At 51.2% G+C, this 245,118-nt stretch overlaps 3 protein-coding genes and 2 long non-coding RNA genes across 6 annotated transcripts; 1 reads left to right on the top strand and 4 right to left on the bottom strand.

Moving 5' to 3' along the window:
- Positions 1 to 34,518: 34,518 nt before the first annotated feature.
- LOC116668868 lies at positions 34,519 to 41,022 on the bottom strand. Its single transcript, XR_004326090.1, has 2 exons — positions 40,901 to 41,022; positions 34,519 to 36,055 (listed from the first exon to the last, which is right to left on the bottom strand). It is a non-coding gene; the product is annotated as an uncharacterized LOC116668868 (long non-coding RNA).
- A 61,609-nt stretch (positions 41,023 to 102,631) lies between these two features.
- DCDC2C (doublecortin domain containing 2C) lies at positions 102,632 to 182,954 on the bottom strand. The gene is given in 12 exon segments (XM_032496962.1): positions 102,632 to 103,712; positions 107,196 to 107,243; positions 136,307 to 136,365; positions 140,041 to 140,141; positions 142,356 to 142,482; positions 150,382 to 150,424; positions 153,150 to 153,287; positions 157,635 to 157,696; positions 157,698 to 157,764; positions 160,979 to 161,055; positions 171,482 to 171,533; positions 182,599 to 182,954. Coding segments are annotated over 11 exon segments (1,041 nt in total). The 5' UTR covers positions 182,886 to 182,954; the 3' UTR covers positions 102,632 to 103,712; positions 107,196 to 107,215.
- Positions 182,955 to 183,684: 730 nt separating this feature from the next.
- ALLC (allantoicase) lies at positions 183,685 to 205,408 on the bottom strand. Its single transcript, XM_032496915.1, is given in 12 exon segments — positions 183,685 to 184,021; positions 184,696 to 184,820; positions 187,914 to 188,022; positions 189,020 to 189,093; positions 189,501 to 189,656; positions 198,693 to 198,783; positions 198,785 to 198,826; positions 199,715 to 199,794; positions 200,947 to 201,072; positions 201,583 to 201,670; positions 203,284 to 203,334; positions 204,554 to 205,408. Coding segments are annotated over 12 exon segments (1,239 nt in total). The 5' UTR covers positions 204,644 to 205,408; the 3' UTR covers positions 183,685 to 183,814.
- On the top strand, positions 203,402 to 204,604 carry LOC116668834. Its single transcript, XR_004326028.1, has 3 exons — positions 203,402 to 203,483; positions 203,621 to 203,765; positions 204,474 to 204,604. It is a non-coding gene; the product is annotated as an uncharacterized LOC116668834 (long non-coding RNA).
- Positions 205,409 to 216,833: 11,425 nt separating the features above from the next.
- COLEC11 (collectin subfamily member 11) lies at positions 216,834 to 244,107 on the bottom strand. 2 transcript variants are annotated; one of them, XM_032496961.1, is made up of 8 exons: positions 243,968 to 244,102; positions 241,672 to 241,953; positions 239,810 to 239,952; positions 234,216 to 234,287; positions 222,241 to 222,312; positions 219,805 to 219,858; positions 217,854 to 217,949; positions 216,834 to 217,751 (listed from the first exon to the last, which is right to left on the bottom strand). In XM_032496961.1, exons 3-8 carry the CDS (start codon positions 239,925 to 239,927, stop codon positions 217,360 to 217,362), a joined length of 804 nt encoding a protein of 267 aa, XP_032352852.1. In that variant the 5' UTR covers positions 239,928 to 239,952; positions 241,672 to 241,953; positions 243,968 to 244,102; the 3' UTR covers positions 216,834 to 217,359. The 2 variants fall into 2 exon arrangements, with proteins under 2 accessions (XP_032352852.1, XP_032352851.1); XM_032496960.1 differs by lacking the exon at positions 241,672 to 241,953 and having other exon boundaries at positions 243,968 to 244,107.
- Positions 244,108 to 245,118: the final 1,011 nt, after the last annotated feature.

Here is a 245,118-nt window from a genome sequence, read left to right as displayed (position 1 = left end):
GGGTCCGGGCGGTGTCAGCCATCGCATCATCCAGACCGGAGGCCCTGAGGCAAACACACTGCGGCCTGTTCGGAAAGAAACACCTCTTGTGGGGAGAAGGGTAGTCCTGAGGCCAGCGAGAGACGCCTCACCAGGGGGTGCACCGGGAGCCTGCCTCCCAGAAGGCCAGCTGGCCGAGAGGGGACCTGAGCACAGAGAGACACACGCAGACATTCTGCCAAAAAGGAGGAAGAAAAGGAAGGTCAGAGCCGTGCGGAGGGTCTTACAGAGAAAGTGCAGGGCTGAGCGAGCCGGCAGGTCCCCTCCCGGCGGTGATGGGCGGCCCCCAGCCACAGGGACCAGATGTGGCCTCCATCACTTCCCCCTATGCACACACGCCTCGCAGGCCTGGCCTCGCCACGGGCTTGACGCCCTCGCAGGCCTCGGTGGCCCTGTCATGACTGCCGAGTTCTGTGACGGAGAACACTCCGGGCACCACGCTGGGTCCTACCGCAGAGGGAACTGAGACTCCGCCAGCCTCAGGCACTGGACCAAAGCTCTCACTGGAGTAAATAAACCTGCCACTGATTCTGTGAACTTCAAACATCCCCAAGGGGGACAAACCCTGGCACGCCATTGCTTTGGTGCTGGAAGGAGACTCCGTGGCCCCCAGGGGAGTGAGTTCCATCACTGGTGACAACTCTGTCCCCCCACCAGTGTTTCCTGCACCGTTGAAAACAAACACGCTAAGTGCTGTGTTCTGAATGTGTCCCCCTAAACACGTGTGTTAAAACCCGTCCCGCAACATGACAGTATCAGGAGGTGAGGCCTCCTGGAGGTGATCAGGTCACGAGGGCAGACCCCCAATGGGATTCGTGCTTTTACAGAAGGGACCCCGGAGAGCCCCCTGCGTCCGCGACCCGGGGAGCTGGCCTTCCCCAACACTGAGCCGCCTGCTCTTGGACGCCCAGCCCCCAGAATGGCGGGAAAAGCCCAGGCCCCCCTGTCTGTGGTGGTGTCACAGCCGCCTGAACTGGGACAGTCAGCAGGTAGATACTCCTTGCGGTTACTAAGGATTTAAAGCTAGATGTAAACTAGGTTTACGGCAAATCAGACCCCGAAACACCTACTGCTTACAGTGTCAGCTGGAGACGTTTCTCTGCCCCGGCTTCTCCCTCCCCCCGTCTCACCAGACGAGAGTGCCTGCTGCACGCCCGCTGCCTCGGCGCGTGTCATCCCCGAGCCTGCGGATGAGTTACAGCGCAGCCTGCAGTGAAGGTGGTACGCTCCGCTCCTTTCTGTTACTTTATTTTCTATTTAGCTATGGAATGGTTGGCTTTAATAAATGGTCATTTTGTCTTTCATTAACGTGTGGTAATAGTTCTCAGTTTTCCGAGGTAGAAAAGGAAACTGTCATTTGTGTGGCTTAGAGAATTCTAAAGGCAGATCCAGATTTGAAATTTGCTCAATGGAGCAAAAATCCACAAAGCGTGGGCTCTGGGTCAGATCTCAGTGGTGGTCAATCACGGGAGCCTTTGTGGTTGAATCACTGAAATCCAGGGGAAATCCCAGACTGGAAACATCATTACTCGTCTGTCTCTGCCCACACAGTTGTCACCACTCCATGTTGCATGGTGGCATCACGAAGCCATCCTACGAGCAAGGAGAAAGGGCCGAAGACCCAAGCTAGTGCTGTGAGAAATGCCTATAATTCTTTTACTTAGAAATATGAATAAAACTTGATGTGCTCCTAGAAACACAATGCCATAATAAAGTTTAGCCTTTTTTTGCCTTACACTTTCCAGTCATTGGGTTAAACTTCACGGAAGAACACACACCCTTCTTTTCTTTTAAAGACTGCACTTTTAAAGCAGTTTTAGGTTCACAGCAAACCTGTGAGGAAGGTACAGAGATCTCCCATTAACCCTTCATTAAGCGTACGCACACCCCACCGGATGGTACACTGTTACGTCCTGAACCTACACTGACACATCGGTCACCCCCGGTTTACAGTAAAGCCCACCCTCAGTGTGGCACATCCTATGGGTTTGGATGATGACGTGTCATCCAGAACACTTCCACTGCCCTCAAAATCTGCATAGACCCCATTCCACACCACCCTACCACCCCCAAACCCTGGAATCGCTGATCTTTTTACAGAATCCACAGTTTTACCCTTTCCAGAATGTCATACAGTTGGAATCTTAGAGTCTGTAGCCTTCTCAGATTGGCTTCTGTCAGGTGGTCAGATGCATTTGTCTCCTCGACGTCTTTTCATGACTTGACAGCTCACTTCTTTTTAGTGCTGAGTAACATTTTACTGTCTGGATGCACCACAGTGTGTTTATCCGTTCACCTCCTGAAGGGCATCTTGGCTGCTTCCAAGTTTTGGCAATTATGAATAAAGCTGCTATGAACACCCACACGCAGGTTTTTTGTGGACACCCATGTTGAACTCCTCTTGGTAACAACCAAAGAGTCTAGTTGCTGGATCATGTGGTTAGAATATGCTTAGTTTTGTAGGAAATCACCAAATGTCTTCCAAAGTGGCTGCACCATATTGCATTCCCTTGAACAATGAGTGAGGGCTCCTGCTCCACACCCTCACCAGAACCTGCTGCTGTCGGTGTCTGGGTTCTGGCCATTCTAACAGATGGGCAGGGGTATCTCTGCATTGTCCTGATGGCATATAATGAGCAGCATCTTTTGTACGCTTAAATTCCACCTCTTCTTTGGTGAGATATCTGTAAAGGTTTTTGGCCCGTTTTTCAAATGGGTTGATCTCCTACTGTTGAGTTTCGGGTGTTCGTTGTATATTTTGGGCGACAGTCCTTCATCAGATGCGTCCTTTGCTAACGGTTTCTCCCAGCCTGTGGCTTGTCTGTTTATTCTCTTGACGTTGCTTTTGCAGGGCGGATGTTTTAGCTTTGATGAAGTCCAGCTTATTGATTATTTCTCACGATGGTGCCTCAGTGTTGTATCTAAAAACTCATCACCATACCCAAGAGCTTGGATTTCTTGATGTTATCTTCAAAGCGTTTTATAGTTGTTTTTTTATTTTGCATTTAGGACAATAATCTATTTTGAGTTCATTTTTGTGAAAGATAGAAGGTCAGCATCTCAATATGTTTTTTGCCTGTGGATGTCCAGTTGTTCCAACACCGTTTCTTGAAAAGATTATTTTTGCTCCACTGTATTACCTTTGATCTGTTGCCAAAGATTAATCGCCTATATTTGTGTGGGTGCCTTTCTGGGCTCTCTGTTCTGTTCCATGGATCTGTTTGTCTGTTCTTCCACTAACACCATGATGTCTTGACCGTCGTAGCTTTTATAGTAAGTCTTGAGGTTGGGTAGTCCACTCCTCCAACTTGTGGTATCGCACAGATGCTGAGTAGACACGAGAAGCTAAAGATAAATATAAAATTTCTTACAGCATCACTAAAATACAACAGAAGCAGTTACAGCTTAAAGGCAATAGTGGGATGGTCATGGAATGCAAAAACTAAATAAATAATCCAAGAAAAGGGAGAGAAAATGAGCAGAGAAGCCAAGCAAAAACACACACACACACACAAAAGACATTTGGGGAAAAAATATAGCAAGTAGCAAAATGGTAGATTTATTTAAAACAACTATATAAATAATTAGCTATAATATAAATATGTTAAATTCCAGTGAAAAGGCAGTAAGTTGTCAGACAGCATGAAAAGGTAAGAAGAACAACACGCAGCAGGTGGCATCTGCTAAATATGAAGACACAGACTGAAAGTAAAAGGTTAGAAGACAGCGAATTTCAATTGTGTGCACAAGGGAGCTCACGGAGGTGTATTAATATTAGACAGAATAGACCTCAAGGCGAGGAGACACAGAGAGAGAAGGAAAAGCCACAGTGAATAAAAGGAGACACATGTCCCCAAAGGTGACTGCTTCTAACAACAGAGCTTCAAAATACCTGAAGCAAACGTGCCTGAACTAAATAGGAAAACAGAAAATCAACGTCAGAGTTGACGTTTACCGACTTCTCTGTTACACGACGTTCGAGAACTGACATAACAGGTCTGTGATCGCAACGTCACGGCTGGGCGTCTGTGGGCTGGTGGCGGATTGGAACGGGCAGGAGGGAACCTCCCGCAGTAGTAGAAGCAGCCTAAAACTATGATCTGATTATGTGGATACATGTACGTAAGTATATATTTGTCAAAACTCATCAAAGTGGACATTTGATTTTTACGAAAGGAAAAGAACAGACGTTATTATGTGCAAAGTGTGACAGAGTGTGTATTAGTCTGTGACAGCTACGGTAACAAATACCACAAGCCGGGGCCTTAAACAGTGGGAGTTTATTTTCTCAGTTCTGGAAGCCAGGGGGCCAAGCTCGGCACACAGGTAGGGCCGGTCCGTCCTGGCTGGACGCAGCCGCCGGCACACAGCCGTCTTCTCCCCGCGCCCATCCTTATCCCCTTGTCTTAACAGGACACTCGACACAGCGTAGGACCCACGTTAATGCCTTCCTTTCACCTTAACTGCCCGTTAAAGGACCTGTTTCCACACTCGGAGGCACTGGAGATTGTCGCTCGACATAGGCATTCAGGGGGCTCGATGCGACCTGTCAGCAGCCCGTCCACACCATGATCCCCCATAAGAACTCGGAAGAGGAGGACTTCATGATAACCCAGCTAAACTCACCAAAACTGCTGTGAGTCGTGGCTTAAAAGAAAGCAATTTAAGTTAAGCAGAAATTGAGAAAATATTCTCCTGAAATAAACCCAAACACACATATTTTCCCTTAAATGTTTTTTCTTTGTTTTGTTTCGCTTTATGGTAACTTTGGAAGCTGCAGGAATCTTCCCCAAACCCCATCGGTCTTTCTTATCCTGGCAGTGAGCTTGGCAGGTGCGGGTGTGAGGACTGTGGAGGCGGCCCTGTGGGGAGACGTGGAAGCTGGCAGACTTGTTTGAGCAAACTAGAGGACGCCAGCCTGGGCACGTGGGGGCAGCCGGGACAGGAGTCGCCCCGAATGGCGGCTGTGTGGTCTTCCCAGGAGGGTGACCGTCCTTAGTAACCAAGCTCATTCACATGGCGGGTACCAGACTCACAGGCTTCCTCCGGAAGTTCTGCTCGCAGATCGGAGAGGATGATCGTTGCCGGCGTGGGAAAGTCGCGCTACGGACACAGGTCTGACCCCCGTACGATGTGGGGGCCAGACCACGTTTCCAGATTCACACTGCTTTCCAGCTGTTGCCTGGAAGACAGAAAAATAAGGCTTGTCTCTTTAACAGAATTAAGTTCATGAGGAGTATTCAGAAGGCGATACTGGATGCAGTGTCGACGCCAGCAAGGACTCTTTATTTTCACCGTCTATAAACCTACACAGCACAGGTGTTCCGCGGTGGGAACCCTGGGCTGTAAACATCTGAGCTGCAGTGCTGAAATCTTGAGTCTTGCGACCAAACGCAGGCAGGCGAACGCTGCTGTGACCGCCGCAGACACGTTTCACGGCCATCATTCCAAGCCAGTAAACAGGTTTGCATGAAAGCACGTAATTCATTTAAATCAAGACACAGATCACCTTAAAAATGTTATCCCTTAAGAAATCCTTCCATTGAGAGTATTTCAGAAAACTCTGCCATCCCCAATTCTGTTCTCCCCAGCACGACCCTTAAAACAAGCACCTCGTCCTCACAGACAGCACGTCGGGAAGACCAGCCCGTATCGCACGGGTCTCACTTGCTAAAAGGGTTGGGGGTCGGGAAAGTCGCACAATGACATACGAGGTGTGCCTGCATTTAGAAAATCTAATGATCCTGGGGCGCAGCCATTAACCTTCAGAGAAGGAAAGCTGGGCTGGGCGCTTTCAGAATTACTGAGGCCAATATTTCACCATGACACGCATTAGTAATGAATAATTAAATGTTTAATATAATGTTGCTTTGGTGAAAAATGATAATTTTACAGGCGATGGACCTTAAACCTCTTCTATGTTGCTACGTGGCATTAAGATGAAGGGGTGGGTGCTGATGAAATAAATGCATTTCTGATGGCTGAGCTGCAGCAATTCTGACGGTGAAAATCTTTTCAGAACCCTCCAGTGACCCTGCCGGGAGAATTCCATGAAAAATTTAAGAGGGAAATTTCAACCTGGAACGAGCTTGCGTCCCACACCAGCTTGCCTGAGGTCAAACAGTGCTTTTTCGATAATGCTGAGTTAATGTCACAGACATAACTCATTCAGCAAATGCAGACGGTACCACAGCCTGAAATGGAACTTTCGCTTTCCTTCAAATCCTGCTTTTATTAGGTGCTGGAGTTATTTAAAACAATTTAACAAATGCCTCTCTGCATAACTTCCTATTAAAAAATGTTTATTGTAAGAATGTTCCTTTCCTCCCAGTAAACACAGCTACCGCTCGGAGGGGTCCCTCCATCACTCAGACTGTCACCGAGCAAGTCAGCCTGCGGACGTGTCTCGTTCACAGCAATGCCCTTGCCAAGAATGACCACTACTTTCTGAAAAGAAAAATTACGTTTCAAAGATCATTTATTTCTTCCCAGTAACATTTCCTCCAGTAGGGGGAAGAGTAATTCCTTTAATATGCAGGAAGCGCTAATTAGAATCTGTACTTTTATTCATTTGTTCTAATTTTGCTGAAAAGTGCAAAAGTTCTGGAGAAAAGTTTAATTAGGGCAAGATGTAGAACAGAGACATGAAAAGTTAACCCCCAGGAGTCACACCAGAGCTTTCTACCTACGGTCAATAAAAGCGTGCTGTTTTCTTGGCATTTGTGGAACCAGGATTCCCAAGCCAGTGGACCTGAGCGCTATGCCTTCCACCTGAGAAGTGGGCAACTTAACTTGTCAGAACCTGATCTTCAGGGAATCAACCCTCAGTGCCCAAATAGAGACAACGTCACTGTCTCAGGGCATGAGTCCACAGGATGTGTCCCCCGCAGCCTCCACTGTCACTTCCTCCCCGACCTCTTTCCCCAGATTTCACCCTGAGCAGATCAGCATGCAGATGCCTGGCTGTGCCTGTCCAGCCAGATACACTCAGGGAGCCTCAGGTCCCAGGTTCAGACTCAAAGACGCATTTGACTACACACTGAGCATTAACGTGCCCCGACCACAGGGCTGCGTGTGGCGCAGGACTTTTCTGTGCTGTAACCCTCACCACAACCCCATGAAATACGTATAAATACGTACCTCTTACAGATCATGAAATGAGGCTCAAAGAAATGAGGGCATTTCCCCCAGAAGAGCCACACAGAGCTAGGGTCTCAGCCGGACGTGTCCGCCTCCACGCCTCGTACTCCACACCCAGCACCGCAGACCCCTCTACACAAATGCCGCCCGCAGGCCCAGCCAGACTGCTGACGCCGATGGCAATCAGCCCCCAGACGGAGGGCCTCATCCTTACTAGGAGCAGCAGAATTCAGCAGCAAAGACGATGGTCTAGAAAGCAGCTCTGTTGGACTCTGTTCTAGATCCACGTGGACGAACCCGTGTTAACTTGGCCAAATCCAGGGAACCCTTCTGAGCTCCCAGCCCTTAGTCCCTAGAAACAGTGATGGTTCTGCTTATTCTGCCATCTCCTGAAACAGTGAGATTCAAGCGAGATCAGGCCTGGGAACAGTCTTTGAAAAGCCAGTGCTGTCAGAGGACCAGAATGACGATGACTGCCCTGCCCGAGAGAGCACACACAGGTGCCTCCCTGGGGCGAGAGGACGCAGGTTCCCTGCAGGAATCTAGAGAGGGAGACAGTAACGTGAACTGAGAGGGGAAAACGAAACAAGCCCAACGGACCCTCTCAGGTAACGAGAGCATATTCTACACGCTCCATACTGGCACCCAGACCCTGCTCTCCCACGGGTCCCCCGCAGAGTCTGCAGCATCTTTCCCTGCACATCCTGTGCCTGTCAGTGCCCAGAACTGGCCCTGCCCCGCTCGTGCCTCGCCCAGCACGCAGGGGGCATTCCGAGCTGGGCTTCCAGCTCGTCTGCTTGCTATCTGGATTCTAAAAGAGCTAAAATATCAACTTTATTTTTAAATTGAAACCGAACATAAAATATTTACTCCCAGCAAGTAACTGTTGGAGCCACTGGAGAAAACACTCTGCTTTTAGAATCCAGACTGTGTTAGCCACCTGGTTTCCATGAGTGCTTTTTCTTGGTCCTCATGACTAAACACAAAAAGCCATTCTTTGCGTCTTAAGCATCAGCCAGCAGCTCTGGTCGTAACGGCCACGTTAATATTCCAGGCTCCACCAGAACCCTTTGAAAGGGAGCTCGCACCGAAGCGCTGCGCTCTCCCCTGCAGAACACGTGGCCTGAGCGGTGCCCGTCCCAGGACTCTCCGCAGCCGGTAGGATTCCAGTGGCCAGCACCTCTCAGTGAGCACAGGTGTCCCCAGCTCGGGGCAGTTCATCTGGGTTCGTGCTTCCGCTCTGTTCTCCTGGACCACAGAGAAATAAATGTGGCCTTCTGGCCACCTCCCCTGGTGGATCTACTTGGCTGATATGAAGGAGACAGTATTCGCTGCGCAGCTCATAGTGAGGATGATTCCAGGAGCTAAACGATGTTTGCGGTCATCGTGAAGTAATGCTGACTCAGCGGTATGGAAGGGGACCCGAGTTCGCACACTGGAGGCCTGTGAGCAGGCGAAGCAGCGGCCCTCCTGGACAGCCTTTCTAAGCCGTCGTGAAGCCCACCAGAGGGGCTAGGTTTTCTGTGCTTATTGCTCATAATTCTGGAGGACAGAAGCCTGAGATCAAGGTGCTAGCATATTTGGCCCCTGGGGAGGGCCCCCTCTTGGCTGGCAGACAGCAGCCTTCCCGCTGCGGCCTCACTTTCGGCGAGAACGGTCTCTCTCTCACCTTTTCCTATGAGGACACCAGTCCCCTCCTGGGGGCCCCACCCACGCGGCGTCTTCTAACCCAAACCACCTCCCAGAGGCCCCACTCCCAGTACCACCGCACTGGAGGTTGGAGTGTCAGCATGCGAATTTGGGGGAGACACATTCGGTCCACAGCACCCCGCCTGTGAAATGGAAACACGGTACCTTCCTCGTGTTGTGCTAAAAACTGAAGCGTAAGGTGCAGAGCAAAGCCCCAGATGTGCTGACTGTGTCATTATCGGTTTTCACTTGGGCCCCAAGTGGGATTTGACACTGATTTTGCATGAACATTTCTTACTGAAAACTGAGACTTCTCACCACCTGCAGCTGAACCCAGCAGCAGCCCTATGACAAGTTTATGCTAACTCACCTCAACTGGGGAAAGTCAGGTAATATTAAAAAAAAAAAAAAAAAAAAAAAACTCAAAATAAGCCCTGGTCTTTATTTTAAGTGAAATGGGGGAAAAGTCTGTCTTCAGTCTTTGCTGCTGTTCCCTTACAATTCTACTCACTTCTTTTAACATTTTGGTGGCATCGTTAGAACCGCAGAGCAGAAGCTGCGTCCTCGAAGGCAGGGAAAGTGCTGGGAGCTGGGGGCGTGCGGCTGGGACGTCGGGACCTGGGGGCAGAGTCCAGGCGAGAAACCGGCTCTCCGCCAGCTGCCCCACGAGCTCTCCTTTCGTTCTGTTTTTATCACCCAAGCTCAGTCTCTCCTGAACTTGAGTGCATTTTCCCCTTTGTCTTGTGTTTGCATGAAATGACCTCGATCCAAATCCATTCAAGAGACAGACTTCAAAATATTATTTAGAAACACAAGGCTGGGGGCTTCATTAATCCAGATGATCGTAGAGCCCTTCCTCTGATGACCTGGAGGTTAAATATTTTGTTCCCAGTTTAAAATTATTTCTGCAAGAAGCACCCCTTTTGAGGATACCCACATTGAACGTAAACTAGTGGCTACAGATCCCTGTAGGAAGTACTTTGTCTACACGTGGATTTAAAAAAGAAAAACCTCTAAAACCCCTTTTGCCGGCTAATCTGCTTTTGAGTTGATAATTTTGTGCCTTTGAGGGCGAGATGGGATGGTGGCCACACCTTAACGGCTCAAGGTGAAGGTCATTACGTTCATGCCTTTATCCCCTTACTGCTTCCCGAACCTTCCACCTGGTCCTGCTCTCACGTGGCCAGGCCTGTCGCAGGCTCCCACGGCCTGACCCGGGTGTCTGAGTGGCCCCCAGGCCTCCGAGGAAGAGCTCGGTAACACTGGGGCCACGTGTGCACAGAAGTTCTTCTGCTCTCGGGGTCGCAGATCATGGGTCGGCTTAGTTTCAACTCAACAAAATACTCTTACCTTCGCCCAGGCCCCTTCCGAGCCTGAAATCTGGGGGTGAATGGATACCTCAAGGTGTCGCCATGACAGCAGGAGAGCCCAGCAGCCGCAGCACAAACGGCACTGGTGCTTTGGTTCAGTCCCTGCAGCGCCGTGAGTGAGGGTCAGAATGAGCCCCTCCTCCCGACGCGGGCTGCTGCACCTCCCAAGTGAACGTCCCCTCTGTGAAGACCTATTTGCATGGATGTCGCTGGGAAAGTGTGGCCTCCCCTACGTAAAATGCATGATGCGGGCTGGTCGTACAGTCTCACAGGTTAACAACCCGTGACTACAGCAGGGGGTTCTCGGTGTGGCTTCCGGGCTCCCCGCGCCCCGTCACCCACCCGCCCCCCCACTGACCCCCCTGCAGGGCCTGGCCTGGCCTCTGCTCGCTGGGCCCTGCGCAGGCGGCAGACCCCTCGAGGCCACACGCGGCTCGGGGAGGTTCTACGACGACAAGAAGCCTTGCTCACACGCAGCGCCAGCCTTGGAAGGACTGACGGGCGCAAAGAGCTCTCCCGGCCCACAGCCTCCAGCCCCGTAAGTGAGGCCATTCAGGGCCACGTGTTTCCTCCCGCTCTCCTGACGCTAGAAAGGGGGGGAGGGGGGTCCAGGTCGCCGTGGCCCAGCTGAGCTGGGCGCATACAATCAAATTAACAACAAGGCAGACCAGCTCTGCCCTTCCCTCCCCAGGAAAGCAAGTCGTCCAGACGCACAGCCACGGTGCCCAGCCACCTGTCCCCTCGTGAGCCGCTGCAGCCTGGGGTCCGCACACCCTCAGTCCCCGGCGATGACCAGTCCTGTAGCGATGACCAGCTCGTAGCGGTGACCCGTCCTGTGGAGGACAAGGGAAGCGCCTGTGTGAGTACAGGTCCTCCGACACCAACTGAGACCTGAGCACACAGAGAGAACTCAGTGAGCACTTGTTTTTATGAAGAAAACATGAATGAAAATCACCCTGGGACCCTCGATTATCATCTGAACTGTGTCTCCTTTAACTCTGGGACCTACTAGCATCTAAGCACTGGGGACCCTTTACATAACGGCTTTCGCTGAGGACCTCTCCCTGCACGTCACAACCCTGAGAAGGTGCTACTTGTCCCACTTTGCTGATGAGGAAACTCCAGGTGGAAGAGGTCAGGCAACCAGCCCAGAGTGATCCAAACACAAAGCACAGACCAGGAGGCAAACCAGAGGAAGGAAACCCAGGCGGTGATGCTAAGGTTTGGCTCTAAACAACTACGCTTCTATTTACAATAGCCAAGACGTGGGGACGACCTAACTGTCCGTCGACAGACAGTACCCAGGGTCAAATAAAAATGTGCGTGACATTGAACAGCTCAGAGACAAAGCACACTTCAGTGAGGGCCGTCTCGGGGGCTGTTTCCACCCGCCGGAAGGCGGCTTGCCACCCCCTCTGCCACAACCCTTCACCTTCTTGAAGACTTAGCAGAAGGGCTAGACAACCTGATCTCCAGGGACCTCGTCTATGCCTGTGTTTTCACGTTGGCAGAGACCGAAGCCATACAGTTCACTCATACTTTCAACAACAATCAGCCATTTGTCTTTGAAACTAACTCTTGACAACAGAATCGTGCCTTCTGGGAGGGCCCACGATTCCTGCCCCCACCTAACACGAGTGACCGTGTAGGAAGACAGCCCACTGCACAGTCTCGTCTCTGATCCCACAGAGTGACGTGGGAGTGCCATCCATCTAGGACCCCGATAACCTCAGCAGAGGCGTCGCATCTCGGGGGCCAAGCCCCTCCTCAAACCCGTGGTGAGATGCCACGATGAAGACCCCAGACAGAGCTTCTGACAGGTGTGGGGGCCGCCGCGTCCCAGTGGGCGGGATGCTGCCCTCAGCTCAGGGGTCACCCAGGGCCCTCAGCCACGGCAGACCTTCTGGTTACACTGACGTGGCTTGAAAATCGACAGCATCGTTTACCGTATTTGCCGGGACAGGAAGAAAGCACTTAAAAGCTGACGTGTTTAGAAGACAAAGGAAAACGGGCTTCCACACAGCTGTCAGCCTCAGCCACAGCAACGCCTCTTTCCCTGTCAACAAAAACGCGTCCCAAGAACGTGATGTGGCGACACACGTGGAGAAGGCCACTTGTCCCTGTGAGAGGCTCAGACAGAACCCGGAGTGCACAGAGGAGCCGGGAGGCTGGCGGGGAGGAACGCCCCGCTTCACGCCGCCTCTCCTGCCTGCTCCCCGCGGAGGGCGCGGAGGGCCGCACCAGGGCCGCCAGGAGCAGCGCAGGGCCTGCAGGCGGCGCGGCCCAGGCCGACGGGCAGTGGACCCGTGACAGCGTCACCGCCCTTGGGCAAATGTCTTCAATGTGTACTTGTGTCTGATGCGCTTTTTCGTCAGTGCAACATAAATTATGAAACGACAGGGGTGAGAACTCAGCAGTTACCGAGCGCTCACCGCACTCCAGGGGCAGCGCTGCACGCGTCACAGACACAGCGAGTGACTCTACCCCTGAGGTGTGACAGCCATCGAAGTGCCTGACTTTTCACAAAATTAAATACCTTCTCCCTTTTGTAGGAAAGTGAATAAAAATGTTCCGAAGAGACTACTCGCCACCACACCGGTTAATGGCTTAACTATTTTTTTTCCTTCATGGCCTTCGGGGCCCTGAACGGGCTGGCCTTCACAGTGAATGACTGTTGAAATGGCAGCTCCAAATAGAGACGTTTTGTGAAAAAATGCTGGGCTTCGGCAAGCCTGGGTTCAGCCCCAGATCCCTCTCTTACCCGCTGCTGACATCAGGGTGTGTCTTCAGGACCCCCGCTCCCTCGGCTGCTAGGAGAGAAGGGCGACCCCCACGCCCTGGGCCCTGCCTCTGCTGCCGACGGGCGGCGCCGGCCAGCTCCCAGGGCGGCTGCCCGCTGCCCCGGCGGCTGTCTGCCGTGCCGTCTGTGGCCTCGCTGTGCTCCCACAACCCCGGGCACACAGCAGACCCTGTCCCCGCCTCCCTGCGTGCCAGGCAGGCCGCGTGCCTGGCTTCCCGCCACAAGGTGCGCATGGAGGAGACGTGTGCCTCTCCCAGACCCGGCCCCGAGGACAGAGCGGCACAGCCCCACCTCGTGCCCTGCTCCTTCGCGCTCCGGGGAAGGAGGAAGGAAGACGACCCAGGGAAGACTGGAACGCACATGTTGAAGCCGGCAGGACACCCAGCAGCTGGGCTCCTGGAGGAGCCCCCCGAGGAGGCGAGTGAGCAAGAAATGAACGTCCATTGTGTCTGAGCCGTGGTATGTTGGCTTGTGGATGGCTTTCCCTCCCTGGGCTAAACGAGATCAACTTTGTAAGACTTGCAGCAAATAGCTTGTGCTTAATACAGACCAGACAGCATGGTACCCTGTCTTCCCCTGAGGACGCAGGCAGGCCCAGCCATTGAGATCAGAAAGGAGTGTGCATGGAAGAGGACAGAACACGGAGGGTCTAGGAGCCCATCCTTTCAGAGTGAAGCCCAGCTCCCATCCTGGGCTTGGAGCGCCACGGGGCCCAGGCAGGGGGCTCCAGGCAAGGAGTGCTGCATACGTTGCCTGGAGCTGCGTGGAGGGCCTCCTACTGGAAAAGGGCTGCAGCTGGGAAGACATGCCTGCTTGAAAGCCTAACCAGGAAGACAGTGGGAGAAGGGAACAGGTCACTGGAGCCGACCCCGGGGAGAGAGAGCCTGGCCACCCGGAACGCTTGTCAGGACCAAAGCCTGGGGACGAAGAGGGGACTAGACCTCAGCCTGACTGCTCTGGTGCCACTGCCATGCACCCAGCGCTGTCACCTGGCATTAACACGTGAGCACAGTTTCCTCCTCTGTGACTACAGCCCGACGTAAGAACAAACAACCCTGACACCCGGGTTGGGAGCCCCGACCCGTCCACGCCACCCCTCCTCACTGGCTCATTCGCATGCCCTCCTGGTGCTCACATCCCCCTCTGGTTCACACTTTATAACTCCGCTATAAATATATTTCTTAAAGTGCCCTTAGGCCCTTTGTGGATAAGAATGGAAAACTAATAAAATAAAAACAAATTAAGTATTTCTGTGATTTGCTAAGAAGAGTGTATCTTGCTCAGCCCTCGGACTGCAGACCCACGTGTGCACGTCAGGCTGGGGCTCTGTGCAGAGTCACAGAAGCGCCCAGTAACTGCCTGTTTGGGTACCTTCCCAAGTCGCGTGTTTCCATCCCCGAGCACCTGGACTCTGTGCAGATACCACCTTGAACGTCAGAAAGTGCGTGGGGATGTGGGTTGAAGACGTGTGAGAACCAGCGGTTTTGAGAACGAGAGCTACAAAGTTCTGGGAATGGAAGAGCCGAAAGTAAATTCTCCACGTCCCAGATGGCAAGTCGCTTTCCTAGGACCAACATGGGAAAACTTAAACCGACCTACAGACTCCCCTCCTCACCCCTCTAGCCGCCACCTCAGCAATGGACCTGGGGAGACAGAATCCGGCACTAGCCGCGATTGCCTCAGAAAATGGTCAAGTCCTGTGACTGTGCAAAGTCACTTGTCAGCGCACACAGGGGCTATCTAAGTCCTTCCTCTGATCCAAGTTGCCTTAAATCCATAAAAATACTCAGAAGCGAGATCTATTCTGAGCTTTTATTGACACTGACACTGGCTTTTTATCTCGAGGTCATGACCTCAGGTTTATCTTGGCAGCTCTCACGGTGGGCTGCTTTGCAAGTAAATCATAATTACTGCAGACAACAACGTAGCTAAAAAAAACACAAACCGCTAAGCATTGCAGGAAAACAGGTACTTTGTCTGGTCAATGAAGAGGTGATCCACACAGAAATATCTAATTTTCAGACAGCAGATTTCATTAGGAGTTGAAGCTGATCGGATGGCTGCGTTTTGGAGAAAGGGCGGCTTTCCTGGGGAAATGGTGGCCGATTCCAAGCTACAGCTTAGCTGACAAGCAAAGCTCTTGCTCTGTTCGATGAGTACAAGCAGGCGAGGCTGGCCGAGCACTCACGCTGTGTGGGACACAGGTGGCTCGGGCTCCTGAAAGGATAGGGTTGGCCCAGGGGGAGTTGCTCCCCAATGCTTTTGTGAAGCAGTAATAATTTCCTTTTCTTATTTAGGAGTGTTTTCAAAAGTTATTAAAAGTGTATTAGTCACAAGAAAAGATGGAACGTCCCAGGCAGGTGTCCTGGAGAAGTCCTCATGGAACTCGGAAATAATCAGACCTGGCATTTACCGCAGCACCTCTCTGCCTCTCACCACGTCAGGACACTGCTGTCACCAACAAGGAGCTGAGTGTGCAGAGGACCCGGAGGCCTCCCTTCTCTCCCGGGCGGCTCGGCGCTCACATGGAGCCTCTCGAGATTTTTCAGCGCCAGAAGTGACATCCTCCCGCCTTCCCAAGGGATTGCAGACCCTGTCTCTCCTCCCAGAGGTTCTCAAATGAGACTGCCACGGGGACCGAGCTGAGTTCTCTCATCAAAGCCTAAGGAGTAAATAAATACAGGAATCGGGAAGTGTTAAGTAAGAGCAATACACACTCCCAAAAGCCGATACGACGATTATGAAGGTTTCTATCAATAAGAAATTTGCCATTGAAATTATGTGATTTGCCATTGAAATTATGAAATTAAAAAATCCAACCCAGTCTGCAGACCCGGCTGGCACGGCTGTGCTGACACACTGAGGCAGCCTTGCCTCGCTGGGTCCGGCAGCCCCCGGGAAGAGCCCCTGCTCTAGCTGAGAACACTTAGAAAACAGATTCTGAAGTCTTCAGTTCTCGCCTGAACTCTGAGATGCTTAATCAGTTTACCGTAGTTCCTCGATAATAAAGTAAGAGCCAGCAGGTTTTGAGAACTCGGGTTATAGAGTCCTAAGAGTCGGGAAGCTGACACTTAAATTTCTTGTACTATCTCTGGTAGTGCGTCTCCTTCTTTTCCTACAAGTGACGTGGGAGGGCATAGCTGTAGGTGGTAAAACAGGGTTGCTGTTCGAGGTAAACTGGAAAGCAAACATTGACTGTGCTTAACACGCACACTTCTCGTCCGCACAGCTACAGATATTTACTGTGGGCAGAATGGAGTCAAATAGTTACGTTTTAAGAGGAAAGATAGAATAGCATTTTCTGTGCTCTACAAAATTTTTTTCCGATATGATATCACTTATATGTGGAATCCAAAAAAAGAAAAAAGACACTAATGAACGCATCTACAAAACAGAAACAGACTCACAGACATGGTAAACAATCTCACAGTTACCCGGGGAAAGCAGTGGGAAGGGATAAATTTGGAAGTTGAAGGTCTGCCAATACTACCTACCATGTATAAAAATAGATAAAAAAATGAATGTTTTCTGTACAGCACAGGAAACTATATTCAATACCTTGTAATAACCTTTAATGAAAAGAATATGAAAACGAATGTATGTATGTACATGTATGACTGGGACGTTACACTGTACACCAGAAATGAACACATTGTCACTGACTATACTTACATTTTTTTTTATTTTAATAAATAATAGAATTTTTTTCTGAACGCAGTATTATGTGTGTGCTTTCATCAGCATCATAGAAAGAAATGGTCCCCTGACACTGGGCTCTTGACTGGATCTTAACAACCGACTTGTCTCCAACCCTCTTAGTCTGGTCCTCAGTGTCACTTAGACCATGAGATCGGGGAATCGGATAAACAGGAAGATGAAAGATAAGGCTTTGCAGGTTCGTGGGCTATTTCATTTTCTTACTGAAGTACAGTTGATGTACAATGTGTTGGTTTCTGGTACAGCACAGTGACTCAATATAAATATTTACTCTTTTTTCATATTCTTTTTATTATGGGTTGTTACAAGTTATTGAGTATAGTTCCCTGTGCTGTACAGCAAGTCCTTGTTTATCTTTCTAAGGATAGTAGTCTGTACCTGCTAATCCCATTTATCCCTCCCCCCCTTCCCTCTTCAGTAACCGTAAGTGTATTTTCTGTCTGTGAGTTTGTAAATAAGTTCATTTGTGTCATGTTTTTAGATTCCACATAGAAGTGACATCATATGATATTTGTCTTTCTCTGACTTCACTTAGTGATAATCTCTAGGTCTATCCACATTGCTGCAAATGCATTTTTCTTTTTATGGCTGAATAGTATTCCACATCTTCTTTATCCAGTCATCTGTTGATGGACAGTTAGGTTGCTTCTACATCTTGGCTGTTGTAAACAGTGCTGCTATGGACACTGGGATGGATGTATCTTTTCCAATTGGAGTTTTCTCCAGATCTATGTCCAGGAGTGGGATTGCTGGATCATATGCTAAGTCTATTTTTACTTTTATAAGGAACCTCCATACTGTCTTCCGTAGTCAAGGCACCAAATTACATTCCCACCAACAGTGGTGGGTTCCCTTTTCTGGCTATTTCATTTTTTAAATGAAGAATTCTGAGTAGAGTGTAGTTTCTCTTAAGGTGTCAGACAGGGGAGACTGGCTGATTGCATCTAAGAAGGTGAGAAATAGAGAGAGGGGAGAGCCAGGCGTTCGGCTGGACCTGAAGGAAACCCAGGTGGTGAGGGGTGCTCTCTGTGGCCCCCGATGTCTGTAAAGTCACAGCCTGTGCTTGGCTGCTCTCCATTCACTTAACCTGCCATTCAGTCACAAGTAACGGTCCTACTGAGCTTTGTAAAGTCAGTACTTCCTACACTCCTTAATTCAGGCAAAGCTCCAGGAGAAAGTGTTCTGTGTGTTAAATGTTTTCAAATTCTGTTCAGTTAAATCGGATTCACAAGGGCCTCTCACTCCCACGGCACTGCAGATCGCCCTCGCATCTCGGATTCCCTCATCACTGAGGGAGTCTGCCTGTCAACCTAACCAGCATTTCTTCAAGGAATAAAAACTGAATTTGGTCTACTGAGTGCCACTCAGACCTCCTAGGGGTTAGGATTACAGCATCGACATCACAGGGCCACGCAGTTACCAGGCCACAAGCTACATTGTATAATACGTGCAGAATCAAGAAATGTTAAGAAAACAGCATTTTAAGGTACCTCCCAGCCTAAAACAACAAACAGGACATAAACTCTGGTAGCCAGACTGTAAGTGGGCTAACATCCCCTTGTACTGGCGGCTTAAGACCCAGAAAAAAATGGTTAAAGGTGAGAGGAGATCACACATTTATAACTCCTTTTCTGATTACAAAAACAATACATTTTTGTTGTAAGAAAAATAGAGGCAAGTAAAAAGAAAGGTAAAAAACACACCACCAGACACAGTCACTGTTGCCGTCCAGTATTCATCCAGGTTGTTACGGCACGTATTCCTACAAGAACAGGAATGTAGCACACCTGATATTTTACAACCCAGATTGCCTCTTTTATTTAACGTCCAATTTCATGAGCAACTTTCTACGGCAATAAATGTTCATCTGTAAGATTTTAAATGGCTGGATAGTATTTCAGTGTAGAGGTGGACCATATTTATTTAATCAATTTCATATCATTAGTCACTTAGAAAACCTCTAATTTCAAATATAATAAACCGTTTATTTGGTAAAATTCTGTTCTTTAAGTCTCGGTTACTTCCTCAAGATGGTGCCGAGTCACAGACTCTGCACATACACGACCAGCACTTCTGACAGCCAGACTGTCCTCCAAGAACCTGCGCCCCCACCCTGGCTAACGGGGGTGTTCACGCTCCTGTGCTGGAGGTGACTACTTCGTACCTACCAATGTTATAAGTAGAAGCTGCTGGCAGCACTGGCTTCATTTTCATTTGTTTACTGAGCAGCGAAGTTGAACAGTCTCTCCCCGTCTCCACTGGCTGTGGGAGTGCATCGGGGCACAGCGTTTCTCAGAGAGCAGGTCCACGGCACAAAGCAGGAAGGCTGCCTCTGGTGCCCACACTATGTATGAGTCCAGAATCATTAAAAAGTAAGAACCACGAAACGTACCAGACCTTCTGGGAATTCAGTGGGTTCTCGTAAGCACAGACATGTTAGAGTTTGATGGGGTCTCACTTGTCTGTTCTCACTTATATTGCTTGTGCTGTTGGTGTCATATCCATCAAAGTAAAAGGCTTCTTTCGGGGTTTGGGATTAACAGATACACACTACTACGTATAAAAAATAGGTAAACAACAAGGACTGCTGTATAGCACCAGGAACCATATTCAAGTTCTGTAATGAACTGTAACGAAAAAGAATCTTAAAATACATATATGCAAAGGAGACATTCAACAGAGAGAAAAGGCAACCTGTGGAATGAGAGAAATACTTGCAAACCACATATATGTGTCTGATAATGAGTTAACTTCCAAAGTATATAAGGAACTCCTACAATTCATTAGCAAAAAAAACCTAATAACCTGATTTTTTTAATGGGCTAAAGACTTGAATAGACTTTTCTTCAAAGAAGACACACAGATGACCAACAGATACATGAAAAATGCTCAGTATCACTAATCATCAGGGAAATGTAAGTAGAAACTACAATGAGATCCCCTCACACCTGTTAGAATGGTGGTCATTGCGGGGGGCAGCAGGTGTGGGTGAGGATGTGGAGAAACTGGAACTCTTGTTCGCTGTTGGTAGGAATCCAAAATGGTGCAGCCACTATGGAAAACAGTACTGAGGGTCCTCGAAAAACTGAAAATAGAGCTACCATGTGATCCAGCAGTCCCACTCTTGGGTATTTATCCAAAAGAATCGAAATTAGGATCTCGAAGAAATACAAGCACTCCTGTGTTCACTGCAGTGCGACTCACAACAGCCAGGATGTGGAAACAAACTAACAGACAGGCGGACACAGGATAAGAAAATGTAGTATATACACAGGGTGGAATGTTGAAAAAGAAGGGAATCTGACAATCCGTGACCAAATGGATGAGTCCTGGGGACATTATGCTGAGTGGAATAAGCCCTCACAGAAGGACAAACACTGCCTGAGAGTTACTAGACTTGTGCACTCACAGGAGCACAGAGCAAAACGGTGGTGCAGGGGGAGAAAGGTGTGGGACGTCGTTCACAGGTACAGAGCCTCACTCACACAAGGCGAATCAGTTCTGGAGACCTGCTGTATGACGTGGCGCCCATAGTTAACAACACTGTTTTCTGCAACTAAAAATCACGTGAAGTGTTCTTACCACAATAAAATACAATTTTAAACAATAACAAAAGAAAAGAGGTTACCTATTTTGTTAAATATATATGGATATTTGAAAGACTGAAAAGCCATCCTTAACCAGCTCTGAGGTGAGAACCGTTTAATAAGACTTCATCACGTGAGTGTTAGAGCAGGCAGGTAGCTAGGTATGAGCAGAGGAACGGGCCACAGGCCAAATGGAAGGGGGCCGTGCATCTTGGATCTCGTGAGCAACGGGGATCCCTGGGCAGACAGAGAAAAGCAGGAACCTCTGGACTGATAGGAAATCACACATTTTGGGGTGACAAGTGTCCTGGAGGCCGACAAAGAAAGCTGGGAAAAGGCAGGAATCTCCAGGGTCTGAATGTAACCTTTTGCTCGTTACACCCTCATTACAATAAATTAGCCTTGCAGATTAGAAGTTCCCATCATGCACCGAGGTCATGACACTTCTGATCCAGACTAAATAAGGACAAAAATCCCTCCTCCACTCGGGAAGGAGGAGCTGGGATGGAAATCAGGGTTATGATCCCAAACTGCTCCCCCCCCCCCAATGAATATCCTGCCCATTCACTGTCACACCCTATGTAACCAGCCTGCCAAAGAACTCAGGGCAGCTGCTCACCTCAGGCTGCCCGCTCTCCCCCGAGAGTGTCCTATCACTTAACAAATCCTCACTTTGTTTTCTTGCCCTCCATGTTTCCTCTCTGAATTCTTTCTGCAATGAGACAAGAACTTAATCGCCAGCAACACTGAACAACACACCCTCCAGAAGTTGCTATATTAAAGCCTCAACCCCAGCATCCCTGGTTCCTGCATGGGGACGGCTGTAGGAGACAGAGACACACTACAGCGCAGGGCCTTCCTAAAACCAGCTTCCTGAAGGCATGAACGTGCTGTGAGAGAAGACACCGAGGGCTGGGAAGTACCTGCATCTTAGCTCTGTGCCTGAAGGGGCAGGATCTGGCCCATGAATCAGGTTTCCTAGCTCCTTGTTAGTCTCCCTCCTGACTCGGCCCGTCTGCGCGCTGGCTGACGCTTGCTTGGTCATTGCTTTCTTCCTGTGTGTCTGACGGCTTCAGATGGAAGATCGGAAAACCGGGTCCACCGACACCAACACAAGTGGAATCTCAGGATCGACGAAACAGGTGTCACATGACCAACACTGGCATTTTCCCTATTTGATTGAATCACCTGTCACTTCACCCAGTAGATGTCATTATTTTAATAAACTGAGATTTATGGTATTCATAATCTTTTTCTTGAATTCATAGAAAATTATTGAAAAGTAACACAGCATAGCTCATCCTTTTCTTTAAAATATAAATATTCAATGTTTATATCCTTCAAACGAAGGGGAATGCTCTCAGAGCTTACAATGAATGTTGCTACTTCCCACATCGTATTATGTATACACGGGCTGAGGAACTGAGAGACTTCTCTACAATATAAAGACCGTGGCCGACTGCAGAGACTGAGTCACGAGTTTCCATAACCATCGTTTCAAATATTTGCATATTTAACCTGTTCAGAAGTTACTGACGTGTTTGCCTTTTATTCTTATGGAAAACTGATCTGGAAGCGTGGCAGCAAGGCTGCACTTCTCCACTGAGATTATCTCAGGCTGAGGTGGAAGGACGGGGAGCTTAGAGGCAGGGAGGCCGGCAGTCGCCGCCGGGAATGTTCTGGGCTGACGCCGGGCCCCTGACGCCAGCCTCCCTGCAGCCCCCGGATGCCCGAGTCAGATGCCTGGAGACTCACGCTGGACTTCCACGAGACCCCCAGGCCCCGATCACCCACCCGGTTCACGCTGGCAGTGAAATCACCCTGGACCTGGTCCTCCCTCCAGCCTCACTGCCGGCCCGGCCAGTGGCATCTCCCCCCACCGTGTAGTGGCCTGCTGGGTCTTCTCACTTTCACTCCTCCCGGGTTGGTCCAGCCGCCCACACAGACCCGGGTCTCTAGAGTCAAATTCACGGATAAATGTGGTCATGCTGCATCCCACCTGGAAGACACCCAGTGACGCTCTGCGGTCCCACCCAGCCAGACTCACGCTCTGCAGGCCCCCCGATCCTCCGTCGGCCAGCCCCAGCCCCGCCTGCTTAGCTCCAGCTTCCCACCCCGCTAGCACCACGAGAGGCCCCTTGCAGGCAGGCTACTCTTTCTTTAATGGGCTCATATTTGGTAACTTTTTAAGTAATTTGAATTTTCCACAAAGAGTTACACAACGGGAATGCCTTTCCCTATTCAAAGGATTACACTGACTGAACTCTGCAGGCACAGGGGACAGACGTAGGACACAGAGGTTTCACTTGACACACAGACGGTCATCTACACACATGGATTCAGGGGCCGGTGATTTATTAAAATCTCATGAAACTTCAACACGTTTTCAGATTATGTGATAACTGGGTCATTAACAGATGAACATACGTTTTAATGCTCACCTGCCACATGGTCTGCACAACTTGCTTTGGACAGAAACCCACTTTCTACCCAATAGGGCTCCTTTCGTTCTCCTCCAGGGTGGGGAACCGTCCCAGATACGCTGGATCTTTGGACACCTGGGAAGTAAGATTGCTGTGTTTTCCTTTAAAAATTCCGATGTGCGTTCTCTATTCAGTCAGCACCAGCGCTTCATTTGTTCCCTCTGCCTGTAGCAATCACGGAGTAATAATTAAAATACTTCGTACAGTGGAAAGGAGAGGCCCTCGGCGCGGTGAGACGTAATCCGTTGTTGATAAATGGTTCCGCCAGCCTCTCTCCATGCGGGTGGAGAGCCAGCACATAAAACTGAATGACAATTGTTTTATTAAAACCGAGAATCATTTTGATGGAAGACGGAAGCCACACTCGCAGATTTAGACCACGCATCTAAAGTTTTCACGTGAGGAGTGACCCAGTAACTGTCCAGAAGCCACCAGGGGGCAGCTGCACTCTGAGGTCTGGGCTGCCATCTGGGGGTCACACGGCCACCGCGGGGGCTGCTTGTTTCCCGGGTCTGAATGGATGTCTCAGTGGGTGTTCAGTGGTCAGCGCGGTGCCTGGAACCATTCACTAAACGTTAGCAACTGTATACCCAACTTCTCTTCCTATTTCATGTGGAAGGAAAACACACTTTCACAAATCACAGAGCCTCCGGCTGCTCAGTCTGCGAGTTGGCCAGGGGGATTGAGGGCCGTTCTCTTCTCTCGAATATGTGAGCTATGACCTCGCTTTTGCCACAGCTATTTCTATGTGAAGCGGCTTTTGGCCTGAAAGTACTTAAATAATCATTTCATCTGCCATATGTAGATAAAGATGTTGGATCCACCCAAAATTTTTAATCCTGTGATTGTTTCCAGACACACTTTGAGTGACATTTATTATTCCACATAATAAGCAAAGCAGACCCCATTTAGGGCCAGAGATGCCTCCTGAGAGGTTTCTGATGCTGTCAGAGCCGCAGCCTCTGAGCTGCCCCATGTGGATTTACAGTTATAAATGGACCCTGGGGACTGGGGCAGCCAGTTGGTGCTGAGGAAGCTACATAGACTTGACAGAGCAATTTTAAAATATGAATTAATTCCTATGAGAAGCAGCTTGGATGTGGGGAAAATAATAGGCATTATTTTTGTTAGGGAAAAAAAGAGAGCTGTCAGGGTTAAACAAAAAGGAGGCATTTTCTCCTGTGCTTCCTGAGTTCCTGAATACAGTGACCAGTGACAACCCTCGTGCGACGCCCACGTGTGCCCATTTCCCTGGTGTGCATGAAGCACCACCACAGGTAACGTCAGTGCACAGCCCTGGTGACACCTGGTCCCTAAAACCCTCCTGGAAGTGAGTACGGCTTGAAGGCACCGAAGGTCCCGCAGCAGGAAAGCATGAAGCCAGGACTGGAATCCTGAATGCTGGATCCTGGGTCCTTGCTCCTCTGTCACCCACCTCACCAAATAGAGACAGCCAACAAAAACATGTGCAGATCTTTCCACTAAATCGAATTATACTTTTATATTGATTTTTTATATCAAAGACAATTTATCTGAGTCAGTGGTTGATCTGCAATCAGCACTGAGGCCTGCTGTTTCAGCCGTCACCCCTTCTGTCTCCCAGCCCCGTCTGTAAGCACTTGGGGTCTGTGAGTAAAGGGAACAATAAAAAGATAGAGTTTAAAGAACCATCTCAAGTCCAGCTTGTCTCTTTCATTCATCTTTATCAGGGTTTCTTAAATAAGGACATACCTATAATTAATATGATCGATAAGATAATTAATTATAATGTGCAGCAATTAATAATTAAATATAATTAATTACATGTTAATATGACATACATTAACACAGTCGAAATTAGGCTGTATAATATTGTATATTAAAGGCATGTATAGTACCAAGACATATAACATACTGTATATTCATACACAATTATTAATTATGTAATACATACGGGATATTAATGCCTTATGCAACGTGAATACAGAGCTTGCAGTAGGATACTATCAATATTATATTAAATAATGAATAGTTACTTACAATAATACATTAGGGCTTAAAATAAATATTAATATGTATTTAATATTTAATTTATTTAATAATAATACGGACAACCATCAGTGCGGCACTTTCTTTTATAAGTCAGGGGGAACGTCCCCATTTATTTCACACAGTCTCTCAGCATCCTTGCGCGTTACTGGCCGGGGATGGGAATAATTACGGGGGTGAAACTGAAGTGCAGACGTTTCTCGAACAACGAGGCAGAGAGTTCCGCGCGGGGAGCCCGGGGCGGGGCTGGCGGACAAAGCCGACCTCGCACCCGGGCCGCGCGCGGAGCAGGACGGCCCGTGCGCATGCGCGGAGCGGCCCGGCCCGCCTGCCGGGAGTGGGGCGACCCCGCCGTCCGCCCCCGAGCCCCGATTGCTAGGCCTCGCCAGCCCTGAACGCCTTGCTTTTTATAATCCACCGGAGCGTCTCAGTAGCGCCCTCTCCCCGCCCCGCCACACGCACCTGAGACTGAGTAGCTTTTCGTTTGCTTTCCCAGTGCAAGTGCCCGCAGCGGCTGCCTCCACGGTTCCTGTGGACGAAGAGAGCTTGCACAGGAGCTATTTTTCCCTCTGGCTGGTTAAAATCTGCTGCAATAGTGCAAATCAGATGTCAACGATGTCTTTAAACAGCAGCATTCAACGAACACCAAAACAAATCAATAAAACCAGGGAAAACAGGACTTTACTGGCAGGCTCACCTCGAACCTGCTAGAAGGAAAGCCTCATTTCTCATCGTGAACAGCTGGAACACTTTAGAAGGGGAAGTACTCACTTTCGTGCGGCTCCTGGCGTCACTGAGATACTAGGTGCCGGGGCTTGGGGGGAAGCAGAATGAAGTACCTGCTTGTCGCGTCAAAGTCTGCGTGTGGGGGCAGGTCTGATCCCACGGTGACACGTATGCCCAACACACTTGTTTAGAATCGCTTTTTATAATTTCAGATTGATGGGTTTAGTTATTCAGAAGAAAAAAATCTATATGTAGAAACTAAGAAGAGCAGAAAACCCAAGTAGTTTAAACCTAGAAACAGATTTTCAGATGAATCGACACTCCAGGTGATAATGAGATGTGTATCCTTAGAAATATACATAGGAGTATGTTTTTTAAATATATATCAAATGAATTCACATGAATTCAGGTGTATATATTTATGTATGTACACAACGTACAGTTATAAAATCAGCTCCCAGAGCTTATGTTTGAGCCATTCCCTATTAAACACGTCCAAAAGCCCTTTTAGACATCTCTTACCTGAATATCTGTTTTATCTTCTTAAAAATCCTTAAAAGGTATTTATTAATAAAAATCAACAAATGTTTCCTTTATTTTCTCACCCTCTTGGGAGATTAGGGACGAGTATTAACGTGCTGCAGCTCTGATGAATGGCCAAGGACCACAGCCCACGTCTTGGAATCACAGGGACCTGGGGTCGATGGCAACCTGTCTTCGCCAGTTACTTCTTCTGTGGGTTTAGACACATAAGACCACTTTCCTGAACCCCAATTTTTCCACCAGGAACCCTGTGAGCATAACCTGTCTGTCTCCAAATTTCACCTTTTTATAAGGACACCAATCATATTGGATTAGGATCAACTTTAATGGTCTCAGTTTGACTTGATTTTTCTATAAAGACCTTATCTCTAAAGAGAGTCACATTCTGAGGTCCTGGCAGTTAGGTCTCCAACATGTGGATTTGGGGGGACACAGCACAACCCATAACATATGCATACATGATAAAATTATTTAAAAATCGTGACTGGATGATAAACACAGTGAAGAGGTGGCTCCTGGGTCAGCAGGAGAATGGGACAGGGTAGAGGACAGAGAACAAGGCAACCCCTGGACCTCAGACAAGGTGACGGGTTCACAGGCATTCATCACAGTGCAGTGTCTTGTAACTTACACGTGACAGGTTTATTCGTTTGTGTACACACATCAGGTATATATTTTAAAAGATGACAGAGAGAATACAGGAGAGAGTAAGAGAGTGATTTGCACTCTTTCAGAAAACAAGGGAATTAGAGTACTGCCAGCATGAGCAGAACCGCCCTCCAGTCCAAACCCTGCAGGACAGGCACCAGCCCTTTATAAAAGCTGACAACTCAAGGTCAGCAGCCTTAGCGTCTCCTCTGTGCAACACCTCCCTTCCTCTAACTGTCTCTTCATAACTGCGGTGGTCTCTGCTCCCCTAAGGCGCATACCCTGTCCCTGACGTAAAGGTCCACAAGGGCACCGCCCACCACGCTTCTCCAGCAGTTCCCTCCTGAAAAGGAAGCAGATACCAGCGGTGGAACCTGCTTTCTTGACCAAAAGTCTCGTGGCTGCTTCTAACACTCAGCTTCCCTGTCCGTTACCATAGGAAACCCCGGGAGTCCGGAGGGCGCAGCTCCCCTCTGTGAAGCCTTGACTCCAGACTGGAGACCCTGAGGACCAGTGAAAGCTCCCCAACCTAAAACCCTCTCCAGATTACCATCTACTTCTCTGGGACAATACACAGAAAGGTAAAATAATTGCTTAAATTTTACTCAGCCTCTAAGGCAAATATTTTACCCATACTTTAAAATTTTTATAGTCAAGACCTAACCATATAACAAGTATTTTTCCCCAAAAATGGCAAAGATGTGACATAAGTGTCTTAAGAGCAGAAATCTCCTGTTTCATCTTACTCGTTGGACATCGCATTCTTTCAGTCAATAATAATCACTGAAGAAGAATATGCTTATATAGTCCCCAGGCTTTTGAGGAAATGAATCTGCCCCTCTGCCTAAGAGCGGTTTTATTGTATTGCTTAAAATAGGGAACCTCAGCGCAGAACGACAGGGTTAAAAGCAAGCCAAGCCACTTGCCTTGAGGACGCCAGCTATCAGAGGCCACACGCACAGCGTCAGGCAGAGTAACCAGCAAGGAACCACGCCCCTGGCCTTCACAGAAGAGGAGGAGGTGAGCAGGAGTCCGCCCGGGAAGCGCAGCCGGCCCCGAGAGGCCCCTCATCATCCCGTGCGTGGCCGTGGCTGCTGCCCACAGCGTGGCGACGGAGAGCGCGCGATGCTGTGTTACGTCCGTACTATTTCTGTGAATACTCCAAAACGTTTCAAGAAGTCTTGTCATTCCACAAATTTGGAACTGGGTCATTTAATCCTAATAAAAATGCTGGGAAATAAATTTTAGAATCTTCTTTACACATCAAGGAAACTCCAGGGTAAGCGAATTTTCCTTAGATCACAACAAATAAAGGACCAAACTCAGGTCCCCTGCACCTAAGGCATGGCTGTTTCCACCTGCAGCATGGCCTCCAGTCAGGTGGATAGGGAGGGAGATGGATGGATGGACGGACAGACGGACAGGACAGGCAGATGACAGGTAGCCCGTGCTATAGTTTGTCTGTGGGCGCTGGCTTCTACTTCCGTCCCATTCTGTGCTCCCTGCCCTCAGGTCATAGAGCCTAGAAGGCTAAAAGCAGCGTTTCCCAGACTTCTTGCAGCTGAATTTCAGATGTGGCTTAGTTTCTGCCAGGGAAATGCACGCAGACAAGACGTTTTAAGTGGAGGGGGACGGAGAGCGCCTTTCCCGCGGTGGTGATGTGAGTGCTGAGTCTGGGCAGCTCTGGGCCCTGTGTCTTGCTCTTTGGTCATCGGTTTCTCAGGCAGGTGCTGTGGTGGCCGCAGCTTCCTAACCGTGGCAGCTGCTGTGCAGGGGGACCAGGAAGGCCGGCTGACCGCACAGGCTCGGCTCACTGACCTTGAATGTGCCTCAGTAGTGTTTCAAAGGCGGGAAATCCCGGAAGGGAACGGACGGGGCAAGAGGGCTGGATTAGACACCGGTCGTGGTAGACAGAAGTTCGAGAGGATCAAGGGTTGCCAGAAGAGACAGCAGTGCCCCGAGCACATGAGTTAGTGACTGTGTTGAGTCAGCTTGCCCGCCACCTAATCTTGGGAAACGTGGCCCTGAAGGAGCTGGAGTGAAGTGATCTGAACTGGGAGGGTGTGCTTGCTTGTCATGGTTTTGTACAGTTTAGCTATTTGTCAAATCAGAGTTCATTTTTTCCAGTTGTTGTTTCTGCGTTATTTTTGTGACTTTGGGGTTGCAGCTCTGGTAAGTTTGATCCTGAAGCTAAACGCCCAGCGCCCCGACTTCCTCTCCTCTCGGGCAGCTGCCAGACACCCTCCACACGCGGAAGAGGCAGGAGAGTGTGCGCGACGGAACAGTTCCCGGAGAACAATCCTAGTCATCTGCCTGGTAGTTACAGGGTTTACGAATTGCTTCCACAAGTGTCATCTCATTAGATCCTGGGAGACACACCACAAAGGAAATGCATTCCTCTTTGGCAAATACAGCCACTAAATCTGAACTGTGAGTCAGTTTCGTCTCCAGCTCCATAAAAACAGAAGGGAGGAGTGAGACTAGAACATCCATCTTCTAACAGCCTTCCTGTTACACCTGCTTGTCGCTCAGTCCACTTAGCAACTTGCTTCGTTACAGGTTCCCGGGACATGGCAACCAGCTCAGGATAGAGACAGAGCATCAGGCAAATGGTGAGAGCTGGAGACCTGGAGCGCAGACGAGGCCACGAGAGAACCGGGAACTGAACAGCGGGGTGTTCGCTCAGCCCACATCCTGCCCGCTGCCTCCTCAAGGCCTAGAGCAGCTTTTACTGATGGGTGTGCAAATGTGCTTTTCAGAGTGAGAAACGCACACTTCAGTTTACTAGAGAATTAATACAGCCACATGGGTTGCTAATTTTCACTGTTTCCAGGGAACCTCAGTATCAAACTCTACAGAACATAATTTAATTTTCTTTGATGATGCAAAAGGCATTTCTTGGTCTTGGAGGCCCCTGGGTCATTGCTGTGAGCATCAGTTGTGACAGCAATGAGAGTCTATGGTTGTGCTGACCGATGTCAGGATCTCCGTTTCGGAGAGGTCGCCCAGCGCTGACGGAGCGGCGAGCTGCCCGGCTGAGATGCTCACGACTCAGTGGCACTCGGCCCAATATTAGCGCACTGCCTTTGCCCCATCACGTACTAAATGGCACCAGCTTTTCTTCAACCCAGTTGGAGGGGCTCAGTGTCAGATCTAAGGCCATCATCTTTCTCTATCATCTGACACTCTCCCCCCAGGTTCTTCGGGGCACACACATGCCACTGTCCCTTGCTCTCTCCAGAATTCTGCCAGCCCACCCTAAGCACCGTCTTTCATGAAATGAAACCACTGGACTGTGGTGTGCCCTCCCCTGGAAGCTGTGACAGATGTGCTGCTTTGGTTAATCAGAGCTGAGCTGGAGACTCACAGCAGAGGGGCCAGGACTGCTGTGGATCCTGACGGCAGAGGGATGTGTGTTGTGAGAATCTGCCCCACCCAGGCTGCTGGAAATGTAGCAAGGATTTGGAATCCAGTTAATCAACACACATGCTTAAAACGCGGTGTGTTTACTGCTGGGTCCCCATGTGTTTGGGAGTTAAGATGACACTGAACTGCTAAGCATGGCAGTTTCATTTCAGGAGGCTGATCGAAGGGTGGCTGCACTGGCGGAGAGGGGTGTGTCCAGTTAAAACACAATAAGCAGAGACCACTGTCTTTCAGCTTCCGCGGCACCCTGGCTGCTCCAGTGTGGCCAGGAGGACAGCGGTGGCAGCACTGCATCCTAGAAAAGCCAGATCTACCCCCAGACCCACTGAAGCAGCCTGCGTTTTAACAAGATCTGGGCGATGTGTGCGCACAGGAGCATTTAGGAAGCACCTGCTCCAAGCTCCACGGCCCTGACTGCTCTGTCCTCTTCTGAAAGCCATCGCACCATGGCCACATGTCTGGGACACTCAGAGCCACAGAACCAAGGTTGAGGCCACGTGTGTCCTGACTGGTCCTCATTCTGGTCCAGGGCGCTCACTTCCCAGGTGAGGAAACCAGGCCGAGTTGCTTGGTCGAGGTCCCAGAGTGGGGACCCGGGAGGGAGGTGCCTCACAGCCTGACTCTAGTTCACAGGGCTCGCTCCACAGTGGACGAGTGCAGGAGGGTGTGAGAAGTTACCATCAGGAGGCAAGAAGGCAGCAGGAGTCTCAGACATTCCAGTGCAGCCTCCGTGCTTCGTGACGAGGAGCAGAACCTCTGAGCTGCAAGGAATCCCAGGACCCGAGGCAGAGGCAGGGCCCAGGTGGGCACGCACAGCTCCCCACCTACTCCGTGACTTCCCAGGCAACAAGCCCTCCCGCCAAGTCTTCTGGCTGAGACGGGAGCCCAGGTCAGCGGATGACGTGCCAGGTCTCCATCCCCGCAGCCCGAGACGCAGGCCCCCGGGAGCAGACATCAGTCACTGCCGGCTCCTGGTCAGAGGCCCCGAAAACGCTCCCGCTCTGGGCCGCAAAATTCCTCCGACAGCACCCTCCAGGTTTTGCATTTTTCCTACCTTTTGAGACCTTAGAAAAACTATTTCTTCCTTCAATTACCACAATAATGACCCCTGTTCCCCACCCCTGCCTCTCAGTCCCGCTGCCGGATTAACTTGATAAAACACACACTCAGTAGAGAAGGAGAAAGACTTCAGAACCCAGGCCCTGCCTGTTCCCATGAAAATCTCCATGAATGCCTCCCTGTTACAGGCCGCACAAAAGCCTTAGTCTCTTCCTGGTCATCAAAGCTATTTATTCACAGTATTTAGGGGTGAGGGGTGAGGCTGGTGCCCTAAATGTTCTGGTTCATTTTAACCAAAAACCTTTTCAAAAAATAAGAACTCAGACTTGCTGTTGACAATGTCTCATTCCAACTTCTCTCCTAACTCACAGGGAAAAGCAGCATTCTAAGTGGGTAGGGGAGGCCACAAAGGCCCCAAAAGAAACCAAGCAGAAGGGCCAGAGAGGAGGAGAGGAAGGCAAGGACGAAGAGGCATCGTAAGGAGGAGAGAATTATTGATTTTGTCAAATGGTTCAAGAGGCCAAATGAACTTAAAACTGAAAGACGCTGCCTTTGTCTGCTAGGGCGGCCAGAATGAAGTGCACAGACGGGGGAGTTTAAACTGCAGAAATTTGTTCTTTTACCTCTGGAGGCTGGATGTCCAAAATCAAGGTGTGGGTGTTACTGAGTCCAAGCTCTTACCCCCTGCCACAGGACAGGACAATAAATCAAGAGACGAGGCGTTGGGGCAAGGAACAGAGACTGTATTTGGAAAGCCAGCAGACTGAGAAGATGGTGGACCAGTGTCCCAAAGAACCATCTTCCCTGAGTTAGAATTAAGTCTTCTTTTATACTAAAAGGAGGGGGGTGTGGCTGGTTGTTGCCACCTTGTTGGTGTCAGAACCCTTTGTTCTTGCAGCTGTGCTCTAGGTCAGGTCATGATGTTCCTGTAAACCTCCAACAAGACAAATGTTACTCTCTGTTCTGCAACTTTTTATCTCTACGTGAATGGAAGTGTTACACCTTTAAAGGTCCGAGCCTGGAGAACCAGCTGCATATCCTGTATATTTCAGGCTACAGGTAACACTCTTAGCTTGTAGCAAAAGCAGTGGATACAAAGGTTAAAACAAAAGAAATGGATCCAGTGTGGAGTCAGATTTGTTCTTCCCCATTACACAGCAAGGCTGCACACCCTGAGACTCTGGGCAGAATCCTTCCTGCCTCTTTCAGCCTCTGGGGTCACTGGCAATCCTTGGTGTTCCTTGGTTGTGGACGTATCACTCCAATCTCTGCCTCATCACCACGTGGCCTCTTCCCTCTGTGTCTGTGTCCAAATTTCCCTCTTCTTTTAAAGACACCAGTCACTGGGTTAGGGCCCACCTGAGTGATCCCATCTGTGAAGACCCTGCTTCTACATAAGGTCCCATGCACAGGTGCTGTGGGTTAAGCCCACAACATGTCCCTTTTGAGGGACACAAGTTAGCCCACAGCAGATGCCCAGCAGATGGTGAGATGAGGTCATGGGGGACCTTCCACAAGGCACTTTATGGCAGAAGCTAGAAAGCGGTGGCTTAAGGAGTGGTAGGCACTTAGGGAAGTCCGGAGGCAGAGGAAGGCTCCCCTTCCAAGAAGCCTGGTTGGAATGGGAAGAAAGAGAGCACCCATGTCAGAGGGAGAATGTGCCTGTTGGCTCGTTTGCTGCACAGAGAGATGGAGGCGTGGTGGTGAGTTGAGGGGAAGGGCCCAGCGGAAATGAGGAGCTGGAGATGCAGAAGAGAAATGTGTGCTGATGGAGATAAGTCTTGACGGAGGCCGGCACAGAGGAGGGCAGGTTCCACCTGCGGCAGGAGGAGAGATGAATAGATGGGGGCGGGGGGTGACAGAGAGATGCCAGGAGCAAGTGCAACAGGTCTGCTTGTTCAGTCCACAAATGTCACCCAGCCAGAACGATGCCTCCCACCTCCTTCCAGCCACCAGGGCCGTGACAGTGAACAAAACAGAAACCCTTCCCTCCTGCAGCTTATGTTCTGCTGATGGGGGGGGGGGGGTGAGGCGGGGATAGGAAAGAGGTGGGTGAAGACAGGTAGGTTTCAAAATAAAATAGCCTATAGTAAGTTAGAAGGTGAAATATGACATGAAAAGTAAATAAGCAGGGTAAGATGATGTGGGTGAGTGGAAGATACAACTTTGGAAAATGTGGTCTGGATGGGACTTTCTAGGCAGGTGCCAAGTCTTGCAGGGAGTGAGGCTGTGCTCCAGACGGTTCTGCGAACCTGCAGCTGCTGGAGGAGGCGTCATTCTGGGCGAAGAGACACTGTACTGATCTATTTGTGTGTGTGGTGAAGGCACCCTCACTGCTTCGTTCCTGGTACCTCGGGCTCCTTGACCTGGAGTGTCATCCCTCCTTAAACCCCGTTCACCTAACCAGCTCCTCATCTTCCTTCAAGACTCAGAAGGACCATCAGGTCTCCCAGGAAGCCTTCCCATCCCGTCTCAGGTGGGTCAGCGGCAGGGGCCTCCGGTGCCCTACTCAGCACTCACTCCCAACTCCTCACATGTCACATCACACCCTCTTGGATTGGGTGACTCTCCAGGCCAAGGGGGGCATCTGACAGCATCCACATCATCTGCACCAGGATCAGTGTGACAAATAGTTGGGGCTGGGATTCCACAGCTAACTGTTGGATAAACGGGTAAGTGAGAAGGCACAGGAGAGGGAGGGAGGGGGAGAGGGAAGCAGGGAGGGAAACTTTGAGAGAAGGCGTCTGTCAGCTGTGGGTAAGCCATGAACCATGGGAAGGAAGCAGAACAGCGGACCAGGTGTCATGAACCAATCTTCCCGGCTCACGTCACCCCAACCCACACGCTGCAGATTGGCATGTCTTTCCAGATCATACCTCTGATACTTTTTGTCTCCTGCTCAAAGATCTTCAGCAGCTCCCACTTATCTCCAGGGCGAATTAAAAGCCCAAAAGCAAGACTTCTGTAATTGGCCGAAGCTCACCTCCGATGACTCCTCTGGCTCAGGTCACAGTGGGGCCTTGACGATCTCACCGCCCACGGCGGGGACTCTGCTCACTCCTCCTGGAATGCCCCCTACGCCCAGCACTGAAATCCCAGCCCTTCTCACGGCTAAGTGCATGTAACTGCCGCTTCGTAAGTCTTGGGGAGCCTGTCCTCCCTCCCAGCCTCAGCCCACGTTTCTCTGACCTTGTCTTGGCCCCTGTCTGACTCAAACGCAGGCTGCACACCACTGATCAATCACAAAATCCAGGGCAATGAGCTCACTTCCTCGTCTTTATTCTTCTTCACGGCTCAGCATACTAACAGATATTTAATACGCACTTTGTACATGAATGAATGAGCCAGTGTGGTTCGAGGGAGACAGGCTGGTGGATCATGGAGACAGCACAGAATCAGGCTTCGGAAGACATGGGTTATAGCTCTTCCTTCCTCGGACAATCACTCAGTCAGCTCTAGGACGCGGCCCCTCGTGTCTAACACGTAGCCTCTGTAACGCATGTTCTCTAAGGTTCTGCTCCTCTAAAGTTTTCTAATTCACACGCAGCAAAAACTCTAAATAATGAAAAGTGGGTCCTATAGTCCACTGACATTTCACAGCATCCTATTTCAGCAATTCTTTTACAAGGAGGGTTGAATCACTCTGAGTTACAGGAAGAAAGAGAGTGAGTGCATGGACGTGTGACATCTATGCGGGCAGGGAATCTCCGAGGCGCATGCCAGCTCCAGGACTGGTACGTCCTGATCCTCGGAATCGTAAGGACGAGAGTTCCCAGGCACAGAATCGCCCGACGCACGGGGAGCAGCGGCGTCCACATTCTGGGGGAGAAAAACGTGCATCCCGACGCTCCGTTTATCACAAGGCGGCCTGCAACCCGGGGCTGTCCCTCACTCGGGGGAGGGATGTTGAGGGTGTGCGCTTCTGCTCCCTCTGTGGGGCACCGAAAACGCGGGCTCGGCCACCCCGGAAGCCACAGAGGCCGAGGCTGCCAGTCAGGAGCCGGAAGACACTGAGATCAGGCGGGGGCGCAGGGAGCTGCGGCGGCATGATGACCTGGCTGCAGAGGGGGCGCTGCCCCGCCCCAGCCCGCGCGCTCCAGGAGCTGCCACCCGCTCAGGACGAATGATGGGCTGAGGTGGAAGGTGTGACGTGTTCTGGGAGCCTAATGAGCAGAGGATCAAACATCAGAGGAGTCTGGTCTCTTGTTCAGGAGGTAGCTGCTAGCGCAGGGTTACTGCTGCACAGGCAAAGGAGAGAAAATAAATCCACGCATGCTGTCAGCCTGGAGACAGGCTCCATGTTCCATGAAGGGCGGAAATAGGCTCCCTGGGGAAATTAAACCAGCCATTTGGGTGCATCTTCAGGAGAACATGCAATTAAAATTGCATTTTTTTAAAGTGATGTTTCCATCTCTGCGCTCTGTAGCTGGCAGCTGGCAGCTGGCAAGCCCCCTGGAGGCAGACACCTCCTGGCAGGCGGATCCCAGCCTGCGGGTGGAGGGCGCAGGGCCCGTGGAGTTTTCCCTCCGCCAAGACCCTCGGCTTGAAAAATAAGCAAAAGTGATCACGTCCCCACATTAAAGGACAACAATGTGCAAACTTTCATTTTCCCAGGATGGAGATCAGTTGGAACTATTGAAAATAAACATTCCGATGTCCTGAGATACTATCTAAAGATTTGCATCCTGAGGAAGTTGAAGAGAATAGTAATTGCAGTGAATGCCCCCATTCACCCAGTCTTAAAGTTGGCAGTTAAGTGACAAAAGCCCAGGAATTCAGATATGATTAAAATCTTGATGGCTGTCAGAACAGAAGACGAAATATGAATAAGGATAAAAATGGAACTACTTCTGCTTTGTCTGAAATCCTGCTGACTTCTACAGTTGCTCCTCATTCTCCATCTTTCTCTTTTTCAGTCTCCTTCCAGATTTTGCAATTTACATGAGTTTTTATCCAACTCCAACTAAATTTTAGAGGTTAACATAACCAACAAACAAGACGGGATTACCATTCATACCTGTTAAGTCATTTGAAGTGACCATTAGCTGCTTTAAAATTTTTGAGGGTTTTATATTACAAAGTTATAATCCCCGTGTACACTCTAGCTTTTGATTCATTCGTTTTGATTCTGATACTATGTACTTGCACAATTGCTATCATTAAGTCTAATTATATAATTAGCATAACATGTGTGATCATGTAATTAGAATGTGCAATTATAATGTGCAATTACATAATTACAATGTGTGATGGCATCAGGGTGTAAATATCCTTCCGAAATGTCAGGAAGAAATATCCCGTTTGCTCAAGAAGTGGTTTTTAAAGTTCAGTTTCACATTTTTTTTTCCAGGATGGATATTCAAATATGATTTCAATCAAGCACTTTAATTGTGCTTAAAGAAATAAAAATTTTATTTTTTCTTCTTTTAATATCTTTTCTAATTAAAGTACAAGGTAAGAAACTTTTCAATGCATCAAAATTATCTTTAACTGATTGTTCCACATTATTTCAGTTGAGAAAATAAAATTATTAGAAATCCTAGAAAAAGAAACCAATCCTTAATGCGTGAACACTCGGGTCTAGCAAATTTCTGTCTACAAATGTAGTATTTTCTTTACTCACCAGGCTTGCAGTAGCTGCATGCCAAGCATGGTCTGGAGGCTTCACAGCTTTCTCAAAGCCCAAAATATACAATCAAACACATTATTATTGTTTTCTCCCTTCCCTGCCTTTCCACCTGCATTACCCATCTCAGTGGCTCTTAGACTTTAGCTTGCCTCAGAATCACCCTGAGCACTTGTTCAAACAGATTGCTGAGTCCCCTCCCCAGAGTGTCTGGTGAGGTAGCGCTGGGGTGGACCAGAGAATCGATTCTTCTAGCAGGTGCCCAGTTGTTGCCAGAGATGAGGTTCTCATCATCATGGCAGGAAGAATTCAGAGACAAAACACAGAGGGCAAGGAGGTAAAGCAAGGACTCATTTAAGTGATAGGATGCTCTCGGGGGAGAGCGGGCAGCCTCAGGTGAGCAGCTGCCCTGAGTGTCTTTGGCAGGCTGGTTACACAGGGTGTGACAATGAATGGGCAGAATATTCATTGGGAGGGAGCAGTTTGGGGTCATATTCCCTGATTTCCACCCAGCTCCACCTTCCCAAGGGGAGGAGGGATTTTTGTCCTTATTTAGTCTGGATTGACAGTGTCATGGCCTCGGTGCATGATGGGAACTTCTAATCTGCAAGGCTAATTTTATTGAAATGAGGACATAATGAGCAAAAGGTTGCATTTGGACACTGGAGAGTCCTGCCTTTCCCCACTTTCTTTGTCATCCTCCAGGATCCTTGTTGCCCCATAGTGTGCGGTTTCTTATCACTCCAGAGGTTCCTGCCTTTTACTGTCTGCCCGGAGATCCCTGTTATTCACAGGCTGCACAGTCTTCTTCCATTTGGCCTGTGGCCCCCTTCTCTGCCCTTACCTAGCTACCTGCCTGGTTCACACAGTGACCCTGTTACCACTGGTACAAGGACCACACTGGACAACCCTCGTCTTAGCCATCACCAACTTTCCCAAGCAAGAAGCTTCAAGGTCATCCTCGATTCCTTTGTTGCTCACCCTCCTACCCCCACGTGCTGGCTTGGTCACCAAGCCTTGTGGATTCTGACCCAGGAAAGTACGTCCTGAGTCCACTCTCCACCCTCCTTTCCATCCCTGCTGACCCTGGCTTAATTCAGCCCTCATGCACTTTTTCCCAGAGGTCATCATGTTCTCACACCTTCTCCTCCTCAAACCCACACTGGCACTAATTTGATCACACTCTCCATCACTCCCTTTTGAAAAATGTCTGCTGGTCCGTCATGGACAGTTTCAAGGATAGTTTTAACTTCTTAGCCTGGCCTGAGAGGCCTTCCCATCTTGGACACCAGCTTCCCTTCCCCGACCCAGTTCCCACCACTCCACCGTGCTCCAGCCACACATCCGTGCTCTGCTCCTGTGCTAGTGCTAGTGTGAGGGCACAGAGAGAAGACGAAGCAATGGGGGGGCTGCTTAAGGGAGGGGCGGGACGGGAGGACTGTTCCTTCACCACTGCTGTGTGCCAGGGGCTTTGCCTGCTTCCCTACGGGGACCTCATGAGCCTCTGTTTTACAAGTTTCATTTGCTAGATGAGAAAATAGAAAGCTGAGGGAAATTGTGCAAATTGTTTAAGGCCAAATACTTAATCAGTTGCACCATCAAGCTTGAAATTCACATTCTTACAGCAAATACACTGTCTACCTCCACGATTCACATTTGTTTAGCGAATTTCATAGTGAAGTTCATAGTCCACTTTAAAGACACGCCTAGACAGACTGATCTGCAGACTGGTGTTGAGCTAGAAAGCAGCGTCTAGGGAACTGAAACAGGGCTCGGCCTCAGCCCTGCCCTGGTCCACGTCGTGAGCCAGCCCCATGAAGCCCAGTGTTTACGGTTCTCAGAGCTTGAGATGTCTGCTACAAAAATCACTGCATTTCCAAACGCAGTATCAAGCTGGAACAAGGACAAACGTAACAACACATTTAGTTCCAAAGTAACCGGACAACTTGCAGGATTAGAAGAAATTGGGTGTTGACAGCATTTAATTTGTGAAAGATCTAGGGGTTTCTTCCAACTGTAAATTTGGCAAGAGCCAGCAGTGTGACATGACTCCTGAAAAAAATACCTAAAAATACACCTGTACTTGTTTTCAAGATGCCACTGAGTTCAATCTTTAAAATGATTCTTCTCCAGGGCAAATTTTTATTATAAAGACTTACCCATATGCAACACTAAGAGAAACATGCCCACAGTTTAGAAATGAAGGAAGAAGACACTGAGTGATGAAAAGAGTTAAATCATTAATCTGTGGGGCTCTAGGTCTAGGCACGTGAAAGGGCAGGTGCCAAACAGGTACCAACACTGCCTGACACAAGTGAAAGGCCAGAACGAGGTGGGTGCTTCAGCTCCTGAGGCGGGGCTGCTTCACTCTCAAAACAAAAAGAGAAAAGGCTGCAAATACTGCCCATGGCTGTAATGTATGCGATAATTCAAACCTGAGATGGGAAAGGAAATAGGTACTTAGCTGAGGCATGAGGTCCTAAGCCAAGCAACCCACTCACTCAGCGATTGCTTTGAACGGGAATCTGAAGCTAGCACTTCACGTGTTACTTCAGTTCTGCCGTCTGGCTGGAAAGGACCATGTAATATCTAGGGAGGGGGAAGCACAGACCGATATGGGGAAAGAGAGAGTAGAAAACTAAAACTCAAGACAAAAAAGCAAAAGAACACTAAGAAAGACAGACTCAAGTATCAACACGTGGGCTTTGAGTGTCGCAAACAAAATGCAAATAGAGCAGAAGAGAATGTAAAATAAGTGTGTTTGATCCTAAAGCAGTAAAGGAGGGCGTGGCAGTCATAAACGGAGAATAAGAAATAAAGAAACAACTGAGATAAAACCAAGGAGATATGAAAAAGAACCCACTGGAAATACTGAGAATGAAACATACATTCATTGAAATAAAAATGTCTGAAAGCAGCATAAACTCTAGGCTGGACACACCAGAGAAGTAACCAGTAAAATTAAAGCTACTTCTGAGCAATTCACCCAAATGCAGGTTTAAAAATATGAAAACACAACAAAGCATCATGGATGAAAGTTTAAGGGGTTCCAGAACTCACCTAATAAGAAGTTCCAAAAGAAGAAATAGAATAGAATTTGCAAGAAGCGCATTTGAAAAGACAAAAGCAAATGCTTTTTTTCAGAATGGAAGATGAGAATCTTCAGACTGAAAAACCATCAGATATTGAGCATTATAAAATGAAATAAATTTGTATCAAGATATACCCAAGTGAAACCTCAGAAAATTAAGGATGAGAAAACCAAGAAACCTGCCAGAGATAACAGGCTTCCTTCTAAACAATGACAATCAGATTATTAGCAGAAAATGTCATCAGCAAAAAAACAGATACCTAAAATCTTCCATGGACTAAGGGGAAATAATGTCAACATAAAATTCTGTACCTCATGAAGCTATTTTTAATGTAGGAAACGTGAAAAGACGTTTTCAATATGCAGAGGCCAAGATGAGTGGCTACTGCCGATCTGCATGTATTGTCCCCTTAATACTCTGCATGACACCATTTGACGGGCGATGGATGGTACCGAGTGTTCAGTAAACCATGGGGAGGGTGCAGATCAGCCGTGCCGCCCTCTGGCCGGCTGATTCCGAAGCAGGTGCTTTAACCAGCATCTCACTTATGTTCATAAAGCTCTGCTCACCTCATCTACTGAAATGGCCAAAGATACTAAGGCTGTCATGAAGATTAAATAGAGTCCTCAGAGCCTGTGGGTGCCTCGTCCCCTTTCTCTGCACCTGTGAGACTTTTTATAAAATTTTTTATCGTTTTGGGGAGGGTGGGAGGAGGTAATTAGTTTTGTTTTTTTTTAACAGAGGCACTGGGGATTGAACCCAGGACCTCGTGCATGCTAGGCACGCGCTCCACCGCTGAGCCGCCCCTCCCTCCTTGCACCCGGAGGCTTAAGCCTTCAGTACAGCGGCAGGAGGCGCTGCTTTCACCCCCTCATCTGAGACCAGCTGGTGCTGACCCCGCAGCAGCCGGGAGCCCCGTGAACTCACCTCAGCGACCTAAAATAAAAGCGGGCTGGGCAGGGAGGGGCCGGGACAGGTCTGCTTCCCGCTCCTGCTCAGTTCACCGGAGCTGGCGTCCTTCGAACAAGTGGGACAAACTGCACTTCTTCGGAAAGATGCTCTGGACCAGAAACATAAAAAATGGGATAAAAGCGTCAAAAAGCCCCCCCCGGGCGGGGAAGACGCTGCGGGTGGACACGCCAGGGCTCATGGCAGCTGCTCTGAGGTCGGGGAGAGCCCCGCCCGAGGCTGCCACGGTGTGGGTGCGCTCAGCCGCCACACTTCCACAGGCCCGGCGGGCAGGCGCCTCTTCTCAGAGCTGCCCGCGCCAAGTCCACCGGCACTGCCCTGCTCCCCGGGCGCGCGGCCAGGCGGCGGGGGGGGGGGGGGGGGGAGGGTGCGCGGCCGGGGGGCGGGGGGGGGCGGGGGGGGGCGGGGGGAGGGCCCTGGGGGGGTGCCGGGCTCTGCCCTCACTGCTGGGCCTCCCTCCTCTCGCTGGCTTGTTTCCCTACCGAAAAAAGGGATCGGACGCCTAACGCCTGAGCTCCGGTCCAGCCTACGTGCGCCCGACTCCGGGTGAACAGCTACGGGGACTGAGTAAATGAGCCACAGCGGAAACACCACCGTTTGCCGGAGAGCTGTCTGGGGCGGTTAGCGCCGTGTGGGATGCAGCTCGTGGTAGCGGGCACGGGGCCGCCTGCTGTCCGGGACGGCGGTAGTGGGGGAACGAACGCCCCCTGAGTCTGGGCGGGCCGGGCCAGGGGGGCGCCGTGCTGCACCGCCTGCTGCTTACCAAGCAAAGGGCTTTGGCAAATCGCGGTCTCCCCGGGGCGGGGAGAGGGGCCGTTCCAGCCGCAGGCGGATGGAGGCGTTTCAGAGCAGTTTCCTGAGGAACGCGCTCACTGGCCACGGGGCGTCTGCTGAGGCCGGCAGCCCCCGAGGACCCCGTGACATCCCGGGGGACTTGAGCTGCTAACGCATTCCAGCCCTCGGTGTGCTGTCGAGCCACAGCGCAGGACGGCAGATGGGCAGAACGGTGAGAAATACAGACTATTCAGCAGAGTGCGCTCTTCCATTGCAGAGTGGTCCCCAAGCCGGGCTAGTCACAGAGTAACTGGAGAGCGGCTTAAACACGAGATCCGCAGGCCCCCGCTCAGCAGAATTCCGGAGGTTAGGGCCGGAATCTCTGTCCTAAGGGCCTCCTGAGGACTTCGGTGACGGGCTGGGGTCCTTGGCTTCAGATTGTCCAGCCTTCAGGTGACAGGATCTCATCAGAGACGGCAGCTGGCACTCTTATCCACACTCAACAGACAAAGCCAACTGCCTACCCCGGGTTTCGTTTCTTTGTTTGTTTTGGAAGAAAGAGCAGCAGAGGTTTAAAAAAATGCAGGGCAAGGAGTTTCATAGCTTCCTAAATTCCTTTCCCAAGGACCTCCATTTAGGAGTGGAGGAGCCTCTGGGTCCAGCCCACAGCCTCACCTCTCCTGGTCACCCTGCTTTCCTTGAGGCCCCTCCTGAATCCCCGAGGAGCTACCTGCTCATCTCAAAACACAGAGTCCTGAGCATGAACAGGTCGGGAATGAATCAGCTACAAATGCGAGGGGTGCGTGTCTGCAAACGCCTGTGTGCTCGCCAAGACGTGTCTTCTCGCCTTGCGGTCCAAGGGGCTTACATTAGGAAGGCGTTTCGCGTACCCCTTGGGCAGGGCTGCGAATCCTTGGCCCCTTCTTTGGGTCCCGCGCCGTTCAGTTATAGGGACAGAAACCACCCCTTCGCTTCCCAAATACTTACGAGCTTCCACCTCCAAATTGACACTCTTTGTCCCTCTGAACCTTCTGCGCTCAGTCCGTCCACACTGGCTCTTTGTAAGCCTGTTCATGGTCCTAAGACTTCCTTCACCCACTCCCTCCCTCCCTCCCTCCCTCTTCCATTTCATCAAATGCCCGTTACGGGGTAGCACTTTAACAAAATGCCGGGGATACAAAAATAGAAGATATTATCTTTCTCTTAAGAACCCTACAACCAAGCTGAACAGAAAAAAATACGTAACTTGTAAAAAAAAATGAACATAGCTTAAGAGACCTCTGTGACAGCAGCAAGCTTACTAACAGTCACATTACGGGGGTCCCACGAGGAGGAGAGAGAGAAGGGGGCAGATACCTTATCTGAAGAAATAATGGGTGAGAACTTTCCTAACCTGGGAAAGGAAACATTCAACCAGGTCCAGGAAGCAGAGAGAGACTCAAACAAGATGAAGCCAAGGAGGTTCACAACAAGACACGTTATAATTAAAATGGTAAAAATTAAAGTTAAAGAGGGGATCTTAAAAGCAGCAAGAAAAAAGCAACTAGCTACTTACACGCGGACTCCCATAATTTCTCAGCTGACTTTGCAGAGGGAGCTCTGCAGGCCGGAAGCGGGCGGCGTGATACACGCAAAGTGTTGAAAGGGAGCCATCTACAACCGAGAACTCCGCCGGCAAGTCCGCCATTCAGATTAAAAGGAGAGGTAAGGAGTCTTGCGGACAAGCAGAAGCCCAGAGAGCTGAGCGCCACTAAGCCAGCTTGACGAGGCTTGTGAAAGGGACTTCTCCATGTGGGAAAGAAGGGGCCACGCTGAAAGTATGAAAATTACAAAGGGGAAATCTCACTGGTAAAGGCAAACGACAGAGAAGGTAGCAGACCAACCTCTCACAAAGCCAGTGGGAAGGTTAAAGCCGTCGATATCCACGATCCCTAGTTAAAGGATGCACAAAGCAAAAAGATGAAAAATACGTCAGAACATCAAACCCGGGAGGGGTGAAAATGCAGGGTCGTTGGTGGCATTCGAACTGAAGACACCAACAACTTAAAATAATCATATATGTGATTATTTTATATAATGATAGATCGATCGATAGTAGCTGTTTGTGAAACTCATGGTAACCAAAAATATATAACAGATACAAAAAAGGAGGCAGAAATGCAATCGTAACGCTAAAGACAGTCATCAAATCACAAGGGAACAGAGCAAAAGAAGAAGAAAGGGGAAGAAGAACCACAAAAACCAGGAGCATTTAACGCAGTGGCGATGAGTACCCACGTATCAATCATTCACCTTGAATGTAAATGGACTGAATGCTCCAATCAGAAGACGCGGAGCAGCTGGATGGACACGAAAAGAGGACGCATGTTATGCTGCCGACAGGAAACTCACTTCTGACTGAAACACACACAGACTGAAAAGGAAGGGATGGAGAAGTGATTCCATGCAAATGGGAGAAAAAAGAAAGCTGGAGCAAGGATACTCTGATCAAACAAAATAGACCTTAAACAAAGACTGTAACAGAGACAAAGGAGGACACCACATAATTCTGAAGGGGTCAATCCAAGAAGAAAATACAACACTTGTAAATACATATGCACCTAAACACATAAAGCGAGTATGAGCGCACAGAAACGGAGATACTGACAGCAGCACAGTAACGCGGGGGACCCAACATCCCGCTCCCGTCACAGGACACACTGCGCCGACAGACTTGCACTGCCAGGTGTTTAGCCCAAGACAGGGAACACACCGGTTCAGGAAGATACATGCACACCAATGTGCATGACTTACAACGGCCAAAATATGGAAGCAACCTGAGTGTCCACTGAGAAATGAATGGATAAAGAAGATGTGGGGCATAAATACAACGGAGTATTACTCAGCCATAGCAAATGAAATCTTGCCAGTGGCAACCATATGATGGACCCAGAGGGTATTATGCTGAGTGAAGTAAGTCGGAAAGACAAATACCTCATGATCTCACTTATGTGAGGAATCTAACACACAAACAAAACAAAATGAGAACAGACTCATAAATAAGGAAGGGAAAAAAGTGATTTCCAGAAGAGAGGGGGTTGGGGTGGGTGAAACAGGAGTAAGAGATTAAGAGGCACAAACCTGCAGTTACGCAATAAGTAAGCCAAGGGGTGTAACTTGCAGCAGGAGGAAGATGGCCAATAGCACCGCAGCAACTTTGCAGGAGGCAGAGGTTACTAGACCTACCATGGTGGTCCTTTCACAACGTGTGCAAACGTCACATTGCTACGTAGTACACCTGAAACTTACATAATGTTGTGCATCAACTATATTTCAGTAAAAAGAGCCTTACCACTTATCTTCTCCAACTCCACCAAGTTGAACAAATCTGTGGTGAACCGCTTCATTAAAATTAAACACACTCTCCCGTGTAATACATAAACAACACTCACTTCCTCTTTCTGGGCTTCAGGAAGTGTGTCTAAAGCAGTGGTTTTTAAAACATGTGCTCTGCGGACCTAGTCCAGGGCACGGCTGGGAAGGCGGGCCCACCTGAGCACCTGACCCCTGCCTCCCCCACTCCATCAGCGTTCCCACCTAGGGTAAAGCCTGGAGCTTGTTCTGTGGTGTGCTCTCACAGGGACTGGTGCAGGTGAGGCGTAAGGGTCCTCCCACAGCCTGCATTCTGTAGTTTTGAGATGAAATAAAAGGGCAGGATGTGCAGATCTGAGTGAGGAGGAGTTCACATTGATGACAGAGGTAAGAGGGAACCATGGTGAGGAACAATTTCAGGGCTATATACGCTGAAATTAAGGTGTGAGTTTTTAATTATTCCCCTGAAGCCAAGCACGGGGAGGCTGGGGGAAGGTGTCCAAAAGGTTTCACGCTACCAGAATAGATTTTAATGATCACCTGGCAGCTTCCAAAATTAGGGTTGTAAATGTGGTTATTTTTATCAGTTGACACTCATCAAAAGAAAATTCAGTTGCTCTGTATCAGTTAAATGCTTTTTGCACATGACGTGACTAAATTATTCATCATTTTATTATGAACCCAAGTGAACACTGCGTGCCCAAATGCTTAATAGTAAGCAACCAGCTATTCAAATATCTGACCTTCTGCATACCTGCCCAGAGGAAACCACGTTTTTAAGTTTTACAAAACAGAAAAAGTAGAACTCAAAGTACTATGTACATTAATAATTATTTGCATCATCTTCTCAATTGCCTCCATGTTGAGCATTTGTGGAATAACTTTGACTGTGTCAGTTTTGTGTAGGGATTCTCTGCCTCCCGATCTCGCACAGAACAGACATTCATCAGAGTGTAACAGACTTGCAAGAAACTGTCGTCAGTCTTGAGTTACTCAGGAAATTTTTTAAATTAATAAGACACACAGATCGGCAAAAGTGCTCCCAATGCCATAATTCTGAAGGCAGGCATCTCCACGCTTCCGAGGCTGGGGCTGAACTGTTCTGCCCTCAATCTGGTCTCTGGGTGGACGCTCTCGGGAAATGGCTCTCATGTTATAGACGATTCAATCATTCAGTCACTCAATCATCTTGACAAGGCGGTCTTTTTCCCCTTCATTTATGATAATGTGCATAAGAGGAAAATTAGAGTGAAAAATGGATTTTGACTCAAAGTGAAATTGGCAAATGTAATCAAGTCCCAAATGCAGTAAGGACTTGGACGTCCTCTGCCTCATCGGTCTAAAGGTCGCTGTCAGACCACTGCCCTGGCCCGACCCTGCATGCTGAGCCCTGCCACGAGGCTCCAGGCTCCAGGAAAGGGGGTGAGGACAGATGCCAGTGTCCTCAGCTCGGCGATGGCCCCAACCAGGCCTCCTCCCTGGGGTGCAGAGCATGTGGGTCAAAAGGCTGGCAACTGAACCTGCGGCTGAGCCCCCAGTCCCACAGTGAGGTGGCCCACGTGTCTGGGGGGATCTGCCAGCCCTGGGCACTCCCAGACTCAGCTCTTGGTCCAAGTTTCTATTTCTTGCCTGACCTTTATTCTCCTTCAAACAGAAGCCGAAACAATGACCCAGCCAGCTCCTCCGTCTGGTCACTACCTTCTGTGGCTCCCCATCACTGCAGGTGTCCACCTGGCTGTCCTGAGTTCAGCCAAGGCGGAGGGAGCTGCTGAGCGCACAACGGGGTCCCCGCTCCATCCTCGGGTCAGTGGGGCCGAATCCAGCATTTCAGACCGGCCCCAGGAATGCACTGAGCATTAAAAGCCACACTTTCTAACAGATCCCTGACCCGCCTGTCTTCTCCATGATTTCTGGATTGGGGCCGGAGCCGCCTCCCGCATAGAAACAGCACTGGCCGCAGTGAGTGGTCTGAGTGTGCTGACCTCAGTGGTGAGGACGGCAGTTATGAGAATGCGCAGTTCTCTGTGGAGCCTGAGGTGCAAGCACTGTGACAGGCTGGCCAGTACTTACCCTCCCTGGAAAGAGGACCCAGGGACAGGAGGGCACCAAAGCCCACTGGCACCATCAGCACTAGCCAGTGCCATCCATCCATCCACTCACACATCCATGGACCCATCCATCCATCCACTCACACATCCATGGACCCATCCAACCATCCACTCACACATCCATGGACCCATCCATCCATCCACTCACACAGCCATGGACCCATCCATCCATCCACTCACACATCCATGGACCCATCCATCCATCCACTCACACATCCATGGACCCATCCATCCATCCACTCACACATCCATGGACCCATCCAACCATTCACTCAATCTTCCATCCATCCACCCATCCAGCCACCCACTCATCCATCCATCCACCCACAGTGAGCTTCCCGCAGGTGAGGCAGCCTAAACAGACCTTCTCAGAAGAATAGTGTTAGAGGGGACCTCGGAAATTACTTATCCCAATCTCCTAGTGTTCAGACCAAGGACCTGAAGTTCAGAAACACACAGTGATTCTCCAAAGTGCAAGCTTCTTTTAAGTGATGTATGAATACGTGACCCCACGGACGTAAAAGTACCGTTTGTCTGTGGAGGAGTGTGTGGAGGCAGCCGCTGGGATGTGAACCGCGGTAAGCTCGCTTGCTGGGACAGTCACCTTCTTCTGGTAGTTTCAGTAGTGTTAACTGTCCCATGTTATCTATATAAAGTTTTTTAAAGAATAATAAATTCAGAGCAAAAAAATAAGCATTGTTGCATAGTTTAAATCTCGTACAGGTGAATTCCATGAGGCCTAGCTGCACATCACAAGAACGCCTCTAACGGCTGCGTGAAGGTGCACCGATAACCAGTGAAAACACGTGGACTCAAATCCGAAGACGACAACGAAGGCAGACGCTCTCGACCGAGGGCTTCGATGGCTCGGAAACAGACCAGCGGATTTGCCGCCCGGGCCTGTTGTCAGGGCCTGACTCAGGACCCAGATCAACGACTCCGAGACAAGACAGACTTAGGGCAGCTCAACAACCACCGGGGAGCAGGCTTCCACACACCTGAACTGACCGGGCGCGGCCAGGCCGGAGAGACACCGCGTCTGCACCGCCTGCAAACACGGCGCTCCTGTCCGTGACCCGTGCTGGACGCAGGCCCCTGTCTGACCTGATGAGCACTGGAACCAAGTCCATCCCTTCGGCTTTTACCATGTCCCTGCAGCTGGAGTGAGGCAGATACACTTACACTGGTTTTACAGGTGAGAAAAAGTGAGCCTCAAAGAGAAAAGTATAGTCAGAGAAACAGAATCAGAATCCACACATGAAGACAAACTGGAGAAGCTATTTGTGTCAGAAATTTGGTTCAAACCAAGAGCTTCTGAGCTTAATTCCCACACTTTTTCAAACACTAACTTCCAAGGTTTTCCTCATTTTGCTGGCCCCAGAACGTAGTCTTTGATCCAGAAAGAAAGCAGTAATAGCCAACTGGTTCCTAAGTCGCATCTCAGGACCCACGTTCCATCCCCAACCCCCGACCGGGACCATATTCAACCTCCAGGAATAATGACCATGAGCCTCTCCAGACAGCTCCTGTTTTCCTGACAACCCTCCCGTCATCTGGAAGCTGGCCGGAGGCGTCAGCCACCGCCTGTCCTGTGTGCACATGGCATGGGGCAGAGGCGGTCACAGACTCAGCCCTGGTCCCTGCAGAGCCCCGCTCCGGGCTGGGCACACACGGCACCCACCTGAACAGCCTGGAGGAACGTGGTCACTGGCTGCACTGAGGGGCATCTGCCTTCTAACCAACAGGAAGCAGTGGGGAGAGAGGAGGTTGTGACAGCATTTCATTTAAATTCTCGGCTCCCTGCAGACACCCCCAATAGGCTTCTTGCTGATGAAAACCCAATGGTTCTTTGGGGTCTGTTTGGTTGCCTTATGGATTAAAGAACTCGGCGTGTGTGTATGTAAAATTGTTACTCATATATAGTAATATATTATACGTCATACACTATATGTATAATTGAATAATGAATATGTAATTATAATAATGAAGACATAGATAACATATAATATATACAGACAGATTCCTGGGTGCTATATATATATTTTTTGGTCCAGATTTTTGGGCAGCTGTGTATTTTTTTTCTGTGCAGTGTATATTTTGGGATTTTTTTTTAAATAGACTTTATTTTTTTAGAGCAGTTTTAGGTTCACAGCCAACTTGAGCGGAAGGTACAGAGAGTCCTGGTAAACTCCCCAGCCTCACGCGTGCATGGCCGCCCCCGTTCTCAGCACCCCCGCCAGACGGTGCGTTTGTTACAACTGCTGAACCTCACCAACCCGCCACCATCACCCGAAGCCCACGGCTCACCCCAGGGCTCACTCCTGGCGTTGTGCGTCCTGTGCGTTTGCACAAATGGCTAATGACGTGTATCCACTACACGTGTCACACAGAGTTTCCGCGCCCTGAGAATTCTCTGTGCTCGGCCTGTGCACCCTTTCCTCCTGCCAACAACCATACATATTAAGAGCTATTCACTTAATCATATGGCGTGGAAATCACTGGCTTAGTGAAGTCCTTGCAACGTGTATGAAGACCCACACAGCACACTGCAGCTGTCCAATGTACCCCTAGAACTGCTAGTATGTGCCACGTTATACGTTAGGGGGAGCTAGCCAGGAAATCTGGGGGCATATGTTACATGTTACAAGGAGCTGGCCAGGAAGTTTATGAAGTTGGAATCCATCTAATACCGGGAAGTTGAAGGTAGAAATAATTTTCTTTGAAGAAACTTTCAGGAAGCCCACAATATTTTGGCGCTCCTTCCCTATTTTTATGATTTATCTGAACTTCATGGGGAAATAGGTATCATCTCACGTGTTGGTGCTAGCTGGCTTCCAGCGCTGCCTGGAGAACCTCGGTGACAAGACTCGGAGGCTGTGAGCACGATCAGTGGGTGGCGGGTGCTGGGCAGGGGGTGCAGCGGCCAAGGCGGGGGTGGGAGGCAGGGGATGCGGGCCACATGGGACACCAGCCAACAGCATGAGGAGAAAACTGAAGCAGATGATCCTCCTGAAATTGGGCAACTTACCTCAGTCTCCCCATGCTGACGACAACTGACCTTAAAATTAAGGCCGAACCTGCGTACTCAAGCTCACTGCAATACTGCGTTGCTCACACGAGCCGAAGGGTGGGAACGACCCAAGAGTCCATCAGCAGATGGACGAGTCAGATCTGCTCTGTCCATGCCCTGGGACGTTACTCAGCCAGAAGGAGCGAGGTTCTGGTCCACGCTGCTACCCGGAGGGACCTGGACAAACACGACGCTGAGTCAAACCAAGCCAGACACAAAGGACACATGTTGTGTGACTCCACAAATGTGAAGTACCCAGAGCAGACAGAGTCACAGACACAGAGGACAGCGTAGAGGTTACCGGGACCCGGGAGGGGTGAGGCAGGGAGGCGGTGTATGGCGGGTGTGGAGATTTTGTTTGGGCTGATGAAAAAGGTTTGGAAATACATATTGGACGGTTGCACAACACTGTGAATGTAATTAATGCTACCTAAAAAATAGTTACAATGGCAAATTTTATATTATATTTAAAACTTGACCATAATTTTCAAAAATCAATACTGTGAGGTCGCTACTGAGCACGTTACAAGGGTGCCCTGTGAGCTGTGTGGACAGCACCTCGTTACAGCGCTAAGCAGGCCGCTGCCACGCAGAGGAGGCGGGCCGGCTCGTGGGGGCCAGCATGACCCTTCACCCAGGGATCTGGGTCTGGGGCATGAAAATACCGCATTTGTTTGAAAGGTAATGAGGACACCCCCGCAAGGTGCAACTGCTCGTTTGCAAATGTTATCATGCATCACATTTGCTTTTGCAGCTGGTGAGCATCTCACAGGGGGGCAAGTGCTCCATGCAGCCCCCGAGTGGACGTCACTCTCCCCTGCAAGAACATTCAACAGGCCCTAGAGGGCTTCACCAAGCGCACGCTGATCCCGAGAGAAACTGTTACTGGTGAGGAGTAAGCCCCACGTGTAACCATTACCGTGAGAGTAAATGTCACTGTATATAAAACAGATAAACAACAAGGACCCACTGCATGGCGCAGGCAGCTGTATTTAATTTCTTACAACAAGCTATAATGGAAAAGAATCTGAAAATATATGTGTATATATGTGTGTGTGTGTGTGTAACTGACTCACTATGCTGTACACAGAAACTAACACAACATTGCAAATCAACTGAGCGTCAGTTAAAAAAAATTGGATAATACAGTGCCTGCCTCACAGGTTTATTATGAGAATTAATTGCGTCGCTGTCTGTAAAACACTTAGTGCTTGGCACAAAGAACGTGCTCTGTGTTACTAGTACCTTCTTTCTGTGTTGGAAAGAATCTTTCTCTGAGGGCGAACTTTACGAGACTGAAGCATAAAGCAAGAAAACGCCCCGTGCGATGCTGTAACGGTGGCTGCACGTCACTAGCATCTGTCCTGACTCTGCAGGACACACACCACCAAGAGGGAACCTGACGCAAACCATGGACCACGGGCGACACTGACGTGTCAACGGAGGTTCACCTGCTTTAACAAGTGTCCCATCTGGTGGGGATGCCGATGTTGGGGGAGGCTGTGTGTGTGTGGGGTTGGGGGTTCATGGGAAACCTCTGTAACTGCCCCTCAATTTTGCCATGAACCCAAAACTGCTCTAAAAAATAAAGTCTAAAACTTATGGTTACCAAAGAAGGGAAGTGGGGGAGGGATAAATTAGGAGCTTGGGATTAACGTACACACTACTATACATAAAATATATAAACAACAAGGACCTGTTGTATCACACAGGGAACCATATTCAATATCTTGCAGTAACCTATAATGGAAAAGAGTATGAAAAAGAAAGCACATACATATGTATGGATTTATAACTGAATCGCTAGGTGCACACCTGAAACTAGCACAACATTGTGAGTCAACTGTCCTTTAATTAAACAAACAAACAATAAATAAAAGATACATAAGCAACAAGGATTTACTATTCAGCATGGGGAATTATCCCCAATATTTTGTAATAACCTATAATGGGATATACTCTGCAAAGAAAAAAAACCATGAAATCACTATGATGTGCACCTGAAACTAGCACAATATTGCAAATCAACTATACTTCAACTTAAAAAAAAAGTAACGTCTAAAAAAAAAACAAAAAAGAAACAAACAAATAAATGATAAAGTTTAAAGACAAAAGCCATTTCCACTGAGTAATTACATTGCCCAAATTAGAATTAAGAAAAAGTGATAAGGATTTATCACTTGTGTGTGTGTGTGTGCGTGTGTGTGTGTCCGTGTGTGTTTGCAAGAGGCAGAGAGTGAGAGAAACTCTTAAATGGGCTCAGAAATACCTCAGAGGAAGGGCTCCCGCATGATGAGTCCCGCACCGTCCCTGGTGTGGCTCCTGCGAAGCCGCGGCAGCGCTGGGAAGTCCACACAAGACGAAAGTCTTCTGCAGTCAGGGTGGAGCACGGCTGTGGGATGTGTGCTCAGGCTGCGTCAGCTCAGTAAACGTTGTTAATTTGCTTATACGCCCACCCAGGGTACCCGGATGCTGCTTTATTTGAAGTCTTTCGGGACAGGAAAGCTGATGGGAGGAACGAAGGATGGTTTTGGCTGCCGTTGGCTGCAGCCCATGGGGAGAATTGTTTAAACTCACTCATTCAATCAACCAACATTCGGGCGTTTATTATGGCTTGGCACTGCCCACTGCTGCGAACATGGAAATGAACAAGGCATGGCTGTGCCTGCAGACAGAACTAATGAGGGAGGCAGACATCAAGAACCCATGTCCCTGTGGATCCGAAGGGCAGCAGCAGAAGCGCATCGTGCATCCAGACGCGGTGCAGAGGAGGACAGAGGACGGGACGGACTGCGTGGGCCGGAAGCAGGGACTGGGATGCTCTCAGCGCAGTCAACACGCATGAGGACGCCGTGGACATGGGAGAAGGCAGGGGTGCGCGTGTGTAGCAATCACAGCAGGTAGCTGCGTGAGATCCTCGCTGGGAAAGACAAACTGGCCCGAAGCCCTGGGAGGAGAGGGAGACTGGGGGACGGAAGAGCAGCTCAGAGACGCAGAGAGTAAAGAAGCCAGGGTGCCAGGGAAGCACCCAGGTTTGCTGTGCTTGTTTCAAAATCACTGGTTTTGTAACTTTAGAGTCACGTCTTTTTCACCAGTGACTCACTGAGAAGTCTGCTTTCCTGTGTTACTGTTGGGAGTGTCGCCAGCAAAAGTTCAGCTCCTTGTAAGACGCTGCGCCCCCCTGACACGCGGTTCCTGTGTTCTCATTAGAACGCCTTCCACGATCTCTCACGTTCCGTGACCATCTGGGCCACTTCCACAGCACGGGCCTCCACGTTAACACATGGCATTAAACATCCGGGGTCAGCTTTCGGTTCTGCTGACCTTGACTGCAAAGTCCGTTGTGTTAATGACTAACAAGGATGAACCCACTTTGAACGCACACTTGCGAACCGGTTTACAGCAGTCACGGTTAATAAAACATTTAAGTTTATTAAAATGCTCAAATCCTTAGGTACGAAACATGGGGGAAGAGAGTAAAACTGCCACATAGTTTCAAGAAAACAATCTAATAGACCAACATCTCAATGACTTTACTCATTCCTCATATCATATACAGTTGCCCCTTGAACCATTCAGGGGTTGGGGCACCAATGCCCCACACAGTCGAAAATCCCAAAAAATAAAGGAAGTGACACACCAGTCACCCGAAGCAGGAAGCTGAAACCGTTTGGACAGAACCAAAGCTCACACCGTAGTTCATCTGATTCCTGCCACATTATCTATTCACAATATAGATACTGTGATCTCTAATTGAACACAATTTTTCCCCACACTTAGGTCATTTAAAGACCTGTAAAGTGAAAATACAGGTACTATATTTATTGAAAAAAATTCGAGTATAGGGCATAGGTGGACCCACACAGTTCAAACTCGTGTTGTTCAAGGCTAACTGTATCCGTGTCATTGGAGTTAAAAATAATAATCACTTTTTATAGGTCCTGAGATGGCTGAAAAAGCAAGCGTTAGCTGATGGAAGCAGATGGAACAGCCCCCAGTGACACGCGTGGACACCCCCACGTAACCGTGGAAAACTCATTCCCAGCAGATGGTTTAGCAGCCTTCACTCCAACCTTCTAATTGGCACTTATGGTAAAATTCTTGGAAACCTGACTGTACGGCCCCTGAGGGGTGAGAAGAGGAGAAACTCCTAGGAAAGAATCATGGAGAAAACAGAAACGACAGCAGAAAGCTTAGAAGAAAGTAGGCGCGGAGCATAGTACCAAAAAGGCAGGTTTGAATTGTCTAGCAAAGGCACTTTTTTGAGGCCCATGTTTGTAAGCCCTGCAGACTGACAGGGCACCACTCTATCTGCTTGTGTGCAAATCTGCCCACGTGAACAGCTGCGTGTCCACGGGGAGGAAGACCAATGGGGGCGGTTAGCAGAGTCCTGTTTATTGACCCTGGTGAGTGCTAATCATTGGCTCGTGTTCGTCACTCACTGACATTTATCTGCATTCACAAAGACGCCTGCATGTCAGCATTTCTCATCCTAAGGACCATTCACAGTCAATACGTCTACCGGCTTCTGCTTGTAAACAAGGCAACCGTGTTTAAACTAAGAAATACTTTCCTAATCCGGAAGCCTAGGATGAGGTATTGGGATGGAAGGAAGTTGCCAAGGAGACCAAGAAGGTGACTGCAGGGAGCAGAATTGTGGAGGCAAATTTGCACAGAGGGAAGGAGCTTTGAAGAGAGTGCACGGAAGCGACCTGCGGTGCCGATGTGAGAGACTGCGTGTAGGTGTCAGCTGAGGGCTGAATGCTTGTGTCCCCCCAAAATTCATGTGTTGGAAGGCTAACCCCCCATATGAGGATCCTAGGAGGTGGGGTCTTTGGAAGTGATTAGACGGAGCCCCCATGCTGAGATTAGTGCCCTGATAACAGAGGAGGAGACAGAAGACCTCGCTCTCTCCACGATGTAAGGACATAACAAGAAGGCTGCCCTCTGCAAACCAGACACTAGATCTACTGACACCTTGGTTTGGGGCTTCCAGCCTGGAACGGTGAAGAATCGATTTCTGCTAAGTCACCTGGTCTATGGCATTTGTTACAGCAGCCCGCACAGACTGAGACAGTGCCCGTGGCCACCAGCTGGATGGAAAAGGAATGTAAGAGCAGGGAAGCAATCTGAACAGAAAGGATTACAAATAGATGTCTTTAGTTTTTCATTTATATGTTGGTTGGTTTTTGTCCAAATCCCTACCCTGCCCCATAGAAGCTGTTTGAAACAACTTTAGAAAAACAAATGATTAGCAAAGAATCCTGGCTCACTGCACGCACGCTGACCATGGTCATTTAGAGGGAAAGTCAGATGTACTAAAGTGTGTGCTGAGGATGCGTCACAGTTACCCACATGGGGCTGACCTGACTTCCCCAGTAACTGATGAAGCCGCACACGTTACTCCTTAGATGACATGCATCAAGCTGGAAGGTCACACTGAAGGTACAAGTCACAATCCATCAACGTAGTGACTATTTGCTACTTAATTTCTACTAGTGTAGCTTCAAAAATCCCCATGTGACATGAAGCTGCCGCCACACTGGCTCTTCAGTGACAGTAGCTCTTGGTGGAAACATTAGTTCCATCTCTGTCTTGTCACTGCACTGCCTGCACCACTAGAAGAGAGTGTCCAGAACTTCCAGAGAACATCCACCGCCACCACAGCCCTGTCCTCTGTGGGACACAGCCTGAGAGGAAACCTGGCAAAAACAGTCCCGGATCAAATGGGAGACTGCACCCAGAGGTCCTAGCTCGTGGAACCTAAACGATTAATAAATCATTGACATGTTAGAAGTCCTGAGAAGTCCCGCAACAAAGAAATTTTGATTAACTTTGGTCAAGCTTTTATTCAAATGCTAAGGCAGAGAAACTCTGACTTAAGTTTGCCTCACCCTCCGTTTACTAAGCACGCCGCGCAGGGCCGCCTGCCTGCCCGCAGTGCTGACTGCTCAGCAGAAGCATTTTGGGACGCAGCACGGGGCTGCCAGTAGGCCCAGTTCTTCCTAGTCTCCAGATACATCAGAACTGATGACTTACTTCTCCTCGCGATGCTCTCGTGCCCCCAGACAAGTCACCAAGCTCCACGGAATTATTATTTCCTGAATATTTTACCTATAGCACCAAAAACTCAAGCGTACTCTAATACAGGATCATCATGCCAACAGCATCGCTGAAGCCAACCACAGATGCAATGGACTATGAAAGCGTGGCCTCTGTATTCTCAAAGCTTTGCAATTCTGTCCAAGTTTCTGGAGCACCTCCTGGTTCTTCCAGCGAATTGACAGGATCTGTAGGGCGTTCTGCTAGCCCACAGCTACATTAGCAAGAACGTAATTCACTTTTGGATAGAAAATTGTTGACATGCTTAATAAGCCCTCAGTTAACTGGTAACCTTGGGGGAAAGCACATTAGATGGAAGAATGAGAGGTAAAGATCTTGTTTGAATTAAAGGATGGGATAAATCCAATGAAATGAAATTTAATATAAATGTATGTAAGGTGCTGCAATTCAGCTCAGTTTTAATTAAAAAAATTTTGATAAACATATATTAGGTACTTCCTTTATGCTGAGCACTGGGCTGGATGTCGGGGATTGCAAAATTTCTTTCTGTGCTCCAGAGGTTCACAATATAACGAAGGAGAAAGAGACTAAGAGGTAATATAAATTCCTGGTAGTTGTTACAAAACAGAGATAAGAATAAGGTCCACAGGAACTTAGAAGAGGGGTGCTGCACCCAGACTGGAAAGGGGTCATGAATGGCATTCTAAAAGAGATTAAAATCTAAAGTCAGGGGTGAGTGAAATTAAGCCTTATAAAAGAAGTCCAGGCTGCTCATTAGAATTTTGATGCAGCGGCTCAAATAAAGGACAATAATGCTTAGGATGGGGGCAAAGGCCTGGCCTCTAGCTTAAGTATTGTCCCTGAAATCTACTTAGAATACTTAGCTGGGTGACAATAATTATTTAGTCATGTCAAAATGATCACAAATCACGCCCCCCTCCCCCCAAAAAAAACTCATTTCACGTTTAGTTTTCCAAATACACAATGGGAAAATAGAGGGACAAGAGGAATAGAAAACAAAATACATTTTTAGGTAACTGCCAGATATTTTCCAATTTTCACCCAAACTATAAATCTACAGACAAAACAAGCTCAATGAAACTAAAGATACAGACAAACTAAAGATGCAGGAAGAGAGCTGTACAAAGTCACCCCAAAGCCAAATTGCTTCCAGCAAGGGCTAAAGATGTCGTCCTGACAGCAGGGGGGAGTGGAAACACATCACCCACTGAAGAGCAAAGGAAAGGAAGCCAGCAGGTTCTGCACTGGAAGCAACGTAAGTCAGAGCACAGTGGGGTAACACCTGTGAGTTACTGAAAGAAAAAAGCACCAACCTAGAATTTTATACTCAATAGGTCTGTTGTCTACAAGTGATAGTAAGACAAAGATTTTTCAGAAGACGAAACCTGAAGAATTAATACAAGGTAGGCAGGCACTGCAAGGAATAATAAAAGAGGCCTTTCCGGCAGATGAAAGGGTGTTAAATGAAAACCTAGATCTATGCAAAGAAATTTTAACAATTGGAAATTTTAGCTATTTGTATATTTTAACAACAATTTAAATCATTTTCCTAATAATTTAAATCCCTCTAAAAAATAATTGACTAACGAAGGCAAGAATTTTTAAATATATGTATTGTGCAGTTTATGACATATGAAGAAGCAAAACCTATCACAGCATCACAGGAGCCAGGAAGAGAGGCAGGGAAGAAAGAGCACGCTCACTCGGTTCTCAGACTACATGCGACGTGGTTTGGTGACACTTGAAGGCAGACTGTGGCAAATCAGAGGTGTACGTTATAAACCCAAAGCAACCATTAAAATAAAAACAGAAAGAGTTCTAGACAACTGGTCAGCAACAACAAAAACAAAAACTGGAGCAAGGAAGAAAATGCTCAACTGCTCAAAAGAACACAAAAAAGGTAAAAATGGTGCAAATGGAAAAGAAGTGGCAAGATGGGAGAATTAAACCAAACCATCGACAATAACCACGTTGACTGTAAGAGGTCTAAACACCCCAAAAAAACAACGGCGATCGTGAGGCTGGATTAAAAATCAGGACTCAGCTTCATGCTGCCTGCAAGGAACTTGCTGGACAAACACTCACGCTCACAAAAGTAAAATTACAGAACAAGCTACAGCACGGCGACAGGAGCACGCTGGGAGACACGGCTCGAACCCACTGTGTGACAGTCTTGGAAGTGGGCGGTCCCATGTCTGCAGTAAGGAAAAATGTGTTGGATGACTGTGATATATGGATAAACGGAACGCATGACAGAGATGTCACAAGAAATGGGAGGGAAACAGCTGGAATATCCTGTGAAAAGGAAACCACACGACACACAGCAGCGCAGAGTTATTTGAAGGTGGGTGCATGTTAACTAAGTGTGTTTTGGAATCTCTAGGGCAATCGTTTAGAAATTTTCAAAGATATATAATGAATACAAGGAGAGAAGAGATTAAATGCAACACTATAAATTGCTCAATTAATATCAGAAGAGGCAGAAAAAGAAGAGGGAACGTAAACAAAAACAAAGGCAGTGATTAGAACACAGTACGTATGATAAGCACGCGTCCAGCTCCACCGATACTCACTTCAGGCCTAAAGAGTCGGTCGGTTACAAGGAAAAGGACGGAGAAAGATGCAACACGCTAACACCAGTCGAAGGCAATGTTGAGCGGCTATGTTAATTTTACCAAAAGTAGACTTCAGAGGAAGGGAAAAAGTCTAAGGAATAAAGGGTGGCATTGAATAATGATTCAGGGAACAACTCTCCAATAAGACTTAACAATCCCAAAGCAATGGGCTCAAAACAAGAAAGCGTAAAAATATACAAGGCAAAAACTGATAGAACAAGGAAACTAGACAAGTCCACGTGTCTAGCGGGAGACCTCAGTACCCGCTTTCAGTAACCGATACACCAAAGCCCGCAGCAAATCAGTCAAGACAGAGCCGACCTGAACCACGCGATGAATCACCTGGATCTAACCGACATGTGTAGGATCCTTGTTCAGAACAGAACACACGTTCTTCTCAAGCTCAATGTGGAACAGTTATCAAGACAGACCATATTCTGAGCCACAAAATACACATTAACAAATATAAAAGAATAGAAATCCGACAAAGTATGTTCAGAGATCACCCTGGAATGAAGGTAGGAATCAACAGCAGACAGACAGCTGGAAAATCCTCACATGTTTGGACATTAAGCAACACACCGCCAAGTAACACACAGGTCAAAAAAGAAGTCTCATGAGAAATTTTAAAACATTTTGAAGAGGCAGGTAGTGGACACAGAGGGAGGAGTCACAGCCAGGAGCCTGGAGAGCGGTGACTGGCGCAGGTGTTTCATTTACAAATCACTGACGGCCTCAGCGACCCTCAGCCAGCGCGTCCTACCTGGACGGAAAGTGGAGTCAGAGGGAAGCGTCTCATGTTCCCAGCGAGGGGCCGACAGATGGCACCACACAGGCGAGCTGGTCACTGCGGAGGGCGGACCCGAGTCCTCTGTGCCCAGGTCGGAGTCTCTCAGCACCAGGGGACTCGTGACCGCTCCCAGAAAATGCCCACACACCTGCCACAGCAGAGAAGGTTGGACACTTGGAGGAGTCAGTCTGTCTGCATTCCGGCTTGTAAATTAGCAGAAATACCTTCATTTCTTATAAACCAGAAGAAACACCTTTATTTCTGGTAAACCAGCAGAAATACGTTTATTTCTGTGCGCGTCAATACAGCTTCCAACCATGGACAGACCACTTACAGTTACAAACACCATTCAACCTGCGTCTCTGCTTCTGTCCTAGACCTCGGTCCCTCGTCCTGTCCTCACCACCACCAGGACCGCACCTGCCACGTGGCTGACCCGAGCAAATGTTTGTGAAGGAAGAACAGCGTCTTATTTTGCACGCTCACATCCTATGGTCCTCTGGTCACCATATGACTTATCCAGACCAAGATGGGCTGACCCTTCTCTTCTCCATGTCTGACAAGGCCTAAACGTAACCCAGACATCGTACAGGCAACCTCCGCGCTAGCTCACGTCACTGTGCTGGAACGGAAAACCCTACCCCAAGCCCTATGCGCCATTCAGGACTCCCAGCGGTGGGGTTTTAAATCGGACAACGCGGAAACTTGAAAGGTGATATTTCTTTTAGACCAAGAAAATGCTACGAGATTGAAGCCAGATAGAAAGGAAATGCACAAACTGTTCCATAACATTTTGCAATTTTTTTCTCATTTTTTTCCTGTCTGTCTCTTTTCAATGGTTCTGAGACACATTAGGCTGCTCACTGGTCATGATGTGCTCACATAAGGAGCTCTCATGTCTGTGGAACTCAGCCTGGCTCCACCAGAAGCCTGTGTGCTGTGACTGTGCAAGTAAGGGTGGTGTTTTGCTAGGGAGTACCAGCCATATTGCGTTAGTGTTATCTGGGGGAAAAGGCATTTTCACTGGTGAATTGCGGTACATTTGTTTCCTTTGGTTAACTCAGAAAACAGATTAATTGGTGGACTTAAGAAATGCTCATGGAAGTTCAAGGGATTAAACAAGAAATATCTGTAAGTACCTGCTCAGAAAAAAATAAGTAAAATAAAGCCACGACATTGGTTACTTTTGATTTAACGTTTCTTTTTTGGGAAAGTTAGTTTTTCTTCAAAATGAAGATGGAATATATACAGTTTACACTGGACGTATCTTTCCAGGAAGCTTTTCTCCGACTACAGGCTTTCAGGGGTCACCGTCCAACCTCTTTCCAGCCTCTGCTATTCTGCTATCACACCACCACTCCCGTGCCTTTAAGTCTTCGGGACATTTTTGCAGGCGAGGTGGTTCTTAAATGATTAAAGTAATAAACAAACTGGAGAAGATGTGTACATTTCTCACTTGCTAGTTTACGTACAACGGGTGCCTTGCAGTCAGTTCTGAGGCCCAACCAAGGACTCTGCCAGCCAAGGCGGCAGGTGTACCGTGGGTCACTGTGTGCGCCACAGCGGGGACTTAGTCTGTAAATAAGGCACCTGCTGCGGTCGTCACTGTCCGCCAGCACGTCAGAGTTTACCTGACGGTGTAGATAATGCTTTGATTCCATAAATGTTGATCTTCCTGTCTGTCTCTCTGCGTAGCATCATCTGTCTTCTGTCTGTCCATCCATCCACCCAACTATCCATCTGTCATCAAACTATCTCCCGCCTACCTACCTATCTGTCCATCATCTGTCTATTTCATACGCACATACGCTCGTACACCCGCCGTTTGCACAGGGCAGTGTTGTAGGACATCAGACAAGGAGCACCCGGAAATGAAGCCTCCTCAGCAGTGGGCGCTCTCCCCACCTCCGCAATGTGAACACATCAAAGACAGCAGCATATGTATCTTTTCACACCTCACGTTCATCACAGCACCCAGGCTCTTAGTCACCCCAGCCTGGAAAGCAAGAGTTAAGGCGCTGGGTCCAGGGCTTCTCCCCGACAGCTCCTCGCCCCCTCTGTCCGACCCAGAGAGCTGCTTCCATACTCACCCCGCACAGCGTCCCCCAGTCCCCCCCCTCAACCCCACACCAATGCCTGCTCACCCCGAGGCTCGTCCGTCCTCTGCGGCCAGCAGGAGGGCATCTCAGTACGGGATGACATTGGCCAGAGTCGTGCTGACAAAATGTTGATAGGCAGACCCAGCTTGAAAGTATGGTGACAGTCTGAAACTGCCACCCCGGGGACAGAGGTAACCCTGCTCCTCAGGGGACTCAGGAGAGGGCACAGAGGTCCCAAGTCCTTCCCCGCATCTGCCTCCCTCCATCTCGTGACTTCTGCTCCTCAGGGCCCTGCTCCAGCGTCCTTCCGGGCTGTAGAGAACCACTGCATATGGTTTTCTTTTTAACTTGGAGAGACTCAGAGACTCAGAGCCTGTAAGACGGGCCATTTCCCTAAAGGCTGTCACAGGACAACGAGTAAGACACACTCCGTCACAGGCATTCCCAGCCAGTCTCATGAACTCTGACCCTTCCTCATGTTAGGGAACACAGATAAGCACGAGGCTGAACAGGTCAATGAATAGCCGGAGAGACAAGAAGCACCGTTTGCCCACCTGCACAGGTAAGGAAAGCCACGAAGCACTCAAATCTCATTTTAGGATTTTAAGTTACTTGTCTTGATTTTTCTTCTGTCACCCTCGCTCAGGCAAGCCTTCAGAGGGATAGGGAGAGGGGGAAAGAATAAAAATACTGTCATTTTTTTAAATGGTTAAAATACACCTTGGTTTCTCCCTTTCTTCTGGAGGCATAAATACGCAGGGAGACAGACCCCGGGGGACAAGCGTTCAGGCTTTGGAGTCACGGAGACCTGGCTCAGTCCCCGCCGAGCAACCGAATTAGCAGTGCCGCCCTGGAGAAGAACGTCATCGCCCCAAGCTTTAGCTGCTTTCCCTAGAAAGAGGAAATAACCTCCCCACCGTCCAGGGCCGTGGTGCGGGGCCCAGGCAGACACGCTCTGAATGGCAGGTCTGCGACCATCACCCCATCGGGGGTGCGCGCAGTGCCGCAGGCTGTGGTTTACAGCCCCGCAGGGACGATGTGTAGGCACCACCCCGCACCCCCGGCTCCTGATCCCCAAAGCCAAGCCCTTTAAACGGCTGCAGTGAGAGCTTGGGTATCTTCCCTCCTCTTCCACACACACCCCAAAAGCCACTCTTCTGAGACTCCTCCTGAGCCCAGACTTAGGGAGCCCTGCGAGAGACATGAGGAACCAGGGAGCCTGTGTGCACCGCACCTGCCCCCCCAGGGGAGGGACTGCCTGCAGCTCCGGGGGACAGGTGAGGACACGGACAAGCTCAGAGGACCCCGAGTGAGCACGCTCAGTTCCCAGCAGCTGCACCTGTCCTGCACCCCCGGGCCTCCCTGAGTTCTCTTTTCTTTCTCTGCAAAAGGGGATTGGTGATTGCGTGTTGTTCACGCGCACTGAGAGGTTCTGAAAGCCCCGGCCTGGGCTTTGAAGCCTCACCGGTGTGGTCTGGAGTCGTGGTCTGTTCCACCACTTGCCAGACTCTCACTGCGGGCAACTTGGGTGACATTTCAGAGGCTACACTCCCCTTCTGAATATTCCCCACCTTACCTGATCACTGTGAAAACAAAAGACAAAATACAGGAGTAAGGAGTAAGGAGGAGCAAGGGCTCATTCAATGATGTCTTCGCTACTATCATGATGATGATGATGATTAGAAACTCAAACAATTCTGAAAAATATCTACATATGTATGTGTAACTGAATCGCTTTGCTGCACGCCTGAAACTAACATTGTAAATCAACTACACGTCATAAAAAACAAAATATTTTAAAATACTAAAAAAAAAAACCAACAAATTTGGAATTTTAAGAATTCACTTCTTTTTTGGCAAAAGGTATTTGAGACAAATCAGAGGCTTTAGCATTAGGGTACCACGTCTACTGTGAATTTACAAAAGACTGCCTGGGCAATCAACCCACCACGTCTATGAATTCTATTCCTAACTCTCCCTGAGGACAGAATGTAGAGCCTGCTGTCTCAAACTCGCTAATGGGGTAGGAAAATAATAAGAAAAAGGAGAAATAAAAATTTAGAGGTAGGGAAACACCAACTCATGGTTATTAAAAAACATTCTTTTTAAAATATACAGAGATTCCAAACAGTAAGAAAAGAAAAGAAAAGAAAAGAAAAGAAAAGAAAAGAAAAGAAAAGAAAAGAAAAGAAAAGAAAAGAAAAGAAAAGAAAAGAAAAGAAAAGTAAAGACGTAGAGGGGGAAAAGCACGCGCAGCGGCCCCCGGCCCGGCAGGGGCGCACCGAGCGCAGGCGCCGCCGCCCCCGAGGCCAGGCCCCCCACCCCTCCCGTGGCGTCTGCCAGCTGGGATCTGCCTCGCAATGTGCTGTCCTTCCTCTTCCACCGGCGCCTTCCCTTCCGGAGCTCGGTCCAGGCTGAGACGGACGCTAACCGCCCGGCGGTGCTTCAGGCAGGGAGCCGGCGAGTTACAGGCGGCGGGAAGGGGCGTCCCCAGCACGCGTGGCGCGAGCATCCACGCGCGGCCGGCAGAGAACCCGCCTCCTCTCTGCGCCGCTCCTCGTGTCTACACCCACGCCACGCTGCACACGCCCGGAGGCGCCGCCCATGCCCTCTGCCAGGAGGACACGAATGGCCCAGAGCAGGCAGGAGGGGGCCCTGCCGACTCGGTTCCCCTCCGAGGGGACCGCCTGCGGTACCCAGAGCAGGCCGGTTCCGGACGCACCCTGGCTGGGAGCGGAACCGGCCGCCTGCAGGAGGAGTCTCACAACCCGTCCGGACATCTTCGGCGCCGATGCCGCACTGCACAGCTGGCTGGATGATCAAGCCTGCAGTTCCGACTCTGGGCCCAGACCTGGGGACGCGCGGACGCCAAGGAGAACAGCACGGGGTCCCAGCGGAGGGCGGACGGACCACGGCCGCCAGGGACGCCCCCGCGCCTGCTGGGCAGCTACCCTGCTCGGGCGCGTTCCCACACAACGTGTATACGTTCCAAGTCTCCAGGAATCCCTCCCTCCCTCATCACACGCTCGGCACAACAGGCCGCTGGTAAGGCTGCAGTTAACGGCCAGCATTTCGCATTCTGCAAGGAAAATTTTTAAACGCACGGTCCTTTCTAATTCTGACTGCACTGTACACAACCCAGAATGAGGGTGAATTGATAAAATATGCAAATGAGGCAACAATTCATAGACTGCATTAAAATTTCCATTTAAGCTGTTAGTTAAGCTGTACACATTTGTAAATGTAAACATTAACCCTCAGGAAAAATATTTTTTAAACTGCAGCATAATTGGAAACTCCGCAATAATATATAACAGAAGCGGGACCGTTACGCAGAAGGGGACCCGATCGCTATGAATTTTAAACCATTTCCCCAGAGCTGGTGCTTCTCTGAGCCGCTCCGGCGGCTCTGCTCTGGGTCCCTGGAAAGCCCTGTTTCCACTCTCCGCTGGCAGGCGGTTCCTTGGCCAGAAGCCCGCACCCCAGGACAGGAGCCAAGCCTCGCTGGCCTGGGCACCCCTCCCCGGGCCCACCTGGGGTCCTCCCTCACGTAGCAGGAGCTTGCTGAGGTCGGCTGCACTGCCTGAAATTCAAGTGCGGAATTAAACTGAATTGAACCGAATCAAACAGAAATAGTTCCCGGGCAGCGCTCTGAGGTCTGCGGATTTCCATTGTAGAAGCCAAGTCAGTACAACCAGATTTCCTCTTCAGCCCACACACAGACCAGGTGCCTCAGGCCGACCAAGGTGCAAGCAGGACTGAACGGATTAGAGGGTGTTTGGGGCTGGAATCGCCCGCAAACTCAGCACACAAGTCTGCCTGTCTGCACCGTCCTCCCACTCAGGAAGTGTCTAAGCCCCATTCCTGGATGCAGGGCCGTGCACCTGGACCCGCGAGCCCAGCCCCCTCACCTAGCTCCTCTTACACAAGGTGCTCTGTGCTAACAGGAGGCCAGGTGGCGGGGGACACAGACTCTTCCCCACAAGCCGGCAGTACCCATCATTTCCACCCATGTCTCCAAAGACTCGTGTTAGAATTTATGTCAAGGAAAGGTGGGCTTTCGTGAAAAGCATAGTTCGGTGTTTTTTTAATCTGACAATGAAAAACACAAACCCATTGGCTGTCTTTACCCAGTTTTGCCGCCACTGCTGGGAAGCTTAGCGCTAACAGCACATTCAAGCACAGGAGCCCTCTGCGCCCCGATGCGCGGTGTGTTACTGCTGCTTCATTTAGCTCCTTATTTCTCCCTCTTTTTCATTTTTTTACTATATTCTCTACTGGCCTTCATTGGAAATAGCCTCAAGTCCTTCTTGCTAATAGATAAATAATTAATAATCCAAACTGAACATATATTTGGATTATATTAGAACTACTGAGCGGGAAAAGCTGTGCTACACATCCAAGTGTTGTGATAAATTCCATGGTTTCTCCAGATCACGTCAAAACACGTAAACTGAACAGATCTAACAAATTATACTGGGAAAACAGGATTACAGTGTAAGACTGAGGAAAGACAAATGGTTTGGCACAGGGTCTCAGTGATTTTCCCAAAGGCCAGTGCGTTCACGATCTATAAATAGGAACCCCATTCCCACACGACATCAATTCTCTAATCAGCTCTTCATGAGACGGGTCAATTAATAAGAGGGACAGAGGAGGGAGAAGAGGGGAAGAAAGTTGTCACTATGCGAGTGCACACTGTGTACCAAGTACTTGTGTGCACAGTGTCCACGGACAGTCACGCGATGGAGTGGGTTCCATTACTCTTCTTCTAAAGAGAAGACTCGTTTTACTGAAGCTCGGAAGTAAGTGACTTGACTAATGTCACAAAGTTGTGAGAAGCAGCAAATGTTCTGTCCATCTGCAAGTTTTTGCCTCCGAAAGATTCTGTGGTGCACATCTAATCTATCGTACTTTCAAATGTTCTGGGTTCTCCACATCAGGATAATGTCTCACCCTTCCACTAACCCTGGGGAATAAAAAGAGGAATCTGCCCATTTGGGAAGTGAAGAAATTGGGACAAGAGGTTTAAGTGCGGAGGCTGGGTCCACCCCAGCAGTGCCCCGCAGAACCAGACTGTCGGCTCTCTGCCCTCGGGGGTGCAGCACCACCACTCAGCTCCCTGCACTGTCCTGCAGAGATGCAAGAACTTGTCCCCCAAAGGCCCACCCCCGGGAAGGACGGGGTCCGGTGTGTCCGCCTGCAGGTTACGCCCCAAGAGTGTCAGATATTACATTTTAAAGGACTGGATAAGTCTTTAGGGATAAACCCAGACTTCAGTTCTGTCCCCAGATGCAATTCCAATGCCTCCAACCTGGGCACCAAGCTCCTAAGCCTTATGGAAACCCCCATCCTCCTGGTCATTTGAGAGACAGAGTCAAGAAAACATAAAAATTCCTGGGAAGAGGAGGCTAAGTGAATGTCTGATGGCCTCCAAGAAGCAATTAAAGGCTCAAACAGAAAGTTCACGTTGACGCTCGGCCTGCCTGTCCTGAGTCCCTGAAATCCCAGCGCTGCCTCCACCTCAGGACAGACTGACATATTTCCAATGATGGTGGCGATGAATATTCAGCAGCATAAAGCCATTGGCATTTCCTAAATCAATATTAATGAAAGCCCTCGGGCAATCAATACGCAGAGGGTAAACCTTCACTGATGCGGCTTCCGCTGCAAATAGCTGCAGCCCCTCCCACCCGCTAACGAGCCTGGATGTTCACAAACTCTCTTCCTTGACATGAGCTAAGCCTTTAAAGCATATGAGTAGGAGTTCCTTCTTTTTGTATACATGAATTTGCAGAGATAACCAAGCTCAGCCTCCCTCACCCAAATACACCTGGCCCACCACTCATCTGAGACTCTCGCTAAACGCCAGTACACCAAGCAGGCCATCACTGTTGTGTCTTTCAGTCTTTGCAAGTTTAACTGAGCTCCACCAGGTGGTTCTGATAAAATCATAATCATCACACTGTGAGTAGCTGAGTGCCTAAAAGCAAAGGCATCAGAGCCAGCAGGAGCTCAACCAGGTTTTGCTGTTTAGTTAGCCAAGTGACCCGTGCGAGCCCTTTGACCTCTCTTCGCACCCCAGTTTTCTCACCTGTAAGTTAGAGATGACTCAGAGTACCTCGTGGGGTGCAGTGAGGGTTAAATGAAATTGTGGAAATAAAAGACCCGACACAGTCCCTGCACAGAGAAAAGATTCAATTAATGGTAACTAGCCTTGTGAATCCATCTGGAATACATCGATTCAGGAAACTAAGTGGTGATCTTTTTCTCTTCAGTGTAAAGTAAGTAGAGGATGTGGTGTGGGCAATGTGGACGGTGTGGATGGTGGGGACCGTGCGGGTGGTGTGGATGCTGCAGATGGTGTGGATTGTGTAGACTGTGTGGACTGTGTGGATGGTGTCGATGGCGGGGACCGTGTGGGTGGTGTGCATGGTGTGGCTGGACACAAGTCTCCCAGAGGAGGAGTGGGGAGCAAAGGGGACAGGGGCTGTGGTCACCAAGAACTGTCAAAATGGGCTTCCTATTTTCCACAGGTCTTCCTCATTCACATCCGTGGTCTTACACTTTAGGGAAATTTTAAGGAAGAGCTCCCAGCTATAAGATTCTGCGGATCTCCGTGTGATGCTGGAGTAAGTAAACAGCATTCAGGAAAGGATTCAGGTACGTGAACCCTGGACTCCTTCTTGTCTTCAGATTGCAGTTTTCTAGGTTCTCTGCTGACATCCACAAAGATGATTCAGATAAGCTAGTCAGTTATGTGCCTTGCACAGTGAGGTTCTGACTTGGGAGTTCCAGCTATTTGGACCAACCCATACTAGGTTGTGTTACAAAGACATAGTGGGTTATGTTAGACCATTTTAGGGAAGAGCAAAGGGAACGTGATCTTCCTTAGATAATCCACCCAGTCAACCCAGGCGTTACCAGAGGTCCCAGGAAAAGAAGGCACTTTTAAGGCATTTTGAGTTCAAACTTGGTTCTGCCCCACAAACCCAAGGAGGTGGGACTGGCAGGTCTGCCAAGGGCAAGGGACAGTGGGGATCAGAGACATCGAGTAACACCTCCAAGGTCACACAGATAACAAATGGTGGTGGCAGCCAGTGGAATTCAAATCTATTTCTTTTTACTGCCCCAGAGAGTAAGAATGACCCCAAGATTCCAGGGACCCTGTCTGCAGCCATGATGGGGATTGGCAGAGCCTAACAAGGTGGGGATTTATTCCAAGCGCCTGCGGTAGGTTCATATGAAACATCACAGTCTGGTACGAACCAGTGTTCCTGTTTCCAAGATGAACTGCGAGATAAAAGCTCTTGTTTGTGTTAGCAAGAGGAAACTTCTCCAGGGGAGAAGAAAAAGAAGGAAAGACAACACACCAGTTCTTGATCTAAGCTGTGAGGAGAAAAGTCTCCTGAATTGAATAACTCAGGACTCACTCTATTCCCGAGAGAAAACAGCTCACTTATGAGAAACGAGCTGGAAATCTCTGCACCTGGAGCAGCTTCCAGAGTCTTTCGTCCTGACCAGGTGGAGGGAGGGGAAAAAAAAAAAAAAAAAGCTGATCCTCTGTTGGTGGATAAACAGTGACATCCAGTGGCCGATGAAACCTACCAATTGCATTCTCTCAATTCAACCGTCTACTTAGAAAAAAAATTTTTTTTAATTGAAGTGTAGTCAATTTACAATGTTGTGTTAATTTCTTTTTTAACAGTATGTATCTTGTTACAGGACAGATCCTCACTGAACACCTAGAAGACCCTAGATGCTAGGCTAGACATCACAGACGTTACGTAACACCCTGCAGGCCCACAGGAATTTCCCCACCAAATATCTGGAATCTTGGGTCTTCTTCCTAATGCTCAAGGTGACCTCGCCAGAGAGGTCAGTGAGTTGAAAGTGAAATAAAAGGTTTTGCCTGGATCATCACCCGGCCAGGGCTCCCGGAGCCCAGCTGAGCACGTACCGCCCAGTCCTCCCCCGTGCACGCGGATCCCCATAACAGCCGTTTGCTCACGTCGAGTATTCATCTTCAGGCCACGGCCAAGGTGGTCCTCCTGCCTTCACCGGACTATCATGGTCGACCTGAGTTATCGTCTACTTTTGTGGTGAGTGAAGCATCACTCTCCTAGCTCCCTTACAGCTGACGTGGGGAGATAAAACAACCCAGAAGACGCTCAAGACTAGGTTTTCCACCGCGGACGGTACCCTTGGCATCCTCAAGCAATACGCTGACCTCGGTAAGGCTGAAGGTCTTTGTTACAAAACAAGGTCGCCCTTCCCCTCACACGCTGGGAGGAGTGCATGAACTTGTCTTGCTTTTTCTGGAGTCATGACCTGCGCCCCACGCCCGCCCAGCTTCGAGCTTCCTGCCCAGTCACCCCTCAGTAAACGCTGTCTGCTCTTCCGCTCCGCTCTGCGCACCTGTTCACTATCCGAGAGTCAGGGTCCCTGCGAGGCTTCCCCAGTCCCGCCAGTCCTGCTTCTGCAGAACCCGCACCTCCTACCGCACCCTCACACAGGAGCAAAGAGGCCACAAAGAGCAAGCCGCTTACAGAGTCTGCCGTTACACTAGAAAGCCTGTGCTTCAAATGTGTAGACATAAATCATACCCATGACAAAGACGCTGAACCGTGGGGTGCTGTGGTTCCTAGACCTTATTTATGAATTCAGTCGTGCACAAAACGTCACTATTTTCATTTGAGATCGGATTCTTCCAAACCTTGAGGCATGCCTGGTTCAAGACTGTGGTGCCAAAGAGCCTACAACTCTTCCAAAACTAATTCTTTAATGATTTCGCTCAAAACAGCAGCCAAGTCAACACAAAGTCAGTTTTGCTCTTTTCTCTGATTGAATTAACCAAGGGTTTGACTGGACTCATTTTGCTTCAGGATGGGTGTACGGCACTTGCGGCGCTGCGGGGTGTGTCCCTTCACCCCACTGAGGCGGCCCTCCGGAAATAAGGGGGCGTTTTGTTTATCCCAAGCGGGAAGTAAAGGGAAAGCGAAAGTAACGTGCGAGACACGTCACTGTGATGTGCCCTGACTCTAAATAGAAACATCATTAAAAACTACACCTTAAAAAAAGGTAAGTAACAAATGATCAGAGTTCAGACACCGTAATTGTTGGATTTCAACCAACGTCTTTTAATTAAATCTGGAGTATGGCCACACTGGAGGCAGTTGGTGTTTTCTAATTCTTCATCTGAGATGAGAAGCATTAAAGGTTCATGCTCTATATTATACTGACTCCAACACAGAAATCAAGCGAGTTCTTTACATGTTCAGTTATAAGGTCATTATATACCACTCTGTAGGCATTTTAGGGAATCAAGGGCTTTCTGCCTTATATCAATATTTTTGTGAGCCTTCAAAAAAATGTCGTTAATAGAGAATATTCTTGAAACTGTGACATTTATTTTCTGAAACAAAAATACCAAAGGAAATCTATTGCTAATTTTTTAATCTGATTCCATAGCGAACACTGTGAGCAGACCTGGGCTTGCTCTTCCGAAACAAAGCAACAGCAGCACCTCACGTTTGCACGGCACCTGCACTTCAGAAAGGTCCTTCTTCCCTGCTCGTCTCACGTTCTCCCTGAAACCTACGAGGCCGACAGGGAGGTATCAATAGCTCCACTTGTCGGATGAGGAAACCGAGGCTCAGGGGGCCAGAGGACAGCGCAGGGAGCGGCTGTGGTGTCCTCCGGGATGGGGCTGGCGTAGTCACGCAGCGCTGAAACCGTCTCGCACTTCAAAAAATGGACAAGCGCCGTAAGACACCCCGCGGCCAGGGCTGAAGGCGCCGCCCCGGCCAGCCCCGCCCTGAGGGGAGGCAGCTCTGCCGCCCTTTGGGTCCAGCACCCCTGGGGCGTGCAGGGCTGATGCCGAAGCAGGGAAAGCCCGAATCTGACGGATGGGCTTGTGATCCAGCGCCCGGGAGGACGAGACGGATGTGCAGGAACAGAGGCGGCGGTGAGAACGGCTCCCAGCGGGAGAGGGAACACACGCCGGCTCCCAGCGGCTGCTACTCCGGTGCCGACGGGATCGTGGCCGGACGCGGACCAGCCGTGCTCGGCGCAGGTCTCCGTCTGCAGGCACGCGAGGGGCAGAGCCCTCGGGCTGCGGGCCGGCAGCCGTCCCGGAACGACAGTGACGGCGGCCCCAGGCCCGGGTCAAGGGACGGGGCGCGTGTCCGCGGCAAGCAGCCTGGGACCGGGCCTTCACCGGGCCTGGCGCCGCGGCGCTCCCCTCGGGGTTCCGTGGAACCCTCGCGCGCTCTCGTCCCCGCATTTCGGGTTTGCGTTCATTTCAACCTGTTCAAGACGTTCAAGCGCCAGAGCGGAAACTGCGGGAGTCCTCCGGTCGCACGTCACGCCGGGGCTCCAGCTGGCTTGTCCTGTTCAGTCAGGGGCACCCGGGGGGCTGCCGGCGCCCGGCCCCCCCGCCGAGAGCCGCCCCCGCACGCGGCCCGCCGACGGAGCGGGGTGCGGGGCGCGGGCTGCTGGTCCGGGCGCGGGCTCAAGGGCGCCTGCCGCTGAGCGCCGCCGCGCGGGGGTGCGGGGCTCCCTGTCCGGACGCGCGGGCAGCAGGGCGGAGGCCTTTGTTCCCGCTCCTCGCGGTTCTCCGGTCCGCCTGACAGCCCGCCCGCCCGCAGCGGTCCTGTCAAAACGCCTCTCTCGCCAAGAGGAGAGACGCGCCGGCGGCGGGGCCGCAGCCGGCGGAGGGCGCCCGGCCCCGCGCCCCGAGAGGGACGCTCGCCGGCGGCGCGACCCTGCCGTGCCGCGCCGAGCGGCCCTGATTCTCCGCTTTCACCGCCGCGTCCCGAGCGGCACGTGCTTCCGGACTGAAGGCAGCAGCGAGGCCCGCCAGGGACCGCGGCCCAAAGCGCTCAGCGTCGGAGGTGGTGCAGTTCGCGCGAACGGCTGTCCCGAGAGCAAGCAGCGGAGAAGAGCGTCTGCCGTGTTCTCACGATAAACGCAGGCTGCTGGGAAGTGCAGGTTGCCCGACTCTAAAACAGAGCAGGGACATTAAAGAGGGAAGCCCTGTTTGACACAACGTGGTAAAATGACTATAGCTCAATAAAAAATGTTTAAAAAAATTAAAGAAAAAAGAGGAAGCCCTGTGGTGCCCCTTTTCTTTACTATTGAGGTATAGTCAGTTTACACTGTTGGGTCAATTTCTGGTGTGCAGCGCAACGTTTCAGTCACACACACACATACATTCGTTTTCATACTCTCTCACTCTAGGTTACAGCAAGATACTGACTATAGTTATGCGGGGGAAGGGATAAATCAGACCAAGATAGCGGATACTGACCACTGCACATAAGATAGACAAACGCGTTCGTTCTGTAAGGCCTTTTCTGATGACCCAGTAATAACAGGGCTCTGCAACTTCCTGGAGAAAACAAATGTTTTCTGTAAATTCAGTTGCCATCTGCTTAGAACATTAACCTGCTGGGTGAACCTACTCTCTAACATGTAGAGACTTCTGGAAGAGAGACAGAGAGCCGTCTCGTGGTCCTAGAATGGCCCCCACATCTGCATGCTGACAGGAAAGAAATGGCAGAACACCTGCAACCAAATCGGGTTTCTCGCTGCAGGAGCAGCCAATTTCCTTTGCAGTGCTTGTTCGTAACGGAGCATGCCACGTTATGAACTAACACCTTAAAAAGCATTTCACATTTTCAAAATGCAGCAGTACTGACATACAGTTATTTAAATAAATCTGTGCTTTCAACCCAATTCGCTCATTTGAGGAGATTAACAGATTCTCAGAAAAGGAAGTTTACACTGTGAACGAATAAGGAGAGAGAAGGACTCCAGGGGGAAAATAAGAGAAATATTTTACACATTTATAAACTAAAAGCCTCGTTTTACTATAGCAACATGAATAGCAATACTTCAGTGAGTATCACGTGGGTCCCAACCCCATGTTCGCAAGAGAGGCGGAAAGGAAGTGATCATTTTTTTAACAGTCTTATTTATATTTATTAGTACTTTAATAATATTTTATTTTTAGACCTCATGCACAAGTCAATGAGAGGAAATAATATAAAAAGTAACATAAAAGATGCCAACTGACAGATTTTTAAAGATATGCCTACCATCAGGGCCAATATTCCGTTGAAAAACTCAAAATGACTTGTGGTGGGGGAATGACTAGATTAGGGCTGGAAATTTTTTGGAGGTTGCAGTAGGCTTTGCTGCTAAGATGGCCCAGTTACTTCCTGGACGCTAGACCTCAGTTTCCGGTTCTGAGAACTGGACAAGCTGATCTGAAAGTTCCCTGAGGCGCCACATGCGATGCTCTCTGGAGGATGAAGTGAACGCCCACCTCGCTGGGCTGACGCTGGTCCACGCGATGCACAGCCCACCTCCCCACGCTCCCCATGCTCATCTCCACCTCACTGTCAAGCTGCAGACTGGACCAGCGTCATGACAACCTCTGTTGTGAAACCTCTCTTGAATCCAGCTCCCATGTGGAGAAGCAGGGGAGGCTCTGAGCATCTCCAGCCCCCTCTTAGTGAAACTGCAGAACCAACACAGGCTGTGGTCCAGGCGACCAGCAGGTGCCCCCAGAGCGAAACAGCGCACAGTGACTGCAGCCTGCGGTTGACAACATACAGCTCGCAGGGTTGGGGCCCACGCAGGGTCGGGGCCCACGCAGGGTCGGCCTCGTACAGAAAGGGGAAAACGATCTCTTATCCTAACCGAGGGCATCCACGAAGCCCAAGAAGCCGTTTCCAAAGTCCTTGAGGTTGTAACCAAAATGCCGAGGCTGGAGGGTGGGTCAGTCAGTGCCCCCTCACACCTGCCAGGAAGGCCACCTGAACCATCACAGGACAGGCACAGCCCCAACCCCCCAGGCAAGCATGAGCATGCCTGCTCTGGGGGACTCCTCCTGGGCAAGGACATTACCTTGCTGCTGACACCAGCAGGAAAACATGTTCGTGCATTTCTCACTGTGAAGTAAATGATCAAATGGCCTAATCAGAGCACACCAGCATGCAGCCATTATGGACAACAGCACGGAGGTTCCTCAAAAAACTAAAGATAGGTCCTATCATATGATCTAGCAGTCCCACTTCTGGGCACATATCTGGAGGGAGCTCTAATTCAAAAAGACACATGCACTTCAATGTTCATAGCAGAAGTATTTACAGTAGCCAAGACATGGAAACAGCCAAAAGATGACTGGATAAAGAAGTTGTGGTATATTTATGCAATGGAATGCTACTCAGCCATAAGAAATTAAAGAATGCCATCTGCAGCAACATGAATAGACCTGGAGATCATCATGCTAAGTGAAATAAGCCATAAAGAGAAAGAAAAATACCGCATGATATCACTTATATGCAGGGAAAAAAAGAAAACCACAAATGAACTTATTTACAAAACAGAAGCAGACTCACAGACATAGAAAACAAACTTATGGTTACCAGGGGGGATGAGGGTGGGAAGGGGTAAACTGGGAGTTCGAGATTTTCAGATACTAACTAATATATATAAAATAGATAAACAGGTTTCTTCTGTGTAGACCAGAGAACTGTATTCCATACCTTGCAGTAACCTAAAATGAGAAAAGAATATGAAAATGAAAAGAAAAGCACACCAACATTTCCCAGTCCATCAGGGAGGAGGATACACTCAGTGTCTCCAAGGGCCACCCCTGTCCTTGAGTCCCACCGGCCAGAGCTCAGACCGTCGGCACACCTGGTTCCACAGGAGGCTGGAAGGGTGGTCGTCAGCTGGTACCTGGTTTCCGGGTGAAACTCAGGACTATCCCAACAGCAGGAAGCAAGGAGCGAACATCAGAGCCGTCCGGCCGTGCCTGCCACGCGCCGTCTGTGGACATAACCCCTTCCCCATAACTGTGACTCAGCCCCCCGTCAGCCCCAGGGTCTTACTGCAACGTGCATTAACGCCACACTGTTGCTGAATTGAATTAGCATTATTTATCTCAATTGTTTAGCTTGAGATACAACAACTATGATCAATTAAAAGAGCCATCACCTACTGAGCAACTCCCTGTGTCCACAGGGGGTCCACTCGAGCGCCCTAGTCCCCGCACCCCACCCCGTGGCTGCCTCTCGCTGCTCCCATGTGGTGGGTGGGTGGCTCCGACACAGCCGGGCCTCTGTGATGCTGAGCACAGCTCTGTGCGCACCTGATCCTCTGGGCCAGGGGTGTCATCCCGGAGCTGCCCTGTCTCGCCTCTGCCCAGGGCACGTGGCACCCCCTAGAGACAACGCCGGCTGAAACGCCGCTGCCTCCACCAGAAGCTCGCTTAGGCAGCACCCGTTCACCCCACGGTCACCCTGTTTCCAGACATTGCGGTGCGACCCGCCACGCGGCTTGCCTGCAAGAGCCCCGTGTTTCTGGACCTGCAGGTTTAGGCTTTTGGGGGCTGGACCACGAGAGAGAAAGAGCAAAGAGCTGGAAGCAACAAACGATGTAAATCTGACTCCAGTAAGCGCCTGCGCTCCGGGCCCATCGTCTGTTTAAACGTCAGCCTGCATCTCGGGGCTCAGTGTGTGACCATCACTCGTGAATTGCTTACCAGCCACCCCCAAGCGGGCGCTGCCCCCTCCAGCTCCTACGGTCACAGGCGTATCAGGGAATCTGTGCTCGAAATTCAGCGTTTCAGAGCACACCCCAGAAAAGCATTTTTCACCCTAAATGGAAGTCTTGGCTGGAGGCTTACAACAAGAAAAGCAAACAAGCAATTTGGAGACTGTCACCCGTTTCTGGGCAGCACGTCCCCAAAGCCGATAGTTCTACAAGTGGGCAAAGCCAACCTCACCGGCCTTGCTCTGCTTCTTACATCAGCGCAGGCCACGGGGGCGGGGAGACTGGCCGGGGTGAGAATGCCCCTCCTCCGTCCAGGCGGGGCACCGGCCACAAGGAGCGTCTCGACTCCCTGAGCAGTCAAGAGGAGCAGCAGTGCTACAGTGCTCCACACACGCCTTCGGCTGCAGGGGAGGCGAGGGAGTGCCAGCCCGTGCGGTGAGGGTTCTGTTTATGTCGTTCCAAGTGCCTAGAACAGTGTCTGATGTGCCATAATCACTCAAAAATCTTGTTACGTGAATGTTGCGTCTTAAGCAGCCTCAGTATCACTAGCCACCTCCGTTTGTCTTCAGGATCCTTGTGTTTCCTTCAGGTGGCTTCTCCTCTCTGCGTGTCCCCATCAGCCTGGGCCACCTGCCACCACCTCTGTCTTCCACCCTAGAACTCACAGTAGGTTGACCACCCTGCCAATAACCCTGTGATCACCCAAGCTAAACAGAAAAAAGAAAAAGGAATTTTTTAACGTGGACAGTTTAAGAGACCTCTAGGACACCACCACATGCACTAACATCCCCTTGTAGGGGTCCCAGAAGGGGGGAGAGAGAAAGGAGAAGAACATACTTGAAGACATAATAACTGAAAACTCCCCTGACCTGGGAAAGGAAACAGACATCCAGGTCCAGAAGTAACGGAGTCCCAAACACGATCAACCCAAAGAGGACCACACCAAGATGCACCTGTAATTACAATGGCAAAAAAAGGATACAGAGAAGCTATTCAAAGCAGCAAGGGAAGCAGTGACTGGGGACGTGCAGGAGAAGTCCCAGTAAGGCCGTCAGCTGACGGACGACGGGCACGTGTGTGCTCTTGGTGCAGAGAAGGCTCCAGTCAGGATCGGAGGGCAGAGGAAGACAGTGCTTGTTCAGAAGGGCTGAGTCTTAAACCAGCATGTAACACACTACAGGCCCCTGCCCTCAGCCCTGACAAGGCGTGAGCGGCGCAATTTTTCCAACACAAAGGAATCGCGATGAGCCCACGGCTGGCTCCAGGAAGCTACAGAACAAACATCGGATTGATGCAGTGCATTTAAGGGCTTTCATAACGGAGATTATTCACCTGTCAGGTAGCATCTGTCATCGGAGCACCTATTTGGAAAACTTTTACAATGCATATTAGCTGCCTGATAGCCTGGCTGTAACAGCATTCTTGAAATTACTGTCGTCTGTCTGTGTAGTGGAGGCTCAGATCTTTTTTTTAATGTGTATTATGTGTCCAGCGGAGCAAAACAGTTCCTCTGAGCCCTCCTGGTCCGTTCCATTGGTCCCTGTAAATCAGCCTGTAGCCTTGGCACCTTACGAGACACGGTGGCCACAGCAGCATGAAAATGTGATCAGACAAGACGGATCAGCCTGGGGCGTGATAGCTGGCGGTGGCTCAGGTCTGCTTCCTGTTCCAATGCAGTTACTATGACATTTGCTTAACTGGCCAACTTAACTTTCCTCTTCAGAAGCCCCTCTTAAGAAGCCCCCACCTCACTTCCAGGAGGAGGGTGAGCACTGTGGACGTTTCCCCTTTTAGCCTGTGAGCGCCCGAGGGCTTCGGAAGGATGTGGAGGAAAAGGCAAGGACAGAGAGGTGGCCCTCTCTTTGGACGGTGATCTCTGAAGAGTCCCCGGCTGAGGGATCTTGCATGTGAGTGGGTGTGCGTACGTGGCTTGGGGGTGGGTTAATTACCTATCCCTCACCCCCACCACAAGCAAAAGTGAGAAACTCTTAAAAAGAAAACTGCTTGAAGGCCGCCTCCAAGCCCTGCCTCTTCCCTGGAGTGACTGTTTGTTATGGGCTGAACTGTGACCCCCACCCCAAATTGATACTTGAAGGTCGATCTCATCAGAACGTGAGTGCATTTGGAGATGGGACCTTTAAAGAGGTGATTAAGTGCAGAAGGGGCTGTGAGGGCGGACCCTGAGCCAGTACAGCTGTGTCCTTACAAGACGCGGAGGTTAGTACTCAGACGGCAGGAAGGCCACGTGAAGACGGGGGGAGGCTGCAATCCACAGGCCGAGGCAGAGGCTTCAGAGGAAAGGTGGGAATGCAGTTTGGTGTAGCTGTTATGGAAAGCAGTACAGAGATTCCTCAAAAAAACTAAAAATGGACTCCCCATCTGATCCTGCAGTCCCACTCCTGGGCATAAATCCAGAGGGAACCCTACTTCAAAAAGACAGCTGCACCCCAGTGTTCACAGCAGCACTGTTTACAACAGCCAAGACATGGAAGCAACCTAAATGTCCATCAACAGATGACTGAATAAAGAAGATGTGGTGTGTGTACACACACACACACACACACACACACACACACACACACACACACACAATGGAATACTGCTCAGCCATAAAAAAGGAATAAAATAATGCCATTTACAGCAACATAGATGGACCTGAAGATTGTCATTCTAAGAGAAGTAAGCCAGAAAGAGAAAGAAAAATGCCATAGGGTATCACTTACACGTGGTATCTTAAAAAAAAGGACACAAACGAACATCTACAAAACAGAAATATACCCACAGACACAGAGAACAAACTTATGGTTACCAGTGGGTAAAGGGGGTGGGAAGGGATAAACTGGGAATTCAAAAATCGCACCTCTTGGGGAGGGATGGAAATGTTAGCTGTCTTGATGTGGTGGTGGCTTCATGGTTCTGTACATCTATCAAAGTGCACATCTGGAATGTGTGTAGTTTACTGCAGAGGAATCCTACCACAATAAAGGTGTTTAAAAAATGACGTTGTATTAGCAAGAGCCATAAGTGAACATCGTCATTTAATCATTAGAGTAATTTTGCCAAGAAGCAATATTCAAAAATCCCACCAAGAAACTGTGGGAATTGTGGGGAGGTAAAACCCACACCCAATTGTCCCTTCTCTCTCCGTTATTTACACCCAGCTTCGTGTTTCCAAAGCCTTCTATGGTGCATGAGCTGGAATATAGATTGCTGAAGAATTTTTCCAACTCTAAGAACCTGAAAATGAAGATTTTTATTGTCTATATTCAATTATTGAATGACAGTTGAAAAACTGTCTTAAAATTGTGTGTTTGATCATAGAAAATCTAATGCAATTTATAACCAAGTATTTCAATCAATAAAATATTGAATAGCATTATCTTAAAAACAAAAAGACTCCTTCAAAGTCTGAGTGTCTCCCCCACGAAAGGAACACAAGACATCTCAGACTTGCGGCCCTCCTGCCAGCTGGCTCCCTCCTCGTCCCCACGGGCAGGCCGCCCTCCCGCGTCTAACTGTCAGCATTTCCTCGCGTCCCCCTGACTCCTCCCCTGCTCAGTTCATCTCCAGTGGCTTCTGGTCGCTGACTTCAAGGTCAAGTTTCACTCCTCCTCGTGTGTGAGGAGGTGGCACCACCCCCTCCGTAAAGCCCCTCTCCTTTGGCTCCACGGCCCAGTCTCCTCCTGTCTCCCCAGGGCTCAGCCTCCCCCAGGGGACGTCTTGGCCCCGGGTCCACATCTCTTCTCCCCCGGAGCTTTCTCCCTGGCCTTCCCCACCAGATCAACCCGTTCACTCACCACCCACACAGCTGACACACACACAATTCAAACACCCACTCCGCCCAAGAGCTCACTCTGCTCTGAAACTGAGCCCCGCTCTCTCGAGTGAGGACTGTTTGACGTGGACCCCAGAGACCAGCACCCCCTGCACCAGGCTCCTCCCCTCCTCCTCACAACCTGGCCCCTCCCTGTCTCCCCAGCCTCACCCAATGGCAGCACCATCCACCCACGCAGATGGAAACCGAGACATCAACCCTCCCCGTACCTCGGGCCATAAATGCATTCACCACCAAGGCCTGCAGGTCCACTTCCTAAAATAACTCATCAACTTCTCTGCCTTTCCTTCCACCACGCTGGTCCAACCTGCCATCATCCATCACCCGGACACTGCAGTACATACACTGAATACAGATACATATCTAGATATAGACAGACATAGATAGATAGATAGATAGATAGATAGATAGACAGACAGACAGACAGACAGATACACACATACACACAGAAAGAGAGAGAGAGAGAATAAACCAGAGGAAACTTCAAAATGTACGTGTCATTCATTTCTCTACTAGACCCTTACTTCTAATTGCTTTTAGGGTAAAGACCAAAATCCCTTGAGTTTTCAGTCCCTCCGGTGCACTGATCCCCAGTCCTGCTGTCAGGAATTCTCTCTGCTCACTCCTCCACTTTGTCAGATCTCAACTTGAAGGTCACTTCCTCCATGACCTTCCTACTTGACCATGTTGACCCTATGCCATCTTCATCTCACTCCATCATATTAATCACAGATGCAGCCGGGCACCTATGAAGGTCCTCATTCGATTGCTGTCTTCTGACCCTGCTCAACCAGGTGTGCATCCGAGGAGAGCCCACGGTACCCTCAGCGCTGAGCACAGCGCCTGGGACCCAAGAAAAGCTCAACACAGTCTTTAAATAAATATGTTTTAAAGAAATGTCTGTTAAATAAAACTTTTTGAAAAATAAATAAATGTTTGTGGATGGATGATGGGGTGAGTCACACTCTGATTACAGGGTCACCACAAAAACTACTTGGGCTTGGCGGGGAGCGTATAGCTCAGGGGTAGACTGTGTGTTTAGCAGGCACGAGGTCCTCAGTTCAATCCCCAGGACCTCCATAAAAAATAAATAAGTAAATAAATGAATAAAAATAAACCTAATTACCTCCCCACCCCAAAAACATTAATTAAAAAAAATTTTTAAATACTTGGCTTCACCCATTAAATGTATGGCTCACTGTCCTGCCTTCATGTACAGCATACAATGAACTTGACTGAATCTGTTTAAGAACCCAGTATCATCAAGTGAAGTTATCATTAATCTTTTCAAGGTCCCACCGTCCATTTTACCAACCTCGGAAAGCTCTGTATCTGCTCCTGAGCAAACCCACGGATGACCTACATGCATGTAAAATGTGGTTCACGACTGTAGCCAGTGCGTTCCCGGAGCCCAGCGAGGAACCCCCGTCCCCGTGTCCTAGGAGCGTCTTCCTAGACTCGAGTATGACTGTGCAGGGAGCCCGGTGCCTTGGACTTGCTGACCCGAGGTCCTCCGCACCTCGGGAAGGGGCTGGTTGTTATGAGTCCCGGAAGCAAACACACTGACCAGAAGGCCAGCCCGACCTGCCGCTGAAGGTGGCATCTGTGGGAAGTGCCAGGGCCTCCTGGAGCCTGGGGACTGGAGATAACGTGAGAGTCCCGCCCGCTGCTCGGCTCCGAACGGGGACGCAACGAGACTGGCTGTGATTTAAACCTGTTGGTTAGTTTTCACTCTAAATAACCCATTCCAGCCATCGCTTCACCATTAATCATCTGTTAAGCTAAACAGCCTTCAAAAGAAGACATGAGAAAATTCCACTTTGCCAAAAAAAATGCAAACTAAAAGCAACTGTAAGAGGAAACACCATTTTCCCACACCCAGAAAAACTGTACAGACAGATATGTGTGTGTGTGTGTGTGTGTGTACATCTCTCTCCAGTTAAAGGAACCAGATGAAGAAATTCTAACCATACGCAGAAATAAAAATGTAAAAGGAGGCAAGCTCCTCTCCAACAGTCTCCAAAACAGGACAAGCCGTGACAAAACGAGAAGGGGAAACGGGGAGATAAAGAAAACATGGTATTATCATGGAAGCGGTCAACTCCTGGGCTCTGCAGCTTTTTCACGCGAGTGTGGAGAAAGGACCGGCGTGTCGGCGAGGACGCAGGGCAGCAGGGCGCGGGGCTGAGGGCGCTGTGTGCGTGCTGTCTGACGGCGCGGCGGTCCCGGGGCAGAGGGGCGTTTCAGCCACGTGGGAAGAGGCGCCAGGGCTGTGTCGCAGCCGCTCCCCTGCACCGGCTGCCATGGGGACCTGTATTCCCACGTCCCTCCACTGGGGGTGGAGGGGCAGTGGGGAGCTGCTGGTGCTGCTCCTCTGAGACAAGGCACTTCTTCTCCTGACACTTAAAGAAACACCAGCAGCGGCTTGACTTAAGTCATGGATCGTGGGATCCGTTACAAAATAAAAAACAAAAATTTCTCAAAATAGCAAGTTGGGAATTCTGCAGAGCAGCCAGCCTCCACTCCGCAGAACGTCCACCGTGAAAGGCAAGCTGTCTGGATCAGAGGGGACTGAAGGGACGTGATGCCAAGGGCAGTGCCTGATCTCAACTGGACTCTTCTAAGTCAGCCTTAAAGGACATTATTGGATTAAGTGGGAAATATGTTATTAGATAGTTGTATCATAATAATGCTTCATTCTCCAGGTGTGATAGAGTCACACTCTCCACCCTCATCTTCCCAAAGATGTTCAAATCTGGCCCTCGGAAGCTGTGAATACGCTGGGTCACATGCACGGGGAGTTAGGGCTGCAGGTGCTCAATCAGCTGACCTTAAGAGAGGCCACTTCCCGTGTTACCAGGTGGGTGATCTAATCACCAGGGTCCTTAGAAGGTGGGGGAGGGAGACGGGGAGGCAGCGTCAGGGCGACGTGACAGTGTCGTGGGGTGCACTCCATGGGCCATCTCTGGCTTTGAAGACGAAAGGAGCCACAAGCCAAGGGATGCCGGCAGCTTCCAGGAGGAGCGCAGCCCAGACGGCACCGTGATTGAGCCCAGCGAGACCCACTTCAGACTTCTGCCATCCTGGGCTGTGAGGTAATAAATCTGTGTTGTTTTAAGCCACCGAGAATGAGGCTACTTGTCACAACAGCAACAGAAACTAACACAACGAGTGTGACAACTTCGCTGAGGCCACGCAGAAGGACGCGCTCGTTCTTGGGACATCTGCGTGGAAGCGCTTAGGGTTCGAGTGCCGCGCTCTCCGCAGCTGCCCCACAAATGGCTCAACAACAACAAACACAGGGTCAGACACAAACAGGACGTGACAGGAGCAGGTCCGCCTCGGTGAAGGAGAGTGAGTGCTCCTTACGCCAGCAGCTTGCTTGGGGAGGGAGCGGGTGGTTCTAAGATTTTTCAGAAACAGTTGTGGGCACAAAAAGAACAAAAAGGAGAAAAGATCATAAGGTCACGTCAGAGTTCTGCCAGAAAGAGGATTTTAATCAATTAGCAAAGTCGACCACTGACAGAGAGGTGGTGTCTGCTGTGCACTTAAAGGTCCCAGACAATCTACTCGGGGGCGGTGACCAGGCAGCCACGACCCCTCCCCCTCCCCCTCCCCCAGCAGAAATCAAAAGTTTTGTTCTCTGAAGAGAACGGAAGGTCTTGTGCCGGGAGCGCCAGGCAGACCCGAGGGTGAAAATGCCGTGCAGACCGAGGCGCCGTGCTGTCCACCAGAAGTTGTCGCAACATCGTGAGCTGACTACACTTTGATAAATACGCATATTTAGCACCATATTTAGCACCACGCAGAAGCCGGGCAGCAGGTGCAGGCAGCTCGTCTGCTGGGGCCCAGCCCCGCCTTCTCCCCGGCCTGGCCCCTGGGACCCCAGCGGCAGGCTGCAGGCACCCGCGCTGAACAGTCTGCGCGGCCGAGAGGGAGACCTCACAAGGCTGTGACGTGGGTGGGGTCCCTCCCAGCTGACCGTCAGACCACCCTTCAGTGAAGGCCACCCTGGAGCACAGAGCTTTCAGTCATCATCTTCATGCTACACTCTGACATTTGAGAACTATTTTTATATGAAAGACAGAGTCCAAAATAATGCAAACACTGGGAGCGTCCCTATGGCTTTATCAACAGCATCAGAGACCATGAAAAGATAGTGCATCCATAAACCAGACATTAAAGACATTTTTAAAGGACTATGTGGAGAACAAAAGATCTGGAAAATAAAACTATTTGGAGAACAAAAAGTAGCTCTTAGAAATTAACAGTATGAAAGCAGAAAAAAATTTAATCCAATGAAAGAGTTGGAGGACAGTGCAGAAACCCTGCAGCTGGGAGCGCCCGTGGCTCTCCACCTTCCTGTTTCCACGGTGACCAGCCACCTGTCTATCAGCCTGTTTCAACATGACCCCAGTCAAAACACTCTGGCCAGGGGGCTCAGAGTTACTGGGAACTAGGGGTCTAGAACCGTGGCCCCAGCTTCAGCCAGCAGAAGAAGCATAAGTCCACGTAAGGACCAAGCTCAAGGTGACAGATGAAGTGTGAAAACCAGACCCAAAGTTCAGCAGGAGAACAGAGGAGATGCTGGGGGAGGGCACTGGGGACCAGCCCACAAAGCTAGGGACGCACAGACACGGGAGTCCGAGAGTCAGCGGCGTCCTGCCACCAGCCCCACAAGGAGGGCGGGGGAGGCTGAGGCTGCCAGCTTCCTCCGCGTCTGGGCCCATCTCTGGTCTGACCCATTCTGTGCTGGTTTTAAGGTTTAACTAACTATACCACTTATACATGGGAAGTTTAAAAAGTGGTACAAATGAATTTACTTACAAAACAGAAACAGACCCACAGACATAGAAAACAAACTTATGGTTACCAGAGGGGAAAAGGGGTGGGGGAGAGGGATAAATTAGGAGTTTGGGACTAGCAGGTACAAACTACTGTATACAAAATAGACAAACAACGAGGTCCTACTGTAGAGCACAGGGAGCTCTATTCAACAGCTCGTAATAACTTATAATGAAAAAGAACATATATGCATAACTGTGCTGCACACCACGAGTTAGCACAGCGCTGTAAGCCCCTCTACGCCAGGATAAACTAATTATTAAAAAGTCAGCTTGATTCCAGCACTTTCATGCCAAGGTTACAGGACTTTTAAAAACACCACCACCGAACTTTTCCCAAAAAGCAAGGGATACCAAACATGTCTCCACTCTAACTTTATTACAGTCCGAGTTCACTGTCCGGGACCCTTCGCCCAGGGACGCGGTTTTCCTTTTCACTGACATCCACTCAGACACACGCGCTGCCCTAGCGTCTGTGCCGAGTCCCTCCCAGGCCCGTGCAAGGCCCGTCGGCGCGGACAGAGGCGAGGTGCTAGGTGTCAGCTTCACTCCCACCCCCGCCCCCCGCCGGCGGTGGGTCTGGGGCGCCGCAGACTCCACCTTCCCCGCGCCAGCCCCCACGGCAGCCCCACGGGGCGATCCAACTCAGCTCCCCCAGAACCACAGGAATGAAGGGAAAGCTACCGAATGACACGGCTGGGACGTGTGACAGAACTGGTTCCATGAAGTGAGGTCTGTCATCCAGGTATCACCTGCAGTCACCAGCTCAGGGCCACTTCTGTTAAAGGTGCTGGCCCCCAAGCGCCTGGGATGGTGAGACTTACATAAAGGGGGAAAGTCGCATTTTCTTCTCAGAACTGTGCCATCTGGGTACATTGGAGAGGGAACCGGGTCGGCAGCAGACACGGCGGACGCACACACACCTGCGAGAGCCGACCGCAGGACAGGTTTGCGACAGTCGGAGATTCCCGTTCCTTTAAGATTTCACTAATGGCCTTGACAACTGTGCTTATAAGACTCTAAGGCACTAATGCAGAGTAACATTTTTAATTCCATAAACAAGATATAAGGGAGGTTGAAGAAACTGAAGGGAGAGGGTGGAGTCCCCGGTGCCGAGTTCACATGGGTGCGCCCTGCCTCCGGCCATGATTTGCTGTTCACATCGTTACAGACAGGACATTAAAGTATGTAACGAGGTTTTTAGCTGATTTTTCAAACTGGTGTTCTAACGCTTAGATGTTAAGAAGTGGCTCATTTCCTGGGTGCATCTCCCCACTGCCGAGACCCAGAATGACTGGATTAGGAAATAATTTCCAGTGCTAAATTCCACCCCCCCTTTCCTCTTCCTCACGCCTTACAGGAAGCTCCCGCCCTCTGGGTCTCAGCCGAGACCCTGAGGACAGTGCACAATTTGGTCCCAAAAGCGTCTAAGACGTCGGCACTGAAGGTGCCACGTTTTAATATGATGGAAACGGTGAGATTAAAAAAATCAACCTAAAACCTGCTTGAGACACGTGACTTCCGGAGCTCCAGGGTCAGGCGGAGCAGAGAGCGGACCTCGGCTCTGCCCACCGTCCATGATTAACTTCCAGAGTCCCAGTCTAGCTTTCTCAGAGGTAATAACCCAAGCCCGGAGTTTCCGGCGTGCCTTGGTGTGCAGATTTGCTGTCCCGTCTTTTTCCAGAGTCCTCACACTTGAGTGCACGTAAATTCAGTCTTGGTGGAGGTCAGACTCTCATTAAGTCACCTGACCAGGCTAGAAAATTGCTCTCTAAGAAAGGGTGGAGGAAAATATGTTCCCCCTGTTCATAAACAGAGAATTACCAGCATAACCTGCATCAGGGGAATCAGACCAAAGAAAACAGTAATTCAACACCGACCCTACAATTAATAACCAAGTTCTTCCAAAATTCCAAGGAGATGGGTACAAAGTAAGTTAAAATACGTCCTAAAACTAAACTTGTCTTTCAGCTACAATTTAGACTTGCTCATAAAACCACGAGCTGGCAGCCACTGTCCTGATGAACCCTGAAGCTCGGGACAGACTTCATGTCACGTGGGGAAAGGATGAGCCTGAATCTCAAAGTGCTCATGGCCTGTGATGTACCCTCTACAAAGACCCCTAAGAGGTAAATATTCCACGCCTTCTCGCCAAGGTCGCCCTATTGATCGAGCAGGAAAGGGCATTCTGGAAGGCAACGCATTTTCAAAAATTAGCACGACGCAGACGCACCTTTAATGCTTTTAAGAAACGTCTTTGGCAGATGGAGCATCAGTCTGAAGAGATTTGTAAAAACCAGCTCAGGTTGGGAAGAGAGACTGCTGCTCAGACAAAGCACGGCTTCCCTCCGGCACTGTGATCCTGCCTCAGAGGAAAGGAGGAAGGAAAGGAAAAGGAAGGGGCCAAGCTTTCTCTGCAGGTTAGAAAGTCACTGTGCCTTGAGGGGGCACTGGGCGCCCGCGGGGATCTTAGCATCAGGATGATGGCGGAGCCAGAGGTCGCACGGCTACTGGGGAGGCCATGGCTTTGGACGCACCACCTCCATTTGTAAACAGCCGTGGGATTGCGTGAGAAGAATGGAAGCTCATTTATGTTTTAGGAAATGTGACTGCGCCGTGTACTAGGAGGAGAGGGGCTCTGAAAGGCAAGGGGAGGCGGGTCACTGACGCCGACGTGCGGGGTCCCCGCGCAGCGAGGATGTTCCTGGCGGGGCCGCTGGGGGAGCATGTGGGGAGGGCTCCAGGCCCCCCATTCCAGAGAACTGCCTGGGGCACGTTAAGCCCCCTTCCAGGGGTGGCTTTCCCAAGGCGGGCGCGCCCAGAGGTGGAACGTGTTGCTAGGGCTCGCTGCTTGCTTTATGACTTAGGTTTTTACATCAAGCAGCAAATTTCTAGTGTGAGAGAAGGTTCTGGTTTTCCACATTCACCTCAAGGCTCGCTTCCCCAATCAGTCCTGCTTACCGATGTCTCCTGGGGATTTCAGCCGCGGTCTGTAAGGCGATGCGGTAAGACTGGTCCCGTTGCTGGGGGCACCGTGTTCAGGCAAAACTGCTCAGAAAAGTCCCAGATGCCATCCCATCAAACACCACGTGGAAATCTGCCAGCAAACGTCCTGCGTGGCCACTTTGATGGTGTCCCATCACCGTATGACATTGCCCCCGACTCTCTCAGAGAAGTTTGGACTGAAAAAGACCTATGTGTGCGTTACTATAATGAACTTCTCAAATCTTTACAACTTCTTTCAGCCAACGTTTAGCACCTAACATACACCGGGAACATTGCTAAGAGCTGCAGGCATCACGGGGAGAATGTATTCCCTTTGCCTATCAGGCGTTTACCGTCTTCTGGACCAGTAAGTCCTGGAGCCACAGCCTTGCTCGAACAGGTCTTCAGAGTCCAGAGTATCTCCAAGCCCCGACTGGAAATCAGGATAAACTCCAGGAAGTTCAAGCCACAGAACAGTGCAAGTCAACCCACCAATGAAGGGGCACCCCCGCTCCCGGCCGATCACAACTCTTCCTGCTAGTGTTTTGTTTTCTTTGACCCGGAATTCTAAGGCAAGGTGTTAACACTTGGTCCAAGAAACTCAAGCACTCTTATTTTTACCTTGAAATTTCTAAAACGTATGTAATGGGTATGAGGCAAGGAATTCTGACGTGGGGCCCGGTAACACCCGGGAGATGGACCGTCTGCGAAGGGGGGGGAGCAGGTGGGGAGCGAGGCTCTCCCACTGGTCAGCCCTCCCAGCCCCCGCCCTCCGGCCAGGCAAAGCCCCGGGCTGAGCGGCCTCCCCCAACCAGAAGCAGCCCTGCTGCGGAGCGTTGAGCTCTGTACACGACGACACTGGTTAAACTCCGCCCACGTAGCCTGCCTCTTCTGCCGCTGCTGGTTCTTCCCTGGGACTCTCCAGCCTGGCGACGTGACCCGTCCTCACATCGCGGAGTTACTGGCGCTCTTTCCCAGTCTGCTCTCTGACCCTCTCGACGCAGTCCGCACCTGCCACCCGTGTACACACCTGCATCTCCATGCGACGCCCACCACCACACACCCGCATGCTGGAGCTCCCTTCTGTTACAGATCAGCTCCCGTGTCTATGTGTGTGTAAATGTGCCTCAACTTTTCTTCCTAATTTTCCTGCCTCCTCATGTTAACTGAGAAAAGCAGAATCCCCTAGCAGAGCATGTGCTTATGGTGGCTTTGTAGAGCACCACGCAGCTGTCCCTGACAAACTGCTTCCTAAAACGCAAGTGATGGAAAGTAAAAGTCATGAAGGACCAGTCCGGGTCTTCATGCCCAGAAGGGCCCTCCCTCCCTCCCAGGAGTTGTCCTCACTCGGCTGCTTGCATGGGAACTGTCTGGGACCCTCCACACAGAGTGACTGGCCTCACGGCCTTCCTAGTGTTCCTCCAGCCCTGCTTGGGAGAAGACGGGGCCGCCTGCCCTCGGCTCCAGCGAGGAGGACAGGCCAGTTCCAGGGGTGTCCAGACGCAGCAGAACCCGCACGTCAGCTGAGGGCAGGGCCTGTGGGAGGACCCAGAGCACACGCTCCCAGGATGGAAATGTTCTCCATCCACGAGAATGTTCTTTGTGGGTGATGAGAAATTCAGGGTGTCCTCACTTGGCATCATCCTGACATATTATGCATAGCTTGTTTGGCCTTGAAGGCTCCAGAACATAGAATATTCTCCAGGGCATTCCTGGGTAGGGGCTTTCATTAAAAGGAGTATGAATACCAGGGACCCCCAGGAATAGTGTGCAGGCATTCATGCTGGTGTTTGGGGCCCCAGGTTATCTCAACTTGCTCTCACGTACATCCGCGCTTTCCTGACATTCAGTGTCGAGCTCGCAGGTGTGCCACAGGGGAGGGCAGCGGCAGAAGTGCAGCTGGGTCGGGACTCGGAAGCAGGCGACAGGTGCTGGCTCCCCCAGGAGAGGAGGGGACGCCAGAAATCACATCCAGGAAGGGGTCAGGCAGACTGCAGGTGGGGGCAGTGACGGCAGCTGGCCCCCGAGTGGGCCCAGGTAAAACCTGGGCTGGAGGCCCCACTAACACAGCAGCTGCTGGCCGCCTGCAGGCCCAGTGTGGGGTGGAGGCTGCCCCGCCAGGGTGGCTCTGACTCCCCCAGTGGAGGTTTATCTGAACCGGACGAGTGGCCGTCACCCCTGTGGCCGGGCGACAGCAGGCACCGACGGCGAGCTCATCAGGAGGAGGCGCACAGCCCGGACCACAGGCCGGCCAGGTCCTCCCTCTGCGGGTCAAACAGGACATGACAGGATCAAAGGGATTCGGGCTCAGGAAGACTGACTGGGATCTGTCCCCGACCTTCCCTGAGGGCGTCTCGGACGATGACAGCAAGTCACCAGCTGAGCTCTGCCTGCCCCTCTCCTGCTCTTCACCACAAAGTCAGCCTTTTCTGGGAGCCTCTAACTGCCAGGACAGACCCTGTCACTGCCAGCCCAAACTGGGCCAGGAGGGCAGCGGGCCAGCGCGATATCCCCGCCCAGGTGAAGGCCCGGAGGACGTGCACCCACAGCACTGGAGGTGGCTTTCCTGGGGCCACGCGGCTCCGTCTGAGCATCTCCTGCAGCTGCAGAGCGAGGGGAGCAGCGTCCTCTCCGGCCCCCACGGTCCCCAGAGCAGCAGTGAGCAGTCCCCACGTCCCCCAGCCCCAGGGGCCGCACTGCGGGCTGGCGGCCAGCGCTCACAGCGGGGTGTCTCTGCACCCACACAGCCTGTTCGCTGAAGCAGGCTTTCTCCCCCCAGTTTGGAACGCCGTTCCCTAAGTGGTCCCACCAGGGACAGAAGTTCGCTGCTTCCTGCGCGACAAAGCCCTGTCCTCTCTGACGTCACCTCACTTGGCATCCGCGTCTCCGGGACTTTACCTGAAGGTCCGCTTCCGATCACGCCTGGCTCTCTGTATCCCCACCTTCCGCCAACGCTCACTTTTCTCGGGGCTCGAGAACACACCCCAAACCCGCTTTCTTACTTTAAACAGGAAAAGGAGAAATACGTACCATGAAATATCACTACCTCCCGTGTGTGTCATTTCACCTCCACAAGTCTACGGAAGGTCTCAGAAACTGCAGGTCGCCACCTCTAATTCACTCCTCCAGCTGCGGCATCTGTTTGTGCCTGAGAATCTTAATGTTTATGTGTTTGCTGTTGTGCGCCCTGCATTCCAGGAGAACGGGCTCTGAGGCTCCGAAATAAGATAAAAATCAAGGTTCCTAGAATGTTTATTAAGGTCATCTTATAGCTCTCACGTTCCTGCACCTTTATTTTTCATCTCTCTCTCCAAAATACCCTTGGAACCTTTTCTAGGTAACAGCCTTCCCTCCATGTGATCACTGCTCATTTAGGGTCATTTAATGAAGAAATACTTCCTCTTTCCAGGATGTTATCTACAATTGTGTTTAAAAAAAGTAATGCTCAACATGCTTCAAAAATAACAAGCTCCCACGGGCCAAGTCCTGCGGTGAGACGCGTGACCCCTGCTCAGTGAACAGGAGGGACACGTCGGGCTCTAAGCAGAACATTCTCCCAGCGAACTGTACCCTGGGTGAGCGCCACGGCGTTTATCACACTCCACCAAATGGGAACAATCAACCTAAGGCTCTCTGGTTGGTGTGACTGTAAGAGAAGGAATTTCCCCTGATTTCTTGCCATTTCTTTCTTTATTCCATAATCGTCCTTCATTTAAGAATAAAAGAAATCTTAAGGGCTTTCAAAACAGAATCAGCCACCAATGGTCAGGTGGTGGGGTTTCCGTGGACAGATGACCCTCCCAGCCCCAACGACTCTGGTCAGGAGGACGGAGGGAAGGGGGCATGAGCTGCGTGTGAACACACGTTAAGGGCCCTTCCTTTGTGCAAGGAGGTGTGGAGTCACTCAAGAAGCAAGAAGCTCCGTCTGCAGGCGGCTCACACCAGCTCTCACCCAGCCTCCCACAGGCAGGGCAGAAATACGAGGTGAAGAGCTCAGGGTGGATTTTTTTTTTTTTAATAGTAAATGTGCACAGTTCTACACGATCGGGTCTGCAGTTGGTTGAATCCACAAATTTGGTACCTCACATACAGAGGGCTGGTGACTATAAATCATACACGCATTTCCACTGAGCGGAGGGTCGGTCCCCTAAGCCCCTCATTGTTCTAAGGTCAATCGTGTTTGTTGATGTGTGGTCCAGCCTACAGAATAATTCGTGTTTAAAGACGAAAACGCTTTCTGATTCGGGGCTGATTCCCCAAAGCTGGCCCCTGCCTGGCACCTGGGGCATTTAGTGGACCAGCTGTGCGAATGAACAGCTAAATGAAGGAGCGTGGCACTCAGTAACCAACAGGACACTGGGACCTTTTTACAACAAACAACTCCTGTGTCAGGACAGTGATTTGAACCAAAGTAAATGCTGAAATAAAGCTCATCAAACTGTGTTCCCTGACTTAAGCTGGGTCACGCCCAGGTTTACTTTGCAAAGATTTCCATTTTTAGGATCAGGGTGATTAAGGTCCAACGGTGTTGTGAGCTTTTGCAGTGATTGGAAAATCAAATTAGACGCATCTATAAGAATGTTTTCTATGCCGGATGCTGGGATAAACTGACAGGCATACAGCTCATCGTGTTGAAGCAGCTGAGGAAAACCCACAGGAGAGAAGTGAAACAATATAAAACAGAGCTGGGACTCGCAATGGTGGGCAGTTTATTTTCCCCACGCCACGCGGGATCACGGGGAAGGTGATGCCATTGCTATATTATTTATAACCGCTGGGACTGAGCCAGATGCGACTTGGCCGAGGTAACTGGATTTCAGACCATCTGTCTTCCGCTTTCATCATTAATCATTCCTCCAGCCAAACACGGAGGCTATGGAAATGCAGATCCCACCCGCAGCTGCTGTGTGCGTGGAGACTTCCTGCCACACAGCACGTGTGCATGCGCACCACTTGGGCCAGGATGGGGTGCACACATAGGCTGCAGACTGCTAGCACCAGAAGGAACATGGGGTCACCCGGCCGCCCCCTCACTTCCTGTGAGAAGAGGGCGGCTTGACGTCAGGACCAAGGAGACGTGAGCCTCAGGCCAGGCTCCTCATCTCCCTAAGGCAGGCCTCTGGCGAGTACTGTAGATGCTCCCCACTCATGTCCTCATCTGCAGAATCCTCACCCTCACCCTCCTCCTCATCACCGTGGCACCTCCCTTCTGACAGGTGCACTGCCGAGATGGAGACACCCCCCCCCCATGGACGCTGGCTCGGCCAGTCAGCCTCCACGACACTGGGGCTTCCTGCCACGATGTCCAAAACAGCCACTCACCTCCAAAGAGCATGACTTCTGAGGGCCATCGTAACACTGCACGGCCCAGGACGGCAGCCGCTGGCCACACGTCGCTGTCAAGCCCTTGAAACAGGCTCCTCCAGACGACACGTGCTATAAACGTGACACGCACGGAGCCTGCCATCAGGTGTCTCGCTCATATTTTATGTCGACTGCTCGTGAAAGTGATCACATTTTGGTATACGAGGGTTGCTGGGAGTCAGTGTGCGAAGAGAGGGGGCCAGCACCCCTCACCTGCCTCACTCTCCCTCGCGCCCCTGCCCCTCCTCACGACTAGAGGTCATTTAAGAAGAGGACTGTCTGTCACAACCAATCAGCCTGTGTCTCGTCTTGCAGAGAAGCAGGACGCATCAATGTGATTGCGAGCGAACGGTTTTCTTAAACTAAAACCGAGGGTAGTTGCAAGGACTCCGTGCCGTCCCGTGATGTTGGTTATTAATTATGTACACTCGGATACTTTCACATATAAATCACCCCCTTTTGTGGATTATCCACAAAAATAGACTGATTCCAAACTTCCTGCCGACCACCGTCTCTGGCAGCAATACAGCTAGAGTCTGGTGTGTCTTCTTTACCTGAGTTGACGTGCGCTCAGGAGACGCAAGCGGGTGACAAGGCAGGCTACAGCGACGGCTTGTCACAGAACCGAGATGCCGCCAGGAGGGGATTCAACAGGTGCGTCCGAGTGCTCGCCCGCCCGGCAGCGGCTCGGGGCCCCAGACAGCAGCGGGCGGCACACATGCGGCGCCCAGGGTTCTCCTTGTCTCACTCACACAAGGCATACTTACAAATACAGGATTTGGGGCTCCTGAGGGTTGAGAGCCCTTACTTCCATCTTTCACGTGTGATCACGTTTACCTAGAATTCAAACGAGTCTTAGAAAGCCGGTGTAGGAGTCCCCAGCGATGTCCTCAGGTGTCAGAGGTGCTGGAACCACGTTGCTGGCCCGAGACAGCCACGCGCACAGCCTGCCGGGGCACCACGGCGAAAACAAGGGCGATGCCGGGCTGTCGGCATTTCCGGCTTATCGGCTCCCAGGACCTCAACAGGGTCCCGTGCAAACTCTGTCCCAGGATGCATCTGTGTGGACGGAGCACTCCCAGTGCCCAGAGGCCAGGCTCACGGGGAAAAGCAAGTGCCTGTGTGTGATGCCCTGCCCTTGCCCCGCACATAAATCAAGGGTTGTTTGGCAACGGCCTTTGTTAACAAAATTTACTAAGCTGCAGGAGAATCTTAGAGAAAAATAATCCCCTCATTTTTCAAATGAGTTGACTCCCAGATTTCAGTTGGGTGAAGAAGGTTGCCGGGGTTCAGAACAGGCCTCCCCAAGGTGTGTCTCTCTGGCAGGAGAATTATTTGGAACAGAAGGTAATTGAGACTCTGCAGGTTCAAGAGAAACTACGGCCCCTCCCTAACTGTCTAGAAGAATTTAAATTGGGGATTTTTCCCAAAAAAAGAGTTACCACTGGAGATAAATTTTTGCCAAGTGGCCCCATCAACGTGGCGAGGCAAACATCTAATTACACGACCTCTCTTCCTCTTCTCGCTGTCGTGTGAACAGCCGCCGTGACCTTGGAAGCCCCAGGCCCAACCCATTCCCCAGCTCAGGCTGGTGTACACCCCCACCTTACCTTTCTGTCCCTGAGTCTCTCAGGTAGGTGAGGTTCCCGTGCATGTGACATTAACCCGTCCCGAGGTTGGCTTGTCCACAGCCTTCCTTCCGCACAGCCCAGCTCATCTTCCTCTGCGGGTACAGCCGTGAGGAAGGACACTCAAGGGCTTCAGAAGGACAATCCCAAAGAATCTGTCTCCTCCTTGAATCAGGTGACAAGGGGTTGGGGGATCTCTAGCGGCAAGAACAGATATTCTTGGATTCCCAGCCACAAATAGTTGAAAGCAGCCTTTGCCCACAGGACTCTGACCTCATAAAAATCAGAAACACAAGTCAGTCAGCACTCTGGACCTATCTCAACAGGCTAGATTTTGTTTCTGGCCGAGCTAAGGTCGCCCCTTTTGGCACACGTGGGCGGCTCAACACGGCCCTCCCTGAACACAAGAAATGCAGTGAATATTCAAAGGAAGGACGAGGGGGGCAAACAGGCTCAAACAGCAAACTTCACTCCCCTCCTGGCAGCCTGGCCGAGTGCCATCTCTGTCCGAAGCCCTTCCGTTAGCAAAACCGGGCATGCGGACAGGGGGGCTCAAAGGCTGGACTTAGACTTGTTTTTGTCTTTCCGATCTGACATTTCTAAAGGTCCAGAATAATTAACTATGTGTATTTTGTTGTGCTATTTCAGAAGGTGAGCAACCACAAGAAGCCGGCTGCCACCCCCAGGGATCCTTGTCGGCCTCTTTGCCCCGCAGCGGACTCAGCGTCCGCAGGAAGACCGCGCGAAGCTCGCTCCCGCAACGCGGCCTCAGCGCTCCCGACACGTTACTAAGCCAGGGAGGGTCATGGTTCCAGACTCCATCTAGGAAATCACTGGGAGCTGCTCTGCTGACTTATTTCGCCTAGAAATAGTCTTACCCGACCTCTCTAGGGCCACCTGCAATTACCGCCTGAAACAGGAAGGCTGGACGGAGCGGGGGTTACCGACCCCTGCCGCCCGGCCTCGGTGCGGAGCTCCCCAGCAAGCGGGTCCGAGGAACCCCTGAGACGAGAGCCAGCAGCCAGGCCCCGCTCCTCGGGCCGCCAGCGCACTGTCCGGGCCAACAGTTCACAGGGGAGGGTGGCGCTCAGGGGTAGCGCACGTGCTTAGCACTCATGCGGCCCTGGGTTCCACCCTCAGCCCCTCTGTTAAAGCAAATAATAAATAAATCTAATTACCTCCCTCCACAAAAAAAAAAAATGAAGAAAAAACACTTAAAAAATAATTCACACCACTGGTCTCAAACGGCAGACTGAAAATCAGAATTAGTAATCTTGGGCGCTAAACCAAGAGGAAAAAATGATCTGAAATTAGAATTAAGTCACACTAGGGAGTGGGGGGCCTACCCACTGAGAACAAACACGTGGACAATCGGCCAATCAGAGCAGCAGGCGGAGGGCAGCCCGGCGGAGTCCCGCTCAGCCCCGCAGCCGCCCCTGCCCGACCCCCTCCCGGCCAGGGAAGCCCACTCGCAGTCCGCCCTGCCCCCTCCAGCTCCTCCAACACGGAGGCGACTCTGAGGCCGTGATGGCGCGTGCTCTGCGCCTGTGACGCGGGGTGCGCCCCGGCGGGGGCCCGGGCTGCGCGAGCATCCGGCGGGTAATCTGTCACTCCTTGCTCTCGGAGAGCACGGGGAAGGCGCCAGGGGCACGTTTTCTCGCTGTGCTCTGACCCACTGAGAGCGACGGCATCTTTTTTTCTTCAAGAAAATTGAAAAAAACAACGCCGGCACACGTTTCATTGTTTTCATTGCTCAGATTTTCCTGAACAATGAAAACAGTGAATTTTCTGCACAATGAAAACACTGACCAACAACAAATCATTGGTCGGATTTCTTTAAATAAACACAAGAGGAGGATTTGCATCCAGGAGCCACAGTTTGCCAGCAAGTCCACAGCCACGTGTGCCTCGTGGGGGAGAGGTTTTCCCTGATGCTTCTTCCATCACAATCTGGAATTTGCCCATTATGCAGAATGCCAGAAATAGGTCAAAATGTGTCACTTGAGGAACAAGAAAAAAATTTAAACTCACCAATTCTCAAATTCTTAACATTTTGAATATCCTCTGTGTACTTTTTTCAGGAAAGAATTCAGCTTAATTGGCATGTAAACTTGTTTCCCTACAGAAAAAATGTGAGATGGAAGCTTTGCTGAAATTAAGGTGTTGGTGTCACCAGTGAACGATGCCAACAATACATTACATCTAAAGTTTTTTTAATTCTCTGGGTAGATCATTCTAAACCTCAAAGTTCACATTCTAGTCTCGTATTCTTTTAACAGTGTTTTATTTCAGCATCGAAAGTGGGAAATTTGAGGGGCAAACAGGATCCAATGAGGCCATGGTCTGCAGTTAAAGCTGAGATTTTTCTGGATTTTCTTTTCAATAGTTTAGTTGAACGACTCCCAGTGAATTAGTCTGGATACACCTTGTAAGTAGTAAGCAGAGGGACCACTTAAAGAAACCCAGACCCTGGGGATGGGCAGCACTCTACAGCCAAGGTGCCGTTTCCGGACACAACTTGCACCCACCTGTGTCTGAATTGGTTCTCACATCACCAATACTTCATGAAAAGACAAGGTGCATCTTTGGGCAGCCCCAGAAAGGCTGCAGGAGGTGACCTGGGAGCCAGCTACAGGGAGCTGCCTCTTTCAGAATGAATGAAGATGGGCAACTTCTCTACCCCACCTGGACTCATTCAAGATCCACGAAGCAAGCAGAAGAGGCTTGAAGCTGGGACCAGCCTGTACAATGTCTGCGCATCAAACTCATGCATTTTCCACAGGTGAGTGCCCCTGCATCCACCCATGGTCTCCGGTACCCTTGATTTGCACCGCCCACGTAACACATTTTGTTATCTTGTTTCTAACCCATGTGGATTGAAAGCAGCAAATGACAGCTGGGAAGAAGTATTTAGACAAGCTCAGTACAGGTGGAAGAGCTGGCTGCCAGGGCAGAGCTGGAAAAAGAAAACAGAAGTGAAAAAATAGCCAGAGACCAAAGGCCTGCAATGGGCCCTCACTCCACACACATCACACAGTAACTTCTTTTCAGGATGCTAGTCCTCAGTCACCCCGACAGCTGTGTCTGGTGGGTCTGCAGGATGCCCTTTGATAAAGGCTCCAGGTGTGTGTGTGCTCGCTCTGCGTGACCGGACTTCAGTGAGCAGCCGAACCTCTCCCCAGGTCCCCGCTGGCGGGACGATGAAGTCCTGTCTGGGCTGGTTGGGTGTCTCCTAACTCAGTCGGGCTCCTGGGGTCACGTGGAGGGATATCCCAGCCCCTTCCATCCCCTCCTGTGCCTTCAGGAAAGAAACTACTCAGGTTGCCCCAGGAAGAAAAGCAATCCCACAGCCAACAATTACGCAGCATTGCTTGGCCAGGTCTCTCGCCCCACCTCCCAGTTATCTCTCTACCCAACTTGTTTATTCTCCCCCAAGTCCCCTTACCAGAAGGGCAAAAGGACAAGAGAAGGCTTCAGCTTTCCCTTCCCACCTGGAGAAAGAAAAATGCTTCCTCCTACATCCACCCAAAGTCAAGTGAAGGAGGCTGTCGCATGTACCAACCACAGAGACTGAGGACCTTCGAGAGAGAGGAACCGACGTGCCCCTCCCCAGCCCCATGGCTGGGTGGCTCGCCGATCTGCTTCTCTGTATTTGTATACACCAAGGGAGAACAGAATTAGAAGCATGTGGCAGGTGCGGGAATGAGGGATCTAAATTCCCACCAGCTGCCGTGTCAAGAACGCCACAAGAAAAGCATTTCTGAGATGACAGAGTAAGGACCACCAAAATTCCGCTCCTTCATGAAAGTAATGAAAAGTGTCGAAATCAACTTTTTCAGGACTCTAGAAATTAATCGAAGGGTTACATAACTGAATCTCAGTAGGAGCAGCAGACTTGATGATGTTTTAACATGCCCTATTCCCGCCTTCCTCTCCTCAGCTCAATTGTTTCATGGTAGCTGTGAAAACCACAGCTTAGGACCCGCTGGGAGGAGGAAGAACGGGTTTGGAGCTCCCCAAAAGCTGAGACCCAGAAATCTGTCACTAGCTGACCTGTCTGGCGGCTGCAGGAAAAGCCCCGGTCTCAAGGTTTCTCTTTATTTGGCCTGACTCAGAGCTCTCTCTGTTTGAACAGTCCTGTCTCTGGGGCACTCATCAAAAGCAACCAGTGACAACTGTTTAACACCACGGCTGCCTGATGCAGTAACACCAATTGGGCCAGACAAAAATTTTTTACGTTTTAAGTTCTAGTTTTAAGAAAAAACTAGGGGATGAGATATCTATAGTGGGCTTTGTAAAACTCTGACATATTCCTGAGAATCTAGAAGGCCACGTGCGTGTGCAGAGCCGTGCGTGCGCCCAGGAAAGGCCTGAGAAGGCCTTAAACCCTCAGCTCTGTCTGACCTTGAGGCTCTGGTCAGGAAGTGAAGTGGAAGCAGAGTTGTAACTCCCCCACGGGACTGCTGAAGGCACGTTCAACACACAGACAGAGCTCCTCAGAAAAGGCTGGGGATTTGCTGAATCGAGATGTTTAAGGCGATCTCTGTCCAATCAGTAGCTGAGCACTAAAATCAACAAACTCCAAGCTGGATAAAACTCAGAGAGAGGCGCACCTAGATACATCACACCTGCCCCAGCGAAAGCCAAAGAAAGAGAAAACCTTAAAACAGCAAGAAAGAAACAACTCGCGTACAGTGACTTGTGCTATTTCAGTGGAAGCAAAAATAGTTTCTTTTGCCGTAACTTTTTCTGTAAAAGAGAAAGATGTTTCCACTTTCCATTTTCTTTCTGGCTTCTACTACTCAGTTCAGAAGGCTCAGCAGACATTTTTTAAACTCTCCCCTTTTGCGTACTTTCTCAGTTTTTCCTGTGTACCCCAACATATTCTGACACATTTGAATGCAGGCCAACTTCTAAAGCATTTTTAAGCATCAAATGTAAGAAGTTGACACTGATGAGCCTGTTGCCAATGGTTATAACTATTTTATCAATAATTATAACAGAAAATACTTTCAAGTCCTTAACACGGCCACGCCCAGGATCTTGGAGATGATGACGGCTAAGTCTCTAATCATGCAAATTCTACCTTGTTGACAGCAAATGATTTTTTTCAACCAAAATGCAAAGCTAAACAGCTTATACCTCCGTTAAATGACTATAATGCAAACAAAATACAGGTAACTGTTATATGTGTACTCAGCAAAAAAAAAAAATTCCCCAAACCCTGAATAAAGTTATTTGAAAGCATACATTATTTGCTGAAATTAAAATCTTTGCTAAAGAAGACTGTTAAGTCTTCGCACTTAGACACGTGGGCATTATTTTTGTCCTCATAAAAATGAGTAAAATCCATTTCCCAGCAGATCTGGGATTTTTTGTTTGTTTGTTTGTTTGTTTGGAATTAATCACTTGGAAGGGAAAATGTTTTCCTCCTTTGAACTTGAGGTTCCAGGTATGTCTTCGTGAGAACTTTCAAGCTGCATAAAGCTGAAACCATACCTTCCAATAAACATTCCAAGAAAAGAAGTAATTACACGGAATGTGCACAGGCTATTCCACACCCTTTTGGTTTTCTGAATGACCCCTGTGAGCCTTCATTATAAAGAACCACATTTCATTCTTTTAAATGTTTACTAAAAAGAAGTATCAGCAAGAAAAGGAATCAGATCAATGTGGCGTCCACTGGAAAAGCCTCATCTTTAGCTTTTGAGAAGACACTACTGCCCGGGGCTTCAGCCCCACCCCAGACAGGACCTTCTTGCTGCTAAAATGTCCATTTGCAAGAAAGAAGCACCATAACTGAAGACAACCTGACTTCAAGTGGATATAAAGGTGTTTTTTCTAATTTACTGGTTTCCACTCCCAGGCCGTCTGAAAGACATAAAAAAGCCAGTTAAAGGAAGAACCCCTCAAAGCTGTGATCTGGCCACAGTCTACTCCCAGCTTTCACAAGAGGTGGAATTTCTGTAAAGTCCGGATTCTGGGCGATTTTCTGGGCTGCAGTCTGTCCTGTTGAGAGTCCAGGTTCTACCGGATGAGATGAGAGCTAATGCAGAAAGCAGCATTGAAATTTGATTTTGACGTGATTTTGCAAAGCAGTTGGCATTGGTGGTCATCGCATCTCAGCCGCTCTGTCCCCTCTCCCCTTCCAACCTCCAGCCCCATCTTTAAACGTGCTAAGGTGCTATGGCCCATTTGAATCTGAATTGTCTGGTCTGACTGTAACACTGAATAACTCCCAGGGAGTTACGTCATCCATTCCCCCAGCACCCAGCCCGCTCTGAGGTTAAGCCCGAAACCTGGATGTCACCTGGATGCAATATTTTAAATGAAGCAGTACTGACATATCCATTAAAATAAAAAGACTCCATCTTACACCAGAATCATACTATGATTTTAGAGTTTAATTTCACTTGATTCATACAATAATTCTATGCGAAGGCAAGTTGAGTATTACAGTGGATTTAGAACTGAAAAAAAAAGTTTTTGAAGGAAGAAAGGAAAGAAAAACATAATTTCAAGTCCTGCCCTGCCAGCTACTAGCTGCGGGCCACACGGGCCTTTGGGCCAACTGAGCGGCCCCACGGTGGCCTCGCGCACACCGGCTGCGAGCACCTCGGTCACCGGGCGGCTCCCAGACCCAGCAGCCCAACGTCGCCATTCCCCTTCAACAGGAGAGAGTCATGTCTGGAGAGCTCAAGCGAACGCTCAAGGCCGTCAGATCAATAATAGACCCGAGGTTCTGGCCCCGAATCCACCCTCTTCCCACAACAACATGCGCCAGACGCTGGAACAGAAGGCTCAGGCAAAAGGAGTGGGAGACGCAGTTCTAATTCCCTTTCATGCACCAGAACACGCAGTAAGAGTGTAGCCAGGTCAAAATCAATGGGTTCCCCACCAGAAGTGGACGGACTAACCAAAAAAAGCTAAAGATGAGGTGGAGACGGTTTCCATTTGATTGCCATTTCCTCCTTCAAGTGTAACAAATGCGACGGTCAAATCTAACAATCAATCAAGAAACCATAAATATGGTGAAGTGACAGCTCTCCTTTCTCCTCCCACGTGCCAGCCCTGTGTGACTAGGCAACAGCTGGCAGATGCTGGTGTGGCTGGGACTAGACCTTGGCCCCCCTAACATCCTCACTGCTGCGTCTGTTCTGGCAGCGAAGCAGCCCAGCTCAGCAGAGGCTCAGGCAGCATAATCTGCTGTGTCTCCTCTCACTTCATGGGAGAAAAGACTGCAGTCGAAACAGAACAGTGCTGCAGCTGACTGTTTCTCAGTGCCTCCCGTGTGCCCGGCACCGCCCCGAGTGCTCGGTGATACGCACTGTTGTTCTCGGTTGTCCCAGCAACCTGTGACTTGGTCATTACTCTCAGCCCCAGTTTGCAGACGAGGTGCAGGCAGCTCACACACTGCACGAGTGGAGAAGCCGAGCTCCTGCAGTCGGACCTGAGAGTCCATTCTCTTTAATCACCAAAAATGCACCGTTCCAGGGGGTTCTACTGTCTACTTCTGACATGGATGTGCACGTATGTGTATCTATAACAGATAGTGTTTGTGTTGCTTGTAAATAATATGTATAATAATTATAAGATGCCTTAATTCACTTCAAAGTAAGAAATAATTATAGACAATGATGTAAACGTATCATTTTCAGGGTGGCTGAGTCACTGTGGAACGCCGGATACAGGTGATGGGCCAAGAAGAAGGGTTTTTCTGGGCCGAGTGGTGACATTAAATCTCACTGACCCACCCCTCCCCCTCCAGGTGTAGTACGCTCGGGGGACGGAAGAAGGAATTCCAGAGCAACTTAGTCTTAATCATTGTTTTAAAACTTTATGTCTGGGCACCAAAATATGAAATTCACAATTTAAATATTCCACTAGCATGTGTCTTTAGCAATAATGGGGTAAAAAACGCCTGATTTTATTTTCATCTGCCTTATGATCCTTTCTGGCGTCGAACCGTTGCTCTTCACAATATGGTGACATTCTGTTCTCATGGTGTTTGTTGTTCCTTGTGTTCTCCCCGAGGCATCTGTTCTCGGGATGGTTGTCCCAAGGACGGCCGCCCAGGGGGCCCTTGCTTGTCCAGCATCTGTTCTCGGGATGGTTGTCCCAAGGACGGCCGCCCAGGGGGTCCTTGCTTGTCCGGCATCTGTTCTCGGGATGGTTGTCCCAAGGACGGCCGCCCAGGGGGCCCTTGCTTGTCCGGCATCTGTTCTCGGGATGGTTGTCCCAAGGACGGCCGCCCAGGGGGTCCTTGCTTGTCCGGCATCTGTTCTCGGGATGGTTGTCCCAAGGACGGCCGCCCAGGGGGCCCTTGTTTGTCCGGCATCTGTTCTCGGGATGGCTGTCCCAAGGACGGCCGCCCAGGGGGTCCTTGTTTGTCCGGCATCTGTTCTCGGGATGGCTGTCCCAAGGACGGCCTCCCAGGGGGTCCTTGTTTGTCCGGCATCTGTTCTCGGGATGGTTGTCCCAAGGACGGCTGCTGAAGCGATCCTTGTTTCTCAGGGTTCACTGCTGGGTGCTGTGGTGATGACTCTTCTTGTGACTGCTGTCGTGTTGGTGGCCCTCCTTGGTCTTCTATTTCTACTGGGGTTTCTAGCAGTAGGGGTGTGTTTTTTTCCTCTAGAATGCCATTTGGTTCTTTTTCTTGTTTTAAGTGAACAAAATAAAACAAAATCATCAATGAGCACAGTAGCCATCTAAACCAAGGGAAACAAATCATACAATGACAAATACTGCTTCTGTACCAGTGATTCCAAAATGACAGGAATAACGTTAATGAGTCTTCCCCCAGGATAGCACACTTCCAGTGTGCTTTCACACTTTTACTCTCATTTAGAACTACAGTTGCTTAGTTGTTTAAAAATTAAAGAACCACAGGAAAGACTCTTGCTTTTTCTTTGGGTCACTGAGGTAGGGGAAGGCACTTTTTTATTAACATGAGAAAAAAGAATCAATGCAGAAGAACCCAGGGCCACTGTTCTCCAGAAGAGGCACCAACAAAGGAAGAACAACCCATCACGTGCAGGAAGATTATCGGGTACTTATCAGCCCCTCATTGGCCAAACCACACTCACCAATGTCAACGCGACTCCTACCGTGAAAAACGCCACCTGGCGCAGGAAATCAGAGGCTGCACTTGACAACCGAAAACACCACCATTTGAAACAACACATGGAAAGACAGCCTCAGTTAGAGCTTCACAGAGCCTGACAGAAGCCAGGCACCTCAGAACCCAGCTCACTGACATCTTCCCTTCCCCTCAAGCCCACCTTGTCTGCAGGAGTAACCCCAGACCCTGATTCAGAAACCCCAGCTCCAAATTCATCCCCACCTCTCATAGCAATTCTGGGGCCCAGCCTGGTCCATCCAGTCTGCTCCCAGCAATCTGTCCCTCCCTCTGCAGCCGCACGGCCGTGGTCCTGGCCTCCACCATCTTTCAGACAGAACGTGTGCCCGCACATGACGCTCTGCCTTCCCCTGCCCCCCGCCGTCAGAGTGACATTTTACAATATCAGATTGGTCACATCATTTCCCTGCTTTAACATGACCTACGGGGTAAAGACCAAAACCCTCAGGAAGACACACAGGGCATGGCAGTGATGGCCGCAGACCCAGACTACACCCCTTTCCCTAGCACAGAGCTGCCACGGACGGTTCCCGGCCAGCTGCATTCCGGGGGGCCAAATGCCTCCTTCTGACCAAGAGATCGTGAGACGTGGAGTCCTCCTCGGGGCTGAGGTGGTGACTATGACCTCCCGTCTCTCCTTTCCTCCTGCAGTGACTGTGAAGGCCGTGTGTGGGAGATGGCAGCGTCACGAAGCATCACCACTAGGAAGGGAGACACCCAGGAGAGCCTCCCCCCTCAGCAGGCTTGGCATTTATTGTGCAAAGTCACTGAGACTTGGGGTTGACACCTTCACTGCATCTTGGCCCAGCCGACTCTCACTGACACAACGTACCTTCAGACCTGAGCCTTGGCTGTACCTTCATCTTCCTCTCACACTGCTCCCTGACACCGTCTTTTTGTCCCAACTGCACCAAACCAGATGCACACCCTCGATGCAGCACCACATCTCTGTGCATTTGTGGATGCTGACCCCCTACCCCACATCCCCTTCTGGACGCTGCCTGCCTGGCAAACTCCCACTGCTCCCTCACAATTCACTCCAACAACCCTCTCCTGGGCGACACCTTCTGTAATTCCCTCAGCCTCTCTCCTGACCCTGCCAGACTGCCTGCCATTCTCTCTCGGGGAAGTTTCCAGGGCATCCAATACCAGCCTCTATCTGCTCATGCATCTGTGCGGCAGCCCAGGGCAGACAGGCTTCCTGAGAGCGGCTCAGCTGATGCCGACTCACACGTGTTCTCTCAACATCCAGGCGGACTCAGCTCACAGCCAGCAGCTCCACAATGTTTTGTTTTGTTGTTAAAGAAAAGGTCCAGTGGCATGTGACTTCTGGCCCCTCACCTGCTCTCCAAATGACCTTGGGCAAATCACCTTCCCTTTCTGGGTTTCAGTTATTTCTGCCTTGAAAGTCAGGCAAGGATGGTCTTTAGAAATGTAAGATTGTGGTGATAAGGGCTTGAACGCACACAGTGAACCGTGAAAACTGACAAGACAGTCGTCCTTGGTGTCTGCAGGGATCTGGCTCCAGGACCCCCACGGGTACCAAACCCGCAGTGCTCAAGTCGCTTATGCCGAACGGCATGGGGTCTGCATGTAGCCTGCGCACATCCTCCGGAACGCTCTGGATCACCTCTAGATCACTGAGAACACCTAATACGATGCAAATGCTATAAACACAGTGGTACACACAGCTAAATACTATGTTAATAGTCACCTGTACGTGCCATAGGAAAGTTTTGCTTTTTGGAACTTTCTGGAATTTTTTTCCAAATATTTCTGACCCACAGTTGGTTGAATCCACGGATGCAGAGGGCAAACTGTACACATGTTGTGACACTTAGCACATCACATAAAACTAAAGACCAAAAGACGGGGAGGGGGATTACGGAAGAAAAACTAGAAACTGCCACAAGGTAAGATGTGATTATGTGAAAACGAAGGGCCGAGGCAGCGGGAGCCACGGGGAGCCGACGCTGCCCTGCAAGCCCCCAGGAAGACCCGGGGCTGCTCGCGGCTCACACTCGAGCCCAGCCTCCTACAGGCCCGTCCTGCGTGCGGGCCGACTTCTGCGTACGGCCGGTCTCCCCGCCAGGCCGGGAGCAACCTGCGGGCAGGGTCCGTGTCGTACTCATCTTGGCATGCGGAAGGCACTCAGAAATGTCTCATAAATGAAAGAAAGGGAATTCAAAATAAACGGACCAGCAGTCCCCAGCCCCACACATAAAGCACTCCTGCAGACACGCAGAACTAGAACGTGCAGAACTAAAGGTGGCATTGAGGTATGAAGTGTGTTTACACGAATAATGTGTTACTCTACTGTTTAACATGAAACTACACTGCTATAAAATGACACATGCGCTATATTGATGTGTGATAAAATGCATTTCGAAAATCCCTGCATTTTAAATGAAATTGCCGATGAGATATTTCCGGCATTGCATAGGCATTCCATATTGTTTTCTTTCAGAATGGAGCCCATAATCGAACAGGTCCCTAAATGTGCCTGAAAATTTGTCACTCCAGCGCACCTCAGAATTTCCATGTTTGTCTGAAACCTGCACTTCTCAGTACAAGTTTCAGGAGTTCTTTTCGCTTCCCTCCTTTTTTTTTTTTTTTTTTTTTTTTACAAAATGTTATAAAGATACATGCAGTAAAATCTTAAAATAATTGCACAATTGAACAAAGTCTGCCGGGACAGAACCGCTGGCTGACAATGTCACCGTGCGCTGAGTAAAAACCTTCATTTGTCAACCCACCTAAAAACAGTGCCCTACGAAAGAAGGTTCGGAGAGGTCAGCGCCCAGCTAGGAAAGAGTAAGCTGTGGTTCAAAGCCAGACAAGCCACGAGGACAGCTGCCTCCAGACGGAAGTTCCAGGGGTCGCCTGGTGGGGGCGCTACGGGCATCTCCCAGGTAACTCACTGTGACCCCGTGAGCACAGACAGGCCCGTCCCCGTCTCACACGTGCCCGTAAATGATCACCAACAGCCGCTCTCTTACCAGGAAACGGAACCACTTTCTTATTCTTGCCGAGGTTCTTGTGAGATGCTGAAAAAAGAAAGAAAGAAAAATCCAGGTGTTAATAAACCAACCCAGGCGTTCGCATACCGTGAGATTTTGGTGCAAGGTCTCTGGCTAAAGGAATCGCCGGCGTGCGGCACGCTGCCTGGTTCAGAGAGCACCTGGGCCCCGTCCAGCCAGAGCGCGACCGCGCGTCACTACGCAGGAAGCTGTGCTAACGCCGCGCCCGGCTGTAGTTTCTGAGATTACAGGGCAGCTGGCAGAATTGTCATCTTCTGGTTTTTCTCCCCCTAAGGAAAAAAGCATGTTTCAGTTAAGGTTCTTTTGTTCAACTCCTTCCTCGTGCAGGTTCACAGGGGGACGGCAGGGACACGGGGCGGCAGCCCCTTTCCTCCTGCAGGGCTGAGCAGGTAACAGGGTCTCTCTGGTTAGACCAGCAAACTGTAAAGCGTAGGCAGGTGCTGGACGAATGCCACGCACACCGAGAACACGCGGTTCCCTTTACACAGCTGCTGCTCGTCGGAAACCTCAATAGCAAAGAGCCGTGAAAACAGAATATTCAGTCTCCGATGAAAAATACTCAAACTAGAAATGTGTCGCTTACGTCAACACTTGCAAAGTAAAACACACCAGTGCCCGCAAGGGCAACGTGGATCAATGCAATAAAACTTCCACAGGTCCACCCCGAACGTCTTCGCTGACAATCCTGCTTTGATTGCAGGAATTTTAAAGTTCACAGGCGTCTCTGCCAACTCACCAACATAGCACAAACACATCTGTTCTGTCAGAGATACAACCTCCGAAACGCACATGCGTGTCAAGTTCCCGCTGACATAATTAACACAGAAATGTTCTTGTTAATAAGCACTTCAGTTCAGCTGAACCCAGGAGCCACAGAGCTAGACTGGAGCTGCTCTGAAGACCTGCCAGTTTGGCGGGTGAGATGGGGAAGGCAGGCAAGAGGAGCTGGGGCTGCTGACTGTCCCGGGAGGAAAGAAACCAACCCCAGAAGCTGCCGGGAGAGGTGATCGGAGAAATGACACTGCCAACAGCAGCGGCCAGGGCACCTGGAGGGTGGAGCAGAGGAGAAAACAGAGAAGAATGAAGGGTTTCGGGAGAAGGCTGGTTCTGATGGCAATGGTGGGAGGTCAGAGGCCACCGAGAATCACAGCAGCCGGAGGAGGCCAGGAAAACCACTGCCTGTGTCCACAAAGAACGCCCCCTGCGCGCCTGTGATGGTGTAATGTGACTGCCGCAGGCAGCACGTGCTTTAAAGCCTCGTCTTCCTTTGCACTGATTTTTGTGACTTCCAGAACCTACGGCGGCTGCTCGTTATGAATTAAGACGTCAGGCTAAGATTTGTGAAAATGAAGCCAATGTTTTGGTTTAAGGTGTAATTACTTTGTGAAAAGCTAGAAACCCCAAGTTAGACAGTGTTTAGTTTTTTTATTTGGTAACTATCACACAGGCATCTGATTGCACTGTGGGCTGGCATGTTTTTAAATAAATCAGCAAAGATATTTACCAAGTCCTTTTAGGGGATTACAAATTAGATCAAAAAGTGGTTTGAATTGAGATCTCTTATAGTGGCTTGAAAGTCCCAACCGGGGTCCTGGAATAACAGACTGAGCTAATGAGCGCTTCTGCAACCAGGATAGTTTTTTTGTTGTTGTTCTTCAGAAAATCCTAATTTCCTGTATTCAGATGTGTGCTCATAACAGAAAATGCCCGGAAAGTGTCTGATGTCTCCACTCCCCCTCCTCCCATGTCTTGGATTATAACTCCCATCCAGCTTCATGGTCATCTTTCTTCAGGGACACTCTATTGTTAACGCTGCAAATGACTTCAATGCTGTCAGATCCAAGAGTCAATGAATCAGAAACACTGAACTTGATTGAGTCCTATTATTGTCCAAATACTACTTTTTTGGAAGACTTAGAGCCTTTTTTTTAAGTGGAAAGGTCCTTAAAAGATTGGTCAATAAACTGTATTCCCAGTGTGTTCCCTGGCAACCAGGTGGTCCTCAGAGATGTCTCTGGAGGCCAGGGGGAGAATGCCAGGAAGAAGCAAGGGGAAGGCTGAATTTCTGGATTTCAACCCACCCGTGTCCTCTTCGATTAAACAATCCCTTTTCTCTCTACTCTGTAGATTGGAGTCCATCATAAGATTCCACTTGGGGGAAAAATGTCCCAGTGCTTCTTTTAACTTCTTATTTTAAAATAATTTTAGGTTTACAGGAGCATCGCGAAGACTGTCCAGAGAGTTCCAGTACACTCTTCACCCAGATTCCCCAGAGGGTAACATCTTGCAGAACAGTGGCACCCTGACAAAAACCAGCACTCACGTCCGGACAACGCTGTTCAATTACGGGCTTTATTTGGGTTTTGCCAGTTTTTCCACCAATGTCCTTTTTCTGGTTCTGAATCCAGTTCAAGACAGCAGCTCGCATCTAGTTATAGGATCTCCTCGTCTCCCCCAAACGTGACAGTTTCTCAGTCCTTCCTTATTTCTCAGGACCTGACACAGGAGCTCCTTGGGCATTCTGCAGGGGGTCCCGCGCTGTGTGGGCGGCGGAGGTTTCCTCACGCTCGGACCCAAGTTATGGATTCGCGGACACCACCAGGGAGTGGGGTGCCCTCCTCCCTGCACCACCCAGCAGGTGCAGTGCATCAACAGTCCTTTATCACTGGTGATGTCAGCCTCCATCACTCGGGTAGGCGGCGCCTGTCACATTTCTCTACAACAACGTTTTCTGATGTTTTCTTTCAAAGACTAAAAACCAGCGACCCTAGGCTTACCTTTTATTTTGCACATGAGAAAAGTAAGACCCAGAAAAGGCTTCAAGTAAGTCATGTTCACGGGCACACTGAGCAGTAGCGTCAGCGGGACGAGAACTCCACCAGGAGGAGGCTGTCGAGGAGACAGGGAGACCAGCGACCGCGTCTTCAAGGCCTTCTCCTGCTTTAAAGGTCAGTCATGTTATAAGCTACTTGTTCTTCTTTTATTCATGTTGGTGAAAACATACGTCTCATTTGAAGGAAATGGAAACTGATTAGGTTGTAGGTATGATTCCTGTAAAATCTGCCAAGAAATGCAACAGAAGTACATGGTGAGAGCAGGTAAGAGGGCCTTCTTGGACCCTTCAGTGTTGGCAAATGTTTCAACCCAAATGCCTGTTTGGCACAAAGTAACAGTACAATGTCACCTAGAGGTCCAGTCAAAGTCAGGTGAGCAGAGATGGCAGGAAAGGAAAGCAGGACCCTGATGACACTGCAGCTCACGCAGAGAACCTGCCCCTGCCCCCGAGCCAAGGACGCAGATGCCTCTGCACGACAGGCCAAGACAGACGCGGAGGACTCGGGAGACCCAGAGAGCACAGTGAAGAACGAAGGGTCACCGCCCATGAGTCCGTGGCGTGAGAGCTCTCGGCACACTTCAGATCACGTTTCCCGCTCAGCATCACCGGGCACGTGCTGCTGATTCCACAGACGGTGGAGGCACGTTCGGAGGGGTTAAGTGACTTGCTCCCGACTCCACAGACAAGGGGTGGGGCTGGTAGGTGAGCCCAGAACCCACCTCTGCCACACTTCACACCGCACGGATGGCTGAGTTAGATGATTAAGGTTCATTTTAACGCTCAGTTCCTCCTTTTTGCTTCTCCTTTTCAATTCTAAAATATTTTTTGAAAACAACTGCAAAATAATGGCATATTAGCATCTTCCTTGCAATTTTACTTAATCCGATGACGGCTTCTCCAGGACGGTGTTGGAGGAGGGCCATCTACAAGCAGGAGGAACCAGACACACCCTGTGTGTGGCCACCAGGGAGGCAGAGGGGATGGTGCCTTCAATCCCCAAAGAGAGGAGCGGCCACAGAGATCCAGCTTGCTTCATCGTCGCTAAGAAATAACTGTTATAAACCTCAAACGGCCATCAGTCAGGCCAAGATTATTCACCCCAGGAGAGTGCAGAGGAGCTTCCGACAGATCAGATCCTACACAGGGAGTGGGTTCGCTCTGCCGGCACGAGAAGGCGGGAGAGAGTTGAGGGTCCCACACACAGCTTGTGTTTCCGTGGTCGGGGAAGTGTCCGAGGAGAAGGAGCACGTGGAGCCTTTTCTCTAGAATTATTTGGATCTTGTTCTGTCTGAAGGCAAAGACTCTGGATTCAAACCTCAAACAGCCCCCTGCAGACTGAAGTCACTGCTCCCACAGCCCGCGTGGCCACGGGCTCGCGTCCGCCCACCGCTGCCATGTCGCACTCCCGGGCCCTCTGCCCAGACTCGGCACCGGTGGCAGCTAGGCGGGGCGGACCCGCCGCACACACTCGTCGGTCTAGAAGAGACCCTGGGAAGGGGTGGACCACACGCGGATTTCACAAACCCAGCCCGACTCAGTGCCCGCAGGGACCGACGCAGCCCTGGTGTGGCCGGCGCCACGTGTCCCCTGGGCACGCGCTCAGCGCCTAACCCGCTGTCCCCGTGGCAAAGCCAAGCGTCACTTCACACCTAAGTACAGGAGCGCGGAGCGTCACCAAGGGGACTCGTCAAAACATGAGCCTCTCAAATAACAACACTTGTAACTCACAACATGGGAAGAAATGCCACCCGGCTGGGTCACCGCCTCCCCCGTGTCTGGGAAGCTTCCAGATGCGCTGCCGGGTGTGCGGGCACCCACAGCACCAGGCCGGGGCGCGCGCCACCAGGCCAGCCGCAGCCATCGGTTTTCTTTCACTGTTCCTCGTCCTCGGGTAAAACAAGACGCTCACTCGGTGGAGTAACTTTCTGCAGGGTTAACATCCTTAACTGCAGACCAGCCTTGCTCTCCCAAGCCCCCTGGCGTTACCGTTAGAGCGTCTGATTTTAGACTTCAGTTACTAATTTCCCCACGCCTGCTTACGAACGGTCGGCTTCTGCAAAGAAAACGTGACTTCCGTTTACAAGGGAAGCTGAGACATGCTTAATTTCCCAGGGCGCTGTGAACAACTGGCAAGCCTCTCTCCTGGAGCAGAGGCTAATCTACTGTCCACCTGATGGGAAGAGAAAAGGGGGGGGCCCTCCCTCGGGGTGGGGGCGTTCCGAGGGCCGAGACCCTGAATCCCAGAGAGTCACCATTCCGCTCAGGGCCCGGCTGGAAACCGCACGGACAGCAGGGAGGTGAGCAGGACAGCGGCCTGGCTCAGGCGCGTGAGTCTGCCTACTCTACCCCGTGACAGAAAACGAGAATTAAAGAGCAAACCCCAACGATTTTGTTAGACAGGCTGTTACCACAAGTCAGAGAGGCTCTCAAAACAGGCGGCGCCCGGGAAAAGCATGTGAAGCCCTGGCGTGCTTTTTTTTTTTTTTTTTTTTAACTTATTCTTTGTTTTTCAACAGGCAGGTGGGGATGGGGGGATGCAAATGGAATTAAGAAAACAGTTTTGGGGTTTTTTTTATTTGGGGTTTTTTTTTAGCCACAATGTGCTTTGAACCAAAAACATGTTGATGTAAAAGGCAAGGCAGACCCTGGTCTGCACCCTCCACCCCAGACAGGGCCCCTCTGCCTCCTGGGCCCTGACCAGCATCACCCGCCAGCAGCTCTCTGAACGGCAATCCATGACAGATCACCCCTGAGCCAGGCTGGTGTATGATTGTTGGGAAAAAATGTTTAAAAAAATCATTTTTACTGATTCCTAAATTGCCAGATTGTCTAAAACCACAGCAAAAAGGAAAAAAAAAGAAGACGTCAAATGAGGGCTTCAAGCAGAGGGAGAACCTGGCCAGGCCACACCGCGCGGTCCTCATGCTCACAGAGCACAGAGAAACCAAACGCCCAAGAGACCCGCTTGCGCCTACACTGCAAAAACAATTTTTAAACCAGGCCACCTGGGCACTGGGCAGTGAGGGACTGTTTCTGTGACTTTGCCCCTGGAACTGTGAACACTCAGAAGCAAAGAAAAGCAGGTGGAAAAATCACAGTGGAAAAAAAAATGATTTTCTTTCCTGATTCTTTTGTCCCTTCTCTTTGAATAGCCCTCCACGTCCCAAATCCCCAAAACAAACAAAAATAACTGCAACAGAACACAGCCAAAAACTATTCCCAGGGAGGGAGAAAGAGAGTATTACCGCCTGGAATTAAACTTCAGGGACGTAAAACTGCCTCATTCTCTTAGAAAAATGAAACTAGCAAACTCAACACAAAACATAAGATACTGCAATGCTTCAGAAACAGTGGCTGCAACTGGTAGGAACTCCGGGATTTCTAAGCACCTGATCCTATAAAGGTGGGGAGGGTGGGTGGCCATGAACAGCCATGAGTATTTGGGAGGAAAGGTAACATTTTTTAAGCAAGATGTGAAATGGGCTCATTCGCTTCTCCCAAATAAATCTGTGTTGGGTCATAATTGCTGGCGGCCTCGGGCTGCCGGACCCCAACAGGTCTGTGTGATGGGCTTGCGTGGAACACTGCTCAGAGAGCTTGGAGGCTGTGACTGAACCCCAGCGCTACCTGGTGGAGCCCAGAGGTGTCCTGGCCGCTCGGAAACAACCCAGAGGGGCCCTAACGTCACTCACCGCTCCTCACCGGGCGCTCGGTGCTGGTGTTACAGACAGACCCCCCAGCAAGCCCACACTTACAGGGCCTGGGCCACGGCTGAGCTGACCCCCACTCAGCACCCGGCACCCGGCACCCGGCACCCGGCACCCGGCACCCGGCACAGCGGCCCCGCTGGCAAGAGGGGAGAGAGGGAGGGAAGTGGGCTGGCTTGAGTTTCGGCTGTTTCCTCCATCACCTCTGCCACCAAGGACAATGCGGGTCATCATTCTGTCTCCTCTCTAAAATGAGGACATCACCTGGCAAGGTGGTTAAAAAGAAGATAAAAATCAGAAGGAAGTGTCCATCTGTGGAATGCACACGTATTTTTAAATGGTTGTTACGGCAGATGGTTCAATAGACGTTCTGTACACTTAAGGCTCAGTAAAAGCCAGCAGCATTGAATGGGGTTTTTTTAAGTCCTTGGGACCTTGACTGCAGGGAAAGGGCCCAGGAGAGGCTGAAGGGAAGGTGGGTCAGACTCTGCCCACAGAGATTTCTCTCCGGGTGACCTGTCACCAGAAGAGCATCCTTCTATTAAAAACCAAAGGACAGAAAAGGAAAGAGAAGCAGGGGGTCAGACCATGTCCTGAATTGAAAGGACACGTGCGGCCGACTTACTCGTGATGCCTGACAGGTCCCTCTCTGGCCCCTGGGTGGTGATCTGGGGCCCAAGTGGACGTCTGCCTCCCTGTGGTGCAGACACCACCTTCACGTTTTAACACCTGGGGGATCCAGTTTCTAAATATCTTTTCTTGAAAACAAAACAAAAAAAAAGTCTCTGACCATCTGGCTGGCATTTGTGAATGATGATTTTTTCTCTTAAGTTACCGAAAAGAGTAGAAAATCAAAAGGTAGACATTCCCCAAAATTCAACAGAAATTCTATTTCCCCGACATTCAATGGAAACTGTCATGGAACGATTTTGATTGTGGGGACACTGACAATCCTAATGAAATGTTAAAGCTGAAACCTGAAATGTCGTAACATGGGGTCGGCCTGGGTGAGCCTGTCTTCCTCAATTAGCCTTCCCTCCCTGTCCACAGATGAGAAACGGTCTGAAAGGTCACTTCCCACAAAGGACTCTCTACCGTCCTGCAGCCTGAAACCCCTGAGAGCCACCCCTCCTCTGGCCCTGCCTTGCTGGTCCCCAGACGCCGCCCCAACCCGGCTCCACAGTGGCCCTGCGTCCCGGCGCCACGTCAGACGCCCGTGCTCCCCGGCTCCACAGAAGGCCTTCAAGCTGTTCCTTCAGATCTCTCTTCTCTTCAAGGCTCCCCTCAGGGCTAGTTTAATCTAATTTTACCCACGTACAAATGTTAAGAGAGTCAGCTACGGAGACGTGAGAGCTGACCACCTGCCCTTGGGACTTGGGAGTCGGGCCTCGTCCACCTCCTTCGGTGCTGGTGGGGACCCCATCCACCTCCCCAGGGACGAACACCCCTCCTCTCCTTGCTTCAGGGGGAACAACCTCAGGGCCTCACACAGAGTCCCCAGAAGGAGGGAGGGACGAAGCCACACAGAGTTAGAGAACCCTCACTACTGGTTAATCTCACAGGACACTCCTCTCTCATAGGACTGTAACCACCACACTTCGAAGAAAAAATCAGGGCTGCAGGTGTTTTGTCTGGGGACGGAATTACATCCAAAGGGCACACACGTCATTGCCTGAGATCTAAGCCTGGGTTCGAGGCTGTGGAATGAACCTGGAGGGCGTCCATCCCTGCCCACGGATACAACACCTTCGGGCCTCAGAAGACACACCCTGGGAGGAGTTTCTGCTCCAACACTGCAAGCTCAGTAGTGCAGGAAATCACTCTGCGACCTTGGGAAGGAGGCCCACCCTCCCTGTGCCTCAGCCTCCTCACCTGCGAAACACCCAGCTTACGTAACACACACACAAATGGCTAACACGTCCGTTGTTCACAGTTCATTTATGATTATAAATAAATAGTTATGAAAAATTTAGAGAAGGAATTCACAGTTTGTGGTATTATTACCAGGCGTTTTGTTGGGAGGCAGGAAGTCAGACCTTTTCTCTATCACGTGTCCTATGCATATTTTAACTGTATTTCAGAAGAGAAATTTGACCAGCTGTTTATAACAGGGTCTTACAAGCATCCTCACCCAAGGCTCAGTTATTACAGAATATATATACATTTCTATTTCCTCCACATCTACACCACATACCTTTTTTCTTTGTGTTGTGTCTTAAGGGTAACTTTTTCTTAAAAGACATTCGGGAATTGTCTTCCTGAAACAGAAACCATCAGTGTTAGCAGCTGACACTTTTTTCTCAGAATATATGAACAAGAGTCCTCAGGACTGGAACGGTCCGCTACAGCTGAACCCTGGGGACTGCGTTTGCAACAAAGATGAGGCCACTGGAGATTTCAATGCACTCGACAACGAGGTGCCACAGCCGCCCGCGCTGCAGGGCCACCCAGCTCTCCACGATCCAGTGAGGGCCAGCCTTGCCCTGGCCTGGCCTGCGAGTCCAGACCAAGAAGAGGGAAGCCCATGGGTCACCGTGGACCAGGCAAGGTCCCCTTGTCTGGCTTCAGGGCCCAGCCCCCGCCTCTTGGTCTCTTAACCCAGGGCAGTTCAGAGGCCACGCTGGAGACCAGGACTTACGGACCCAGGTCATACTGATGCCCCCCTCCGTGGGTCACTCCAAGTTTTCCCGCAGCATCTTGTCCTCTCAAACGTTTCCCACGTCAAAAATGACCCAGCTTCCCCTTGGAATGTAAAAAACAGTAAAGAGAATGATTCCCATGCTAACAAGAAAGAGCCAGATAATCTACCCAATTAGAACCTTGAACGCATCCGAGAGCTGGGATCACAGGGCAACCAGCTAGGCTGGAAGCTAAGGACAGACAGACTCCGCCGAGGAGACGCAGGGCTGAGCGCTCGCTTCCCCGGGGCGGGGCGCGGGAGGAGGAGACCGCCAACCAAACGTAAGGGGATTTCAGCCGAAAGCTGCGGTGAGTGTAGGTGTGCGTGAGAGCACGCAGCCGAGGCTCCTCGGATGGACGGCCGATTCCACAGCAGAGACAGTACAGGACGAGCCTGGAGAAGCTTGTAGTAATGGAAACAAAGGCAGTTCTTAAAATAACAAAACATGTCAGAGGCATACAGGAGCCAAGCTGAAGGAAACCAACGGCCAAAGCAGCAGCATTGGAGCAACAGAAGAAATAACTTAACACTGGGTTACAGCCCCGCGTAGAAAATAAATCTACATGAGTCCACGATGATATGGGTAAATGCAATACTAGATTATAACCCGAAGTAGGAAATACGCATGCAGGAGTCCATAATAAATAAATAAGTGGTTGAAGAAATAAGTAAACTGGAGGTAAGAATCAAATATGCCTTACAGGAGAATTCTAAAGAACAGATTACAGCGATCAAGCCCCCTTCTATGGCGGTGATGGCTCATTCGCACCCCGCCTCCCTCTGGAGACTTACCTTGGTGACTTGCTCTCCACCAGCAGAGTAAGGAAAGCGATAAAGAGAAAGGCTACAGTGGAGAATCCTCATAAACAATACATTAAACAGTAACGAAGGTCAACACTTATTAGGGATGTCCTGCGGATCTCCCCTGGTATCACGGGACAAGAAGAACCCTCCACCTCTGTGCTGTTCTTTCCAAAGCCCCATAGCTCCAGTCTGATCATGAGAAAAGCACCACTGGGGGACATTCTGTGAGGTCTGCATCACCCTGAAACCAAAACCAAAGACACTACAAGTGAAGAAGAACTGCAGATAATCCTCTTGGAAACAGGCACAAGGCTCCTCCTCAAAATGTTAACACACTGACTCCACCTGTAGATAAAGACACTGCACGATGCACAGGGGGGTCATCCCGGGAAGTCAAATCTAGTCCAACATTTGAAAATCAATCAACTCAACATCACATCTCAACTGACTAAAAAAGAAAACCACATGTTTTTCTCAATAGATGCAGAAAAATCATTTGACAAAATTCAGCTTCCATTTATGGTAAACCTCTCAGCAAACTAGGAATACAAAGCAGCTTTCTGAATCTGATAAATGTCATCTATACAAAATACATACAAATAAAAACATACATTGAGGTATATTACATACACATGAACATAAACATATACAAACACACACAGCTAACCTCACACTTAGTAGCAAAAGCCTGAATATCTCCCCTTAAGATCAGGAGGATGTCAAGCAGGTCTGCTCTCTCCACTCCATCATACTGGAGGCTGCAGCCAGTGCAATATGGCAAGAATAAGAAATAAAGGCATACGGATAGGAAAAAGAGAAATAATCCAGTCTAGGGTCACCAACAACGTGATTGTCTCAGTAGAAAATCCCAAAGGATCTGCAAAAATCTACTAGACCTAATGAGTTTACCAAGCTCTCAGGATTTAAGTCAACATATAAAAGTCAATTGTTTTTCTACATATTTAATAACAAACAGTTGGAATTTAAAATTTTAAGTTCCATGTACAATAGCTCCAAAAACAAAATACTTAACACATAAATCTAACATAGTATGTGCAAGATTGTGTGCTGAATGCTAAAAACCATTGATTAAAAAGTCACAGACCTAAATAAATGGAGAGCTAGATTATGTTCATGGTAGACGATATAGAATACTGTCAACATGTAGATTCTCCCTCATCTACTGATCAATACGATCCCAATCAACTGCACCAGGACTGCTGCAGAAATTGACAAGCAGAGTCCAATATTTACTTGAAAAGGGAAAAAGATCTAGAATGGCCCCAAACAAGGTTGCAAATGAAGACTGAAAGTGGAGGTCTCACATGACCTGAGTTCAAAACCACAGTAATCAAGGAAGCTCAGGATTGGTGGAAGGAAAGCACATCGATCAACAGAAGAGAAGACTGAGTCCGGAAACAGCCCCCTTACTTGTGTAACCTAAAAAAAAAAAAAAGAAAAAAAGACAAATGAACTTATTTACAAACCAGAAACAGACTCACAGACATAGAAAACAAACTTATGGTTACCGAGAGCGAAGAGGGTGGGAAGGGATAAACTGGGAGTTCGAGATTTACAGATACTAACTACTACATATAAAATAAATAAACAACAAGTTCATATTGTATAGCACAGGGAACTACATTCAACATCTTATAGTAATTTATGGTGAAAAAGAATATGAAAATGAATATACGTATGTTCATGTAAGACTGAAGCATTATGCAGTACACCAGAAATGGACATGACATTGTAAACTGACTACACTTCAATAAAAATATATTTTTTTAAAAAAAAACAGAAACAGCCCAGCACAAATCTGGTCAGTTGGTTATGGAAAATGTGCAAAGAAATGAAATGCAGAAAGGACAGTCTTTTCAACAAATGGTGCAGGAAGAGTTAGACCTCCATATGAAAAAGCAAAAAATGAGCCTCATTCCACACACTGAGCTACATACAAAAATCCACTCAAAATGCATCCTGGACATAAATGTCAGCCATAAAACCACCAAGTTTCTAGAATGAAACATCAGGGAAAATCTTTGAGACTTTGGGTCATGCACAGAGTTCCCAGCTATGACATGAAAAGCACAATTTGTAAAAGAAAAATTGGTAAATTGGCCTTCATCAAAATTAAAACTTCTGCGTGTCCAAATACAATGTTAAGAGAATGAAAAGAAGTGCCACGTACTGGGGGAAAAAAATTTGCGAAACACATACCTGAAAACTCATTTGTATCTAGAAGACGTAAAGAACTCACTCTTGATACTCAATGAAAAGACAGCAAACAAGCCAACAACAAAAACACAGGCAGGAAGTGTGACTAGACCCGTCCCCAGAGAAGACACGTGGGTGGCAAACAAGCACGTGGAAAGATGTCATCGCCGCTGGCCGCTAGGGGACTGCAGAAGAAAGCCACAGATGAGGTACAGCTTCAAAACAGGCAGAACTGGGTTTTAGCTGACCAGACAGACTGCAGGCGAAGCTGCAGACCCTGAAACGCTCGTGCATCACGTGGGACTGCGCAGCTGTCCTGCTGCTTAGGGAACGTCTGCCAGCTTCTACAAAGTTAAACAAGCATTTACCACGTTTCCAAACAACTCCACTCCGAGATATTTACCTAATCTGTACATGAATGCTCACAGCAGTTTTACTCAGATTTTTCCAAAACCTGGACATAACCCAAATGCCCTTCAACAGTTGAGCGGATAAACAGGCGGTGGACAGCCGTGCAATGGAATACTACGCAGCATTAAAAAAGGATGGCGGGTCGGTACACACAAGAGGGAGGGAATCCCACACGGATCACAGCAAGTAAGAGAAGGCAGACTCAGAAAAGCACACACTGCACAGTCCCGTTGTACGACACTCTGGGGAAGGCAAAGCCTTCAGACAGAAAACAGGCCTATGGTTGCCAAGGCCGGGGGGTCGGTGAGGGGGGACAACCGCAGAGGGATGCAAGGGACCAGGGGAATGCACGCTCCACACTTGACTGCGCTGGTGGTTCCCTGACTGTCCGTGTTCCCCGAACTCCGGGAGCTCGCCAGTGAAAAGGTGAGTTTTCCCGTATGTGAATTACACCCCAATTTTTAGAAAAGAGGTGAAACACTGACTGAAGAAGGGAAGAGTGCTGTGAAGTGGAGGGTCGGGTCGTTCTTCCTGCCGAAAGAGTTATAATGCCAAAGAAACATTACAATGACTAGAAACAGCTCTGCAGGCACTGGAAAGCACCAAAGGCAGCCAGGCCGTGACACGGACCTGCTGTTTGCAGGCTGCTGTGGTCTCGGACTCTGTCCCTCTCAGGCCTGAGGGAACCCCTCACCCACCACAGCCTTTCGGCTCAAATCGGCCGATGACGGCTCAGAGCAGGTGAGCATCTGAAAGTTTAAGGGGACGTCTTGGAAGTGAGGAAGGCGCAGAAGCGCTGAGACCCAAAGCCCGGCCTGCCCTCGCTCCCCGCGACCTGTGCGCCCGCACACATTTGCCAAAACCCGCCCAGCCCCAGGGCAGGGAGTCACTCCTCGGCAGCGCTGCTGAAGACAAGCCAGCTGTGGAAGGAAACCGCGCAGGACAAGACACTCGGGAGCCAGCCCACCCACAGCCTCAGGCTCTGGGAAGCCGAGCGTGTGAGAAGCCAGCCCCCCGCTTTCTTTACAGGGTAAGGAGCAGCAGACCCCGGGTTCACAGGGGCACTGGAGCAACACCCCTCCTCCGAGCCGCACCAGGCCTGAAACGTCACTTACCCAGGGAAGAGCTGGAAGCACAAAAACAAAAACATTAAAAAAGTGCCCGGAGTCCACGTGGTGAAATTTACACCCTGTCGCCGGGAAAGCCTTCGGGGTCTCGCCCGGAGCCCCGAGCACAGTTCCGGAAAGCCGCGCTCCGCGGGCCTCCCTGCCCCGAGCAGAAGCTGCGGGTCGGGGAGGAACGAGGGAAGCCGCTAGGAGCAGGCAGAAAGCAACGGGGGGCAGGGAGAACACACAAACCAGACGGGAGACCCCAAACAGCGCAGCAGGCAGGCGCCGCCCTGCACAGGGCCCGAGGCCCACGGACCTCAGTCATCTCTGAAGACACTGAGCAACTCAGCAGAGATTCGCCCGCCACGCGCAAGACGCCGGTGGGCGCGCCAGGAGCCGGGTTTTGAAAAATGAAGAAAGCGTGGCTTATCCGGAGAGGCACCTATATATGGAAAATCACTTTACAAAGCTCATCATTGCTTAAAAATGAGAGCTAAATGGGTATTGCTGTGTTTGCATTTTATCAAACTGCTCTCAAGGCCGTTCGGCTTGGCGCACGGCCTCACTGACAGAGTGTGGTAAGCAACCTGTAGGTCCTTATCACCACCTCAACGATTAAACACGAAAAATCTACCTGCCAAAGCCCATCCTTTAGAGTGCCATAAAATACTTCCTAAGACATTTCACAGGAGCGCTGGGCTGAAAACACAGGCATGAGATACAATATTCTGTCTTTGCCGTTTTCCAGGGGTCAACTGGCCACTGATACGAGGCAGCGCTAAGAAAGCGTCTCCTTGGCTCCATTACCTCTAAAGAAACAGATTCTCAAAAATGCCCAACTCCATCCCAAAGAATGGGGAAAATAAAGAGGAGGCATCGTGCCTTCCTTCATATGCCTTCTCACTGATGCTCTGGTACCTTCTCCACGAGGGATCTGACTCATCTGAGCCGATACCCAGAAAAACGGGGCTCGACCCTGCTCCCAGCACACACACTGCCCCTCCAGGGCTCATCCTGGATTCCTCTGATCCTGTTTATGCCATTCCTGGGCTAACCCACCCGTAACTTTCACCCTCTCATCCCAAATGCCTTTGGAGAATAAGCAGAAAGAATAAAAGGTGTGATCAGCCTGCACAAGAGGCCTTGAGGTTGGGGTCGGGACGGAACACTCCGGGGAAGGTATTTGGGGCTGTCTTTGATTTTCAGTTACCCACGTTATTGAGAAGGGAAAAAAAAAAAATATGTGAACTCTGTACATATCAGTGCATGAATTTATCTCTAGTTTATATTCCCAACTTTTAAAAAATGATCTAGCCTTGCCAAAACAGACCTAGAAAGGAAGAGTCACTGATATTTCAGGAGAAGGTAGACTCGCCCTCAATCTACATTGCAAGGCTCTGAGACCAAAATGAGGGCAAAAGGGAGAATCCTCACTATGGAGACTTCCTCGGTTATAAGCACACTGTAAGCACAGCCCGGGCAGACGGAATTTGAAATCACCTTAAGACCATTTTTTTAAATGTCCGTTATAACAATGAATCTCTTTCTTATATTGAATGCATTCAAAATAGCATTCTCTTCCTTTCTAAAGGATAAAGGAAGTAAGATATTTTGACCAAAATGCCTACTTTTGCTATCAAAATTATTTACTGGGAAAATGATAGGATTTCAGCTAATATTGATACTGCAATCATTATGACTTCTTGGAAAAATCAAGTGCAAGCCTGTAAGACAATGTTTCCAAAAATAGATCTGCTCCGCTGAGTCCTTCCCTCATGGATTCACGGTCATTCTTAGAGTCTTTAAAACTCAGAAACGAGAACAACAAAAGCAGGAGATAAAACAAGGGGCCACACGTGGAGCAGAACAGGGAGCAGTCCTTGGGCAAAGGGAGGCAGCCGTCAGTGGAGTCAAAAGAAAGAATTCAGGGAGATGGAGCTCTTTTCTGAAAACGGAGGGAACTTCGGTTGCAGAGACTGAAAACAAAAGGGATTTCATACTGTTTTTGTTTTTAAACAATTCAGGACTCTGAGGTTTTTCCTCTCCCTTCCATTAAAACATCCGAAAAAGAGAGATTTCGACCCTTGTTTCAATGGCTACTCCCTAAAACGTCAAACATTAGCCAATCCCCAGTTACCCCGTGAGCACCTCTGGGAGCCCAGGCTCCGCCGTCCCGGCTCCAGGCTGCCAGGGGGGTGTGAGGTCTTTATCCTCAACGAATCTGCTGTGACCCTAGTGGCCGACTCACACACATGAAACGCACACGAAATGAGACGGCGCGGAACTACACGTACAACTGTTAACACAGAGTGTGTTTTGCAGGATTTCAGGAACTACCGAAGTTCGGAGTGGACAAGGTTGGTTTCACAAGACTTGGTAGGGACGGTAAGTTTTGAACAGAGCAGTGACAGTTAATGGGGCGTAAACAGAGTCAGGAGGACAGTGTGAGGCCAGGAGTTGACTAAGGGCGAGGCAGCAAGAGGGAGACACGAGGAAGGGCGCTGGGAGGAACTCAGGACTGAGCAGCTGGAAGCAGCGGGGAGCAGAGGGAGGAGGAGCAGGCACCACTCTGCCACCTCAGGGCGACAGGAAGCGCCGTCCACGGAGAGCAGGATGCACTCGGGGCTCGGGGTGCGTCTTCCCGGAGAGGGAGCAGGGCATCCACACCGAGACGCGGGCGCTCAGACGTCTCGGGGCTCTCCACGCTACGGGAGGTCCGGAAGAACCGAAGCCAGGAGAGACTCCAGCCCGGGCCAGGGTCGCGGGGCAGCGACGGGCCCAGAGTGGGAGGAGGAGGTATTTTGGAAAACACGGTTATTTTTTTTTTATGAAAAATATGCTATTTATATGAGTTATTGTGGCTATTTTTAAATAAATAAATAAATGGTTTCAAATTTCCCAGTTTCCATTCCTAGCACAGTAACTACCCATAGCTATAACCCACGCAAACAAAAGCCCTTTGTGGCCTCAGTTACATTTAAGTGTATAAAGGGGTCCTGAGAATAACAAGCTTGAGAGCCATCGCTCTAAAGTGTTCATCAGAATCTGACAGAACACCCCTGAACTCGCCCGGCACGTCACAAACACAGGCGCCCGCGCGTTAGTTCTAACGCTGGCACCCTCAGCCTCTCACCACTTCGTGCATCAAGCCTCCAAGACCCGAAATGAACTCAGCCACAGCTTCCAAGCTCACCATTTGCAAGGATGCTTTCTGAACTAGAATTAGGAGAAAGAATCCACTCTATAGATAGCTTTTATTATTTTAATTTGTTTAATATGATTTTTTTTTTACTTTTATTTGCTTATTTTTATATCTAGCAAGCAAGAACAGAAACTCTGCGTTAAAAATACTGTCCTAACCCCCTTCCCACACGGAGCCTCCCCTTCCGCCTGCCTGCAGCCTTCCCGCCGGGCGCAGGAGCGTGGCCATTGCTTAATCGGATGACAAGTCTGCATCTCATTGCATCTTTCTGTGTCTCAACTTTGCAGTCTTTTTTTTTGTAACTGAAAAATAATTTTTATTTTTTCCTCAAAATGGTAATTATTTCCATGACGTCAGGATTTTCCTTACAAATTTTTTAATACAGAATAACCCATCTCACTTAAAAATAAAAACACAAAATTAATAAAGACTACTACCCCAAAAGTACAAAATATTCTGTCAAACAATTTAGACAGCAAGTTACAAAATATCAAATTGACATGCATCCAGTAGGTAAACAAACTTTGCACTTAATAATTGACTTTGCACCTAATAATCACTGCACTCTTAAAATTACCTCTATTCTACCTGCCTCTTTTTTTTGTGGACATGTTTTAATTTTTCTTGGGTAAATACCTACATATAAAATAGACGGGCAGTATGGTAACTTGATGTTTAACTTTTTAAGAGACTGCCAAACTTTTCCATTTTTTTAAGTTTTTTTTAACTGAAATACAGCTGATGCACTGTAAATGAGTTACAGGTCTACGGTACAGTGATTTATCATTTTTAAAGTATACACTCCATTTACAGGTGTTATAAAATATTGGCTCTATTCCCCATCGAACTTTGCAGTCTTTTACCTGAATAGATAACAAACGTGGAGTATACCCCCACTGGATATTTGGAATTGGTTAGAAATATTTCTAATGTGACACGGAAATTACTAAACATTACAATATTGAAAGAAGCCAAGGGATGTTTCCATTTCCTCCTCAGTCATATGGCAGTACTGGAAGAGACTCCTTCCGAGGGGTGCTTCTGGCTCAGGATTTTACGATCCCACAGACCCGGGGGGGTACTCCACGGACAGCCGGCCAGGGCAGGGGCCGGCCAGGGCAGGGGCCTAACGCTGCGGGTCTAACGCAGGCTTATTATCAGTCGTAGACGCGTGGACTTTGTGATGCAGGCTTGGACTGCGGTGACAGAGGATGTTGCACCGGCTTCTGATACAGAGGACGGAATCGGAGGACGTCTGGGAGCACTTCGCTGCACCCAAACACACGTGCAGTTTGCTAAAATTCGCACAAGCCTGTGCCTACGATATTTACCAATTTGTGAGACGCACTGCTGAATGCGTTTCACTGCAGTGTGAATGTGGTTTCTGATACATAACAACTTCGGCAAGGCCTGTCTCCTCCTGCTCATTCTATTTCCAAGCAGAAACGCGAGTTTTACTTATAGAACTATTTTTTGCGCTGCCATGGATTCCCCTTCTTCAAATATCAAAGCAGACCGACCCTAAAGATGGGGAAATAAAGAAACACGCCGTGACCTGAGTCGGTATCACGCAGCCCGCGGACGGCCTCTCCGCACAGCCTCAACAGCAGGCCCGGCTCTGAGCCGCAGGGACCCTGCCATTTCTCGTCTTGGCGCTCCCTTGGGCAAAAGCTGCCGGGCTCACAGGAGACACGCGGAATCAGGTAAAAAGGTCCTGCACAATCTCATTTGTCAACTCAAAGTGCCCGTGGACTTTCCAGCCCCTTTCATTTTCATGTTTCTGATTTCCTTTCCTCTGAACTACTCAGGGGAAAATACATATTTTTGCTCCAAAATGTGGCTATCAGTTTCAGGTAGCTAAGTAATAAATAAACCTAAAAGGACCTTTCCAGAATGCGGTGCAGGCAGCCAATAAAGGTTTCTCATGCAGCTTTCCCAGACAGGAGAATTTCAAATGTTACTTTTTGTTTCCAAAAATTATATTTACGGTCCTGGCTACATTACACAGACCTAAACCCTGGGTTCTTTGTACCCGACAAGAACACTACGGACCGACCATAGAGATTCTCATGATTTAAAATAATTCATATGTTTTATAAGTTATAGACAGCATCTCTTTAACATAATGTGGAAAACCAAGCAAATATGAATAAAACGCTTTCCTTTTGTTACTGCAATGGTCCTTATATTAGTTGCTCATATTCTAATAAAACCCTCCACCCGAGGCCAACAGAAGTGCGATCAGACGACCACACACGGAGAACAGAAGCGGATGGTGCCCCCCCATCCAGGCCAGACTCACAGCCGGGGGGACACACGCTGGTCTGAGCAGCATAATTACTCCTTTCTTGGCGCCTGTTCCTGCTACTTTGGCATAACCCCCCCCCCCCCCGCCCCCGTGGAGGCACTCCTGCTGACGCTTCTAACTAAGAGTTTGGTCAAAGCAAAATCCCAGGGCTGTTCTTGCCTGTGTCCTGGGGACGCCCCAGTGAGAGCCTCGTTCATCTGCTTAAAATTGATTTTCTATAACAGATAATCCTGTGGACAACTGGTGAATGAGAAAAACAGACTGATGGATGGATGGCCGGACACAGGCTGGTGTGGAGCATGCACCTGCCTGAGCAACCGGCTCCACGTCCCCTCCCCTCCCTTCCACAAAGTCAAGGTCAAGGAATAAACTGAGCCCATCAGAGAGACAGAGAGGGCCCAATCCCAGAGCGCTGCCAGGATTCCGCCCTCTGCCCCCAGGCAGCGGCTGAGAGAGCAGGACGGTCTGCTGGAAGAGCGCGGGGCCGGCAGCCTGGATTCAGGGGCCGCGGCACACACAGGCCTGGGAGGGGCGGGGGTGCCCAGCCCCATGGATGCTGGAAGAACTGAATCCACTGGAGAAGAGGAGCTCAGAGGGCGTCGTGGGTCCTCAGCCTAGAAACCAGGAGCAAAGGTACAGACGCGTCCAGGACTGGCCCCAGGACTGACCTTGTCTTCTACATTTACTGAGGTATGTGACGGTCAAGACCATACACATCCAGGTGGCACAACACCGTGTTTTCTAAGGATGATTCAGTAGATGTGCGAGTCCCGAACCAACTCCAGCAATCAAGTTAGTGAACCCGTCCCTCACCTCGCACCGTCGCCTCGTTCTGGGGGGCGGAGAACACTTGAGATCTATTGTCTCAGCGAATTCCAAGTGGACAGCACGGTGTGTTAACTGCAGTCACCACGCGGTGCAGAAGACCCCCAAGCGTGCGCCTCCCGTAACTCGCTGGTCTTTCACGGGCTGTTTCTCTAGACCAGACTGGACCCATTTAATCTCCTCTTCAGGTCCCTAAATGTGATTTCTAAAATTGGCAAGGATTCAACAGAAGTGCTTCAGTGGAGCCCACCGGATGAAAAGATAAGATTGGTTCGTCCATGTCTGCTCTATTATAAAACATCAGCTCAACACCTCCCGCTTTATTAATGAAGAGCATTACGCAGAATACGTATCCGCAGTTAACGCTAAAGCAGCTCTTCTAGTCTAAAGCGAACATCCCCCTTTTTGCTTGAATCCAAATGAATCTCCTACGTGCAGAGGAATCCGAGCTTTGTTTTTCTAAAGCAGCGTAATTCTCTAAAAAATTTGTTTCTTAATATTTAATTCACCAAATCCTACTCAGCAGTACTGATGACCTCCACTTAGCTTTTGAGACTCCAGTGTTGATCAATAGTAACCTTGTCTCTTAGGGAAGCAATAAAATACTAGCTGCAGTGACAGAGTAGCATTAAGATAATAAAACAAAAAAAACAGTCAAGACACTGGGCAGGCAATGAATTCCAAAAATCAATGAAAGAATCAATGCCCTTTTCATTTTGTCACAAAAATCCTGAGTCAGAGACACTGCTGGATCAAAACCCCCCTGGCTTCGCTGGCATTTCTGGTAATGCTAATTAAATGAACCCCTCTGGAGCAGGCAACCAGAGTAAATCACTGTTACGGATCTGCGAGCACGCTTGATTTCGGCAAGATGCTTAAGTGGTGTTTTCGTCAGCAGCTGCAGGCGATGGAAAATGCCTTGTGTTCTGAGCCCGGCATTTGTCAAGGGTGTTAAACCACTTACATATGATTTATGTCAATTGATATAAACCATTACTTTGATTATTTTTTAAAAAAACGTTTCCCTGCGTTATCATTCATTTTACAGCTGGAACCACAGCAACGCGTCACTTACGTGACCTTGAGTGAGGTGCGCCGCCCCCCAGCCTCGGCCGCCCTCTGGAAGCAGGGCTCCGACAACGACCAGCCCGGGTCTCCCTAAACTCCCCGTCCGATGAGGTTTTGGGCCACAGCGTGATTTGGGGTGGAGTCATAATGACCGAAAAAACCACAAAACAGAACGTGAGTCTTTTTTTAAGAAAACAAGCACAGAACACCGATCGGGGCCGGGCCCCTGCTCCCACCTGTCCTGCCGGAAATACCCACAGGGTTCTATTCTGTCTCCCAAGTGTCTTGCTTTGCTGACTCCGCCCAAAAATCGTATTGTGTTTTGAAATTGCCAGTCTTTCAGCACATGAAACGCTGAAGACTAACGGCTGTGAGAGGCCAGTCTCTCCCTTACGCCCAGCTCCAGCCCTAGAAGGCCCAGGCTTGTTCGGTTAAGAATTCTGTCAAGTCAGCGCTCCTCGAGCAGAAGACTGGGCCCTCACGCCGGGAGCTGCCACCCAGCAGGAAAAACAAACAGCAGGCATGTGAGAGGTTTGCTGAAAAACGTGAGAACACACACAAAGTAACTCGGGGGGATGAGGGGGAAAGGCACGAGTGAAATAGCACAATTGCCAAAGAAAGAGAGCATGAAGAAATGACCAGGAAGGGCAATTTAAGAGGCTCTTGGAAGGGGGGGACTCGTGAACCAGTTAGAGGCAGGGCATTAGGACAGAGTGGAAGACGAGGCGCCAGAAGTGCAGCTGAGAAGCTGCATTTCTTCCGGAGAGGGAGGGGGGCGGCCCTCCAGTCCGAACAGGGTGTGGGGTCGGGGAGGAACGGGACCACCGGCACCCCACGTGAGGCTGCATGCTCATGCACGGCGAGGCCAGCCATCATCTGAGGGCGCACCTGCCCCCTATCTCACCCGGGCACTGCTCCTTCTGGTCCAACGGCCCAGCACTATTAGCAGCATTCCTGGACCGGAAGATTGAACTACGAGTCCACCTCAGACCGAAAACGCATGCTGCGCCACACAAAGGGTGCCTGACACTAATTCTAGCCTCGGGCGGTCACCTGCAGACAAAACTGACCCCCAGTGGTCCACTGTCACATCAGACGCTAGACAGCAGGTTCTCAATTTATACTTATGTTCTAAATGTTCCCATTTATAAACATCAAGATTTTAACAGAACAAGCGACACTCGAGTATACATTTTCTTTTAAGTTTACATTTGTCCCAAGGAATAAATTTAAACAGACATGAGCTCTCGTCCTGTGTTGCTGGGTAATTCTTCTCTCTGGCTTTTCCAGTGGGCTAAATTGTAGATGCTCCAAAGGCAGACAAAACCTGCTATTCTTCCATCACAGGGACAGGACTGACACATGATGCCCAACAGGCTTTGAGGTTTGGTCCAGTGCCGCCTTCAACATGCGTCTGAAGGGACTTCAACTGGATCTAATCACACAAAACACTGTCATAAAACAAATGTTCCTCTACAAGGTGATGGAGTATTTCATACGTCAATGAATATATATGCTAAAAATCTTATCTAAGAAATGTTTTACTGATAGCACACTTACTAGTCAAATTATACTTAATTTTTGGAGCATTTGGAAAAAGCATGCACAATTATCATTTCATCTTTGTGCCCAGAACCTGTCACTATGGCAACCTGCCCAGGTGCCTGTCAATCAGGAGTGGTACGTGTGTTCTGATTACATCCTGTGATGCAGAAACAAAGCAAAGCCACCAACCTGCACACCAGGGGGTCCGAGTGCCCTTTGTGGATGTCAGACTGCAGGTATTATCAGCCGACACGGAAGGAAGCAGAGTAATTCCACATCTGGTTTCATGGTCTAAACTTCACATTTTTAAATGCATTACTGGGTAAATCAATCCACTGTTTACAGTCGACCCTTGGACAACACAGGGGTCGGGGAGCCCATCCTCCACGAAGTCAAAAATCCGAGTACGACTATAGTTGTCCATGCAGGTGCCTCCCGAGCCGAGGTCCCACACCCACGGATTCAGCCGGCCGTGGGCTGCACCGCAGGACAACAAATCGAAAAGACCTGCGCGTAAGTGCACCCTGCAGGCCAACCTAACCCTAACCCTAACCCTAACCCTAACCTTTCTTGAGACTCTCAACTTTTCGTTATAATCACAAACAGATACCCAATGAGAAATCAGACTGAATACTTACTCCAGTAAAAGAAGGATGAAACCATCTTTTCAAATCCTGGCATGAGATCAATGGTCAAAGCAGACGACACCCAAGAAGCAGAGAGACTCGCGCTGCTCCGGGCAGGCCCCACATAAGCACGTGATTCATGTGTCGTTTCGTGGGTGGTTTGGGGAGTTTTCTTTAAATATAAATGGAAGCTCTTCTCAAAATGCTTATATTTCAAATAAATAAAATCAGCATTCTGAAGTATATTGAAAAAAAAACTTAAATGCCAAAAATATCCTCAATATTGATTCATAGTGCTTGTCAACATAAATTTTTCTATTAGCAGCCAAGTCATGATCCCTTTAATATGCTGTATTTAAAAATTAATGGAACGGAGGCTTGAGAAATACACACAGACACAAAAATAGATTCTAAATAAGAATTCAATGTTTTGACGTTTTCTTATTTGTATTTGCTAACAATCCACTATAAATATGAATTGCTTATCATTTGATAAAGTATTCTGAATTTTAAAACATGAGATACAATAGGGCAAAACTCAGTTTAAAAATACAGCTGTTGCCAGCTATGAGTAAGGCATTGTGTGTGCCTGACGCTAAGAAAAATGCGGATGTAAAGGCGAACTCCTGCCGTCAAGGACTTGAAACCTCGGCTAGTCTGGAGAACAGCAACAAAGACGGAGCTGCCGTTAGTTCTCAGCCCACCGGACAGGGCACGTGGTGAACATTCCTAACGCCCACACTGACTTCACAAGGGAGAAATTAGCCTGGTTTTACAAGTAAAGAGACTGAGGCTCAGGGAAGTGAAACCTGTGCCCACGACACAGTGCACTTGTGCCCAGAGTCTGCACTCTCCGTCCACTGTGTCTGGCAAAAACGTTCTGATAAAAACAGCAAGTAGTGCATATGCAAACAAACGATGCATCGTCCAAAGAACTACTGGACACCAGAAGCCAAGCGGACGTCACTTCAACTTACAGGGACAGAAGGCGAACACCCGCTACGGTCTCCGCAGCACAGGCTGGCGGCTGAGAGGCCCTTCCACAGGGCAGAACGCCCGACAACACGGTTACGCTGATTTTAACAGGAGTTAAGAGTGGGAAGAATCCAGTGTCTGCGGCTGGAAAACATGTACTTCCATTGTTTAGCTTAAGTATACATAACACAAACGTCATTTTAAACATAAACACGTTCTGCTTTTCAAGAACTTTCAAATCCATTGTCTCAACTGATTCTTCAGAGGTAAGTGAGCCTACAAATGTGTAAAATAATGGGCGATTGAATTAATGAGGCGCAGAGAAGTAGGTCACTTAACAAAGGACACGTGCACATTAGTAGAAGTGCTAAAACTGGGATTCAGGCAGGTTTCACAGGGCCGCGTGCGCACCCGCGGGTCAGATACGCTCACCCCGGAAGTGCAGCTCAGGGGCGCCCTCCCCCCCGGCTGCTGTCAGGACGCCCCAGCAAGTCCGCACTCCGACTCACATAAGGCACAGCTTCGAGCACAGTCCAGACGTGTTACCTCGAATCCTGGAGGTTCATTTTGTTATAAATAAATGGTCAAACAGCAAACTTGGAGCAGAGGGAACTGGGGCTCTGAAGTTTGTGGGTTTTCCCAAGGTCACGCAGGGACGAGGGATGGAGGGGCCGACACTCCAGGCCGAGCTGACGTCACACCCACGTGGCTTCCGTGTGCTGGTTTTGATTTGGGAACATTCCCGACGATCAGTATTTATGGCCCAAAGGATCAGTATTTATGGCCCAAGTTTTTTAAGGGGGTGACGGGGAGTCAAAGTGAGCTTAGAAGTGGACAAATAAAGCCTCAGGCACTCAGACGAAAGTCACTATGGCCGCTTAGTCGTTTCCCAAATAACAGAGAGGCCTATGACTCTATTCAGGGCAGAGCCACTGCTGAGCGGGTGGGAGGGCAGCACCGCGGAGCCGGACGCACCCTCGCCGGCCACATGGGGCCAGACGCCCAGCCGGAGCCATGGCCTTCCCGGGTGTGAGCCTCGCCGTGCCGGGGGCCCGTCCGCCTCCGGCGCCCTCGCCATGTGGACAAGTTCCTCCCAAGCAGCAGGAGTCGGGGGTGTGGGTCATCTGCCTGGACGTCTCAGTGAGTGTCCCCAGGTGCCCGCTTGCAGACAACTTACGGGGGAGTCACCCAGTACACGACCCTGAAGGAGGCTCCCCGCCCCTGCTGTTTATCCGCCTTTACCGTGGACCCACCCACCCACGTGCAATGCTGTAACATCTGCTCTGAGTCTGCTTCCCACCTCCGGGGAACAGAGCGATAGTACATGGCGAGCGGAGACTAACACCCCTCAGAAGCACCTGACGAGCTTCTGGAAGCCTTTGACAATCCTGTTAGGTCTGTCTTCAGAATAGGAGACACAAAGCTAAAGAATCTCTTGATACAAACCTTTCTTTCATTTTCTTCATAAAGCCTTTCATCTTCTTTTTCCTATTATTAAAAAAATAAACACAGCGGTCACTGCCTGCAGGAAGGAGATTGTCTAATAAATCCTTGCTGCTCCCGACCTCCTCTCACCTTCCTGGTCAGTCAAATGCTTTCTTGTCCTGAGGTCACTCAGAAGTTCAGGCCCCAGCCTTGACCCCACCTCTGGAGTCCTGGCCTCCTCTGTCCATTTTGTGAAGCACTCCCCCTTTCCCAGCCTAAACTCTTTGTTTTTGTGTATGTTTTATTACATATTTTTTTACAAAACACAGCATATCATATTCTCTGTTACATCTTGATTTTTTTCACTTCATGTAGTATTTTGGAGCCCCCCCCATACACATGGGCCCACTACCACCCCCTCAGTACACATGGGCCCCCCCCAAGTACACATGGGCCCCCCCCCCCCGTACACATGGGCCCACCACATTGTTTTTACAGCTGCCGTGTTTCCATCGTCTGGGTGAAGCATAAATTAATCAGCCAGCCCCTAAGGAATGAATATCTCACTTGTTCCTATTTTTTGTTACGAGTGAGTAGATTTGTGGGCTAGCCCTACCTACAGAAATGATGGCTAAAATGTGCGGATTTAATTTTAACAGAAACAGAGACTCTTCCTTCCCGAGAGGCTGCGCCGGCTCACGCTCCACCCCTGCCAAGCGCTGCTGCCTTCCTGCGTCTTCCCAGCACTGGACATTCTCAGTCTCACTTTTTTAAAAAACTCACTTATTATTTGCATTTCTTTAATTAGAAGTAACACGGATATATTTCATTGCATCTTCTGGAGACCTGCATTCTTCCCGGTGGGTTTCCTATTGGTCTCATTCGCCTTTCTTTTATTGGCTGGAATGAATCACTAACGAGCTCTTTATAAATTAAGAAAACTTATTTGTGTTGCAAACAGCTTCTTCCACACATCGGTTGACTTTTGACTTCATGGTATCTTCCAAAGAGAAGATTTCCTAATTTTCACACAGAGAAGTGTCAGAGCTTTGGGAATGGTTCCCTCTTAAGACGTAGTCTTTTGAGGCTCACGGAATTTTCGGCTTCATCTTTCAGTCCCCTCTCCTGGGAACGGCTCCTCGGCCCAGCTTCGCCCCACCCTGCCCTCTGGCCAGAGCGCCTCCCCCTGCCCCGAAGCTGCAGCCACAGCCGCACAGCAGCTCACTGCCCTCGCAGCTCCTGAGCGGCTCCTGTGCGCCCGGTGACGTGCAGGGTGCCAAGAATGACAGTAAACTGAACTCTTCTTTCACAAAACTCAGTCTATCAGAGGAGACAGTGGAAGCACACAAGTAACTCTAAGAGCCCAAGTGTAATTCAGACGGTGCAAGAGATACAAACACGGGGCACAGGCGGGAGGGGTGAGGTGGGCGTCTGGGGTCTGCAGGCACAAACTGCTCCATGTGAAATGCGCAGCAAGGTCCTGCTGTGCAGCACGGGAGCCACATTCGAGGTCGCGCAGTGACCGACAGCGGAAAGGAATATATATAAAATGGCTAACGGCATCAGCCCTTCAGTGCCTGGTTTGCCATTATTCCACTGGGACGGCGTGCATCAAGAAAGACACTTTGATTCACGCTAAGAAATTAAGCCTACTGACTGACGTTGAGCCACAGACACCCAAGAGGCTCCCAGAGGCCCGAGTAGACGCATTTATCCACCAAGTCAGGAAGGCGCAGGTGCCGAAGTTCAACAGCCGCTGTGCAGACATTCAAGCGAGAGCACAGACTCGGGGCAGGCAAACACCGGCGTCACACTTCCGTCCAAACACGGCATCGGTCACTCCGAAACTGAGTCACACAGCACCCTCTCCTCTACGGTCCCCAGCGCGAGTGACCTTCCAGCCCCCGGTCACCCGGTGCTCTGGGATCAACGTCTTCTCACCGCCAGACACAGTCCGTCACCAGCAGTGAGCGTCCTCCCCTCCGCATCAGGAGCCCTCCCTCACCATCCAGATGCAGACAGAACACTTTTCACTGAACCCGCCTCCAACCAGAAACATCGAAGACTGTAAGGACGGAAAAAAGGGGTTGAAAGATCATCCCCTCTAACTGTCTGTGTTAGATCATAAACTCCTTTGAGGCTGAAAACCCGAACAGACTCCCAGAGGACCAGCGTCCTTCCCGCAGGGCCCCTCTGCAAGGTGGGCAAGAACCAGGAGCTGCCGCCGGCTCCTGTACACCTACACCCACCGCCTCTGCAGTCGTTTCTCCCTCTTCTTAAAAAGAGGCTGCGGGCAAGTTTAAGCGCAGGAAAGGGTCACCTGCAAGGCTGCTGTGTTCGCAGATTTACTGGCAGCCCTGGAGGGCTCAGCCTCAGGACAGACTGGACTGGATGTCCCAGATTTGCTCCACAGCCTCCTGCCTGGAGCCAAACGTTTAGAAATAGGAAACCACCTTAAAAAAAAAAAAATCTAAAGATAGAATTCTAAAAACAAACTCCTAAAAAATCTGCTTCTTAGTGGCATGAATTGTACATTTAAAGTAAATCTTGTCTTGAATGTTCTCATCACACAGACACACACACACACACACACAACGGTGACCGCTGTAACTCCTGGGGTGGTGGCTATGTTACTTAGCCTGGTGGTGGCGGTTATCTCACCTTGTATGCACGCATCAAAGGGTACACCTGAAAAATACGTGACTTTGAGTTGAAAAATACCCCTGGATTAAAGAAATAAAAATCAAAGTAAATTTCATTTTTCCAACACACGTTTTTACGGATTAGCCACAGAAACTCGCAGCGCAACACGGGAAGAAGCCTGCGTCCTGCGTGGACGGCGCACCTAAAGCATCTGGACGAGGAGAGAAAACGCAAACCACACGGCGCGTCCCCGCTGTCGTCTGCAGAGCGCGTGCTGCCCACGGGCACGGCCTGGACGTGCCACTTACACAACACGGACAACCCCCGGAAGGATGCCCAAGGTATCCGTGACAACGCAGCCTCCCACACACCTGCTGTCACGGTTCCCCTCTCCTCCCTCCCCTGCCCCTAAAAATATATCTTGAAAGTTGTCAGAAAACAAGTGTTTCAGCCTGCGACTGGAAGTACAGCGACAGGTAATAGGTAATTAGGCCTCGTGCAGAAGCCACGGAAATGACTCCTGCACTTTCCGGCACACGAGAGGCACGCGCTGCAGCCCAGCTGCTGCTGATCCGTAGCCTGGACCACTCGCCCGTCTGGGCATTCTCCATCACACACGAGCTCCACCCAGAACGTCCAAACCGAGACCCAAGCCGTCAAGCACGAGGCAGGCGTGGGAACAACTCACCCCGTTGCCTTCAAGACCAAGGAGGTCGCTCTCAGCTCTTTCGCCGTCTCAGCTGGTTTCTGGGGAGAAAACACACACGTCTCAGATTTAGCCGCAGTCACCCCGTGTGGCCGTCCTTGAGAGGAGCCAGGAGCACGAGAACCGGGTGACGCTCCGGGCCGCTTCCGTGGGCGGAGCTGAGAAGTCACCACGGCTTCCCACAGGGGTCACTTCAAATCCAGGATGCGTCTGCTCTGTGTTTTCACCTCTGGCTCCTGCAATGCGGTGCCAGCCTGTTACTAAAACTGCTGGAGAAATCTCTAGAAGATACTATAAGTCCCTTCTGTGTAAAAAGGGACTCTCTGGTCGCGGCAGATGCCCCTGGCCCGCAGGTGACTCTAAGTGCCTTGGCAGTCCTCCTCGCGCCCTTGTGGACCCCAGCCTGCATCCTCTTTCTCCGCATCCAAGAGACGCCGCCACGGCAGGGCTGGGCTCACTCCCTGCGCGGCCGCGGGTGCTGCTCTCCCTGGGGATTACTCCTCAGTTGTCACGATTCGTCAGCAAAAGGCAATAAGCCACCATTGCTGGTGCCCTGGGACGTCTCCATGCCTGGGGAAACTCGTGTTTCCGTGCCCATGAAAAGGCCCCCACGGGGGCTCCTCCAGCTACGTTCCTGCGTAAAGGGGAACGGGGGGCTGGTGAGGACTTCCACCCGCATCACCCAGGACCCCAGACCCGCGGAGACTCCGACTCCAAGCTTCCACACCCTCGGAGGCAGACAAGGCACGGTGGCCAATGCCACGCTGGCTCTTAAGGCCTCTGCCTGGACGTGTCACTTACCTCCACTGACCCGTCGTCGGCAACAGCAGGTCACCGAGCCACACCTGAGCTAGTGGGTGGGGCGCACGCCCTCACCGAGTGAGCAGAACACACGTCAGTGACCCCCGAGAGTGCGGCACCTGAATTCCGGGACTGTGTAGGCAAGCAGGTGAGCGTTCAGTACGGTCAACCCCATGCGCCTAGACCTCAGGTGTCACCTGGGTCCTGTGGCTGTGTAGACACCTGTGGAGTCAGTCCCATGAGCCCAGACCCGAACACTCAGACCGTGACTGTGAGCCTTCTCTCCCTGTGGTTTACGCTGAGAAGCAATCACGGAGAATTCAACCCCGTGGGGGCTGCCCAAAGCACACTCAGAGAAGCGTTGAAAGTATGTTCTTCTGTGTGACTGAGACACGATGCTGTGCTCCAGAAACCGACACAACTTTGTGAACTGACTCTACTTCAACTGAAAACAATGCAAAAAAAAAAACCCCCAAAAAAAAACCAAAAAAAAAATCACCTTCTTTCACCGAAATATCGATGCGAGGCGACACTGACTCGCTCACCCAGCAGGAGCCACAGAGCACCGGCAGTGCGTGCATGCAGCCTTGGCCCTCGAGAAGCTGCCTGTCTCATGGGGAAGACAGGCATTCATCAAATAATCACACGAGTAAGTCTAAAAGCACAACTGTGGCAGGTGCCGCAGGAGAGACACACGGGCCTAAAAGAGAACAGGACAGGACTGCACGTACCCGGGGGAGCAGTCAGCGTTTCCTCCAATGCGGCCATTAATCTCAAACACGAGGGATGAAAAGCCATCACTGTGTTAAGAGGGAAAGAAAGAATTTCCAGGTGAAGGGAGCAGCACGAGGCAGCTCTGCTGCGGGAGGAAGCCCTGCACTTTTAGGGACACGAGCGGCGATCGGAGAACAGAGCGACCGCGGCCATCCTGCCTGGAGACAGCAGGACTTAGGACTCTGGTGACGGTGAGACAGGCAGAGATTCCAGGCACGTTTGGGAGGTAAAACCAACAGAACATGGGACGACCTGGATGTGAAACAGCTGAAAAAGGTGAGTCTCAAGAACCTCCCGCAGGTGTCGTCTGTGATTTCCCGGGTGGATGGGGTGTCACCCGTGCACTGAGACGGGACGCGGACCAGGCTCAGGGATGGTGTGGGAGGAGACAGGGCTTGTCCTTGCCTGGCTGAGCTGGTATCTCACACCATCCAGCGGGCAGCGCAGACCCGCAGACGTGCGTACGCGTCTAGAGCTCGGGAGAGAGAGCTCATGCAGACTGAACCAAGGTGACAAAGGACCTTCACGGGGGAAAGGCTGGGAGCGAGAAGGAGCCCCAGCCACCACCGTCAGAGGATCAAGGCCCATAAAGCAGACAGTGCGCACGGTCACCCTCGCAGGTCTCCACGCGAGCCGCGCTCACAGGAACGGCGGAGGGCGAGCAGGTGGCTGTCCAGGGGATACATTATCTGCTCCAACACCAAAGAGAAACAGAACATTGGAAACAAATTGTAACTTCTTAGACATGAAAACGCAGAAGGAGGCAGTGCAGCGCAGGCAGAGGAGAGGTGACTACAGAGGGACCACACCCCATGTCGTGTAGGGACCAGCAGTAACGCCGCTCCCAGCACCAGCCCCCCCCCACCCCGAGTCCTGTCCCTGGTGTCCTCTCCCTTTCCCCTCCATCGTACTTCCCACAGCTTCGCCTTCTGTCCCGTTCAGGGACCACTCGGTTCAGGACAGACAGGGTTCAGGACTCAGGCGACCAAGAGCACGCGGTTCACCGACAGCGCGGCTTCTCTAACCCGGCACCCGATCTGGATGCTCTCATGAGCCAAAGGTGGGCATCAGCGGAGTTCTACAAGGGTTCCCAATAATGAGCTTTTCTGGCCAGGAGCCCTGGAATGCAAGAAGGCAACTTCCAATCTACGCAAAAAAATGAGAGACTGCGGACATCACCCGCTAAGGCATCAGGTGGTAGAAAACCCAGTGACCCAAGTTGGAGGAGAGAAAGGGGGACACGCGTGAAGGGAGTACACATCACTCTGGGGGTAAATTAAAGAGAAAAGAGTCAGGAGACAGAGCTGCTGAAACGGGAGCATGTTAGGAGTCAGAGCACAGGTCAAGATGCCCCGTCACCAGCCGTCCTGGACCGTCAGGGAGACTAACGCCCAGAGCAGCCGGTGACCCCTCTTAGCCGCTAAGCGCTGGACCCTCCCTGCCCCATTTCCTCACTGTCCTCCCCTCTCCGCACAGCCCCAGGGAGCTCTTGAACTGGCCTGGACGTCCTGGGGGGAAGTTCTAGGCACCAGAATAAAGGAAAAGTTAAGGAGGCCAGAGTGTCAGCCTCGCTCATCGTCACAAAAAAGATCGGATGTTACTCGATGTCACCCGGCAGGAGCAAAGGACAGCCCGCCTTCCTCACTGATGAAAACCTCGACTTCAGCCTCCACTCAGCAGTGGGAGGGGAGTGGCGCAGGCGACGCTGCGTGGGAAGATCTGAGCATCGCCATTCTGTCATTCAAGCCATTATTAAGGGCCTCCTGCCTGCCAGGAACTCTGTTAGCAACAAGGGCCACCCAAGCGAGCAAAGCAGACCACCTGCTCCTCACGGAGCCTCAGCCTAGTGGGACAAAGGGACAGTAATCACGTAACGACAAGGCTAAATGCACAGTAGCAAACTGTGACGAGTGTTAAGAAGGGCCTGGCAGCAGAAGCGCCTCGGGGGAGAGGTGGGCGAGCAAGAAAAATCAGGGTCTGGGATCTGGAGGATGAGGAGCAGCTAGCTGGAGGGGGCACAGAACACTCTAGAAGCCAGGGAGAGCCTGGGGGAGGCGTCGCGGGTGAGACGCAGGCAGGCAGGGCTGATGGGGTGGGAGTCAGGAGGAGGCGGGCATGGTCATGCACTGCCCGCTACCCACCTGGTCCTCAGGCACCTCCACGGTCATGTCCAGGTCCTCCTTAACTTCCGGTGCCCCTTGGGTTTCCCCGCTGGGAGTCTGGGCTTTATACACATCACCGTCTGCGGAAAAATAACACCGACAGGGTTTTCAGACTGATGTCCACTGCACCTTTCCTCACCCAAACCAAAGCTGCAGCTCGACACCCTGAGAGCTTCTGGTGTCACATTAAGCATCCTGGCCCCGGGACCGTGGACCCCACAGCCCCCTCACCTCCGTTTCCCCATCACCCTTGATTCTGCTCCAGCCGAGGTGCTGGGCTCAGTGGCCCTCGACGTCTGCACTGTCTGCTTACATTCCTGTCTCCACAAAGGTCCCAGACCCCAGAGTCACGGTCACCCTTGTGTCTCCCCCACCATGGGACTCAGGCCAGTGACAAAATGCAGTGAATGTTCGACAAGTGTGCATGCAGTTCATTCAGTCAGAAATAAGCACAAAGCAGCTCACGAGACATCAACATCACGTTTTAAGGACACACAGATCTATTATCTCAAGACACATTCAAGCCCTGGGCTTCAACAAAACAGGGGCTGACGGCGTCCACCGAGGCACTCGGCCTGGCTGGCAGGTAAAATCACCGATCAGCATCACCACTGGAGGTGCTCAACGCTGTAAAATCCCAGGGTTCTTGAAAAGTGCATCCTCACCCTGAGCAGAAGCAACAAGTGACAGCAGAAGAAAAAGCAGCAGGCTGGGCCGGTCCTTCAGCGACCAAACGGGGGTCGACACGGCCACTGATGAGCTCAGTGACCCCAACGGGAAACTGTGACCACGGACCCACCCATTTCTCAGTCAGGTGTCCTGGGCCTCCCCATCCCTCACAGGCCCATTCTCGCCCTTCCTGGCTCCCAGCCTCAGAAGAACCACCCCCCAAGTCTTGGGCTGGAGAACAGGGAATGGAAGAGGTGGGGGGCAGGAAGGCGGCATCAAGAACCCACGCGTCCCAGGTGCCCCTCTGTGCCTTCGATGTTAACAATCACGGCAGCCCTCCCACAAGCCTGCAATGACCTGTCTGCAGGTAAGGAAGGTGCCCGGGTCACAGGCTCACGAGGGCCATGGCTGGAATTTGAGTCCCACTATGCTGTGCTTTTCCCAGAGAGGGGGGCCCACTGTGCCTTCCCAAAATTTCCCAAGAAATTTTACTAGTGATTAAATGCTCTATCACTGTAACAATCTTACAGAACTTCAGGCGGTGTTGGTCCAGCGGGCTCAGTGATGACCGCTGCAAGGCTGCATTAGAACAGCATGACCCCTGTGCTCACACGCCTGCCTCTCCCACCAGGCCACACGCTCTGGGTTGGGGGGCGGACCACATCTAAATACCCCAGGCCTGGCCTCAGGCCGGGTGCACAGCAGGACAATGCCAGTGTCACAGGACGGGGAGCACCGGAGGGGAGAGGTGCGGGAAAAGCTTTAGGGGAACGTCCAGCTCTGAACCTGGAGCAAATAGAAGAGCAGAGGAAGCCAAGAGACGGGGCAAAGGGGCGAGGAACGGAGTCGTATGCACGGTAAGGGGAGGTGGGAGGGGATGACGGTAGAGAAATGACTTCCCAAACCGTCGCAGCTGCAGAGACGTCAGGGGAGCCCTCCTCCCCGCCACCTTCCCCTCCTCCCCACGGCCAGCTGTGGGGCTTCACTCTCTTGAGTATCTGTCACACCTCCAGGCGAGACGGGTCACAGAGAGCACCTCCTGCAGAGCCTGGCACCCAGGCAGAGCTGCACCGCAGGCGGCGGTGGCGGCGGTGGTGGTGGCAGCGGCGGTGGCCAAGGAGTGTTAACAGCAGCACCAGGAGTAGTGGTGACAGCAGTAATGATGGCAGTGACAGCACCAGCAGTGACAGCAGTAAGAATAGGAGTGGGAGGAGGGGGAGGAGCAGTGTATCTTAAATCGTTTCGTTTTAAAATCACCTCTGAAGTTCACCCTTTCAAATGCCTCTCATGCTCAGGGAGCAAACCCAGACAATGCAGGTGCTTTTACGTCATCACCTCAAAGGGGGCCGTGTTTGCTGGTTGGTTCCTGTGTCACTGGTCCTTAAAGAAAAGCAAGCCCGCCCTGGGGTCCGCAGAGTGGACAGGATTCCCTTTACCTCCTGCCTTTCCCTGGGGGGCTTCCTGGCAGGAGAACCTCTCGCCCTCAGCCCCGGAATGTCGCTTTTCCACACCCTCCCCAGACCTGCGCACCGAACAACTTATGAGTAAATCAAACAGTCACGAGCCGGTTTTCAAGTCAGAGAGCTGCACGCCCTCCCTGCGCGGCGTCAGGAATCCCGCATTACCTGCCCCGCTCCGCATTAAAGGTTCTGCCTTCGGTTTCTTCCTCTCCTCTTTGGCATAAAACACAGAATCCTGAGCTTTGGGTGGACTGCTGTCGTGTTTCTGAGGGTCTTTCGCTTTGGGATCCTCCTGCAGTGCAAACGAAGAAGAACAGGCACTTCACTATGCCCTGTACACAGGCACAGAGCATCGTTAACGGACAGAGGCGCGCGGCGGGTCTTATGGGCTATTTTGAGAAGGACCAGGGATGGCACACGCTCCCCGGGCGGAACAGGGGGTGGGACTCAGGGGCCTCCCAGGCCTCCCCGTCCTTGCACCATCTGGACCACGCTGTCACCTACATTCCTCTCTCTAAAGTGGCAGACACCTCTCCTTCCTCCCAGGGACACCGCAGGCAGCGCCTCCCCCAGAGGGAAGCCAATTCTCGTCCTAACTGCAGGCGGCACGTAGGGCCTGGCACACGGGGGGGCCACGTTAGAAGAGGGGCAGGCAGGTCTACAGAGGTCCCTGGGGCTTTAGACACCCTCCTTAGAGCTACAAAAATCGCTCCACAGGGACTACCCAGCTGTCACCGCGAGAATGTCGGGGTAAGAAGGAGCATCTCTAATAAAAAATTAAATGTGTGGCAGGTGTGCCCAGGGTCACACTAGAGGGGAACTCAGATTTCTAAAACAAAAATCTGTAAACAATAATAGCAAAGCAGAACCAGATCGCAGGGTGCGGTGCGCTAACTCTTAGCGCCACCCCGACACCACCCCACAGAACGGGCTTCTGTCCAACTCTACTCCGTCTTTGCATACAAACCAGCTGTTTCTAGTTTTCCTTTTTTCTGTCTTTACTAAAGTATTTGGAAATGGATACAGGCAAAAAAAAATGATATAAATAGGTATTTCTCGTGAGCTATGTCACCTACCAAAATGTCAAACTAAAAACACCTACCTTGTGCCATTTTTATACGGCGCTATGTGTGCATTATGCAAACTGCCAGGACTTTTTTCCTTATGGAAATTAAAGTGTGAAAAAAGTCCTTCAACCGCAAATAGGAAGCAAGCAAAATCCTTCCACCTATTTTGGGAGGCTTTCCTGCAAGTTGAAATTGTGTCCGTAAGTAGAGGAAGCAAGGCCTTTGCAGAACTGGAGTCAAACAGAAAATGGCATACGGTGCTTGTGTCTCGGAGGCAGCGAGGGGTTGGGGTTTGGAAACCCTATTCTATTCTTTTTTTTCCCTATTTTTATTTAATTTTTTTATCGAAGTGCACTCGATCCTTTTTAGTGTTACTCACGTCACCTTGTGTAAGAAGTTTGCCCATCTTTGGCCTCTGAGACAAAGATGCTGTACGTTTATTATCCCTGAAATAGTCCTCAAAGGACAGTGACAAGGAAACACTGCCCACCCTCCTTACGAGGGCACGAAAGCAGCCAGGGGGCTGAGCAAGGAGTCTGAGCAAACCATGCCCATCGTGGTCTGACCACCAGCTCCCCGTCACCCCAGGAGCTGCGACAGGTGAAAACGCACCCGGAAAATCACCCAGAGCAGAAAGGACTTCCTTCCAGGATGGCAGGAGGCAGGTGAGGGCAGGCATCGTGTCATTAAACCCATTTTATCATTCAGTTTCACACTTCACCCCATAGGCACCTGATGGGAATGCAAGATTCCGGAACCCCGCATTCCTCTGAAGTCCAGTGACACCAGAACCACGTGGGCTTGGCCTCTCGTCAAGCATTGACTCGAGCACCCCCTTCTCGGGGAGCACACCCTGGCTCGCCCCCCAACTCTCCAGCGCCCTTCCTCAGCCTTCCCCGCTCTTCCCGAGGGCGCTAAGTGCAGCCCACAGGCCATGTATGACGGTCACGGCCCACCTCTCACCACGAGATGACGTGGGCCTGACGCCACTGTCTCCCAGGGCTGTGGGGAGGTCTGCCAGGCCTCCTACCAGGAAGGATGTCAGAGCTTTGCCTGGCAGACAGAACTGCTCCAGGAAGCATTCGCGGGAAACGTCTGTGATTCAACAGGTGGGTGGGTGTGAATCCTGAGCTAAGGAAGAAGAGCAGCGGGGAAGCGGTGGTGGCCCGGAGAAGGGGGGGAGGGGGCGGCAGGTGACCACGCGCCGTGTCTCCTCGGGGTCACTCCAGGTCCGCGTCCATCAGGATGAGGCCAAACTCCCGGCAGCACCTCCGCCCAGCACACCCGGCTCCACGCGCACGCGCCTGGCTGCGCCCCGACAGGCCAGCGCTTCCAAACTCCTGTGTGTCTCCGGAACAGCCCCTCCTCAGGCGTCGGCAAGCTCGCCCGCGGCCCTAACTGCACGTCGTCTTGCCCGCCCCCCCCAGAGACATCCCGCCCACTCCCAGACCGCCTCCACACAGCCCCACAGCCACAGGCTGCCGCTGGCTGCCCGCACAACTCTCCCCCTCGGGCCTGAAAGCCCCCCGGGGACGGAGGTGGGCCGCCTGCACCCTTACGTGCCCGGCGCCTGGCGTCCCTGGACACCACGGTGTCTTTTCTTAATTTACATATTTGCTTTTTTTTTTAATTGAAGCATTGTCAGTTTACAATTGTGTTAGTTTCTGGTGTACAGCATAGTGATTCAGTGATACACACATGTATGCATTCCTTCTCATGCTCTTTTTCATTATAGGTTATTACAAGGTATTGAGTATAGTTCCCTGTGCTCTAAGTAGGACCTTGCTGTTTATCTATTTCATATACAGTAGTTAGCATCTGAAAATCCCAAACTCCTAATTTATATCTCTACCCACCTCTTACCCACCTCCGGTAACCGTAAGTTTGTTTTCTGTGTCTGTGAGTCTGTTTCTGTTTTGTAAATACGTTCTTTTGTATCATTTTTTTTCTTTTAGATTCCACCTACGAGCGATCTCATATGGTATTTGTCTTTCTCTGTCTGACTTACTTCACTTAGTATGACGATCTCCAGGTCCATCTATGTTCCTCCAAATGGCATTATTTCATTCTTTTTTGTGGCTGAGTAGTATTCCATTGTATAAATATACCACAGCTCCTTTATCCAGTCTTCTGTCGATGGACATTTAGGCTGTCTCCATGTCTTGGCTATTGTAAATAGTGCTGCTGTGAACACTGGGGTGCAGGTGTCTTTTCAAATTACAGTTTCCTCTGGATAAATGCCCGGGAGTGGGATTGCTGGACCATATAGATGTCTTTTCACTGTCGGAGCAACACGGATTTACAGCAGTTCTCAGCAGACAATGCATTAAGCAGGGTACAGACACCCCACTTTCCCACAGGAGGGGGCAAGCACCACATCCCCAATCCCCCCGCCCCCATCCCTGCGTCTCCAGCCCCTCTGAGATCAACACGAGCGCTACTTCCAAAGGCCACAGTACTTCTCTCAATTTCCTTCATCTTTCTTCCTATTAAAATTATTTTCAGAGAACATCCCTGAGGCACGTTGGGTTTATGTCTCTGTGTGCTTTGACAACTGTCACCGTTCTCCAGAGCCCAAGTCAGTCGACCTGGCTGTTTTAATGCCACTGCACAGGTTGTCTCGCTCCAGCACAGGGAAGGCTGGCCACCTCCCGAGGTAACCTGGGATGAGTCCGACGGTGCATCTAGCTGATGAGCAAACAACCCAACTCAGAGTCAGTCTATTGTCAGGGAGGAAGCGACAGGTGCGCAGGCAGGAGGCACTTCCTGGCTCCCCGAGTGAACGTCCTGGTTCCACAGCGGGCCAAGGTCTCCGGTCAGCGAGCCAGCCCCCACTTCGTGCATGATCCACGCAGAGGACTTGCCGGCACCTGAACCTGACTGCTGCATCTCCAGGCTGCTGGAAGGCGACCACAAGCACTGCCTGAGCGTCGTGTGATGTTGTGTGAACTTGGCACCATCAGCCCGCAAACGTCAGCTCCAAGACACTCACTTCATACTGGACTTCACAGTTTAGGGCCGGTTATTAAAGCCTGGGTGGCAGCCCCCCACACACAGTCACACCTGGTGCACCCAAGCTTCATCTCAGTTCGTTCGTGCTTCACGGCCAAAAGAGAAGCAGGCAACGCTAACATTCTGATTGTGGATATGGTACAGACACGAGGCTCACTCACTACTCACTGAGACTTTACAGAGGCTTGCACCCCAGAATACTCATGTTAGTATGCAGATTCAATCTACAGCATTTATTAAATTAAACACACTTCTTTGGAAGGTAATAGATGCCTTCCTTGGAAAGCAGCTACACATAAGTGTGTTTGCCATAAACTGAATCTGATGTAACAAAGTAAGAGTCGCTTCACTCGATGACTTCCACTTGGACTAAAAGTCACGGCTCCAGCTAAGTGGACCATTTAAGGCCCCGACAGGCTCTTAACAGTGTATTTTCCAATGTTCAAATATTTGAATCCAGCGGTAAGTGAACTGAGCCAATCAAATAAGGCGAACTGTGTCCCAGGCATAGCTGAAGCGCGCTAATCAGTTAAAACGCTCCCATGCGGTTTCTTTGCCATTTTCTTGCAAACGGGCATTTTTAACAGTACAATTTAAAGTTCTGCTAAATTAAACTCTCATTCCGTTCAAAATGGAAATCTAGATGTAAGATGCAAACAGCTTTGCTCTTCAATTTTTTTAAACCCTCTGCTAGGGTATCTGTGTTAGATTAAATTAGAACTTCATCCCCTTGGCAGTAAGTCTGATGACAGAAATCCTGGGGGAAAAAATGGGAAGTCAAAGAGGGGAACCGTCTTTCATTAACGAAGACCCTGAGCAGTCGGCGGCATCGAGCCACACGGCTGTTAGCAGAGCCAGGATTCCGACCGAGGAAATCGGAGTCCAGGGTGCTGGCTCTCCAAGCCCTGGGCTCTCCCTGGGCGGGCGGCGTGGGTTTACTAAGAAAGAAACCTGTCATCTAGCATGCAGACAAGATTTCACCCGCCTCCTAGGGGTCCGCTTAGGTCCAGAGACGGTTCATCCCTCACTCCTCAGAGAGCCCATGACGACAGCCGCGGACGACGTGGGAGCAGACCTGCCCTCTGCTGCATGCTCCATGGAGTCCTCCTGGCCACCACAATGCGCTTCTGCATGAATACCGCCTCCCACGTGTCCTCTTCCCTCTCGTCTGACGGCTGGGCTCGCCTAGAGCACAGCAGCTCCTCAAACCAACACCACCGCCGACACCGAAGTCCTCCTGCTCCTCCCTCCCCCGCCGGGGCCTCCGCTCCTGCGCCCCGGCCGGCAGCTGCCACCCCTAACCCGCCCCCAGGGAAACCCGCAGTCTCCCAGCTTCTCCCGCCTCCTCGCGCTCCACAGCCATCGAGATCTGCCCTGGCTCCTTCCCGTTACTTTCCTTCCCATTTCCTTGAATCAAGATGCCAGAAACCCTAAGACGCGTGGTTACTTCACCTGCCGCTAAGAAGGAAGTCAGGCCGCCACTTGAACCACGTCCTGATGCTGCTTCTTACCTAGAGGTGCTTTTTCCTCCTTCCTGAAAAAGCCCTCCGGGGGCTATTTAGACACAGACATTATCAATATCACACCAGAACATAAGGAAGAGGATAGCTAACAGAAATAAATTACTTGAATGCTCCCAAAACTTGACATCCTGAGCCTGGCTCCCCTGACCCACTTCCAACTCAAAGACACACGGGCTTGTCCATGCCACGAGGAAAGCCGGAGAAAGCGACCGCGCTCGGCCAGCAGCCCCGGGGTTCTCTCCCAGGCTGCTCCGCACGTCCCCAGGCGGGCGCTTTCCTGCCTGGAGCCCGGAAGGGAATCCTTGCGCACCTGTCCTGGTAATGAAATGCAAATGAGTGTGGCCACAAAGCCCCTCCCGGGGGGCATGGAAAGTGAATATAAGCTTGCTGCGCTCCTCCGCCAGGCAGAGTCTCCTCCTCCACCTCCAGGGACCCTGAGACCACATGGAGGGAGACAGTGACCACCAGCCCCAGCTTCCCATTTGGAGTCCGTACATTTCACTCCATCACCCGCAGTGATTCTGGGGTGCACGTCTGTTCATGTCACTCCCTTGCTGAAGGCAGATCCCCATGAATAGTGTTTCCCTGCCCCACCAGCCATGACCATCCCCACCTGCCTCCCAGCCCACCACCTGCAACCCACGTTCCCACCACGGGCACCAGGGTCTCCCCGACTCCGGGCACTGTGGAGGGGGAGACTGGGGTGCGTCTGAAAGCCTAACGGCAGAGGGACTGCAGAACTGGACGGGCGGGGAGCGGTGATGCTGGTGGAATCAGGGGTGACAGTCCAGGCATGGGCTCAGTTGGAGAGTGTATTTCGCTGACCGCTGACCAGGTGAGACGTGTCTGCCTTCTCCACCAGCAGAGACGCACACGCAGCTCATCTCTGTCTCACACACGAAGTGGCCGGGGCCACTGGATAATCAGCAGATGTGCTCAGTCAACTCTGAGAGTCTGTGGGTCAAAAGCTCTGTGTGTGCTTGGGACGTGCTCACTGAAGGGTCCAGAAAAGAGTCTCTGCTTTGTACTGTAGGTACATTTAAAAAAATATGGAGGGGTGAGGGTATAGCTCAGTGTTAGAGGGTGTGCTTGGCATGCACAAGGTCCTGGGTTCAATCCCCAGGGCCTCTCTGAAGGGGGATACAAGTAAAATATAATTTCTTTTTTAAAAAGACAAAAAATATGGCACAGGGAACCATATTCAACACCTTGTAATAGCCTATAATGAAAAAGCATGAAAAGGAATATAAACATAACTGAACCAATGTATGTACACCAGAAATTCACAAACACTGTGAATCAACTATACTCCAATTAAAAACAAAAAACCACGTGCAGATTAAAACAGGACTCGGCACTGGGTCTCACAGAGACCTGCCCCTCTCCCCACCCGACACCCTCGAGCACGAGGGTCACCGAGGGTGCACACAGCCCCCCACGTGCTGCGGGTGACGTCCCCGGGTAGGGGCCACCTGGGTTTCCAGCCCTGATTTTTAAATTTCCTCCCCACTTTGCAAAAGGATGTTGAGGTGGTTCACACAGAAGACAGATGAGAGAAGTTAACCGGTTAGAAGGGGAAAATCGGGAACAAGTAAAGAAAGAAACAAACATACTGACTGCAACGCAGTTGCCGTGAACAATCCCGAGGTCCAGCCTCCCGCCGCCCAAGGACGCCAGCGAGGGGAGCACTTCCCGCGCTCAGCCCCACGCGCATTGGCAGCTGGGGTGACGGCTTTCTCAGCACTCGGTTCTTTTTTTTTTTAATGGTGGCACTGGGGGTTGAACGCAGGGCCTCGTGCGTGCCAAGCACGCGCTCTGCCCGAGCCACTCCGCCCTCAGCACTTGGCTCTGAGACAAACGCGTCAGGCTGACCTTCACCCGAGGGACAGCAAGCGCCGTAAAACCCTCAGCAGGCTTCGTTGAGCCAACGCCTTCATCATCTTCCAGGACTTTGTTTTCTGGAGCACCTGCTCCCGTGTGCTCTGGTCACACTTACTTCATATGAGAATGTCAATGATAGGCTTAATTTTTCTAAAATAGCACATTTTTTGCATTGTGGTTTATGCCGTTTGTGATCATTCTGTCTAAAGATTTCAAAGTATTCAGTGTCCTCATCAAAGCTGGTTAACTTCCCAGTGACTGAGCTCCCAGAAAACAGAAGGAAATGCAGACAGTATCAGAACAGACGTGCTCCGATTTTAGACCCAAGAGAATGAACATAAAGGAAAAGAAAATTCCATCCCTACCGATAGAGCCAAAGGCACAGGACGACATGGTGAAGGAGGAGCAGCAGAAGCACGCGGCGGTGTTCGGCAGACGGGGGCCGTCACCTGTGTGCGCGGAAGCTTCCAGAACCACTAACGCACGGGGTTTCAAGGCTGCACCATTCACGCCGAAGAACCTCCCAGCCCCGGACTCTGAGCAAAGTCGTCCCTTGCTCCCTCGCCCACAGTAGGAAGCCTGGCGCCCCACGCGGGGCTGAGAAGCCCCTTCTACGACGAGGAGCCGTCCCATGACGGGTCCCTGTCGGTGCCAAAGGACACCAGGGGCCACCACGCTCCTCACCGTCCCCTTGGCAGATGTACTTACTTTTTTCTTTCTTCGTGAATATTTCTCAATGTCTGTGTACTTTCTGAAAAACAAAAGACAGTCCAGCTTGAGATGTTTAGAACTAGGCCAAAATCTCTGCAAGAAAAATGCAGGCTGTTGCGGTGACCTCAGGAGGCACCGGTCAAGAGCAGGGCGCTCAGGGTCTCCAAAGGACACAAGCCCACACCGGGGTGGCCCCCAGGCTCCCGAGAGAAGGGGCCCCAAGGCAGTCTGCTCACGTTCCTTCCCTGAGAGCCTCTCACTTGGGGGGGGGGGAGTCTGCCCCCGAGGCTGCGTGTCTGCAGGCACCTTCTGCCCTAAAGCTTTTATATGATCCTGGGGGCAGTGGGGTGGGGGGTTCCGACATTTAAAGTTTCTGACAGCTGGTCAGCCACGCTCACAGACAACGGCTTCTGCACACAGCCCTTGCCATGATGTGTGGAGCCCTCACGTCGCTGCTCTCGGAGAACCCAGAACCCACGGGTTCACTCAGGCCCCACAGCTCATCAGCAGAAGAACTGAGACTAAAATCCAATCCAAACCCGGTCCGTCCTCGTCCTGGCCCGTCAGAGCTCTGGGCCGCCTACCCTGCCCTCTTCTCCTTCTCTGCTGACAACCGCGGGCCTGCAGGCCTGCTTCCAACTCTTCGTCCAGCTTTACTCCAGCTGTTCCTCTGCCTGTGTGGAAGGGCCCCCCACCACGCGGTTCTCCAGCAGAAAAGCACCCCTGGGTCTACTTCCCCAAGGGTGAGTGGACTTCAGTCTCTCAGCAACTCTGCGGAAACTCCTCATCCACACCCAACCTCCTGGGCAAGGGAGAAAGATATTTAAGCAACCAACAGACCCCGGCCAGGGTGCAACATGTGAACGATGACAGGAGAAAACAAAACACGTTAAAAGACAAAGGAACTCGTGCAGGGCGCAGGGGACACAGCAGAGAGAGCTATTCAGCGCAGTTCAACAGCTCCCCCCATCTTGCCACCCCCAGGCTGCCAGGACCAGCTGTGATGGATTAAGGAATCAACAAAATCAGGAAATACCCAGGCTTGGCAGGCGCGCAAGCAGGACCCTAACCTAACCACCTGCCTGGAGGGTCACGATCCGAAAGGGACAAAGGAAGCCGTTCTCTGCCTGGAAGCAGAAACCCTAACAGTAAACGAGCCGGGAGAGGCATGAGGTCCGCCAGACACTGCTCCCGCGAGGGCACCTCAAGTTTCCCAAAAGGGGCTCCGTGCAGGGGACCTCGGGGGTGGGGTGGAGGCCCCTCACCTGCAAGGCTGAAGCCACCTGCTTGCCCCACAGTGAGATGAAAACGGGCACCTCTGTTCTTTGCTCAACACAGAGACCGTTAAAATGTGACGGAGAAGCAGCTATGGGGAGGTTCCTGGCGAGCAGCCCCCGAAAAGCTCCCGACACCGAGCATGGTTCAAACCCAGCCAGGGGCTAAGCAACCAAGGGTGGCCACGAGACCTCCCAGGTCAGCTCCAGAAACCGCTCATCTCAGCAACCCTGGAAACCGGAACCTTAAAACCGCACCCGACGGTCTCATGAAGGAGGGCCGGGCTACGTGCGTCCGGCGTCCACGCTCCCGACACCCCAGCGTCTGAGGGCCTGCCGTCCTCCCAGGCCCCACGCCGGCCTTCTTAGCTGACCCCAGGGCAGCAAACCCAGCCTCAGCCCTGATCCCGGGGCCCTTGTTTGGGACCAAAACTGAGCACGTGGATCAGGACGTGCCTCTGCACTCCAGTCCCGCAGGTCAGCCGCCCTCCCGAGCCACCGCTGAGCCCGGCCCAGCCCTGACACCCAGCAGCAGACACACAGGAGCCCGCCGGGAGCGTGGCGCCGGGGCCCCAGGCCCGTAGAGCGCTCTCCGCCCGGCCGACACAGCAGGAAAGTGGGGAGGGGTTGGACGCACAGACCCACAGGCCTTCGCGGTGGGGGGCCCTCTGCTTTCACACACAAACACAACCTGAGGAGCAAAAGGAGGCGTCGAGGGCGGCTGCCCCGGGAGTGCAGCCAGACCACCTTGCCTCGCGAGCTCGAGGCAGGCGAACCTGAGCGGGGCTTTCTGCAGACGCGGAGCCCCTCCTTCTGCGTGACGTCAGCGCAGGGCACGGACACACGTCGGAGCCCCAGCGCTGGGCTCCTCTGCCTCAGGATAAAACCGCCAGGCGTCCCCAGGCACGAGTCCACAAGGGAGCGCGACAGCTCAGCTACGGGCGCCTGTCCGCCCGACTCCAGACGCAAGCCGCGGGGCGAAGGGACCGGAGCCCCCACCCACGGCTCAGCTTCCTCCCAGCCACCCCTTCATGGCCACAACCGCACACGCCGTGCGGCGCCCCATCAGCCAGGTCCAAGATCCACCCCAGAAGTCACTGCTTTGTTCACCAGCAGAGACTGCCGCCCTGCACAAACCCTGTGTTTTAGAAAAGGAAAAGCGCGCGGAATTGAGAAAACAAAACTGTGCCAGGTGGAGCGTGGGCTCCCAAGACGGCGCCTGGGGCGGGCTCCATCTTGCACATTTAGACTCTTGACCTCGACGACCCCCGTAACCCCAGAGGAAGACGAGGGACTTAATACAGGACCTCGTGGTCCTTGTGAACGTATCAAACAGCAGCGGTTCCTCCACACCTAGATTGCGAGAACCCAAAATTGCACCACTTACGAAATAAGAGTGAACGGCAGACAGAAGTGGCCACACCGGGGAGAGACGCTGGGCAGCGAAAGAGGGGGATTTACGGGCGAGAGGGGGAGGGGCCGTGTGCTCACTGCTGGACGTCGCCAGGGACCCTTGGGCACTTCCAGTAAGGGAAGTGTTTGAACGTCTCCAGTCCTGCCGCCACGTAGAAGTGGTTGTCCTGCAAGTCCTTCGAGTCGTCCAGAAGATGCCCGTTCATCGTAAACAACCTGCGGACGAAGAAAGAAGCAGCGAGCTGGGGCTCCGACAGCAGTGACGCCGGGCTGGGCGTGTTGTGCGCGTAGCACGGCCAGCGCGTGGGCCGCGGGAGAGCTGACGCTCCGTGAGCAGACGCCGTACAGACGGGCCGGCCGGGCCCGCGGGGCGGCTCTCCCGGGCCAGGCTCGCTCTCCATTTTCAGGTTTCTTAATTAAAGTAAGTCTTTAATTATGTACAAGTGCTCAGGGACCCTTGAGAACATTTTAAGCTGTTGGTTGGTGTTCAATTAATTTTAACTGATAATAGCTAAAATTGATACAAATTGGCTTATCCATGTTATAACAATACTTAGAAAACAAACTGGCATTTATTAGCAAATATTATGCCTTTTTATAAGCACCAAAAGACTAATATTTGTCTATGTTTTATTCTGCGCTCTTTTTGGCAAGTTTTAATTCACCAGTTCATTTATTTAAGAAACTACTCAATTCATTCAATGCTGAGCATCTGTTATGAACTAGACACTCAGGTAGGCATCGCCTTGGATGAAAACACAAAGAGGAAAGTCACAGCTTCCCCAAAGTCAGGAAATGCACAAAAACCTTCATAAAGACAAACATGACCAGAGAAGGGCAAAGTGCTGGCGTTCAAGGAAGAGAAGGATTAAAGGCAAGCTTCACTAAGGTGGGAGAATGTGCAGTGGGCTTCGAAGGGTGGGTAGGAGTTCCTCATGTGAAGATGGCATGAATCCTTGGGATAGCAGAAGGGGCCTCTGCAAAAAGCCAGAACGCAGGGGTTGACTGTCATGGAAGGGTGAAACGCAAACTTAGAGCTTATAACGTTGAATCCTAGAGCCTGGAAACCTGGGGGGAGGAGTTTACCATCGATTTGGTCAGAGTGAGTGGAGGCTGCATGGCAGTGTGGGATAGGCACTGGGTTTCAGCCACGGTAAGCTGCCCCTTATGGATGGGATGTCACCTGTGGGAGGAGACAAGCTGTCGCAGGAGTACCTCGTGGTCAATTACAGCAGTGGGTGTGGACGTGGAGGGAAGAGAAGGAACAGGTGGGCCCCACAGGACTCACCCCCTCTGCTGAGCACCCCCAAACCTCAGCCTGAGTCAGTCACCCGGACGGCTGGCTGGACCGTGGCCCCGGAGTTTCTGATGCAGTGAGTCTAGGGCTAGTCCACCTCTAACAAGTGCAGCTCCGAGAACTGCCGCCTTGGATCAACCCTGGAGGCCTGCGGAGGAGAGCTTCCAGACCGGAGACTCGTGGGACACCACGGAGAGCCACGCTGTGCGGGGGCCGGTGGCTGCGACGTGGAACACGGGCTTCCCAGAGAAAAGCGGTGCTGGGAGTTCTGTTCTTCTGCCATCACCTGGGGGCAATCAGGGCCCATCCCCGGAGGGCTGACAGATGACACCAGTGTCCCCAGGAGTAAGTCAGGGCGCTGCAGATGCCCTCGGCAGCGAGAGGCCCCGGGAGACAGCGGGACTGACCACGTGCTCCCAGAGCCCGGGCACCAGGGCTAGACGGCAGGGCACCGGTGGGGGAGGGCGTGCGAGACCCCCGCAGCAGCAGCAGCACTAGGCTGTGCAGGTTACTGTCTGGAAGGTGGACAGAGGAATTCTCCCAGGAAGCAGGAGGGAGTGGTAACAGGATACATAAAAGTTAAGAAATAAAAATGAGGAGCAGTGCCAACTCCCGGATAATAAGAACCCCCAGACCAAGCTATAGTAGAAGTAGCAAGAAATACACGTAGAAATAATGAAGCTGATGTCACAGATTCACAGAAAGAGGGAAGGCCTCCAACGGGAAGAGCCCACAGGTGGTGCAAAAGCTCAGGACGGACAGTTAGGTCCAGGGCACGCGCCCCACACACGCCTGACAGTGCGGACTGAACTGGACGCGGAGAAGGAAAGTAGTTGTGCTTGAGTCTCAGGACAGCCCAGGGGCCACGCACCACCCTTCTCTTCCAGCAGGTAACATGGAAGGAGCCCAAGGCCACAGGACCTCGGCCAGTTCACCCTCTTTCATTCTCATTTCCCTCCCCAGGCTGACGCCTTTCCCTTCCTGGACAGCACCTGGCCAGTCTCACGCCCAGGTAGTTCCCGTAACACTGCCTTTCCCAACCAGGGCAGGACCAGGGTGAGGCCAGAGAGGCACCTGGGATGCACATCTGGGGCGGTGCCCACCTCCGGGACAGCCGGCCTCTCCTCCCAGGCCCCCAGCCCGCCCGACCTCGACTCCTGCCCTTTCTCATGCCGACCCTCTCCTCTGCCATGTTCCTTGACTCCAAGCCGGGGGGGTCTCCTCTCCTAGACAGTCTGCCCTCCGCTGCAACGACTGACTGATCCCGCCCTGTCTGCCGCAAGCTCCCGGGGTGAGCGGCACAGGCCGGCCCCCCGTGGTCAGCATCGTGCCCACCACGTAATCCGCAAAATGTCTGTGAGAAGCACATTTTCTAACACCGAGATCAGCAATAATCCTGCACACAGAGACCCACACACAACTTCACTTAAAGATTTCTCTGGAATATATAAATATGATGTATAAATACATATTCCTGAAAGCTCAAAACTATCCAATAAATTAACTAATTTTAACACCACTGACAATTTGACTAAATTTCCAATCGACACGAGAAAAAGGTGTAACAGAACCCTCCCCTGAAGCACGTTAACATTATCTAAGGAAGGATAAACACAGATGGATACAAACGACTTTTCAAACGTATATTAAACATTAGATCTAGGCTCCATTCAAACCAACATGTATATTGACGTTAAAAAGCCCCAGTGTGCGCGTCACATGACTGCCCGGCTCACCGCGTGCGCTCTCTCAGCTTTCTCCCTGTCTGCAGCTTCTGCACTCTCCCTGAACTCAGCCGCAGAGAACTAACTTAAGTCCAGGGGAAAAAGAAATAAAGTTACTGATCCAGTGTCCTATTTTCCCTCTAAGTACCTTACTTGCCTGCTCGCCTCTCCCTCACGAGGATTTTTCTCTTACTTTCGCCACCACGTGACACTTACGATTTTATATGTGACACTTATGATTAATTCCACTGTTTCTGGCTTCTTTCAAAAATATGCACACTTGTATCTGCTGCACACGATTGTCCCTGTTTCTTCAGGAGTGAAACACTAATATTTACAACCGCATTCTGGACTCGGGCACTTACGGTACTGATCGTACAGACGCCCACCTTCCTGGAACGTCTGTGGTCACCATTCCTCACCACGCTCGCCAGGCCAGCAGCCAGCCCGGGCCCTGAGGCTCCCAGCACTTACGTCTTATCACCAGTAAGTGCGTCCGCTGGGGTTGCCAGTAACACAACTCTTGGGAGATCCATCTTTTATGTTTTAATTTACCCCCGAGGGAGTTAGTTGACAACAAAGTGAAAAGGAGTAACATCTTCGCTCTTCCCCCGCAGCGCCTGCCATCGGGGACCACCGCTGTGCATAAAGATGACCCTTCAGCCTCAAGCCACGTTTCCTGAGTCCTCACCTTTAAAGACCAAGACTGTCTTCTCTGCATTTTCTCAACACCCTCCCACGGCAGGGCTCGGCCTGCTCGTCACCCCAGCGCTGTCCCCGACGCCAGGTCTTAACCTCCCGCTACAGCCTCACATCCATGCCGCTCCCCACTGCTGCCTCCGAGACCCCCACAGCCAGGCCCGTGGTCTGACCCCCTGCTGTCCCCCACAGCCAGCTCCCCCTTAAACCCCTGTGCACACGGAACCTCTCCCCTGCTGGTCCCTGCCCACACGCAGCCATGGACGACTCCATCCACCTGCCCGTCTCGCCCGAGGACCCCGCAGCCCTGCAGCTGCCACTGCAGATCCCGGCGTCCGGTCCAACTGGGCTCAGCGCTGCTCGGCAAACCCCGGTCCTCCTGTTCACTGCCCTGCTCTCCTCTCCCCTCCCCAGCGTCCATCTTCCAGGTCACAGCGCCGTCCATCTGCTCAGGACCTTGTCCCCCCACCACCCCGCCTCTCACGTCCCACCCTCCAGCCCAGGACCCCACGGCCTGGCTCTAGGACCTTCCTGGTCTACTGCATCCTCGCAGTAACACTCAGTTGTATGCAGGGAACGATGGAGAATTTCCCCCAAAACGCCATACTCGCTCATGGTCATGGCCGCCAGCCCCACCCCACGCCCGCTGCACACCAAGCCCCCTTGTCAGCTGTAGTCACCACGCCGAGCGCAGGGCAGATGCTCAGTAACTTTGTTGAACAAATAAAATCAGAGTGAACCATGAATCATTTCAGACCTTGCTGGTTCAGGCAGGAAATCCTCCTTGAAAAGCACAAAACAAGCCCCCAGACCCGGGTCCCCACAGCCGAGCGAGAACCTTACTTTCGAACGCCTCCCAGAGGAAAGACTTTCTCTCCGATAGTGGCCAGCACGCAATTCCACTCCAGTCAGGCTGAATTTGGGGATAATAATTTTCACAGGTGGGATAAATAATCTTCCATTTGTGAAAACACTGCAAGAATAAAAGGAAAAGCCATCATTAGTGCCTCACGCTTTGGGGAAAACTCTGGGAATTCAAGAGAGGCATGTAATTAGAGAGCCGTGACAGCCCCTCGGGGCCCACATCCCACCCCAGAGAGGACGGCCACCAGCCGCCCGGGCACTCAGAGCCAGCAACGGAACAGGAGCGCTGGGGACATGGCTTCATAGGATATGAAACACCCAGAGGAACAGGACTAAACAATATCCTTTTTAAAATACACCTCCGTGACAGCAGGTAACACAGATGAAAACTGTGACCAGCTGGAAAACAAACGGGGATGTTCTGCCTATAAAAATGCAGCTGTTAACCAGGATACGGAAGCACCTAAATGCCCATCGACAGATGACTGGGTGAGGAAGATGCGGTGCATGTACATACATATACACACAGTGAGTACTACTCAGCCATAAAGAGGGTGAAATAATGCCACTCGCAGCAACGTGAGTGGACCTCGAGATGATCATACTAAGTGGAGTAAGTCAGACAGAGAAAGACACATACGTGGTACCACTTTTACGTAGAACCTAAAAAACGATGCAAAGGAGCTTATTTACAAAAGAGAAACAGACTCACAGACAGAAAACAAACTATGGTTTCTAAAGGGGAAAGTGGGGGGAGGGATAAATTGGGAGTCTGGGATTAACAGCTACACCACTGCTGTATGCACAACACACGAACTGCAGGGTCCTACTGTGCAGCACAGGGATCGGTGCTCAGTATCTTGCAAAAGCCTATGATGAAAAATACGTGTATAACATACACGCATCATGTGTGACTGAGTCCCCTTGCCGTGCACCGGGAACTAGCACGCTATACGTCAACTACACCTCCATAAAAAAATTAAGTAAGTCAATAAATAATAGTTTAAATGCAGCTACCGTCCCTTCCCACTGTCCCAAGACAGGGTCCCAAAGGCGGTTACGTGCATCCTGGGAAAGATGACAGGCGCTGCTGGCTTCACTCTCGCAGGGGGACAGGGGTGCGGCCGGCACAGAACCCAGCGCAGTTACTAGTTCTCTGGCGTTGCGAGGCCGCACCACTTGGGCACAGCCACTTGGCAACAGCCCCAGACTCCTGTGACTCACATTACGACACCGTGAGACACACATGTAAGGCTGCAGGAGCTCAGCTGGACCCCACTGGGCTGCAATGTGTTGCTCTACCGTTTGTGACGACTTGCTTTATTGTCACTGTTTTTCTTTAAATGCAAATAATATTGGAGAAATACATCTTTTATCAGAGTGAATATAAATTTTAATTTAACACGTTTGTACACAATAAAGAGAATCCATTTTCTCAGCCGAGGCTTTGTGGCAAAAGGCCTGCAATCAACCCAGAGGCGACCTTTCTCCATATTTAAATACCGCCCCAAAACAAACCCCAAAAGGGAAGCTCCGTGCGGGCCGAGCACAGGCACCCCCGGGGCTGTCACCGCCGCACGGGAGGCTGGCCACGCCCCACCTAATGGTGCTGCTGCGTGGTCTGCGCCAAAGTCTTTCCAAACACAGATGACTAGCAATAACACAGAGAGAAGTGCTGAAACAAGGCCACTTGTATTTTTATCCAAGTTTTTTTAAGATACTTACTATGCATTCTCATCCTGAGGGCGGGGAAACAGGCACACTGCTGTGAGCTCAGGAGAGCCCTCCTAACCACTTCATCTTTAAGTTACAAGGTCTCCAAGCAAACATGATCAGGCCTCTTCTTGGTAGAAAAGACCCTGCATTTGGATGGATGTTTGGGTCCACCTAGTGGAATTTCTAGCACACCAACGTAAAGAATGGGGCACATGTCTTAAGACTGACCAGTTTATAACAGAAAAAAAATCTATCAAAATAAGTGAGAACCATTGACATCTTGGGTCATACCAAAAAGAAAAAATACGTATCTCCTGGGTATGCGTCTCCGCCAGGAAGGACCCACAAGCCAATAATGTTCCCTGAGATTTCCATCCATTCTTCACAAAAGGGTGCCCTTCACACATTTAGGGACACTGTGTTTCTCATTATTTCAAAACAGCTCTCAGTTATATAAAAGGCACAGCGGAAAGATCTCGGATGTGTACGGTGGCCCCCCTGCAGAAGTTCAAGGAGAGGTGTGTTAAAGAATGATGGTGGGGTTTGGAAGGAAAGTGGAAGGAGCAGCTTAGCTAATAAACAGGTCGTGTTTCCTCCATCCTGGGCTTTCCATCTGGGGCTCCGCTGGGTCTGGCAGGGTCCTCGGTCCTCTGCTGGGCAGTGGGGCATGAGGGACCACTCATCCCAATGTGGCAGACGTGACCCCGGCCAAGTGAGGCTGGGACTGCCGGCTGCTGGTGCCCCTCGGACACGGAGCCCACAACCCCGAAAAGTCACTGAAATTCCTCCCACTGGGAGCAGAGCCGGGTAACGTCACATCAGGCACCCCCGCTTCTCTGCCATAAAGTAACAGAACACCACCACGTAAGAAGGATTTGGGGGAACGGCCGCCCTTGACGAGCACTGGGCAGGGCTTCCTGGGAGCAGCCCCAGTGAACCTTCACATCCTTGCTGGTGGATGTCACCGTCCTGTTACAAACTGAGGACGCCAGTTCGCAGAGAGGGTGCATGTGCCGGTCACAGAGCCAACAAGGTGAAAGGCGGGATTTGAACCAGTGCTTCGTCTGGGTCAAGTATGTTCTCCTTCTGCAACCCCAAATGCACAGCAGGTGGGCCCACAAAGGGGTCCCGATTAACCTGGACAGACAGGCTGCACTGCCCCTCCACGCCAGCCCCGTCAGCAGCTCCCTGGGGCAGCCAGGAATCCGGGCATCCCGGTCCTGGGGGGCCCTACCGAGGGTGTGTGTCCCCACAGGGCTTTGGCAGTGAGAGCTCGCGGTGGGAACCTAACTTCTACGTTTCCTTTCCACCCGCAGCAGCCGCAGTGACCAGATTACCAAAAATCAATTAAAAGCCAAGGCTACACTGTGTGCTTCCACCGCCCCCACATGAACGGTGAACTGCGGGGGGGGCAATCAGATTGCTTTTCCAAAACCAAGGTTCAAGAGAGGAAGAATCTGCAGCCCCTGAAAGGCCGGATCACAGGGAAGAAGGGAAGGAACAGCACTCAGAGGGAGGGGGGAGGAGGAGGGAGGGGGGAGGAGGGGAGAGGGAGGAGGGGGGGTGACGTCTGTAAGGCGCTCAGGGAAGTAGCGGCTGGTACTCACTTTATTTGTCGGGACAGACGGTGAACCGTCTGCCACCTGGAAGGCACGTTGATGTTGCAATGCACCACCGGTTTGATCTGAAAAGAGAACAGTAAGCCTGAGGATTCAACTCCAGCCTGCACACACCTGTTTAACGCCACCACTATACACAGCACTGCCCCAAACCTAAGCAAAGGTGGGGTGAGGCACCCCCGCTTCTCTGCCCTCCCCTCTCTTCCCTCCCTCCCTCCCTGCCCCACCCCCCCATACCTGCCTCTTCCGGGTATTTAAACACCAAGCTTGTTCCCACAGGAGCTTGGCCCTGGCATGTGCCCCCAGGTCTCCGCACAGCTCAGACGCCAGCTCCTCCGGGAGGCCGGCCCTGACGACCACACACCTTGAGCTATCTCCACCCCGGCACTAGCACTGTCTGACATTTCTGCGCTGATTTATTTGCTTGTTACTGACTCCTCCTTGTAGACTGGCAGCCTCCTGAGAGCAGGGACCGTGCTTGTCCTGTTCAGCAAGGTGTCCCCGGGGCGTGAACCACGAGAGGCCCAGAGCAGGATTGGTAAGTATTTCATGAATATGAATGAATGAATGGTGAGTGCCTGAGTGACGACAAGTGAAAAACGGCTCTGACACTCTGGAAAGGGCCCCAGAAAAAATGATGTCACTGAAGCCTGGCAATCCACACCCACACACCCCGTTACCCCGTAGTCACGCTATATACAAAATCATACACGCCTCGGACGGACAGGGACAAAATCAGTGCCATGAATAACAACGGCCACCACGAACTTACAGACCTAGTTTGGAAACAAAACAACAGAAATTATCCTCTGCAAAATTCTGCTAAGGTGCAGCTGCCCTAAGAAACGCTTTCTGCTTGATTGCATAAAATTGCAGAAACAATGAACTGACTGCTTTTCCATGTGTTAATGACTCATTAACCCTGATAACACCTGCCTAATTAAGTAACGCCAGCAATTACAGACACGACTCTCGACGCTCCCTCGTCCTCCACACGATAATTGCCTCAGAAGTTTCAGGCAAACGCGGTTTTCTGTCACTGTGTGGTGGTGATGACAGTTTCAAAGACCCATGTCACTCACCTGCCCCGAGAGGCAGGACGCAGTGGGCCCTGGAGGTCTTTCGTAAGGGTCCAGGGTAACTGAACCAAGTCCGCATCCGTGATGGAAGACACTCGAGGCTACTGAAGCTGTGTTTCCCCAAGTAGCACCTACGGCTTGTTGAATGTCTGCTGTTTCAGGCCCTGCACTCACACCTTTCCAGACATTCATACCTAATCCTCAAAGCAGCCAGGCAACAAAGAATCAGAGAGGTTATGGAATCTTCCCAAGAACACACAGCTCTGAAGTGTCTTGGTCACGATAAGTCATCACAAAACATTTCACTGCAGTTTTTAGCAAAATGGGGAGTTGAACCTACGCCAGCACAGCATTTAGGAGCCTGTTTTCAGTCACCTCGATTCCAGTACAGACTCCGCCACCTTCTCACCACGTGACCTGGATGCGGTCGTCTCACCTCCCCGAGCCTCCGCTCGCTCAGGCATGCAGTGCGGATGAAGGGGGTGCGTGTCCCGCGGGTCTGCTTCCGACGTGAGGAACACAGGCGAGGGACTGCGCGGCCGGGGCTCGGCGGTGAGCTCGGAGCCCACTCGATAGCAGTCCTGGTGATTCTTGTTGTCTCTCGAAGTCCCTGCTCTTTGCGCCTCATCATCCTGCTCCAACTGCCCTCAGGGGCCCTCCTCACGGCCTTTTTCACACAAAACATCACACATCACACAAGAAGAATCCCACGTCAAGAGAAGACCTGGTCAGGCATCGACACCAAGGAGAGAACCTCGTCGTAAACAGTGTCCATCAGGGTCCGGTGCTCGCAGCGCTAGGAAGGTGAGCGCACACAGGTGGTCCCGCTGACCAGCTCAGCGCAGGTGCTCGGCCCGAGGCTACACAGATCACTGTCCAGAGACGCCCAGCTGCCGCGGACCGCAGGAGCCCACGCAAGGTGCAGTGTCCCTGCACTTCTCATTTCAGTCACTGAGAAAAGGTCGCCCCGGCTCACCTCCAAAGTCACTTCAAATTCCCATTCCGTGATGCTGTGAGTTAAAATAAAAGTCAGCTTCACTCTTTCCCAAAGATGTCCAGCCTTATTCTGGAGCAGCTGACGTGATAACAGGAAGGAGGCAGGCAGATGAGAGCTAACCCCTCACCCACCCGGCACCACGACCTGCAGAAATGCAGCGAATCCGGGCAAACCCTCAGTGTTGCAGCCCCCTCCCCGCTTTCACGCGGCATTATGGGCCCTCGAGGGGGAGGGCAGGCAAGTGTGCCCAAAACACGGTTGGGGAAATGGGCTCCTCAGCCCCCGTGGTCATAGTAATGATGAGTTTTTATTTTCTATCTTTAGGAAATTTTTGCCTTTTTTGACATTAAAAAAAAAAACAGCACGACTAGGGTCTTACAACTGACTGAGCAGATGTCACGCACTTTGCAAAGTACTGTTCTAATCCTAATAGTTAGAATTTCGCCCCGTCTGGAAAGAAGGACGGAAGCAGAGGCACGTGCCTGCCCAGCCCTCCGAGGGCTCCTGGACTGAGACACGCAGGAGGGGTCCTGTGTGCAGGTCAGCTGTCCCCTCTGAGACACAGCGGAGCCGGTTACGAGGGGCCTGGAGTGGGGACTCGCCAGAGGGAGAGGCGCAGAGGGCTCAGGGTCGCCAGCCGGCAGCCCCTCGTTTCCCGACGCCAGGACTGGGCCCTGGGGACCAGCGACCTGTCCCGGAGCCGGCAGTGTTGTCTCACAGCAGCTGAGCCAAGCGCTCGCGCCACCCAGACTCCCACCAGAGCAGCCCAAAGAGCGACGCCATTCCCGCTTTTATATTTCAAACCCTGTTAGTTGGACGATTTCTTTCTTTAGCGGGAATGATGCTTTATCTTCTCCAAAGATTCCTGAATCACCGACGGCTCCCAGACGCGTTTCTTTCTCCCTCTCCTCATCGCTGCCGTCACCGCCTCTTCCTCAGAAAGTGGGAACACAAAACGCAAAGCAACTAACCCACCCGCAAGTATCCTTGGAGCGAGCCCGGCACGCTCGGGCCTGAACTACATACAGGAAGGAGTCAGCCCGCGGAGGACGGGAAGAGCCGTTCGGTGAGGCAGGAGGAACAGCACACACAGCGCTGGTCAGAGGACCCCGGCCCATCCTCGTGGACACAAGGGGGGGAACGGAACACGCATCCGGACTGGATCTCGCACACAGAGGGAGCGGTGCCGGGTGAGGCTGAGGAAGAAAGCAAGTGGAGATGAAGACGGGATCGCACTCAGCAGCGCAGGCTCCACCCCTCGGGGCAGGGCGCGCCTTGGCGGGTCTGAACCAGGGGACGGATGTGATCAGACCGGAAGGGCCGGGCTGCAGGCAGGAGGACCAGCCGGAAGGCAGGAGCCTGCCTCCAGGAACAGCTCTTGGCGTCCTCAACAGAGTAAGAGGAACAGAGATGGCAGCGAGTGGACTTGAGAGGAGGTAGACAAGGGGCCGGGAGGGGCTGCGGGGCTTCTGGGAGAAGTAAGAACTAAGAACAGCGTCTAGGTTTCTGGTCTGAGGAGCCGAGAGCACAGTTCCAACCTCTGAAACAGGGAACACAGACTATTAACTGGGCTTGGGGAAGATGTCCTTGGGACGTCCAGGTGACAGTGCCCCGTAGACAGAGAAGTGGGTCCTGAGTCACAGAGACATGCGAGTCTTGGGCACGTGGGTGACGGTGGAAGCCACGGAAGAGATGGGGAAGGAGAGGAACCAGGGAAGCCCTCGGAGGGACATGGACACACAAAGGACAACGACAATAGTTCCACAAGGAGAATTTAGAGGAAACAACCACAGGGAGTGAGAAGAGAGAAGGGTTTCAGATGACAAGGGAAGAAATCGTTTCAAGAATGAGAAAGGGGACCAGTTCACAGCCACCAGCATGGCTATAATTGAAAAAGGTTTAAATGCCCATCAACTTCAAAATAAATTAAACATGGTGCATTCATACGGTGGGATGATATTCAGCCCCGGAAAGGCATAAAAAGACAACACATGCTACAACACAGGTAAACCTTAGAAACGTTACGCTAAGTTTAAGTAGGCACATGCAGAGGGCCCCAAATGGTGTGATTCTACTTGGACAAAATGTCCAGACTATGCAAATCCCCAGAGTCACCTGCTACCACTCATCTTCGCTCACCCACTCATGGGCGGCTCCCAAGCAATTCTTCCTATTCTCTCCCATCATCAGTCTACCCACAAAAGATCCTGAATAGCCAAAGCTCTCTTGACAAAGAAGCAAAGCTGGAGGCATTTACAATCTATAAATATAAGCTATTAGGTAATCAAACCTGATGGTGCTGTGTACAGACCAGCAGGTCACTGGGACAGAGCCAAAAGCCCAGAAACAAGCCCATGCGTATACGGCCAATTACTTTTCAACAAAGGATCCAAAAATATACCATGAGGAAAGAAGGGTCTCTTGAATAAATGACGCTGGGAAAACTGGGCAGCCACATGCAGAAGAACGAACCTGCACACAGAAGTCAACTCAAAATGGATTGAAGACTGGAAGGTAAAACCCGAAGCCATGAAACTAGAAGAAAACATAGGGCGTCTTGGCATCGGTCTTGGCGGTGATTGTTGGTATTTGACGCTGAAAGCAAATGTAACAAGAGCAAAACTGAGCCAGTGGGACGGCATCAAACGTCATACATAAGAAGCTTCCACTCAGCAAAGGAAACCAGCAAAAAAATGGAAAGGAAACCTACCGAGTGAAAGAAAACTCTTGCAAACCGTGTATCTGCCAAGAGGTTACTAACAAACTATATACAGAACTCACACAGCTCAGCAGCAAAAACAGACACACACACAAATAAATACCCTAGTTTAAAAATGGGCAAAATACTGAATAGACATTTTCCCAAAGAAGACGTACCACCAGCCAAGAGGTACAGGAAAACGTGCTCAGTACCAGTAATTTTCTTCTTTTTGCATCAGGGAAATGCGAACCAAATCACAGTGAGGTGTCACCTCACACCTCGCTCGGAGAAGCTGCATGAATTACACAGCAGTTTCTAACAGAAACAGAAGCTTCCACACACACGTGTTCAGGACAGTCCGACAACAGGCAGGGCCCGGGGCAGGACCACGGACAGGAACACGGTGGACCCGGGCGCGGGCTCCGTCAGCCCAGGGGCCTCCGCCAACCCCGTGACTCCGAACAGAGGTAAATCTCATTCCCCTCGCTTTTCGGTCAGAGAGGGAATCACATAAAACACCTGTAAACATTCACATTAAAAGTTATTTTTAAATCCTTTTGCTTAGAATCATCGGTAACTGCAGCTCCCTGGAAAATTCACCTCAGTGAGTCACTTCCTTCTCCTCCGTGACAACTTGAGATACGTGAGGTCTAAAGTAGCCTGTGGCCGTTTGACCACTAGTGCGCCGTTTACTGGGGTGAGCCCACTAAAGGGGCCTACTCAGACAGCGACCCTCAGGGGTAAAAACAATATTGAACTGGGCTCATCTGTTCCCAGAAGCGCAGAGAAAAGCACTGGGGAGGGCCTCTAACTCCTGCCTAAACCTGCACAACGTGAGATTATAAATCAAACTCTAAGAGGCAGCAACGGAAGTCCTTGAATTAAACTGAGACCAAGGACATTTTTCTCACTAAAACCAACATGACACGGTCATTGAAACTCAAGATCCCAAGAGCACTTACTTCGAGTCTAATTTTCCTCGCCCCTCCATTTAAGGAAGCAGAACTCCAAATTCATTCTGTTGAAGTACTCTACAAATCACTTCTGTGGCTGTATTAAGTGTATATTATGTTATTCTGATTAATTTTAAGTAAATTTCTACACCAAGTCAAGTTCTCTTGAGAAGCTTCTTCAATTTTCCCACTAATATATTTCGACCAAAACAGAAATTCTGTGAAAGAACATTCTATGAAAAGCTAGGTACATCTACTCTGTTACTGTATCACAAAATAAGGCAAAATAACTTCGTAAAATGTTGAAACACTGAGTATCTGGGCATGGCCAAAGCTTACAGCATAGTATGTTTAACGTTTCTAACAGTGTGCCTGGTACTCAAAGTGGATGGGGTGCGCCACCCCAGCGTGAAGGCATCAGGGGTACTACCACCAGCTATTTCCTGAGCTCTCGCAGTGCTCCCGGCACCGTCTCACTTACTCCCAGCAACATTTTGAGAGGGATTATTTCAGATCAAAACCTCCAAGTCTAATCACAGTATGACAAGTCATCAATCACCCACCTCCTCTGTGGAAGGACATTCCCGTTGTTTGCAGGTTTCGTAATCGCAAAAAAGAAAAAAAACGCTGGAAGGAGGTGGAGCAGCACTGGGCCAGGACCCCTTCTGCAGTGAGTCCTCCGGAGCTTCGACTCGCTCAGCGCTTTGCACGAATCCCGGAGGACCACGTGCCCCACGTGCTTCGGGGCCCCCTCGCGGAGCCTGCTCTGTGCCCACGCTAGCTGGCGCTGTGGGGCCTGCCCGCCCAGCACACAGTGCTGCTCTTTGTGCAGGGCCTGCTCACAAGCCCTCAGAAATAATCCACAGAACGAACAAGGACCTGCTGTTCAGCACCTGGGAACCAGATGCAGTGTATTGTAATGGGCTACAACAGAAAAGGGTCTGAAAATACACGTGTGTGTGTGTGTGTGTATGCGTAACTGAATTGCTTTGCTGTACACCAGAAACTAACGTTGTAAGTCAACTACAATTAAAAATAAAATTTTAATCAACACATTGCAAACTGACTATATGTCAGTGAAAAAGAAATGCAAAAATATCTTTAATTAAATAAATAAATATTTTTAAAAGAAAAGAAATAATTCATTGAACTGTTTAATCCTATGAATTACACGGAAGCAACTCACTTTAATACAGATAGGTTGTACACGCTGTAACGGGGCTTTCCCCCCGGGGGGGGGTCCTGGATTCAGCTCTAGAATACTTGGTTTTAGTCCAGGTTCCGTCACTAACGAGCCACCTAACTCTGTCCATGTCACTTAAACTTCCCTGAATTCTTTACTCATCTTTCAAGTGGCAGAAAGTAAGACCCGCTCTCCCTCACACGGTTCCCATGTTTCCATTTTCCCAGAGGAGACCAGAGGCAGGCAAGTGCGCTGAGAACAGCCGTGCCCACTCTGCGCTCAGACAGAGGAAAGACGGGGAAGGCCATGAGGACGCACACCAAGGACGGAAATGACCCCGGGATGCACGGTGTGGCATGGGGACACCACAGGCCAGGCCAAGTGACTGGGGCCGCATGTAAATTCGCCAGCACAGAGGGCTCACCCGCAGAACGCAGACGCATTTAGCACCTGCCGTCTCGTCAGAGCACTTATTCTAGAACAGCGTAAACCGTGACAACAATCAACAAAAGACAAGTCTTTTCGCTCAGTATTATATTAGCTCGGAATCCTGGGTGCCACCCCTGAAGCACAAAGCAGGTAAACCGTGGCGCAGTAAGCAGCCGCGAGCAGTGAGGGGCGATGGAGAGGCACGTGGGCAGGTGAGCAGTCCTGGTAACAGGAGCGAGGCAGCCCGGAGCGACTGACAGGCCCCCGTCCTGGGACTGGCAGCTCTCCGTCCTCACGGGACGGCAGGGCTCGGCTCTGAGCTCGGTGCTCAGATGGGCCCCTCATGGGAACAGCAGGCTTCCTGGACCACATCTCGTGTTTTGGTCAAAGCTCCTGGTGGTGGTCTAACGCATTCGACACTGGCTACACCGCAGATGCGTGTCCGTGAAAATACTACATATGAAACGACGACAGTCACCAGCCACTCTTAGGGAGGGACGTCTTCCCCCAAGGAGGGGGGCGCGGTGGTGACCATCAAGCACCCCGAGCCTCCACACTGTGCGCCACACGGCTCGGCCCCCCAACACCAAGGTGGCACTCCTGTCGCCGCTGGAAGCAATACACATACTTGGAAGCTTCCCGGAGGTAAATATTAAAGAGGTGAAGGCTGTGTGTGTAACTCCACTTCATAAACAGTCATGACAGCTCTATGCGGTTCCACCCCAATGCCCGGCTGCAGTGATGAAAAAGCCAGAGGACGTAAGGTCTGCGGATAGGAGTGGGTTGAACACCGATGACAGAGACATGATGGAATGTGCTGCAGCCACACAGTCACTGTGGGACAGGCAGCGACCCTGGGGGGGTCCTTCACTACGTGAAACTATCGCGATACAGTTAATAGAACGCAGATAAGAAAACAGTGCGTATAGATGGACTGCACTTCTGCAGATGTGCATGTGTGTGTGTACACGTGTGTCTGTGCATACAGACCTCTGCTCCCTGCGCAGAGAAAAACAGCTAGAAATGGCGATGACAAGATGCAGAATGTGACGTTTCAGAGGCAGGACTGTGGTTCTCACTCTCGTCACTGAGCTTTGCCGCCTGGCACGTTAAGTGTAGTTGATTTGCAAGGTTGTGTTAGTTTCTGGTGCACAGCACGGTGATTCAGTCACACATGTATACACATACTCTTTTTCACGTTAGTTTTCATTATAGGTTATTACAAAATGTTCAATATAGTTCCCTGTGCTCTACAGTAGGTCCTTGTTGTTTGTCTGTTTTATATACAGTAGTTTGTATCTGCTAATCTCAGACTCCTAATTTATCCCTCCCTCCCCCATTTTCCCCCTGGTAACTGTAAGTTTCTCTCTGAGGCTGTTTCTGTTTCGTAAATAAGTTCATTTGTCTCCTTTTTTTTTAATTCCACATATAAGTGATATCGTGTGATATTTGTCTCTCTCTGACTTATTTCACTTAGTATGAGGATTTCTAGGTCCATCCACGTTGCTGCAAATGGCACTATTTCATTCTTTTTCGTGGCTGAGTAGTATTCCAGAGTGAGTGTGAGTGTGTGTGTGTGTGTGTGTGACCACATCTTTATCCAACCATCCTGCACAGCATTTTTGACATTTTTCTCAGCAAGAACTACTTTTACAATCAGATTTTTTCAATGAAAAGAGAGTAAATTCCAAAAGAAAACTACAAAACTCTTTGGGCAACTCTAGTCCCATTGGTATGGCAATCTAGTGCCGCCTTTGGGAGGAGGGGGCTCTGGTCGGCTCCTCCAGCTCTGACTCAGCATCACCTAACCTGTCTGATCACAGCGTCCTCAACTAGAAAATGGGGAGTTTTGAGAAGATAAGCCAGAAGCTTCCTTCCTGTCCTAAAATGCTAATTGTTACCTTATAATCGCATCTTATTTTTTAAATCACTGAAAGGTACAGAGGAAACAGAGACTCCAGCTTGAACAGATACCTCGAGGGGTACTTCTCAGAAGTGTTGCGTGGCCCCCCTCCTTGCCCCACCTGGAGGGGGGCCTGCAGGCACCCAGGTGTTAAGGATAATCATACACAATTTCCTCTCTGTTAAGGCAGCCCTGAAATTCAGTGACTGCCAGAATTGCTTTCTTCTTGGAAACCTGCCCTCCCGCTCCTGGCAAGTTACCACCTAAGGTGGGTAAGCAATAAATCTGAGTTGATTGATCACACAATCGTAAAGGGCAGACACGAAGGAAGCAGCTAAACGCTCCCGTGGGCTGGTGCCTGTGGTCAATGCCAGAGCCCCTCAGCATCCTTTCCTGGAGCACGGGCTGGAGTTCAAGGACACAGAGAGGCCCCACTTCTTTAAGATGTGGGGGAGGAGAACCGGCACTTACCCAGCGCGGGCACGTGACCGCCACATCATCCCGCAATCCTCACAGCAATCCTCTAAGACAAAGAGTCTCATCTCCTTTTCACAGAGGGGAGAACTGAACAGCAAAACCACCACTAAGACAGGCAGATGCTCTAAAAGCAGCTCACCTTTGAAACACTCCACAAAGAGTCCATTCATAAAATAAAAAAGTAAAAAGCGTCTTGCATTCTAAGTATCACCAGGCCATCTCGCTCAAACCTGGTGATTTCTGTTACTTATTAAAAGGTGGATCTCTTTTAACTTACATGTGAAATGGCTTTTTTGGTTAAGAACCAAGTGATCTGAATGGAGTGATGGGTGGTTCCATCCTGCAGACCCTTCAAATGTCTACTAAGAACAAAAATGTTGCGAGCACGGAGCAGATCTTTAGAACTACAGTTAGCTTCAACACTGTGTAGCCTAAACTAACTTTACCTGACACCCATCTTTCCAAATCCCCAAAACAAAGGGGATGTGAGAAGTCTTAGTGAATGGCCGCACGCTGTGTCTCGGGAGACTCTCTCCCTGATGTGGGCTCGGGCCGTTCTCACCGGCTCCCATCATCCTGGTGACGCGTGTGCCTTGACAGGCAGGATAACCCTGCACAGAGGTTTCCGGCTTCAAGAGCAACATGCCTTCACAGGCATTCCCTACAAAATGCTGTTTTTATAAAACTTCCATTATTCAATACTGACATTTTAATTTTTACCAAATCATCCAGTTTGTCCCACCTTTAGCAGTTAGGAGTGAACACTTACTTCCTTCAACTTTCTCATCTTTGCAGGTTTTCTGGGAACTATATGGATATAACTGCAAAAGAAGAAAGAAAAACCTAATTAGCAGGTAAATACTGGAGGGAGGGCATAGCTCAAGTGGTAGAGCGCAGGCCTAGCCTGCCTGAGGTCCTGGGTTCAATCCCCAGCACCTCCACTGAAAAACCAAATAAATAAATAAACCAAATTATCTCCCCCCTGCAAAAAAAAAAAAAAAAAAAAAAAAAAAAGGAAGGTAAATACTTAGAAAATTTGAGCCTCTTTCTTTCCAGCATTCCAACATACAACTCCACAGCGACCTAAAATTAAAATCAAGAGCACCATAAATGCTCAGGGAAACGTTCACGCTGGCCACCACTGGCGTCACCCAGGAAAACAGACCTTAAGTGTCACTGCCTTCCCTCAGACAACGTTCCTTATCAGAGAAGGACCTTGGAGATTGACCAAAGAGGGGGCCTTTCCCAGGTCACTAACGGCTCGTCCAGGATCCCACCGCTGGCCAAGGTCAGAGCAGAGTCCCAGACGCCTCACCCAGCTCCCTCTCCCCTCTACTGTCCCCTCTCGTCCCAAAGAACGTCATCACTGTCCCCATTCTGCCAAACTGAATGCTGGAAAAGACCCACCAGAATTAAATGCATCTGAGTCCCACTAGTACAACTTTTGACCCTTGGGGACGTTGGGAGAGCCTTCCATACGCTTCAAAAATCAAACAAATATTTTTAATGATAACAAATAATCCCTCAAGATTTATGTCTGTTAAGGTTTCTTCCTGATTTAAAACAATTGTTATGTCTTTGAGACTGCTGTTGCGGGTGATGGCTTTAGCACTAGTCAGAGAAGGACTGACTAAGATTTGGTAGATGGAAGGAAAAAGAAATTTGTAAGTGTTCAATACATAGTCAAGGGTCACAAGCGCCGATGCCTACAGAGGCCGGGGAGGCAAACGACGGTGCTTGGGAAGGGTATATTAGGGAACGGTGGGGACTGTGGCTAGCAGGAGTGAGGTCCCACGGGAGGTGAGTGGTGCTCATACTCCAGGGCCCCGTTTTCCTGTGGAAATGCAGGCAACTAAAAACTAAGTCCTCTGAACAATCAAATCTTCTATCTTTTAAATGGAAACCAAAATTTCCTATCACAGGAATAACCCCCTTATAAAATGTTGCAGCCTGGAGCTGAAGACCTTAAGTGCTTGCTTTCTGCCTGTTGACCAGATAACTAGAACTATCTGCATTATCTATGCTGCAATGGGTTTTTATTATTTTTACCTAAAGACATCTCTTTTTGGTAATGACAAAGGTGTTAAAAAAAAAAAAAAAAGGCTGAGTAGGGAGACACAGCGCAGTGGTAGGGTGCACGCCTGGCAAGCGTGCGGTCCTCGGGTCAATCCCCAGCACCACCATTAAAAAGAAATAAATGAACAAAGAGACCTAATTACCTCCCCCTCAACAATAAATAAATAAAAAAATTTTTAATAAAAAAAATGCCTGATTTTTCTCAATATACCTTTAAATTAAAGGTTTTTAAATTGTTTCATATCTAGTCAAGTTGAGATTTTTAAGGATTTCATTTTTAATTTGTAATAGAAGTTTACAGCTTGACTTTTTTTAAGTGTATGATTTTTATTTTTTTTTAACATTTTTGATTGAGTTATAGTCATTTTACAATGTTGTGTCGAGTTCCAGTGTAGAGCATAATTTTTCAGTTCTACATGAACATACATATATTCATTGTCACCTTTTTTTTTTTGCTGTGAGCTACCACAAGATCTTGTATATATTTCCCTGTGCTATACAGTATAATCTTGTTTATTCTGCATACACCTGTCAGATCTATAAATTTTGAACTCCCGGTCTTTCCCTTCCCACCCCCCGCCCCCTTGGCAACCATAAGTTTGTATTCTATGTCTATGAATCTGTTTCTGTTTTGTATTTAAATTCATTTTTTTTTTTAGATTCCACATATGAGCAATCTCATACAGTATTTTTCTTTCTCTTTCTGGCTTACTTCACTTAGAATGACATTCTCCAGGGACATCCATGTTGCTGCAAATGGCATTATGTTGTTGGTTTTTATGGCTGAGTAGTATTCCACTGCATATAAATACACCACATCTTCTTTATCCAGTCATCTGTTAACGGACATTTAGGCTGTTTCCATGTCTTGGCTATTGTAAACAGTGCTGCTATGAACACTGGGGTGCAGGTGTCATCTTGAAGTAGGGTTCTTTCTGGATACATGCCCAGGAGCGGGATTCTGCAGCTTGATTTTTTTTCAAAAAAGTCAACAAACTGCAAGCACCTGTTAATGAAGTTCTTAAGTTAAAAAAAAAAATTTGCAGCCAATGCAAACCTGAAAACTGTGGGACCCGAACAGCCTGCAAATCTCCCACTCACCGCCTTGGCTTCCCAGCCCTCCCAGGCATGCTTCTGCTGGCCTTCAAACAGGTATTCCAGTTCTATATCCCCAAATTCCATAGCAGATCATGAACACGAGTCCCCCCAAATAAGACAGCTTATTATCATTAAGTAAAAACAAAAGGTAGAAGATTAATTTTAAAATTAAGGCATAAAAAGATCGAAAAATCACAAAATGCTCTTTATTGTTTCGATGCTGCCTTCCAAAGAACCCAGGAATGGCGCGGAAAGAGGGAACAGGACCTCCCTCAGAGACCCAGCGGACCCAAGCCTTTACACCAGGTGCTCAGAAGAGGTAGTTCCGGTTGGACTTAGGTTTCCTTGGGGGTGGGGTGGGGGGTGAGCAGCACAAATGAGAAGCAGAGATGAGACGCTGATGTGTGATGTCCCTCCTTGCTGCTTCTGGAGAATAAAGGGAAGGAAGAAGCCAACTGCTAGAATCAAGCCAGGCATTTTAAAGCACTGCATTCATTTCATTCTCAGAACATCTCGCTGGAGTAGATATTAACTGGTCCCATTTTATTGATGAGGAAACTGAGTCTCAGCAAGGTTATTTAATTTGCTAAATGCTCCCAGATGGGAAAAGCCATATTCAATTCACCCCAGGTCTTCGGCTCCAGGACCACATTCCTCTTCTCTGGCGTGGCTGCCTCGCCAGAGACTCCCCCCTTTGCCTGTTACCCACTAGTCCTCAGGTACAAATGGGTGGTAAGGACACTAGAAGTAAAGTTGGGGTGTCAACGAGCTTCTACAGTTTGATTTAAATACCGCTTCCACTTTGTATCTCAACAACAAATTCCATGCTAAATAGGAAAAATTCCTACTAGAATTCAAATTCTTTGCGGGTCTCCCCAAACACACACACACACACACACACACACACACACACACACACACACAAAATGCCCTGATCTACATTTTGTTTTGAATACAACTTTCCTCACACAAAAAAATCATAAATTCTAGGCTTTATGGGACATTTATTTTTAAGTAATTATTAGCCTATAATACTTTGTTTCATAGAGAAAAAATTATGTTCCTCATCTCAAATTAATTTATTTCAGCAAATGTAGGAAATGTTTGAATAATGATTGGCTCGGGGGTAGATTTTAACGGTATTTGTCTTCTCGATGTACTGTTTCACAGCCATTATCCTGAGAAGACTCTGGGACGGTTAATACATCACCAGGTTTCACTTCAACGTTCATCTGCTGGCGGCACAATCAGGAGCTTATTTGCTGGTGAAAATTAATTTTAATCGCTCAACGGCTCAGTAATTACAGAACATACATCCTGACAGGTGCCAGCTTACCGATACCAGCACAAACCCAGCCAGAATCATTTTCAGAGTTTTATTCACCGAAGTCTGGATTCTGATTTCATACTTCACTGACCTAAAAAGAAGTGAAGAAAATGAAACCCAAATGCCTCTCCATGTCGATCTCCACATGCAAACATCACCCATCTGTTCTGTGGCCATGAAGGTGCCTGGAAAATGCAAAGTAACAGGGACTCTCCGCCAAGTGGGAGCCCCACCTTCCCTGCCTGCTCAGCGAACTAAGTCGCGTTTCCTTCCCTGCAGAACATAATCATCGACGTTCAGAAACCTGAGAAGATAAACACCTCAGTCTTTCTCCGTATTTCTGCCACACGTCCAGAACATTTTAAATAAACCCTGAAAATCTCTCTGCCAAATCAGAGGTCTCACGGTCTCCTAGAAAACGCCTCAACCCACAGGAAAGAGGAAAGACTGGCACTTGCTGATCACGGTCCAGGCGTGATGGGCGATGCTCCGAGAGCCTCCTCCCTCATCTGCTCCCAGATAAAATATACGTCACTCTTACAATGAAACGTTTTAGGGCGAAGATTAAATACTTTTCATCGCACATATGTTGAAAAGGATTTTAAAATCAATTTTTGTAGAAACATATTCTTTCGTGATTGTGAGACCACAAGACCAGATGCTGCTGGGAAATCAGTATCCAGCCTGTTCGGGCTACGATAACAAAAACATCCCAGCCTGGGGCCAGGGCTTAAACAGCAGACATTCACCTCTCACAGCTCTGGAGGCTGGAAGTCGGAGATCAAGGTGCTGATGGATTCAGTGTCTGCTGCGGACCTGCTTCCTGGATCACAGACAGCATCTCCTTGCCGCGTCCTCACTCATGGGGGGGGGGGTGCTCCTTTATAAGGGCGCTAATCCCACGAGAGGCTCCACCCTCATGACCTCATCACCTCCAGAGGCCGCATCTCCTGACACCATTAAAAAGGAACGTCGCTCGCTTGCCATCTGTTTCTACAAGGATCAAGCCGTTAGCCACTGCAGTGGCTGACCTCCAGCGCACTTGGGAAGGAACTCAGGGTGAGGACCAGGCCAAGTCTCTCTGTGCTTTAGGAAAACAGGCAACACAGGCCTTGAGACAGTTGGAAATATTTCAGGAGAAATTTCTTATGAACCTGGATTCTTGCACCTTTCCATACTTAGTAAAGCACTAGCACTGTTGACTGAGATGTCGTCTCGTGACTAGCAGCCCCTCTACCAAGATGGGTGCTCAAGTGCACGAACGCCTTCACCAGAATCACACGGGGAACGTCTTCCTCCCCGACCCCTCAGAGGAGTTCCGCGGGGCTGTCTGAGCAGCCGTCTCCTGGGCCACATCCTCAGTAAGACACTGAATAAACTCAACTCACAACCCCTACGTTGTGCATTTTTTTCCAAGTTGACACAATCAAACGGGGGAAGGGGGTTCAGTTTCAACATACGAATTTCAGAAGGACACAGACATTCAGTGTGTAGCATGTGGTAATGAACCCTGAAAAAATAATCACAAAATGAAGTATCTACAAAGGTGCACGTTCTTGCCAGGGAGTGCCCATATGTAACAGGATTATCACAGTAATAAATTTAAATCTAAAACGTCACGGCGTTAATCCAGACTCTGCCTCTCAGCAACCATGATGTCTGTGACTTACCAGGTTTCTTTAAAAATAATAGGATGGCAAGTTTGCACCTTTGCAGACGCCATTAAGAATCTGGATCACAAGCCAGCCAGCTCACAAAATGACACTATCTGGGTAGTCCAAAAACACTCGAGTTACTAATTTAATTAGGCGCATCTCTGGAGGGAGAGCGTGCCTGGCATTTGGGAGAAGAAAATGGAAATCCTCTCTGGAGAATCTCACCTTTATCTCAGCCCTCAAAGAGCTTCCTCAAATCAAATCCCATAGAAAAGGAGTCATTTGCAGATTCCTTTTCAAAAACTAAGTAAACTAACAAGGAGACAAAGGACCGTGAGACAAAACCAGCTGAAATAAGGGGAAGCAGGTGAATTTCAAACACCGGGATTGCAAGCACAGACCACAGAAGGGCAGTATTTCAACAAAAGGCAAACTTGAAAACACACGGAGGACATGGTACCAGAACAGACATATGGACCAATGGAACAGAATAGAGCCCAGAAACGAACCCACAAACTTCTGGTCAGCTCATCTTCGACAAAGGAGGCAAGAATATACATTGGAATAAAGACAGTCTCTTCAGCAAATGGTGTTGGGGAAACTGGACAGCAGCATGTAATGCAATGAAGCTAGAACACTCCCTTACACCATATACAAAAATCAACTCAGAATGGATCAAAGACTTAAACATAAGACAAGATACAACAAACCTCCTAGAGGAAAACATAGGCAAAACATTATCCGACATACATTTAAAAAATTTTCTCCTAGAAGAAATAAAAGCAAGAATAAACAAATGGGACCTAATGAAACTTACAAGCTTCTGCACAGCAAAGGAAACCAGAAATAAAACAAGAAGAAAACCTACGGAATGGGAGAAAATTTTTGCAAGTGAAACCGACAAAGGCTTGATCTCCAGAATATATAAGCAGCTCATACGACTCAATAAGAAAAAAATAAACAACCCAATCCAAAAATGGGCAGAAGACCTAAACAAGCAATTCTCCAAGGAAGACATACAAATGATCAAAAAGCACATGAAAAAATGCTCAATATCACTAATTATCAGAGAAATGCAAATCAAAACTACAATGAGGTATCACCTCACACCAGTCAGAATGGCCGTCATTCAAAAATCCACAAATGACAAATGCTGGAGAGGCTGTGGGGAAAGGGGAACCCTCCTACACTGCTGGTGGGAATGCAGTTTGGTGCAGCCACTATGGAAAACAGTGTGGAGATTCCTCAAAAGACTAGGAATAGACTTACCATATGACCCAGGAATCCCACTCCTGGGCTTGTATCCAGAAGGAAATCTACTTCAGGATGACACCTGCACCCCAGTGTTCATAGAAGCACTATTTACAATAGCCAAAACATGGAAACAGCCTAAATGTCCATCAACAGGTGACTGGATAAAGAAGGTGTGGTATATTTATACAATGGAATACTACTCAGCCATAAAAACCGACAACATAATGCCATTTGCAGCAACATGGATGCTCCTGGAGAATATCATTCGAAGTGAAGTAAGTCAGAAGGAGAAAGAAAAATACCATATGAGATCGCTCATATGTGGAATCTAAAAAACAAAAACAAAAACAAACAAACAAACAAAAACAAAGTGTAAATACAGGACAGAAATAGACTCACAGACAGAGAATACAGACTTGTGGTTACCAGGGGGGTGGAGGGTGGGAAGGGATAGACTAGGATTTCAAAATTGTAGAATAGATAAACAAGATTACACTGTATAGCACAGGGAAATATACACAAAATGTTATGATAACTCAGAGAGAAAAATGTGACAATGAGTGTGTATATGTCCATGAATGACTGAAAAATTGTGCTGAACACTGGAATTTGACACAACATTGCAAAATGATTATAAATCAATAAAAAATGTTAAAAAAATAAATAAAAAGAAAAAAGAAAAAAAAAGAAAACACACGGAGGACAAAGAAACACAAAAGAAAATATGGAAAAACCAGATAGAATTTTTAGAAATGAAAAACTAAATGATTTAAATTTAAAACTCAATAAATTGGTTTGATAGCACTGTATACACAGCAGAAAACTTAATGAGAAGCTCCAAGTGAAGGAAGTCCCAGGGCAGAGCACAAGGATAAAAGAGAGAAAAATGCACGGAAAAGAGGAGGACTCTCGGAGGTCGGAGTCAGCGAAACAGGCCAACCCACGTCGACTCAGACACAGAAAAGCAAGGGGAGGAAACGGAGGCAGAGGCATCTTCTAAACAGACGATGGCTGACAGGCCCCAAGACCACAGGCAGTTACCACCGGAGACTCAAGAGAATTCAGTAAATCTGCACTTAGACATCTCACTTAAAGCACAGCACACGGAATCAAAGAGAATAGATTTTAAAAAGCTGAAAAAGATAAACCACTACTTTCAAAGAAGTGAATGGCGACAGCTGATTTCTCGCCAGCAACCACTAAGTTAGAAGACAGTGGAAAAACACTGTCACGGGTGGAAGGGAACCGTCATCCACAGAATCACACTAGAAACGTACGTGGAGAACAAAGGTAAAAAGGCTTCTGCAGGGAGGGCAGAGCTCAGTCAGCGGTAGAGGACGTGCTTAGCATGCGTGGGTTCGATCCCCAGTACCTCTGTTAAATAAATTAGTAATAAATAAACTTTAATTACCTCCCCCCAAAAAACAAAAAAAAATTTAATAAATTAAATAAATAAATATATATAAATAAATAAACCTAATTACCTTCCCCCCAAAAAAACAAACAAAAAAAATTTAAAAATTAAATACGTAATTTTAAAATTTTTTAAAAAGAAGATTGACACTTCTGGGAACCACGGACTAAGTAACGCCAATTAACCCTTCCACTAAAAACTGATAAAACTGGACGAACTAAGAAACCTGTCGTTGAAACACAAGACATCTAGCAAGATAGGAACTACCACACTGCAGGTAAGAAGGGAAATCCGAAGACATGAGCCTGACGCCCGGGGCCCCTGTGGCCCAGAGGTAGTTGTTGCTGGGCACAGAAAACTCAGAGAGTGAACCGCGGTTCTGACAGCCTTTGCGGCCGGCAGGCAAAGCCCACCGCCACGGCTCCAGCGAGCCGCCCTCTGTGAACCGGGACCCCCTGCGCTGCACCTGAGGAGGAGGGAGCGTCCCGGCTCCCAGCCGTTTGGCCTGAACCATCTCACACTCTGCAGCTGTACCAAGTTGATCATGAACTGGGATGACGGGTACGTGGCTGAAGGTCACAAAAATCCACTTTGGCAAAAGATATTATCATCCTAGACCTCCAAATATTTCTGAAAATAAGTTTTAAAAGTAATGGCCAGCCCATAAAGATAACCAAGCAGAAGGAGGGAGAAGACAGCCTGAGAGCACCAGCCGCCGTGGCCTCAGCCTGGATCACTCAGGCTGGGGAGCCCACTGAGAGTCACCGCAGGAGAGGCTCGGGTCCCAGATGGAGCTTCCCGCCACGCGCCTGGGAGGGAGGCTGCAAGCACCGCCCAGTCAGGCCTTCACGCCGGCGGCCAGCATCCTGCTTGCAAACTCATGAGCGTCTCTGAGCCAGAAACACTCAGCTCAGCTGCTCCTGAATTCCTGATCACAGAAACTGGGAGATAATACAGGTCATTTTATGCCAGTAAGCTTGCAGTAGCAGGGCACGCTCCCCTAGAGACGGTCTTGCCCTGGGCACCAGGAGACACGCAGGAGCGTGTTTACAGCAGCGCTGCTGATCTTAGCACATTTACAACGACCCAAGTTACCCATCAACAGACTGGATAAGTAAACTGGTACATCAGTCAGTGAAATAATACATAACAGTGAAAAGTGAATGACCTATTAGCTACATGCTATTATCGTGGGTAAGTCTCAGAAGCATATTATTGTGTGAAAAAGCAAGTCACAGAAAAATGTATGCAATATAATAGCATTTACATAAAGTATGTGAAACATTGAAAAAACCCTACCCTTCAGGGATAGATGACTATGAAAAGATGATTATTACAAAAGCCAAAATAGGGGGGAGGGCATAGCTCAGTGGTAGAGTGCATGCTCAGTATGCACGAGGTCCTGGGTTCAATCCCCAGTCCCTCCATTTAAATAATTAATAACCCTAATTACTCTCCCCCACAAAAAATAAAATAAAATAAAATAAAATATTCTTTTAAAAAGCTAAAATGGTGCTTACCTATAGGGAAAGGATGGGGGTGGAGGTAGGAGGGTTTTAAAATGCAGGTAATACACAGAGGCTTGCTTTATTACTATTACTTACGCATGGAATTGCATACACTCTTCCGTATATATTCTGTATATATATTCTTTTCACGATAAAAGAAATGAAGTTAACAACAGTGTAAGAAATGGTAATGATATCTTTCAAAGGCAGATGCAAGAAATGAGTGAAGCCCAGGCAGCTCAGGAATTCACGGAGGATTAAGAAACAGTCTTCTCCCTTCTCTTTCGTAAAGGAAGCCTTTTCTGAGGCCCTGCACCCAGGCAGAATTAAACCTGTGCTTCCCTCACAATAGCTGCCACTTTGTCTTTTGTGGCTACTTCTGTGTGGCTCTTATCTCTCCAAAACATACACTCTGAAGCCCCCTCAGCCTCTGCAGCACCCCCCGGGGGGCTCCCTATAGGAAGAAGAGCACAATAGCTTTTGCTAAGAACTGCAAGATAGGTTTGGGTTGCAAATACACTTGTCTAATGACAGTTACCAAGAGAGTTTAGAAGAAATTGTAAGGATTATAAGCGCACAAAAGACTGTGGTCTCTCTGGGAAAAAGAAACACCACAATCAGAACAGTGCCAAAGAACCCTATATGCAGTAAGATCTCAAAAGGATTGCCATACCAGTCCCAGGATAAACGGGAAAGAATTAAACTGACAATTTGAGTGGGGGCCCTCTGGTACAACTGAACATGGCCAATTTCCACTACAGCTTTCAGAGTGGCCCTGGCGTTGATACACAGGCCTGCTTCCCCAGGACAAGCGACCCCCTCCCCGGCTGCTGTCCTGATCTTAGCAGACACCCGGCCGGGGTGTCCTTGCTCACAGGCCAGCACCGCGTCAGGGACCAGGATGTCAGAAATCACAGGCAGGACTCCTGTCCTCTGCAGACTCCTAGTCTAGCACGACAGAGAGCAGTAAACTGGGCCGACCATACACCTCAGTACCTGCGCTCATGGAAGGATATGAGCCCAGGTCCCCGGAACACCAGTCTGAACCAGCCGGGACCCAGCTGAGTCCTGCCTGCCAACGTCGCGTGGCCAACTCTCTTTCGTGCTGCGGACCTCCGCGCAGAGATCACCTTTACAAAGAGGCCTACCCTGGGTGCACTATTCTAATTGCCAAATCTCCGCCCCCCTCCCCATCCCCTTTCAAACCCTCTCCCCACACTGATAAGTCCGGTGATCGGAGCTGGCCTGCCCTCCCCACAAGGCGGCCGGGGACCCTGGCTGGTAGGGCGCGTGCGCCCGAGGAGGCACCGTGGAGAAAATCCGCACAAGACGGTGGCGCTCCGCGGGGGCAGAGCCAGGGTCGGTCCCCCGGGCCATGGGGACAGGAGGGGCCGCCAGGCGGAGGCAGAGCCGGATGGAGTCTGTGCCCCCGCCCCGCTCAGGCAGAACGGGCCGTGTGGGCTGGGGGAAGGGGACCCCAGGGCGCAGTTCCGGCCCCGTGGGGACAGGGCAGGCCGCCTGGCGGGGGCAAAGCACGCGCGGGGCCGCACTTACTCGAGCTTCTTGAAGGCCTCGCACCCGGCCGCCACGTACTTGCCGCCAGCCTGCAGCGCGTCCAGCTCGCGCACCGGGCGCCCGCGCGTCGGCGTGAACAGGCGCCGCACGCCGAACGGCACGGCCACCTGCTCGTTCAGCTGGTCCAGCAGTCCCTCGAAGGTGGCCACGCGGCGGCGCGACAGCACGAACTTGCGGCCCACGTAGAACTGGTCCCCGTTGCGGTACACCACGATGGTCTTGGCGGGCGTGGTGTCCACCAGCACGTGCGGCGCGCGCGAGCCCATGGCGCTGCTCCCGGCCCGGCCGCCGCGCGTGCGCTCCAGCCGCGGGGCCGCCGCCGCCCCCGCCCCGCCCCGCCCCGCCCGCGCTGACGCCGCCCGGCCATTGTGACCGCCGCCCGGAGAGGCGAGGCAGCATCAGAGAGCGGGAAAGAGCTCCGGGAGGGGAGGAGAGCCCCGGCTTCTGCCAAGGAGGGAGGAGTGGGAGGGGCCCGGGATCCACCAGGCACCCACCCCCACCCCTCCCACCACACCCCCACCCTCCTGCGCAGAGCGGTTGCGGATGGGTTGGGGCGAAGGGGCATCCAGACCATCCTGACAATCAGAACTGCGTCAGGGAGGAATCGTCAGGAACCATCCAGAGCATGTGAGAAGCTAGGGTACCGGGCACCGCTAGCGCGGGGTATCACAAAGGTTTAGCATTCAGCATGCACCTTCGTGTGGGGGAAGCGCAGTGTAAGAGGTGTACGTCCTTGGGAAAGGCATCCCCTATGCTAGGTAAACATGACCAGTCCTCTTGAGCTGGGACAATGAATGACTCTAGAAATACGTTTTTCCAGTGGCTCTGATGGGCTTCAACAAACTTTTAAAGATAATGGGCTATGTATTTCCTGCTGAAGTACCTCTGAAGCTTCAGAATATCTATACCTATAAATTTTACATACTCTAAATACCAATATATTGTACTGTTAAAAAAAGAGTAATCCATAAGAGGCCATCTGCCGTTGACAGCCACAGCCAATTTTTGAACCGCTACGCCCTTCACAGCGACACTACACACAGGTACTAGGGTGTGAAAGTGATTACTTTATTAAATCACCAGGAATTCTGTTGATCGTCACAAGGTTAGTTGCTAGGAACTTCTAGGGGTTGGGTGTTGAAAACACTTGGAGAGCAGGACTGAGCGTCGTGGAGCCACCACGGTTCGGTGTGGGCTACAGGTTGGACCTGAAGCCCGCCTTAACCTAGAACCTCATCGCGGGTTTCTCCCGCGGCCGGAGGAGGCAGATGGAGCTGGGGAAGCCCCTGAGCCGCAGGCGGCTCACGCCCCCATCCGGGGTGATGGTGAACCTCACGTGGGTGATGACATCCTGCAGCTCCGGCGTGAGGCTGTCCAACAGGTGGGTCTCGTCCGGGTTCAGCTGGAAGAGAGGCAGCCGGAGAGGCCCCTGTAATAGCCAGAAGGGCTGACTTGCCCAGCACAACCCATCGACTTGGACTTAGGGGGCTTAAACGGTGAAAATGACTATTGAGTGATGATAATTTGGCTTACCGCAGAGATCTGTTAATAGGGAACGGATTCCCGAATGAGACTGACACGACGCTGGCTGGTTTTAATAGTTAATTAAGTGGACAAACTGATGAGAAAGCAAAAGGAGGGCATGTGGGTGTCTCCCGGAGGCCATCACCCGCTGTTAGAAGGGAGCAGCCCTCACCCCATCTCTGACCGGAAAATGACCTCTTCCCTCCTATTTGATCAAAGAAGGCATTTCTGGGATGTCTCAGTGTCCCTCCCACAGATGGGCACACCCTTGGAGCTTTGCATATCTAGCTGCCCTTCCTAAAAAGGTAATATACTGGAGAAGCACTTTTCCTGTATGTATCCTTTGCACTTGATAGTTTAAAACAATATTTGATTGTTAGATGTGCCAAGGTGTGAGAACACAGCCTGTCCTTTCATTATATAAATGCTCAGATACGGTTTTTTAAAGCTCATTTGTTCTACTGTTAAACTGAGCAGAAGTTTTGGAGTTGAAATGTGCTCTGAGTGACGTGGCCTGCCTGGCTCCCCAGGTGGGTAGGATGCCACGCTAACCTTTGTGACCAGAAGCAGGGGTTTCCACTTGTGGCCGGGGAGATCCCAGTTCTGCCTGACCATGTCTTCTTCCTCCTGGGTCGTCAGGATGCAGCCGTCCAGCTTACAGCTGTCGGGAGAATTGCCTAGTGGAACAGAATCAACAGTGACTTTCTCCACTCCGTCTGCACTTAGAGCAGTTTGGTTTATAGACCATCATCCTGGATCAAAAACCCAGCACAGAACAAATCAAGGTTCTTTCAAAACAAAAGCAAAAGAATGAAGTACATGAGAGGAGGAAAGTACCGGGTGTGTGGCGGAGTGGGACCGCCTTGCGAAACCAACGAGTGTGTGCTCTTCAGAGGAACCAGGAAGGCCTGACAAACGTCCATGGGCTGGTGCATTTGAGTTTGAGTGTGTGGCATTTTACTTTGAAAGGTGAGCGTATCTGCTAAGCTTCCTAGATTGCACATTTCACGACTCGCCTCCTTCTCTGTAGCTCATCTGAAATCATTATGAAGCTGGAAAATATCTTCCTTACGGCATCACAGAATAGAATAGGATCGTGGAATCACAGAGTACACCACACGCCCTGTATTTGAGGGTTTCTAAGTGCTCTTTTGGTGAAAATATATGGTCCTGAGTTGTCTCTTGTCTTTGGAATTTCACCGGCATTATGGGCCCAGTGGGCTGAGACGAGTTTGGTGGATGCTCCCCCACTCTTTGTGGGGAGAACTTCTATAGGGGTCCCCAAGACTTGAAGATCAACAGAGGAGGAGCTCCTGGTCAAGAAGTCTGGCAGAGGGGGGTGCTCATTGAACACTGGTCTCCAAGGTGGGGGAGCACACTCCTGGAGTGCCATGGAAACCCAAAGGACGCAGAAAGAGAGCATCAGGATGACTGTGTCTGTTTCTGTCACACATGCACACACGTGAGTGTGTGTGTATAGCAAGCCAGGCATATTTGACATCGTAACAGGATACTGGCACATTCCCTCATCCCCATGACTGTCATCACGTGGTGATGGAGAGACCTAAGGGCCACCAGCAGTATAGCTATGGCATATTCCATATTGCAATTCAGGGTCCCTGGTTACAGGGATTTACCTGGTTTTGACTGAACCAGCCCTCACAAAAATAAACAAGTGGTTTTAAACTATCTGTAGGGAACCATGGTTTAAAGATACTGCTAGAAAACAAAACAAAACGACAACCTGCAGAACGGGAGAAAATTTTTGCAAAAGATGGAACCGACAAAGGCTTGATCTCCAGAATATATAAGCAGCTCATACGACTTAAGAAAAAAGCAAACAACCCCATCCAAAAATGGGCAGAACACCTAAACAAGCAATTCTTCAAGGAAGACATACAAATGATCAATAGGCACATGAAAAAATGCTCAATATCACTAATTATCAGAGAAATGCAGATCAAAACTACAATGAGGTATCACCTCACACCAGTCAGTATGTCCATCATTCAAAAGTCCACAAATGACAAATGTTGGAGAGGCTGTGGAGAAAAGGGAACCCTCTTACACTGCTGGTGGGAATGCAGTTTGGTGCTGCCACTGTGGAAAACAGTATGGAGATTCCCCAAAAGACTAGGAATAGACTTACCATATGACCCAGGAATCCCGCTCCTGGGCATATATCCAGAAGGAACCCTACTTTAAAATGACACCTGCACCCCAATGTTCATAGCAGCACTATTTACAATAGCCAAGACATGGAAACAGCCTAAATGTCCATCAACAGATGACTGGATAAAGAAGATGTGGTATATTTATACAATGGAATACTATTCAGCCATAAAAACCAACAACATAATGCCATTTGCAGCAACATGGATGTCCCTGGAGAATGTCATTCTAAGTGAAGTAAGCCAGAAAGAGAAAGAAAAATACCACATGAGATCACTCATAAGTGGAATCTAAAAAAAAAGAAAGAAAGAAAAAGACAAATGAACATAAATACAAAACAGAAAAAGACTCATAGACATAGAATACAAACTTGTGGTTGCCAAGGGGGCGGGGGTGGGAAGGGACAGACTGGGAATTCAAAATTTGTAGATACTGACAGGCATATGCAGAATAGATAAACAAGATTATACTGCATAGCACAGGGAAATATATACAAGATCCTGTGGTAGCTCACGGCGAAAAAAAACAGTGACAATGAATATATGTTCAGTTCATGTAGAACTGAAAAATTGTGCTCTATGTTGGAAATTGACACAACATTGTAAACTGACTATAACTCAATTTAAAAAAAAAAAAAGATACTGCTAGAGATGCAAGCATCCAAGAACAACAAGAAAATAGCAGAGCTGACGTTTTTCTTGACCTTCAAGATGCAAGGTCATCAGCTGTGCTGAGCCATGAAAACAGTGACCCGCTGATCAGATCCAAAACACTGTCTTCCAGGTGGAAGTCTCCATCAGTCAAGACTTCTTGAAGTGATTTACATCCACTGCCACTGATGACGACCTGCCCCTTAAACATACACTGCGCCTTGATGAAACAGTTCATAACTGAGGTCATAATGACTCGTAAGACACTTAAAAATCAGGCGTCCGATATACGGCTATAAACTGCCGTATTTATTCAAAGACGGCCCAGCAATCACGAGACACGCAATCCAGTGCTTATCAAAATTTCACCTAACAATTGTGAAAGTTTAGAAACCTCTTCTGAACTTTCTCAATATAATGACACACGTATCTATTTCATAAGAAAGTAAATATGGAATATCGAGGGTACTTGTCCAAATATATGTGTGTGTGTATATATATACATATATATATATATATATATATTTTTTTTTTTTACCAATGGAAGTGCACAATTTTAAAAATGTGTAGATCACCGCCCTCAAAGTCCAGCCTGGAGAAGAAATGGTCACCAGTCTGCTTGGGACCCCCTTCCCCATGAGAAGATACCCCCGTCCAGTTCTTTCTAATCAGGGAACATTTCATAGGCTTTTCCCAAACGGAACTCAGGGCCCCCGTGGTAAGAGCCTTACAGCATCATAGACGCTCACAGGACTTGTGTGGTCGTTAGCTCAACTCTGATGTCTTCACAAAGAGGGAGACAGAACAGAAAGAGGTAAAGTAACGTGCTCGAAACCGCACAGCTGGCGAGTGGAAAGCCAGGTCCACAGCCCGCGGTCCCAACCCCACCCCTGCTGCAGCTCGGTTTCTTTGTAACCAGCACACCGATTACAATGGTGTCACATTTACCTTTGAAATGTTTCGTATCGATTTCAATTTGAGTTATTATTCCAGGATGGGCCAGTCGGAAAACTGCCCACTCACAACCCGGCACCAGAAGGACACCATTCTCATCACTCTGGATTCAGAAAGGAAAAGAAACATATAAGCCAGCTTGGTTTCAAGACATCAGTCCTAAAACCAGCAGGTGAAAATGTTGGCATGTGCTTGTCACTTCTTACATAAAAGAGTGTTTCTTATGACCTGATTGGTAAATTGCTTCTCCTGTAAAGTGCCCCTTTCCATCCCTCTGTAAATGCCTCTTGCCAACTCACGTGTTTTTATCTGACACTTTGTAAAGGTTTCTAAATTTCTGATCGCATTTTTCTACGTCAGTTGTAAGTTTAGGTAGGATGCTGTACCCAAAAGGATCTTTCTCTAACCCAGCCCATAGCTCCTCTGGTCAGTCTGTTTTGACCTTTCAAAGTAGGTATGTTTTGGTCAAATCTATACCAACATATGATCTGCCTTCAAACACTAGTTTACAGCAAGCAGAGTTTGCTCATTTATATCCGGAAGCTTTGGGTGACATGCAGACTAAGCCAAGAAAGGGATATTTCTGACTATGTTTGCAGTGGGGTGAGATATACAAATTGAAAGGTCTTTTCTTTCCTTTTTTACTTCCTCGTCTCAAGTTAGTTCTTGGCCAAAGTAAACAGCTGAGCCCCCGCTTAGAGTTCCCTGTCCCAAGTTCACGTAAGTCTCATCCAGGGACACCCAGATATTAAAAATGATGAAATGGCAGTTTTTTCCTCCAGATCAACCAATACATTTATTCATGGGTTTTATATCATTAAATTGTAGATATTCTTGTTTCTTTATTTGAAGAAACAGAGGGGTAATTCCAGCAATGTGATAGCATAGCCGCCAACAACCAGCCTGGCCTCCGGGCCTTTACATCTAGCCTGGCCCTGCTATTACGATGACACAGTAGGAAGCCTGGAAAATGTGGAAAATAAGCAGTAAGAAAACTGCTGAAGGGGTTTTTAAAGTAAGAATTTCCTTGACATCAAAGTAAAAAACAAACACTCGTCACTTTTCAGGATGCGTTAAGCCGCAGTGTTTTCCCGCCTCACCTCCAGGACGGGCGGCCTGTCCAGCCTCCGGGCGGTCTCCCAGCCGTCGGCCATGGACTTGGCCTGGCCCACTCCTGCCAGAAACAACACAGTTTAACAGGCTACCACACAGTCATCCCATTTTATTGAAATGCGAGAATGAGTGCACTGGTGTGGTTCAGCGCCAGCCCCCCGGCACCCGAGCACTGCTACGTAAATTACCTCCACAGAAGCTAATGCTTCAGTAAATTCACCTACAACCAGAGGGTTAGTGAATTTTACTTCTCCTTCTATCACAACTGCTTAAGCCAAAATTAGGAAGGAAGATTGCTGTTGACTTACTTCAGGCTGTAAAGGCATTAAATCCTGTGTGTGGATGGTTGGCCTCATCCACCCTCATGCTTTGAGCTGGCTCCTCCCTCAGAAGTAATTCATGCCATATCGGGGCATTTAAAGCAGTGCCGAGATGTCCCAAATAAAAGCCAGCTCCTAGAGCACTCACCTATTATGTTGTTTGGGTGCCCAAAATGTGCATTGCTGAATCCTACACAGGCACCCCCGTAAGCAATGGTCACGAGGTCTGACAGCTCTGTGGGATCACTCGCGGTCCAGTCTTTCTGTCCAGTACCGTATACCCTAAGGCGTGCAATTCCACCATCTGAAAAGAAAAAGTGCCTCAGTTATTCCTACTTGGAAAAGAGGCTGTTTGCAGATCATAAACTGCAGAGCTCTCCACACCTGCCTGCTCACCAAGCCTGCTGCCCCAGGGCCTTTGCACTTGCCATCCCCTTGTCCTGGGACAGCTTTTCCAGCTCTCCAAAAAGACTACTGGTTGTTCTTAGGTCTCAGCTTAAGTGTTGTGGCCTCAGGAAGGCCTTCCCTCTCTCTTTGAAGCCCTCTCCTTCCAACCCCACCTGGCCCCTGTCTGATTGCCCAGGTTAAATTTATCATCTACTTCTGCTTACTTACTCCACTGCACAAGTCACAGTCTGAAATTGTCTTGTTCTTTCTTTAAGTCCCAGAAAACGTCAGTCTCCCAAAACCAGAATATAAAATCTCTGAAGGCCGGAAGAGCTGCCTATCTTGTTTGCTTCTGTGTGGCACGTAGTTGGTGCTCACAGTTTTAGTTGAATTAATAACTCCAGGAAAGCCAAAATACAGTTGGGAAATTCACCACAGATATACTCTTTGGTGCCAGAGCTCAGCATTGCTAAATCCCACACCAACTCATACAAGAGCCTTACGTTTTTATTTTTACAACAACACATTGCCTTGCAATGCAGTTGAGATTACTGAAGATATATTCACAAAATCAAATCACTGCTGAGACCCACAGCAGCCTGAGATCAGGTCTACAGAGCAGAGAACAGCTACCAAGATCAGTTCACATTATCTAATCCTAATAAAGTGAAAGTTTTATTTGTTTAAGTATCACTTCCTAGAAGGTAGAAGCCAAGCTTTTTTATGTAGATGCTCAAAAGCGTTCATCAGAGTATTCTACTGAAACCAAGCCTTATCTATTTGTATATGAAAAATACGGTGATACTGAGTGGATCTGAAAAAATTTCAGTAGAACAGTGGAAGTCTTGATACATACAGTAAATAAAACCAGACTGTGCTGGCATAAAACCCAAGATACTATGCTAGCGGGAGTAGGTCAGCAGGAGGCAGACCACGAGAACACGACTCCGGCTCACTGACTTTGTGATCTGCCTTCATGGTACAGGACATGTGTGTCTGTTAACGTAGTGCTGATTTTACATTAAAAATAAATAAAATTCTTCTCTTCTTTACAGAATTAATATCCAGCCTCACTTTTAATCAAAACTATCACGGAGTATTAGAAACGCCTCTGGATACTTTGAGAGAGCCTCAATAAAGCGACCCCGGGAGGAGGGCGTAGCTCACGTGGTAGAGTGCATGCTTAGCACGCAGGAGGTCCTGGGTTCAATCCCCAGCACCTCCTCTAAAAATAGTGATAATAATAATCTATAAATAAACCTAATTACTTACCCCTAGGGGAAAAAATTTTTTTTTTTTACTTTTTAAAACATAAAAAATAAAATAAATAAATAAATAAATAAAGCAACCCCGCCCCCACCCCCGGGTGTCCTGTCGGGTTCTCCTACTGCGTCCTTTGCCCTTCAATCTTGCATCCAGGTGGAGCCTTCGCAGAGCAGCTGAAGACGCAGCCGGAGGCAGGGAGAAGTCAGCATGCACACCCTGCCCGCCCCTCCCCTTCCCTCGAGGCTGGCCGGTCACAGACCAGCTTTCATGTGTGCAGGAAACCGCACGATCCCATCCACAAAGCAGGGCCCCCACCTGCCACTTTTTCAGACCCGCTCTCACCTCCTAAGTTCTGAATAAACTGGGTTAAACATGTGAAGTTGCTGTGTCAATAGCCCAGAAATTGCCAAATAGACAAGTCCTAGAGCACTGCCTGAGTACTTTTGTTATAACACCTGTCACTGTTTTGCAGTGTTTTGCTTACTTGTGCACCGCCCCTCCCCACCTGGGTCATTCACTTCACAAGGGCAAGGACTCCATCAAGTCAGTCCAACAAAGGATGCTTTCTGAGCATCTGCTCCGTTCCCCAGGCCAGGCTGGGTGCTGGGCGTGAATAGGTGACAACCCAGACGTGACCCCTGTCTTCAGGCAGCTTACGTTCTGTTAGCTCTGCCCTGCTCATCACCTGGGAAGTGACTATACAGCCAGTGCTCAGGCCCTCGATCGAGGCAGCTACTAAGTGTTGAATTAACAAATGGGGAAAGTCCTGAATCTCTCTTGTTGGCTTTGCCCATTCAGTTGCTTTCACTGGTTTTAGAGCAGATGGTTTCAATGAGCAATCACTGTCACTGACCGTGTTCAGATCTCTACATGTCGGTGTCTTACTTTAAAGCATGATAACCAAAAACCTGCTGCATCTAAAGTGAGGGTCAGTGACAAGGGACTAATTTCCAAAATATACAAACAGCTCATACAGCTTAATATCAATAAAACAAGCAACTCAACCAAAAAGTGGGCAGACCTAAATAGACAGCTCTCCAAAGAAGGCATCCAGCTGGCCAACAAGCGCATGAAAAGATGCTCAACATTGCTAAATGCTAGAGAAATGCAAATCAAAACTACAAGGAGGTATCACCTCACACCAGCCAGAACGGCCATCATTAAAAAGCCCACAAACGATAAATGCTGGGGAGGGTGTGGAGAGAAAGGAACCCTCCTACACTGCTGGTGGGAATGCAAATCGGTTCAGCCACCATGGAAGACAGTATGGAGGTTCCTTAAAAAACTAAAAATAAACTTAGCATATGATCCAGCAATCCCACTCCTGGGCATATATCTGGAGAAAAATATAATTCAGAAAGATACATGCACCCCAGTGTTCATAGCAGCACTATTTACAGTAGCCAAGACATGGAAACAACCTAAATGTCAATCGACAGATGACTGGATTAAAAAATTATGGTATATTTATACAATTGAATATTACTCAGCAATAAAAAAGAGAATAAAATAATGCCATTGCAGCAACACGTATGGACCTGGAGATCATCATTCTAAATAAAGTAAGCCAGGAAGAGAAAGAAAAATACCATATGATACCGTTTATACGTGGAATCTTAAAAAAAAAAAAAAAAGACACAAGTGGACTTATTTACAAAACAGAACAGACTCACAGACATAAAGAACAAACTTAGAGTTACCGGGGAGAAAAGGGGTGGCAAGGGATAAACTGGGAGTTCAAAATTTGCACCTGTTGGAGAGTGATGGCAATGTGAGCTATCTTGATGGTGGTGATGGTTTCTTGGGTGTCTACATCTATCAAAATTCATCAAATTGTACATCTGAAATATGTGCAATTTACTACTGAGATTATACTGCAATGAAGTTGTTTTTTAAAAAATTTGTAAGTAAAGTGGGGGGTCAGGAGATCCACTTCCAGCATGAAGGCATGTGAAGCTGTGCTGACCCACTCCCCAGTCAGGCTGGTGATGATTAGGAAGGGAAAAAACAACCACTGGAATAGCCTGTGGAAACAGTCCTAAGGCACACAGCAAATGAAGCCACATTGATTCAAAAAAATCTACCAAAGCTCAGCAAGGCCAGGGAGAGTCTGTGGTATCTGAAGCAGGCACCTGCGCCCCCTCGTCCCCACTCAGTGAGGGCGCAGCCAGGAACGCAGGGCCGGCCCCCCGCTCTCAGTCCTGGGCCTTCTTCCCAGGGGGGCTGGGACATCAGTGTTTCTCATGCTGCCCCACCTGTCTGCTGGGAGGCTAAGTCCCAGGTGAGTGCGGCTGAGAAGAGGGGGTGCCTTCCTGTCACCCAGCCCCCACTCAGGAGATGGGGTCTCTACCCTGCACACAGCCCCCCTGAGATGCTGGGGCCATGTCACAAGGCAGACAAGCCAAGACGAGCTGAGGCTGCTGCCCCCTCCACTGAGCACCCAGCTCCTAAAGCAGGGCCATCACTCAGAAAGGCACCACTGTCCCCACCCCCAGCTCCAGAGCCAGGGCTCAGAGGTCCAGGAGAAGTGGGTCATGGAACAGAGCGCTCCAGGTGTCTTCCCAGTAAATGGGCTTCACGTGCAACAGAGAATGGAGCCATTCAAGCCTAAGGGCGCTCCCAGAAACAATGGGAGTTGTGGGGAAAAGCTATTAAGAGGACACTGAGACTAGTCGACTCATTTGGGACGTCTGTAAACTTAACACTGCAGCACAAACTGTAAGCCAGACAGTCGGCTAGAAAGAACAGGGAAGGAGCTCAAAGAAGCCCTTGTGGGATCAGAACGAACCTCAAACACTGACCTCAAAAACGATCACCTCAAAGAAACCCAGATTTAGTTGGATTGGTATGTGGAGCAATTTACGCCCAGGGCATTGTTGGAAAAATAGAGCAATCGGATGGCAATTAGTGGAGCTAATTGTGGACGTGGTCAGGGAAGGGGACAGTCAAAGAGCGCTCTGCCACAGCTGCCGTCTCAGGGCAGACCCAGGGCTGTGCCCCGCAAGGGGCAGCACCAGAAGCTTCACACCGTGAGGCTGAAACAGACTTCACTGAAGTGATGCAGCCAGTGGCCGAACACGAGAAAACAAAGAGCACCTGTGAAGGTGACTGTGTATTATCGTAAGGGACAGTGGAAACGCATATTTCCTGCCCCTTCTTCTGTTAAGTGAAAAAAAAAGAAAAGCAATAGTATAAAATAATATGTATACACCGTGTGCTGGGCTTTTGATATACAGAAGTATCATCTGTGTTTAATATATTCACCAGTAACATTACAAAGGAGGTCGCTGGGAGCACAGCTGATTGGGCCAAAGAAAATGACTACATATGGCAGCTTAAACCCACAGGAAAAAATGAATAAAGCCAGAAATGACAAATAGGAAGGTTAATATAACAAACCTTAAATGGAAATGGAAAAATCAGATCATGCAAACAGCAACCACAATAAGCTAGAGTGGCTTTACTGATGACAGACAAAATTAACTTTAAAACAAATATATCACTAGAGATGAGGAGGGACATTTTATGATGAGAAAAGTGTCAATCCATCAGGAAAACATAATTATAAATATATTTGCACCTAATAACATATCACCGAAATCATAAAGGAAAAAACTGACAGAAGTGAAAGGAAAAATAGACAAATCAACAATGATCTTTGGAGAGTTCAATACTCCACTTTCAATAATGGACAGAAAAACTAGAAAAAAGATCAGCAAGGAAATAGAAGGCTTGAGCAACACTATAAACCAGCTGTACCTCGCTGACCTATAAAACACTTCACCCAACAAATGCATAATACAAATTCTTCTCAAGTGCACATGGAACATTTTCCAAAATAAGCCATATGTGAGGTTATAAAGCAAATGGGTTGAAATAATACAAAGTGTACTCTCCAATCACATGAAAAGAAATTAGAAATCAATGAGAAGGAAATTTGGGAAGCTCACAAATACATGAAAAGTAAAGAACACACTCTAAACTACTGGGTCAAAGAAGAAATCAAAATAGTGAAATAGAAAATGCTTGTAAATGAATGACAATGAAAACACAACATTCCAAAACTTAAGGTATGCAGTGACTCGTGCTTAAAGGGAAATTTATAGCTATAAATACCCATGTTGAAAAATAAGAACCTCCCGCTAATGACACTGGAGAAGAAAGCAAACTAAACCTGAAACAAGCAGAAGGAAGGAAATAATAAAGATTAGAGTAGAAATTAAAGACAGAGAGAGTATCAGTGAAGCTGAAATCTGGTTTTTTGAAGAGAGTAACAAAATTAACAAACTTTTAGGTAGATTTGCCAAGAAAAAGAGAGAAAAAAGTCAAATTACTAAAATCAGAAATGTAAGAGAAGACATTACTACTGACCTTACAGGAAAAGAAAAGGATTATAAAAGTGCAGTTATATGCCAATAAAATTAGATAACTTAAGATGAGATGGACAAATTCCTGGAAGACACAGGCTAACGAAAATGATTCAAGAAGAAATAGACCATCTGAATAGACCAATGTCAACTAAATAAATTGAACTAGTAAGCAAATATGTGTGTATATATACACATATACATTTATATATATCAATTCTTCACAAAATCTTCCAAAAAATATAACAGGCGGGAACACCTCCCAACTCATTGCATGAGGCCAATATTATTCTGATACCAAAACCAAAGACATCACAAGAAAAGAAGACTACAGGCAAACAGCTTTTATGAATACGGACATGGAAACCCTCCACAAAGCACGTGCAAACCAAATCCAGCAACACGTCACAAAATATGACACACCGTGACCAAGTCCAACACCTGAAAATCAGTCAATGTCATACCCTTTGCTCACAGAATAGAAGATTCTGTATTAAGCCACATGACACTCTCACAAAGAAAAAAAATTAACAAAATCCAGCACCTTTTCATGATAAACACATTCAACAAACAAGGAATAGAAGGGAATTTTCACAATCTGATAAAAGGCCTCTACGAAATCCACAGCTAACATCGTATTTAATTGTGAAAGACTGCTTTTCCTCCAAGATTAGGAACAAGACCAGGATTCTGCTCTTGCCTCTTCTATTCAACATCGCACTGGAGATTTTAAGAGAGAGAGAAAGAGAGAGATGGAGGGATAGAGATATGGAAAGATGGAGAGATGGAGACAGCTGGCTGGCATCCAGATTGGGAAGGAAGGAATAAAACTATCTCCATGAACAGATAATGTGATCTTGTACATAGAAACCCCAAGGACTCACTAAAAATCCATTAGTACTAATAAACAAGTTCAGCAAAGTTGTAGGACACAAGATTAATATTCAAAAATCAGTTGTACTTCTATACTCTTAAAATGGACAATCCAAAACAAAATTAAGAAAATAATTCCATTTACGATAGTATCAAAAACAATAAAAGATGGAGGAATTAATTTAACAAAGAGGTACAATATGTATACTCGGACAACTGTAAAATATTGTTGAAAGAAATTAAAGGAAATGTAAATAAATGGGAAAACATGCCATTGGAAGACTCAACATTTTTAAACCAGCAATGCTCCCCAAATTGGTCTACAGAGTCAATGCAATCTCTATCAGAATCCCAGCTGGCTTCTTTGTAGAAACTTAAGCTGATTCTGAAATGTGGAATTGCATATGAAATTGTACAGGACTCCAAATAACCCCCCCCCCAAAAAAAAAACCTTTCAAAGGAACACATTTGGAAGACACACTTTCTGATTTCCAAACTTACTACAAAACAACACTAATCAAAACAGTGTAGGACTAGCATAAAGATAAATACAAAAAAATTGAGAGTCCAGAGATAAACCCATATATCTATATAGGTCAGCTAATTTTTCACAAGTACACCAAAATCATTCAACTAGGATAGAAAATCCTTTCCCAAAAAGAAAAAAAGGTTCTTGGACAACTGATCTCCACATGCAAAATAATGAAGTTGAAACCTTACCTTACACCATATACAAGAATTAGCTCAAAATTAATCAAAGGCCTAAATCTAAGAGCTAAAAATGATAAAACTCTTAGGAAAAATATAGGGGTAATTCTTCATGACCTCAGATTTGACAATGATTTTCTAGATATGGCTTCAAAAGCATGAGCAACAAAAGGAAAAAACACATAATTGAACTTCATCAAAATTAAGAACTATTGTGCTTCAAGAAATCCCCCAGAGAAAGTGAAAAGACATCACACAGGATGGAAGAAATTACTTGCAAATCCTAGCTCTGATAAAGGATTTGTATCTAGGCTGTATAAAGAACCCTTCAACTCAGTAATAGCAGGCTAATAATAAAATAGTAAAGTTGGATTTCACCCAGTTTAATAATGGGCAAAAAACCTGAATAAACATTTTTCCAAAGAAAATATGTGTATGGCCAGGTAAGCCACTGGAAAGATGCTCATCCCAGTCGTCAGGGAAATGCCAATCAGGGCCGCAGTGAGACCCCACTGCACACGCTCCGGGGTGGCTGTGATCAGACAGCCCGACCGCACGTGCTGGGCGGATGCGGAGGAGCCGGGACCTTCCCTCAGACAGTGCCGGGGGACTGTGAAACGGTGCGGCCATTTTGGAAAACGGTCTGATGATTCCTTAAATAATTTAAAACATGGAGTTATCGTGTGACCCAGCAATTCCAATCCTAGGGAAATACCCTGATGAAAACCGTGTGTCCACACAGAAACTTGTACAGGAATGTTTATGCCAGCATTACTCATAAGTAGCCAACAGGTGCAAACAGTTCAAATGCCTATCAGCTGATGAACAGACCCACATGCAGTCCATCCACGCAACGGAATGTTATCCAGCCATAAAAAGAAATGAAGTGCTGGCAGGCTACCGCGTGGATGAGCCTTGAACACATGATGCTCAGCGAAAGAAGCCGGTCCCCAGAGACCCTTTAGACACAATCTCCAGGGCAGTCCGATCCGCCAGGACAGGAAGCAGAGCTCGCTCGCTCCAGCAGCATGCACACTAGGACTGGCAGGGTGCAGAGAAAGGCGGCGTGGCCCCGGCAAGGGTGACGCACAAATGCGTGAAGTGGTCCTTATTTTGTGCCCTTCCCCCATGTTTTGACACCCTTTGCTGATCAGCCCCCACCCCCGCCAAAAAGAAAAAAAAAAAAGACAGAAAGCGGATTCGCGGTTGCTCAGGGCTGAGGGCTGACAGCTAAAGGGGATCCGCTTTCCTTCCGAGGTGATAAAAATGGCGCAAAGCTGACTGTGGTGACAGCCACATGTACACTACACATTTGCATGGACTTTAAACCATATGCTTACATATACTATAAACCATAGAATTGAACACTTCAAATGAGTGAATTACATACTGTACAAATTACAATAAAGCTGTTAAATAAAGCAAAATGCGGGTCATTTGTACACAGCACTTCAACTGCCAATAAGGCTGCGAAACAGAAATTGTTAAGAGCTATCCGACCTGATTCAACTTAGTTCCATCAAGTCCTAATTTACTGAATAGTTTTTCACTAACTATCTATGGGATGGAGGCATTAAAACAAGAATTCCTTGGAGCACAGAGAGGGCAAATTATAATCCTGAAACACTGAAGAGACCGGTGACCGGGAAGGAAAGGCTGGCTTCACTTTCGTTTTCTAAAACTTGCCAGATGTAAGTCAGGAAGCCATAGCCCTGGAGACGGCCCCACGTCATAGTTACCCGGGAAGATGTTGAGTCGGACGTGAGTCCACCTCTGCTGGGAACTGACCGGAAAGTAGTTGTGGCTGGAAGCCGGAGTTCCTGGTTTCAAGCTCTGTCATGGGAACCAAGTGATTCCAGTCGCTGGACTTCAGCTGGCAAAAAAGATAAAACCGTGAGTGACGGCTCTAGAGAACAAAGAGTTCTCTCATCCTAGTGCCTGTGTGGGGCTTCCGGGGCAGAAGCACTTTGGGATAAAAATTAACGATGGATGCCTAGTGGAACTTTTCACTGAAAACACTGCTAAGGATCAGGTCCCAGGGGTAATAAACAGAATAAAGGCCTGGGCTGGTTTGTTTGTTTTTTCCATCCTGATCAAAATAGCCTCTGGGTGGTGTTGGCAGGGGATGGGCAGGGATGGGCAGGGATGAACCTCGAGATTCCTCCACCTTGAGGATTCCTAGAAAGAGGAAGCCACACTGATGGTGTGAGCCTTCCAGTAAAAACCAGGCTGCTCCCACAGACCGTGGCGTACCTTGGTCAGCCTGAACCTTGCAACAGTTTTCTCTGGAAGGGCCCGCTGGCTTTTGCTGTTTTTTATTCCCTGTCTGCCGTGGATCAACTTTTGTAAAACACACCACCAATTAATTCCCAGACCAACTTTGACAACCAAGACTGTACCAAAAACACAAGCCAAACTGTTTATTGAATTCAGCAGACATAAAGTTACTTTGTCAAATTGCTATAGAAAGTACTTAAACCATCAATTTCTGTCTTTATCTCACTGGCTAACATTTTACAGACGGGTCGGGCGAGCAGCCGCCTCCCAGGAGAAGCACTGCCAGGACCTGGCTGGGGTGGTGGCGGTCCCTTGGACACGGGTTGCACCACCCACTGGGGAAACACCTGCACCGTCACACAGGCACATACACACGAGTGAGCTGTGCTGGGCCTCGGGTCCCAGAGAACCACCGTGTACAGCCGGGCGAGCAGGGCTGTGCTAACCCCCAAGACAAGACCTCGTTCTTTGCGGGACATCGTACCTCAGCAATGGCTTCAAACTCCTCAGGGGTGGCCGCAGCTCCCGTCCTGACTTCTCGTTGAGGGATTTCTGGTTGTTTATCTGCAGTTAGAGTGACTATTAGGGTTACGGTTTGCGTTCAAGATCAAAGAAATATCCCCTCTCAGTGGGTTGTACAGTGATTTTCGTTTTGCCAACTAGCACCAAAGATACCGTTTCTCAAGTCAGAGCATCAGGTGATTAAAGTAACAGACACGTGTGTTCAAGTTCCTCAGTATTTAAACTAACTTCAAAAGTGGTGCCGAACCTCCGCTTGTCAGATTAAATGCGGTTTCCAAGTTCAGTCAGACCTCAGCAGATTTATCACATGACCAGAATCTTCAAAAACATGGATGAATAAAGTTCTGGAATACTGTAAGTCAGTTCCAGAAACACTCCTTCCACCAATGGCATCCTTAGAATTGGAACTTGGGTGACTCAGAAGTTGAAGCCCTCGTGGACAGGTTACTGAGAGAATCTCACTCATTATCACCGGTCCTTTCCCACCTTTAAGAGAGCATCTCTCCCACCGTCAGGTGACCTTTCAGGGTCCCCAGATCTTTCTGGAGGAGGAACCACTCACTCCCACAGAGCCTCGGCCAGTGCTGTGCACAGAGTGCTGTCAGGATAAGTTCCCCAGCTGACCCGACTTTTCTTCCCTAAATACGTGCATAGACATGCACATAATGGTATGGTGTTTCTAAAAATATCAACTCTGAGACCAGCATCAGGTGATGCCGAGTTAAGAACTTTAGGATTCGTACAGCGCAGCCGTCCAGGATGCAGGAAGGACGCTTTCTGGGACCCTGGTAGTTGCCGCATTGCTAGGCAGACTCGGCAGTTGAAGGGGGAGCTGGCCACTGGCCCCACAGCTGACTCAGACCTGCTCCACCTCATCCAGCACCTCTGGGCAGCCCCTCCCCACCACCCTCCCCAGCAACCTGCTCACCCAACCTCATGATCACGTGAGGGTGCACCCCGGGGTGAGGCCTGCAGAGAGTGGGGATAATGACGGCTAAATCGGGTCAAAAAATGTTGTCAAGCTAACAGTCAAGAATCACAGAGCGCCCTGCTGGGAATCTGCCTCGTGAAGCTCCATGGCAGGAAGGGGACAGGTCACTGAGCCTGGCGGGGTGGGAAGGGCACACTCAGGCCAGGGCAGGTGTGCCCCCAGGCCCCACAATGCGCATTCGGGGTTCAGGGTTTCCCAGGCACCTTCTTCGTAGTTTGCTGCCTGAATCGACACTCGAGGGGCGTGATCTCCCACGAAGTAAGAAGTGTCCACATTGAAGCCCCGGATGAGCCCCTGAACTCCCAGACTGATGACGCACCAGTCGTGACCTGGAGACTGTAAACCGCAGGGCAGCCCTTCAGACAGCGCGGCAGATCCAGCCCGAGACCGGACAAAACCGAGACGAAACGGACCCCACAGGAAAAGGCTCGCAGCCAAGTCCTCAGCCGCGCCTTCAAGGCCTCCCACAGGGTGGCCCCACGCGGCTGCTCCCCCCACGTATCCTCAGTTCTAATCAGACCAGAAACGTGCACAGGCCTTGGCTTCAATGACACCCGTTCTGATCCTAGACTGACTGCTTCCCGGGGGCGTCTTGGGTGAATTGCCTGCCCTCTCTGAGCCTCACGTCTTCAACTGCAAATCAGGGCCTCCTGCTAAAAACTGAACCCCAAGGCGTGGGGAGGGTCTGGCTCGGGTAGAGCACGTGCTTAGCCTGCGCGAGGTCCTGGGTTCAACCCCCAGAAGCTCCACCAAAAGAACAGACCCCAAACGTACTCTGCTTTCCCGCAGCCCTGTTTCTAAACTTCGCCGTGTGAGTAAACGAGCCGTCGGCTCCTCACCTGGGCTCCTCTTCCTTCTGGTCTGCCATCCGTCCCCCCACCTCCCGAACTCGGTGTCCGCGTGCTCTTTAAAGCGTGGGCTGTCCCTCTGAAGCAAAGAGGTGCGACACGTGCAAGGTTAACATTCACGCGAGAGCCTGGGCTTCCAGCCAATGAACTTCGGCCCCAAAGGGACAGATGGACCGGACGGCGCAGACAGGGACCCTGGGGGAGTCCTAAGCTGGCCTGCAGGTGTCTCCCCACCTTCACGCACAGGTAACCCACACCAGTCAGGCGGTGCCTCCTTATCTTTGCAGCTCACACAGTTAGCCCCCGACCGCAGTAAGTAAAACCACGCCACAATTCACTCCACGGGGCCCACAAACAGGGCGACTCCCACCCGCCACCCAGGCACCTCCGGCAAGGCCATCGGAACCAAGTGAGAAAGAAGAGTTGGGTTTCCAAAGCCGCCCGAGAAGACGGCTTAACAAGGAATCCAGCCCGCGTCACAGGAAGAGCAGGCTGGACGCTGGGACCAGCTGAGCGCTCGGCCCCGCCCGGAGCCGCCCCGCCCGCCCTGCGCTCTGACGTGGCACAGGCCGGCAGTGCGCTCGGCCCAGCGCCTCACGGGACCTGAGACAAACGCTGAGTCCCCGCGGCTTCACCTGAGGACGGGGGTGGTGAGCACATCCCTCAAGCTGGTTACAAAGCTGAAATAATCCTTGTGAATAGTGCAGACTCTGAGAAGTCGTTCTGGGCTGGGGGCGGGGGCCGGGAATGGGGCGTGTCTCCTTTTCCCATCGGGTCAGGTGCAAGCAGGAGCTGGTGCTTCCGCTCAGGGAAACCTGCCCAGCGGGTGGACGTGGGGGTTCGGCTTTTTCCCCTCCAAACGACACTGGAATGAGAATTTTCTGCCTATCTCTGCGTAACAGGGGCAAACACTTTGAATCTGGGGAACAGCGAAGTCAAGGTGTGCAGGCGTTTAAATTCTTCAGAGAGAGACACACCGTGACTCGTAAGAGCTCTGACACTGGCTGTGTGATCCAGAACAAGCTCAGCAACATCTCTGTTCCTTGTTTTATTATCATTTTCCCCGAGGAGTGAGTTCGCCTGTGCGAGGGGTCCTCAGAGGGTCACACTTCAGCGTGCCCCGGGGCTGGCCAGGTCCTGCCCAGGAGGAGCAAGGGCTCCACCAGGGAGGCCAGCGGGCCAGGGCGCAGCGGGGGCCGGAGCCCAGGGCGGTGTCCCCCACACGCCGGGCGCCGGCCGCGGGCCCCGGGGCTCACCGCAGCTCACGGGACAGCGCACGCTTGTCTCACCGGTGGGGCGGGCGGCTGGACTCCGGCGGGGCTCCGGGTCTTCCCTAGGTGTGTCAGTATTTTGTGTTTTTCATAAGCATGTTCTACAGTTTTTATAACTAGACAGGCAAAATGTTTTTTTAAAATTCAAGATGTGCACCACTTTTCTCCCCAACACGGATGACGATTGCCACGTGGGACAGAGAGCAACCCTGTGATTCCCCCAGACTCCGTGTCAGGTCCTTCTCTGTCCCTGCCGTGAGTGGAGGCTGATTTCTACACGTTTCTACAGTTCTAATACGCTAACTCACTCGTTCACATCTCGTGGCTCCCACCCCAAGTACAGGGGCAGGTGCTCATTAAGACGGCTGCATAGATCGCCCCCCACCCCACACTGTGCATCACAGAGGCCGATTTACAGTACCTTTATCAGGTTTTCTGCAGGAGCAAAAAAGTCATCTGTTGCAAATAAAATCTGGACAGGTGAAGAAGTAAAGATAAAATAACCGTAAATTAAAACCATTTTATTTCATTCCCTAGTGAAGCATTCAGAGATGCAGTAAAAAGAAGATGTGGAGTTGCCCAGGGGGAGAGGAACCAGAGGCAGTGAAGCCACGATGCTGTGTAAGTGTTCGGCTGCCCTGCCCGCCTCCCCCTTAATCTTTCCTTCACATCCTTTTCTCTTAATCCCCTTTGCCATGTGGATGCAAAAGTTCTAACTTCTGACACTTGGAAAGAAAATAAACCAACTTCTTTTCTAGAACCGAGGGCACTGGACTTTGTGAATCTTTCATAAACAAAGCAGTGGCCAAAAAAGTCCCACCTGCGGCTCAGCCACCAGGGACGCCCTGCAGGTGGGGTGGCCCAGAGATGCGTTAACCAAAGCAGGACATTTCTGAGAGGGAGGTGGGTAATACTAATTACACCAACAGGTCACCCCATCCACCTGGGCCCAGGGACAGCTGCCCTCTGCAGGGACAGCGTGCTCCGGGCTCTGACCCCGGCCCAGAACTTAAATTTACGGGAGAACCTGGCCGTCCTGGAGCCTCCGCTGTCTGGGTGGCCGAATCCCTCCCCTGCCCCTTCAGCCTCTCCTTGGCAGCGTCCCCGAGCGCACAGGGGGCTTCTCCTAGCCTCTCCAGGCTCGGGCTCGCCATGCCCCCAGAAGACTCCCTTCCCCACGAACCTCCCCTCGCCCCTCGGCCTCGCCAGCTCCCCCCACCCCCGCCTGAGGTGTCCTCTGAGCATCACTTCCCTGCGTGACCCCCCCCCCCCGCCCCAGCAGGTGTGCCCCGCGGTGCCCTGTCCTGCCCTGACGCCAGCCTGGCCCAGCCGTCTCCTGGCAGAGCGCAGGGCCTTCCCTCTGCGCCTGGCCTCTCACCTCTGCACATCGCACTCTGTCCAGTTCCCCAGGGGATCCCCTTCCCAAGCGTGACCGATACGCTGAGAACACGCGCAGAGGGACGGGGAATTCCTTCCACAGGCGCAAAATGTCCTTTTGTTTTAAACTTAAGGCAGTGCCGCCCTTGCTCCTAACTGTCACCAATTCAGGAGGTTCTTTGGAAGCCTTTTGTGAGTGGCTTTCCTTGGGGGGCCCGATTCTTGCTGTTCCAGCCGGGGTCCCTGCCGTGGTGAGCTGGCGCCGTGGTGTGGGCGCGTGGAGTCCCTGTTGCTGCCGTGAGAGACCCACTTACCGTTCCTCCTACTAACTCAGACGCCATGTCAGTCAGCTGGGTGAAGTGCGGAGGCCCGGCCTGCTTCCCTTCCCGGGGAGAATCAGCCATGCTCCCTGCAACGAGACGGCGGGTGCGGTCAGCCTCCGGGGGCAGAGCCCTGCCGGCCACAGCCGCCCCGCCCCGGAGCCCGCGGTGCCCCCGTTCCCACCCTTTCTCCCTACCCTTCACGGCGGATAGAGACAACAACAGAAAAAGTGGTGTCTCAGACTATGCTATGTTCCCACCAGCAACGTGCGAGGGCTCCCATCTCCCACATCCTCGCCAGCAGCTGGTGGTGTCCGTCTGGTTTAACGGCCTTCCCGTGGGTGTGCGCCGGGGTCTCACTGCGACTTTAAGCTGCATTCCCCTCATGGCTAATGACGTGGAGTACATTTTTGTGTGCTTATTAGCCATTTGTGTATCTTCTTCAATGCAATGCCTATTCAAATATTTTGCCCTATTTTTAATTAAATTTTCTGGTATTTAAAAAATAATCAAAATGGTCTTATACTTTGACAACAGGAAACTATTACGTAGCCTGGATAAAATTCAAATCTGTATAATTTGAGACTTTTTCAGCTAAGATAATTAATGCTTTCCATTCATGTGGTATGGTTTGCTTAAAACAGATGAAGATTGGGTTTGACAATAAAAGTGTATAAAGGGGAAAAAAAACGTTACCTCAGGGAGGTGGGTGTAACTGAGTGGTAGAGCAGTTGCTTACCAAGCACGAGGTCCTGGGTTCAGTCCACAGCACCTCCACTCACAAAGCAAATACAGTAAAATAAAAAATGGTATCTCCTGACCCAAGAATCCCACTCCTGGGCATCTATCCAGAAGGAACCCTACTTCAGGATGACACCTGCACCCCAATGTTCATAGCAGCACTGTTTACAACAGCCAAGACATGGAAACAGCCTAAATGTCCATCAACGGATGACTGGATAAAGAAGATGTGGTACATTTATACAATGGAATATTACTCAGCCATAAAAACCGACAACATAATGTCATTTGCAGAAACATGGATGTTCCTGGAGAATGTCGTTCTAAGTGAAGTAAGCCAGAAAGAGAAAGAAAAATACCACATGAGATTGCTCATATGTGGAATATAAAAACAAACAAACAAAACAAAAAAAAAAAACAAAGTATAAACACAAAACAGAAATAGACTCATAGACATAGAATACAAACTTGTGGTTGCTAAGGGGGCGGAGGGTAGGAAGGGATAGACGGGATTTCAAAATTATAGAATAGATAAATAAGATTATACTGTACAGCACAGGGAAATATACACAAAATCTTATGGTAGCTCACATAGAAAAAATGTGACAATGAATATATATATGTTCATGTATAACTGAAAAGTTGTGCTCTACACTGGAACTTGACAGAACATTGTAAAATGATTATAAATTAATAAAAAATGTTTTAAAAAATGGTATATCCTTCAGAGTTATTCTTACTCAAAAGAAGAAACACAAATGGTCATTGGACAATGGAAGAACTTCCCTCTCCCTTGAAATCACAAGAATATGATTAATGATAAAACGACTTTCTCCCTGTGAAATGGACACTGTTTTTAAACAGCAGGCGCCACATGGTTTGCTCTAGGGAATGTGCGTGGGAACAATCTCCGGGGAAAGAAGTGGGAACAGCTGTGAACCGGGCAGGGAGCCCGGCAGCTCTCCCACAGTCCCCCGCCCCCGGACGTCCCCAGGCGGGAGGGTCCCTGCCCTCCACGCCTCTACCCTTGGCCCCCATGATCTCAGCCAGTCTCCTGGCTCCTAACATCGTCCGCACGCCACTTCTCCCGAATGCACATCACCTCCTGGACTTCCACCTGCCAGCTCCAAATACCTCCCTCTGGGTGTGCAGCCTTCTTGGTGCCGGCCAGTCCTGCCCTCGGCTCCCCACCCCCTACCATCCCCACACCCACCACGCCCGCCTGCGTCCGCCCCATCCCCGCCAGGGGCGCTCCTGTCCTCCCAGCCCCTCCAGCAGAAACCGTGGCGTCGTCTTCCATTTGTCCTCCTTCCCCTACACCTCCCATCCAATCTGCAGGAAAATCACATCCACCTTCAAATTAGATCAAGAGCCTTGAAATGATATCTGGAATTTTCTTTGAAAAAATCTGGAGAATTTTCTTCAAAGTTGTTTAAGAGGGAGGTGGATAAGGGCACACGTGAAACAAGGCGGAGAAGAGAACATGGTGGTGGTGGGGGGACGCCTTCACCATCTTTCTCCAGGATCATTGGGACATCCCGACCCGCCTCCCTATGCCCACCCTTCCCTCCCCACAGACTGTTCTCAGCGCAGCGCCCAGAGCAATCTTTCAAAAACAGAAGTCAGATATTTAAAACCCCTGTGATGGTTCCCCGTTGGCTCAGAGTAGCAGCTGGTCTCCTTACAATGGCCGCAAGACCTCCCTCCTCAGGGGCCCCTTGCTCTCTGACCCAGCCTCGCTTACTGCCCTGACCCCCGCTCCAGCTGCACTATCCTGCCGGCCCCTCGTTCACGGTACAGGCGTGTCCTGCCTCCGGGACTTGGCAATGGCTGTTCCCTCTGCCGGGACGCTCTTCCCTGGGCACCTGTGCGGCTCACCCCTCAACCCTCACCTCTGGCCAAAACTCTGCTTGAAGTCACCTTCTCAGTAAAGCCCACCCTCCACTTGCGGTGGTGTCTCCACTCCCCCCAGCGCTGCCAACACTCTGAGCCTGTTTGGTTTCCATGGCAGACGGACACCTGTGTGATCTGCCTGCTTGTTTGTTTAGTTGGATGGTTGGTTTAGTTAGTTGAAGTATAGCTGCTGTACAATATTATAAACTTACAGCTGTACAATATAGTCCATTTACAGTTATTGTAAAATATTGCCTACTTTCCCCGTGTTGTGCAGTGCATCCTTGTAGCTTGTTTGATACCTAATAGTTTGCCTCTTAATCCCCTCCCCGTCCTGCTCCGCCCCTTGCCCTGCCCCCACTGGTGCCACCAGTTTGTTCTCTAGATCTGTGAGTCTGCTTCTTTTTTGTTATATTCATGAGTCTTTATTCTCTGTCTTTCCCAGTTAGAGGTGCTCCGTGAGGACAGCGACTTTGTTTAGTCTGCCGGTGCGTCTCCAGGGCTTGGCTGTTGCCTGGCACGTACAGGATGCTCAGTAAATATTTGTTGAATAAATGAATGAGTGCATAACGCTTTCTAACTTGTTTCGTGTTACAAAACACTGTTCCCGAAATGGACTAAAACCTTCCTGAGGATGAAGAAGAGCAGAAGAAGAAATCCACTGACATTTATTGAGTTTACGATCCTGTCGTGCACAGTTCATGTATTTTATCTCATTTTCGTCCTCAGAACCACCCTGCGAGTTTGGTATTATCCACATCTTACAAATGAAGAAAATGCCTCCTTGAGCGGCCCAGCAAATTGTCCCAACCACGCAGCTGGGAAGCAACCCATGTTCCCACATACGTCCTAGTACGACTGATATTTGAAAGTCTTAGCAGAGCAACGGCACACGTGTCACACGAGGGACGGTTACACAAGCAAACGTTCCATCGTGACCTGTTCACTGGCAGCCAAGTGTGGCGCTCGCACAACCTCCAGGCACCGGGCTGCACGCTGGGTCACACCTGCTCCCAGGGGGCTCACGGTGGAGGGTGAGGACACAGCGTCAGAGGCGCCCTCACGCAGGAAAGGGGCACTGAGGACACACACCCCGCGAGCCCCTCGAGGCGGGCGCTGAGCTGGGAGCAGATGAAGGGAGGCAGCACATGGCGGGGTGGGTCCCGGGGCCGCGGCAGCTGGGCGACCACAGCCTGGAAGCCACCGGCCACGTGCTGCTATTTCATACATTTTAAATTCATTACAGTTAAATAAAAGATGCAGAAGCTTTCCATCCTCGCAGGACGTTTACTGGCTGGAGGAGCTCTGAGGAGATCCTGGCTTAGAGTCCCCATCCCCCCAACAAAGCCACCCCCACTTCTAAGGCCAAGCTGCAGCCACCACGCACCCGCCGGGCAGACAGCCTCGAGTCAGCTGGCCAAGCCGCTTCCTTCCTGAGGCCTTCGGGGCAGCCGTGAGAGCCCAGACACCCCGCTTTGCTCAGCTCTGTCGGCCTCCCCGCGGCAATGGGGTTCCAAGGCACGAGGCAGAGGCTAGGCCCAGAGGCGGGGCCTGTCCCAGGCTCAGCAGGGCCAAGCCAGTCACTTGGGCTCCCCTGGACCCCAACGGCTTAGTGCCGGCCCTGTATCCCATCTACCCCGCAGGGCCAGGCGAGTCGTGCACCCTCTCTCGACGCTGTTTCTCGGCCAGCTGCAACGAGCTCAGGAGGCCCCAGGACGGAGCATCCGAACCTTTGCCTGAGTCAGGGGTGCAGCCTTGCCCACTCACTCAGCACCCCACCTGACGGGAGCAGCCAGGCGCCACGGTGACGCGGGCACGGCCCGCACGCGCAGCCCTCTCCCCACTGCTGGCCGCAGGGCAGCGGGAGGTGGAGGGCGCTCTTCTTCATCTTTGCTGCCTTTTATCTTTTTCTGTGATGTGCCTCGGATGACACCAAATGGTCTGGATGATGCGCGTGGACCAGAGGCTGCAGATTCAGGGAGAACGAGATCAAGGGGAAGGGGCGCTTACACCTGTGTCCTGGGTGTCTGTCGGTCTCAGCGCTTCACGTTCTTCACTCCTACACCCCAAAATTTGGCACTGCATTTAGACAATACAACACTTCAGCACATTTTTTAAAAAGCACATTTTCTTTCTGGAAATGAGTGTTTCCATTTGGAAAATAAATAGCTAAACGTGCTTCTTGGGCCCACGTTAGTCGGAGTTGCGGCGCCCTGGTGTGGCTGGCGGCGTCTGGGGTCAACACGCAGGTCCCGGAGCCTGTTTCTCAAAGTCGGTGAACGCGCTTTCCTCGAGCTCGTTAAAACACGTACATATATATATATATATAGTTATCAAAGAGCGCCTCAGAACCAGGTGGAAGTTTCCAAGACTAATGTTTGTTCCCAAATGAAATCTGGCATTTGGAAACATCTGTTTCAATCGGCAGGATGAATTTGGTTTGGTGCAGAAACTCTCCGCAGCATCTTCCTGGGCCTTCCCGCAGGCCGACGTCTGCTCCCCACCCCGAGCCTGCAAGCTTGTCTAGAAAGGCTGCGCTGCAAAGAGACCTTGCCGCGACTCCAGGGCCCGGCTACTCAGAGGCTTTATCATCCTCCTGGCAAAGCTTCACTTGCCGCTACTCAGGTGTGTTTCAAATGTGTTACAGGGAGATGAAAGGAAAACAAACAGGCCTTTGTGAAATACTGCCGAGGAGCCGCGGTAGGGAGAACTCTCAGAGTGTTACGCTCTGAAAGCGATGTAATAAAAATTCGAGGGCAGGAGCGGGAGGTGAAGTCCAGCCACCGTTCCCTCTGGCCACTCACACCCGCCTCTGCTACCTTGTGTTCAGACAGAGCGTTTCAGTGGCGGAGACGCTCAGCCCTGGTCCTGAACACGCAGGTCAAATGCTGGCAGGGAGCCTGTGTGTTCCCTGGTTGCAGTAAGGTGTGACAATTTGCCATTTAAACCATTTAAGTTTAAGTCTACGGAGACCTTGAAAGCAGGGAACTTTCCCATGCTGAAGCTCAGGACACACACAGCAGAAGGGAAGCCAGAATCAATGCATAATGTGGAATCGCGCTTCCAAAGACAGGACGCCCCCTCTACCCACTGTCGCTGGCCCAGAGGCCCAGGCCACGTGCGACGACAAGAGAGAGGCTTCTGGGTGCGAAGGGTGGCCCTGCTGACAGCCCGCAGGGAGTGGGGAAGGTGCCGCCGCCTCTCCCCTCCCTCTCTCAGTCTGGCTCTCCATCTCCCTGTCTCGGTCCCTGTCTCTGTGTCTCTCTGTGTGTCTCAGTCTCTTTCTCTGTCTCTCTGTCTCTCTGTCTCTCTCCACTTCACTGTGGGGGTGATAGCGCTTCTCAGTTGCTGAGAAGAAGGTCGAATGAAAGCGCACAGGTGTGTGTCCGTCTTCTGTTGCCGTGGTCACATCCTCAGTACCTTAAACACACACCTACGGTCGCTCAGTCACGGGCTCAGGGACCGCTCTGCTCCGGGCCTGGCAAGGCCGACACAGACATAGCGGTGCAAGTCCTGCCCCAGTCCTTTCTCACATCTTGCCAGCGTCCACGGCGGACGTGGCCCTGTGAGTCGTGTCTGCTCAGCTTCTCTCACCCCAAAATCCCACCAACAGCCTGTTACTGCGGGGCCCACAGGAGGCTCTTCTCCACCACCCAGAGGTCGCGCTCGAGGAAGCCAGGTCTCCACCCTCGTGGGGGAGCTCACAGCCTGACTTGGGGGCCACAGGCTCGCCAGACCCCCTGCTCGTGGTCTGTACAGTTGCTAACGACGGAGCTGCTGAGGTCTGCCAGACCTGACCCTCCCTCCCTCCCTCCCACCGCTCAGACCACCTGCAGCGTCTCCTGCTAAATCTGTCTAATCTGGACTCCCTTACTTTAAGTTAGCTTTTGAATAATTCTACGGGAAGGACCAAGATCTCTAAAAGGGGCTGTGACTGAGGCCAGGCTTGGTGTTTAATGCATGCGCTAAAGCTTTTAATTCAAATTGCATGTTACTCATCAGAAATGAGCAGCATTGTAATGGGTGGCTGTGATGCAGTTGAGGCCATTAGTCTCTCCTGATGGAAAAGGCATAACCTTGAAGTTCCATACAGTCAAGAGCTGTTTTCCTTTGGGATTTGCCTTAAAACAGGAAGACACAGCAGGGGGCCTCTAGGAACCACGGGAGAGGGGGCCCCCTCTGAGGAGCGAGCAAGGCTGTGCTGACGGGAACTATGCCCCTTCAGGCAGATCTCCAGTGACTTCTGTCATCACTGTCGACAAATCCTAAAAAAAAAAACCTTAGGCCAGAAGTGTGACACTCATGGTGCAACAAAAGAAGTTTATCCAGGGGTGCGACTAGGCAGCAGTGTGGGGGAACCCAAAGTCCGCGCTGAGATCCCCAGTGAACGCACGCCCTGGGATTCGTTCAGGTGTCACTCTGATGTGTGGCTCTTCCTTGGAACAAAGTTATATTTCACCTGTGGGCTTAGTTCTTTAGGGTTTTTGTAAAGACCAAAGTCACATGACTTAAACCCAAGCAGGGCGGGACTGGAGCCCAGAGCCTCGGAGCGCACACTGGGGCTGTTCCTGGCTCTGGTAACGCTGTTCCCAGTGTTCGGCCACACCCAATACCATATGTCTGCTGGGACCTGCCCCACCCTTACGTCTCGAAGTGGGCAAATGCTCACTGTGCTGTTAAATTGGTCTCTGTCGCCCTGTTCTTTTGACAATAACAACTTAAAAATGGCAAGTTATTTATAAACGGCACTCAACCTCACCCAGGAGTGTTGCGTTCAGCATTTAGGATTAGATTTCTTGCTTCCCACAAGCCAGCCAAGGTCCCATGGTGCTCAGGTGCCAGCCAGGAGAGAATGTATAGGGGCCGGAGCTGGCGAGTCAGAGTCCTCCGGAGACTGGCCGTGCCTGTGTGATGTCACAGGGCTGTGGGAACGTGGAGTTCCGAGGTGAGCGGCCCCTCCCGGGAGAAGGCAAGGGAGCCATTACAAAGCCTTCATCCCTGCCGCCGACGGGGCCCACCGTCCCTAACTGCACAGCCTGGCCAGAAACCCCCTCACCCCCCGTCCCCAGGTTACCCTGAGTTTTGTCTCTAGAGGCTCCTATTAAAGCATAATTCGGCACACCCAGCGGTGTTCCCAGCAGAGAAGATGGCTTCGCGGGAGTCATCGTGGGAAGGACCCCAGCCCAGGAATGCACAGCTGCACAGAACTTCTTGGGGTCTCAAGGAGCTCCTGGACCTTGAGCAAGCACAGCTGTGCCTCGTGCTGCAGCAAAGACCAGCATTCCACCCTCGGGGCCCGAGGTCTGAGGAAGGGCTCTCAGTGTGTCGGAGCAGCCGCGCACATGAGATTGTGCCTGACCTGCAAGGGTCACAGGCGGTTACACTGGGCAACACTGCCCTGCAGGCGGAGTCACCCCGCTCACAGGTGGAGACACTGAGGCTCAGGGTCGCCCAGGTTGTCCCAGGTGGCCTGAGTCCCGAGCAGCCGGCCTGGAGCCGGAGCTGAGAGCACGAAGCAGGCACAGAGCGCAGGCGACCCGGAGGCCTGGAGAGGCTCCCTGACGCGGGAGCCCTTCCTGGGCTCTCTCCACCCGGGACTGCCCTGCTGCCCGCTACACCGCCTTCTGTCCCTGATGGAACCGAACCGTCGGGAAGGGCTGCCCCCACCCCCTCCAGGAACCTGCCCGGCCCCTTCCCCCACACGGCTCCAACCAGGCCCTGGGGTCCCAGGTGACCCATGTCTCCCCTTCCAGGTGAAAGTCTGAATGAAGGACGAAGCCGCACGCGGTGCTGCTTTGTGTAGCAGCTTGTGCTTTAATAAGACAGCGGATGGCACTGCATCCTGGCACTTCCTGTCACCACAACCTCTCCCCGAGGTGGCAGCTCCAGCGCTCCGTCTGCTGCCTCCAGTGCGTCCAGAGAGCAGGCGCTCCCTGTCACCCTCAGCCTCACGGAGCCCAGGCCCGCGTGGAGCGCAGCCGCAGGGGGCTGCTTGGAGCTCCACCCCAGGGGGGCTGCTCGACCCTCACACTCACGCCCCGAGTCCGTGCCGAAGGCCTGATGTGCATCAAATCGCTGCAGGCTTGTTAAACGCGGATTCTGACTGGACCTGGGAGTCTAGATTTCTCCCAGTGCCAAGGGAGGCTGGTGCGCTGGCCTGTGGACCACACTGAGAATAACGTTCTACCAGCTGTACTGTCCAATACAGCAGTCATCTTTATTTTAAATTAAATTTAACTTTAAATGAAGTTAAGTTAAATGAAATTTAAAATGCAGACCCTCTGTCTCACTAGCTAAATTTGAAGGTTCTCCAACAGAATCAGAGCCCTTCGGTCACAGCAGAACGTTCTGCTGGACAGCTTGGTGGAGTGAGGACACAGGGTAAGCAGTGGGGGGAGGGCTGCCCCAGGGCCGCAGCCCGGAGCCCGAGACAAGGCCGCTCCTGGAGCTCCAGACGGGGCTTCCATGCTCCTGTCTGAGCCCTGACCAGATGCAGAGGGTTTCTGGTGGGAAGGGCGGGGCCAGACAGAGGCATCTGCAGGGTAAGTTTGGTGCCACCATCCACGTCCCCAGGTTTCCTAGGAGATGAGAGAGGAGACGTCACCAGCATTAGTGAGAGGTGCTGGCTTCCCTGGGTGGGCGCCTCCACCCCACAGCGACCAGGAGAATCACCCAGTTGCCGACCCCTGGAACCACAGTCATGGGGTTATTGTTTAAAGCCCCTAAGTTTGGGGGTGGTTTGTTAAGCTACCTGAAACACTCCATTTGGGATACCCCCATCTTGCAAAGCAGACTTTCCCTCCCACCATCGGCGATGCAAACCGTGTGCTTCCGCAGCCTCCTTTACACGTAGGGCACAGACACGTCCAAAGCCACCATGGGCGGAATGTTCTCTGAGGGGTGCCTCTGGATTCATGCAGTGTGCAACCTGTGCAGACACACAGGGTGGCCCTGGAAACCTAGGTGCCCAGACAGACTCGCCCCTGATGCTGAGTGCGGAGGTCATGCACGGCAGGGACAGCTACCCCTGCCTGCAGCCAGCAGAGGGACCCCACGGGCCCGCGTTCAGCATGATGTATGGGGTTCTTTCCTTCCGTGTAGCGCCCCAGACATTCTCTAGTCTTTCCAAAATTCCTGTGAACTCCCCAAAAGCTTTCAACAAATTCCCTGTCTGCTTAAATTAGCCAGACAGATGTTCTTGCTTACAGCTAAGAGTCACCCTCTGTCCTCGGTCCTGATCTGCTGAATTAAACCAGGTTATGCCTGGTGACACCCCGAGCCCTCAGCTGCCTCCCACCCCCAAGGAGGCAGGAGGGCGCACTGTCCAAACAGTCACCAGAGGTGGCCGTCCCACATGGGCTGATGTGAGGGCCATCTTTCAGGTCCAGGTGAGGCGGGAACTCCAGACAGAGGCTGCCCTGGGGATGCAGAGACGAATGACGCCCGTCACTAGCCTGGCTACCTCCTGCGGTTCTCGCCGCAGCCCCACTGACACCCCGCAGTGTGCCCAGGGCGGCAGGGCCGCCGGGACCGAGGTCAAGCAGCAGCCCCTCGCTGGAGCGTCTCTCCCGACCGTCAGGGCACACGTTGCTCCTCCTGGCTAGTCTGTGTTTGTCGGGTCTCCATGGCTGCGGCCCCCTGGGGACACACGCAGACCTGGATGAGAAACCACTCAGAGCAGGGCTGGGCGTTTCCCGAAGCCCCGGGTCTGGGCAGGCCGTCCTCCCTCCCTGCTGCCCTGTGTCTTTGTGCGTCTCTCTCCCTCCTCGGGGTCTAACTGATCCCCGCTCCTCAGTCCCTCTCTCTCTCTGTTACACATACACACACACACACACACTCAGGAATCCACGGCCTCTGTGCAGCCGGCGCACTAGCGGCCTCGGGCCCCTCCCCGCGCCCACGGCAACTTGTCGCAGACGCGCGTCCTCCTGCGGCCGCTGGGTGGCAGTGTGGACACGCAGGTGCGCGCTTGCCCGCCGGGCAGCCCCGGGCTGTCTCTCGGTGCCCGTCCATCTCAGCCCACGCTCCACGGAGGGCTCTGAAAAGAACACGTACACCAGCTTTTCGGTCACGCGTCGCTGCGGCACCTAATAAATCCTGGCTCTCCCCTCCACAGACCGTCTTCCCCCTGCTCTGCCAATCAGATGCCGCAGCCTCCACCCCAGGCCCCGTCTGGAGGAGCTGGGGCTAAATTAGCCGCAGAGCTTCTGGCTTCATGCCAGTCGCTCACACCCTGTCAGATTCTCTTGGAAACCTCTGGGCCCTGCAGAGGTGTGTGGCCCAGCACAGACAAAGGCAGGCGTGTCTTTCCTGCGCTCAGTGTGAGCACCGAGCCTCTGAGGGGAGCTGAGTGGAGGTGGGGGCAGGAGGGGGTGGGGGCAGGAAGGGTGGGGACAGGAGGAGTGGGGACAGAAGGGGATGTGGATCAGCGCCCTCTGGTCTCGCCTGAGAGTCGAGAGAACAGAGATGCTTCCATCCCGCCTCCTCACCTGCCAGTGAGGAGCAGAGACCCAGCGAGGCACGGGCTGGCCCTGGGCTGCGCTGAGCCCGGGAGGAGCCCACCCCAAACCCAGGCTGCCCCGTCCAGCTGACTGAGGGCAGTCGCAGGGGCACCAGGGAAGCTCAGGCTTCAGGACCTCCTCCCAGGCCCCTCCCGACTGCAGGCACCATGAGATCAGCTCAACTGTACAGGCCCTCTTGGGACCAAATCTGCCCCAGGCAAGAGGGGGCGTGTCCTGTGCAGGGCGGGCAGCTGGGCCCCTCAGGACCGTTTGCATGGGCGGGGATGCCCGACTGCCCCGCTGGCCTGCGGGGGCCGTGGGGCTCCCACGGGAACCAGACCAGCGCCTGCTGCTTTGGCCCCTGTGGTTCCTACAGCAACAGCAGCCTGTCCTGAGCTCGGTCCTCAGGGCACATGAAGAGGACCAGTCCCCTCAGGATAAAGCCGCCAGCTCTCCAGCCCTTCCCTCCAGGGCAGTCACTATACAAACATCCCACAGACAGAGTCCACAACAGCGGGCAGCCAGGGCCTGGCTCCCAAGACGCACAGACACACGGGAGGCCCTGGACAGCTGTCTCCCCACTGCCCCTTCTCGCCCCAACCCCAGCTGTCTGCCTTTGTGTATGCAAGTCTGCGTGTTTCCTTTGGAAAATGAGCACGTGCATTCTTTTTTACTAGGAATTCTGATGCACAAAAAGAACCATGGTGACTGTGGCAGGCAGCTCTGGAATGGCCCCCGGTGGTCCCGCCTCCAGGAAACCCGTCCCCAAGCGCAGGCTGGACCTGGTGACTGGCTCCTAAGACCAGAATGCAGACGGTGGTGGTGTCACTTCCAGGGGTGGGCTCACGCTCTGGCTCCGGCCCTCCCATGCTGCTCGGAGGCAGCCAGTGGTCGTGTGGGGAGCTGCCCAGGGCAGAGGCGCCCAGCAATGAACCCACGAGGAGCTGAATCCCACCCGCCACCTCCCAGTCGGTTGTGGGTGGTGAGGCGGTGCCCCACCGCGCCCTGGGGGGAGCCCTGACGGTGAGGGCGCTGACGTTTTTGTCCCCAGCTGCTGTTTTCGGGTGACTGTGATACAGAAATAGGTAACAATACAGCTAGTAAAGAAACTGAGGGCGAAAAATAACACACACATTCAGTTGTCAAATGCAGAGGATTTTTTTTTCCTGAACTCCGGGTTTGCGGCAAAGCAAAATTGTTTCTAGTTGGTTAACAGTGAAAAGGAACGTGTGACTTAATGTAATTTAAAGAAACACCGACCGAAGTTAAAAGGACTCTTTTCCATACGGAAATGAAAAGGAGGAAAGTAGCGTAAGAGCCCGCCGCGCGTCTGCGCTTCGGTGGGGCGAAGGTCGGAGGCTCCGCTTCCCGCCTGGGACGCGGCCGCGGGCAGGGCTGAGGAACGCTTACATAACGGACATCCGGGCGTCAGTACGAGTAATAAAGCTTCAGGTCTTCAGAAATAACACCCAGAAACACTGTTTTTTTCACCTAAGCCTGCACCGTTCTCTAAGGTTCAGAAACGGAGCCTGTACTGGGAAACCCGCACCCCTGCCGGGGGACAGTGCCGGCGGGAAGCCCCTCCCCCGACCGCGAGGACGGCTGGTGGCCGCCGCCTGGGGATGGGGGCTGCCACCTGCCAGCGCTGCCGAGGCAGGGCCTCGGCTACACGTGCTCCTTGTCGAACTCGCACAGGAAGTGCATGGTGAGGTGGCAGGCCACGTCGTTCCAGCCCCCGGACGCCACCATCTCCACGCAGTCCTCCTCGTCGTAGGCGTTGTTGGGCTCCCCGCTGCGCCACTTGTTGAAGGTCTGCATGGGCGAGCGGTCCGCGTACACGAAGGTGCCCTCCCTCTCCAGGTCGTTGATGCCGATGAAGACGCGCGCCAGGCCGGCCTGCGCGATGTAGGCGGCCAGCAGGCCGTTGGCGGCCTCGTCCTTGGGCATGCCCAGGGTGCCGCCGCGGCCCTGGCAGGCCAGCTGCGCGTCCACGTAGCGCTTCTCCTCCTTCACCAGCAGGTAGATCTTCTGATCCGTCTCGCGCACGCCGGCAACAGCTGCGGGGCAGGCGGGGCGGGGCGTGAGCACCGCGTCTCTGTAGCAAACCCGCGCCCCTGTGCCTTCGGGGGCATGGGGACAGGGAGGCACGGAGAACGTACCGTTCTTGATGAACTTTAACTCTGCCGTCAGCTGGGTGACCTGGTTGTCCATCTCCCCGATGGCCTTCCTCAGCTGGCTGCACTCACACGGGATGCCTGCGGGGACCAGGGCTGCCGTGTTAGGGAGATTAGCCAAGGGGGCGGGCCCAGAAGAGAAGGAGGCGGCCCTCCCCAAAGTGCGGGCCATGCGGGCCGCGCGGGCCTCCGAGGCTGTGGGGGAGACCTGGGGCTTTTCCTAACGGCAGGGAGAAGGCATGGACGGGGTTAACAGGGGAACCCCAAGGTCAGAGTTAAGTTTGAAAATATCTCTCTGGCTGCCATGGGAAGAAAGTAGTGAGGTTGGAAAGGCAAGAGAGGGGTCGGGGGTGACCATCACCAAGGGAGGAGTGTCCATGCAGTGACACTGGGGAGCAGAGAATTCGCGCCATTTGAGAAAATGGTGGGGGTGGAACTGTTGGGTGACGTCAAGTCATGAGGCCTCTGGTTAGCTGTTTGCTCCCGGCCCCCTGGAGAGGACCCTGATCTTCCTCCTATAAAGATCTCCGCATGGTCAGGAGACTTCTCAGAACGTCACTCAGCCACCACAGCGTTTGGGGGACCCATCGCCCGTGGGGACACTGCCGGCTCGTTTCTCCAGCAGAGCTGGAGTGGAGCCACCGCTCCCGCCCACCTCTGCTCTGACTGCCCCTTTCCCTGAGAGATTCCATCGCACGGGGTTCTCAGCCCACGTTTCCAGTCTGAACCTACCCTTCAGTGTTTGACCTCATCTTCCAAACTCCCACCCCTCCTCCCTCACCCAGAGCCCAGACATCCCCACCCCCACTCGCGGTCCTTTCCGCACGTGGGCATCTGCAACGATGCTGGTGGATTTGTTTGTCTTTAGGGGAACTCTCTCTAAGGTGAACTTTCTAAGGCACGTGCTATCTTTGAGTTCACTGAGGTCTGAGGTGTTGACGCTTCCTGGAGAGATGGATCCGGTGTGACCCTGACAGGCCCCCTCAGCTCCCGCAGCCAGGGCCCACCCAGAGACTCAGACTCTGTGTCCTGCACTTCAGTCTGGCGCCTGCGAAGTGGCTCCTGTGGTCAACACGTGGTGGGAAAGAGGGCTGGGGGGCGCAGACCAGTCAGGATGGTGTTTCAGTAACTGGGTGGGTCTGTGAGAGCCTGAGTGACAAGGTGGCAGGAACAGGAAACCGGACAGACGTGCAGGACAGTCTGGGGGACAGCCTGGCGGGCGGTGGGAGAGGCCGCACGTGGACAACACGAACCTGGTGAGGAGAGGGGTTGAGTGGCTGGTGGGTCTGAACTGTGGGGCCGAACCCCAGAGATGCAGGGAGCAGTCCGGCCACGTGGAGACAGAAGAGGGCAGCAGACAGAGCTCCACAGAGGAGGAGAGAAAGTGGGGGGCGGGGCGGCAGGCAGGGAGGATGGGTGGGTCTGCCCACGGGTGGGTCTGCCCACAGCTGGGCCACACGGGCATAGGGTGGGGATGGCGAGCAGGGAAGTCGGTGAAGTCTGCTGAGCCGGGCGGGGGTCCCCGCTGACCTCTGGGGGAGCTCAGCAGAGGGTCATGGGGAGTCCTTGCAAGGACATCCAGAATGAGGGAAAAAGGGAAGTGTGGAGGTGCTTCTCAGAGACGCTGGGGCTCAGAGGACAGGGGAGACGCTGAGGCTCCCAGGGACGGGTTAGGGGAGGAGGAGAGCGCTTTAGGACGGTGATCTGAGCAGATCTACGATAAGATACGACAGCACGGAGTCGGCAAGCAGACCACAGCCTCAAACAGAACGCAGAAATACCAGGGATGGTCCACGAGAGCGTGTGCGGGACAGGAGGGCACGTCAGTCTCCTGAGCTGTTTTCCAGCCTGTCACAGTTTTAGTTCATGATTTATACTTTTAAATGTGCAGTTTTAATAAATTTTTTTAAAAATCACCAGACTCTTTATGCCATACCTGGTTCTCCATTGGGGCCAGGGGGTCCTATGTCACCAGAATCTCCCTTTTCACCTGAAAAAGAGAAGCAAGGCCAAGGTCACCAAGCAGGGTGGGATGTGCTTCACAAGTTCAGAACGTCCAGGGTAGCGTGTTGTTTCTCCTCCGTGCCATGCCCTGGGACTCCTCCCAGACCCTCCTTCTGTTCTGCGGGGGATTAACTCCTCAGGCCCTGTTCACATGGCCTGGAACGTGTACGTGTCACCGGACTTCACAGGACAGCCTGCAGCCTCAGCGCCCAGTGCCGGTTCTCTCCGGGTCTCTGGTGAGAGCAGGAGCGTTCGGTCAGAGCACGTGAAGTGCGCGCTGGGTGGGCCCTGGCGACGCTCTCATCCAGGCTCAGGAGCACACCTGGCCACGCGGAGATCACAGCCTCCTGGCCCCTCTCTGAGAGGCAGCGTGGCGTCACGGGGGCACAGCCACCGGGAGACCCACTGGACAGGACATGCCACGTAGCCGCCCGCCACCCCTCTTCTCCCCAGTTATACAATAAGAGGTAGAGGAAACTCTTGGTGATAATGCTCTCCAGCTGCTCTGCAATCAGACAACGAGTATTTACTTCGAAATCACAGGAGTGTCCCTAACGTGCTGTCTTTCTTCTCCCACAGAGAGCCTAAGCATCTCAGCTGGCCCGGGACAGCGGAGGGGCAGCGGCTTCTCCGTCCTCGGAGATGCGTGTTCATCTGACCGGGTGGGAGTGAGTTCAGTGGTCTCCATCCAAATGACCCCTTTGCTTTCTTTTATCCACATCAGGAGCTTGAAGACGACTTGAGGTTCAGTGTCGGAGACGGAGCGGGTCACATACACAACCCATGGAGGGTCTCCTCAGCAAGGGGTCCCCTGGAGAGACCCTGACATTTATCCTGAGCCCGTGCTGGATATTAAAAGCACACACGTCCCTGCTTGTACACGGATATCGACTGCATCCTTCACCGTAGCTGAACCGGGGAAAGACTCCAGATGGCCATCAGCAGGTGGACGGATGAATAAAACATGGTCCACTCAGGCAACAGACTATCACTCGGCCTTGTGAAGGAAGGAAACTTGGACACGTGCAACCACATCGCATAATGCAAACAGCATACTAAATGAAATGACACAAACGGACAAATGTTGCACAATTCCATTTATATGAAATACCTAAGTAGGCAAATTCATAGAGACAGAAAGCAGATTCGAGGTTGCCAGGGGCTGCAGTGGGCAGGGAGTCACTGCTTCACAAGCACAGTCTCTCTTTGGGGCCATTACATAGCGGTGATGGCTGCACGACACTGCAAACCAGCTTAATGTCACTAAATTGTGCACTTAGCAGGTGAAATGGGGGGCGGGGCACAGCTTGGTGGTAGAGCACATGCTTAGCTGCACGAGGTCCTGAGTTCACTCATTAAAAAATTTTTAATTTTTTTTAATTTTTTTAAATTTAAATTAAAAACAAAAATAGTTAAAAATTAATTTTTTAAAAATTAAAAATAAAAAAGTTAAAATGACATATTTTATGTCACAAATGTTTTAACACAGTTTTTTAAGTTTTTTCAAAGCGAACACACCCCTCTCTGCACCATGCGTATCTGTGTGCTTTTTAATGAATCCGTGAGAAGTGCTTCCCACGGATTTGGCAGGACGAGAGACCCGTGAGGTCCTCGCCCCGCGATCAGAGCAGACCATGTGGCCCACTCACAGCTCAATGCCCGGGGAACGTGGGCACCACCGCCAGACTCCCTCCTGTCCCCAGCTCGAAGCAGCTCTGGTGCCCCAGGCCCTCCCCAGCCTGGATCTCCGGGCTCTGCACCCACGACAGGACCCTCGGGGAGCCGTCCACAGGGCTGGGGGCCCCTGGCCTCCCCGACCCCACGCCCCCTGCTGCCCAGCATGGACGCCAGGTAAGCCAAGGGCTCTAAAAACGTCTGCCCACTGAGTGAGGGTGGGGGCGGGAGAGCGGGGCAGGCGGAGCGACCCCCTACCTGCCCTGGGCCTGGCTCCTGAGCCGCCTGCCCCCAGGGCTGCACGGGGCGGGGGGGCACCGAGGTCGGGGGGCGCCTGTGCCGCTTCCTGCTGCTGCGGTCCTCCCACGCCTCGTGCTCACGGGCAGCCAGCCCCCAGCCGCGAAAGCCTGAGCCGCCCAAGCGGGAGGTGGATGGTGTTTCGGGAACACGGTCCTGCCATGGCTCAGATGGGGGTCTCGATTCCCCCCCCAGGCGGCATGTGGACCCTGGGGACCAGAGCACTACCCCAGCCCAGTGACACACAGTCAACTCTGATCGCGCCCCACACACACACTGGGACAGACCTGACCACGTACAAAGCACACAAATAAACATGGCCACCAGCCCGTCACTCTCCGAGGGCCCAGGTGTGAGCACTGGGAGGGGACGGGGGCCAGAGGCATGTCAGAAATACCTTTAGAACCAATGGGACCAATTTTTCCATGGCGGCCCACAACGCCTTTCTGTCCTTTGTCACCCACGTCTCCTGTAGAAAACAATGAGATCAGAGTTGGTCGAGGCACAGGTAACCCAGGACACCTGCTTGCCATCTCATGTGAACATGCACACACACACACGTACACACACACACGCACGCGTGAGGAGGCTGAACCCAGGACGGCTCTCCATCTCTTCAAGGTCATGTATGCAGCTGGCAGGAGGCTCTTCACATGTCACCTGCTGATGTTTTTTCCAAAGGAAGACGCGCGTCCCCTACAGCCACACTCCACAGACAGAGGAGGCCACACAGTCCACCCGTGTCCTCATCTCAGCCAGGGCTCTTGGGAACGGAGCACCTCCAGCCAGCGAGTCCACCTCTGTGACGCTCCCTAACCCCGACCAGGGGGAGAGCGGAGGGCAGAGCGCAGGCTGCGGCGAGCTGCGGCTGGCGTGGATACAGGCCGCACACAGCCGGCTTGTGCACATTCGCTGGTCACAAAGCACGTGCACGTCGGCCTCTTACTTGGTCACAGAAGTGACTCACTGCACAGACGAGGCTCACGGGGGTTAAGGGCTTGCCCGGGTCAGGTACCTAGTCCAGCCGCGACGGAGGGAACCCCGGCCATGGATACCGAGTGCTGTGCGTGACGCCGGAGACACGAGAGTGATGGCGGGAAATCGGGGAAATAAAGAGACAGCTGTCGCTCACGTAACAAGTGCTGTGATAGGAGAGCACAGGGCTCGAGGAGGCCCCGGCAAGGGGCCCCGACCCAGCGAGGGGCTGGACGGAGGCATCGGGAGGGGTGACGCGTCAGCCGAGCCGTGGGGAGTAGGGAGAAGAGAGCCACCTGCTGGGGTCGATGTCACTGTACCTCTGGTCACACGGGCAGAGGGCCTGGAAGGGGCAGAGACAGGCCATCGGGGAGATGAGGGCAGAGGGACAGTGGGACCCAAGCTCCTGGCCCATCATTGGGGGTGGGGGTGCCATTCCCTGGGACCCGAGGGCAGGAAAGGGAGGGACACTCCAAGGTCAAAATGCCCTAGGACGGGCCAGGGGACATGTCCAGCCAGCCTGCGGGGACGGGGTCTGGGGGGGGCCCGGGGCCACACGTGCACCGCGTAACTGACAACACAGCCCTGGACCCTTCCCACCAGCGGGTGGCTGGGACCTAGCCTTTCTGTGTCGAGTTCTGACACCGTTGCAACCTGATTCGTTCTCCAACGGGGAGACAGCAGAGCAGCGAGAGGGACAAGGTAACAAGAAAAAACAGTTTTCAATCAACCAGCCAGTCAACGGCACTCGCCCTGTCGGCGATCCAGAAAAAGAAACGGTGCTGAAATCACCGACGAGCATTGGCTTGTGGTAATGGACGCCCAGTAGCCACTCGTAGGGCGTGGGGAGGGCTCTCCATGGCTGGAGGAGGGACAGGGGCCGGGCGGGCCCACAGAGGCCTGTGACACCCCCACCCCCACCCCCGTCTCTAAGCCGCAGCCCACAGCTCCCCAGGGAACTCTCCTGGCCCCGCCCGGACGGCTCCCGTCACTAGAGCCGTTGCTCCGTTGACTTGCAGGGACTTGACTTGCTGGCCTGCTCCCTCCAGCCGCGGTTCTGGTTTTACAGCCAGAGGGACACAAGGCTAGTTTGATCCGCCTTCCACGGGGCAGTCCTTCCAATAATTAAAACCTGTTTTCTCTCTGAACTCCCCCTCCAGCTCCCGCATCCTGTCTTCGCTCCTCTGCAGGAGTGTCACGCCCCCAGGTAGGCCTGACCACCATCACCCCCTGCTGTGGGCTGAATTGGCCCCCCAGTCTCAGAGGCTGAAGCCCCAGCCTCCATGTGATGCATCGGGAGGTGGTCGGGGTTAGAGGCGATCACGGGGGTGGGGCCCCAGGGTGGCATCTATGCCCTGGTCTGAGCCGGCCATCCTGTCTCCACCAGGTGAGGACACGGGAAACAGGTGGCCACCTGCAGCCCAGGAAGACAGTCCTCCCCAGGCCCTGACCGTGTAGACGCCCTGCCCTGGGAATCCCACCTCCAGAGCCATGAGCAATCAGCATCGGGGGTCCCAGCCGCCCGTCCGTGGTGTTTGGTTACGTCCCATGAGCTACTGAGACATCCCCCTTGTCTGGACCCTCTGTCCACGAACGCACTCTGAGCTCACAGACGGTACAGAGTTTCTGCTCAGCCCCCGGCAGAGTGTGTCCCAGAGAACGGCTGGTGTCCTGGAGGCACACCCTGCCCTCAGCGGTGTTCCAAGGCCTCGGGCCACCATCAGGGCAACCTGCCTTGCACCCTTTCTTCAGAGGCCACCGTGGCCCTTCCCTAACTCTTGGGGGTGGCCGTGCTGAGGTCCCGGTGGGGACGTGAGGGCTGGCACAGCCGGGCTGAGCAGGACGAATGTCGGGCTTACCTCAGTGTCTATGCTTCTCTTCCTGCCACATCTGCCCGAATCTAGAGGCGGTTTTGCTTGTTTTCACGCGGTTTCCTCAGTGACCGGCAGGGTCTGCTGGGCACTAGCCATGATGTCCTCACGGGAAGTGCAGACCCGCTGAGTTAAACTCCAGCTCCGTCAGGCAGTCCCGTGAGGACAGTGCCCAGAGCAGGAGGTGGCCTTGGGGACCGCCCAGCCCAACCGCGTCTTCAGACAAGAAGGCAGAGACCCAGACAGAGGGCTTTGCACAGACAGCCATGAGCTGGGTGGACGGCTCCCAGCACGTGAACCCCACCGGATTCCCACTGGACAGAGGATGGTGGCCTACAGAGCGACCTTCCTGCCCGGGGAACACGCCTTCTTGTTCAAAAGACCAAACACTGCAGAGGAGTCTGGGCCAGGCTGTAATGGGCAGATCGGGGCAGACCGGGGTGAGTGAAGGCCGTCACTTGAAGGGTCTGCTGTCAACTAAGAAGACTCCACCCAGAAAAGCTGGGAACAGGTGTGGGCCTCCTGCCGACCTGGGGGGTAGCTTCTCCCTGAGCCCCTGCAGAGGGAACGCGGAACAACGCGTCCTCTGCTCTGCTCCCACCGAGACAGCTCCCGCGGCCCCAGGCGGACAGGCAGAGGGCGACGAGCCCCGGGGGTGCGTGCCGGGGGGAGACTCCTGGTAAAGCGCTCCCCCCACAAGACCTCCCGGCTTCACAGACCGGTAATCAACGATGCGCTCCATCTGCTGAAGGGCAGCAAGCACAGCACACAGCCCGCTCTTGCGGATGCGTCGCAGCTGCAGGTGCCCGGAGCGCCTTTGGCATTCAGCCCGTCTCTGGATTTCACAGCCGGCCTTTACCGCTGATTCAAGGTCGCTGCTGACACATAGCTCCTGTCCCCAGCGCTCTCCTGCCTTTGGAGAAGTGTGGGACTCGGTCCCTGCTGGGTTCTGAGAAACCAGGCACAAGCACAGAAAATCGGATGCCAGGTGAGACCCCCAGCTGCTCACGGAGGGGGTAGAGGCGGGCACGGAGCCCAAGCCCAAGGGCGAGTGAGGACAGACTCCCGCAGGTCCGCAGGCCTCAGGGCAGGGGCTCCCCGGGGGCCTGTCACCACAGGTGGCTGGGCCAGCCACAGAGGGGACCTCATGGGGCTGGGTGGGGCAGTCCCTGCAAGTCCTCAGGAGAGGCTGCTGTCGCTGGTCCAAGAACCAGGCGTGGAGACCCCTGATGTTTGGGATTCGAGAAGGCTGGAGACGCAGGAGGCCAAGGCGGGGGCCAGGCAGCCCCCGGTCTGCACCCCAGCTCTGCCCTCGAAGGATGAGCCTCTCTGTGCCTCTGTTTTCTCTCTGCAGAATGTTGTCCTGTGATAACTGCTCCTCTCTCGCTTGTCTGAGGCCCCAGGCCCACAGCGCTGCCCTCCCGCCCACCCGCCCGCAAGGAGCAGTGTTCACGGGGCTGGTCCTCTGTCTGTCATTCAGCTGCACCATCTCTGTGCATTCTGATTCACAAAACGAGGGTCGTAACAGTAATAACAGCGCCGCCTCCCTGGGTGTTGCAGGAGACTCCTGCTCCGTCCGGAAGCTTGTCGGGCACGCGGCAGGTGGGTGTGAGCGTCAGGTGCTGTCGCTGTCAGCGGAACCTCGGGGCGGGGAAGCTGCCGTCTCAAGGGTGGTCCACACCCAGCAACACGGACCCCACCTGGACCTGCACAAACGTGCAGCCTCGGGTCAGCTCAAGCCCCGGATTCCGCGTGTTAACACAGCCCTGGGTGAGTCCAGGGGCCCAGACCCTGCAGGCAGCCCTCACCGGCGCTGGCTGAGATTCCACTGTAGCCACTCCTTGCCAGCACCAGGTGCAAACCGGAGGAGCAGCAGAGATGCTTGCCGTCAGGCAGCTCTGCTCGCTCCTCCCTCCTTGGCGGTAAATTAGAACGCCTCTGGGGATGTTACGTGCCAGGAAAGCGCGTTCACGCGTGTGGCTGGACTTCCACCTCTCACTGCCATTGCCGCCTTCTATGGGCTGAACTGTGTGTCCCTCCAAGATTCATGTGTTGACGCTCCAACCCCCAATGTGACTGAATTTGGAGATGGGGCCTTTTAGGAAGTACTCAAGGTCAAATGGGGTCATAGAGTGAGGGACTAATCCTGTAGGACTGGTGTCCCCGTCAGACGGGGAAGAGACAGCAGGGAGACACACGCAGAGGGAAGGCCACGTGAGGGCTCAGGGAGAAGGCGGCCATCTGCTCCCCAAGGAGAGGCGTCTAGGGAGAACCATCCCCACCGACACCGCGGTCTCTGACTTCCAGCCTCCAGGGCTGAGAGAGAATGCATGTCTGTCGTTTACGCCACCGTGTCTGCAGTGTTAGGGCAGCCCCAGCCGACCGGTCCACTGGTCTCTGGATCCGCTGACGCTGTCAGCAGGCCCTCTCCTTGGTAGCAACCCAAGGTCGCCTGCAACGCTGACTCGCTTTCACCCGCAGACCCTCCCTGGAAAGCCGCCCTCGGGCAGAAGGGCAGTGAGGCTGCAAACCCGTGGAGACTGGGCGGGAACCAGAGCTCTGCTGCCTTCTCCCTGCTTCCTCTTGCTCCTGCAAATGACAAGAAGCTTTTTGCAAAAAGCAAACACATCTCGGCGCCCTGGTTGTGCGGGGTCACACTTGGATCCTGTTGGCAGCCCAGGGAGCTGTGAGCCGCTGGGGCGGCCCTTCTCCATCCCATCCCACTAATGAGACGTGCGCCTCGCACATTTGTCCTCTGGACACGCACCAGGAATGGGGGCAGCTCGCAGCAGGCTGGTAATTCTTATTAATTTTAATGAAGACCTCGCACAGTCCTTTGAAGTGGAGACAGGGCGAAAAAGAGCACTTGGAATCCAGCTTCCTCAGTGATTTTTAACGAAGATAATGTGCACATTACGGAGCCCAGAAAGCCCACTGCTGACGTGGGGTCGCCCTCCACCTTCACACGCCGGGGGGGTCTGCAGCTTCGGAGCCGAGGGGCCCCGGTGGCCCCCCAGTCTCGTCTTAGCCGTGTGTCTGGGGAACAGCAGCCTTGAAAGCTGAGATGACACGCTTTCAGCAGGTTGTGTCAGCAAAGCCAGCCCCGCACGGTGTGCACACAGCCGCGTGGGCTGGAAAGGCGGAGATCACTCTCACTTCAGTGAAGGACAGCAGGCCCTCTTTGTTATTCCAGAAAAGGCAGCCTTCTGTCAGCCTGCCTGCACTTGGCCTGCAGCTGTTTTGAGTTCCCAGCAGGGGCTGCTCAGTGTGTGATCAGAGACCCCCCAACACACACGGCAAATCCACCCAAGACGGAGACGCACCTGCAGCCAGCCCCGCCTTGCACAGCGTGGAAGCTGCGGTGAGAAGGACGCCAGCTGGAGGGTGTCCAGACCCTCGTGACCAACCTGCAGTCCAGGCTCCCGGGCAGCACCGTGAGATCTCCCACCCCCACCCCAGGAACTTGGCCGTGCACTTGCTGCATCTCAGCTCCCCTACCCCACAAACCGAAACTGCACTGTAACTCGATCCCCAGCTGGTCCTGGTGCCTGCACTGCACTGTGGTTTGGGAAGCATCCTTGGAGCAGAGCTGTCCGGTTAGTCGGCAGCAGGGACGCCTCTGCCCACAGACCCCTCTAGAACCTGGGGAGGGGCAGGTGCACACGCTCCTGAGGCCCTTGGCCGCAGACCAGGTCACCCACAGATTTTAAAGACATTCCAAGACATTGACTGTCAAGATATTTTTCAAACAGTTGGTAGGGAGGGTATAGCTCAGAGGCAAAGTGCATGCTTAGCAAATGCACAAGGACCTGGGTTCAATCCCCAACACCTCCATTTAAAAAAGAAAACAAAAATAAATAAATAGACCTAATTACCTCCCCCTGCCCCCCCGCAAAGATGTTTTTCAAACAGTTGACTAAGGGCCAGGTCCTTGATGGGAGAAGACTCCAGTCAGGAGCGAGGCGGCAGGTGATGGGCCCCCGCAGAGGAAACGGAAGTGTGCAAAACCCAGGGAGGCTGGACACGGGAGGAATTCTGAACTATCTGAAGGGAATTCCTCATACTTTTTCATAAACTAGCAAAAACATGAATGTGAGCTTTTAGTCTTCTGACCATTTCATAAAGATCGTTACTGGTAGAAATAGCCATCACAAAACAAAACCGACGTCGGCTAAAACTGCGCAGGGAAAAATTGTCATTAACTAAAAATCGATGGGAGAACCTCTCTACACAACTGAGAGCTGAAAATTCCCACCAGGTGCAAATAATGGCACAGAGAGCGTTCAGAGTGGCAGAGGCATCAGGAGGCTGTGAGGTGGGGAAAAATGATATACAATTTTTAAACTGTTCAAGGAGTCTGGAAAAAGTTTCATGGGAAAGAATGATTCCAGTGAAAATAATTTCTAAAAAGTGACAAGCCAGCATGAACGGTCTAACTGCACGGCACAAACAGGACTAAGGACTTAAGCTGGCTTAACGCAGGCCCTGGGGGAACAGCAACACAGCCGCAAGTCGGGATCAGCACTTTAGAACGGTCCCAGGCGACTGAGGAGGCCCCCGAAGGGTGGCTGTCTGGGACGAGAGGCCCTGCCCCACCCCCAGAGTTCAATGCCGGAACAGCTCGGAAGCAGGAATAAGGCAGCTGACCAAGCCCCACTCCCAAGTCCCCAGCTCTCATCCTTTAATAAACAACAGGGAATACTTCCAAGTACGTTATTCTTTTGCCTTCACAGGTGGGAACTGGGAGCCGGAGCCGTCAGAGCTGGTGAGTGGCAAGGCTGGCGCTGACTGGGCCTGCCCCTCCCACAGCCCACCCTTCCCGTGGACTGTTTTCAATATCTTATAAGAAGAATCTGAAAAAGAATTCATATGTGTGTGTATATGTGTGACTGGATCACGTTGCCATCCACTTGCTAGCACAGCATTGTAAATCGTCTATAAAAGGCCCTGGACACCTACCAAGACTGATGCTCCCCACTGCCATCCTTAGCAGAACTGAGCCGATGCTAAAACCCGGCAGGTCCCCGCAACCCACCCAACCCCTGGCCCTGCAGTGGTCACTGCTCTCCGTGTGCCGCGCAGCCGGAGTGGAGCACCTTCCGGGAGATCCTGAAATCTGTGCAGCCGCGCAGTCAGCGAGCAGCAGGGAAAGTCCCTGGAAGGGGGGATGCGGGAGGGCGGGAAGGTGGCTGCCAGAATCCCGCCACCCAGCAGGTTGCGTCGAGGAAGGAGACTTGGGACGTCCTGTAGCTGAGGCCAGCTCCCCAGCACACCTGAGGCCTGAGCACAGCTCACCGTGCGCTTGGCCGCACTGAACCCGGTCTAGCTCTTTGGAGCTTGGCCGCACCTCTCGGTGTCTGGGCTCGGACAAGCCCAAATGCAGCCGTGCTGACCGTCAGCGTGTGGGATGTCTGAGGGAGCTGGCCAGAGCTTACAGACCAACACCTGGCCTCCAGGTAAACCCGCACTGCCAACAGGCCCGGCCACAGCCACAGCCACCTTCAAAATAACATGCTAAACGTCACAAACACAGTCCCCACACGCCATCGGGGACACCGAACATACAGCCTGCAGGGGGCGCGAGAGGAATTTAAAGAAGAAAACGTGAATGTCCATATCGTACAGGCCAGAAATATCTACTCCTAACATTTCGATGTCTTTCCCATCTTTTTTATACCTTTTTGTAAATATTTCTATCAACTGCATGTCTGTTCTTGTATCCTAGTTTACTCCCTTACGTTCGATCATGCCGTGGCCAGTCCTCTTCCTAAAGACCACCCAAAAGGGGTACATACTAGCTTTCTGCTGTTTGATAACCCAGATGCACCCTACCTGGGCTGACTTGTTCTCCATATTCTACAAAGTAGCAAAGACCCCAAAACAAAGCTGCCGACCCCTAGCAAACCCCGTGCTCCGCCATCGCCTCCTAGACTGACTGCTTAGCTGTTAAGCAGGTGGACGGGGCTGTGAACAGCCAGTCTAGGTTCCTCTGTCCTGCCCGAGCCCCACCCCGGACTCCACTCCAGAACACACCTCCCCCGGTGGAATTTTCAGTTACCCATGGATACTGGACGTTCATTAAGATGATTTTATCGCTTGAAAAATGCTCACCCTAAAATATAACATTAAATTTAAGAAATAGCGAGGGGGAGGTTGTAACTCAGTGGCCTAGCACGCATGAGGTCCTGGGTTGAAACCGCACTCCCTCCATTAAAAAAAAAACTCTAAGTAAATAAACCTAATTACCTCCCCCTGCAAAAAAAAAAAATTAAGAAATTGGTACAAGCATATAAACAGTATAATTACATCAAAGCAGAAGAAGTCACCCCCAAAAGGAAATATAGCAATAGCAGTGGTTATCTCTGGATGATTTTGTTACAGGTGATTTTGCTCACTGCCTTTAGATATACATAAATTTTCTATCATGAGCACACAATACTATTATATGCTGGGAAAACTTGAAACAAGGCAGTTTCTGGATCCAGCCCAAATTCCCCTCTGCGTTGTCCTGTGGCTTTCTGCCTCGATTTACCCTGCTGGGTCCGCACACCTGTCTACGCCACTGGCGCGGGGGCTCCAGGTTGCGTCCCCCAAGCACTCAGCACCTAATGGCTCTCAACTCTGTGTTAATGATAGGAAAGTAGAGCGAGCTGGGCTGTTTCCCTGCCCGGCAACGTTCGTTCTCGTCAGGCGATGCAGACGCGAGAACAGCGCATCCACGGTGGCTGCGGGCGCGCGCTGCCTTTCCGAGTGGGACAGGGAGAGCGATGAGAGAGCTAAACGCTGCGGTAACAGCTGATGCAGAGGAGAGAGCCACCAAGAGGCCACGTCTGCGTGAAATGGTGCGGCTGCCACTCAAACACCGCGACTTTGAAAAAACAGCGATGACATGGCATCATGAAAGGGAACTTGCGACCATCCAGAAGCAGGGGTTGAGCACTTCCCAACTGTGAAGCAGGACATCGTCCTCACAAAACAGAGGAGCACATTTTATCACCCCGTAAATTTCATAATTAGTTCCGCACTAAAACAAGTGACACGATGTATGTGCTGTGCTCTCAACTCCATGAGAAATACAGCAATAAAGTAAAAACGCCGAGCGCTTTCGCTCTGAGAGCCTGTTAACGTACTGTCACCCAAGAACTTTGTGAAGCAGTGACGTCGCCGCCCGCGCCTTTTACAGATGAGAAGACAAACAGACCTGACAGTGGAGCCCACCCCTGGGCCAGCTCGGCGCCCGCGCTCAGCGGCCCCAGCCCCTGTCCCGACACCCACGCCCTGTTCCTGGTGGGACCTCCGGAACCCTCACTCCCTCCCGAGCTTTCTCCGCAGACGCGGCTGGAGCACGAAACATGGGAGGGCGGCTCAGCGAGACAGGGCTGCCCAGGGCCCCACAGGAGGCCGGGGTGCTGACAGCCTGTTTTAAAGTTCATTGTTCCACTTCCAGCAACTTATCTGAAGGAAATACCCAGAGACAAGTACAGAACACACAAGCAGAAGAGTGAAAATACAAAGGCATCAAGAAGGAAAGGACCCAGGAAGGGTTTTTAAAAAGACAAGCCCCCAAAAAGAAGAAAAGACCACAGAAGACTTTTAAACACACGAAAAATGAGCTGACTTCATGCATAGTGAGAGAGGCTGAGTTAAAGCCACATGGACGTGGCCTCTTCCTGCCACCAGACTGACCGCTTCCTTGTGCCTCCGAGAGCAGAGGGTGTACAGACCCCACCGTCCCGGAGGGCAGATCTACCGCAGTTCAAATGCACACAAGTTTCCGGCTACAATCACGCTGCTAGGAGCTCACCGTCAAGCTGAACCCAGGCACGCTAGAATGGCATATACGAGATTATTCTCTGCAGCAAACCCCTAGGAAACGTAACTCTCCAGTAACAGGAGGCCAGTTAGATGAAGCATGGGTACCACGTTGCTGCATGAGAACCGTGATCCAAGCCTGCGTGTCCTCCTGTGGGATGACCTCCAGCAACACCGCTAAGTGAAAAGAGCAAACGCAGAACAGGCCGTGCATTTTGCAGCTGTCCGTCCAGAAGCGGGAAGATACCGTTCACGGGGCAGTTCACAGAGCACCGCGGTGGGGATAAATAAACACAACAGTGGTTGTCGCTGGGAGGCCCCTGGAGGGGACAGGAAGCCGACCATTCCCTGTGAATGATTTCTGTGTCTTTGAACTTTGAACCATGAGAATCATTCATTTTTTTTTAATTTGTTATGAGTGAAGGAGAAGTAAGAAATAAAAGTCAGTGCCGGGGCTTGATGGAGGGAGGGTGGTGACGGATGTGCTCTGGGCCCTGACTGTGACCAGGGCTTCTCAGGTGTCTGCCGCTGTCAGAGTCGCTGATGGAGCGTGTACATAAATCACACGTCAAAAATGAAAAAAAAAAGTGCATGGGCTTAAAAACAGAATGACCCCCATCTGTGTTGTCGCAGTAACTGTTTTTTTTTTTTTTTTTTTGGCAGGGAAGGTAATTAAGTTTACTTACTTATTTTTGGAGGAGATGCCAGGGATTGAACCCAGAACCTCATGCTTGCGGAGCATGTGCTCTGCCGCTTGAGCTACACCCCCCCCCATAATAACTTTTTTAAAACTGGAAGCCACCTAACTCTGATGTTCCGAGACGGGCTGGGCTGATAGATAAGCCCAGTGCGTGTTCTCAGAGAACAGCGTGTGAGCACCGATGAAGCACTTCCGTGGACGGTTCTTAACGACGTCCGGAACTTTAAGGCAGCAAGTGCACCCTGATGATGACACCGGTCGACACCACAGAGCGCAGAGCGCTGCGCAGCTATGTTGTAGGCAGGACTATTTCCTGCAAGTCTCAGCAGTGCCCGGGGCGGGCAGAACTACACTATTTACTAGTGAGGAAGCAGATTCAAGGTGATTAGGGTCCATCAGCCATAAATGGGGGGCCACAGTGTAACACCCCCATCCCCACCCAAATCTGTGCTGTCTCTCCTTGCACACCTACATCCCTGTCTACACCTCCACCCTTGCCTACACCTCCATCACTGCACCACTACCCCTGCCTATACTTCCACCCCTTTCTACACCTCCACCCCTGTCTGCACATCTCCATCCCTGTCTGCACATCTCCATCCCTGTCTACACCATCCCTGCCTGCACCTCCATCCCTGTCTGCACCACCACCTCTGTCTACACCTCCATCACTGTCTGCACATTTCCATCACTGTCTGCACACCCTCACAATTGCACTCACATGGGTAATGATCACAACTGATCCCTACTTCGCACGTGAGGCTGGTGAGGGGCCAAGCCAGTGCTGAATTTCCATGCACGTAGCCACCCCGCCAGGCGCACCTCCCAGGAGGCGCTTTGTGTCTTGGTGCCGGGCGGGCTGGAACCGAGCAGCACTGTTTAAAGAGCCCCTTTGCGCCCTCCCTGCTTCACCACCAGGCCTTCTGCCCTCCGGAGACCTACACGGGAGTCGGAGTCCTCTCGAACGCCCCCAGCCCTCTCCCCCTGCAGCCCCGCAGCCCCGGGCAGCAGTACCTTTCTCTCCCGTGGGGCCGACTCTTCCAGGCCGTCCCGGTGCGCCCTTGTCCCCCTTCTCGCCAGCATCCCCTGTGGAAGAATCACACGCCTTTAGGACCTCGTTCTGAGCGCAGGGCCGCAGTGCCTGTGCAGAGGGCACCCAGGGAGAGCCCCCCTCCCCCCGTCTGTGCCCTTGGCCTCCGCCCCACCCCGGCCCAGGCTTTCTTCTTCCCACCCCCTCCGGCCCGGCCAACAGGAGTGCTCTCGGTGTGCTTGCGCCAGGTCTGTTCTCAGGGCTCTGCTTCCTGCCTGACTTGGTCCCTCCGGGCATACACTTGTCCCTGCCCTCAGTGCTCCCCCTGGGCCGCCCCGGGCTGCCCTCGGTGCACAGGGCTTCCCAGACCCACCATAACTGCCCTCAGTGTGAAGACAGGAAATGTCCCCGCTGGCCTCGCTCCTCCCTTGTCCGGCGAAGCACTTGGGAAGAGTAAACCTGGTGCCCGTGTCAGCACACCCTTGTCCCTTTGGTGTGAGCACCCCCCTCCCCGGGGCGCACGCTCCTGCGCAGGGGCAGGGTCCTCCTCCCGGATCCCTTCTCCGGCGACTGGGACCCTGTTCCAGACTACAGTCATCGCCACGTGGCCCCCTCGAGGTCACAGCGGGGCCTTCCTCCTGTGAGCGCATGCAGCTGCTGACCTGTGGCCACTGGACCGTCCCAGGTGTGCACGGAGCAGCCGACACTCAGGTGCACGAACCACCCCTCGGTGAGAGGCTCAGCTTGGATTACAGATCCCCCCGTAAATTCCCCCAGACTCATCACCTGGCCTGAAGGCAGGGATGCTTCATTTAAACACAGGTGAACAAAGAGAAAAGCGAAGTGCATGCCAACAAGATGCAGGAGGCAGGGCCGTCATGTCCCTGCCACGTGCCTGCCACGGCTGCAGCGGCACCGCAGAGCCACTGCCAAAGGGTGTCCACATGCCTGGCACACGCATGGGGCCCTTGACTCTCTGGGTAGTTCTCAATTTTTTTCCTTATCTTTTCAAAAGAAAGGAAACCGCTGCCAGGGTCACACTTGGAGAAGCACTGATAGTCTAGCAAGCAACTCCCACTAACAGACTGATCTCACCACCAAGAATCAGCAGGGCACTGGAGGGACACCGACGGCGGGGACGAGCAGTAATAACAGGAAGGTGGACTCATGGGGCCCCAGCACCCAACTCTGAAATCAGACCCTGGGTATCCCCACTAAAACCAGAGAACAGGCGTCCACGAGCAAGAGCAAACAGTGATGGGAGAGGACCAGCCGGAGACCTCACGCATGAAATTAATTTCCGAAATAAATTACAGGTAGGCTGAGTAACAGGGGCCCGTGACAAAGGCGAATTCCTGAAGCAAGAGATGAGCACGCAGGGCTCCTCACGAGGCAACGCTGGCACAGAAGGAGAGGAAAGTCTTATTTCCGTTTTGAAGGCGTCACGTTGAGAGCGGAAGAAAAAGCCACCCCAGCTCCAGCATCCATCTTGCAGGAGCTCCCGAGAGGAGGGCAGGCCTTTGAAGACGTGATCGCTGGGAGGGTTTAATGGCAGTGATTTCCCGGCTCTAAGGAAGGGCCCAGAAGAGCGCCAGGCCAGTGCCCGCAGAGCAGCAGCAGGAGGAACCAGGGGGAATAACCCGGACGAGTCAGAGTGACAGCGCGGAGTGACAAGAATAAAGAGGACGTTCTCTCAGCGGCCAGAGGAGAAGGAATTTTTAAACACCGCATGCATGTGAATGAGCATGAGATTGACAGAGAATTCTCGTTAGCAGCACGGGGTCCAAGAACAAAAGGAGGCAAGAACTTCAGCAAAAGGGCCGCAATTTAGTCTGAGATCAGAAAAGGCCTCCCTGATGAAGTGGCTTTTAAGGGAAGCCTGCTGAGCCAGGAAGATGCAGCCACAGGCAGAGAGAGGAGAAAAAGGGACACCTGCCTGGTGGGGTGGGAAGAGACAGGCGGGCTGTGAGCAGACAGCACTCAGACCTCACGCTTAGGGACCCCCAGACACCCCCGCCCGGCTTTAAGGCGGGAAGGACAGTGGTCCCATGCCTGCATCAGAGGGGGGCCGACCAAGAGGGCAGGGTTGGCAGTAACCTTCAAGATTCCGAGTCAGGAGCCAGCGGGGTCCCCACCCATGTCCCACCTCCCCCACTGGACGGAGCATTCCTTGAAGATGGAGTCCACACCCCACCCAGTCGTGTCTCCCTGCGCACCCGGGGCGGAGCCGCTCCCTGGGTTTCTGTACTGCCACCGTCTGTCTCTGCCCTGGGGTCACTATGCACTGCGAGCATCACAGACTGTCTGCAAGGTCAGAGGGAAGCCAAGCGGCTTCATTCATTCACCCAGCGAGGGCGCGCTCAGTGGGACCAGGTGCTGGGCAGAGGGCGGCCGTCCAGCTGCCGCGTCACTGCCCCACGACGCTCGGGGTGCAGCCCCCCGAAGGGCTCTGCTGTGACGCCAAGCTTTAGTTTGCAGGGGACAAGAGTCTGCAGCGTCCTGAGCTCTTGCTGCTGCAAGCCCCAAACTCGCTGCTCTACCCCAGACTTCCTCCCCCACCCTCCCCCTGCTGCCCAGCGTAAACATCGGAACAAGGACATTCCTGGGCAGCAGGAAACGGCTCTGTTTCTGGCCGCACACGCTCGTCGCCAAGAAGGAACTCATGCTGCCCTTGGCCTCCACGTCAGAACGAGACACACACAGATGGTAACCAGGTGCACTGCGACGCCTCAGTCCGCGTGGCCCTGCGACCGCCCCGTGTGCCTGTGTGCCCCAGCGTCCCGCTGTGCACCTTGAATACACACAACTTCTGTTCATCAGTTACACCTCAACAAAGCTGGACATTTAAAAAAGAGCAAGATATCCAGGTTCTAAGGGCTTTAATAAATGTACTAAGAGGCCTCCCCACCAGAGTCGCTGTCTGGCATTGACAGGCGAGCGCAAACTGGACGTGTGAAACAGCGCTGCCTGAAGCCCCGGGATTCAGAACACAAGCACTGGGTCGCCCACGGCCCCAGACACCCCAGCTCAGCCTCAGCACCACGTGGGAGCCTGTCTGTCCACCTGCTGGAGGGCGAGCCCTGGAGAGCAGGGTCCACGTCGGTCACTGACGGACCCCTCCACTGAAGAACCGCATGGCGGGTGCGCCCTGCCGACGCTCCGTCTGTGCGCGTGGGAGGGACAGGAGTGACACCAGGACGGCTCTCTGTGGACCGTGCTCTCGCCTGGCCATCCAGCGGCTCGTCACTGACCGCAGCAGTGTTAAGTGGTGGGAAGTCACTGCTGAGACGAGGTGAGGTGACCCCGGGGTGGGCCACCCGTGGAGAAGGAAGCACTGCACAGGGGCCCGCCGAGCACATGGCCCGAACAAGCTTATCTCGGATTCTGCAGAAGCCGTCACCGACGCAGATTTCAAAAAGCGTCTTCTCAGAAGTGCCCTTGAGATGAGCTTGCAAACCCAGAGTTACCTGCCACTGACACTGCCCTGATTTCATCGTTGAATTGTAGAGAATCTGGCCTGCCCCTCCGTGAGTGTCCCACACGCTCCCAGCACTGCACTCAGCAGTGAGCACGGCTGCCAACAGTTCAGGGTTTTCCTTCTAGTTTCTGTCCCCGTTTCTGTGGACTGGTACGTTTTTAATGAGATTAGGAAGGGACTGTGTAAAATGTCTGGCTCTTTCTATGATAATGAGTAGACTTTTCAACCACTCCTTCGCCCTCATCCTAGGGTGTGTCCCCAGGTTACCCGAGATTTGCTCTGGAGTCAGGAGCTGTGTGCCTGGGAGGCCCCAAGTGATTCAGAAGCAGAGAAGCCATGGCCGCCCAGTTTAGTCACTGACCTCCTGCACCTGCACGCGTGTGCCCTGGAGACATCGCCACCATTTAATCCTGACAAAACCCTGAGGCTGTGCCACTTCCCGATGTGGTGGACAGAGGCCTCACATGGCTCGTCCGGTAAGCTCAGGCCACGCGTCTCAAAGCCTGCTTCCTTCCATCGCCCGCGTGGCCGTAGAAAGACGGGCCACACATCTGAAGTCAGACGGCACCCCGGGACCCAGGAGAGGTGGGATGGCCGCACAGCTCCCCCACGGCACCTGGGGGAGCAGCTAGCGATCTGCACCAGCAGAACCAGCGGCTGCACAGAGGCCTGGAGCCCCCACCCCCACCCCCACCCCCACCCCCACCATGCGGGGGCCTGAGCTACTTGCGGGCCTCCCGCCCCCGGACGCCAGCGTGAAGGGGGGTCAGGACCAGGAGTCCCCCCGCGCCCGGACGGGCCAGTGGCTCCCACAGCGAAGGCCCTGCCCTCTCTCCCACCGCATCACACATCTAAACCTGCGGGTTCACTCACAGACCCCACACCCCAGAGTCCAGGCTGAAATCACTCCCACCCAAACGTCTGAGTGAGCAGCGCAGCGTCTAAGCTTGAGGCTTTTCTGACATAATTAAACGTTTTCAAAGCAGGTCAGCGGGTTGGTCATCAGTGACCACACAGGGCCGGCCGGCTCGTGTGGGCGGCAGGCCTGTCGTCCTGGAAGGTCTCCTGACGTCCCGGTCCTGACGCCAGCCACCCTGCCACCCCCGAGCTCCCACTCTCGGGCCCACCGGCCTCGTCTGCCCTCAGCTGGGGCCCTGCCTGTCGCGCGGTCTGGCCTCCAGAGGTGCCCGCCCTGCCGTTGGCTGGGTTGCCCTCCTCAGAGGTCCACAGCCTCTAATGTGAGTCCACCTGCTCCAACGTCACCACAGGGGGAGGCTGCTGGCATCTCGCAAAGGCCCGTTTGGCAGAGTCTAGGCTCGGGGTCCATGTAGCCTGAGAGGGGACGTGGGACCCCACCTTCTGCTCTGAGGAGCCCGAGGCCCCAGGGTCAGACGCCCCCACGTGCTGCAGCACTGTCCCTGTCTTGAAATGCTTTCTAACTTCTGAACAAGGGGCCCTGGGCCCACGAATCGTGGGCTGGTCCTGCGTGGGAACCACAAGACTTGGGGTGTCTTGCCCACACTTTGGAGAAACCAGTGACTTCTGAGATGAGACGCGCTCTGAGGGCTCAGCCACCCCCGTGCTGGCGCCCCCCCCCCCCCGCCACCTGGTCTGCAGAGCCAGCTCGCCCTGCAGGTAAACTGCAGACCAAGCAGCAGGGCGGGTGCTGTGGGTTTTAGGAGAAGGAATGAAGAGCTCTCGGCGCCCAGCGCAGGGGTGTGGGTTCCAGAGCGGGGCACCCAGTCGGACACCTCGCTGGGTCCTGATCCGGCAGTGGACCAGGGGAGAGCGGCTCGTCCTGAGGGTCCCCGCGGGTGGCGTGCGCCCGGCGGGGACAGATCTCAGTTGCCTTCACAGGGACCCTGCAGGGAGGGCTGAGCACAAATAAACGGCTGCAGAATTACAGAACCCCAGCTGAAGAGAGTGGAGGCGCCGTGCAGTCCCACCCTTGACTTCACCGGAGGGGAAACCGAGGCCACCAACGTGGCCCGCGGTCTGACCCTGCAGCGGCACCGGGGCTCAGGACACGGATGGCCCCCATGCCAGCCGCACATAGCTCCCCGCCTGCTGGCCAGCCTCTCCCCACACCAGGGACGTTACCTTTGAGGCCGGGGACAAGAATTTGTACGGAGCAGGCGTCGTCCGCCGTCTGCTGAGGACGCCCAGCTCGGAGCACGGACAGGAAGGTCAGGCTGATCAGAGCCAGACGCCTCTTCATAATGAGCCTCACAGGACACTGACCCCTGAGGGAAGGAAGGAAGGCATAAACAGTGACAGGAATTCCGAAAGCCCGACAGCAAGTGACAGTGTGCAGGCCACACCGGCCACCCCACCCCTCCGAGGGGCCAGGGCCGCAGCTGCCCGGAGCCCCTCCCATCGTTTTGCTCTCCCTCCCTCCCTCTCCCTCTCTCCCTCACTCCCCACTTTCACCAAGATGCTCCCTTTGCCCAGGGGTGACCACCCTGGGAGGCGTAACTGGTTCTTTGTAACTAATATTTAACACATATAAAGGCGTGTCTATGCTTCATGAACCCCACGGTGCTCAGCTAGAGAACAAACCTTGGGGGCCGCCCCCTCCTCACGCCAGGTCTCGCTGAGTCGGAGTCGGGGTCCCCATCCCGGCTCCCCGCCTCCCCTCAGAGGAGCCGCTCCCCTGGACTGTGGACCCGCCAGGCTCCGGCCACGGCTGGAGTCCACACACGGGGATGGGCTCAGGCAGCACAGGCTCCCGGCTGCCGGGGTCAGGGCTTCCTAGACACCGGGTCACACTGCACGGTCTTCTGTGACACTGCTCTACTCAACAGTCTGACCAGGATCCACCCATGCTCCTACGCGCACTGTAGCTTATCAGATACCTACTTCTGTGAGTGAGAAAGCACCTGTCACCAGGGATGCAGGACAGGGATAGAGGTTGGAAGTGTCTGGGGAACAGAGCTGGTCCCACATCCCTGTGGGGACCATACGTGCCGGTCCCGGCTGCAGCAGGTGGGGAAGTCTTGGTGGCAGCAGGCAGAGACCTGCCCACGGGACTTCAGTGTCCGGGCAGCACAGTGTCTGGGGACAGCTGTGCACCTGGCTGCATCCGGACCAGTGCCCCGGCCAGACGGCCTCTCCTCTGTCAGCATGTTTCCTCCCCGCCCCCGGGTCATCCTAAGGGAGGCGGTGGGGTGCGGGCAGTTCACTGGACGGGCGCCACCCTGCAAGGCAGCCCCACGGTTTCCAGACAAACCGGAGCTGGAAGCAGCACTTCTGAGCTGCAGGTGCTCTGTGTCCCCAGAAAGGGCCCACCCTCTAGCACGTCTTGTGCGAAGGGGGCACAGGCAAAAAACGTTCCCGCAGGGAGGCCCGCTCCCCCGTGTGGTCACAGAGCCGACCCTGCCGGTGCCGATGCCACTCCCCGCTTGCCCAGCCGTCAGCCTCCGCTGGGTTAGGGGCGGGGCCCGTCCCCTCCCTAAGTCACAGCAGCAGCGGGGGCACTGCATTGAGGTTTGTGCCCTTTATGTTCCGGGGAGGGAAAAGGAGGAGATGAGTATTGTGTATCAACCGTGGACACGCATATCTTATTTAATTCCCTCAACCATCTCAGGGAGCATAGGGGTCCTCGTTTTAAAGACCACGAAAATGAAGCTGGGAGAGGCTGACCTGTCAGCCTAGGTCATGGCCTCGCCGCACGCTGTCCCCCTGGCCTGCTCCCTGCGCTCACGCTGGTATTAGGACCACAGGGGAGAGAGGGAGGGACGGGCCCACAGCCGGGCGGGGTGAGCCGGGCTCCTCCATAGCCCTGCTGAGCCCTGGGTCCCCGTGCGAGCGGCTCGTACGGGACCCGGGTGCCCTGGGCAACTTCAGCTGCAAGTGGGAGGGCTCGGGGCACGCGGGGCCCGGGGTTTGCAGGCACTGACGTGAGTGAGCGAGAGAAAGAGCGGACGAGCACGAAGACGCTCACACCCGTAGCTCAGACAGACCTGGAGCTCTTCTCCTGACGACGGTTTTCCACGTTCCCACTGGGTTGACCCAGCCTCGCCCGCGCGGCAGCCCCAGGGCCGGCTCCTTGGACGTGCAACCCGCGCAGACCCGCGCAGAGGGCCGAGCGGTGGGACTGTGGTGTCGCTGTCCTGGGGTTCCTGACGGTTTTCCAACCAAGGGGCCCAGAGGGGTTGCCGGCAGGCTGGGTTACGCACTGCGGTCTTAGCGTAGCACGCACGGCTGCTGCTTCGGCCCAGGTAGCTTCTGTCCAGGATGCAGCTCTTGACAGCAAGGTTTTGTGTGTCAACTAGATGGCAATTTTTTTTTTAATTTTTTTAATGGAGGTACTGGAGACTGGACCCAGGACCTCGTGCATGCTAAGCACACCCTCTACTGTTGAGCTGTAGCCTCTCCCCACATGGCAATTTTCTAAAAACCCACAATAAGCATTTGCTCCACTGACTGCAGTGCTCAGGTCAATGGATACCTGCTTCTTGGTATCTGTCAGATGCAAATGGAGTTCCGGTCTTTCTAAATGTCTCAGGCTTCGAAGGCTGACATGGGAATTTCCTCTTTAGAGAAACAACCCTGCTGTTTGGCAAGACTTACTGCCTCTCCCTGCAGGTCCCCAGGGCAGCTTGGGGATCAGATCCCACCTCCCACAGAAGGTGAGCACTGGACGGAAGCCGCCGTCCCTCACTCACCCCACCCCGGTCCACTGACCCCCAGCCCCCGTGTGTCTGGTCCACATGGCGGGTCCTGCTGGCAGAGGTCAGGGTGGACGGGCCCTGAGTGGGAGCCTCTTTCCGGGACTTTGGGCTTTTTCCTGCCCTCTCAGAAGTGGAATTTTGTTCTGTTTTAAGCAGAGGCACTGGGGAGTGAAGCCAGGACCTCACGCATGCTAAGCACCCGCTCCACCCCTGAGCTGTACCCTCCCCAAGGAATTTTGTTTTATAAACGGGGAAGCCACAGCTCCCCACCCCCACCCCCTCCTCTCGGGCCAGGCTGGGTGGGGGGCTCCAAACCCCCTCAGTGAAGGAGGCTGGTTCTTCAGAGGGGAAAGGAAAGTCAGTTTGGAATTCTTAGCAGACATCCATTGTAAGAATGAAACAGACAGTGAAAAAAACGCGGCTTAATTGGCCAAACATGCAGTTGTGCATTTTCATTAATTGTCTGTGGCAGGCCCAGCATTTTATGGGAACACGAATTCCTGGGAGAAGCTCTTCCCTGAAGCGCTGGGGAGCTCGGGGTGCACAGGCCGAGGGACACCCAGCCGCCCGCCGTTTAGCCTCCCACAGCGACACCGGCCTCCCCCGCGGCTGTGGCCCTGATGGAGTCTCACCGCAGAGGCACACGCTTCCCTGCTGTTCACCAAGACCACGAAGTAAGGCGAGGCCTTTTCCCTACAATTTTCCCCGAGTTTTATGCAGATCATCTGTTCTCTATTTTTTTTTAACCATTTTGAGGGTTTTGGGGGGGGGCTTAATTAGGTTTATTTATTTATTTTAATGAAAGTACTGGGGATTGAACCCAGGACCTTGTGCACGCTAAGCACGTGCTCTACCACTGAGCGCCACCCGCTTCCCCCCAACCTGTCCTCTTACTTGGCATATAGATGTTTCAAAATTGTAAATAAAATTGAACACTGGTGCAAACAAAGATTCAGCCACTCACACTTGATTCCTGAACTTTGCCTTTTCAGCTCAGAACTGCTGCCTAACTTCAGCCCAGCAGGCCGGCCAGGCCTGACAGCACCTGTGGCGTTCCCATCCAGTCCAGTTTTGGAGACAGGGTGACCCCACCCTGTATAAGACGCCCCTGTTTGCTCTTGGAAGTTGCCTTCTCTGGCCCCGCCTTTCCCCCCATGTCTGGGATGCCCATTTCTGAGCCCAAAACAGCGGCTGGCCTCTAGGTGCAGACGAGCTGTCCTCGCTGCGGCCCCAGCCTGCACAGGAGTGCAGGAGCGAGGGCTGGGTCTGTGGCCACTTTGTTCACAGGCTGGGGCTCAGGAAAAACCTCTGTAAATCTGAGTAACTTGGCAGGGCTTGACTCAGCCTCCCAGTAATGGATAGATCCAAGTCCTTCTCATCCGTCAGCTCCAGAAATCTCCACCCTGAACTACAGAATTAACCAAATCTTGAATTCCGGTGCCTGGTCCCGGTGACAGACCCGCCTGAGGGCAGCTCCCCACCCCGGACCCAGGTCCTCCCTCTACCTCTGCCCTGCCGGTCCCCGCCTCCCATCCTGGCGTCTCCCCACCCTGTCCTGCTCCCCAAGGCTGCAGAGCGTCCCTACCTGAGGAGCGCACCAGGTGGAAGGGCGTCCTCACCACTGGCCGGCCGTGGGGACACTGCGCCCGGGGCCTCAGGGCTGCTATTCTCGGGCCGCGGTCCACACGCAGGGCAATTGGCCCGGCTGTCAGACCTCCTGGCAACTCAGGCTGGGGGCTGCGGGGTTATCTGCAAACAGCTTCCTGTTTGAAATCCATCAGCTGTCCTGCTGAGGGTGGGGAGGGAGTGTGGGAACGGGACGTGTGAGACGCCAGGGCTCCAGGGTCCCTCCTGGAGACGCCCCCCAACTTCAGCCCAGACTCCCCAGTCAGCCCCTCTTTTATCCATCTTTTTGTTCCTCTTGTTTCTTTTTTTGAAAAGATAAGCATGAGTATTGTGGAAATTCAGGAAAGCAGAAAGAAGAGTGACAATGATCGCCGGGGTCACAGCAGACCGGGGTGGACACAGCGGACACATTTCAGTTTTCCACATGGGTTTCACTTCAAAAGCATAAAGTACTCGTCTATCGCTCGTCGGGCCTCAGCCGTGGGGAGACCCCAAACCCCTCCACTCTCTGGAGTTTCGCTAAAGACCATACACGCCAAATCCACGTGTTCGGAGGGGCTGAGCGGACCTGGCTTCTGCGTGACCTGACTCACTCAAGAGGGGGGTTTCTCTAGGAAAAAGACACATGTAGATACTAACTGCTCTAACAAAACAGACAAACGAGGTCCTCCTGCGCAGCACAGGGAACGGTGCTCAGTACCTTGTAATGGCCCGTAATGAAAAAGAAAACAAAAAGGAGCAGATACACGTGTAACTGAATCACAGTGCTGTGCACCAGAAGCTGACACAACACCATATCGACTACACTTCAATAAAGAAAAGACAGTATGAAATTTTGATCATAAACAGTTAGGTTCAAAGGTGAACATTCATTAAGGCTGACAAGAGAAGTCCTAACAAATTACAAACGTAAGAACTGACAGATTCCACACACATCACAAAACCCATGGACCTGACCACATAAGTAAATCTGACAACGCAGGTGAAAACGGACCACTTTCTGGAAAGCACCCACTACCACCGTGTACCCAACATGAAACAGAGAATTCAGTAGCCCTGTGGCGATTCAGGGAGTTGAATTTGTTATTTTAAAACTCCAAAAAAGGAAGC

The sequence above is a fragment of the Camelus ferus genome, chromosome 15, assembly GCF_009834535.1.
Source record: "Camelus ferus isolate YT-003-E chromosome 15, BCGSAC_Cfer_1.0, whole genome shotgun sequence".
In the NCBI taxonomy this organism is placed as follows: domain Eukaryota; kingdom Metazoa; phylum Chordata; class Mammalia; order Artiodactyla; family Camelidae; genus Camelus; species Camelus ferus.
Note: the sequence above shows the minus strand (reverse complement) of the source record. Positions and strands in the feature narration are given on the sequence as shown.

Coding starts and splice junctions, on each gene's coding strand:
- COLEC11 (XM_032496960.1), bottom strand. CDS start 239,927: ATGAAGAGGCGTCTGGCTCTGATCAGCCTGACCTTCCTGTCCGTGCTC. Junction 222,313..234,215: donor CGGCCCCACGGGAGAGAAAG/GTACTGCTGCCC, acceptor TGTTTTCTACAG/GAGACGTGGGTGACAAAGGA. Junction 219,859..222,240: donor TGGTCCCATTGGTTCTAAAG/GTATTTCTGACA, acceptor TCTCTTTTTCAG/GTGAAAAGGGAGATTCTGGT.